The sequence below is a fragment of the Rhopilema esculentum genome, chromosome 5 (assembly GCF_057945365.1).
Source record: "Rhopilema esculentum isolate cy_ngs chromosome 5, ASM5794536v1, whole genome shotgun sequence".
Lineage (NCBI taxonomy): Eukaryota > Metazoa > Cnidaria > Scyphozoa > Rhizostomeae > Rhizostomatidae > Rhopilema > Rhopilema esculentum.
In genome coordinates, this window is record NC_142819.1 from 10,975,245 (window position 1) to 11,249,309 (window position 274,065).

Consider the following 274,065-nt stretch of genomic DNA (forward strand, 5'->3'; position numbering starts at 1 on the left):
ACAAATTGCTTTCTACTAAAATAAAGCAAATGGATTTCGTGAAATTGCATCAATTGTCGGCTGCTCAATGAGTGCAGTTTTTCTGGTGTGTAAAAATTTTTTCAGTACAAGATCAGAAAAAAATTTACCAACGGGTGGCAGGCCGAAGAAGTTTACGACGCCGTGGGACGAAAGGTCTTTACTGAGGGAACTGCGAAGTGATAGGTTTGAATCCTTACTAGAAATTACGTTGTCATGTAAAAAGAAGCTAAATACTGGAACATAAGCAAAAATATGGCTATAAAAACCATGAAAAAATACCAATTGTCCAGTTTTATAGAAAGAAAATGCTCTCACATAACAAAAATTAAACATCGCCGACGAATACAATGGCTTCTCCTTGAATGTAACGCAATTTTAAAAGTAGCTTGAATAAATGCAATAATTTAATAAAATCGTAGCATTTTCGTCGATGAAGTAAACTTTTTTTGAAGCTTAAAAGTTAGATTTTATAATTTCTTTTATGAATTTTTTTTGTTATGCAAACGTGAAATTAAACAGTTGTATTTGTTTAGACAGCTCTAAAATTTTTGGAAGGTCATGCGACTTTGCCATTGTTAGGCCATACAACCCTTCTGCATATTTTGCTGTTATAATCAGGAAAATCGCAAGAATCCCGTGTTTTCGTGGTTATGCTTCATAAGTTGAAGCATTTTCTTAACTTTTTATTCCATTTTGGGGAAACGTAGTCCTAGATTATTTGTAGAAAGACTGCCCAAATCTGAAAAAGTTTCCGTTGCAAAACCGAATCCAACGCAACGCCATAATTCGTTTATCGAATTCGTCCCAATACTTTTTGAACGTAAGTGTACCATGGATTGGTAACACTTCCTTGCGATTCGAGAGTCAGATTAGGCAAGCCATAACCAATTGTTTCTTTGCTGTCAATCCTCGGATTGTTTACAGCACTAGGAGAGCCCTTCCATCCATTCAAAAGGATTGCGTTCCTACCAAACAAAAAAGTTCCGTCATTTATGAATTTACGTGCCAGTGTGATTCTGGCTACGTAGGACGCACAACCCAAAGATTGGGGGATAGGATAAAACAGCATGTTCCTTCCAACATACGAAACAAAACTGCCCCTCAAAGAGAACAGCCTCCTCGATCTTGTAGGTCTAGAAACACTGTTAAAACAAGTGATTCTGCCATTGGTCAACATCTTTTAGACAACCCAGATTGTGCAAAACTCTATAATGACGACATGTTTCGGATAATTGGCAGAGCCCGGTCGTCCTTCCATCTAGCAGTTTTGGAGTCAATCTACATAAAAACGAAAAAGCCGCCATTGTGTAGACAAAAGGAGTTCGTTTTCTCTCTTGGACTCCATTGGTAATTTTTTTTTAGGCTCGCGGCACTGATTGGTCAACTATACCGGTCTTGTGCTTGCGTTTTTCTGATTGGCCTATTTCGATCCACAACTGGGTATATAATTTTCCATCGTGTTTTTTCGGAACCTATTCTGACGTTTTATGCTCTGAGGAGTGTCAGACGAAAAAGCTTTTAGTATGTTGTAAAATGTTTGCTTTTTTCAAAGCCATTTTCAAATTCTGTACCGCAAAAAAATTGTTCGTATAAAGAATATGTTCAGGAATAGCCAAAGGGCCCCGTACTTAGGTAAAAATAGGGAATTGGTTCTCTTTGGAACTGTGGTGATCCTTTGGTACTTTTGAGGGGAATCTAAGGACACTGGATGAGAAATCCATCTTTGTTTTGCTCAACTTGTTTTTTGGGAACAACTAAAGAAACTCGAAAAACGTACACGTATCAAAACTGATAGTCTAAAGTCTTTTGCGTGGAGGGTACAACCTGAAGGGGCCAGTCTTCATCTAATTTGTTTAAAATAAGAATAGCCTCGCGGGAAACATGTCTAGACTCAGATAAAAAGAATTGAAAAATGAACAATATCTGTTTGGAGATTTGAAAATTTAGAAGACAGATTTTATCAGCAAACCAATCCTGCAACTTAAATGGTTTACAAAACTGTTGTTTAGTTGTATTAGAAAGAATTTATAGTATAAAGTTGTGGAACAATTGAGGTAGATAAAAATACTTTTATGATGCTATCTGGTATTTTTGTCTATTTTGATGAGATAATATAAGCCACAACTATTTGTGGTAGATTCTATGCTATCATGAAGTATGAAAAGCCGCCTCTTCTTTTAAGCGCCTCCTGTGAGAAAATGCCCCAAAAAAGTTTGAAAAATTTAAAAGAGCAACCAAGGCGTAATATGGTATCCTAAAAGCTCTACATATCAAAAGTCACTTGAGTCAATGCTGTTATCAAATAGATAATTCTAACACAACATTCAAAGATGTATTCAGTTATTTTGTTATTTCATATTTCATGCTGGGAACCAAAGTTTTTTCAAAACCGAAAAATCTAAATAGTCATATTCTCTCCCCGAAAACTTTAATTACTTCATAATTCAAAAACCCTTTATAGGGCCTCTTTTGCTATCGCGGCCGCGTCTTCGCGCTTAATTTCATTGCGGATTGTGGCATTTGGTTGATTTTTGCACGGTTCTGCGGCTTTTGGTCCTCCTATAATAGGCCCCCTGTTTAAGATAGCCAGGACGACTCTGTCGGAATTTCTTCTGCACCTTATACGCTTATGGAAAGTGTGTTGGTGCTATCACGCTCTAAAAATTATATAGGTCCCTGAGGATCTTTATCTTCTACTGGGCATAATGTTTGTGGGTAAAGTGAAAGATTATCACAGTGATTTTTTGGATAAGCTTGATTGCAGTCTTGGTCATATTTTGCCTGATAGCTTCAATTTTAATGAAAATGTCAGGAGTATGAACAAGTTACTGCGACAGACTGTGTCAACGAAAACCTCATTTATCATTTGAAAATTATGTAATAAAAAACCCCTTTATAATTAAGCTCATTATTCACCTTTGAAGCAACTACTTATAAGACGCTAACAATTAAGTTAATCATTAAACAAAAAATGATAGCGACATTTGGAATGGATTTGGCCCCCTGTGCAATTGAGTTTGACATCCCTGGTCTACAGTTTCAATTTAATTTGAATGAAAGAAGAGCAAGAAATCTAAGATATACATAGAAGAAATAAAGAATAACTGGTCTTGTCTAAGGTTGCTTATGGATATACAATATACATACAAAGTGTCACTTAATTCATGATATTATCTGTTTTCAATCATTTAGCATTTGTTGGATATTAAAACAAGTGAATATGTTTAGATCCAGGAAATGTCTTCAAATAAAGGAAATTTTGATGGGTATAAATATCATACTTTATCAAAACTTAGTAAAGTGCAAGAATAAAAATAAGGGTAACTGAAAACCTAGTATAGATATTGGCAGTTAAAAATAATATTTTGAGAGCAGATTATTCAATCAAAGACATTTTTAAATGTAGTCATTTATGCCTTACTGTATTGGCTTGCTGATAAAACACCTTAAATAGTGACTCAAGTTAAAAATCTTTAACTACAACATTACAATACATTTCAAACTGAATTTCCGTAATTTATATACATGGTTATCGCAAATTATTTCTTAACTATAAAATTAAGCTCCTTTAGATGTCAACACTTTCTTTTGTCTAACTTTACGTGGTATTGGAGTACTTAGTTCTGACAGTCTTGGGTTGGCATGAGCTACTCTCGCTGATGGTGAAACTTTATACCAGTTTGGATTGTAATCTTCTTGATACTGGCTTCTACTTTTTGGTCTAGCAAGTTTCTGGATTCTCAAAGATGGCAAGGTTTTCTTTGCTTGTTCTGACACAACCCATGAGACCGAGCGACACTCTTGATATCTGGGGTGCAATGACTTTGGTCTTGCAAGCAGCTGAACTCTCTCTGATGCTTCTGATTTTTTTGCTGCCTCTGGAATATCTGATTCCCACTCTCCCCAGTCCCAGCTTGAGTTTGGTTTTATTGGCAACTCGTTGTATGTTTTTGAACGTGCCAAAATATCCACTCTTTGGCTAGCTTCTGCATTTTTGGCTGCCTCACTGATCTCGGTATAAACAGATTTTTCAGGTCTAAAGTCTTTGTGGACAGCTTTTGCTTCAGACAAGCTTTCAACTCTAGCTGTGGCTGTTGCATTTCTTGCCTGTTTACTCACCACCCAGATTGGGCTTGGCCTGTATAAGAAATCAGTGAAATCAAATAAACTATGGATTGGAATTGTTAAAGCTAGAAAATTTACTGTCACAGAGCTTGAACTAATTATAAAATTGACTGCCTGAAAGTTATTTTACTTGGCACAGAGAAAAAATTGATGAAATTCTGAGAAAAAAGGAAACTGGTACAACATAATTGTCTGAGTTTAAACACCAAAAAGCACATTTTCTTAAGGTAAATGTCTTTTAGGTTTATAAACAGAAAAGAAATGATTACCTGTCACCAACAAAATCTCTATGCCATCCTTTTGGCTGAATCATTGTGTCAAGTCTTGGTGTCATAGCTGTGGGAAAAGAAAAAGGGAAGATATTTTTCTCCATTTTTTCCTGCCAAACCACGGATTGATTGTGAAGGCTTAGTTCAGTTCAGTTCACTTCTCAAAGCAAAAAGGCTTAAGCATTATTAGCCCTGCTTTACAAAATTGCCAAGGAAAGAGGCTATTTGCTGGCTTCCTACAGAAACTCTTGCTAAAATGATGTATGCCCCTAATATTCAGACAAATCAAAATGTTATGTGTATTTCAGAGTAGGATTTGATGTTAAAATAAGTTCAGAATATTAAAAAGTACAAACATAAGCATATGTAATTTCACAAATAAGGCTAGCCAGAAAATAATATGTCCCTACAAGCTCATTCATACATTTGTTGCAACTAAATGAGAACATAGTTCATAGATGTATGAGAAAAACTACAAGTTTCCTTAAATGTACATTTAATTTTTTCTTACCAAATACAGTTGCTACATTTCCACCATTCCAGTCCTTCACAATGTTATCATAACGGTCCCAATACAAAGACCTCCTAAAGTTAGATAAGAGACAAAACCAACATTTACATGAGGGTTTTAATTTCAACTTTGGACACCCTGATAATTCAATACAGAATATATGACATATGTCAAAATATATGCCAAGTGAGATAGGACATATAAAATTAAACATAAAATATTGTGACTTTTCAATTTTGACTTGCATTTCTACAACATGAGTTGAAGCTGTAAGAAACGTATATGCCAACAAAACTATGGAGCTTTCATAGGGTGAACCACGTTAAATTGGGACAGGGGAAATTTAGGACACCTACAGTTTGGGGAATTTACTATTGTTATAAGATAACCTATACTTTTGAAATTGTAAAAAATACCATATCCAAAATTATTTGAAGATTAATGAGAAGTCATATCTATCAAGTCAATAAATACACAAAGCCAACGAAAGGGCAAGTTGATACGTCAGTAGATTTGGGTATAAGTGGCAAAAGATTGCCAGTTATGAAAAGTTCTGAGGAGATCCATATCAAGCCTTAACCGAAATCCTGATCGAAAAACATGACGATGAAATGAAGAGTTTATCGTATGGAGGCTAAATATTGCTTTTCTGGAGTCATAAAGTATGATCTTAAGCGATCATGTAGCGGTGATAAATTTTCTTTCGTTACTAACAACATTACAGCTTGATGCATGCTAATCTGATAAACGTAACAATGTTAAAAGTGTGAGCTGGTGGTTGCCGTTGGTTTTGAATACATGTTAAACCACATGTAAAACGAGCTATGCAGTCCATCTACGTATTAAAAATCTTTATTCAGATTAATACATCGCTGTGCAATTGCAAGAAGAGGTCTTAAGATTTCTTGAAATAAATAAATTTGAGTTAAGATCATGAAGTTAAGAAAAGTTACGAACCTGTCGTCCAAGAACCCTTCAGGGACTGGCTTTGGTCGAGACAATTCGTTTATTCTGTCAATTCTTTCTGTAAAGAAAATATGAAAAATAGATTCACCGTCCACGTATAGAAAAATGCTAAGTGAACCAGAAATATAACAGAAAATTAGCACAAACCTTTCTCCGTGGTTGCCATTTTGCGCGCACTGATCGTTACCTGTGACTACACAAAATTGTGACTACGCTTCCCATGACAACAGTTACCCAATCAACCGCAACAACAACAAACCATTTTCTAATCTTGTAGCGAGACGGTGCAACCAACTGTTTCAGAGAGCCATTAAAAAAATATCTCAGAGAGTGTCATAAGGTTATATGTCCATATAAAAAGTATCATCAACATGTTAAAATCAACCGTGAAATATTATACCTAGTTTATTTAAATTTATTTCATTTCCCCTCCCCTCTTCCAAAACTGTTTTTGGGGCGTCTCTTCTTATGGGCCCTTCCCCTATGGTCTTCGGCAATATCTGTTTAACTTTATATATTTCTTTATTTTACCATATCATTGAACATATTCAATGCATTAACCCCTAAATTTACTGAGCAAATTTTTATTGCATAGAATCTGAAGGGAGGCTACTATTGCACGGGATATTAATGAACCAGTATTGCGTCGTGGCTGGCTGCATGTAGAAGAGAAGCCCTACAAACCCTTCTATCTTCTGAATTTGCTAGTAAATCTGCCTCGTTATCTCTCGTTATTGACTAATAAGTTCAACGGAGTGCGGGGAAAATAAGATCAATTCAAATTAGCCATAGTTTAAACTTTGATCGTTTTATGGTGTCAAGGAGTTTTAGATAAAAGCTTTGTATTAGATAAAAGTAAACACTGCAGCTTAAGCAAAGTCAACCTAAAAGGCATATATATTATGATCAGAAAGTGACGTTACTTATTTGTTTGCTAGAAATATAACCTATCAAAAAATATTTCTCAGATACGGTAAATAAACTAACAGAAATAACTCAGATGACCAATCTATTCAGTTAAAATCTTATTTAGCATTCACCAGGGCAGTGGCATGCTCCGACAGGACATGAATGGGGATTCAAAGCGTCCCTTCCCTCCACTAGCTTACAGGTCCAGCCTGACACGACTGGTACCCTAGCTCAGGGCTACGAGCGATGGCCAACGGCTAACTCGGCGGGAGACCGGCAAGGAGGGCGAATGAGCTACGACTCCAGGGGTCAACGGCTTCGGGCGGAAGAACTCCTGGAAAGAGGGATGGTGTCCCTTCAAAAACACTGTAGAGGTGGTTCTAGGGGCCCATCTCTACTATAAGCCCCTTAGTTTTATCTATGACCATGACAACAAACCAAAACTCAGATTTTGGGATAGTTTGAGGGTCATGGTAGAGTAGAAGATGGTACCTGATAGAAGATGGTACCTGATGATGACTTGCCGGGTGTGTGTGTTTTCACGAAAAAAAAAGATTTCCATCGGCAAAGCAATAGACTTTTTGAAAATCTTTTTATGATTATTAAATTTTCCGTTGCCCCCTCACCTCTACTTTCCAACCTGTGTCGGAGCCCCTGTATGATGTAAGGCTGACAGTGGCGTACCCAGGGTTGCCGGTGTGGGGGGTCTGGGGCGTAGCCCCCACAAATCTCTTTGGACCACGCCCTTCAAACACTCGCAAATGCGGGGAAACGCCCTTTTTGCAAAATTTCCCCCCATTATTTTATTCATGTTAGCTACGGTAAATAGCAAAGCATTTTACAATTGTTATTGACACAAGCATACAGTATACTACCCACCCCCCCCCCCCGCCCCCCAAGGAATTTTACATCGTTTTTGGACAAATCTCGAGGACCATGTTTTAGAAAAGTGTGGGGGTCCGGACCCCCTCCATTCCCCCTTGGGTACGCCACTGAAGGCCGATCTCGTTTGTTCTTATTATCCGTTCTTAACTTTTAACCAATTTTGAGGTTTCTGTTCTTATGAAATTTTTCTTATAAAAAAAGTGTTGATAGCCTCAGCCAACGTTTGCCCACTGCTGCTGTATTCTCTACCAAAGACATGCGCGACTTCTGATTTTTACGCAAACGGTTGTAAGCCGAGAACCTCATGCCTATGGCCACTTATTTTGACCCGCACAATTTAACCTGCGTTTTGTAAACCTGCGTGACCTGCGTTTTACACCTGCCGTTGAAACTTGGTTCTTTCAAAATGGCGCTTGTGACAGGCTCATTGGAATTCATTCCGAAGTTAGAGCAGCTGTCCTGCAGAGTGATTCGAGTATTAGGATGCAACCCGATGCCAATGACTTTGCAAGGAACAAATACCTATCTGATCGGGACTGGGCGAAGGTGGGGTTTCACATTTTCATTTCATTTTTCATTATTGATTCTGTGTTTTGGGTCGTTCCGCTATTTAGCGTACGACATTCGGCGGACTAAAATGACTCGGTATAAGAAATCTGTGCTAGAGGGTTAAAAACAAAGGTGTTAACATTAAAGTATACCTTCGTAAGTCTATTATCGTATGCTTCGTTTTTGTTGTTACGTCTTGTAGAAGCTGAACTGAGCATCACAATGTTGAATTTCGACTTAGGCCATGAGTTAGATTCGCCGTCTTGCAAAAATTTATTTTTACACAATAAGTTTCTCGTTCTTAGGAAGATTGTCCCGAATGCTTGCTACGTAACTTTTCCAATCCCAGTTTACATGCTAACAGAGGATTCGGTAAAATTGTGATCTTCCTTTAAAATTTTACATTTCGTTTCCCATACTGAAGCCTTCCAACTGGAAAACTGAATCCGTATTTACGCAATAACTTTGTCGTTTCTCTATAAACTTAACTGAAACTTTATAAAACATTTTGAATGAACATATCCTTGGCGTAACGAATGTTTTGAGAACTTTTTACGACTTTTGAAAGAAAAAATTGTTTCACTTTCCATACTGAAGCCTTATAAAGTGGTCAGTTTGGGTGACGTTTACGCAATGACTTTTGTAAATCTGGTTGGAATCGTCTGAAATTTCACCAAAGGTCTTAATTTAACCCAAAGTTGATGTTAACGGGGGTCTCAGCAAATGATTTCACGTTTTTAAAAAAAATAGTTTTTCACTTTCCATACTTAAGCCTTATAAAGTGGTCAGTTTGGGTGACGTTTACGCAATGACTTTTGTAAATCTGGTTGGAATCGTCTGAAATTTCACCAAAGGTCTTAATTTAACCCAAAGTTGATGTTAACGGGGGTCTCAGCAAATGATTTCACGTTTTTAAAAAAAATAGTTTTTCACTTTCCATACTTAAGCCTTATAAAGTGGTCAGTTTGGGTGACGTTTACGCAATGACTTTTGTAAATCTGGTTGGAATCGTCTGAAACTTCACCAAAGGTCTTAATTTAACCCAAAGTTGATGTTAACGGGGGTCTCAGCAAATGATTTCACGTTTTTAAAAAAAATAGTTTTTCACTTTCCATACTTAAGCCTTATAAAGTGGTCAGTTTGGGTGAAGTTTACGCAATAACTTTTGTAAATCTGATTGGAATCGTCTGAAATTTCACCAAAGGTCTTAATTTAACCCAAAGTTGATGTTAACGGGGGTCTCAGCAAATGATTTCACGTTTTTAAAAAAAATAGTTTTTCACTTTCCATACTTAAGCCTTATAAAGTGGTCAGTTTGGGTGACGTTTACCCAATAACTTTTGTAAATCCGATTGGAATCGTCTGAAATTTCACCAAAGGTCTTAATTTAATCGAAAGTTGATGTTAACGGGGGTCTCAGCAAATGATTTCACGTTTTTAAAAAAAACAGTTTTTCACTTTCCATACTTAAGCCTTATAAAGTGGTCAGTTTGGGTGAAGTTTACGCAATAACTTTTGTAAATCTGATTGTAATCGTCTGAAACTTCACCAAAGGTCTTAATTTAACCCAAAGTTGATGTTAACGGGGGTCTCAGTAAATGATTTCACTTTTGGGTCTACGCGTCAATATTAAATACTGCCTTGCAGCTTGCCCTGTGAATATAAAACAAATAGGAAAAGAGTCCTTATACCAAAGTATATAATAATTTGTAAATATAAATAATTTGTTTACAGTTAGCGCGCTAGATTCAAGTCCATATACTACGGTGATTGATATTGTGCCCAGGGTGCATTCCATGTCAACTGTACGCCGAAGCTCCACCAGGGCGTTTGTTTAGGTACGCCGAAAATATAAAAGCAGTTAGTAAAACAATTTAAACATTGTGGCACCAAACACAGAAAACTGATTATTAAAGAAAACTGTGGTGTATGAATCGTTATTTTACATTAACTATGTACATGGCTTTATGTTTAGCATGCCAACTAACGAAAATTTTAGGTACACAAAAAAAATTTTTATTGGTTTGCACGCCGAACGCCGAAAAAAACCTGGGTGTACGCGACCTTCAGGCCTAAGTACATGGAATGCACCCTGGTATTATACCAAAAGTTTAGAACATAACACTCCCATTCATTCAATTTCATAAAGTTTTCAGGAAACCAATTTGATGAAACAAGAGCATCAGCCTCTAGCCATTCTAAAACGTAATGAGGGTCATGATTAGTGAAACTTTGATTTTACTCAGTTTTGCAAGCTCTTTCTGTGCATTTTCGACCATTAAGACTCTGGTTATAGTTGTCAGCATGTCGAGTTTTATCAAAATTACCATTCAGGCCTTTTGGCCTCCAACTGTTGAGATCTTGGATGTCAGAGGCCGGAGTATAAAGTGCTCTATACCGTATAGGCAGAGCTGTGGCGTACCCAGGGCTGTAGGCGCGGCGGGGTCTGGGGCGCAGCCCCTAGAAAAATTTTTTTGGACCACGCCTTTCAAACACCCACAAGTGCGGGGAACCCCCCTTTGCAAATTTTTCCCCATTATTTGATTAATGTTAGCTACGGTAAATAGCAAAGCATTTTACAATTGTTATTGACACAAGCATACAATATACTACACCCCTCCATTCCCCCCCTTGAGTACGCCACTGACGCTATTTGGTGTACAGAACAGGATGGTTCTAAGTTTCTACTCCGAGTTTCGCGCTTCATGCGATCCAAGGGATGTTTGTATTTTCCTGGAGAGACTCCATCTTCAGAATGAACAGTTCTGACCGATTTCGCGAGCTTATGGTTCCTTTTCTATTGTGGTTAAAAACTCAATAATTTTTTGACGACCTGACATGAAGCGATAATAAGAAATGACTTCAGCCAGAACTCATCCAGAATCTATCGTTTTTGAAGCATCCATTTTTGAAGCAAAGTTTCGTGTGCTGCAATGCTGCCAGTAGTCCTTTGCTATAGGCCTAGCAAAACTGTTGTGATATTGGCGTTTTTTATTCTAATTTTACTGTAATCTTCGTATGAATTAGATACAGCTTCAAGTGCTGCAGTTTTTGGTTGGTCCAGCTCTGGATTGTTGCTTTGTTAAATGACTTCTATTTTTTCTGCGGACATCAGTGGTAGATTAATTAGTAGCATATATGTCTAACAATTTAAGGAAAATATATGACTCATGTATCACTTCCTGCTTTGCCAACATATTTTTGACAGCTTGAATTTTGAGAAAAGTGTTTAGATTTGTTATCCCAACAATTTCGTTTTATGACTCCTTACTACCATTTCTATCACAAAATTCAGCAATTTGGCTGAAAGCCTTTTTAGTATCTTTTTTCTAGAACAGGCATATTGATGATTTTAGCTGCAGGTACCGCAGAGCGTTGAGAAAAGTGAGGGGGGCTAAAACCGAATAAAAAGTGGCTGGACTGGTGATTCATTAGTAAATTTTTTGCATTTTTGGCAAAAGGTGGGGGCTATAGCCCCCCAGCCTCCCTTCTCCTCGGTGCCTGCTAAGCTGCATATGAAAGATTTGCCTAAACAAACGCTCAAATTTCAGACATCGTCGGCTTAATATTTCCCTAAATGTTGATGCCTTTTTAGGAAGATTTTATTGGATACTGGCCACCCAAATGTCCCAGAATACATCGCAAACCTTAAAGATGCCTTGAAAAGATTCCAATGTACAATTCAAGAAATCCTAATCAGCCACCGGCATTTGGATCACGTGGGTGGAATCGAAGATGTTACCAACCATTTTCCAAAAGGTTTTATAAGCTTTGCGTCTTTTTTTTCATTTTTTTAGTTTCTTTGGTGCTGTTTTTTTCATGAGATAAGAATTCGTCATTTTAATTTTGAAATATCTGTTGATTTTTAGCATGTTTTGCTTATATTTTCATACAAATTTCATTCCATTTTGTTTGCCATGAAGGATTGTAGTGATGTCTACATGTGACAACATTTTTAATCTAATAGACTAGAGTTTTATGATTGTCACCTAATTCTCAAAATGGTACGAGCAAACAGAAACATGATGCATATTACTTTAGTATAGTTTCTTCTTCTTCATCTCATAACACGTCATCGAATGCCGTAGATGGATCATGGTGTACCCCATCTCCGTTTTATCCTGTCTCTTGTTATCTTTCCAAGATATTTTTCAATTTGAAACCTTATCTCTTTACCTTCTGATTTAAATTTTGGATCTTTGTTTTCCTCTCACTCTTTTACCTGCCATCTCAGCCTATATTATCTTTCTTTCTATATTCCTTCTTTTCTTAACTCGTGGCCAATATAAGTACTTTGCCTTCTTCTGACAGTTATCAACACCTGTTTTTTATTCCCAACGTATCCAGCACTTATTCATTTGTCAGCATTTTTGTCCATGATATTTCGTCATTCTTTACCAGAACCACGTTTCTGCGGATTCAAGCCTTTTTTCCATTGTTGTACCTATCACTAGTAACTGACCATATATGGCACTTTAACATACCTTTTCTAACATTAAGTCCTATCTTCATTGAACACACGATTGTCCAAGTATTTTCTGAAAGCTTATGGAAAACAATGAAAGTGATTTGTTCTAAAATTCTAATAGAAAATTGCCGAAATGAAGAATGCTTGATTTTTACCATTTTATACAGGAAACTAGCATTTACTGGGCTTATTGCAACCTTCTTTTAGCTTCCGTGTTGTGATTGTCAGATGAAACAATTTGTAAAAATCTCTGGCAGCTAGCTTTTATTGTTTCTGTATTTGTTTCTGAAGCTAAGTTTTGTTGAATCGTTTTAGTCACCACATCTAGTAATAGTGAAATGTATGTGTGCATGAATACTTTCTTATTAAGAAACATTTTAAACCCAGAATCAATGTAAAATGGTTGACAAGGTCGTTTTTATGGATTTTGGTTGTTTTGGTTCATTTCAAGAACAAATCTCTTCAGATAAGGGAAGCATCCACATATTCCTTGGAATTCCTTTCATTGGGAAAGCGGGTCTCAATCAACGCTCATACTTCAATCTTTGAAAAATAATTTTGTTCCTTCCAATCAAAATATTTAGTCCTTGAGAAAGACTAGTGGTTGGCATTGAAATGCGTTTTCCCAAAAGCATCAGACAGAAACTGTTTCGGAAAATAACGGCTATGTTGTGTCAAAATGCTACAATGTATAGCAAAGAGGAAATTTACAAGCCATGGGGCAGACATTGGAGAGATGAAAAGTTCAGTTTTTCATTTCGGTGTTTTCGAATCAGTCAACAGCAAACAGCCGACCCCAGTTTTCAAAGATAGAGAAAGTTCATTTTCTCTGTTAGATACTTCAACTATTCCTTTGCGAGAGGTCAGTCAGCACCGATTGTCCAACCTGGGAGCTCATCAAACATGGCGCTCCATCTGCAACATGGTTTTGGTCATTCTCCTGCTTTTTACAGCCTTTTGCTCATCGTTTGACAATTTGTATACTTTAGTATCATGTATTATGTTTCTGTTTTGTGAGCCATTTTGAAATTATGCTGTACAAAAGCCCCATGTAGATGTGACTTTCTTTAATGCTTACCTACATGGTCTTACATACTTGTTGCCGTGCCTGCGCACTGGCTGCTTGGCCTGCGCACTTGCTGCTGGGCCTGCGCACTGACTGCTTTGCTAACCTAATTTTGTAAATAGGGTGCAAAGCAACTGAATAATTGGGTTTTACTCCAGTTTAAGCAATTGGTGAGTTTTACAGAACTCATCTCGTTTTGTAGTGGATGGCTATAAAATATCGAAGTTTCAAGCACCAGATTTCAATGATAAAATCGGAAATGGAAAATTGCAGTACAACTTTTTGAATGATAACGAGGAAATAAAGACAGAAGGTGCGACTCTGAGAGTGATTTACACCCCAGGGCACTTATCTGATCACATAGCCCTTCTTTTGGTGGAAGAGAATGCGATATTTTCAGGGGACTGTGTACTAGGACAAGGTACTGCAGTAAGTGCTAATTTGAGTTTTTCCATTCTTATTGAATTTGCATTAGCTATTGTAAAAGATGTATAATTTTGGGAATCCAGCACAGAAAAGTAACTCAAACATTGCAACTGTGGCTGCTTCATTTGTGTAGTACATGTTCCAGACATTGTGTTCTTACAGCATTTTTTAGTTTTTTTATAGTCTCAATTTGTAATTACATTTTGAAACATGCTTAAGCTTTTCGTCTGAAACTCTTCAGTGTATAAACCATCAGATTAGTGATCGAAAACTCTAAGCTAGAATATACAAATATATATAAACCCAGTTGTGGATCGAATTATGCCAATCATTGCCTTGCATATTGAAATATCACCAATGGAGTCCAAGGGTGAAAACGAGCTCCTTCTTTCCACACAAAGCGGCGCTTCCATTGCTAGATTCTAAACTGCTAGATGGAACCAAACCCGAGCTCTGCCAATCATCCGAAACATGTCGCCATTATAGTTTTGGCACAAACTGGGTTTTGGTCGATGTTCCAGCATGGTTTCAGACAACAAGCTTGAAAAGGCTGTTCTTTTAAAGAGGCATTTTTGTTTCTTTTGTTGGAAGGATTGTTTTATTATATCCCCAAATCTTCGGCAGCCTACATAGCCAGAATTATTCTGGCCCGTTAACTCATAAATAACAGAACTCCTTTGTGGTAGTAACGCAATCATATTTAATGGACGGAAGGGCTCTCCTTGAATTGTATGTGATTTTGTATTGCTTTATTTTGAATATAGACGTAAGAAGTATTCCAAAGGTTGGCATACTAGTATGAAGGCGAAACAGGGGCGCCTCCTTTAGCTGCAAATAAATACTTTACCTCTTTTTCTGGAAAGTGGGGGGCATGCCCCCTGGACCTCTAGTTTCTGCGCCTATGATTGTGAAAGAAATCAAATTGGAGAATTTTATATGTTGTCGATCCTTATATAAAATGTTAATATAATTAAACCACCCAGCTTAATAACAATTGTGTCGTATTCAATTAAAAGCTGTGTCTTTATTCCACGAAAATTTGTTCTCTTTTGTCTCGAACTGTTTCATTATGTCTTTCCAAAATTTGTTAATTCCCTTTCCAGAAATTTGAAGATTTGCACGACTACATGCATTCATTGCAGAGATTGATAAGTCTCAAAGCGCAGAAAATATACCCGGGCCATGGGCCTGTCGTCGAAAATGCGACTAGCGTTGTTGAAAAGTACGTTGAACACAGAAATTTGCGGGAAAAGCAGGTTTGATTTTTTTATTTTTCCCCATTGATATTTCCTATTTTTCCTGTTGTTAGCGAAATCAATCCAAATAATTCTCCTATTTTTTAATTTCCCAATTTGACAATTTCTCATGCAACACAATTGATTTTGGTTTTATTTCTTCACGATTGTTTTGCAGATTTTGGACACGATACGATCGTCAGCAAAGCCCTTGTCTGCATCTGTGCTTGTGAGAATCATTTACGTCGTAAGTGGTTTTTTCTATTGGAAATCTCTAATGTACAAAAACAAGAGAATGTATCCGCTTCGTTATATAAAGAACCCGAAGAAAAGAATTCAGATTAAGTGTATCGTTTTCCTGTATTCTTTCTTTGCTGGCCCGTACAGCATTTTGCTACTGTGCATTTTGTAGGGCATTCTGCATTTTTCCAAAGGCGATTGTATTTTAGTTTGCTAACTTTTCTTGGTCATTGAACTTCTTTATTCAAATAATTTATATTATCGTCTAACTATCTTTGTATCAAGTTTATGTAAGCGTAATCATTCTTTTGCTCTTGGTACATTGTCAAAGTGGCGTGAAACAAAAAACTTTTTTATTACATAAAGTACTTGTAGGCATTTGCAGTAAGTAGAGTTTGCTGATATGTTCGACTGGCTGCAGATCCGCGTTACTGTGGCTATTCGTCTTAGTATCATTGTTGTATCTTAGCTGATTCGCCAACTGCTGCTGATTTTTACACATGATTCGAATTTAAAAGGAAAATCGAAGCTAAGGTGGTATCAGTAATTCCAAAGTGCTGGTTTTGTGACCTTTACATAGACGTTCTATTTTTCAATATAATTTCCTAAAATTGTTTTAAATTAGATTATTTTTGTACATTAGGATTTGCGGTCGGTGTGTTTTATATTTCGTGTTAATTTTGTTTATATAGGTTACAACGTATATACATTTGATAAATGCAAACACGTGGCAGTGTCTAGAAATAGATGCAGAGGTCATCTTGTCATTTTTTCATGAAAATTATCGTAATTGATTCCAAATAAAAATAATATATTCTAAAAAGTCTAGTATTTGATACGATGGATTTATGGGCTTATTCTTGATATAGCGTACAATTGGGTTTTCCTTGTCACCGCCTAAGTGAATGTGCGTTGTTTCCTCGATGTTCATTCTCATTTAAGGACACAAGACCGGAGCTTTACCACGCAGCTGAAGTAAATGTCGAGCATCATCTAAAGAAGTTGGAGAAAGAAGGAAAAATTGGTTTGTTTTTGCATGTTTTACTAGTTTGAAGATTAAGATTATATGGCAGCTTCACTTTTAACATTTTTTACCAAAGTTCGAAAGGCGAGGTGCTCGTACCAGGGATATCAGCGTGGAAGGAATGGATGGAAGTCTGTTTAAACCAAACGGAGGTTAATTTAACGAGCAAAATAGAAAAGAGTCACTTAGAGGTGAGACACAAAAAGGCTGCCGACACAATCCACTAAAAATGAAAATAATGACGAGCAGGGGACATCAGCTCAGACAAATATAAATATGATTAATTCCATTTCCAAAAATTGCAATGTCGTAGAAGTGAACTAGCAATCATGGTGCTAAACTTCTTTGCCACTGGGGATAGGCAACGACCATAAAAAACGAACGTATTACAAGATCTCCAAATCTGTAGCTGAAGGTAGTAACATATTTTACAACAAACGAATACTGGAGGCAAGAGAATAAAGTGCTAAAGAGGTTTCGATGACAAAGTATTTAAAATCTAGACCCCGAAGCCTAAAAGAAAGACGGCTAAATGGCGTCCCGGGTGAGAAATTTTCGTGCGGAAATTTAGTTCTTTCTTGTCACAGTTTCATATCTGAGAAAGAATTTTTGAAGCACTCCCTTTGGATAAAGATTGGGTAAACAATCTTTTGGTGGTACAGTACTTAAAAATTGCTTTGAAAAATAGCAAACATTTGAGAATACTAAAGCTTTTTGCCTGCAGGATTGGGTAATGTTATATTTTCAAAGTTTGTAGAACATTTTCAGTAAACTGTGTTATGTTATGTCTTCATAGGCAACCAGCACACTATTGACTGTCCACGTTTCTAAGTTAATAACAGGTGATTCCGCTGTATTGCTTTCGGGGCCTGGGGAATATTGGACCAAACCAATTGCGATTTTGGATCTAACCTAAAGACAGGCTTCGTTTTGAAATCCCTTGAAGAGAAAGGGAAAGACGAAAAAGTTGTGAACACTATCAAAACATGCGTTTAGATTAGAAATAGTTTCATTTTAAACAGTTACGTTTTGTGATTTCAATTAGAAGCATTCGAAAATTTGGGAACTCAGACCCCGTTTACACTGTCCCGTGCAAGTTTGGAACCGTGACAAAACTGTCACGGTTCACCCTTCCGTTTACACTAGCACTGTGGAACCGAGACGATTTTGCTCTGCTATCCGGAACAGTTTTTCACCCTGCTTTGAAAGCGAACGAATTTCGTATCGTCACGGTTCCGTTTTTGAACGGGACAGTGTAAACACCTATCCGAGACGATATTGTCACGGATTCACAAAGAGGTCTTTTGTATGGCTGTTTCAGGTTATCGAGGCTTTGATTGTGGCGTAACTACGTTGTCAAATTCTGAAGAAAAGGACATTCTGAAGACAAGACGACGACAGAAAAAGCTTGTATTGTTTCCCAGTTCAAGCCTTCATTGGACTTTGCAGTTTTGTAGTCTAAAATAACACTGAAAATTAAAGCCACCTTGTCGTCCGTCCAAGTAAAGTTTTTATCGGCCTTCCGCTCCATTTTAGCTCTCAATAAAATTTAGATTGTTGACTTCGGCGGCAAAATAAAAGCCTCGGTTGACTAAATACAGCTTCTTCTAAACATTGTTCTACCATTCAATTAAGGTCGTACTGGTACAGTGTAAACGGAATGGCTAAACGGAACAATTTGGAACCGCGACAGTTTAAACACTTGCGAACCGTAACGGTACAAATTTGTCCCGGGACAGTGTAAACGGGGTCTCAACACAACTTTTGATTATTTGGGAAATAATACATTATGGGCAAGTCCTATACACGCTTTCCCTTCCTTTCGGATGGATCAACGAATTCACACTCGAATTTATTGTATAAGAAAACTGCTAGATTTTGAATTGAAATTATTTGATGATTAAGTGATTTTTGGTACAATTTTATTCGTGGCGATTGATGTCAGTTTTCATTACATTTTGCTGCTGTATTTTTCAGAGCTGGTTGGTTCATTGAAAGAAAGCAGATGGAAATGTCGATTGTGAATTGAGTAGGAAAGAAATACCTTTTGCACGCCCCTTTGCTAGCTGAGTAATGGAATCGTTTACTTTTTGGCTTGCCGTGAATGCTAAGGTGCAATGCTATCAAGGATGTTCAACTGAAACCGGAATTCAAACTAATCGGATAATGCAATTTAATACTGAATGAAAAGAAATAAGTTATAGCCAAATTTAGATTTTACATTTTTATAGAATTTATTCCTTTTGAATGAGTTGAAAGCTAGTTTTTAATCAAAGAACTTTTTATGCAATACCTGTCATGATAGTGATGTCGTCATAAAGCCTATTTTATCTTTCTGCTGCTGAAAAAGTGTTTAGGTTTAGATCTAAGACGCTTTTGTGTGGTTTGCCTTCTTATCAATTATGACCAAACGAGGAGAGCTCCCTTGATACGTGGCTCGAATGGCTAGCCTGTTCTTGTAGTTGCCGTGGTAACATATGATGTGCGAGGACATAAGATGATAGTTCTCGTTGTATCTCACAACATTGGATTCTCGTCGCCGTTTTGATTTGTTTCTTAATTTTATCCTCGTACTAATATTATACTCATTGCAAGATTCACAGAATCCGGCGGACAGCCTATCCTGCGGTTCTTCCTTCTCACACATAAGATGATAGTTCCCTGTGATTATGCGATTGTCTTTTCGTCAATATAGGAACTAGTCAGTGACTGTAGTTCTTAAACCAAAATTGAAAAAGAAATTCCTTATATAACAATGTGTATCTTTTATTAAAAGATTTTATGTATAGAATTGAGATCCGCGAAGAACTAACACTCTTTATAAAGGCATACTTTTTGCAGAAGCTCAGCAATTTTGATGCTCAATCTTTGTTATTATACTCAATATTGTACTCAACAAATTATCAGCTTTGATTGTATTGCATCATACCATTGAATCCACATTGATGCAATCATACATACGACATAGACAAAAGCATTTAAAGTTAAACCCAAAGAATAATGTAAAGAACTGAAAGGAATTCTTGAATTTTTAGTATCTATCTACTTCAAAGCGAATTCCAGTTCCTATTCCTTTCAAAGCTAAGTTTCAGTCTCTATGATTTTCTTAAGACCCTTCGAATAATGATTTTAATTTTCTTACTTTTACATATAAGCAATTTAGTCTCCCTTGGTATTTGCATCTTCCAATCCCTACGCCGCTTGAAACGCAAATATTTTCACCTGCATGAAATATTTTTTAAAGGCTACAGAATATTAAGTGTAAGTCGTCTTCATGCAGGTGGCCGAAGGTGCGGACACGAAAGAATTGAAAGAATCATGCGTATCGAAAGAATCGTGCAGTGGTTTAGTAGTACTTGGATCATCGATGAACAAAGGAAGTTTTTAGCAGACCTTCCACTAATGCGTTTGTTGTTGAAAACATACTAAGGAAATTTTTCTTGCCAAACTGACAGTTGATATTGTTTATAACAGGAGCTTGTGCTATTTGCGTCACGTCTAAGTAAGGATTTAAGGAAATTTCAGTGAATAGTTCCCCAACAACGCCCAAATTTAAGTTGTTTTTCTTAGGTTCTGAAGCAGAATATCTGGCAATGAAAAAATACAGCAATATATTTTTCAAAAGAAGGCACTTTTTACACCTTTCTGCAATCGTGGCTCCGGCGGCCCTCTTTACAGACTTTCACTCTTTGACTTGGCTCACAATTGTTAAGGCTCACTCTTTATAAAAAGCTCAACATTATTAAGGCTTACTCTTTATAAAGGCTCATCATTGTTGACACTCACTCCTTATAAAAGGTTCACCATTGCTAAGGACCACTACAAAAGACTCGCCATTGTTAAGGCTCACTCTTTATGAAAGGCTCATTTTTTAAAAAGGCAACGGAAACAACTTCGAGGTCTATTTGCTTAGTTTTGTAACATGACTTATTTCTAGTTGTTTAGTTGCTCTTTGGGTCTCCAGATTGTTTTTGGTGTTCTTCAGCTATTCTTTAGCATTGATGGTCAGTGTTTATGTCCCCATTCTTGTTTTATTTTTTCAAAAAATTTTCAATAAACGCTTTTCTATACTTGATTCGCCTCTCCAAAATTCGCCCCTCATTGAGCCAATAATTTAGTTTATTATATCAATTAATTCTCAAAGTTCGTGCACAATAAAGAACCATTTCGAGTGTTCCTCGAAAATTCGCTGCGCAAGAATATGTTTTATTATTTTATAAGCTGTCAAATATTTCGCAAAAAACATTTTGGCTGGGGCTAATTCAAGGGGGGCTTATTCGGAGGTGCGGGCTTGATCGAGGATACGCTGTTGTGTGTTTGCGCTCGGTGTAACTGTGGAGGAGGCTGGACAGACGCCGAGGGAGGCAGTTTGAAGCCGAAGCCAGTCCAGGAGGTGCTTCATAGTCATGGTATCATTGAGCGATAATATAAATTATTAACAAGGAATGTTCATAATTAAATATAGCTCATAATATCTGATTGCCCAGTCTTCTTCGCCTTTAAAAGAAGTCACCTTTCAGTTAGAAGTCACTTTGCTGCTGCTGATCGTTGGCAAGGGGGAGTAAAGAGATTCACTGCAGGCCGTGACTGTCATAAACGTACCTTTTTCTAGAAACCAAATCATGGCTTCGACGTGTTCCAGGAAACCCCAAAACGGAATTGTGCAAGCCATCCTTACCGATTTATACCAGGTATCTATGGCTTATGCATACTGGGAAAGTGGCAAACGAAATGAACATAGTGTTTTCGACTTGTATTTTCGAACAAATCCATTCCAAGGAGAATTTACAATATTTGCAGGGTTGCACGAGTGCATCAGTTACTTGCAGAATTTCAAGTTCACAGAATCGGGCAAGTATTAAAACTTTGCGATTTCCGAAATTGTAGATTGTGTTAGAGAATTATCGTGTTCCTTTGCCAAACGCAATGAGAAATCAAGTTTTTTTGAGTTCATATGACATTACGTCCAATATATCACTCTTCCTTATCATTGTAAAGTTCTTAAATCGCATTATATTTTGAAAGCTCTGTTGAATTGTGTAATCGTTTACTACCCCTTTTTGCAGTGACACATGATATTTTTTTTAAGAGTCTGAATTACTGACTGGTTTGTTCAATTTGTTTAGGTTATATCCTTTCATTGTGTTGATTTTCTCTTCGCTAAACCTGGACTTCTAAACATAAAAGTAAACATAATCATATCAAGTGTTGAATAAATTCTATAATGATCTTTTTATTACAATTTATGATTATGAACAATTAAAGAACGTCAAAACGAAATCACAGTCGCAACTGTTAAACTGAGATAGCAACATTTAGCTTTAGTCAAACTTAAACTTACAATCAATTTGATTAATTCTAAAAACATGCGAAATAAGAAACAAAATCATTTTATTCTAACAATTGTAGGCATGGGAGCTCTTCTCCACTGGGTTTCTTAATCCATCGCAAATACTTATGCTTATGTTTATTGCCTCTTTTAGATATTGAGTATTTACAAAATGAAGTGCTTCCTAAAACATGCAAACAAGAGTTTTTTGATTACCTAAGAAACCTTACGACTAAAGATGTGACATTGTATGCCATCCCTGAAGGCACTGTTGTATTCCCAAGAGTTCCATTGTTAAGAGTTGAAGGACCACTTCCAGGTAAAGTTACAATTTTTAATTTTTTTGTTTATGCTGTATTCAGCATACATTTTGATAGCTCTAGTAGGGCACGATGGTAATATTTGAGAATATTTTTCATTAAGTTGATTCAACTTTTATGGATGTTCTCCACCATTAGATCATTTCAAAAAATTATTGGGCACATGCCTGTTTGCAATTGAAGCTATGGAGCATGACTTTAAACCGTTATATTTTGTGTGCAAGTACAGTTGAATTACTTCCTGTGAGTCAAAATTAAGAAATATGCCATGCTAAGGAATGTGCTTCTGTTTGAACTTCTCAGCCATTCCTTGAACAAGATAGTCATTAATCGATTGTAACAAATAAAGTGTTAAACACAACAAGAATCGAGAAACCAAGAAAATCTAAAGGCAGTTTATTGGGCTATTTATTAGCTATTGTTTGTTTATTTTTGCGGGTCCTCAAAATTAGAGAAATGTATCAGGTTAGTATAACTGATCAAAAGCAAGTAAGAGACCTCCTTTGTTATGAAATGAAAAACTGAGTGTTTAAGAAATTTGATTCTTTGTTTTGGTAACCAATGAATGTTTGGACAGACTGCCTTTAAGGGGAATGGAAAAAAACTTTCCTGAAATGTAAATTTAAAGTAGAACCTTAAATATTTCTGTTTATGCACATTAAGGCCACCTTAAAGGCAACTTTAAGTCATCAATTAAGCTTTATTGAAATATTATATGGATAAACAGAACTATTTCATGCTGCACATTTACAGTTCATAAGATGCTTCAATTGAATATCATTTTATGAAACAACAAGCAGCTAGTATAGTGTCAGTGTCAGTATAGTATAGTATAGTATAGTTTAGTATAGTATACTGCTATCAGAAACATTCTTCAAAACATGAGGATGAATCAGATAAGATTAATGCAGGACCTGATAAGGTCGCCAAAGTATTGGTGATAGGATGTATTTAATATATTCTGTTTTGTCAGTTACAGAGTTGATTAGGTTCTGTTTTACTCGTCACTTCTCTTTATTGTGAATTCATATTTCTAAGAAATATAATTTTGCTTGTTGACTAAGATATATTGAATTTGTTCTATTATTCATGTTTGGTATTTTCACACATGGCTAAGATCATCTGCAAATACTGATGTAGTATATACATTATTTGAAATGGACACTCTTGGGTAATTTAGGTCGGAATATGAAATATACAGTTAGCAGAATTTTGAGCATAGCATTAATTAAGACTTTCTACATGAACTATTTTTCATGTTTTATGAGGTGTCAATAGTAAAATAAAGGACCGTGAAGACATAAAATAAAGTTAAATACAAATTACAGCAAAAATACAATATATGGTTCTTAAAGAAATAGGCAGACAAAAGAATCTGTTCATTCAGGCATTTGCTGGATATGAAAGATACAGCTTGAGCCATCCAGTATTGTCTTCTTTGATTGGCTATAAGCTGCTGATAGTTTATTAAATAAATCAAGCATGAATTTTTTTCTGGGAAAAACAAATAGTGTTCTTTAATGATGACATAACAAAAATCTATTTTTTAAATTTTTGAATTTTTCCTCTAACCTGAAAGAGCAGCATCAACTACCTCTAAATATGCAAAATCAGATATGGTCACATGAGCACAGCCACTTTTCCCATTAAACCTTTCTGGTTGAGTCTCTCTTCACAATTTTATGAAAAGAGCCAAAATAACAGTAATCCATTAGCAAACTAAATTATTTTATTGACAATGTTTTACCTAATTTTTGGCATATTCAACTGTTTTTTTGTGTATTTTGTGGTGTTTTTGTTTAGAAGTATTTTGTGGTGTTTCTTTAGGTTATGTCGTCTACATTCAAAAATTCAAAACTTTGATTTTTTATGATTGTCAAGCTGTTTCAATTACGTTGCTCACTGACTTGATTTGCGACATGGGAGTACTTGATTCTTATTTAATTGCAATATATTATTTTCGGAGAGTACTTATTTCCCAAATGTTACTAGACATTTGCACAAAACTGAGAATGTTTGTTTTTTTGCTGCTGGGGCATTCTGCCTGATTTATACCCGAAAGTGGCTCGATTAAAAAGATTATGTTTGTAAACTATTTTCGCCCGTAAATCAGTCAAGGTTCGCGTTCTTTGAATCCTTTTACCACATTATTAAGGTTTCTGTAATTAATTCCCGTTTGTTCATAACACATAGTTCGCAAAACCTCTTTTGTTAAAAAAATTAATTGTGCTTCCTGATATCTTTTTGAGGCGAAATGCGTTTATTCATATCAGAAGGCGCCGGAGCCATGGCCAAATCACGAATTCCCTTTCATTCGTTTTACGCAAGATAATTTCACGTGTAAACGGACAGGTTAAAAATGATAATCTCTTGTTAAAGGCCATCTTTAAGGAAATCAAGAGCAATGGCTCTACTTTGATTCCTGTGAAATTACACGTCGGTTTTCGGGACTCGTTTGAAATCATAAATTACTCTGATTGCTCTATTGTCGAGGTATTGTCATGCTTCTAAGGCAGGTGCATCGTACCTGGCCCTACTGCTGCATAGCCAAATGCGTTTGAGTTAAAGAAACGTATTGATCGGAGCATTAATGGATTACTACACCGTCTCACCGATGACAAGTTATTGCAAACAGACTAGTAAAATTGTACATCAAGTAAACATCCTTTTTTTGAAACTAAAGCAAGAATCAAGTAAACATCCCTGCACAATAAACAAACATTTGTTCACTACCTTTCCTCTAGCAACAAATTCTTTCTTTTTAAAGCGTTTTTTCTGTTCAAATGCAAGGCGAGCTTCTTTGCCCTTTTCAAATTTGCTTTTCAAGTTCTCATTGCAGTTTTGCAAATAAACGCATTTGCGTAGGTTTGTAATCGGTGCAATGTAGCCAAAGAATAAAATTGTCTTGAATTCGCTTCTAAGCCAAATTGTCTATCGCACCAGCTGTTAGAAGCACAATGGCTATAGATCACTGACAGCCCAGCCCTTAATTTTTTCTTTCAGAGCCGGTCTCTTTATGATATGCATATGCGTCCTACTCTCTGTGTCGAAAAGAAAGTTGCAATACTGCATTCCATATTTTCCGCTCGACTTTCTCATCGAGTCTTCTCAACCGCGTTCTGCTATGCAATCGCTTTTCAGTTATTTTCAAATAGCCTTTTCAAACGTCAGCTTTTGATGCTGGGAAGTGTCAACCCAAGAAATGCAGTTCCCCCATGGTTTGGAACTCTTTTATTCTGTTATTCCTTTATACTGCCTATTTTTCAAATAAAGGTTCTGCCATCATGTAATATGGCTTCTAAATTCCCTATTTTGAAAGTCAAACTATTTGACCAGTTACCAGTTTCTGTAGCTCAGCAAAGTGATGGCCAGAATGAAAAAACACCATTCTAACTGAATCATCTGCGAGGAAGTTAATTGAAAACTTAAACGTGTTAAACCGTGTTTATTATTAATATTGAAGAAAATCGCAACGTCATAGCGTGACACGTTTAAAAAATATTGTCCTGAAAAGATGTTAAAAAAGTGTATCTTAAATACGTTAAAATAAAAGGAAAAAACAATTTCCTAAACCAACTTAATGCATGGCACAATTAAAAACGGCTCATTGAATTCATTAAAGACCGTTAATTGCGATTTTATTCTTTAAAAATATAACACTTATTAGTTTAATAACATTCGTGTTAATGGGGATTCGCGTTATTCAGCGGGCTGCTCGAGGTTGGAATGTTGAATTTTAACAATTTGAATTCGACGAAATTACCCTCCAAAAGTCCCTTACTGGAACTTAAAAGACCCTCGATATGTAAGAATTTATGTTCAGCTCCATCTGTTTTCCAGTACATATTTAAAAATTCGTTCGCGCATTACGTCATCACAACCTTTCACAAACAGTACACTAAGTTGAATGCTGTTGCAGTATTTGAATGCGATTTGTTCAATTCTTTTGCAGTGGCCCAATTGCTGGAAACTACTTTGCTCAACTTGGTCAATTATGCTAGGTAAGCTTTCTCACTAAACTTCTTCACAATATGTTTTATTGTTACACTTAGTTTTTCATCTTTTATTTTTTTCTTTCGTCTCACAAAATGGTTTCACAGGGTAAAATTTTCTTTTTCCAGTTTGGTTGCAACGAATGCAGCTAGATTCAGAATTGCCGCTGGTAAGGAAAAAACCTTGCTGGAATTTGGTCTGCGGAGAGCACAGGGGCCTGATGGAGCACTCTCTGCCTCCAAGTATTGTTATATCGGAGGTAGGTTGTTTACAAAATCCTCCATTTACACAATCTATGCAACTTTTTGATATTATGTAAACAACGGTCATTATACATAACACGATGATTCACCTTGATTCACCTGCTCTGGCCAAATTCGATTAATCTGTAGATATCTTTCACAACTCCCTTGGTGTTTATAAACACGTACAAAATGGGTATAATTATGACCCTTTCTTGTATGTATGAATCATGCTTCATTAAAGAAATAGCAGATTTCCGTTTGCGTAAAAGGCAGAAATTGGCAGATCACTAGTTTATAGAGAGTGTTTAGCCATTTCATTGGTGTTCTTCAGGGACCATCTCTAGGTTTCTTGTTTTTGTTGAGAATACTTATAATGTAGTTCAGTGATTTGGTGCGAAGGATGCAAGTATGAGAGATTTGATTGTCATCTGCACTTGAGGTAAAATGAGTTGGTGAAATTACCTTCGCACAAGATAGGAATATCAGCTAATTTTATCTTTGTTATTTCAGGTGTCTGTTTCGTTATTTATTATGTGCCAAAAATCACTGCTGTTTAGCGTTCGTGATTCATAGTGTATTCATAGTGTGTAGACAAAACTTAAATTTGTTAACAGTTCTTGATTAGCTTCTGAATATATTCATTAATTCCCGTCTGAATATATTCGTTAAAACCTCTGAATGAGTTCTCTTAAATCCTCGTTAAATCTTCATGACTGAAGTCTATTTTTTTATTATTTCTTTTATTAATTGTTTCAGGATTTGACGGCACAAGCAACGTTCTCGCTGGAAAAAAATACGGGATCCCTTGCAAAGGAACTCAAGCGCATGCCTTTGTGTCTTCTTTTCTTGACAATGATCAACACCGTGTTGGCAAGTTAACGCCTAAAGATGGCGGTGAGGAGCGAGAACTGTTTCCTTTAGCCAAAAACTGGCTGGAGAAAATTGCCCCCGTTCTTGACATCCCAGCCGACCAAACGAGTAGAAGTGAACTTATTGCCTTTTGTGCATTTGCAGTTGCGTTTCCTACTAATTTCCTTGCGTTGGTTGACACATACAATGTTATCAGGTCGGTTGATTTCGTCTCACGTCATATCAGTTAGAAATTTTTTAAGGTCATAATTTTTGCTGATGATGTGAATTTAAAGAACTGCTCTACGTCAACAGCAGACTGTTTTTTGCAAAAGCGCCACATCGTTTGCCATCTTAAACTCTTTCTTGTTATTATCTGGAGAAAGCCAGGGCACTTTCCAAGATGTTGCGCAGTATTCTGTTATTAAAACTCTTTTCACGATGATGATCATCATGATGATCATCATTGTCTATTTTTTATTTTCTTGCCCTTGTCTCTTTTTTGTTTGTCAGTTTCAATCTGTTCAATCGTTTTCTACCATCTGATATTTGATTGCTGAGACTCATTAAACTCGTTCTAGCTAAAAAGTCCTTCTTTGTTCAACTGAATTATTCAGTTGGCTCGAATTGAAATGTTTTCACGTGTTTCCTAGGAGTGGCTTGCCTAATTTTTGTGCTGTTGCGTTGGCCCTGAATGATTTTGGTTACAAAGCTGTTGGCATCAGACTAGACTCGGGGGATCTTTCATATCTCTCACAAACTGTGCGCCAGAAGTTCGTTAACATCGGGGATTTGTGAGTGTTCTCTGTAATGTCTTGTTTTTCAGCGTAACATTTTATTTTACGTTATTTTACGTAAAATTTTGATAGGTTAGGTTAGGTTGGTATGATATATGGTGGTCATATCAAAATTTTCCTTTGGGAAAATGCATAGCTTGCTCAAAGTTCGTGCAAATGCCGTTGATTATTTTACGTTACAGCTTTCTCCGAAACGTATACAGCTTTCTCCCTACAAGTAATCTCTCTACAAGTACCGGCCGAAAAACAGTAATCTTCATTTTATTTATACCTGACTAAGTGACGAGAAGAGGAAAGCCAAGATAACAATTTTAGATTGGTTTTAAACCCTTTGAATCCTGTATTTCATGACTGTAAGTTATATTGTTTTCACTAAAGAAGAAATGATTTCATCATTTATGTTAATCAAATGTCATTTTAAGTCAGTTTAAGTTGTCATTGGGCATTGGGCAAGTTAAATTCTTCTTCCCTTTCATTAGATATTAAGTTAGATGCTAATGTGTGCAATCTAAATACACAGTCTTTCCCTTTCAGTACAAAAAATGAATGGTTTCGAAAGCTCCTTATTGTCGCAAGCAACGATTTGAATGAAGAGACAATATACTCACTGCAGCAGCAGGTAAATTTGTAACAATTTCACGTGCAACCGCTTTCAGAATAACACGTCAGCATTTTTGCATTCATACGCGAGCATATTGAGAATCACGCGTAAGCGTTTTTAGAATCACATGTCAGCGTTTTTAGAATCATATGTCAGCATTTTTGAATCGCATATCGGCATTTTTAGATTCAAGTATTAGCATTTTTGAAATTATACATCAGCATTTTTAGAATCACATGTCAGCGTATTTAGAATCAAATTTCAGCGCTTTTAGAATCACGTCTTATGGCTTTTAAACCCACATGTCAGCTGATTTAGATTGAAGCGTCAGTGATGCGTCAATCCACATGCTAGCATTTTTAGGGCCATATAATAGCCATATAATAATTTTAGAGACTTTTTGTTCATTTTTCAGGGCCATGAAATTGACTCATTTGGTATTGGAACGCACCTCGTTACATGCCAAAAGCAACCTGCGTTGGGGTGCGTGTACAAGGTAAATTAAAAACATTTTTTTGGGTCTTGAGAACATCTATTTACAAATGTATTTATTTTTGTTATCTTCATATTTTGATACTTGCCGACATTTGTGCTTCGTTAGAAATGGATAAATTCCGAAAAAAACTAATGTTTTTTTTGTTTGATCACGCAGCTTGTTGAGATAAATAGAGAAGCAAGAATGAAAATAAGCGAGGAAGTGAAGAAAGTAACCATTCCTGGCCACAAAGATGCATATAGACTGTACGGAGCAGATGGTGCGTAATGTTAGTTCTATAGTAGTAGGCAGATTGTTTGAGCTTGGAGGCCGTGGATTTGATATGACTGACAAAACAAATGCTACAACATTATATTTCTTTGCATCAATGTTATAAAAATGGCGTTTTGTTTTTTGCATAGGCCGCGGAAAATTTTGAAAATTATGTAGATAAATTTTTGAGGTGTCGATGATCACTGTTTGCTAGGCAGCGAAACCACAAAGAACTGTGAATGGTCTACGCAGTTGTGAGTGAAATACAATGATAAAACCCTGGTCAAACGATCCAACATTTCGCCCAACATTTTTCTTTTATGTTGGAATGTACCCAACGATAATGGTCAAACGATCCAACATTTCATCCAACATTTCACTCTTTAGCCAATTGCGCATGCGCAGAGTCAACAAAGTTGGCTGAGGTGGTCAAAACAATGGAATTGTTGGACGTCGGCAGCCAACATTTTTGACCTCAGTCAAATTTCGTTTAACATCGAAATTTGCGATGTTGGACGACCCAACAAGGTGGTCAAACGACGAAATGTTGGGCGAAATGTTGGGTGAAATTTTGGATCGTTTGACCAGAGCTTAAGTGTTTTTCGTGTGGCAGCTTTGGGAAAAAGTTTATAAAAAGTAAAAATTTATAGTGTAGTTGGGTATTACATCATTTCTTGTCAATTCCAAATGCAACGAACTGTAAAACCTGTACCTTAAATTAGAATTACGGCCCTAGCACATGCCCTAATGAAAGAGAATGCTGCAATTCACCCGCTAATAAGGACTGCTTCCAAAGTATCTCAGACCTACTCATAGTAGTGAATGAACATTTCTAACATATTCAGAGGCAGATTTCAGATTTTCAACAAATGTTTTGCAATTAAAACCTTTTAAAAGAAAATTCCCTTCCAAATCTTGAGTAGGCTAAATTGATATTTTTCTTCCGCCGGTGCAGTTGGTGGCGATTTCAACTCGCGCCGCTTACTGTTAAAGCACTGGTTAATGACGGATTTTCCCAAGAAATATCAGTATTCGAGATTTTTCTTTCTCTACTTTGTAGGAAAGGCCCTTGTTGACTTGGTCCAGACAGTTCAGGAACCGCCGCCACTTCCAGAATCGAGGGCTTTGTGCCGACATCCAATCGTCGAGTCGAAACGAGCCTACGTCAAACCATCGTCTGTCGAATCCTTGCTGAAGCTTTACTTTAAGGATGGAGAGGTACTGCTCTACTGCTTTTGCCCCCATTTCTCAACATGATTTTTATATAGTTTGGATTTATTGTGGTGCATTTCCCGATTTCAGTGCTGATTTTTGGCAGACCTACTTTTGTTTAGACATTTCATTCTTGCCATGATTAGCGAGTGTTTGTTATTTGAGGAGAACATGGGCGTTTCTTCTGAGAACTCTACCTCTCATTTCAGGTCCAGCAGAAGATGCCCTCGCTGCATGAAATCAAAGACCACGTGAAGAAATCGCTTGCTTCAATAAGAGTCGATCACTTGAGATCGCTCAATCCTACTCCTTATAAGGTTTGATATTTACTCATTTTACATTTTTACTCCGTTAACAAAGCTTCCTGAATTTAAAGGAGATTTATATTCCTATTTTGATTTAGAAAAAAGTATTTTGTGCAATTATTCGCATGGTTTCAGCACTAGCATAATTTAAGTAACTTATGACGTCATACATCGGTTAAGAAAAATGAGACTGACGCGGCTCGTCTCGCCCGCTTGCTATACAGATTGCATATTGTTGACTTTTGGTAGGTTTTATAGCGGAAATTTAGATTCGAATGTTAAGTCGCGTATAGGAATTAAAATTAGGTTTAATTATGAGCAATAAGAGCTTTCATGGTATCTAAAATTTTATGATTTTGCAGGTGTCCGTCTCAGACAGTTTGTACAACTTTATGCACCAGCTATGGCTAGACCATGCACCAATTGGAGAATTGTCGTGATTCTGTCTAAGGAATGTGGTAGGATTTGCATGGACGGCTGTTAAGGCGAGAATTTTTTTGGCTTTCAGAAAAACAGAGGGAGCAGAAATTCGAGTTTTGTGCCTTTCAAGATAAACAGACAATTGTTTGATTAAATTTCACGTTGGGTAACGAAATTTGGTGGTTAATATTGATGGAATTTAGCTGACCTAGATCCCGATCAATAAACTGCGTTATTTTTATGACACGAAGCACAGTTTACTTACTGACATTAAAGCAAGATGTTGCTGCTTTAAAGCATTGGGTCTGACTATCCCAAGCATACTATTGTCAAACTAACAGCTCATTTAATAATTTGGCGATTCTTTATCACAAAAGGAATTTTAGATTTTTAAAAAAGCATAGCCCTTGCCTTCGTCTGACTTTAGACTTTTTCTGTAATGAATATCCTTTTTCTGTGATGTGATGAAACTACCCTTTGTCACGTTGAAACGTGGATCAGTATAATCATGCGACAGTGTTTATATCTCAAATTTAATGTATTAAAATAAAAGAGTGTCTGATTATATTTGATAATTACATGGTGGATGCGCTCTTTCCATTTAATTTCTATCAAAATTATTATCAAAGTCATTTTCGATATGAAAGGCAAGTAGCCAAAATAAAACCAAAATACTTTGCAAATTCCTTTTCAGATAAAGGACTTCTGCTCATTCTGATTGTTCAAGTTTGGGATGCCTTTGTGTTTTGTGAATGGATAATGTAATAATTGATTTACCTATACTAAGTGTTAACCTATAAGTAGAAAGCCAGTTTAATACCCTAACCATTTTACTATCGATTGTAAGTTAGCTATAATTCATGATGAGAAATTCGAGCACATGAGATTGTAAAAGTACGTTGTCTATGTATAACGGAAACGAAGGGGACTTAGTATGCTGCCTTGGCAAACACAATTTCACATGTTCCGAGCTTCAGATTAAAACTAATTGATACTGACTTACTGTATGCTTTTATGATCGTAAGACTGAAACCAGTTTAGAGCGGGTTTTTCTGTAGTAGAGCGGTTTTCTGTGTCAGACCTTTGTCTATAAACGACACAAGTTTCGGATTCTGTCTTTATAGATTGTTTATTGGTCAAGGAACCAATCAAGCGCAAACTCTTTCTCTCGCAATTCGTTCTATCCACAGCTGCATAGAGATTTCTGCTTTCCTTTACGTCATTATCAAACTTTTATACTACAAGGAATTTTATACTACTATGATCTGTTTTTGCTTTTCCGTGTTATTTTCCGTGAGAATTCGGCAAATTTACCATCATTTGAAAAAGAAATATTTCCATATTCTCTTTTTTATCTTCTTGAAAGTTTCATTTGGGAACTTTTGCAGTTTCTGTACTTTTCTTGAAGGCTTGCTTGAAATAGGTTAGAATCACTTAGATGCTGAGCAGAAATTTTTCGAGCAATAATGCATCAGGAGCTTTACTGAAGCAACTGGGGCTATAAATCTTATGAGAGAAAGTCCCCTTTGCACTATAAAAATTATGTCAATATTTAGTTAAAATGTGAAAACCAACTTGTGACTAACTGAACTTAAAAAGGGTTGTTGTGAGGATAATTTTTTTTAAAGATCTTGAAGCTAATCAATACAGAGGCGTCGTGGCTAGTGACTCTTAGGGGGGGGCACAGCTTACAAATTTTCCGACAATGGGTTTAAATTAGAATTATGACGTCATCTAGCGCATGCGCATTTTTTTAAACGCAGCAGCATCCCTTTTTCCTGATTTTAAGAAGTTGGTCAGAGAAAAGCCAGCGTCCGTATTCGAACATCATAAACAATTGGATAATCATAATCATCAGTAATCAGTATCTGTGATGAATAGTAAAACTTGCAATAGGACAGATAATTGATATCGTAAGAATCTAAAATAACGAACTGGGCGATTTTAGTGCATCAAAAATCTCCTTAGCAATTACCGTATTTACTCTAATATTCCCGCTGCGGGATTAGCGTTTCAACCTAACATAGAAAGGCGGGATTATTAGAGAGGCGGGTATATTGGAGAGGCGGGATTATTTTTTCAATGCCTTGAAGTCTAGTTTGAGGATGTTCTGTCGAACTTTCAGTTACACGATGCTACGTTTTATATCAAGTCAGTACTCTTTTGTGCTTGATTGAAGGACCGTTCGAATAAACAGGAGGTGGACATTTTTCTACATTTTAATACAGTAAGGGGTTATTAAAAAATGACCTATGAGAAAAGTAAAAAATGAACCAATATATGGGGGGTTAAAATTAAATGGGGGCTGGGATATTTATTTTCACAGACAAGACAGAGCAGAAATTGTACTTTATAGACAGTAGTACGAAGTCAAAGAATCGAACGTCTTTTTATGCTGCGAAACTTGGATGTTTGATAAACTTGCAAAATAAGACAGCTCTCTGCCCTCTCCCGTCTACGACACTATCACATGATTTAACCCATTCACTCCAAGCATAAGTTTCAAACTTTGGTTTTGAAGCCGATACAGAGAGTGTAAAGAATTGCAAATAGTAAAGAATGCCAATTGGGAGTTTCAATCCCGCATGCGGGATTACTGGGGAGGCGGGATTATTCTTACAATCTATGAGATACAAGCGGGATTACTAGAGAGGCGGGAATAAAAAAGAAGCGGGAATATTAGAGTAAATACGGTATGTTTCAGCAAACTAGCCGATTACTTCGTCATAACTGCGTGTCAGTGAGTCAAGCTCAACATTAATTTAACCCCTTTTGACCCACTGTTGATAACAGCCAGTTTTTTACACACTTGAGCTTTAAAAAAGTGCACTCGCATTTAGTAATACCACGAGTTTCTTTGTCTTCAACAAACTTTTTCTACTTATATCTTCCTTCTTATACAGAATAGTTCCTTTGAACTTGCTTGCTTTTTTATAAACTAGAAATATCATCTTGCCGAACAGATACAAAATTTCCAACAAATTGCCAAATGATCGGTGATTTGAGGTCCTAATGCACTCCCACCCCCCCCCCCCTCCAGCCAAGACGCCCCTGAATGCAAAAATTATTTTTTTAACCTGGACCATTGTACTCGGAGGACTGTCATATGCACTATTTATGTAGTACTTAGACAAAAGCAACTGCACAACAGCTTTCAGTAACTTCGTTTAAAAACGAGCACCCCACACTGCGAAAACACCCCCAGGGAGGGGGAACTTAACTAGGAAAATGACAGGGGTGTATGGCAAACCGTTTTGCACCCTGACCCTGTCCCGTTAAGAGCATATCCTGTCTCATTAAAAGTATGCAAAAATACTGCACAATAGAGCCAAATTTTACCAGATTTTATGGTATCTACCACTAGCTAATGTCACTAAAGCATGCTTTTTCTACGAATACCCTAAAAACAGAGTAAGCTATTCTTGCATATTTCTCGTTTATAAATTTCCTTAATTGTTATACCCAGTCCCAGATTCTTGATGCTATTCTTGATACCCTGTCTCATAATTTGCACCGGAAAATGATACCCTGTGGCACATCCCATCAGGTCCAGTTTGGGAGTGGCCCCCCCCCCCGGGCATAACACACGCCAAGCCCAAGGCAATGACCTTGCCCTACCAACCGTAGAATTGAATTACAAGAAAAAGTCTATTGTCCTTAACGGCGTCAGGATACCCTACTAAAAAACTCCTTCAGCGAAAGCTGCAAAAATGGGTCTTTGAAATCTACACAAAATATGCAATTCAAATCCCACACAAAAAACCCCTTTCGTGCCAAATAATGCCTTACTATGCAATAAAAGCAAAGAATATCGTGTCATCTTTATCTTTTTTCGTTTATCTCTCTTTTCATTGTATCATTCTTGTATCTTGCTCTTGCGAACCTCATAATTGACATTGTGAAAATATATGAAATCTGAATTTGAATTTCTTTCTCGATATGGATGGATGCTGCAAATCACAAAAAAGCGCGAAAGAAATTTTGTGTGGTGTTTGTCACATGATTTCTTTTGTTGAAAATATTCTTGCCATGAGATGAATTTTCCCGTATAATGTCCAATTTTCAAGAGAGCAACCTACATATATGCATACACATGCATACACACGCACATATATCATACATAGATGTTAAAGCAGGTTGACTACAGTGGCAGTTTCGGTTCAGTTTCGTTCATCTACCAATCAATCCTAAATACAATTTTGCATAATTTATGTACAACTATTGATTTACAAAAAAATATACAATGCTAAGGGGAATACACTTCTAAGGAAAAAACTTATATGATTGTATTTAAGATATATGCAGCATAAAGGTTGATGTGGACCTGCTGAGATACCTATCATTATTACCCTAAGTACTTTTGGTGAAATATATAAATTGTCAAATACAATTTCTATCGAAGGCCCTTTATAACCATATATTTATAAAGATTCTATTTGCAAAGCAAAGTTAAAAATAACAAAATTGCCCATGTAGTATTACTTCCAAACGAAGAACATTCTTGTAATTGCAAGCATTACTAAGTTTCCTCTAATTTAATGATTTTGTTATGATGCAGAAAATTTGAAATTATTTAAAAGCGCCAAAAAGCAATGAAGCAAGTTGAAAAGAAGGGGGCGAATCAGTGGGAGCGAAAGACACTTTGCGGCGATTAGATGGGAGTCTCGCAATCACACCGGGCGAGAATGAGGTCCTTGATGTCCTCTCTTTGTGACATCAACTTGTTCTGAAGCAAGATACCTGGTCAATCAATAATAAAAATATCAAAATGGCAACGACATCGCCATACCACATTGCCAACCTGCTAGACAAGGTATAATGCAAATTTTCTTTGTATAACATTGTCGTTTTTGTCTTGAAAAGCTTTGTTTTGTGCAACTCACCTGGTGCCAAAGTGCTAGGCCGCTATTACTATTAGACTAGTAAAATGTGGCACATGCACAAACACTAAGGACTTTTCTCGTGGTTTTATAAATTTAGAGCATATCTAGTTTATTATGTGGCTTTTCTAAATCTTGTGTATAGCCTTAGACCGTTAGAAAGTTCTAATTTTCATGTCACATCGAAGCAGACTTCAGTTTTCTTGTCTTTGAATTGTTGCTCTCCATTTGATATGTTAACCAGTGGTGTTGTTTTAACAAATTTCTGACATCTTCCAATTACTGACTGTCTTCTACTAGAAAACTCTGACAGAGAGACAAGCACAATTGGAAATTAAATTTAGAGCACATCTAGTTTATTATGTGGCTTTTCTAAATCCTGTGTATAGCCTTAGACCGTTAGAAAGTTCTAATTTTCATGTCACATCGAAGCAGACTTCAGTTTTCTTTTCTTTGAATTGTTGCTCTCCATTTTATATGGTAACCAGTGGTGTTGTTTTAACAAATTACTGACATCTTCCAATTACTGATTATCTTCTACTAGAAGACTCTGACAGAGAGACAAGCACAATTGGAAATTAAATTTAGAGCACATCTATATATATTATTATGTGCCTTTTTCTAAATCCTGTGTATAGCCTTAGACCGTTAGAAAGTTCTAATTTTCATGTCACATCAAAGCAGACTTCAGTTTTCTTTTCTTTGAATTGTTGCTCTCCATTTTATATGGTAACCAGTGGTGTTGTTTTAACAAATTACTGACATCTTCCAATTACTGATTATCTTCTACTAGAAGACTCTGACAGAGAGACAAGCACAATTGGAAATTAAATTTAGAGCACATCTATATTATTATGTGGCTTTTCTAAATCTTGTGTATAGCCTTAGACCGTTAGAAAGTTCTAATTTTCATGTCACATCGAAGCAGACTTCAGTTTTCTTTTCTTTGAATTGTTGCTCTCCATTTTATATGGTAACCAGTGGTGTTGTTTTAACAAATTTCTGACATCTTCCAATTACTGACTGTCTTCTACTAGAAAACTCTGACAGAGAGACAAGCACAATTGGAAATTAAATTTAGAGCACATCTATATTATTATGTGGCTTTTCTAAATCTTGTGTATAGCCTTAGACCGTTAGAAAGTTCTAATTTTCATGTCACATCAAAGCAGACTTCAGTTTTCTTTTCTTTGAATTGTTGCTCTCCATTTGATATGTTAACCAGTGGTGTTGTTTTAACAAATTACTGACATCTTCCAATTACTGATTATCTTCTACTAGAAGACTCTGACAGAGAGACAAGCACAATTGGAAATTAAATTTAGAGCACATCTATATTATTATGTGCCTTTTTCTAAATCCTGTGTATAGCCTTAGACCGTTAGAAAGTTCTAATTTTCATGTCACATCAAAGCAGACTTCAGTTTTCTTTTCTTTGAATTGTTGCTCTCCATTTTATATGGTAACCAGTGGTGTTGTTTTAACAAATTTCTGACATCTTCCAATTACTGACTGTCTTCTACTAGAAAACTCTGACAGAGAGACAAGCACAATTGGAAATTAAATTTAGAGCACATCTAGATTATTATGTGGCTTTTTCTAAATCTTGTGTATAGCCTTAGACCGTTAGAAAGTTCTAATTTTCATGTCACATCAAAGCAGACTTCAGTTTTCTTTTCTTTGAATTGTTGCTCTCCATTTTATATGGTAACTAGTGGTGTTGTTTTAACAAATTACTGACATCTTCCAATTACTGATTATCTTCTACTAGAAGACTCTGACAGAGAGACAAGCACAATTGGAAATTAAATTTAGAGCACATCTAGATTATTATGTGCCTTTTTCTAAATCTTGTGTATAGCCTTAGACCGTTAGAAAGTTCTAATTTTCATGTCACATCAAAGCAGACTTCAGTTTTCTTTTCTTTGAATTGTTGCTCTCCATTTGATATGTTAACCAGTGGTGTTGTTTTAACAAATTTCTGACATCTTCCAATTACTGACTGTCTTCTACTAGAAAACTCTGACAGAGAGACAAGCACAATTGGAAATTAAATTTAGAGCACATCTAGATTATTATGTGGCTTTTTCTAAATCTTGTGTATAGCCTTAGACCGTTAGAAAGTTCTAATTTTCATGTCACATCAAAGCAGACTTCAGTTTTCTTTTCTTTGAATTGTTGCTCTCCATTTTATATGGTAACCAGTGGTGTTGTTTTAACAAATTACTGACATCTTCCAATTACTGATTATCTTCTACTAGAAGACTCTGACAGAGAGACAAGCACAATTGGAAATTAAATTTAGAGCACATCTATATAATTATGTGCCTTTTTCTAAATCCTGTGTATAGCCTTAGACCGTTAGAAAGTTCTAATTTTCATGTCACATCAAAGCAGACTTCAGTTTTCTTTTCTTTGAATTGTTGCTCTCCATTTTATATGGTAACCAGTGGTGTTGTTTTAACAAATTACTGACATCTTCCAATTACTGATTATCTTCTACTAGAAGACTCTGACAGAGAGACAAGCACAATTGGAAATTAAATTTAGAGCACATCTATATAATTATGTGCCTTTTTCTAAATCCTGTGTATAGCCTTAGACCGTTAGAAAGTTCTAATTTTCATGTCACATCAAAGCAGACTTCAGTTTTCTTTTCTTTGAATTGTTGCTCTCCATTTTATATGGTAACCAGTGGTGTTGTTTTAACAAATTTCTGACATCTTCCAATTACTGATTATCTTCTACTAGAAGACTCTGACAGAGAGACAAGCACAATTGGAAATTAAATTTAGAGCACATCTATATTGTTATGTGCCTTTTTCTAAATCCTGTGTATAGCCTTAGACCGTTAGAAAGTTCTAATTTTCATGTCACATCAAAGCAGACTTCAGTTTTCTTTTCTTTGAATTGTTGCTCTCCATTTTATATGGTAACCAGTGGTGTTGTTTTAACAAATTTCTGACATCTTCCAATTACTGATTATCTTCTACTAGAAGACTCTGACAGAGAGACAAGCACAATTGGAAATTAAATTTAGAGCACATCTATATTATTATGTGCCTTTTTCTAAATCCTGTGTATAGCCTTAGACCGTTAGAAAGTTCTAATTTTCATGTCACATCAAAGCAGACTTCAGTTTTCTTTTCTTTGAATTGTTGCTCTCCATTTTATATGGTAACCAGTGGTGTTGTTTTAACAAATTTCTGACATCTTCCAATTACTGATTATCTTCTACTAGAAGACTCTGACAGAGAGACAAGCACAATTGGAAATTAAATTTAGAGCACATCTATATTATTATGTGCCTTTTTCTAAATCCTGTGTATAGCCTTAGACCGTTAGAAAGTTCTAATTTTCATGTCACATCAAAGCAGACTTCAGTTTTCTTTTCTTTGAATTGTTGCTCTCCATTTTATATGGTAACCAGTGGTGTTGTTTTAACAAATTTCTGACATCTTCCAATTACTGATTATCTTCTACTAGAAGACTCTGACAGAGAGACAAGCACAATTGGAAATTAAATTTAGAGCACATCCATATTATTATGTGCCTTTTTCTAAATCCTGTGTATAGCCTTAGACCGTTAGAAAGTTCTAATTTTCATGTCACATCAAAGCAGACTTCAGTTTTCTTTTCTTTGAATTGTTGCTCTCCATTTTATATGGTAACCAGTGGTGTTGTTTTAACAAACTTCTGACATCTTCCAATTACTGATTATCTTCTACTAGAAGACTCTGACAGAGAGACAAGCACAATTGGAAATTAAATTTAGAGCACATCTATATTATTATGTGCCTTTTTCTAAATCCTGTGTATAGCCTTAGACCGTTAGAAAGTTCTAATTTTCATGTCACATCAAAGCAGACTTCAGTTTTCTTTTCTTTGAATTGTTGCTCTCCATTTTATATGGTAACCAGTGGTGTTGTTTTAACAAATTACTGACATCTTCCAATTACTGATTATCTTCTACTAGAAGACTCTGACAGAGAGACAAGCACAATTGGAAATTAAATTTAGAGCACATCTATATATATTATTATGTGCCTTTTTCTAAATCCTGTGTATAGCCTTAGACCGTTAGAAAGTTCTAATTTTCATGTCACATCAAAGCAGACTTCAGTTTTCTTTTCTTTGAATTGTTGCTCTCCATTTTATATGGTAACCAGTGGTGTTGTTTTAACAAATTTCTGACATCTTCCAATTACTGATTATCTTCTACTAGAAAACTCTGACAGAGAGACAAGCACAATTGGAAATTAAATTTAGAGCACATCTATATTATTATGTGGCTTTTCTAAATCTTGTGTATAGCCTTAGACCGTTAGAAAGTTCTAATTTTCATGTCACATCAAAGCAGACTTCAGTTTTCTTTTCTTTGAATTGTTGCTCTCCATTTGATATGTTAACCAGTGGTGTTGTTTTAACAAATTACTGACATCTTCCAATTACTGATTATCTTCTACTAGAAGACTCTGACAGAGAGACAAGCACAATTGGAAATTAAATTTAGAGCACATCTATATTATTATGTGCCTTTTTCTAAATCCTGTGTATAGCCTTAGACCGTTAGAAAGTTCTAATTTTCATGTCACATCAAAGCAGACTTCAGTTTTCTTTTCTTTGAATTGTTGCTCTCCATTTTATATGGTAACCAGTGGTGTTGTTTTAACAAATTTCTGACATCTTCCAATTACTGACTGTCTTCTACTAGAAAACTCTGACAGAGAGACAAGCACAATTGGAAATTAAATTTAGAGCACATCTAGATTATTATGTGGCTTTTTCTAAATCTTGTGTATAGCCTTAGACCGTTAGAAAGTTCTAATTTTCATGTCACATCAAAGCAGACTTCAGTTTTCTTTTCTTTGAATTGTTGCTCTCCATTTTATATGGTAACCAGTGGTGTTGTTTTAACAAATTACTGACATCTTCCAATTACTGATTATCTTCTACTAGAAGACTCTGACAGAGAGACAAGCACAATTGGAAATTAAATTTAGAGCACATCTATATTATTATGTGCCTTTTTCTAAATCTTGTGTATAGCCTTAGACCGTTAGAAAGTTCTAATTTTCATGTCACATCAAAGCAGACTTCAGCTTTCTTTTCTTTGAATTGTTGCTCTCCATTTGATATATTAACCAGTGGTGTTGTTTTAACAAATTTCTGACATCTTCCAATTACTGACTGTCTTCTACTAGAAAACTCTGACAGAGAGACAAGCACAATTGGAAATTAAATTTAGAGCACATCTAGATTATTATGTGGCTTTTTCTAAATCTTGTGTATAGCCTTAGACCGTTAGAAAGTTATAATTTTCATGTCACATCAAAGCAGACTTCAGTTTTCTTTTCTTTGAATTGTTGCTCTCCATTTTATATGGTAACCAGTGGTGTTGTTTTAACAAATTACTGACATCTTCCAATTACTGATTATCTTCTACTAGAAGACTCTGACAGAGAGACAAGCACAATTGGAAATTAAATTTAGAGCACATCTATATAATTATGTGCCTTTTTCTAAATCCTGTGTATAGCCTTAGACCGTTAGAAAGTTCTAATTTTCATGTCACATCAAAGCAGACTTCAGTTTTCTTTTCTTTGAATTGTTGCTCTCCATTTTATATGGTAACCAGTGGTGTTGTTTTAACAAATTTCTGACATCTTCCAATTACTGATTATCTTCTACTAGAAGACTCTGACAGAGAGACAAGCACAATTGGAAATTAAATTTAGAGCACATCTATATTATTATGTGCCTTTTTCTAAATCCTGTGTATAGCCTTAGACCGTTAGAAAGTTCTAATTTTCATGTCACATCAAAGCAGACTTCAGTTTTCTTTTCTTTGAATTGTTGCTCTCCATTTTATATGGTAACCAGTGGTGTTGTTTTAACAAATTTCTGACATCTTCCAATTACTGATTATCTTCTACTAGAAGACTCTGACAGAGAGACAAGCACAATTGGAAATTAAATTTAGAGCACATCTATATTATTATGTGCCTTTTTCTAAATCCTGTGTATAGCCTTAGACCGTTAGAAAGTTCTAATTTTCATGTCACATCAAAGCAGACTTCAGTTTTCTTTTCTTTGAATTGTTGCTCTCCATTTTATATGGTAACCAGTGGTGTTGTTTTAACAAATTTCTGACATCTTCCAATTACTGATTATCTTCTACTAGAAGACTCTGACAGAGAGACAAGCACAATTGGAAATTAAATTTAGAGCACATCTATATTATTATGTGCCTTTTTCTAAATCCTGTGTATAGCCTTAGACCGTTAGAAAGTTCTAATTTTCATGTCACATCAAAGCAGACTTCAGTTTTCTTTTCTTTGAATTGTTGCTCTCCATTTTATATGGTAACCAGTGGTGTTGTTTTAACAAATTTCTGACATCTTCCAATTACTGATTATCTTCTACTAGAAGACTCTGACAGAGAGACAAGCACAATTGGAAATTAAATTTAGAGCACATCTATATTATTATGTGCCTTTTTCTAAATCCTGTGTATAGCCTTAGACCGTTAGAAAGTTCTAATTTTCATGTCACATCAAAGCAGACTTCAGTTTTCTTTTCTTTGAATTGTTGCTCTCCATTTTATATGGTAACCAGTGGTGTTGTTTTAACAAATTTCTGACATCTTCCAATTACTGATTATCTTCTACTAGAAGACTCTGACAGAGAGACAAGCACAATTGGAAATTAAATTTAGAGCACATCTATATTATTATGTGCCTTTTTCTAAATCCTGTGTATAGCCTTAGACCGTTAGAAAGTTCTAATTTTCATGTCACATCAAAGCAGACTTCAGTTTTCTTTTCTTTGAATTGTTGCTCTCCATTTTATATGGTAAACAGTGATGTTGTTTTAACAAATTTCTGACATCTTCCAATTACTGACTATCTTCTACTAGAAGACTCTGACAGAGAGACAAGCACAATTTGGATTAAACTTTTATGCTTAAAAACTTGACATTGCTAATTGGGTTAATGGTAGAGGAATAGCACATACCACTAATTCATATTGGCATCAATGCGCACAAACCTTTTTGCTGTCATAATCATCTAAATTTAACAATTATTTGCAAATTATGGGAGTGAAGATGGTCACAATTCATTTTGTTTTTATGACATATTTTCAAATGACCAGTACTACTTATTTTTGTGTGCGCATACCTGTCTGCATAATTGATGTTTGCCTGTTCTGTGCATGCTTGCATGTTTTCACGAGTTATGAGTCCCTGGCCTCATTATTAAGTTAAGTTTAGGTACTTTTTCTTGTAGATGACATCAAGTGATAAAGATTTCAGGTTTATGGCAACCAATGATCTGATGACTGAACTTCAAAGAGATTCAATCAAATTGGATGATGACAGTGAAAGAAAGGCAAGTCTGATTATTAAGAATTAATTTTTAATGATGTCAGATGATTATGTATCTGCTACCTTGATTATGTCTAAATATCATTTAGTTAAACTTGGTGTGAATGACTCTTCTATGCAAGCTACTTTCTTGAAAAAGTAATGCATATTATTTCTCAAGGTTGTTCAGATGCTACTGAAACTCCTTGAGGATAGAAATGGTGAAGTTCAAAATCTTGCTGTGAAATGGTAACTATTTTTTATACATTTATATGTTCTTAATAGATGTCCAAGTACGTTTTCGGTACTGCAAATTTTGAAGATGGCACCAAATAGTGCAAGCATATCATCCTATTAAGAACATTTTATCAGATACCCTTCAGAGTAGAACCCTTGATATTGTACAAAACTGAGCAGAAAATGGATTGAAAGGTGTGGATTGAAAGTGCTTTGTTTTAGTATGACTTTGTTTCTGCTAATTCATGCCATCTTAAATGAAGATTATTTATTGCATGTTACACCAATCAAATGCTAGCACTCTATCGTTCTCTTACACACACTCTCTCTCTAATTGGCCCATTTTATAGACTATTACATCTTTTTATCATCTCATGCTGCCAATCCTGAAGAGAGTATAAAGAAAGGTGATGTGAATAATGCTTTGTTCACATTTAAAGTTCCTGTTATGAGGGATGAACTCTGCTCTGCTTATCTCCATAATTTGTATGTCTTGGCACATACATTAGTTTCTTAGGATTGCATCAATTTGATATCTTTGGATCACATAAAAACCAAGTAAGCCAAAAACATGAATTTTAAGGTTACACCAAATGATTTATAATGCTACTGTGGTTATAATGATTTACTGCTGTCACAACTCGTACACTTTAATATTGTCTACAAAATGTCAATTAACTTTTCACATTGCAGCTTGGGCCCATTGGTTTGCAAAGTGAAGGAATATCAAGTTGAAGGGATTGTAGACACGCTCTGTGCCAACATGGCAGCAGATAAGGAACAGTTGAGGGATATTTCTAGCATAGGTATTTTTGCTTATTACATTTGTTATGATTTTGAAATATTCTCCCTTCTACTTCTACATCTACATCGATACTGAGCAGGGCCTAGTATCAGTAAAATGCTCAGATTGCAAGAAATAATAGAAATAATGGATAAAAAGTGCTAGAAGATGCCACTGATCAATGATTAGATTGAACATTTACATATCAGCCCTTATAATAAAGCAGACATTTTCTTCTCTTTTTTTAAAATGTTTATTCTGAAAACGGTATAGTTTACATATTGGGCTGTGCAGTGTTTTGTTGTGCCATGATGGCAGGTTGTTTTTCTCAATAAAGCTTGATTTGAAATAATGCTACTTATTCAATTGGTAGGGCTGGTTTTTGCTCAAATTTTGTGTGAGCCAATTCTTCATTGACTGATATTTTGAAACAGAAACAATCAAGTATGGGTTTAATTTTAAGGGTGCTTATTTACCTTTTACCTCAGATAAGAAAACATGCAATTCTGACTACATACAATTTATGATTTGCTTAAATTTTACAGGGCTGAAAACAGTGATAAGTGAACTTCCTCCAGCCTCAACTGGTCTCTCTTCAAGCATTTGTAAACGCATTACTGGAAGACTAACTGAAACTATTTCAAAGGTTTGTAATTTTTCAATCTGCAAAAACTCTTTAACAGGATCTAGCAGCCAGCTGTTCACACAATAAACCAATTTGTTTCTTGCATTTACACATATGGTGCTTCTTAAGACTAGAAACTTTTTCTGATGGAGACTTATGTAAACTTTAATCTATGTGTTCTAGCGCATGCAACCCAAATGTATGCCTTTTGTTGTATTCACCAATTTTTATGTGCCTTTTAACCCACTAGACTAGTGCTTTGAAACTAGTCTGATCTAGTATTTTTCTAGGTTAACCTATTACTTATGGCTGTCATTGTTGCTTATCTGAATAATCACTTTGTGACAGATTTCAATGCTCTTTTACAGATCGAGGACCAGTCTGTGCAGCTGGAAGCATTGGATATTCTTGCTGATTTACTGAGTAGATTTGGAGGTAACTTCCTGTCACCTATTTTTTCATCCCTACATTTAAAACTTAACATACATTTATTGATGCCTGTTGTACACCATAGGTACCTTCCCTCACAAAAGTATTGCACCACCTTGTTCAAAATGGCAGCACTTATTGTCAACTTTTCAACCATACCAAACATTTGAATGCATAAATTGGGTGAATTAGGCATTTTTGTAACAAATTTTGGCAGGAATTTCTTTGAAATCTTGCTGATGCCATAGAAAACAAAACTTGATATGTATAAATTACGTAGAGTGGTTTTCGTTTGTAGAAATGTAGAACATGCTTAAAGAAGAAAAAATGTCAAATGAGAGACGAGTCACTACAAAATTTGTCTGTTTCACTTCACGCTGTTTACACTTAGGGCCACTAAAGGACATAAAACTCAAGGCTTAGCAGGGGTTTTCAGCTCAAAATCCTCCCAGAAGATTAGAATAAATGTCTTACACAAATACGAAACAAAAAGTTACCTGGGTAAAAGGAAACCATTTTAACAACAATTTATTTCCAGACAACAAGAATTCAGGTTTTTCCATGGCGTCCATAATGTCCACATTTGCACATCGCTTAAAATGTTTATCTTCATATAAAACACCATGATTGAAATGGTTATTGAAAAACAAAAGAATTGTTGATTGAAAGAATTCTTAAGGTTTGGTATGAAATTCCACAATAATAGATTGCCCAATTATCTGCAACCAATTCAAGAAGGCTGAAAGCAGTTTCAAAAGTTCGCGCCTCCTGTCAAATTATTGAAAAATTGAAACTGTTGAAATCTTTAAAGATGTTTCTTACATCTATTTTTGTTAAAGGTGCTTTAAAAATTTGAAGTTTTGATTGGTGTTTGTTCCACCCTCTTCCGGGCACCCTTTAAAGACACAACCAATTTGCACAGAAATAGCTTTCGATAATTCTTGCGCCATTTCTCCTCCTTCTAGGTGGTGCAATACTTTTGTGAAGGGACTGTTATCTTAATAACATGGGTATCTAAGGGCTTTCAGTGGGGGAGGAGGGGTTGCATGGGAGCATGCAGGCATGCAGGTGCCCAGTGTTTCATTTGGGAGCAATTTATGGCGCCTGGGGGGGTACTTGGATACCAAAACGACGAGGGTGTGCACTCCTAAGATTGTTTTGGTGAATCGGCTTTAGAAAAAAAAGCTAAAAATGACACTCGGCTTGATAATTTTTGGAAAAAAGAACAAAGGTGCCAGTTGCCATGGTTGCCAAAACACCACAAAAAATGGGTGGACAGCCTCTTTGCTGTTGTTTTTGAATAGAAAATAAACGAAAATGTAGCAACCATAGGCTTTAGATTATATCCTTTGAATAGATACCCGGCCTTAGAATAAATTGTTGAAAATGATACCCGGAAAGACGTGCAGATCCTGTCAGCAAAATATACTAAGTACCCCCCCCCTCCCCCTCCCAGGAGATCGCAGTGTCCAGTTATAAACATTTCTCCTGTAGAGAGCGATTCTGGATGCTGAAAATTTTTGGAGATCCTTTGCTGAAATTGGCCAATCCCCTTAAGAAATTTATTTTCGAAGCGGAAATTGCTTTTTGTGGCTAATCTGCTGTTGCCCTTCGAAGTACCTCTTGCAAAGCCGACTTCAGCTGGCTGGTTTCCGCAGGTGTGATCGTTTTTACAGGTGTTCACAGGATAACGCGATCTCACTCATATGGGCTGGCATTTATTGAAACTTGTAAACGATATTTTTTTAGTTTGGTGCCATAATGACGAACATCAGTTTTCACAACAATGGCGCCTATCAATTTGATTTTTTTTGTGATCGCGAAATCACCCGGTATGCCTGGTATCATATCATACGTCATGGTAAAGATTGGCCACCATCTCAATTGTCCACTTCAATGGTTTTTTTTATGATATCGTCTATGTTTTTGTAAGCTTTTGCTACGTTTTTTGCAAAAGAAGTTTGCTTAGATCAGCCATTGTCAATTTGATTTGGCGCCAACTTCCTTTACGCACGCGCAGTGAGTGAGCTAGCCCACCTGATTGCGGATAATTTCCATCCCACCTGACGCGGATCCCACCTGACGCGGATCCCACCTGACGCGGATCCCACCTGACGCGAATCCAAACCTGCTTTTCTTATGGATCTCACCTAAGAGGGCATTTACAGAGTACAAAGGAATGTAAAGGAAGCACCGATCCCATTTGAGTTTACAAGCTCGAAGAAAAGATGAATGAGATGGGGACAGATGCACAGTTTCTTAACAGCTACATGCACCGATTCCAAGAGAACTATGATGGAGAATTTGCAGGGATGTTTTTCAAAACAAGGGACAAAAAAAAGGGTACGACCACTGCGTAAAAGTCACCATGCGACCACTGCGTAAAAGTCACCATGCGACCACTGCGTAAAAGTTACCATGCGGCCTCTGCGTAAAAGTCACCATGCGGCCTCTGCGTAAAAGTCACCATGCGGCCTCTGCGTAAAAGTCACCATGCGGCCACTTTCAGTGTTTGGGGAGCCTAATCCCAACTTTTGAAGAGACACTAAAGCAGATTACTTGCAGATTACACCGACGAGATGTTCTGCAAAATGAGATTGATGGATCTCTTGTTTGGTCAGACAAATTAGCGTCACATTAGCCCTACACTTCCAAGAGCCACTAGCTTTTGCAGCATACGGTGAAGAATTTGTTTTGTGAGAATGGAAGTTTTAAGAACTTCGTGCAAAGCTACTTTCCTAAATTTCCTAATGCAAAACATTTATGGAAGTCCGTTCTAACGTATTGCCATAATGAATTTCAAAACCTGTGCAAAATGGTAAGCCTCATTTTGTCGATTGCTCCCTCAAATTCGAAATAAGCAACATACTTTCTGATAAACAGCTCTCTATCTCGCACAGTACTCTTAACAATAATTTTCTAGTTTATGGCAATAATCGTTTTTGGAATAAAGATGAAAAGAAAAAAATCATCGTGAGAGATGTGGATTTATATTTGAAAATGACAGGGAGAATAAATATAAACATTCAAGAAAGTATCCAAGCTTAGAATTAAGTTGAAGCTACATCAACGGACAGTTCGACAGAGCCAGAAAGTGATGAGGAATTCGGCACATTTGGCCTCACTGAGGCAGAACTTGAACATTTTTAGGAAACGAAATATTTTGTTAATTTTAAGTAAAGCGTTTCAGTTCACAAACTTCATTATTTTGTGTTATCAAATAATTTTGGATCACGCGCCCTACACTGATCAGGAAAATTTTTTGTCATTCGCATCAATTTCTGAACTAAACGCGAAAGCCCTGGTATAAAAAATTTTGAAATGGCACCCAACAATGCATTCATGTGCCTTCTAACAGCTTTTTATCACCAACACTCTGTAAAGTATGAAATGATCTCTCTCATTAGGACATGCGAATAAGATCGGGAATTGGTTAACACTTTCTAGTCAATGCAAATATCTCTTTCTTATGGCCTAGTCCTGGCTTCCATCTCTTTGTCTAAAGTACCAAATATCGCTAAATGTCCAAAGACAGTATAAATATTTCTATATTGCCTTTATGTCCAAAGTTCCAAATATTTATAAACCAGCAGCATACCTTCTTCATGATCAAAGTTGGTTTCGATATATTTTTAACTGATTTTCTGTTTTTTTAGGACTTCTTGTCACATTTCACCAATCCGTCTTGAAAAGTCTCCTGCCATTACTTCTAAGCCCGAGAATGGCGGTGCGCAAGAGAACCATCATTGCAATTGGTGATTATTAGCTGTCGTTTTACACATCAGATACAGAGTCTGAAATTTGATATAGAGCTTCGTCAACAAATTGATCGTAATTTTCTAACTCCGAAAATTTAAGTGGTTACTCAAGGACGTTCGTAGGTTTGGAAGGAATATCTTCCGGTGGAGATGAGGAAAACGATTTCATTGTTGTATTGGGGTCTTAATTATAAATTCAGACTGGGGTCTTAAGACCATTCAAAATATACCGTTGTAAAGGTATCTGGTTGGGCATCAACCTTTGGAACATTATTTTCGTCGAAAACAGGGTGAAACATTTTTGATTTCAGTTTCATTAAGTCATGCAACACAAAAATTGATTTTCAAAACATCCCTTTTCCATATTTGATTTCAGAAATATCTATTTGATTTTGATAACATCTCAATATTCAGTGTTTGTCATTGACAGGGCATTTGGTGATGTCTGCCAACCAGAGCATTTTCGTGGAGCTAATAACACACGTGCTTGGTGAACTTGAGGGCCAGAGGGACACAGTGAACGCCCGAACGTTCATTCAGTGCATTGCAGCCATTTGGTATGTTATCAGTAATGCTATTCTCTCGACTTTGTAACATTCTTTTTTTATGACCTTAAGCACAGAGCTTTAGCCCTATTCAGGTCTTCAAACATTGAAGTTACTGGTTGCAGTAAAGGCAGAGCTTTTCACGCTTTTTGCATATAGAATACGACGGTTTTAAGTTGCTACTCTAAGTTTCGTGTTCAATGCCATCACTATTCAACGGTTTGGGTCTTCAAAACGGGATGCATTTGTCTTATGTTTGCTCTGTATCTGCAAAGCAATATTACATTTAAACAGAAAAAAGCATAATAAAACAAGAAACAATGTTTCCATCTTTAAGGTATACTGGCTTAGAATATTCTTAAAGCAAAGTATGTGTGCAGATTTCGTCACAATTTTTGACAATAAAAACCTCTGTTGTTTATGTGGAATAAACACTTTATCCTGCCCTGGATCCTATTTGATCTCGTTTGATTTCGAAAAATATCGTTTTAAGGTATGACCCTGGTGCCCTTATAGAAAGGGTTGATTGATTGATCGTAGTTTGATTCAATGATGATTCTGGTGAAGGCATATAGATCGGGTAGTGCTTCTTTCGTTAAGAATGCTTCTTTTTGTTTACAGTCGCCACGCCGGTCGCCGCATTGGGGATTACTTAGAAAAAATAGTGCCAATTGTAGTACAATTTTCCATGATTGAGAGCGATGATGAGCTCAGGGAATGTTGCATTCAGGTAGCTCTTTTTAGTTTACCCGACAATTTGTTTACGATTAGTTTAGATGTTAAATTGGCCAGGGTATGGGCCTGCTGCAATTTTTAAGGCTTCTCAAAGAAAGCCTTAAAAGGGAAAACTTTCCTGCGACGAATCGATTTCCCATCCAGCGCAGATTGAATTAGAAAACGATAGCCAAAGGCCAGTTTGACACTTTGGTGTTCTTTGGCATTTTAAAAAAAAGAAAAAGACGAACATTTGGATTCATCTTTTTTGCATCTAATGTAATGCGGTTCATTTACATCTAGCATAATTGTAGAGATCACCCTGGTGTAGTTTCTTTACCACGTTTCTGAAAGCATGTCCTGAAAGCAATTTTATGATATATACGTAATGGAGGAATAGATAATATAAAAAATTCATGTTAGCTGGTAGTTATCTGTTTCAGCGATGGACATGTTTACAAATTGTAAACATGCTCTCAAAACCCTATTCTTTAAAATTTACGCAATAGTATTTTTTCGTTTCTTTAACTGCACATGATAGTAAGCTTTGATAAAGTTATTTTGCAAAGGGCATTTTACAAAAAATAAATCTCGTCCACAGGCATTTGAATCTTTTGTCTGTCGATGTCCTAAAGAAGTTACTCAGTATGTAGAGCAGGTAGGTTTCATGTCCAGGTATTTTGCATATATTCAGCATTTCCTTATACTGAATGCTGGCTGTAGATGACACAAGATAGACATTGCTTTTCTGGATTAGCTGCTTTTAAGCAATTCAATTTTATTCTGTAATGCATTTTATTGTGTTTAGTCATATTGAATTTTTTTCCCGCAATTTGGCCATCGCCAATCATTTTTTCGTTTTATTTTCATCTCATGAGGGCAAAGCAAGAGCTTTCAGTTTTTTGAAGAAGAAAAAGCATCTGTAACATTCAATTGAAATTGCGAAAGAGGATTACTCATGTTATTTATAAATGACTCAAACGAATTTGAAAACAATGTATGAGATTTTTTAGTGCACATTTGCCCGTGAATTATAAAAGTATTGGTTATTTCAACACCAAGACAAATATGTGAAGAAGTTTTCCCCTCCTTTTTTTAGATGGCCGTGTATCTATTCTTTGTTTTCTTTAACGATTCCTTTGTTTATTTGGTGTCAATCACTGAACTGTCATTGTCTTGTTTTTCATTGACAAAGTTTGCACCTTTACTTCTAATTTAACATTTATTGAATGGCTACTCCTATCACTCGTTTTCGTTCTAGCTTGAGGTATTAATTCCACCACCGAATTTTTCAGCCGATTTTATCGGTTTTAATGCTACCTTTTCATTAGATAACGAAACTTTGCCTGGATTTCCTTTGCTACGATCCGAATTACAACTATGGTAGCGATGATGATGATGATCGAGATGGCATGGACGTCAATGAAGGTGACGAGGATGATGACGAGTGAGTTTTCATCTCAATGATAATTCGCTGACTAAAGTGGCAATTATTGCTGCCTATTTGTTGAGCTTTAATACAAGTGGTATAAACCTATTATAATCCCAGGAGTAGTTGAAATAACCAGTGCGAGCTACTTGATATTCAAACACGATGTTTGCTGCAAAACTGCTGTGTTTTCTTATTCGAACCACCTTTGAAGTTGATGCATGCACCTTCCATTCTAGAGACGACGATGACGTATATAGTGATGACGATGATATGAGCTGGAAGGTAGGTTACTAACAATTCCTTTCAAGCTTGATTTTTCTGTTGGGTCAGTCATATTAAAAATGGCTTTTGATGATAGTTATTGTTGTTCTGTTAATAGCTTTTTTGTTATTAGCTTTTTGCACATTTTTTGTAGGTCCGACGGGCGTCTGCCAAATGTCTTGGTTCAATTCTCGGCTCCAGGCCTGATCTTCTCAGGGAATTTTATGCATCCGTTTCACCAAAACTGATTGCAAGATTTAAAGGTATGCTTCCTTTCCGATCTCATTAATGATTATCCAGTAAGTTTTTAAATACAGAGTTCTTGTCACCTTGTTCTTTTAATCAAATGACCCATGCTTGAGCTCTCTTAAATTCCTAGAGCGTGAAGAAAATGTCAAGTCGGATATATTCCAGGCGTACGTTGCTCTCCTCCGTCAGACGCGACCCGTCGCTTTGTTGGCCACAGAGCGTTCAAAGCAAGAACGGCAGCGGTAAGGCAGCCTTGAACTTTGACATTTCTGTGTCCTTTTGCAGGCAAAGATGTTGCATGCACACAGGTAGAACATTGAGATACCAGTGCTATCTGTATGAAGGCTTTTTCAACCTTTCTACCTCTCTAGTATGTGTGCAATAGGGTGATCGGAGCAGCTGCAGTGCATTTCGCAACTGATGCTTTTTGCGCTTTTTTCATGTTAAACCTCTTAAAAAAACTCCAATCATAGCTTCACCAACGTCTTATTTGAAGCGTGTATGTATACTTTCGAGTTGTATAATCTTAGATGTGCAATTCAAGGCGCAGTGCATCGAAGTAATAAATTATGTGTTGTATGAAAACTCTCTTATTTGCGGGCATCAACGAGTGTAGACTTGATCATGTGATTTTGCTTCGATTGTATTTTGCAGTGACGTCAGAGTGCTAAACCGCAGCACGAGTATGATCGAATGTTTGTCTTCACAAGTCGCTAGCATGATCAAAGTGATTCATAAGCAACTTCTTGAAAAGAGCATAAAGACAAGACAGGTTAATTTTCCTTTGAAGTCTTCTGTATGCCTTGTTATGTTATCTTAATCTCTCTACGTGTGTCCTTTAATGTTAAAGACAATGTATTTGCTTTAATGTTAAGGTTTATCATTTTTGATTTGCGTAGAAATTATTTTTCACCTGAGTGTATACTTGATACTTTCATAAAGAAAGTCATTCCACAGGACGCAGAATGCAATATGCTTCTATTCAGGACCTTGTTAAAATTTGTCACGTTTTCTTCCACCCGTGAATATTCCCTTGTGATATGTGATCAAATGTGATAGCAGATGCAACTGTGATGACCAATGCCTTCATTCTAGGGTTGTTTTCATCTTCTAACTGAACTTGTTACTGTCCTCCCTGGTGCGTTGTCTGGCTACATGAGCAAAATCATCCCTGGTGTTCAGCATTCCTTAAGGTAACAAGTAAACCACAAATTTTTGCCAATCTAATATTTCCTTTTGTTATACTTTAGAAAATTAAAAGTTTGCTACCATTCCTTTTGTTAATAGTTCATGGTATTTTTACATCATGTTATCCTTGTTCTGCCTCTTTTTTAGTGACAAAGCCTCGACATCGAATATAAAAATTGACACATTGTCTTTCCTGGGGTGCATCCTAACACAACACGAGCCAGAAGTCTTTTATGATCACATTCATCTCATAGTCCCTGTAAGTACAATTCCAAATTGTGGTATTATCCATCACGCAATACCTTGTCATACTTTCAACTGCATCTCCGCAATCTCTACTTTGCATGTTTTATCTTCATTTTGCAGGCGATTGTTGCTGCAGTTGGTGACCAGTTTTACAAAATTACGTCGGAGGCTTTGTTAGTTACACAACATCTTGTCAAAGTTATGAGACCTGTGGGTAAGGATTGACCTAAAACAAGAATTTTTGTCTCGTCATTTGTGCCGCGTATTGTCTCTAGTAAAGTCCATATTGTTTTATATTGCCATCTCCCTTTAACGTCCCTTTCTGTTGCTTCTCTGTTGCCGAATCATTTTGGCTAAGTTTCACTTGCTTTAATCCATGTATCATTGGCGTGTCTAATACTATATTCTATCCATTGCATTTGAATAAGATAGAAGATCACTTACTTACGATTTCTGATTTTCTTTTACCGTATAAATTTTCAGGTATATTAATGCTCCCCCTTTTCTTATAGACCGTGAAAGTTCTTTCGATTTTCAACCCTATCTAAAAGATTTATACCAATGTGTGTTTCTAAGACTAAGAGCAGCAGACATTGACCAAGAAGTGAAGGAACGATCAATTCATTGCATGTGAGTCCCTTTGTTCTGCAAAGGATCTGCTTGAAATCAGAATTTTAAAATCTTCAACATATAATGTATAATTGTTTTTTGTGCGTATATATTCGTGCTTGAGGATTTTCTTTTCACACGACAAGCGACATCTCTTCAAATAAACGTTTTTAATGGGGGGGGGGAGGGGGGGGGGTGTCAGGCTCTTTGTGCTTATTCTTGTCTTTTTAATGCAACATTGAATAGATCTCATGAAATATAACAAAAGTGCCAAGGACTGGTTATGATCATAATAGGGAAAATTTGTTGAGACGTTAAAGAATGACAAAGCCAGGATTTCAATGCAAGCTGAAATTGATAATAGTGTATGTGTTAAGTGCGGTCGGGATACCAAATCATTATCACATTCACCATAAAATAGTAAAACGAGTTGCATCAAGATCTCTCTTGTCTAAAGACTGCTCTTCTTGCACTTTGGTCCAGTTTTCTTATGGTTTAACTATATAGAAACATGGTTTTTATTTAATATCCAGTCTTTTAGGGCTAAGAGTGATTGGGGGATCGTGCCAAAGTTTTTCTGTTCCTGTCAATGATCAATTAGCGGACTGGACTGCAGTATATTACATGTCCATATTCATTCACTATTTCTTTCTTTCAGGGGACAGATTCTCTGCAATATGGGTGATGTTTTGACTTCTGAGCTCGGCAACTGCTTACCTATATTTCTCGATCGGCTAAGGAATGAAATCACAAGATTGACAGCTGTCAAGGCTGTTACGTCAATTGCTGGGTATGTGCGTTTATTATCACATATCTTTCAAAATATGAATGTAAGCTTGATTTATTTCATAGCTTATTTTGCTCTTATTTGTAGCAATTTTTTACGTTTTAATTGCATACCATTTTATAACATAGCTAACCATAAGCATTCCTCGATTTTCTTGCATTCAATTTTTGAGTCGTTCAGATATGTTATTAATGGTTTCACAGTCTTGAAGTTTTTCTATTTTCGCGTCCAGAAGATGATCACGTGGCCTTTTTTAATAATTCTTATTTTTGATTTTGTATTGGTTTTCCGTGTAGGTCTCCGTTGAAGATCAATCTGCAAATTATCCTGGTAAGTTCTTTGGATACCTTTCAAACCATGCCACTCAATCCCACGCATCTTGATGCATTCTAACATCTTTAGACACTTTCGTACAATCACCGCCCTTTTCTTTGTATCTTCTGCAGCCTGAGGCCACGCCGCTCCTTGCAACGTTTTTGCGAAAGAACCACCGAGCTTTGAAATTGTCAACATTGACGTGTTTAGATACACTTGTCAAAAATTATGGTAAGTTCAATTTTTCAGCTTTTTGTCAAAGGTATAATCAGTAAATATGACTATTTTGCATTCTCCTGGCTTATTTATAATAATTTATGTTAATTATAACTGTTGTGTTTTAAATAGCTTTTTTCGATAATCAGTCAGTTCACATTCTCGATTCGAGCGCCAGGTCTGTTTCAACTGATTTCATGAAAACCTACACGTTTCCCTAAGATTACGATGCCCTAAATTGATTTTGTAATGGCTTTTTTCTTGATTGTATAACAAATGTTTGCCACAGCATATCACGACAAGGGACGATCTTGATTTAACGCATCTTTGTTTTGACGCCTCTTTGTTTTAACGCCTCTTTGTTTTAACGCCTCTTTGTTTTGCAGGGAAGCTAATGGCAGCGGAGCATCTAGATGCCATTCTGTTCGAGCTTTCTCCTCTCATCAGCGAGAGCGACCTTCATATTTCACAGGTACTAGTTCAATTCATGACAGTAGATTCACAGTGCTGATTAGCCATAGCTAGGCATTTGAAGTCTGAAATGCAGCGTTCGTTTCAAAGTTTTGGTTACGTTGGTCAGCTGTTACTAATGCAGCACTTTTGCTTTCCGTGATTTTTTCCTAAATTGTCCAAAATTAATCCCTAGTCTCTTTGCCTTCGTTGTGGTTTTCATTTTTTATGAGCGGTGTTGTTGCTTATGAGCCATACGTCAGCTCCTTCGCAGATAAAGTTAGTATGCTGCTTAACGTGACAGTGTTTTCCAGCCGGCCTATGTTGAGTATTATTTTAAAAGTAGCTTCGCTGGATCATGTTGTCCGAGAAAGCCTTGCTGCCTGTGAATTGTGGATAACACAATTATGTCTTCTTTATTAATTTAATGGACAATTGGTTGTAAGGTTGTAGTTGCATAGTGGTCCCATCCATCTTGAATTTATTGATCTGTCCCTGTTGAAAGTCGATAGATCAATATGTAGTCACAGCGTTTTTAGAAATTGATTTGAAAGGCAATTTTCTTTGTGATAAAGTGGTCGTTTACTTGCACTGTATTCCCCTTCAGCTCGCCTTGATGTTGCTCACATCCATTACTCGCGTCGACAATACAAGGCTTGGTCAGGTGCGTGTTTTCCGTGTTTTCCGTGTTTTTCGCGTTTTCCGTGTTTAATTCACGGATTAGTTCAAAACTGTGTAAGTTGTGTACCTTCTGCTTTTATAAAAAACTTAGACTATTGTATGTATTTGATTATAAGCCGCACCAACAAGACCGTCGTTCAGAGATACTTGGTTTGAAATGACTGACGCAGCCACTGTACTTGAACCAAAAAATAAACATCAGAAGTTCAACCAGCAACAATATCGTCCAGCATGGGATCATCAATTAGGCCCAGAAGTATTCCTTCCTCATCTTCTACATTAACACCCTCAGCTCAGGTAGCAGGAAGCTTGGTAGGATCTGGGTAAAATATGTAAACCACCCGCCTATATAAGCCGCCCTCAATTATAAACTGCAGTCAAAGGTGTCAAAAAATCATTATTGGCCATGGCTTATAATTGAATAGATATGGTATTCGAGAAACGTGTTTTACGTTCTAATCCGAGTTTCTATATCCTTTTATTCAACAAAATTAAGTTTGTAACAGCACCAATTCTTCTTTTGTTTGTAGTTATATTAAACCCGCCTTTATAAGGGCTACCTTGATGGTATTTTAACTCCAATCAGGTATCAAGAAATAAATTCATCATATAATTTAACATCAAGCCATAATATTATTCTCATTTACCTTTATTTAATCATATTGAATAAATTGCTGAAATGTTTTCAAGGATAGGACTTTCCATTATTTACCAAGAAAATGTGCCTACTTGAAAGAATAGAAAAATACATATGCTCTTCGTGCGCGACTTGGCCGCCTTTATTAGCCGCCTGTAAAGTTTATAGAATGGCTGAATCGTAAAGATTTTGTGGTGTTATGGAAGTATTTAAGATTAAAAGAGTTTTTTAAGTTGATTTTATTTCTCGGTGAACGATGTTTATATGAGTTTATTCCTTTGCAATGTGCCCCATATTTTCACCGCCTTATGATTTCCATAGGTTCAAGAGAAAATTCTGCCAGCGACTGTAGAGCTCACACGATCACCCTTGCTACAAGGTCTCGTATTTTCAAATATTTCTTGTTTTCCCCTTTAACAGTTGATTGATGCAGATGAATGTAGTCAGAGAGGTATCATTTGACTTCAATTCCTAGCTCAGGATCTAACAAAACAGTGCTATCCCGGGTATGAAACACCGAACAAACGCAAAAAGTTCATACCCGGTTCAGTTAATCAGGATATGAATCGAAAGACCATGACCAAACCTATGCAACGTTTGTGCTAAGGTATTTAGCCGGGTAAAGAATGCCGGAAAATTCCAAAAGATAGACAAAGTTTGCACTTGGACAAGTTATTTAGGGTATATACTTCGAACTAAAAATCTGCGAATCCACCTGCTTTTGTGAACTGTTCTAAATCTGTCATTGCATGGAAGTAATTTGATTTCTCTTTCCATTCAGGCTCAGCCCTGACGGCCATGTTGGCATTTTTAACTGAAGCTGTCAAGTCGGACAAACTGGGCTTGTCGTACCGCACTCTATTGCAGGTAAAATCATTCGCTATTAGTCTAGTTAGTTGCTTTCTATTATGTATAGTCCTTTGTTTCTGTCTTCTATTATAATTTCACAAACAGTTTTAATTACATTCGTAACAACCGGGCTGGAAACTTTCCTTTTTTGGAGGTATGCTGTGTTTTTAAACGTAAATCGAACTTATTAACTGGTAATTATAAGAGTCGGTGTTTATTTGATGTCTGGCTCTTCTATCTTATATCTTATATCTTATACACAATCACACCATAGATAAGCAGAAAGGAAAGATAATGTTGCCCAACGTAGAGCTAGAAGAATAACTTGACAGAAATAAACGAACCCCAGTATCAAAATGATAATAGTAGTAGTGAATTGAAAGATAAAAAGTTCTTATGCAAAATAGGATGACGAAAGAATACAACATGATAAACTCATTTACGTGGAAAGAAGACTTTCATTAAGACTTTTATGAGCTTGGCGTTTTATTTGTTTTCGGGCTTCAATATACTTTTAAATTAACAGTGGTTTATCTCTTTTTTATTTTTTGCGCACGATATTTTCGTATTTTGTTCCTATGAAAGGATTTTTCAGAACACTGTTTGCGTCATTCTCTTTGCCTACAGATTTTGACAAAACCAATCTACGAACATGACGCTTCATTGCCATCGCTGGCCGTTCACAAACAGGTAATACCTCTTGCATTGTATCAATGTTCTAAAATGCATTGTCTGTTGTTTGTCAGCTCAATGACATGGTGTTCTACGACCACTATTCAATCCTAATTAGCTTCGGTTCATGTTTTGCCCGATAATTTCTCTGAACGTTTTCAATTTTTTTCAGTTTTTAATTTGTCAGGTGCCAATTTATGGCTCTTTCCTACTTCTAAACACCCTCTTGCACTTAGATTTGTAGTCGTGTTGTACATGGTCATAAAGAACAGTTTTTGCCTAAACCTTCATTTTTCATGTTGTTCCGCGATTTTGCAAGATCTGGTCTTCTAAGAAGATCACTGAACCGCCTCGAAAACATATTTTCAAAGATTGCTAATGTGCTTACTTATTTTGTTTATATCTATCGATAAATAAAGCAGATCATCCCTTGATTTTATAGTTTCTTTTACTCAATCTGTTGCCAACATTTTCCGAAAGATAAACTAATTTTCTCATGTTTTTCGTCAGGCATTCCACTCAATTGCAAAATGCGTGACAGTTCTCACTATTGTCTGCAAACACGAAGCAGATGCCGTCGTGTCCAAGTTCATTTCAGATATCATGGTATATGTCAGATACGTTACATTTTGCTCTTTAAGAAGAGATTTTCACTTTAAAGGTTATATGAAGCGAAAAACGATTTTCACATTTGTTGTTCAATACGCTGAAAAATATAGGATGCTGCCCCAACTGGCAAGTACCCCTTGAGCTATTTATAGACAGGGGTACTTGATCCCAGGCCTTTGAGGAATTTTTTCCCAAAAATCAGTTTCAAAACACAATAAAAGCATGAATCTTGCTGCAAGTACATGCCTTGATCGCAAAAAAAGATAGGATGCAGTCCCAACTGACAAATTCCTCTTGTGCCTTTTTAAGACAGGTGTACTCGATTCAAGGTTTTTAACGGGTTTCTATAAACCAGTTGCAAATGACTTCAGTAAAGAGCTAGGGAGAAAAAGCATGAACAATTGCAAAGCAGGAAAACAGGATTTTTCTAGAAATATATATGCTAAGTGTGCGGCAAAATTATTGTGTGAAGATAATCAAAATGTAGTTGTGACAAAATTTCACCTTGTATGTTCTGCTAATTTGCCAGTTACGAATAAGAACATTATAATAATGGGAGAAGAATCATATGTTAGTTACAAGTTGTTTGATGACAGTTTTAGTCTCGAGCCTCTGGAAATTGATGGGAAAACTTTTGTTTTCTTCATATCTAAGTATTGAGTTTACTATTTATATTTACAGCTGAAAGTTCGTTTTTTCTTGTAGGACTCAAAATCATCAGATTCTGTTTGTCTTTTTGCTCTTTTGGCATTGGGAGAGATCGGCAGTTACATGTAAGCTTCGTTCATCTTCGTTCATGTAAGCTTCGTTCATCTTCGGTCATGTCAGCTTCGTTCATCTTCGTTCATGTAAGCTTCGTTCATCTTAGTTCATGCAAGCTTCGTTCATCTTCGTTCATGTAAGCTTCGTTCATCTTCGTTCATGTAAGCTTCGCTCATCTTCTTCATGTAAGCTTCGTTCATCTTCGTTCATGTAAGCTTCGTTCATCTTCGTTCATGTAAGCTTCGTTCATCTTCTTCATGTAAGCTTCGTTCATCTTCGTTCATGTAAGCTTCGTTCATCTTCGTTCATGTAAGCTTCGTTCATCTTCTTCATGTAAGCTTCGTTCATCTTGGTTCATGTAAGCTTCGTTCATCTTCGTTCATGTAAGCTTCGCTCATCTTCGTTCATGTAAGCTTAGTTCATCTTCGTTCATGTAAGCTTCGTTCATCTTTCCCCCATATTCAGCTGCAGTCGTTGATTTTTAAATCCACCGCTCGTCTGATCAACAAGGTTTCTGTTTTGACCAGTATTGCCGTGTCGTGGTTTTCCTTTATTTCTCTGCTCTGTCTTTCAGTGATCTAAGCAAAGAGAAGAAGGTGAAGGCTGTCATTGTCGAGTCATTTTCGTCGGACTCCGAAGAAGTCAAATCTGCAGCAGCGTATGCTCTAGGTATGTGAATGATGCTTGTATACACAGCACAGGGAGCAGATGTGACTGCAGTTATCTAAACAGTTTAATCATTCCTTAGGCCTAAAGAGACGACCGTAAGTGGATATGTAATTCAGAATGCATTTAACAGCAAAGCAAAAGCGTTATGGTGCAAGCTGTCTCAAGTTGATAGTCCAGATTTCCTAACTGCTAGTGAAAAGAACCATAAGAATACCAAGATTACCTGATTGCACATGCTGAACTGCTTCTGTTACTGCCTGTAACCAGCAGTAAACAACATAGCTACATTACCAGGCATAGTTACATTAGCACGTGCACTCTAATGTTTGTGCACTAGGTTGCCCTACAGTGGCAACAAGTATTGTGCAGTAGGTTCTCGATCAACAGCATTGATCCCCAATGCTTTTTTTATCGTATAGCCTGTTGTTGTTATTGAAAGTCGGGTGCAGCTATAACCGGCTTAGTCAGTTCCAGAATACAGACTGAACCATTTTCAACGCCTTTATTTTCTTAGGTAAAGTTAGCCTGCATTTTATCCGGTAAAGGTTAAGCCGTGTGTTTCGTGTCTAAATATTATTTTATATTTGAATGTCTTGGTAAATGTGAGTGAATTTTTTATAATTCCTTATGTATAGTTCCTCATCATTTTCCACTGTTTCAACTTGCGTTTTGACTGATTTATGCTTCCGTTTCGTTATAGGTCACGTTTGCATCGGAAATTTGAACGAATATTTATCATTTATTCTGCAAGAAATTCAAGAGAATCCAAAAAGACAATATTTACTTCTCCAGTCACTAAAAGAGGTCAGGCCATCGTTTATTCACAGTGTTTGCTGTTTAACTTTCAAAGCACCGAAGCGAGTGTGATGAAGAATTCCATTAACACATTCTTATTAATGAAGGAAAATCTTTCATAGCTTTTCATACGTTAACCATGTCATTTTCATTTAATGTTCCTATAATGATTCTTGGAAAGCATGCAAGAGTTTTTGATTATTTGGGTCACTGAAAAAAAGCAGCAACTTAAGCCATTCTGTCAACCAATTTGTAGACTTTTCTTTTTTTCATCAGGTCATATCATGCCAATCTGCAAATAGCGAATCAGTGAAAGCGTTGAGTCCTTTCCTCCCTCCGATTTGGTATGAATTTTACTTTTGCTGTATTCTCGTAATAAATCTGCCATTGATGTAGCTGATCTTGCTAAATATTGTATAGTGAACACTCTTCCAAAAAAGGCTGAATTCAAGAAACATAAGCCTCTAGATTTGTTTTATTATAAATCACTTATATTGAAATGAAGCAAAAACGAAAAACGTTTCTCATTTAAAAGGCCCACCAAGAAGAAACTCTCAGATCAAATAGTAGATTCCATGACGTAGCAGTGGTTGATTGGTGATTGCTGAAGAACACATTAGGACGCTTAGTGTTGCATATTCAAGAAAACCCTGCATTGTAATGCTTAGGCCAATGGCCAATGCTTAAGGTACCCTAGAAATGACTGCATGTTTCATCAGTCACATGCTAGAAATTGATCAGATCTGAGAAATATTGTAATGAAATAATATGAAGGAAATAAACGAGTCAAATGCGAAACCTTGTTTTTATGAGTGTAGGTACTGTATTTTTAGTTTGAAGTACGAGTACCTTTGGCGACTTTTTAGTGTTAACCTTTGTAAATTCCATTTGTCTTAGTTGCTCAGTAACAACTGTTTTGTGACCAATAATATGATAATTGATTTGGCTTATAATTGTTTTCAAAAGGAATTTGTTGTTTGCGCACTGTGAAAGTAAGGAGCAAGGGACAAGAAACGTAGTCGCAGAATGCCTTGGAAAACTGACTTTAATTGATCCGACCGAACTTTTGCCAAAACTACAGGTAATCTGTTCTTCGTTGTGTTTTATAAAAAATGAATAGTAATTGGGCAAATACAAATTGACGTGTAAATTGATTGTATTTCTGAATCTGTTATTGCTTCACCTTTCCAGGAGAAACTGACGTCAAAGTCTGCATATGTGCGCAGCACCGTCGTCACTGCGTTTAAATTCACCATCACAGACCAGGTGAGCAAAAAATCTTTTGACCTCTGTGGGAAAAAAGCTTAACTGGTCAAGTTTCTTTTCTGGAAACTGCTTTAATGTTTGAATTAACATGGAACGCGTCACAATTCTTTGGCACGATGCCATGTTCTCATTGATTGGTGTTCTTCTTGCAGCCCCAACCAATTGATGATATGCTGAAGCAATGCGTCACGCATTTTCTTAGTCTAATTACTGATGAAGATTTGGTAAGTTTGAAATGATTATGTTATTTTGAAAATCATGATCATGTCATCTTAAGGTTTTTGCTACAGAAGTTTTTTCTACCTACAAGCTTTCCGAGTTATTATGTTGTTTATTTATTTATTATTTGTGTTGTTTTCCAAGCTAAGCCTCCATCAAAGGCTAACTTCAAGGAGTTTCTTATAAGTTTGAATTTTTTTATTTGAGCGATCTGCAAGCAAGTCCAATTTTCATTTTAAGTCCTCCAGATTACCGTGTCATATTTTTGTATGTACGAATTCTACCCCTCCTTTCTTAAAGTGCCTCTGCAGCGAAATTTGCCATTCCAATATTTTAAAAGAAATCTATAGAATCCTTCACCCTTGTTCTTATGCAAAAAACAGAATTCCGATAGGTTATATGGCTCTTTTTTTATTGAGTATCAAAGTATGCACATTTTGCAGTTGCATTGCGAAATTATTTTTTTTTCCCGCTTTTTTTCCCGAAATTTTATTTCCCGCTGTGACGTCACAGTGATGAGTCGAGGCGAAGCCGTTTAGTCAGGCCTGTTAAATGAACCTATGCAACAAGGGGGAATTTGATACGCTGAAAAAGATAGGATCTGGATCTCAACTGAAATTGCCCCCTTTTTCTATTTTTAGACTGGGGTTATTTGCCCTAGACCTTTATTGACGGGTAATATCGTATCTCAGTCTTACTTGGGTACAATAGCATAAAACTTTGCAATAAGGGATAGTTTGATACGCTGAAAAAGATTGCCCTCCTTGTTCTATTTTTAGAGTGGGGTACTTTTTTTACAGACCATTACAGACGGTAATATCGTATCTCGGTCTCACTTTGGTAGAATAGCATGAAACTCTGAAACAAAGACAGTTTGATACGCAGAAAGGAATAGATATGGATGCAAAATGAAAAATTTACCCTTGTGCTATTTTCTGATTGGAACAAAGGATTTTCATAATTCTTTTGGAAAGGGTGTAAATTGTCGTTCATGTAATTTTGTAAAAACATTCAAAGATATTAAGAAGTTCTGCAGTTCAGTTTTTCCGTTGATCCGGAAGAGGATTTTCAGGAACATTACAGAAGAAGATTAATCCCAAGAAATTTGACAAAAACAGAAACAATTTTAGTCTGGGAGATGCAGAAATTTAAATATTAACAATGCTAAAATATTCTGATTGCATTAACTCAGTGTAATGCTGCCAAAATGTACTCGGTAGATAAAAACTTGTACCCCCCCCCCCCCCCAAAAAAACATTTCCTGAAACCGGGCCTGGGTCCACGCCACGAATTTGAAAGTAGGGGGCCTAGACTTCTTTTCCTTTTTACTGCAGCTTTAAAACTACATGCTTTGAAAAAAGTGGGGGACCATGGCCACCCCGGCCTCCTCGGTGGCGTGGGCTCTGTCATTTTTTCTTCGTTATCAATCGCAGAATTATCCGATCAATATTTTGTAGTGACCATTCTTGGGCCATTTTACACTCCCTATTAATTCATTGAGCATGCCATCTTCATGACATCCCCTTACGTTATTCACGGCATCGCATACCATAGGGCATTCCCTTCACCATTGTTCTTACAACTTCACTCATCTAATCAAGCTGACTCAATGTCTCCCGTTCTATGACTAGATCTTTCTTTATCACATTGCATCATCCTTCCATCATCCTTATTCATCCTTAATTAGCATTTCGGTATGCATGTTAATTTTTATGTAATTTTAGTTTAGTTCAGATCAGAATTCTACAGATAACACACTCTCTCTTTATCTGGCCCCGTGTTCTCCACACATTAAATAGGACTCGCTAGGTTTAGGAAAGGCCGAAAAGGCACGTTTGTCGATGGATTGGTTAATCACTGTCATGTGCCTACGTCTTAGAAGATTTGAGGCATGGCCCTATGTTCAATGCATCGTCATTCTAATCAACCTGTATTTATATGAATTATTATTGAGTTTAAAAAGCCATCTTTCACAGTTTTCTTATTTTCTTTGCTTTGTTATTCAATTAGCAGTTCAAACAAAAATAGCAAATCCAGTTGGTTTTTTCCTAGAACGTTCGTCGTGTTTCCTTGGTAACATTCAACTCTGCAGCTCACAACAAACCTGCATTTATACGCGACCTCCTTGGTGATATACTGCCTCATCTTTATAACGAGACCAAAGTCAGGGTATGCTTTCATACTGTATTTTTCCAGATGAGTTACCACTTCTCATAATAGTGCTTTTTATTTGTCATATGCAACAAATGCAATGACTGAATCTCACGTCAAAATATGATATTTTTTCATTTTTTTTTACTGCTAGTTCACGTCCTATATTACTATCGCATTTAATTACACTTTATTTATTTCGTTCTCAGAAAGAGCTGATTCGAGAGATGGAAATGGGCCCTTTTAAGCACACGGTCGATGACGGTCTTGATATTAGAAAGGTAGACCTCGTTATTTCCTCTGCTTTTCTTTTCTTTCTAATTTTCTCAGGTCGCCATTCCTGTTATAATATTGGGTGCAGAATGACTTCCTTACCACAGCATTTGTTATTTTAGAATTCAAAACGATCCTTGTTATGATTTTTATATTCATCTCATGAAGTTAGTTAAAACATATCAATTCTTAGAGAATCTTCCTTCATTTTCGTATGCGCAAGTCGTCACAGTGTAACAAAAAAGATAATTTTAATATATTTCTTATTTTATAAGTTTTCATGATTTTTCAAAATCTTCTTTTTGAAAGCTGATTACTGTTTATGTTAAGACGAGTTCAGTCTATAAAGCGATTAAAAGGAACCAGAATTGAGATTTGATGAAGATTCCCTTCCGTTTGTCCCTTGTGCACCTGGCTGCCGGTGGCGGGCCTATGTATCGATTCTTCAACTTTTTTTCAGGCTGCCTTCGAATGCATGTATACGCTTTTAGACTCATGTCTGGACAGGATCGATATTTTCGAGTTCCTCGTTCATGTTGAAGATGGCTTGAAAGATCATTATGACATAAAAGTAAGATTTTTCTTGTGCACTTAAATACGTCTACATGTGTACATTTGAATCAGAATTTGTCAATCAGTTCTGTCCTTTGTCAATGAGACTTATCATTTCATTTCATATGTTTGCTCCGAAGTTTGAAGCGTTTGTTGCAGAACGTTATCCATTTTTCCCCTGGATTAGGCTTTGCAAATCCGATCTTTATCGTGTCTTAGTGCAATTCGTATGATTTAAGTTAGTTTTATTTGCATTAAACGAATCTAACATCTGAACATATTTCATTTTTCCCCTTAGATGCTGACATATTTGATGTTGATTCGATTGTCGACTCTCTGTCCAAATGCTCTGTTGCAACGTAAGCTCGTTGTTTTTAATATGGTTCTCATTGCGTCAACTTACCAGAAATGATCTATTTCGATAAACTTCCATCTGCTCAGGCAATTTTTTTCCATCATTTATCTGTTTATTTATTCATTTTATTTTATGGAGTTTTGATTACCAGCGAAAGCATGTATCGTTGTTGATTTTGAGTCAAGAGAAAAAAATAAAAGTCAAGCATAAAAGAATCCCGCAAATTTTCAATTGAAAATAATAGATTACAGATTTAATATTTATTATTTTATCGACACAGGTTAAGTATGAAGTTAAAGACATAATATTTTTCAAAGAAAAATTAAAGCTTAATACTTGAAAAATAGCAGTTGAATTTAACTGGACAGAAATCCGATGTATAAACTAAGGCTAATTTTTGGTTTTGATTTGTCAAGATCTGGATCGAATTATCGAGCCTCTCAGGACGACAGTGCAAGCCAAGGTGAAAGCATATTCAGTCAAACAAGAATTTGAAAAGCAAGACGAACTGAAGCGATCTGCTCTGCGTGCCGTTGCAGCATTACAACAGATACCTGATGCAGGTAAGGTTGTAGGCAATGCTATAAGCTTTACTGCTTGCAGTCTTTTATTAACATACGCATTATGTAACGGTAAGCATTAAAGTAAATCACGTATGGTACGTGAAAATCCATTTGATACCGCAATATTTCTTAAGACACAAATTGCATCCAATGTCTTTTTCGCTAGCAACGTTTTTACCTTGTACCTTGCAACAAAATAAAGGCTATAATGTTAAGATAATGAAATAAGGCTTGTTTCAACAATATGTTGATAGCCCTATCGTAAAAAACCGTACCGTACAAAACCGTACTGTACAAAACCGTACCGTACAAAATCGTACTGTACAAAACCGTACCGTACAAAATCGTACTGTAAAAAACCGTACTTATTTTTCATTAGCGTTAGATTACTGCTGTATTTTTATCGCTTTGCGACTCTCTTTAGTTCTCTTCAAGAAATATTACGTAAGCATGTCAAATAACATGCAACAACAACATGCTGCAAATAGTCCATATAGGCAGCCCTCAACTGCGTTTGCTTGCTCATCTCTTCTCATTGTTCCGGCATCATATTCCGGATTATAAACGTACATTTCTTGCCTGTCCGGTTGTGTTGCTTGGATGAGTTCTTCCGGTGGTTCGTTATTCGCTAGCAGCATCCATCTTGGTCGTTCCTGCGGTTTTCCTTGTGTAAATGGCTGAAATGTGTCCCGCATTTTTGTACCATATGAATAAATGAGAAGGACTTTAGGGAATGACTTTATTCTACCTGGTGCAATTTTTTTAATAATATTTTATAGTTTCCTGTTACAGTTAACAGCGTAAAAACTCTTTCCCTTGTATCCTTGCTTTTTTCGTCGTAAGCTTCTTTTCTTCTCCAAATTGTTAGCGTTTCTATTTTCTCTTTGCTTTCTGTATTTTTCTTTAATAAAATGATATCCGTATTGCGTCCAAATTAATTGCGTTCGTTCAAGTTGCCATGTGAGCAATACGATGGGCTTGAAGTATCGTTCAAGCTAACGATTTTTATTTATCTAATGGTGTCCTCGAAATTATCGCGTCTCGGTATTCATAGATGGCTTACTATATTTTGTTGTTCCTTCTGCATGATTTTGGTACTGGCGATGTTAAGACAGACGAACATCAGTTTTCCAGCCATCCTAGCCTAGCCTTTATTTTTCATCAAGCCTCGCCATTCCAATTGCTCATTACTCTTTGCTAGTCCCTTAAAGTCTTCGTGCTTTTCCTAGAATGCTATCTCCGTCAGCTTTGAATCTGGACGCGTGAAATATCCTCTTTGAAAACAGTTTATAGCCGAGTCCGCGTCCTTTCTTGTCGTATTGACGCGGATGAAAGGATCCACCTTGTACCCGTTTTGTGATAAGCAGGTCCCATTTCTAAGCCTCGTTTTCATAGTACCGAGTGAAATACTCCTGTCGTACATCTGACTACTAACATATTCATCGCTTCATTCAATAAACGCTTTGGAAAACACACCGTAAATCTATTAAAGAAAGACAGTATTTGAGCTGTGGTGGACACCTAAATGCTCATTTGTATACTCTTGTTTTTACTTATGAATACACAACAACGTAGAAAAGCTTTGGTGTCCATTTGAAAAAGCTTTGGTGTCCATTTGAAATGCCCAGCGTGCTTAAAAGACATTTTGCGAATTATAGAAGTGTTCCTTATTTAAGACAAAAAATCAAAGAGGATGGAGATAAGACATTTTGATATTCTGGAAGGGTTTTGTTCTTTGATATTCTGAAGTAAGGTGACCCCTGGTCTCATTTATAAACAGTATCAGACCTATTGGCGAGTGAATGTGATGCATGGTAGATGCTTGAGGGTGTCCAGATGCTGCTTGGCGGCAGGAAAATAGATTATATTTTTGTCAGATCAGGTTAACTGTTATACATCCATACGTCTCTTAGCCTGCGTTCAGACTCTACTCTTTAAACTCTCCTTTTTCGAGTTCTAGTTTTTATCCCCCTTTCAATTTCAGATTCTGCACGCAGATGATAGAGTAACGACGTAGTTACGGTTTGTTTTTGTTTTTTTTGCAGATGTCAACCCACTTTTGAGTGACTTCCTGTCACAAATAAATGCAAGTCAAGAGCTTTCTGCTCTCTTCGAGTCAGTGCAACGAGATCCTTCAGCTGCCAGCAATACAGAGTCGATGGACACAAGCCAGTGAAATTGAATATGACGTCATCACCACCGCTTTGCCTAGCAAATGGCCCTGCAGTTCACACACTACTACAGTGCTGTCTCAAACCTCTGCTGCTTATGGTTGAATAGTATGCGTAATCGGTTACAACTCAAACAATTATTGAGATAAGAAACCTTTAAGTTTAATGCATTGTCATTTTATGCGATTAAGTTGTTCTGTTATAATGCTGCGATGGAGCCCTAGCGCTCTAGCAAACCTTTCTGAGATGAATATTGCAATCAAAGAGAAACCCCCGTGCCAACTTGTCAATCCTTCTTTTTTTAAGATTTCAAACCTTCATTGTCATTTTTCAAAAATGATTGCAACTTTTGTTCCCAACGAGATTGATGTTGCCTAATGACAGTTTCGTGTGTTATTCTCGAGTTGACATTAGGTTATCATGTTCATTTTTCAGATATCTTATTAAACTGACATGTTCTCGTTTTTCTTTTCTGTCCCTTCATTTTTTCAAGTTTACCAGCAGAAAAACTCTTCGAAACATTTGTTTTCTGGTATCTGAAAAGTATGACTGCGCGTGTAAATAGGTTATTTCATGCCAAGAGATTGGTTTTCAGTTTGGTTACAAGTTTCAGAAGCCATCAGAAAAAGTTTGCCTACGGCAAAAAGGTTATGATATGGGTCCTTTTCAGCTCTATTTAAAACGATGCACAGGGCAGAGATCGCCGAGCAAAAAACGAATTGGGAAAGGGGCTAAAATGTTTTAGGATGCTAAGAACCAAATGTCAGATTATTCCATGCATGGTTTTAGTAGTTTTTGGCACTTTTCCGGGAGACAATTTTTTTCACGATTGCACGTTTCCTTGCGTGCGACGACATTTTTCTAAACTTGTAGTACTGAAAACGTGTTTTTTTGCTCGTAAACTCTCATGAGCAGGATTCTTTCATTAGTCTTGCAGCAGACTTGTTCTTGACAGACGTAAGATCAAATACACAATCGCCTCCAGATGTAAGGGGATTGGCTGAAATACTGGCAGTATTACTGTTGTCCAGTTTTAAAGGTGTAGTTGCCAATATTTTTTAAGGTTTAAGGTATACACGAAAAGTTTGTCTCCGCCACAAAGTTATCGGGAAATTTAAAAGATGGAAGTTGCAAGGCATCTTCTCAAAGGCAACTGCTGTAAACTGCCCATCCATTCTGTAAATAAGCAACTTATTTTCGTCACCTCAAAATACCTAAACATAATTTGAACTCTTAGAAATGTCATCAAATAAGAGAATGATTAAATATGGAGGGTAGACTTAGTAATACACCCAAAGATACGCCTCAAAGGAAAAGTTTTGAAAATGATTTTGTTTATAAATATTCAATTTCTAGCCAGAATTGTTTTCTAGTGGGTGGGAGAAAGGGAGGAGAACTCCTTCAGGTTCGACAAGTTGCATTTCTTCGTAGTTTTACCGAAAATTAAGGCTGCAAACTTAAAAACAAATTACAAATAGGAATTGAATAAGATGCCAGCACGACAAATTGGGTCCGGCTACAAGTGCTCAGGGCCGCGGAGAGGATTTATGGGCCCCAGGTCAAAACAAAAGAAAAAAGCAAGGCACACCGGAGGCGACCCTTTTAAGGGGTCCGGGGAAAATTTGTGAGACGATGGTTGCTAAAATTGCGGCTATTTTGGTTGCTGAAATTGCGATGGTGGCTATTACTTTTTTATTATTTTCAATATAGTTGAAGTATGACTGGTATTCTATCGTCACAATGCATGCGTATTTCTATAAAATATAAAATATGTGATTCTTTACATGATTTAAAAATCTTAGGAAATGAGAAACGTTTAAATACTAAATTTGATCAAAACGGACACGCTGCACCAAATATATTTTCACTATTCAAATAATTTGAAAAACTTTACATCTAGCAATCAGAATGGAACCCTTAAATGTCAATAAAAAACTAGTTGATTTGATCTTGGAAGAAGCTCGTTTAGACGGGGGGCTAGATGTCCCAAAAAATTGAAGACCAACGGAAATCAGTTAAGTTTGTCTCTATCTACAAGTGAAACCAGGAAAAGGTCTTTGGTAAAATTCAAGATAATGTCGGAATTGTTATTATTGATAGTGTTACAGCAAAGATAAATAGGCGATTCACGTCAATTGGCGAGATATGGAAGGGGTTCAGTATTCTTTGATTATACACAAGGTTGAAGGAAGATGACCTAGCAAAAAACAGCAAAATTATGGACAGCAAAAAGGGATGACAAATCTCCTAACATCACCGGGTAGTCACTTTTTTTAAGGAGCATCAACCATTGCAGCTGTTGAACAAGCTCAAGCATTTGAATTTGCAACGCTTATTTCCCAATGTTTTCATTGCGTTGCTGCTTCTAACTCATTTCATTTAAAGGTTTTTTCTATTATTGACAAGTTTTGATAATGGAGACGCTGAATTGCTAAGTTATTATCTATGGGCCCCCTAAGTCATGGGCCCCCGGGTCAGTGACCCTCCTGACCCCCCCCCCCCCCCCCCCCCTCTCCTCAGCACTGCAAGTGCTTAGAATTTATTGTGCGACTGAAGAAATTTGAGCTGCAAGCACTGGCTGCAAGTTTGGGTTCTAATTTTCGGTTATGTTGCTGTTGCTGTTACGACGCTGTTGTAGTTGTTAAAGTGCAACAAACACGAGGTAGCTGCGATATTTTTATTGAGTTGAATTGATGTCAGTTATTACGTCACGCTGTCACGGTCAACTCGCTCTTTTCAGTTATGTCCACGCTTTTGGCCTGGACAAGGAACAGGCTGTGTCGAAACCCCGTCAATGTTCTGCCATCATTGAAGAATATGAGACTGCAGAGTAAGCCAAAGTCTTCAGATATAATAAGCGAGTCAAGCAAAGTTGCCAGTGAAGAAATGGTGAGTAGATTTTTTACAATATAATCGGATTTAGTTAAAATTTCGTCACGAAGGCCTAAAAGTTTGCTTGTTGTAAACTATTGCATACAAGATTTCAAGGGAATAATCAGCAATAAACTCTTTTATTTTAGCCAATTTAGCTTCAAAGTATGGTCTAGTCTAGATTGTCCGTTTGATTGAAATGTGCTTTTACGTTATTTGAATGATATTGTGTAGTTTTAATGAAAATGTGAAGTTACATCATCTTGGAGTTTTGATCTTCGCATGTTAGAACAAAAAAACAACATAACTTCTTGACATTCTCTTATAATGTTGATTGTGATGAGTTGTCAAACATGATGTCAAACATGAGTTGTCATTCAAGATGTCAAACAATTTTTTTTGTAGTAAAACAAATAAAAATGGCTTTGAAATATTTTGAAATGTGAAGCAAATAGTATAAAAACATGGATCAAAACTCTAAGCCAAGAACTATAAGGTTGCCCAATCAATGGAGATGCTTGCCTATTGAAAAAGTACAGGTGGAGTCCTAAGGGGAAATTCTTATCTGCCTTCTTCTGTGAATTTTCGAGGTTGACAGACTTTGATTTTTGCTCATATTCACTTTCTGTATACTTCAATCATGAGACTATATCAAAAAAGGGAATACCACTCAAAAGACCTAAACAAGCTTTTTTCCACATGTCCTATTCAATTATGATAGTGTGTCTAATGTTTTCCACTGGTTTGGATCTTTTGATTGTAAATCATGATCAGGCCTGGCTGTTTTGAGGCTAGCAATAGCTTGCGCTTGCCTCCGCACTTCCCTTGCAACAAAATGATCACTCCAAAATTGTCCTGCAAACTTTAAAAAATGTTTTCCCTCTTAATTTGCACTTGGTAAGGTATGTTTATTGGTGTCATTTCGACCCATTTCTGTTAACTGCTTCCTTTGTGTTGCCGTATCAAGGCTATAAAAGTAGCTTTTTTTGCATCATCATCCTTTATCCAAAGACGTGTTGCCACGCGGGATGTCCCTTGTGGCACAGCCACTTCAACAGAACATGGCCGAAACATCGCTCCCCTTAAAATTTCCATTGATTTGACCTTTTGTATTCACAGAACCCTAAAAAACTTACAAGGGTTAATTGATTTATTTTGTAAAAGCAATTTCTTCCGCCATTGCATTTTTGCAGTTAATTGTTTATCTGTCGGTTGGTTTTTGTAATGATAGTCACAGACTTCAATCTATTTGAAAAAAAATAGTGAAGTGAAAAGTACATTTGCAGAGGTTAAAACCTTTCAATCTCATGAAAAGAGGCAAATTCTTGGTAGGAAAGTCAAAGAAATTGGTAAGAATAGTTAATTGGGGGATAAAATAAAACCGCAGATCCCTTCCAGTATTAAAAACAGAACTCTCCCTCAAAGAGAACAGCCTACTCAGTCTTGCAGATAAAAAACAACCACTAAAACAGGCAATTCCACTATCGAGCAGCATTTACTGGAAAACCCAGATTGTGCAAAAAAATGTGATGGCAAAATGTTTCAGATAATTGGTAGAGCCTGTACGTTGTTCCATCTAGCAGTTCCATCCACAACTGGGTATGTGTATTTTATCTATGTTCTGGCGTTTATACCATGAAGTGTGTCAGACAAAAGCTTGAGTTTGATTCAAAATGTTTTCTTTTTTCAAAGCCATGTTTAAATTCTGTACAACAAAAGATTGTCATGTTAGAGAATAGTTATCTTTTTGTTATGCAAGCTTTACACAAAACTGAGAGAGTCGTTCTTTTAAATCATTTGTGCAACGGGGATTCCTGAGTAATGGTTAAATTGAAAGATGTAAGATAATACTCTATAAATTGAAAGAAGTAAGAAAATACTCTTTGACTTCAAAACTATTCAAAATGACTATGAAATGAAATTTTAGCACATAGTTTTTCTGAAAGAAATTGAAACTTCTATGTGTTGTTGCAATATAAAACGAAATTTGCACAGGAAAATTTGTTTTTGGGTTTTTAAAAACAATGAGTGCGAGTGACAAAGCATAAGAATCAGTGACGTCACAAGGTTTGCAGATGGTTCCCTCTTCACAATAAACACACCATACCACTTTTTTTTCTTTTTTTCTTTAAAGTTGGCACAAAATATTGGATATAGAATCTAACTTAAAATTGCCCCCTTTTTTCTATTTTTAGACTGGAGTACTTTGCTCCAGACCTTTAAAGGCAGTGTTATCGCATCTCAGTCGTACTTTAGTACTACAGGCCATTCCCGAAGATGATGGCTACAGCCCGTGTCGCCAAACCCCAAGCAAAAAAGTTTTGCAAGGGCTTTTTTCCGCCAGCACAGTTGTTTATAACAATGCTCTCATTTAATCCATTCGGTCTCAGTACTATTACATGGTATTCGTCATATATCATGGTATTCATAAATAACGTCGTGTCAAATAATGAGATATATGGTTTTTATTAATATCTTTATAAAAAGGAAATTTCCGTTTTGTTTGACATCAAATGTTAATCAACTATAGTAATACCTGTTAAAACTAGCAATGGAATAGGAAATGAGTGTGCAGGAAAGGAACAACAGATAGCGTAAGATAGCAAGAATGAGAATTGTTACATGACACTGCCAAGTACGAAGTTTGTGTTTAAGAACCAATCATTCACCCTTTCTGAACACTCTCGTTACTTTTGATCCACATTTCTGTTTCCCTTTATGCTTTGAGGTTTATGTGTATGTTATCCACAAATCTTTATCATGTTATTTTTTTGCTCTTTCGTGCTGTTTTCAGATTAAGAAACTCTTAAGAAAGAATGAGTATTGGAACTTGCTATATCATTAAGGAGCTGAAGTACTCAAAATCGGCCTTCAGTTCTTATAGAAAAGTATTGTATTTCAGTTATAACTTAGTCTTCGATTACTCTTAAAATAGCATTGTACTGCTCTTTATCTTTTTGAATAAAGATGAGTTTTGTTGGAACCTACTCAATAAATCTGTGTTTCTACAAAAACGTTGCCATTTTGCAAAAACTAGAGATCTCTTTTGTCATTTTTTTAGAATAGAAATACACACAAAACTGTCTTCTTAATGTAAACCATGTTTACAAGTAGACAAACTAATTTTTTGGCTTGTCTTTACTCAAACATACTGTTATGGCTTGTCTTTACTTAAATTTTGCATTTCAATTGTACTTTGTACAACAGTATGAACTTTGCAAAAATGGACAGTTTGATGCACTATACCCTGACCTAAAATTGCCCCCTTCGACTATTTTAACTGTAGTTCTAATAGCAACCTCCATTTTGCTTAGTTAACTAAAGGCCATTATCTTCCGTGTTTGAAAATTTTGTGAAGCCACAGATAACACAATGCTTTGTCACAGTCGAAAACGTGAATATTGGATATCCAATCTAAATTTTTAGACGTCTCTGCGTAAAAAAATTACCTCTTACCATATATCATTCAAATCAGCAAATTTTGCTTATAAAAAGTGTGCCTTTATCTAAACTTGTCTAATTTAATTTCATAGGCACTTTTAAGGCAGTCAACAGATACTACAAGGGCTTAAGCCATCTTTTGATTGCCTTTAAGGTACATTCTATTTGTTACTCATTTAGCTTGCAATTCACAACTAACCCTTGAAAATACCAACGGCCAGGCCTGCACCATCCTTAATTTTGATAGTTAAGTTTAAGAATGCTGATTAATCTAAAAAACCAAACAAGTTTTTGTGCTGCAAAGGGTCTTTCACTCAACCGAAGTGCAGATAATCTAAGTGCACAAAAAGCATAAATCTGCATCATAATTCTAAATATACATTATGCATTAAAGTATGCCAAAAAGAAGTGGCAGAAGTGAACAAATATATGTTTGAAGATGGCAAAAAATAGTGGAAACATAGCATGAAGTACTGTTCGTCATACTCTCTTTAGAGTATAAAAACAGGATAATGATCAAGGTAGGCAGAAAATTTATATCAAGGTGTGGATCAAAAGTAATGTGAGGAGAAGAAAGGAGTGTTGGACAGGATTTTTTTGATTTTTGATTTATCAGTGACTGCTAACCCCCACTTAGTTAAAAATCCAAGTGACAAAACAAACTCTTTCTGTCTACAATGCAAGCAGATTTGAAAAGATCATTTCTTTGTGGCCTACATTTTTGCCACAGCAACTGTTGGAGCCAAACAGGCAGCAAAATCTTAAAATGTTTAATTGCTGAAGCTGAATGATGGCTCAATTTGCACTTCTTTGTTGTAGAATGGAAAAGATGATGGAACATGTGAACCAAAGGAACCAAAGGGAAACGGAGACTTCAGTAATTTCAGAATATCTTCAAAAACCGTAAAGAAACTTCAGGGTTTGTACACATTATTTTCTGTTGGTCAGTTTTGCTTATAAAAATGTATTTGCTAATGAATTTTCTTGATAAAATTGGACAGAAAATGAAATTAGGCAACACAACTTGCTTTACATTGTCATGTATTTTATTGTCAGTAAAACAAAATATAGAAAGCTCAAATTTATTTGCTGTTGAGTTGGAGGCAAAAAGCATCCCATTAATCCAGATGGTACATAACTTAAAAAGAAATGGAAACAATAAGAAATAGAAAACAGCCACAAAGGAATTTCAACAAATACATTGGTGTTTTAATTAGATTATTAAGTTTCTTGAAAAGATGTTGATTACTTGATAAAAGTCTTGAACCAATTTTTAGTTTATCTAAAAGTGTGATTATTTATGTTAATCTAAAAGAAGTGATTATTTATGTTAATCTAGAAGAAGTGATTATTTTTTCACAGTAATATCAGTGTTATCCACAGTATTGTAAAAAGACTGTTGTTCTTGAATAGTATGTCTACAAAACCTTGTGAAGAGGAAAGTATCTATACCATTAATCTATCCTAAATTTTTATGTTTATGACATTTTGTATTTTGTGTCTTGTTGCATATTAATTTTGAGACACTTACATTTACCATGATGAAGTAATCACACATTTAACATTTTCTTTCCAGAAAGAGGAATCACACATCTGTTTCCTATTCAAGCTAAAACCTATGATTATGTTTATGACGGCTGTGATATTATTGCTAGAGCAAGTAAGTCTTAAGCCTGATACACGATCAGTTTTCATCAGTTTTTTGACTGACATTTTTCAATTTTAAAAAACTAACGTCCTTCATACATGATCAGTTTTTGACAGGCAGCTTTTGGTCTCTCAAAACTGATGTCCTAAATACATGTTCAGTGTTCTCCACTTTTTAACTGACAGCTCACTCTGTTTTGATATGAAACTTTAATGTGAAAGACTGTGGATATTTTTGCTGCAGCTTTGGTCATCAAGTAAAGGCAAAAATACTGAAAAAGAAAAGATATATCGTTAAACTATTCGTATTTCGAAACTACTTTGAGTCTGACGTTTGATTTTCCGTGCTACCATGCATATATTAATTCTTCTATTTTTGTAACTTTTCCTCATTTTGACTATCTTGCACTAGGGTATTAGAGTGGCACCAGCTTAAAACAGTAGAGTCTGTAGGAATGAATAAAAATCCCATCAGTTAAAAGCTGACATAGTTGGACATGTTTAACCTTTTCAATCAAAAACTGAAGATCAATAGTTTGTCAGTTTTTTGACAGTTTTTGCTGAATACACAATCAGTTTTTGACTGAAAACTGAAAACTGTCAGTTAAAAACTGATAAAAATTGATCATGTATTTCAGACTTTATGCTATTTTGTTTCATTGTTTAAATTTGCCTTGCACTCCAATAGTCATTGTATATCTATTCCAATTAAAGTCTAGGGTCTTTCAGTTTGGAAATCTGAAGACCTCTTGCACTTGCTTGAAGTTTTATATTAGGCATTTGTCAAAGAAGAGCTGATTTTATGCAACAACGGAAGTAATGTTGAAAACTGTGTATTTCCTGCATTGTTAGGAAGAAGTCAAGTCAAGAAGTCATTTACCCTTATTTTTGAGTTGCTATCAAAATAGTTTGGGAAGATTTAAGACCTTTTTCTTTATGGCCTTTTTGCTTGTCATATTTTCCGCGAGAGTGCAGTAAACATAACAATACAGTATATAGTTTATTTATTGTCCTTTTTTGCTCACTTTTACTGTGTTTCTTGTTTTCTTCATATAACTAAGGTCGTCTTCCTCTTTCTTCCCTGACTCATACATTACTCCCATTATATCCCATGCACCTAATCTATGGAGGCAAGGTATCTTTGCATAAATCCATTCCTTCATGATTATCTTACTGATAATGATAAACGTTACAGTGGTTTTTAATCACCATTATTAATTTTTAGAAACGGGCACAGGAAAAACGGTGAGTGTTGTTTATAAAACACTGCTCTTCTTTTTATTGCATTTTTACCTCCTTATAACTTTTTATCACTTCATGCCATTTTCTTTCAAAGGTTGATTACATAATTTATTCAAGTGTATCTTAAACATAGGTTTTTATTTACCATTACAAAGTACTAACCAAACACATTCATGAAAACCTGAGTTGGTTGCAGTCTATATCATCAATAGAAATAGAAATAGGCAGGTTGAGTCGCAAAATAGCCAAAGCCAGGTTGTGGCATATTGTCATGGTTTGATTATCCTCATCCTTTTGATTATTATAATCTCCATCATCATACTCATCATGTTTATTTTATAATACTATTTACTGTTTTTTGTCACTTTGCAAATCTGTTTTCATGGTACCTAAGTTGCCAAGGTAGTTTTGGCAGTAAAATTTCAGCTCATTCAGTAAAAATGATGAAAGGAACTGATCAGTGAATGAGGGAAAGTCGAATTGTGCCATCCCTGTGAAACATGTTGAATAATGTTTTTAGAGTTTGGTATTTTTTAGAGTTTGAAAATGTTATATGCTCTGTTTCCTTTGGTAGCTTTCCTTCGCATTGCCTCTTTGTGAAAAGCTTAGAGAAATAAAGCAAGTTAAAGACAAAGGAAGACCACCTATGGTACAAACTGCATTTTCTATTTCAATTTTTAAAACATGATGTATCTTGCACTTTACTTTCAAAGTTTAAGCATAGTTATTCTCCATCTGTTTTGCGATCTGGACTTATTTGTGTTGATAACTTTCTTGTAAATGAGAGTCAATTTTGTGCTTCTGATATTTTTTCTTTCTTTGAATTTCAATTTGGAATGCATGTTAATCCTTCAAATCCTTCATAGGTCTTGACATTAGCACCAACAAGGGAGCTGGCAAATCAGGTGAGCAAACCTGTTTTATGGAAATTCAAGTAAATTCTCTTTATGCTTTTTCTTTAATGGCTTATATTTCTTATATTTCTGTACTTGTGTTCAGGGCCTTTTTTGTCTTTAATAGCATTTTGTTTTTCTAATTCAGATATTAAAAGAATTTGAGCTGATAAAAAGCAAGAAGTTGTCAACAGTCTGTGTTTATGGAGGTGTATCATATGATTCTCAAGGTAAACGAAGACTGTTTCATTTCAGTTGAATTATGTTATGTGAATTGAAAGCAAGTGTAATTTAATAGGGAAAAATCCTTCTTTGGGCCTTGCAAAAAGCAGAGCTTTTCAGTTTCACGCTGTTGCTGGATATGAAAGCATTAATATAAGGTTACAAAGTAAATATATAGTCAGTAGTTGTTCACTAACAATATGTTTACTTTATAAATATTCTAAACAAAAAAAAGGTCAAAGCTGAACCTGTTTTGATTTTGCAGTCAACCAAGAATTAGAAATAAGATTTTAAAATCAATGTGAAAATCTATTCACTTTTATTCTATTTTTTCTATTGCTCTCACTTTTGATTCTTTAAACATCACTTTAATCTTCTCGTTTCTGTTTCTGTTTATATCATCCTTCCCAAGATCTATTTGCTATGTTTTCCTGTAAACTTCTTCTTGAAGCAAGAAATATTTTAGGTCGTTTTCGACCAACTTCCAGATATTTTTTGGCATTCTTTAAACAATTTAGCATGGATTTAATGACTAGATAGTTTGAAACATTGTTCTATGAAAATTAGATTTGAATGGAATATATATATCTGCTACTTTCAGAGGCTGCATTTCGAAATGGACTGGATATTTTGGTGGGAACTCCAGGGCGAATTTTCGATCACATGGAAAGAGGAAACTTGGACTTGTCGAAACTGAAGTAAGTGGCTTAACGTTAGTTTGAACTTTTCGATCGCAAAGTCTTATACGCAATTAATAGTTGTTGCTACCATCTTTGCTAGAAACGAGCTCGCAATATCAAAGGTCCTTCGCATGTCTCATGTGCAGCAAACAGTGATGTCTGAAATCAATTTGTTGTGTAACTGTTAATATTAAGCTTGTTTAGGGATGCCATCGATAGTTTCAAAAACTCTTTTCCAATGCTCTTTTTTGTACTTTTCTTATGAAGCTTGCTCCTCGCCTTTTTGGCAATCATTTTTTGCAGTCTTGCGGCATTCTTCTTTGTAATCTATGCAACATTTTTTTTAAACTTAGGAGCCTTTTTTATTGAATGCTTGTGTCACACATTGAAAACTTTACTCACACAATGTTGGAATTTTCATGTAAATACCCTTCGCAAGGTTTTGAATCTTTGCGTTTCAATTAGACAATGTCTTTGAGACATGTTTCCAGTATTCATCATATAATACTGTTAACTGATACACAATTCAAAAATTAACCTTTTCTCAACTTAGCGTCTTCGCTTTTCAGACACGTTGTCTTAGATGAAGCTGACCGCATGTTGGAAATGGGCTTTCAAGAAAAAGTAGATGAAATCCTAAAAAACGCCTACACTCAAGGTATTTATGCGTTAAAGATTGCTATTTGTACATTGAATAAAGAGTTTGAAAAGAACAATTAGTAATGAAAATTTTTTGCCCTCCTAGTATGGTTGCATTAAGTGATATAGCGATTAGTGTTTTGTTGTAAAAAAGCAAAAACCATTTCTATTTATCTGCAGAACTAATAACTTAAAAGTCAGTAGTACTTTGCGTCATTGCTTGATTTAGTGTAAAAATTGAAATATTTTACTAAATACTCCAAAAACACCCACTGATTTACTCCAAAAGCATATGGCACGTTTTTGTCATTGTTTGGTATTGTCCTTCCAGGGTTTCTTTTTCTATCCTATTTTTCCTGTTTTTCAGATATACAGTTCATAGGTTTTGCGTCAGTTTTTTGTGTGCAGATACTGTTTATCTTCAAATGGCCTTTGCTTTTTTCATTGTGAACCAGGATAAAATATGAGATAGCTATCGTTTGAAAGAAGTACGGAAGAGCAAGAACATATTACATCATACTGACGAAGACTACTGTTTATCAGTCTGTTATAAAATGCGTGATGCCGTATAGGCAGAGCTATTTGGTGTATAAAAACGAGACGATTCTAGATTGCTACTTCGAGTTTCAGAGAAAAAAGCCCGTTTGATTGGCCCTATCCTTCCTCTCACGTTATTTTCAATCTGCATCTGGATATAAATTTTCTGCTTTCCTTTAAACATTATCAAACTTTTATACTTTAAAAGGATGTCAGACGAAAAATACTTTAGAATGATATGATATGTTTCCGCTCTTCTGTGCTATTTTGATATTTTGCGGTACCAAATGCTTATAAAGCCATTGTTGTTTGAAATAAATTGGTTCATAGAATTTATGAAAACTTTTCCTAGCGTATAATTAGCGAATATGCGTTAGCCAAGCAAGTCGATTTGAAGCGCTAAACCATGATTCCGTGACCTTTCAGCAGCGATTCTCGATGACGCAACATTTCACATCATTTTTTTGTTCAGGCAAACCCCAAACACTATTGTTTTCTGCAACGGTGCCGACCTGGGTAAGTAAGGCGAGCAAAAAGTATATGGGTGAGGACAAGAAACTTGTTGATCTTGTTGGTGAGGAAGGCGATCAAACGGCGTGCGGAGTTGAGGTATGGGTCTGTGGTTGTTGCTGTTTAGTATCATATTCTCCGGAAATTCTTTTGAATCAGCTGTGGATCGTGTATTAATCGTTCTTGATCAAGGCTACAAATTTCGGGGGAGGGAAAGATGTATGGGTGAATGCATGTAATGCATGTCAAATACATCACTTTGAAACTGACCAATTACTGCTGGTGAAAATTTAGCGTGTACAAAACTCCAAAATAGACCGATTTTTAGCTGGCCATGCATCTGGAACGCCTGAACTCTAGTGTTAAATTCAACAAAATCTTAGAGTGTGGTTGACAATCTGACATGGAATAACCTTTCAATGATGTCATATGTAACCAATGCTTTAAAGTGTGGGCTCAATAAACTTGACGGAATTAAATTCTGTCACTGCGTTTCAGGTTATTCCTGGCATCAATATTGTTTTGATGTTTGAAGATGCTAATTCATATCCAGTGTTTTCTGGGCGAATCTTGTTTTGATGTAAGTTTTTTGCCGTAACAGCATAAAGCACTTCGATGCCCATACCACGAGAGGGCTGCAACCATTGCCGATATTGTACAGGTAATGCTTCACAAATTCACATTTGTTATGCCAAGTTGTTTCTATTAAGTCCATCTAAAGATTTTACTCAAACGTCGCCGTGACATAGTTTTAATATAAGTGGAATTATTTCTAAGAATACTTTACGATTGCTTGAAAATTTAAATATGGTATTTATAGAATCGTTAAGGGTGTTGTCTTTTCTGTGAGCAGAATCGTATTTTATACGTATATTAAGCTAGCTCGAATCATACAGAACTAAGAAAAATTGGGGCTCTGTGTGTATCTATTTTGTTTATTGCCTTGCACAACAAGTTTGTATGTTTTCCTTGTCTCAGGTTTACAGTGGTGCCCATGGCCGTGCAATGATTTTCACATCGACCAAAAAGGAAGCAAATGAACTGGCACTAAACTCGGTTTTAAAACAAGAGACACAGGTTCTGCACGGAGACATAAACCAGGCTCAAAGGGAAATAACTCTGAGCAGTTTTCGCGAAGGAAAGATTCGTGTTCTGGTTGCCACAGACGTAGCATCTCGCGGTCTTGACATTCCAGAAGTGGATCTTGTTATTCAAACTGAACCGCCTGCGGTATGTTTACCACATTTGGTGTCATATTTTCTATTGCTTGCCCGTTCTTCTGGACTCGTGAAGGCAAAAACCTAACACAAGTTTCTGTTTCCGGGTTCATTTTCTTGTGATTTTGCTATTTCAAGTCGGTGAGTTAGTAATGTAATAAGCAGAAAAGCTTTGAAAATGAGAAATGTTACCGATACCTGGGGTCTTGCTTCTAGAAGGTGTTGGGAATGAAATCATAGAATAAACCTTGTAGACAACCAGCAAATCGTGGTTTCATTCAGAACATGGTTAGTTTAATTCCTCAATACAACAGGCACAACTTTTGTTGTTCATCGTGGCATTTCTTTTATATGTTTGTTTTTCTACAGGATATCGACTCGTACATTCATAGATCCGGACGCACTGGGCGAGCCGGACGAACTGGAGTTTGTATTGTGTTTTATAAACCGAATCAGGAATATTTGCTGCAGGCTGTCGAGAAACAAGCGGTAAGTAGAAAGCTTAAGTGCGAATGCTTCATATCATAACTCCTATTGCTCGGTCCATAATATTTCGGTTTCTTTGCAACTTTTAAAATTACGCTTGACCTTCGATTAGAATATGCATATAAACGTACTCACTTTGTCTACCAGATTCTCAAATTTTTCTAACATACAGCTGCTGCAATCTGATAGCTATGACGTAATCACGAATGTATAGTTTGTTGCATTTTCAATGCCGAAACGCCGTAAACTTTTTTTGAATAATTGCATATGTAAAACCATAAGAAATAATTTAATTTTTGCAAAGCAGTGAACAGGCTCAGGAAGGCTTTAACCTTAGAAAGAGTTTATCTCCCCTGGATGTCCTTGTTATTTGAGAAAAAAGGCGTCGTAATTTAAGCAAGCTATTTCGGAAAATGAAATAAAAATCGTTGCATTTAAAGCAGCAGATTCATTAAAATTTTGTGTTTGTTGAAATCTTAGGCGCGTGAAGCTCTTATCGATGTTTACATTTTCGGAGAAAGCTTTTTAAAAAGTCCATAAAGTGTACGCGTTCAAGGTAAAGGTCACAAACGAGCATAGACAACACTTGGGTTTACGAAACTCAAACCTACATGTCATTTGCTATGAAAAGTCATATCTTCATCTCGTATACAAGGTGTGTTTAGACCCTCATCAACATTAGCCTTACTACGTTTGTCCAATGTACGTGTACTGTAAGTCCCCAACCCCGCCCCCTCGAAAATGCCCCTAAGCATACTGAGAAGCTTCAAATAGAAGCAAAAGCCCCCACCTACGAATAAGCCCCCCCCCTCAAAAAAGCCTCCAACCCAAAATATGTTTTGCTAAATTTGCCCCCGTCGACGCCTTACGGTATTGGAGGAAATTTAGTGTAGTTTGGCCGGGCTTTACTGACTGTCTGTACAAATTTTGTCTGTAGGGAATAAAATTCATGCGTATTGGTGCCCCGCAGCCTTCAGATATCATAAAAGCCTCCGCCAAAGATGCTACCAGGTGAGCTGTCATTATTATAATTACTGTAGTTCTGTTTATTCTGATAACGCCTTAAAGGTTCAGCTAGTAACGAAAGCTTGTTAGCCGAAGTACTGAACACTTGAAGCGTGAGAAAGAAATACCTCTACTCTAGTCAGAAAGTTATAAGCAATTTCATCTCTGATGCGATGGCTAGTTTATCGCTACGCTCGCGGTATTTAGAATTTGCATTGATCCATTCGCTTTTGGATCCGTTTTCGAAAAGCGTCTGTTAAGTAGACATTTTTCTGTTAAGTCAGTAAGATATTTCGTAACGACCGGAATGTAAATGGAGAAGGGGTAGCAATTTACGTTAAAGATACCCTACCTGTGCCCAAAATCAAACAAAATAGCAATAAGCTAGAGCTACTGTCCCCAGAGATTAAGCAAGAAAATGGAAGGGCTTTTTTCCTTGTCTGCTGGTATCAACCCATAACATCCGGGGCTGATGATGCAGCATTTGAAAACCTTAGAGAAGCTCTCGGGGACTTAGGTGAGGATGGAAATAAAATTATTCTTGTTGGTGATACAAACTGCGATTTTAAGAATACTGCCAATGCTAATGCTTGCTAATTCAAAAAAATTGAAGTTTGTATATTCAAATCTTGGAATGGTACACCTGCTGAAATTAGATCGTTTCAAAAAACAACTTAAAACATATCTAAAGAGCTGACGCTAAACACAACTTCCTGGAAGAACAGCAATAGGTAGATAAGATTTGTAGATCTTATAATCTTTAATCGTTAGGCTTGTTATCACTGTAATTAGATTCTTAATTATATAGATTTATTTTTAATTTGCCTAGATTTTTATTTGCTGAAGGTCTGATTTGTGTATAAATATATTTAAATAAAAAAGGTCACATCTGTTTGTATTCGAATGCAAATTCAATGCGGCAAAATGGCGTTTTCAAAATATGGCGTTTTCAAAATATGGCGGTTTCAAAATATGGCGGTTTCAAAATATGTGTTTTCGTATTTTTTGTAAGCAGGTTTCATTTCTGATGCGTTTTCAATTGTATTTGTTTTCATAACGAAGCAATATAAAGCGAAAGCCTAAAGTGTTAGTTTTTCGTAAATGGGCCTGGGACCACCGTGAAGAATGTCTGACTAGTTTCAGTTGTTCAATCCGTTTTATTTGATTTTAGTCTTTTTATTCATCCAAGAATTAGTATTGTATGGTATTGTATAGTGTTGCATTGTATGGTATTGTTTTACCTTTCATTGTACTTAATGATTTTGTATTGTGGTGTATTGTACTGTGCTGTATTGTGTTGTGTTACCTTATCGTGGCCATTATGTTCTAGATCACTAGGGACAGTATCAACGGAGATGGCAAGCCTCTTTGAGTCGACGGCAAAGGATTTGCTCGAAACGAACGATGCCGTCAAGGTATTGTCAAAGGCATTGGCACTGTTATCTGGGACTACGGAAATCAAAACACGCTCTTTGCTTTCTTCGCAAGCTGGCTACACTACTTTCCTAATACGTCAGAACTGGCAACTGCGAGGCACTGGCCTCATTTGGAAAATGTTGAATGACGATTTTTCCAGCAAAGACGTCGATCAAATTCGTGGAATGAAATTGTGCAAGGACAAGCTGGTACGAGCCATTTGACACATTAAACATTAATTGCTCGAGGTTTTTCGCAAGCCCTGATTTGCTTTGCACTTGTCATATCACGAATTCATTACACCATCTGTCCTTAGTTTCACTTAGATGTGTGGTTTGAACAAAAAAAATTTATTTGTGACGATAATCCATTAAATTTTTTCCTTCCTATTTTAGGCCGCGGTATTTGATGTCCCAGACGCGCTTAAAGATACGTTCAAGGTTTGTAGAAACTTTCAAGTTAAGATTTTCCATTTTTAGTGGTAATAGTTTTATTGGTTTGAAGGAAATCAATTTTTCAATACAAATATCCGTTTTCATCAAAGAGATTGAAGCACGATTCCAAAATGATTTTTGTGTGCAACATTTAGCAATTTCCAATGATCGCTGTTGGCTAGATTCGCAGAACTGCCTTTTCTGAAGTGTAATTTACATCCAGACACTAGAGAAAAGTGCCCTTAATACACAAACTTTTATTATGTATATATATAAACACAAGGATTACAGAGCGACATTGCAATTTCTATGCTTCACAACGAGACCCTGTCTTCAAACAAGAAACTGTTCTTTCTCAAAACGTCGTTTGACGTCTCTGATATTTCGCTAGGTTCCAGTCCTCGCAAGTATAATGCGTCTGTTATTTTGATAACGTCCAGGCGTATCTGAAATTTGTTTATTATTTAATCAAAGTTTTAGTGAAAAGTATTTTACGCTATTTCCGAAAATGATCTGCTCTACAGTTACTGCATATCATGATTGGGACTAGGTTTATCGCAGCGCAGAGATATCTTTTCTAATAATAAAAGTTAATGATGTATGCCAGGCAGGTGGGCTCGGATCAAAATTGTGATCGCTAAAACTGTAAAGTGCTTTTCATGGACTATCTTTCGGAAAACAGTCGTTGAGAGATACTGCAAAAGATAAGTACCTTTTTATGAGAAAATTTCGCGTGTCGGCACATATGTCAAAGGAAACTCTTAAAAGTGACTAGAATAATCAATTAGTTTACATTTGGACCCAGGGAATACAGCCAGAGCAAACTTAATGCCCTAAAATGACCAGCTAAAACCAGCTAAAATGATGTAATAAATGTCGTTCTTGAGTTAAGATCCTTGTTCTTTTATAAATGCATTTTTGCAACAAGCATACCGCGAAAGTAGTGCTACACAGAAATGACATTCATCGCCAAAGGACAACGTTAGCGATCTTGGTTCCGACATTGGGTTCGGACGACAGTTTTCGAACTTTTAAACCACCACTATCATACCACCACTATCAGAAAAATAAAGTTAAAAGGAATGCGACTTCGGTCGTCTCTTGCTCATATGTTTCGTTTGTGCGTCGATCCGGTTGACAACGCAACCTTGGGTGCACTTTCGTTGTATGAAATCTAGGGTGAATCTGCGCAGCTGCCTGCTCGATAAGATAACAATCCCAGCATTCAACACCGAGTTTACGTAGACAAGCTGAAGAGACCAAAAAAGGACCAGTGTTTTCGGGCCTCCGTCGTCTGCGTAGTCCTTACTTTGATGTCGCAAGCACGATATCAGTGTTACGACGGTAAAGTACGGCAAGTAGCAAATCGCGAGTGTAATCAAAACGAAAATCATCCCCTTTGCAAAGTGAAGATGATGTTTTTGCCGTTTCCTTGCGTTTTTCGTGGTCTTCAAGGATGTATCTGGGTCCTGGGTGACGACAAATGTACCGGCAGCAATCACAGGGGGGTTAGTTTTCGCAAAATGGATACCTGCGACGCGTTTGCGAATGGCAAAGTATGTCTTTGAGTAGACAGCAAAGATAACTATGATTATGGATGCATTGATGGCCAGTGTGGCTGTGTGCACAGTGAAATAAAAGTTGTTTAATGATGCCGTAATGCTTAGCGCTACAATCATTACACAAGTCAGTACATTCACCGCTACCAGAATGCCGGCCCGTTTTTTTGTCATGTATATGTTGTACCTTGTCAAATAGTTCATGTGCATGAATCTGTCCATGGTGATAATTAGAATCATGATCACAGAGAACTGACAGAAGGCCGTTTGCAGTGACTGTGCTGTTAATTCAACGGGGCAGAGGTTCTCTTCCCCCTTGCTGAGGAGCAACATAGTCAGGCTAGGTTGCGTGAATAATCCAACGCAACAGTCTGAAATACATAGATAAAATATAAACTTGTAAGATATTGTTTTCAGAAGGTCAAGTTTCCATAAGCCATAAATGAGAAAAGTGTTAATGGAAATATTGATGATCCCGGTTATCGTGTTGAAGGTGGACAATACCTTCAGATGCGAGTGGCTGACACACGAACTGCAAGGGTACATCGTCATACAGTCTTTCCCTTTCATGCTTCTGCAGTGCGTATTTTTCCTCCAGTTTCTCCGCTTATGATTTTCAGCTAGCTCTCTGTCTTGCAAGCAAATAATGGCTGTTGAGCGAGATTCAATTTCGCTGGTTGCTTACAATTTCATTTCCAGTTAGACCCAATAAGAACTGTGTTTTATTGCTTCGGGTGGAATCCGGCCTTACAACTTTATCACTCCAGATATTTAATGGATCAAATGCCTTTTTTCAAGAAACCTGTTTCTGCTCTTTGTTCTTGGGCTGCCTATAACAAACTGATGATAATTTATGTTATAAATTCATAGACTTGTCAGGCATCTCATGCGTCTTTCGTCGAGGTTCTTTAGTCATTCACTAAAATGCTCGTCTTGCGTCCTTCGTCCAGGTGCTTCACTTAAACATCAGATTTTGACGTGCACGAGACTTTTTAATACAGAAGAAGTTTTGCTTTGTGGTTTTCAAAACGCTGTGTTGCCAATCGTATAAGCTTGTTTTGTTAATTAACGCTGAAGTTTGGTTCTGATTTCCCGAAAGAAAAACGAGGGCCTTCCATCCTACAGCAGAAAACTAACCGTAATTGTTACCAACATGAAGCATTTATGAATCCCATCGAACAACGTTTGTTATTTGTATTGTTTAGTTTTGGTGATGCAATAAAAATTAGCTACTGTTCACCGGTCTGTCATAAACGGCTCGATGCAGTATAGACGTTTTGTGTAGTACACGCTTTTTGGTGTATAGAACTGGACGGTTCTAACATCAGGCAACTGTTCATTAGGAGTTGCCTGACGATCACATTAAGCGTGAAACTCGAAGTAGCAACTTAGTCCTGCAACGAAGTAGCAAGTAGAAACTCGAAGTCCTGTTCTATACACCAAATAGCATTTTGGTGATGTATATCTTTTGTCGGTTAGACGAACTGCATCAGCTATCGATCCGAGAACTAATAAAAATATCCTTTAAAGTTCATTCTAACCTCCAAATCTTTTCTAACCAAATTTGAATATTTCTTCATAAATTTGATCACATCCGCTCATATTTTGTTCATATTTCTAAGCAAATTTGTTCACTCGAATTCACTGTAATTTAAACCGTACCTTTTTATATTGAATTGACCAGTTCGCTTAAAATTTTCGTTACTTTGTTATGCAGCTTGACTTCTCATGGATCAGTTAACATCTCTTCCTCAGTGACCGGCTTCAGATTGACAGGCTCCAGCCAATTCTTTACTCTAGACACTCAAATTCTCATTTTGTTTAAATTTCTGACAATATTTGCACACATTTTCATAGGTTTGACATTTGGTGCATTGTTTTTTATCTTTGGTGTTCTCCCTTTGTTACCAGTGCTTTTATTGCATTTCACTGTGTTATCGATTGTTCCATTAACAAGTTTTTCTTCTTTCGCCTTGACCTGCTGGATTGCTCCGCATCAATCTCATTCAAGGATTGCGCCATCTTTTAAGTTGTTTTGACTGCTCCTTCACAGTGAATACCTCAACATTCTTTGCCGTATGGAAGCCAAAGGCCTCGTTTCAGAATTCAAAGATTTTTTCACTAATTTATCTCACTAGGCTCTTTTCATGCGTTGCTATTTTTACTTTTCAAGGTTAATTCGAAACTTCAGTTTTTCATTGTTTAAGACGATGATTCTTCAGATACATTCAATATGTCTGCTCTAAACTTTCGCTCCTTCCAAGGATTATCTTTTTGACCTTCATAACACACGTGGGTTTTATTTGTATCCAGAAAAGCCAAACCAGTCCGCCAGGAGATATAAAAACCTTCATTCTGCAACCACTAAACTCGGTTGGGCTGTTGTTGCTCTCTATCGTAACTTCTTTAATTCCAAAACTAGTTTTTGTTTGATAAAGGCGGATAAAACATGGTCTGTATTTGAATATTTAATCAGTTTTGGTTTTGAAATTTTTTGTGCAAATAACGAGTACTGTTACTTGACAAGTATGAGTCGTTACTTGATCACATTACCAATTGCGTTTAGTCTTATTGCATTTTCATGTAGACATCATCAGCCTCTGTTTCCCAAGACGAACTTTTCATGCTGCCAAAGCATCTGCACTTTTGACCAGTTTTTTTTTTATTTTGTCTCCGCCCAGAAACGCTAATCTTTGTGTCCATCAGATTGTTTTTTTTTCATAGACTTTCCTGTAGAAATAGTTTAGCATTTGTGGTTTGGAAATTCTGCTTTCTCAAATATGCATAAAGTTATGTTGTTAAACCATGCAGGAGACAAATGAATACAAAACTGAGTTTAAGAAGTTATCAGAAACTGTTCGTAATGCTTTTATTCTGAATTGTGAAGTTTTTTCTTTTAAGAATTTTTATTTATTCAAAATTGGAAAGTTTTTTCTTGCAAGAATTTTTATTCATTCTTGTGAAACTCATGTCTTTTTTCAAATTATTTGGGACTTCCTATAAGAAAAATCACCTTTCCTGCCGTCCTTATATGAAGTTCAGAACTCAAATGAAGTTCACTTCTCAGCCATCTATTTCTTGAATGACAAAAATCCCTTAGCAGCTCTTAGAATCTTGATACTGCAATCCAGAATGAACAAGGAACCATGCAAGGTCCTTTCCTCCCTTTAGTCAACAATTGCACTGATTAAATCTTGCAGATTTAATCATTTCTCGAGATTTTATTATTTAGGACAACTGGAAAGAGCGCCACTATGCCACGCTAGAGATACCAACAAGCCTGCCAGAATTAGAAGACCGAAAACCAGACAGCTACGGGTATGCAAATGGAGGCGGTAACAGCTGGAACTCAAGGGGGTCTGGGACATTTCACTCAAAACCACGCTTTGGGAATCAAGGCAATCAAGGTTTCAAGCGAAAAAATGACAATAACTCTAACAGAGATTGGAATGATCGCAAAAGAACAAAATATGGAGCTTCTGCTTAGGAATTCCCGTTGAATTTGTTAACTAAAGCGTGTAAAGTTTAGGTAATGTTTTCCCAGTTAGAAATACAATGTCCCTTAAACAGAAAAAAAATTGTATCTGTTTGTCTGATTTCTGCACATCCAATTTTGCTTTGACTTGGTTTGTAGTCAGAGTTAAATATAAAGCTTTTGTGCCAGAGGAAGAAGGCAAAGATCAAACTTTCACGATTCAATATCTAATACTAATCGTTGAATAATTCTTTAATCGTTGAATAAATTTTCTATCTACAGAATCAATTTTACGAAAATAGTTTTAGCCATAACTGACACTTTTTAATCACCTTTTCGCACATAGAAAAAGGTTTTTCTACAGCGACTCCGAATCAGTACTATATTACCGTTATTCTGCCTCTCAGATAATTCTACTTGGTAATTCTGAAATAACATTCTACAAGAATATAATTAGCAATTATTTATACCTTGAGCATCTGTTCAAGATTCACTAGACTTCACGGTTTCTATAATATTCTCTGGATCTGCAAAACAATCTGTCGCTGTTCTTCAGATGAAATTTTCGTCTTGATGGCTGATTATAAGTTTGTCATTTACTTCTCTTGATAATGTTTCTAGAATAAAAACAAGATAAACTGTAATAGAAACTAAATGGGAAGTAGAGTTGTTGAGATGAGCTTATTAGTTGGCGAAAGATTCGATGCCTGCAATTCAAAATAACAACAAAAGGACAGATAGTTCCGAAGTAATTTCCGATTAAATTGTGGGACTTTACAGGCTTGAAACGGGACATTCTAGTAACTGGCACAAAATAAAGATGCTGGATATGCTCTATTGAAATAAAAGCCTCATGGGAATTAGTCACGTCCGAAAAGCAAAGTAATGCTGAGGTACTCTCACCAATTTGGACTTAACGGCGTCTTACATATGTTTATAGCCTGTCCCAAAAGAAAGTGAGTTCCAAGAAACAAGATTGTGTTTATATCTATCTATCAAGCAAGATATCATTACTGTTCCAAGAAATGCGCAGGTAACAAAAAAATTTGCCCAGTTTATTAGAATTCTGTAGTCCATCGATTTATGCTCAGACACAAAAAAAGAATAAGAAGATTCATTCCATTTATTTTGCAGAATGTCAAAAATTGAATTGCCTCTACCTTCAATTTGCATATTTTCTGTTACCATCGAGGTTTTTTGATTATTTGGTGACGGTGCGGGCTTTCTGTTTGAAATGAATAAAAATATGGAAGTGAGATAAAATGCTGAAGCAACTTCAAACAAGACTAAGTCTCTAAACAAATCAATTAAGAAATAGTGCAAAAGACTTGTCGACTTTTCAACAATGGGTTCCACAAATTTGAATCAAACATAAAACAAGTCTTAAAAATTGTTAAGCTTTTGTTTAACTGCTACGACACTACAAAGAACTGCTAACCTAATGCGGTATTTGGAGGACTTTGGTCTTTCCTTCCCGCGATGTGTTTCTGGATAAAGTTTCTCTTCACCCATTGCTTGGCTTTCATCCGCGGTTGCTCCACTCCCGTCGTCTGAATAAATAAACGAATCTTCATCAATGTTCTCTTCGCTTTCTGTGCTTTGTGTACTGACGTCAGTAAATTCCGTTGTCCACCCAGTTACGCGGTGCTTTTTAGCATGGCAATGCGGAGCAGCGTATCGTGAGGGAAACTGCACACTTTTCAGCCTAGCCGGGTCCTGTAATAAATGTTCAAAGAGTATTTTATTGTAAAGAAGTTAGGAAAGAAAGGCTTTGTCAAATAAGAACAAAAATTACTCCTCCACGAAGATTTTTAAGAATTTATGTGGCTGATAATAAAACAACAGCGAATAAAAACGGGAAAAAATTCAAGTTTTGTATCCATGCACGAAGGTGTACTTGATGGCATGCTGAAACGCTTAACCCTCGTTTGCATGCTCAAATGACCAGGGTACCACTGAGATAAGCATTAAGGCTCACGGAAAAAGGCCACGCAACCTTTGATAGATAGGAACCATCTTTACCTTGCCAAACCTGTTGATCACCTTCTGGTACTCTGCATATTCTTTCCCAAGCTTTACTCTGTCTTTCTCTTCAACTCCTTTCGTCATCACTCTTTTGATGTATTCGTAATTCAGAATTGACTGGTAATGTCTCTGTCGCAGTGACTTCAATTTGTCCACTGAGTAAACCCGAGCCATTCCCCATATGTACTGTTTTTGTCCAGCATCTAGCTCGTCGTTTGTCAAAAAAGGATTTCCACGTACAAATTTTGGGCACTCGACGCGTGTTCCAAATCGTTCTACGGCATCAGCTGATTTAGCGCGTCGTCTCCTTTGAACAGTGTTGTAACGCTCGACCGAACTGCATTCATCGCATTCTCTTGGGGCCGAAATTGGCCGTTGACTTCGTGCTGTCAATCGAAGGTCGTCGTGTAAATAGAGGTTAGGTGGAGTGCACATGGAGTGGCGATTGTTGTAAATCACTTGCCTGCTACTTGAGCTTTGACTTGAACTGGCGCTTGATGATCTTGACATTGCTATAATGAAATGAAATTAATAGCAAAAAATTTGAATTAAAATCCTTACCAAGCATTACTAACATTTCCTTTTGAAAACTTGAGGCTCATTTTTACTTGCATTTTTAAATGTAATAAAGCATTAGCCGAAGATAAAGGAAATGTTATTGAAGCAGATACTCGTTTCCGATGAATACACTTACACAGACATATACATCAATTCGATTGTAATTAAAATAGATTTTAGCGCATATTTACGCATAATTTTGTTAAGAGGTATTCAAAGAAATTTCAATGAAAACTTTACCAGTTTTGGGGCGGATTTCATCCAATTGAGAATGGTTGTTTGTTTGGGAACGAAGAATGTTGGCACTTGAAGCTCGCTGAAGAACTCTATGCATGAAGAGAGAAGGTAAATGATATGAAGAAAAGGAAATCGATTTTGTAAAACTGAGCAAATTGTCAATGTTGCTTACAAGATTCTTAAGATTTTTAAAACAACTGTAGTGATCGCAGGAAAGGGTTCTTTAATTTGATTGTTTCGGCTGGAAATTAAAGGATGCAATTGACAATTTAAGGATTCTTAGATCTACATATAACAGTGTGGCTTGCACAAGTCTCGTGACATGCATGGTCTCGCCACATGCATACCATTCACTGGTCTGGTAAAAATATTAAGATTTATAGATAATACCTCTCGCTGGTCTTTTTCAGCTTATCTTCGTCTTTTGAACTCATAATGCCGATAGCTGTTCTTGGCCTCTGCCTGTACTTGATTGAAAAGAAATTCGATGAAATCTACTAAATTGACATTATCAACAAAACGGCATCGAAACATGCATTTTGAGAATTTTGGGTCATATTTTTGAAAATAACTGTTTTCAAAGCCAACTTTCAAGTAGAAGCTTAAAAGTAAACTGGGGTTTTTATTGTGCTACTGCACAATGTGGCCACATTGAAAATGGTTTCACAGATAGATTTGTTTGCAGGTTTAAAATACTGGCACATGTTATCAAAAGCTCCAATTCAAAGAGGGAGTGAAATCTTTGAATAAAAATCTTTTTTAAAAGACTTACTTTCTTCATGGAATTATTTCCATCATCAGAAGCTGCGTATATCTTCACTGTTTTGAAGCCTTGTGGCGTCATCAGTGTTTGCCGTTCAAACGTTTTGAGGTCACAGGACCTTAGAAGCGACTGTTTTGAGTTCCTGAGAATAAAAAAGTAGTAACTTTGCACATGTTGAAACAGTTACTGACCCTTTATTAAAGTATGAAGGTATGGCGAAGAGACAATCGCAAGAAGAGTTATTTTCTCCAAGCATGATTTTACGTTCTATCTCAAACAAAGAAAGCTTGAAAGCAAGAAAATCTGCAGGTCATGACAACATTTTGCAACATACTGAAAATTCACGCCTGACACTCGTCAGAGTACAGAACATAAATCTAAAACTCTGAGCTAGGAGATAAATATATCCAGTTGTTGATCGAAATAGGCCTATCCAACGCCGTTTGAAGCAGTAATTGTCACATTATACTATATTTTCTTTATAATAGTGTAAAGATTGGGCAGCCCACAAATGGGTTTATAACAATCAATACGACGGGCAGCCCCCAAATGGATTTCGTTTCGACGGCACTGCTATCAGACAAGCGAGCACGACTGTAAAGGTTTTCAAACCAGTGCCACTTGCCTATTTAAAATATTACCATGCCAGCTCAAGGTCGAAAACGAACTTCTCCTGTCTACAAAACAACGGTTTTCCATTTTCATGTAGAAAGATTCTCAAACTGGTAGATGGGACTGCAACCCGGCTTTGCCAATTATCCGAAACATGTTGTTATTATAATTTTAGCACATTGTTGATTTTGAAGTAAATGTTGTCCAATGGAAGAATCCCACGTTTAGGTTGATGTTTTAGATCTGTAAGACGGACTGACGGAGCTGTTCTCTCAAAGGGGATGTTTTGTTGTATTATGTTGTTTAGTTTGCTAGCTATCTTTGCAGAAGGATCAAGTACAAGGTAGTCATTGGAAAACATCATCTGCCCATCATATAGATGGACAAAGGTGTGCCTGAACTTTTACACTTTTTGTAACACTGCTTGATTATCATAAATGAAGCGCTACTTCCTTCTCTATTCTTTTAAAGTGCACAGAGCAAGATTTTGAAGGCTCACAAATAAAAGTAAAATTATTTCATATTCAGATATCGTGTGATTTTTTCATTATTCAGGGGCGGCGCCAAGAAATGCAAAGTGGGGGGGGGGGGTCGAGTTGATAACTTTATTTGACTAAAAACCAACTTTAGAAAAAACGCACTAATATGCCTCACGATATTTATGATTTTTGGGCACTCGTTATGCTAGCAATAGCTTGGAAAGGCCGTCGAGCGAGGCGAGCAGAAAACTCATGCGAGCGAAGCGAGCAGAAAACTTTTGCAAGCGAAGCGAGCAGAAAACTTTTGCAAGCGAAGCGAGCAGAAAACTTTTGCGTTCACGCCCTTTGGATTAGCTTGAAATAAATTGCAGAATATTTCTTACATTTGTAGACTTGCAGTCACTTAAAACGTTTTACTATTTTTTGGCATGCTTTTGTTACGTTTGATTAATTCTTAAAATGGAATTATTTTATGACACCCTCACCCTCCCTCCGACTTCGACTTATTTTTTTAAATATAGGGATTTATTGCAATGTTTTTTTTATTGCAATATCTCTTCTCGTTTTCTCTTTTCTATTTTATTTAAAAGTGATTTATTCAAAAACGGGGGGGGGGGGGGCTGGAACCCATTCTTGCCCATCAAAAACGGGGGGGCGTGATTTGTGTTTTTTTGTTAACCTGTTGCAATCCAGTTAATTGAAGACAGCTGAATAACTATTGCAATTGATGACCAAATCCTTCTGTTTTTAGGGAAGCTGTTATGGAGGAAATTAAGCTAAATTGTCCTTTATGCCATATATCTATAGTTCTAATGCGGTTATTAACAGAAAGCCCTGTACCTTATACCAGATCAATTTAAATAAAAATTGCATCAAAGTGACCAGGGGAGGTTGAATTTCTGCAACATATGGAAAACAGTTTCTTTAAGTTGGCTCAATAAGCATTGTAAAGTAGTTTTATAGGGGATGGATCACAACACAAACTGCATGATGTGGCTAGAGCTAAAGATAGATAATAAAAGTGTGCTGTAATGATTTTCTCAGTTGAGAATGGGAAGTGATAGGAAAAATGTCCAACTCTGAATTGCCAGTAAACTTTACAGAGTAAATGCTCTTTTTATTCAGTTCTAGCCCTCCCCACTTTTTTTAGATTTTCCCCACTTTTCTCAACACTCCACAATGCTTGAGCTTGTATTATATTTCACTCAGGAAAACCAGAGCTTATTAAGATAATGATAAAAAGAGAAATAGCAAGCTAACAGAGATTATATAGAAGCTAAAATCAGCAAAAAATGCAAGATAGATTCAACAAACATAAAATTTAAATTGCAATAGTTATGTTTACAATCTTTAAAATCAACCTTAAGAATTGTGTAACAGGTAATGTAAAATAAGTGAAATGGTGATTGTTTGAAAAAATGGTGATCAAACAGAGTGTTGACTTGCAGTTAAAAACATTGGACCCTGTTTTTGAGTTTTTGACAATTTCAAAAGCTTCAAATAAGTACTAAAGGATTTAATTTGGGAAAAGGGGAGTAAAGGGAGCAGTTATTTTCAGACTTTCTATTGGCTCAACAGCAGCATTCTGAAGTATTCAACTTAACCATGTCTGTCGGCTTTTTACTGACAAGATTGATTGATACAGGAATAACAGCTCAATGAGATTTTATGTTCCAAATGCATTATGGCATTGTCATGATAAACCAAAGGTTTCACACAACTCTGTAGCAATGTTTACAACATTCAACCTAACCTGGGTTAACCTTAACCTTGGTTGAACACACATCACCTTCTTTGAAAATGGCAGAGGACAATGATGAAAAGTTGTGATTGGGAGTGAACTTCTCAAGGCAGGCATTTTCCCCTTTGTCCGCCTATATTTCAATTAATGCAATGACTTTGTTGTCACCCAAGTGTCCCTTTTTTAACCTTTGCTTCACTCATTGTCAAAATATTTTAATTCATATTGAAATACCTGTCTTTCTGAGACAGTCCTAGATAAATTTGCTTTGAAGCTGACTTGATGTGTTGGTGCCACATCAAGTCGTCTTCTAGTGTTTACGCTGCATTTCTACATAGGTTTGCATTTACACTGCATTTTAAATATCCTAAACTGGTACAATCTTGGTTCAACTTAGGCTGGCTGCGTTTATACTGCAAAATTTCTAAGCCAGATTAAATTAACCTAGGGTCAGGTTAAAAGTTGTAGTGTAAAAAGGGTTTATCAATTGCATTTTCACTGTATAAAGTGGCATCTACATGGAGCAATCTTTTGTTAGAAACTTTTTCAATGCTAAGTGCTTCAATTGTCAACTTGATGCCTTTTTACATATCTATATAAATAAAAATTGAAACTCTAAGGACAAAGTTAGCACAATATTTGGTCACCAGTTGCCAATATTTCTAGGGTCTTGGATGCAATTAGAAATAATTGATTTTCACTCCGACTTGTCGCTTGCCTTGTCCTAGTGGATCTTAAAGTGAAATCCTGAAGAATTGTAGGGGGGTATGCCAAATGTCTCTTTGTTCCCAAGACATTGAATCCAGCATGCTAAGTGCGGAATATAGAGCGGAAATGGAGGTTTGCCCAGTTGAAGTGAAGACGAAAAATAAACAGCGACTTGCATGCACAAGACAGTCTTGTTAGTGAATCTTGTTTTAAAAAAATATTAAAGGGAAGAGGTACTAGCCAAAAAAAGTATCATGTTGATTAGAAGATGGTTATTATTTTATTCATATCCAGTTAACTAAATCGTGCATACTTGACGGGAAATATTTGAAAGACGACTTCCGAATTTCGACGAGCTCTTTTAAGTAAACAATCACCAGGTGACTTCTGGAAGCTACACCATCAAAAAAACGTTGAAAATAGGTAGGGCTCATACCTGCCGGAATTGTAACTTGAAACACTGCTATTTGGCCTTGGGCTCTTTATTGTCCCAGATAATGTCTCGGACCTCATCGCTAGATATTTATAAAGGCTAACATTTAGGTGTGGGTTGAACTTCTGTAGTTGGCTGCCCTTTTTGAAATCGTTGCTAAGAGAGCATTCATTGGTTTCTATGTTTGCACACCTGTCTCTGGGAAGGAGCACCATGACGTCGTTCTACGGACCTCCTTTCCAAAACCATTGACTGTCAAGATGGCGATGCAACGGAGAACGAACGTGAGTATCATAATCTATCTTTTCTGCCGTTGAAATTCAAACTAATGAGTAAATAAAGTAATTATGATGTTTGGTTTGTTTCTCGTTTATGGTAGGCATTGGAACCATAAGATCTGCCTACAGAAAGATAGTAACTTCGAATGATTATATCACTCGCAAAAATTGTGGCCTAACAATTCAAATTTCGCCTAACCAATTTGAGTTTCTTAATACAAAACACATTTGAAGTTTGTCTTCAATTCATTATTAATTCAAGCATAAGTAATGATTACTTACAAACTTCATGCTTAGGTAGTTTGTTTAACACAATAAACAGACTAAAATCAGAATTATTAATTTATCTAATGATAGTGCCACACAGCTGTTGCACCGCGGAACTCAAGTGAGGCTTAGCTAATTTTCCGACCACTATTCGTGTTACGGCCTATAACTTTTGATTTAGTTTAGATATCGCAAAATGTTCAAATTTTTCAGATTCTTTATTAAATTATCTACCATTTCATGTCTGCAGTTTGGTTTATTCGAGCAAATCAACAATTAGACAAATTTTTGAAGTTAGAATTGCAAAACGGGAATTTTGGTCAAGGTATTCCGCGGAACATTTATTGACCTCTAATATCAAAATTTGTTATTTCATCGGAGAAATAAGTTTGTTTTTTTCAAGATTTACTTCTAAAAACTAATTATTGAAATTAATTTCGAGTTTTTGAGGCATTTTTTGTATGAAACCATGCATATTGGGTCCCAACGAAGCTTTGCTTCAGGCCGCTGCGTAACCCCTCTTCCTCTACGATAGAGCACCAACTTTTGAGATGAAATTGGAGTGGTGGCCAGCAAAAAAGCTGCTCGTGCTTCTCTCCAAAGGCAGTTATTTGAAAATATCAAGTAGAAATAAACAGTTTATTCCTTGTTGTTTGTCCTGTTTCGGTGTGGAAGTGATTCTTGAGAATTTTGATATAGCAATAATGTGTTAAAGTTGAAAGTTGAATATTTCAGTAGCTTAGGAAGATTTAACCAATGGGACACCATGATATTGTTATAGATTGATTGTTCTTTAAATATATCGAAAAAAATTCAAATAAATATATGTGCTGGCGTTTGGAAATGCGAACCAAGTTTGTAAACAGTAGTCAGATCCAAAACGGAATGCTGTTGATGAATTTTGCAGAAGCGTCTTCAAAACAAAAATTTATTTTGCAAATTAAGAATTTTATCCTTTTAGATTGTTTAGTTAAATGAATACCTTAATATTCTTATAATAAAAATATTCTTAGGCAATATGACGTTTTGATCACAAAATTATTGAGAAATGAAAAATTCGAAATTTTTGAAATTCGGATTCCAACGACCTTAAATGCGCTCCAATTGCCTGACTTGAGTTCCATGAAAACAAAATAGCCTTACAGCTGTGGCCAGTCTAGAACTTGCACTATAACTTAAGAGGTAGATGCACTTGAGTTGCTTGTAAATTCTATTGAATCGTAAAGGCCTGACTGAGGATTAAGAGAGTTCACGCTGACGATTCACATTCAAACAACCCTACAATGTTCCTGTAATAACTGTGTTGAATTTATCTAGATGATTAGTTTAAAATGAAAGATAATCTTTTTACTGGTTTTTCTTATTTTCATGCAAAAATAAAAGTTCCAAGTAATATCAGTAATTCTTTGACTTAGATGTAAGTACTAAAAAAACCTTTCTGATTTTCCATTTAATTTTTTTAAAAACTAATGAAAATATCATTCAAAATCTGATCGGTATATCAATGTCTGCTACATTTTTACTTAATACTTAGGTGAAATCAATTTCATTTTACTTTCTTGACACCCTGAAAATGGTCAAAATCTCATTTTTCTCCAAAATCATCCTTCAGTTTTGTTTAGATAACATTTCCATGACTTGGAATTTTGGCTTCAACGATTAATTTCATTTTTTCATGCTTATGGCAGTAAGCTACAGTATTCTTGTCACCACACATCTGACATTTTCAGGCGTATGGACATAGATTGCATTTCAAAAAAGCAAACATTTTGAAACATGAAGCTTTTCTGATTAGACACTGATTAAAGATTCTAAGCTAGGAAGTATATATACCGGGTTGTGGATCAAAATCTTTCAGTTGTATGTTCTAGAATGGGGAACTGAATACAACAAAACTTTCCTCTAGGGAGCACAGCCTCCTCAGTCCTGCAGATACAAAACATCAACCAAAATGTGTGATTCCGCCATTGGACAACATTTATTAGAAAACTCAGAATGTACCAAAAGCTATAATAGCAGCATATTTTAGATAATTGGCAGAACCCGCTTGCTGTCCGGTCTACCAGTTTTAGAACCCATCTATTTAAAACTGAAAAACACTATTTTGTAGACAGAAGGAGTTTCTTGTCACCTTAGGACTCTACTGGTAATTTTTCAATAGGCAAGCAATAGCAATGGGCAACCCCAACAATCATGTGGTCGCATTTCTGAAAGGCTTATTTTCATCAGCAACTAGGTATTATTATTTCCTAGCTTAGAGTTTTTTATCTAGATACTGAGGTTTAATACTTTGAAGAGTGTCAGATAAAACAATCAAATGGCTACCGTAAAAGCTCTATTAAGCCCCCTCTCTCTATTAAGCCCCCTCTCTATTAAGCCTCTCCTTATCAAGCCAAACCTTAAAATAAGCCCCCACTCTCTTTTAAGCCCCCTTTCTCTTTTAAGCCTCCCTCCTCTTAAGCCTTTGTTGTCAAACATGGAAAACATGCGCTTTTACTGGGTCTCTTAACAGGTGTGGTGATAATAAATTCATGTGCATTAAATATGGCCAATGTAAAGACTTACTTGTCCGCCTAAAAAGTCAGTCAAAATTTGTTTAGAAGATGTCCCAGGGTGATCAATTGATACTAGCGAGTTTGATGAAGATGAGGACCTTATAATTGATTTATTAGACTTTCTAAGCTGCCAGCGAAGTTTTCTGAAAACATTTGTAAGACATTTTTATAAAAATTATATATATACAAGGATATTTTTATAATATTTTTCACTTCAAATTTTTAATAAGCCCCCTCTCTCTTATTAGCCCCCCTCTCTTTTAAGCCCCCCTCTAGGACTGAAAAAAAACAAGCCCCCCAGGGGCTTAATAGAGCTTTTACGGTATGTAGATAAAGCATTTTGAAAAAATTAAGACTCAGAAAACTACAGGCACTTCAGAAAACAATTTTGTAGTGTTCGTTTTGTTCAATGTTGTTACCTAGTAATTTTGCATGGCCGATATGCAAAGGCCAACAATTAATTTATTTGGTAGCTAAGAGAAAGAGAAATGTATGCTTTAGAAAAATGAAAATTTTCTTTTTTGAAAATTTCTAGATCTAAATGTTATTTTTGAAATTGCATTTAGTATTTGATCATGCAAAACACCAATTCAATACATTTGTTTGATACCTATAGGTGAGGCTCCCCCCAGAAGTCAACAGAATTTTGTATGTCAGGTATGTCGATATTTTGAGTCATTGTCATTTCATGCTGAGTCTATTTTGCATTATCAGTGAAACAGACAAGCCAAACCCATGAACCTTCTTAAAGTTTTTGACAGCCGTTTATAAAAATTTTACTCTGTATTAATCATATTTGTGAAAGTAAGGTGTGAATACTTTGTGAGATACATTTTGTTGTCAGCATTGAAAACATTTCTAGGAATAGTCAGCACAATTGCAATAAGATTATTTTTCGCTTATTTTGTATTATTTTCTTGTGATTGAAATGTTTCCTTATTATTAAATTGTTCATTCTTGTGGTAGGACAGTCTGTCATTGCTATTTGCTTCTATTGTGGGGTTGTTAAATGTATTTTCAAATGATTTTCCACAAGAGGTTTTTCAAATTGATGAATAAAAGTTTTCTTTGGTAATCCTTCTGTAGAAACCTGCCATATAAGATCACAACTGAAGAGCTTTACGACATATTTGGTAAATATGGAGCCATAAGACAGGTTAGGCTGTAAGTATATGAAATTTTTTCCTTACTTTATGATCTTATCATAAGCTATCCTAGGAATTGTATTTTTCAAAGTAACGCAAAGTACAGTTGGAAAAATCTAGAGTAAATTAATTTAGATTATTAGCTGATAATTCTACAGTAACCTGCTGAATAATATTTTTCAATACCATCTAAGCATAATTGACACATATTCAGAGCAGTGCATAGCAGTACAGTACAGTACAGCAGTGCAGTACAGTACAGTACATCACAGCACAGTACAGTACAGTACAGTACAGTACAGTACAGTACAGTACAGTACAGTACAGTACAGTACAGTACAGTACAGTACAGTACAGTACAGTACAGTACAGTACAGTACAGTACAGTACAGTACAGTACAGTACAGCACAGCACAGCACAGTACAGTACAGTAAAGTGCAGTGCAGTGCAGTGCAGTGCAGTGCAGTGCAGTACAGTACAGTACAGTACAGTAAAGTGCAGTGCAGTGCAGTACAGTACAGTGCAGTACAGTACAGTACAGTACAGTGCAGTACAGTACAGTACAGTACAGTACAGTACAGTGCAGTACAGTACAGTACAGTACAGTACAGTACAGTGCAGTACAGTACAGTGCAGTACAGTACAGTACAGTACAGCACAGCACAGTACAGTAGTGCAATGTAGGATTTTCTTTTGATCTTTGAATTGCTATCCTGCTGATGTAAAATTTTATGTTTTATTTTGTTTATGCATTTCAGTGGAAATACAAATGAGACAAGGGGCACAGCCTACGTTGTTTATGAAGATATTTTCGATGCAAAGAATGCCTGTGATCACTTATCAGGCTTTAATGTCTGCAACAGATACCTCATTGTACTATATTACCAACCAAACAAGGTAAGTCCTTTGAGCAAAATTGCAAGAAAAGGCAAAAACAACAGCCCTCTGAAAGTACTTCAATGTCCAACGCTCCTCATAGCATGAAACCTGTACAAAATGCTTGATACTGTCATTAAGTTGCCACATTTGATGAATTTGTGCTGCTCCTTTCGATGTTCTCTGTCTAATTATTTTCACTACTTCATAGTCTCCTTGCTTCTTATTCTCGCCTGCATACAGACTCTAAAATCTCTGACTAGAACTCTAACTTATTCTGCTTCATTCTAATTGTTCAAAGACAGAAGATACTTTCGTAGCAAAATTGCATGCGAGATTTGCCACAAAAATATCCGATTGCAATTTTATTTGTTTGGTTCTTGACTGAAACAGAACAGATAATCTATCTTTTCAGTCGACATAGTTTGCTGTGACTTACCTTTTTTTCTTAAAATCTCTTCTGTAAACCTGTTTCACACTTTGTGAACTTGCCAAGGCGTAATCAGCGAAATCGTGCGAAGGAGTCTGTCTGGTCTTGTTCTCTAAACTCTTTTGTGGATTAATCATCAACATAGCAATGTATTATTTCAACATTTTATTTTTGTCCTTCTTATGGTAAAAATTTATCTTGTGTTGTACAAAAAGTATTGGAGAAGTCCTGTGTTATTCAAATAATTTAAGAGAATTTGTTTCTCACATTTTCCAAGGCTATTTTTTATTCCCAAACGAAATTTCGCCAAACATATTTCCCAAGCAAATCAACCCCCATTCAATAGTTTGCAATAGAGTCATTCTTCATGGGTTTCTTTTCTATTCTGCTGCATTGCAAGAAAAAGAGTTTATTCAAGGGATGTTTTCTGTCCGAGGGATAATTACATTTAACTCTGTGGTCTAAAGTAGCTTTCTCTCGCACTTCCTTTATCTTAAGAGAAAACTAGTTCAACAAAATGCTCCACCTTTTTACACATATTTTGATACTTTCTTTTTCGTGGTTTTTCAAGTCGCGGGAGAGAAAATGTCACGTGACTATCACTCAAGAGCGAGAGCAGAAAGTGCAAATGGCCTCTGCCTTATCAGAGCCTCTGAAAACGTAGCAATTTTCTAATTCATGTCTTTATTTTTCGAGAAACAGAAGCTGACAACATCTTTATTAGAACTGTTAAATTAATATTTGGCGGTTCTGAACGCCAAATCAAACTTTAAACCGGCATGGTTGGATCAAAAGATCAGGGGGAAAACACACACGAAAATATGAGATGCTTTCATGTCTCCTTTTGAAAGCTAAGGACAAGTCTTGAAAAGATTTGTGAAGCTGAAAATTGTTCTTAAGTGTAAATTGAGATACTATAGCGAATATGAACCACTTTGAGATAAAATCAAATCTGAACCAAATTATGATATTTAAAAAGTTGAAACTGATACAGAAGCAAATGGGCAAGCTTTTCCTGGTATCTTTGCTGCCTAAATGGAAACCATTCTAGAAAGAGGAAATATATGATGTTGCTGGGCAGTGTCCTTCGCTGCAGCCAGCCAGTTTCCAAGTGATAGGCTCTTATATAGCAAACATATTTTTCAACTTTCTGTCACATTTGATGTTTAGAAATGAAGCACCACCTTCTTTAGCACGTTCGCTATTCAGTCATCCACAGCTGGGTTGAATAAACAGCTGGAGCAAATCGTGTGACATAATTGCAGCATATAATGATTTAGCACGAATGCTAAGTTACATGTCTCAAAATGTTTATCAGTCTTCTTGATGTACCGCCTACAGTGGCGCCTGCCTGCACTTTCCAGGGAACTGTAGACTTCTTCAAATTATCTGCTGGCTTTGAGGAATTCAAGTACTGTAGCAAAAAGCCTGCGCACGTCTGAGATGACATGACCGCTTTAGTCTGTGCATTGCATCAAAATCTTAAACTTAAACTGGGTTTGATTTAATCTTTTACTCATAATTTCGATTCATCAATTGTAGATGTACCAGAAAATGGACAAAGATAAGAAAAAGGAGAGTATTGAGACACTGAAGGCAAAGTACGGAGTCACAGGCGAGAAGAACTGAACAGTTACCAAGCAGAATTGGGATGAATATATTGCAATGCCAAGGGACTTTTTCGGGGTCTTTCAATGCATTTCGTCGACTTCAATCGCAGGAGCATCTAAAGCTATCGTCAGACAGTTAAGAATTGTGTATGAAGAATTCATGACATGGTGTATTTGCCAGTTAACAAAGGACGTCACAGAAATACCAAGCGAATATGTATCAGACCGGTTTCATCTGTACCTTCTGTAATTACTCTGTATCATTTATCTCAGTTGCAATAATTTCTAATGGTTTACCTTACGAAGTTTCTAACTGTAGTAATATTATTTGTGTTATTTTTTCTGCTTTGAGTTTCCTGGCAAAAACTTGCTTAATTATTTCAGGTAGTTCGTCATTACTGTTTTTTAACAAGACGTGGGTCTTCTGTGACACGTGAGATAATCGGTATTTTATTCATTTTGCATGTTTGTTTGCGGCTGTTCAAAATCTAACAAAATAATTTAACGCCAACAAAATAATTTAAAACCTACTTTACGATGTCCATACTAAACCTACAAAAACCCTAGATAATTAATGAAAAGTAAGTGCGCCAAACCGTTCATTATTTGTCGACAAGCTTAAAATTTCATTGAAAAATCACCCCTAGATGGTAAAAAACGAATTTTCAATGGGTTTCACATTCACAATATGGTTCAAAATTACATTTTATAGTAATTCGGCATCAGATGTTGGCCAATTTCGAGGCTTGACTTCATTCACAAAGTTATAAATTGTTTTTAAAAAGATATGAAGGCACTGCGGAAAAGGGGGCTATGGGGGCTATGGCCCTCGCTTTTGACAAAAAACCTAAAGAATGGACCACCAGCAAGCCCCTATTTATTCGGTTTTAGTCCCCCTTTTCTAAACGCTCCGCGGTGCCTGTTTTTTCTCTGCTTCTTTCTCAGAAAGGGACAACATTCAAGCATTATAATTTTACGCAAAGAAAACAGCTTTATCATGCCAGATATAGCAAATCTTTTCAGGGCCGGCGAAACGTAGAGTGGAGGGACCAAAAAATCAAGGTTATGAAAGGTATGAGGAAAGGCCACCATGGGCCACCATGGTTGGCGGCAAGAAAAATTTTAGAAATATGATATCTAAGATATGGCCAAAAACAGTATCTAAAATGGATTTTGACTGAAGGAAATTCCGAGGAAATATTTTCAAGCTTTCTTTTATGAATGTGTCGCATAATTTCATGTAATAGGACAGTTTTCGCAAATTTTTGGAATAACCTTTTAATTGTAGCTCGTAATCAAGCTTTTTAGATATAAAAGGGAGCCAAGATGAAATGGATGAGAAAATAAATGAATCAAGCTTTAACAAAACCATCAACATTGAAATATCAAAAGAATCACTGTCAACTCAAAATGAAAGATTATGCAACAAAAATTCTTCATTACTCATATTCTCAAAAATTTTCTTTCCAGCAGTTTCTTTTCCTTCAACAATTTTTTGAGAAACTTCCCGTCAACAAATAGACCTTGGAAGCGAAGTTTAGGCTCTAGAAAAAACAAAACTTCATCATTTGGTGCAGGCAACAAAGTCTTTCTGAATCAGTTTTCTCGATCTATTCCCTTAGCCAAATTCCCATTTTCAATTTTCCATTCCCATTTTCAATTTTCTGTTTGTCTTCTTTGGTAAATACATAGTTACCAAACTTAATCTAAGGTCATTTTTAGAATATTACTTAGTTAACTTACTTACAGAATGGTAGACTAGATTTCTTTCCGCTTTGCCTAAAGAAATTATTTTGCTATCCAGAAAATTGGAGGGGCCATGTCCCCCTGTTTCGCCGGCCCTGCTTTTCTGTCAACAAAAAAAATGGACAAGATTGTTTGACATGAGCGAGTAATGTGGCGGTTCCTGCGAAGGAATTTCCCTCCTTTGTATGGCTTCAGGATAACTTGGTGTTGCACTGACATCCGTGGTCACTCCTCGCAGATTCTTTCGTCTGGAAAGGCCAAAGTTTGTTCATTTGGAAGGCCTGTTCCGTGTGCCAGGCATTGAAGATTGCAACAATGTTGTGGTTCATTTTAAACATGGTTGCATATGTGATGCGGAAGTTTCGGAGGGAGCCAAGAAGAGCAGCGTTAATGGAGACAGATGGTTTCCCAGTTTCTAATGGAAGGGCAGGTTACAAAGGCCACTGGAGGTCACCTGGAAAACGAGCTACGCCGAGGAAAGGTTTCTCAAATGAGCCTCCAGAATCCTTTTTCACAAGAACTGGGCCTGGAAGAAAACTACGGCGAGAATCGTTTGTGAATGTTGAAGGAACAGGCAAGTCGATTGCTGTCCTCACCAGTGGAGGGGATGCCCAGGGTAAGTCCGGCATGTTTTGATGCTGTCCTTTGTTTTTCTAGCAGGCAGGTCGTTTTTGCACACCTGTTTTAGGGCTGCTACAATATTTTTGTGTAATTTTAATGGGAGATAATAAGAACTTCTTTCCATTAATCCAGTCTGCATAGTATATATACGTCATGTAGCACATCAGTTCAGTTTTGTAATTTAAAATTTCACATTCCCTGTCAATTCAACATGCAAAAGCTAAACAAATCTACTTTACACCAATAAGTGGAGCAAAACTGAAATTAACACACTGCTAGATTACCTAATAACGGCAATGGTTCCATAATATTTATAAAGTCAAGTTAGGAAAATCTATGGAAGCAAGAAGATTGTAAGTGAGGGAATTCCTTAAGGAGAATTTCTCTCAGTAGCTAGAAGCTAATCAAGGAAAGGGCATCCCCTGTTTTGAAGATAATTATTGAAAATAATTGATATTTTAGGAGTTTATATAAGGTTGCAAATATGTTAGCACTCCTATGGTTGATAGTTGTTTTCAAAGTGAAATGCTTTGAGTTTTCTACTAGAGCTATTGATTTCTAAAGAAATTTTGTTCCAGCATTGGGCTCCATGATCACATTTTTCTAAGACTGTATTAGATGGTATTTCTGCAGGGCAATTTTTGTGTGACTGACCTTTGTCTTGTATCTCCCTAGCACATGCTTTGCAGACTGGTATCAGGAAAAGGAGTCCAAAAATTGCTATAGTAACAGAGCAATCACTTTGACATAAGCAAAACTATCATATAAGCCAACTGAATCACAGTTTTATTTCAATTCAATCATAACCAAAATTTCCTTTATGACTACAAGAATTTACTTAGTAACAAAATCTTACTTACAAAACTGGTAGACTTTCCAGAAGTTTTTGAAAATTTGGTTATGTTTGCAGATGACCTTAATTTTAAACTTTTTATATCAAATAAAACATTAATTTCTTGAAAAATAGATTTTTTAAACTCTTTGTGATAAGAAGTAATCCTATTTTTTTTAAAAAGGAATCTGGTATAAGGTCATATGCAACTCTTTTGCTTGTTAGATATTTTCCCTCAAATTTAGCCACCAAAAACATTTCTTAGAATTTTATTATCACACTATGGTTCTCTACAGGGGGCTTGACAAACAGTTCCTGTTTGTGCTACAGCTGAAAACAAAATTAAGCAAAATTAATCACCATTGTTCTGTTTTCAAATGAAGCTTTCACCAGGAAGTAATTCGTCCTGCCTTTTCAAATGTATGCATTCTGAAATTAGTCATATTTTAGCTGTTAATGGCACAGTACCCCATAAATACATAAATGAGCTACAATAACTTCAAAAGTGTATCTTCTAACAATTCTCCTCAAGACCACAGCTTTCTATCCTTAGGTATTGCTGCAAAAAAGTATAAGAGGTGTCATATCTTTTGTACTTTCACAGTTGTAATGCTAGGCAACAGAGGCATCACTCCTTTCCATAAAGTCTTAACTTCAGTTTAATTCTTATTTCTTGTGTTTAACTTTATTTTTGATGTGTAGGGGTCAGGCTAGATAATCTGCATGCAATTTCAGCTAATTACTCAAAGGCGAAGATTGCTGTTTTTTTATAAAGATGAACCCTTTATCAATATCAACCCTTTATCCAGAACAGATGTTTACTGAAATATTTCAGTGATGTTTTCAAAGAGCCTCTGAATCTGTCTATGTGGCAGAATGTCTAAAAGTTGGTTCCCTTTGAAAGAATTTCTCTGAGGTTTTCCAGCCAAGCTCCTTTTATACACCTTTTTGATATCCGCACGCTTACTTTGCATAAAGAAATTGAAGCGAGAAATTGAGTGAAAAATTTGCCACAGGCCTATGTTTACATATAGATACGGCGTTTACTGGCGACTAAATATTGTCCAAATTGGCATCAAAAGTATTCTAAATTTTGTGGATTTGATTCCTAAACAATCTTTGTAGTCTTTTATCTCAAAAGTGGGTCTTTAAAAAGCTTCTGTCAATCATGGTGTTCTAACAGGGTAGGGAAGTCGCCGATCAAAAAAACAGCGCACGATGAATCTCAAACAGGTTTTTGCAAACGAAAGAGCTCAAAAATTTCCTCTGCCTGACGAGACTCAAAATTATGGGAAGTAAACACGAGTTAGCTGCAACAGCATTTGTTGCTTATGAAAACAAGGCCCCAGTTGTGGAAACAGCAGCAAGTACTGCCTTCTAAAATCTTCATGCAGACCATTGCAAGGAATCTCTGATGCGCCATATAAGCTTTGGACATGCAATGAGAAAAAATTCAGCGAAAATTGTTTCAGCATGTCCCAAGTATGCAATCATGTATAGCAAGCATGTCCCAAGTATGCAATCATGTATAGCAAGCATGTCCCAAATATGCAATAATGTTGATGCTGATTTGTTTTGCATTGAGGCAGCCATAAGGATGGAACTTTCAAATCCATCTTTTACCTGTTAAAACATCTAATCCATTAATGTCTCTAATCAGAATTTAACTTGAAAGTCAGAGAGGTGAAGAGGTGAAATTGACGTAAGCATTGGCAATCATTTTTTGTAAACACTTCATGAATGACGAAAATCTTTTTGTCTCCAAAGTTTTTGCAGGCAGTTTCTACTTTTGCAAGAAATGATGCCACAATTTCCATTGACCATGTTTGAAACCGGCCTAACCCTGTGTAGCCTCTGAAAGCACGACACATGACAGAAGCTTTTAAAAAAGATATTTTTGAGACTAATGACCACGGAAGATGTTTAGGAATCAAATCCACAAAACTTTGAATACTTTTGATGCTGTGACTAGTCGCTAGTGAACGCTGTATCTATATGTAAGCAAAGGCCCCGTGGCAACTTTTTCACCCAAATTCTCGCCCCAGTCTCTTCAAGCAAATTAAGTGGGCGGATATCAACAAGGTGTATTATTTGCATATTTTGATCTTTTGTACATACTTAGAGAAAAATTTTATTTGAACAGGGTTTAGCAAGAACTACTTAATTACTATGGAATACAGATGCATTTCCACTTTTCACTTTCTTAGTCCACATTTCTGTTAACTATGATAAGCCCAATTAACTGAAGGGCTCTTTGGCAGGACATTTTGGCAAAATTATAGCTTTTCTACTTTGAAGGGATGAATGCAGCTATCAGGGCAGTGGCAAGGCTTGCAATTTACAGTGGTGCAAAGGCATATGCTGTTTACTGGGTATGTACTTTTGATGAATCCTCGTTCAATACCATAGATATTTCTGATATCCACACAAGCATAGAAATCTGGGAATTCTTTGAATTTGCTTCTTTATTGATATTGATTCCTGGCACTTTCTTGCCCTTTTTGTCTGTTGCCTAGTAACTGATTTTATAGAGACAATTATTCTTCTCTAGGGTTACCAAGGCCTTGTTGATGGGGGAGATAACATAAAAGAACTTGAATGGCAAAGTGTCACTGGCATTACACATCTAGTGAGTATTTTATCTAAACTTTGTGCCAGTGTTAAAATTTTAAGACAGACAAAATGACTGTCAATCCAATGTAATAACTGCATGCACACTAAGAATTGCAAAAGGCAATAAATTGTTGAATGGAAGCAAAAAAAATTCATTTTGATGATTTGTTGATGGTCATTTCACAGAAAATTGACAATAAGCTTTGTATGTGCAAAATGAGAAAAAGCTGTGGACAATGTCCTAGATAACTCAAAACTATATAGCCCTGAATCAAAATGATGTTTGAAAAAACATTGAACAAACTTAAAATAACCTTATCCGATGACTTCAATGTTGCGATCAATTTCTAAGATTTGCATTTGCAACAACTAATACCATTAATGTTTTGATGATATTCTATCTGGTTTTCTACATGACCACATCTACAAGAATCTGTCTTCAAATAAGATTGTAATTTCTTATATGCATTATTATTTACTGTTAATGAAAATGCACAAACTTGAAAATTCATTTGAAAATGTCAAGACAACCTATGTGGAGGGAAACATTGTTTATTTGCTTTTATTAAGATGAAAATGGTAATGATGCTGAAAGTAATAAGAATTTTTCAAGTGACAAAAACTTAAAAGAAAAACAAGAAAATGATATTTAGAAAAATCTAAATTTTGCTTGAGGGATAATGCTTTTATTCATAATCTGTCGCTTTTTGGTATCCCTATAGGGTTTCCAATTTAGCATTCCTCCAATGAATACTCTTAAGAAATTTTGAGATATGAAATATGAACACCATGAGTTTCTGTGGAGCTTTTTTGGCAGTCTCCTTCATTTCACTTAGAGAAGGCCTGATACTAAAGCCACAACAAATTGGTTATGATCCCTCAGGAATCATCACTAAAAAATTTATCAACCATCATACTGCAAATTTTTACTACAATTTTCGGAAGTGTATTCTAAGTGTTTGTTCTCATCTGCAAAGTCAGTCCTTTTTTAAGCATATACTTTGTTAAAAACAGTTACAAGATGTTGAAAGCATGTGTACTGTTGGATTTTAAACCCATTGCTTAAGCCGCTTTATATCAGTCTTGTTTCTTTACTTTAGTTTTTTTGGCCTATAATGTTTGTATTTTACAGACAATATACTTAGGGGTTAACATGTGTCCAAGATTTTCAAGCTTTTGTTGGATAATCATATTTCTACATCAACTAAAACTCTGAAGTTTTAATTTTTTTGTACTTAATGTTCTAGGGCGGAACTGTAATTGGAAGTGCTCGTTGTAAAGATTTCAGATCAAGGGAGGGTCGTAGACAGGCAGCTTTCAACCTTGTCACAAGAGGTATTACAAACTTGGTAAGTAATAACGATCAGAGAAGAACTAATTGGCCCCAAGAGCTTGAAAAGTCTCTAATAGTGGCCGAAGTGCCTAAAATATTGTTTTGCAGTCGTTATGATAATGGTCCTTGTGATGACAATTATAGTTAAATTTTGCATTGATAAATCAGCAGAACCAAGAAAGAATTTAGATATTAATCATTGTATGTTAGTTATATTCTCTACTTTACTTAAACTCCCCTTGAACTAAAAAAGATCTGTAATCTAATTGCTCCCAGTTTCGCTTCCAAGAATGATTTTAAAGCAAAGGTTTCAGAGTATATCCAAATTGAGTGGCAACGTGATGTAGTGTCAAGGGTAAATTATAAAATCTTTAGTTTAGTCCAATAGAGTTCTTAACTGATGACCAAAAAATTCATTTTTAGAAATTTTGAATTTGGATCCCATAACCCAAAAAGTATCATTAAATACCTCTAACTGTACGAAATACCTCTAAATCAGTCAAATGTCTGAAATAAGACCTCACGAACACAGGCTCTTTTTCCATCAAACCTCTGTAATCCAGGTATCTGTTCATTGCTTTACGAACAGAACCATTTAATAATAGGAATCCGTTAACAAACTTCAAATATTTCATTGGTCATATCTTATCAGATTTTTTTCTATTTTGAAATATCTCATAGTGCTGTAGGTTATGTGGTGAAAATTTATGACGTCACACTTCAGAACACCAAGCATGCGCTCGTTTGTTCATATCTTAGGCATTTATAGTCGTCCACTTTACAAGAGTTTGTTAAAGCATATTTCACTTTCGTTTCATATTTTATTTTATTTTCTTTCTCAGGTAATTATAGGTGGCGATGGAAGTCTTACTGGTGCAAATGAGTTCCGACAGGAGTGGCCTGAGCTTTTGAAAGAACTCGTCGAAGAAGGCAGAATTAAGGCTGGCGAAGCTGTGTTGCATGGCCATCTAAATATTGTTGGAATGGTGTGTTGCAGCTATTCCCATGCATTCGTGCATTTTATGGATTAGAAACTTTTGCTCTAGCAACAAGTCAAGGAATAACAAGTTTAATGCAAATTTCGAGGAGGTTAAAGCTGCCTTGTGCCTCCTATTTTCGTCCACCATTAGAGCTTTAAGGCAAAGAGACACCTGTGTTATTGAAGTTCTAGGATTCGTCCTGAAGCTGGTAGCTAGGCCAAAAATTATGCAAAGTCCAGTCCCTAGAGTTTTTCCTAAACAATATAGAAGGATAAAAAATTGTTTTCAGTGATTTGATATAATGAAGCAAATATATGCGCTTTCCAAAACAATTACAATTGCTCATTGAAAAATCTTCTTTTTAGGTTGGCAGTATTGATAACGACTTTTGTGGCACAGACATGACAATTGGTGCTGACTCAGCACTGCATCGGTAAAACTCTTTAAAGCGTACCATGTTTATCCTCCTCTTTTCTGCCCTTTGGCAGCATGTTTCATATTACAATACTGCTCTCTTGCGAGCATTTGTTCAATTTTAGTGACAAGCCTCCGATTGCATGCAACTGTACTGACCTGTTTCTCGTGCATTAAAGCAAATTTGGGCAGATTTGGCATCTAAAGGAGTTGAAAGCCTTCCCAATTTTGCAAACATTTAAGAGCCGCTTTGTTGTGGATCGATGTTTACTCGTTCTGTTTACTCGTCTTATTAGCTTTTAAAATCACCTTGCTGGCATTTCGTCGCCGTTTTTTTAATTTCTTCGTCATTCTTTATACACCCACGTTTCCAAACTCATATAAATTAGTTTCTTATTAATTTTCCTTTCAGTTTCTTAACGGCAAAATAATCTTGTTTGCTTTTCTTTTTGTATCACTTGATCGTGGTTTTCATCTGTTTACAAAAGGACTTGACGACGTTTCCAAAACAGAACTTAATGTCATTTTATTCTCCCAGCTTTTATGCTAGTAGTGAGTACTTGATTACCATCTTACCTGTCTCTCACCTAACCCCCTTCAGTTATTCAATTTTTGTAATATCCTGCAAAAGGACTGTTTTGTCCGATGCGCGTGTTTACATATGCTGGCTTATTTCAAAATTGAAGTTTCGGTCATTGCAAATTGAAAAATTGGAGTTAAGCTGTATCAGAATTCAAAACTAATGAAGCCAGCCAAAATGTATAAATTCTAGCTATGCTTGAATGAGAAATTTAATCGTTTACAGGGGATCCTATTGGCTGTGAAACTGCATAATTTATGCACGATTGGCGAGCAAGTATGACTACTGATGGATTGTCATTTAACAGACATTTCCATGACAATCAAGATACAACTTTTCCTGAACCCAAGGACGCATTTCGCGGTGCTTATAGAGACACACGTCTTAAAATGCATACTGTCCGCCTATCCCTGCTCGATTCCGTAACAAGCAATCGGTTCCATTTAGTACAGCTCATCTTCCAGTATTTTAAATGCAGCCAATTCTTTAGTGTTCATTTTAACGCCTGTTTTTTGACGGCCTACTGACAGTCGAAATGTTTTCTGTAATGCAACGACAAAAGAATCCTAGAATGACGTCACGACCATGAAGGGTTATTGCCAGCGCAACGTCTTCATAATATTTTTGCCCTCCACGTGCCTCCACCTAATTATTTATATTTTCATTTTGAAGGATTGTTGAATCAGTTGATGCGATATCTACAACTGCAGAAAGGTATCTTCATTATCAGAGATTTCGTCGACAAGAGCTTTGTCCTCAACAATACTATTTACTTCTTATGCAAAGTGAATTAAAAGATGCCTTACTCGATTTTTTGCGTTAACAATCTTTTATTCCTTATTGAAATTCAAACAAAATATTATTATAATTTTGCTCTCTTTCGAAAAACCTCCGCGTTTGTTCAAATTTAGAATTTTTGTGAAACCTGGTCTTAGGCCCCATCTGCATTCGGGATATGACAATTTCGATATTTCTTGCCATTGTTTATTTGCCTAATTGTTTGTTTCAGCCATCAAAGAGCTTTTGTGTTAGAAGTGATGGGAAGGCATTGTGGGTGAGTGAATTCATTTGTCGCTTTGCCAGTCAGTTTTTGTTTTGAGGCTCTGGCTACAAGCCGTCTTTGCTGATTCTTGGATTCAAGCTAATGCAACAAAGTATGATCTTCACTTTACTTAAGTGGGTTTCAGTTAGACTAGTTACGTCATACAACTCTTTTCGAATACAGTGGTCATCGAAAGAAGTAAAGATTTATTTGATCTCCTGGAACTCTTCAATGACAACATGAAGGTCTGACGGGGGGGGGGGGGGAGTAACTAAGCATAGTTTTGGACGGGGACGCGCCATTTTGGTTCAAAATTTAGACCCATAATTCCGCACATGTCTGGAAAAATGTGACCCATAATTCCGCAAGTCACAGAACATTTTCCAAGACACAACAAAAACTTCAAACAACTTTTGTATGTCCTTTGTTCTGAAATTTTAACATTACACACCAATCTCTCGATTCCAAGAGCATTTAGGGAACCCATTGGTGTAAGTCAGGTGTTCACAATATAGCAATCCAATTCATTATGTAATCCAAGAAAGTGCAAAACCTGTGCTGACATGCAACAACAAGGTTTCTGTTATCTTATTGGCTAATGCCTGACAGGCATCAAATCAAAGTTGATCTTGCAACCTTTTACATGATCGGATTCCCTTAATGCAAATGGTTTATTGTGGTCCTTGTCTTTTGGGATCTCAAGTCCCATCAAAGTTGGTGCTTGGCTCTACAATTTTGGCACTTTCAGCCCTTTTATTGGCACTTTCAGCCCTTTTATGTTGTGTAATCCTGGTTGTTTGTACACCATTTTTATTTGTATTCCCGGAAAATGTCTCTTTAAGAGCTTCAGTTCCATTATACCCATGGTTGTCAAAATATGATTTTTGCATGCCTAATGATGTTGCTAAATTCCTAGCTAACTTTTTTTCCAAAATGGTACCGATAACTCTGAATATTTCTTCAAATGGTACCCATAATTCCGCTCATAATTGAAAAGCTGATACCCATTATTCCGCATTTTTTGGAAAAAAGGTACCCCTAAATAATGGCACGTCCCCGTACGTCAAACCTATTAAGTTACCCCCCTCCCCCCCCCCGAGGGTCTGACTTTTAAAGAATCACAATGTGTGAAAGGCAATAAATTGTTTCACGGTTGCTGTTTATCAAGGCTATGGTGAAATTCTAAGGCCATGGTGAAATTCTAAGGCCATGGTGAAATTCTAAGGGTATTTATGGTACATAGTATTTCTGATATCACTAGCAGGTATTTCCGTCAAGATAGCAGTTTATCGATGATCCTTTCTTTTTCGTTTTAGTTACTTGGCTTTAGTTGCAGGCATAAGCGTTGGTGCCGATTGGGTGCGTTTCAATATCTTGGATTCCTCAAAAAAAATTTATTTCACCTTTTTGTCAGCGATTAAGGGATTATTGCACCAAATACAACATACCTTCCTCATGTTTAACTTCGACAGAAATTAATGACAGAACCAAATGCTTGAGAAAAGCGATCCCAAACTTTTATTAAAGCTGCTTTGTATGATAGATCTGCTTACTGTAGTTTGAATAAAGCTAATCGGCTTTTTTGGTGGTTTTATTGAACGTAATTAAAAATTTAGCTTCATTTATTAAACTTAAAAAATAATTTCAAGGTCATGAAAATGGTTCAGTTTCTTCTCCAACAAAAACATTTTAACAGACTTCTTTGGAACTGAAAATTCCGAAAAACAGATAGCAAACTTGCAGTGGCATATATCATGACCGAATTTTCAAAAAGCTTGAATGTTTGTAGTTGATGCAAATAATCATTTTGTTTGGTCCTTATTCGGGATCACAACGGAGTGAGGTGTGATGGATGCTACTTAACAAGATCGAAATGAGGGATGCCACCTAGTTACTAAAGTAGCTTGCTTTCAGTTTTCATTCGGGTCATCTTTAACTGTTTCAAGATTTTTTAAAATACGAGCCCTTATTTTATTCATTTTAATTTTATTGTAGATATTTATACCAGAGTGGCCTGTTGAAGATGACTGGCAAGACAATTTGTGTACCCAGCTTCGAAAGGTGATTTTTTTCATGTCAACTTGGATCTACCTGAGCCAGAGTAAACCACTTTAGTATAGGCACAGCAAGGGGTATTGTGCGTAACAAGCGTTCTTTTTCATGTAAACATGTGCTTCTCCGTTATTCCTGTGTAATCTGTTACCGTCAAGGCACTCCATTTTTTATTTTTTATTTAAAACAGCAATTTTTATCTAGGGCAGAGAAAATGGTCGTCTGCTCAGCATCATTATCCTCGCCGAAGGAGCGCAAAACATCCACGGTGAACCTGTAACCGCCAATCAAGTTAAAGATGTAAGTGGACCAGATTTAAGGTAGCCGTGTAGGAACTAGTAGAACAATTTTAACGCGGAGCGGCATATCAGATGTGATAATTGGGTGCAATAGTTGGGTGCAATAATTTGATGCGATAGTCGAGTGCAACAGTCGGATGCGACATACACAAGTATTCTGTAGCTATTATCATATCGCGTATTATCAGTTCCTTTGGGCCAGGTAAGTACACGTATGCCGTAAGTATTTTCAGGCTCGTGCGGTCCTGTGGGTCAGAGGCTTGTTTTAGACATTCCCTTCTTAAGTATTGTAAGTAAGGTTTTAAAGTTTATTTGATTAATAGCTGTTTCCTTTTTAAGATTATATTGTAATTCATGTTTTTTTATCGGAGGGCCCCTTGAAAATCAACTTGTTGAAGGGCAACCCTCCTTAAAAGAATTAAATATGATATATAGATATTAATATATAAATATATGAAATAAGTGGACCTAATATTTTTAGTGACTCACGATATGCTTTTGCTATTTATCTCTTCGCTGTTTTAGTTGATTTGTAAAAATCTCGGCTACGACACAAGGGTGACAGTCCTGGGTCACGTGCAAAGAGGAGGTGCTCCTTCGGCGTTTGATCGTCTTCTCGTGAGTCGCATTTCCTTTTATTCTTCAACGAACCCAGCATCAGCGGATCAGCGCATTTAGATGTTCGTTATTTTTTATGCATCGCTTAATAGTGAACAGCATAACCAGGCTTACCAAAGCATAAAAATTTGTAAAATTTATCGACTTTGACACGGATCTTTGTTATAGCATAAATGAATATTACCTTTATTTCATATAATTCAAATTCGTTCATTTCTCTATGTTTTACCAATTGTCACAGCTAACCCCTCCACAGTTATTTCCCAAGAAAGGGCTTTTGAGACACGAGAAACATATATTTGTTGAAGAACAGTATAAAGTAAACGGGATTGCCAAATTTGGAGGCAAAGATCCTTTTGTCCTTTGATGAGTTTGCTCTCTGGATACATTTTAGGCCATGAGGCTTGGCGCCGAAGCTGCGCTGACTGTTTTGGAAGATGTGAAGGATATGCCTCCGCAGGTGGTTTGTCTTGATGGCAACCAAATTGTTAAAAAGAACCTCATGGAAAACGTCGAAAAGGTTAGCTTTATGAAAAGCTTTTTGGTTTGATAGAAATTTCCTTGAAGAGCGATTTTTTAAGAGCAATTTTTATAAGGGAGCAGTTTTAAGGCTTTCATGCGCCTGTGAATCCTGAGTTTGTGTTGCCGAACACATTATTGCCTGAATAGTAGGAGCAGCAAAGAAAATTTTTTACTGTCTTGGGTGGAGCTGATGGTGGGTGGGTACGAAAAGAAATCATCTCTTACACTCAAGTTGGGAGATGTGGGGATTTTGGGCCATTGTCGGCAAAGTGGGTAGAACATAATTCGCAAGTCAATTTATGGATTCAAACTCTGCCCAGAAACATCCTGTGTGGAAGTAAGAAAAACTGGGCCTCTTACTGTTAACCCCTTAGTATTTGACTTACATGGCACACGATTTGATTATTATAAGGAATCAAACGACCCTTCTCTCGCTCCAAACTCTTAGGATTTTGGTCTTTTTGTTTATTTATCTTAGAATTAAAAGAATTGTCAGAAAACCCTTTGCTTTTTGCCCTTTCAGACGGTTTTGCCCAATTTTTTACCTTTCCCGAAATAGATTTTGTTTCCCGATATCTGAGCCTTTGCTGTCTCGTTCTTTAATTTTGATGTGAAACCTTTGTTGCAGTGTAACGCTATTAAGAAGGCATACGCGGAAAAAGATTTCAAGAAAGTCGTCGAGCTTCGTGGAGCGTACGTATCCTTGTTAGGTACCATTCTGAGTTTTGTCAGCATTTAATATGTATTAGGGTAGATATGGTTTTATATGGTACAGTCCAGTAGTGACTTTTAATGCCATGAGTATGGTTATTTTTCTTGCAAAAGAAACATTAAAAAAAATACTCAGAGACGTGTGTTGCATTTGGAACATAGACTTATTTAACCCATTCAAAGGAGCACGAACTGAAATATATTTTGAGTCTGATCTTGGTTTCCCATTGATGATAACTAACAATGGGCGAAACATTTCTTGTATCTTTTACCCAAGTTCTGGAGGCAGCTAACCTCCGATGCTAAAATTTACCTTCAACTGGTATTTCCAAAAGACTGAAAAATAACTTATACTGCTGGAGCCGCCATAATTCCATTTTTCGTTTTTTTATCCAGCTCTTTCAAGAGAAACTTAGCAGCCTACAAAGTGCTGAAGCTATTTGATCCAACTCAGTGTAACACGGATGGAACATGCAAAATGGTACGTTCCAGTGATCACCAATTCTCGCACAGTTTTCCTTTGTATACCAACATGTCTTCATGCTATATCGCTTTATTTGTGATTGACTGTTTTGCGGCTGACAGCATATTTGCTTAGGCCGTTTTTAAATATTCTTTCGAGTAACACTTCCTGAATAATCTTTGTTTTGTAACAAATGATCATTGGAATAAGTACAAAACTGAACAGAAATTAGCGTAAAAGGTAAATGGATCCCCCAACAAGTTAACCAATCGCACCATTCGCGAGATTAACAGTCTCTCACCGCCGCGAAGAGCTGTATCCTGTCTCAACAAACTTCAGTTTTCATTTTTTGTATAATTTGGAATGCTACTATTTTTTCACCCCAAAAGAATTTATGAAAATTGCATATATATTCATTTTGATACTTTTAATTGTAACTTATCTGCATATATGAAGTGAAATGTATTAATGAAGGAATAGTCCGAAGAATAGCGAGAGGAAAACACCTCCTGTGATGAAAGTTTATTTGTTCAATGGCGGACTGTCATACATCAAAAAGTTTATTTTTTGTTAGTGTGTCATAGCCTGTTTATCAACGATTTTGAAAAGAATAGATCAACGATATCGCTGCCCCCAATGTTTATATGAACAATTGCTATTGCTAAACTTTGTTTTGTTCTCTTCATTGTTGTTGCATTTGTTTTTTCGTTGTTGATTTTACTTTACCATCCATTGATTCCAGACGCTCCTAATCACTTTTGCTTTATGAAAACCGCTGCGCACCATTTATCCAAATGGATTAGAATTCAATCTAACTACGTCTTTTGACAGTGTTTGTATTCATTGATCCGTTGATTATTGCTCATCACTCAATCAATGATTTCATATACTATGTTTCTATAACACAAACTGCTTTCTTCAAGGGATACACGCTGGCCGTGATGAATGTTGGTGCTCCTGCAGGCGGCATGAACCCCGCTACGAAGGCGTGTGTCCGAAGCGCTTTGAACCAGGGCCATTCAGTGCTAGCTATAAGCGATGGCTTCGATGGACTTATCAAAGGCCAGGTTTGAAACTATGAATTCTACTTTGATTCTCTGGATAAAGACGCTGAATATAGACCGGTCACCGGATTCTGTGGATTTTGCATTAGCAATTTGATCAATAAACGATAAGTGGGAACAACACACGTAGAAAACTGGAACCCCACTCATAGCGCTTTCTTCATGGCGCTTTCTTTCCAGCGCCAACACCAAAACTCCCTCACCACTCCCCACCCCTCTCCTTCTACTTCCAATATCAGTCTGCTCTTTGTTGTGCTGTGGAAATCTTTCACTCGTACAAAACTATAACATGTTTTAAAACTATCTGTCACTAGTTTGCTGTAAGCAATCGTTAAAACTTCTTATGCTGGGGTGGAATATTAGTAACCGTTTTTTAATTGTTTTTGTTTATCAAATTAGAACTATTTCACATTGAATTTGTTTTCGTCGTTTCGCGCCGTTTCTGCCTATCGTTTATTACTCAAATAGCCCTATGACCACAAGATTCTTGATTAAGGACCCTGAATTTATCGTTATAGAAGGATATTTTTTCATTCACTTTGCCGTAGGAAATGTCACCCTGCCTCAAGCAATGTTTTTCAGTCAAATCGTTCTCGTTGGTAACAAATAAAAGCAAGTTGGCAAGCTTTTTGTAAAACTTTTAGCTTGAGAAGCTCCATAGTGATGCAAGAAGCATAATAACTTAGTCAGAATGCCATGTCTCATACAGGGGTTATGAATAAAGCTTTGTTTTGCCGTTTGATAGGTAAGGATGTTGGGATGGAACGATGTCGACAAATGGAGCAATCTTGGTGGCTCAAATCTGGGCGTTACAAGGTTTGCCTCCTTTTCAGTGCTTGCATTTATTATCCTTTCATTTCGGCTTCTTTTATAAAAACCTCTCAAATGTGATTATATGGAACCAATCTCAGAGGCAAGTTGGTGTCTCGTTTTCGACCTGCCTACTCAGTATTTGATTTACCAAGTATGTTACATACAGGCTTAGAAAAAGCAGATACTTCCAAAATTTCTTATACAACTAAATGCCTCAGTCAGTATATGACATACAACGAGCTTTAAACACTAAAATATTTAACTGAAAAACGCCACCGTATACAAGTAAATTTACCTGCAGAGTTGAAGTTACAAAGTAATACTAGGACGTTTGTTATAATATTTTGATCGGATTTCGTATCTTTAAGACACTTTTGAAGCCATCAAATGCCCAATAATTGCCTTACTGCCTGGCTGTCCTTGCAGAACACTCCCAAGCAAAGCAGGATTAGCTGCTGTTAACGACAGACTTTCTGAGTTTGGCATTCAAGGCCTCCTTATTGTTGGCGGCTTTGAGGTGCGTATATCAGTTAATGCCTCTCGAATGAATTCTTGCTAATAGTGTTAAAAGTTGATAATCGCTAACTTAATTACATGATTACATGATAATCGCACACTGACTGAGATTACCAGAACTGTTTATTTTTTAAATTCTGCATTTTCTGCAATTATTTGACAACTCATATGATGAGCGTGGTTAGGTTTTGTTGCTTTCGTTCTTTTACAATTCATTTGTTTTGCATAATCAGGCGTTCAACAGTGCATTGGAGCTGGCTAAAGGGCGAGAGCGACACAAAGCATTTCGAATCCCGATTATTGTGATCCCGGCCACAATGAGCAACAATGTTCCTGGAACGCACTTCAGCCTCGGTGCGGATACCACTCTCAATGTCATCGTCGAGGTCAGCTTTCGCAATTCCGTGTTATTCCATTTAAACATGTTTATTCAATGAAGGAAATTGCTCTCCATACCACTAGTCATTTGACTTATTGGTGAGCTTAATTTGGTGGAAAAGTATGTTAAATTATCGGTAGACCCCTTTTGCCAATTATAAAGATGAAGCTTATGTATTTTTTCTTGCCCTTTGTTGAAAAACTCTAAACGACTTTTAAACACTTAACCAATAAATATGGCTTCACAACTCGCAAAAGAAAGCCACATGAATTCCAGAAGGACATCGTGTGAATTTGTTCCTTTACTTGGACTTGTTTTATTATGATATTTCCATCTTTTTTTAGTCATGTGATCGTATCCGCCAGTCAGCAAGCAGTTCGCAGGACCGTGTTTTTGTTGTCGAAACAATGGGCGGTAGATGCGGTTACTTAGCAACAATGGCAGGCATTGCTGCCGCTGCAGATGCTGCTTACATTAGGGAAGAACCATTCGGTGTTTATGAACTGCTGGTAAGGACTTTGAGCTTTAAGTAGATGTGGTCAGGTGTGGTCAGATGTGGTGTGTGCTGTGTCGTATAGACATGAATTTGCACACAGTTCTTCGTTCTCTTTGAAATCAGAGAAGAATGATATTGTATGTGGTTATCACCGTGTATTCAGCCAAAACTCTCTTCCCATCCAATGCATACAAACCATTTACAATAATCTTATGACAGATGCATTGATGGCAGATAAACACATAATCATGCTTTTAAATCAGTTATTGTTGCGTTTTCTATGGAATGTGATTAAGATAATTTAATTGTATCATCGAAATAACGTCAGTTGACTTCCCATTTTCCTCCTTTAATTTTTTGACGAACCGAAGAAACTTCTCCCATGTTCAGCCATTCCAAGTCTCGCTGTTAAAAATTCACTCTTTTCAAAACTCATTTTATTTCCCAGAGCTTCAAAAATTTGGGTTTTTTACCCTCTTATTTCTTCCCGGATTCTTACAACTTGCCTTTTTTCTAAACCGAAATCAACAAATTTGATCTAGCCTATAATAACTAAACTGCAGTCTTGATATCTGCACAAATCCTTAAATTGTAAAGCAAGGGGATTTTCTGTCAGCTTGTCATTTATGGTCACGAACTGATTGTAAGCCTTGATTCTGTTTTGGCGGCTATATAGCTGTCAACTCTAAGCTCCAGGGGCCTCTATAGTGATGCCATAGCCATTAAGTGGCTCTTATCAAGAGCCACCAGGTGTTTTGATTAGTTAGCAATGTATTCTGCAAAATTTGGTCCGTTCATCCATATCATTTTAAGTCATTTTAAGTCAGGATGCATGACAACTGACATTTTTAATCTGAAATCCGTCCTTGCCTGGAATACTGCTCGCATATTAAGGGTTGTGCTCCTAAATCTTCCTTGCGCCTTCTTAACAAAGTCCAATCCAAAGCCATTCGTCTCATCAATAACTGCAACCTCGCTAAGTCTCTTCAGCCTTTTTCCTATAGGCGCTGTGTCGCTGATCTCGCCATTTTTATAGATTTTATCACGGCCATTGCTCTCAGAAGATCAGAGATATGATCCCAGGTCCCCTTAGACATACACAAAATATCAAACACGCTTCCAGTGCTGACACTTTCAAAGTCTCTTTGCCTAACGCACCAACGCGATCTCACATCTCTTCCTTCCTCTTTTGATCTTGTAAACTTTGGAATGCTCTTTTCTCTCCTTCCTGTTTCCAAGACTCTTACAGCCTGTCTTTATTCAAAACAAAAGTAAACAAACTTGATCTTTCATGTTTCCTCTGTCTCTTCCTAATCCTTTCTCTCTCTCCCTTTTTAGGGCCTAGCTATAGGCTTCTATATCTATATATTTATATAAATCTCCCCCTGCCGCCCCTGGTCTGGGCATCTTATTGAATCCGATTGAAACAGTTTTGATTTTAGAAGCTTCAATCTTGACATAAAACGAAAAAAGTTTGTACTGCGGAACAACGACGAACCCACCACTTATCGTGACTCATTTGAAATATGCACTCCCACCTCGGTCAGATTCCACCCTGCCCCCTGTGTTAGATAGGGGCGCTAATTTTTTAAAGATGTTGAACATTTTGATTGTTCCCATCTCAACGGCAGTGTATTTGTCAGATATACAACTTTTTTCAAGTAATATACTGGATATTGTTGAGTAAGAGGCAAGTAGCTTAAAAAATTATGGCAACATCAAGCAGAACCAGATAAAAGCGAAGAAAAAGTGAGGTCGTGCATCGTTTTTAACTACAAACTGGGATTTGATTAACTATTGTTAATTTCTATTAAGTATTGTGATGAATGGCAGCAGTTTCCGTTTTTGTTACTTGATGAGTTGTTTACATTGCACAATCGGTAATTCACTGCCATTTCCAACATGTGAAGTAACAAACCAATGCTCCCCTCTGTTCTCTTTCTAAATTCGACTTTCTTTCGCTTAGGCGGATGCCAACCATCTCATGTACAAATTTCAAAACACAGGGATAAAAAGAGGATTGGTTCTGAGGTAGGACCGTTATTATAATCTGATCAACAGTAGTGTTCTTAATTTATAAAGGACACTGGTTTAACACATCTTTACAGTTATTTCAAGCGTCTTGCTGTTTAGTTTTCCTTATCACGTCTCCCCACCAATCTAAATCGAGCAGCTTTCTTTTTCAATTTGGTAAGCTACAACAACGTTGATATATTTCAAGAGGCATTTGGGCTGCGTCACCCGCGAATCGCGTTTGGCATCAACAATAGATAGACCATTGGTTTTTTACTGAATCCGTATTTTTATGTAATTGATGAAAGCAGATTGTTAACGAGATGTTTTATTGCATTAGGGCACAAGAGGCAAATGAACGTTACACAACAAAATTCATTACTAGCCTGTACGAAGAAGAGGCTAAGGGAGTTTTCATTACGAGGGAGAGTGTTCTCGGACATCTGCAGCAGGTTTCATTTCAACTTGCTTTTTTGTACAGTCAATTCAGTATGATGTTATTTTTCACTTTTAAAACTTCGAATTTCAAAGGAGAGGGTAGAATTAAAAAAGAGAAAACTGAGGGATCAGGTAAACGATTTTTTATTGTGAACAACTTGTCTTTAAGGAATATGATAATTTCCCTACGCTCGAAATCCGCCAGCATCTGGATTTTGATCTCTTGTGCCGACCCCCTGGATATAGGGTAATGTGAGGGGCAATTTACTCTTGGAAAAAGCGTAGGAGATTTCAACCAAAACAGAAGGATTTCTACGGATTTTCCTATAAAACAATAGGATTTAACCATAGCTGTACGAGAATTCCATAGAATGATGCACTCATACATTCTTTCTGAACAGAAGTATAGCTCATTTATTTTATTGTCAGCCAATCTCACTTTTCAGTTCTTATAATTTGTCTGTTTCAGGGTGGACCACCATCCCCGTTTGATCGATTGAATGGTACCAGGCAAGCAATGAAGGCTGTTAGGTTTCTGATCGAAAATATTGGTGAAAACATAGATGAAAACGGTAAGATTTAACTGACATTCACGTCGCTGTTCACCCTAGAAACCACAGTCAGCAGAGATACAATTGGTTGCTGTCAAAGATGTTGTTGTTGTTGCTCTCTCTGTTTTGTGTTGGTGCTCTGCCAAACAACTTGAAGCGAATTTTAACTATGAGAGAGTGCGGTCGAATTATCTTATTTGTTGCCACAGCAAGTAACTCATTTAAGCTACCCTTATTTTTATCGAATCATTTGCTGTATTTGATTGTGTTTGCAAGGCATGATATTATGATATTATTTCCATTATTTTGTTCTGTTTTTCCTTTTCAGGAATTGTCAGTGCCACTTCACCAAACACGGCTTGTGTTCTGTGTCACGTGCGCGCCCAGACATTATTTAGGCCTGTCGTAGAACTCGAAGCCGAGGCGGACATGAAGTAGGTTTTAAATTACTTGTCATGCACAGCTACTTTTGGGTAGTTATCGGTACCGAAACATCCTCTTGAGTATTAATTCATTGCTAGGTCTAAACCTTTGCAGGAATCGCACAGTGAACTAGACCGAGTACTTGTTTCAGTGTTCTGGTTTAGAGGTAATTTTGACGTTCAATCACCCCCTAAGAGTCAGAAAAAATCTTATGAAACTTACAAAATGGTTACTTGCGCACCGTCAATGGTGTTGCAACAACAGATGGTTTTAGTATTTTACTAAGAGTAACAGCTTGACTCTCAGCTTCAGTTTGGCTCGTATCAAAAATTTGGGTTTTATTATGCTTACCTTATAAGGACTACTTATCATTGAATTTATATGTCAATCTACCGGGATGGACTTTTAGTTCGTAATAAGAAGCGTTTGCATCAACGGGCATCCCTCTGCATAGAAAAGATAGTTATTTCCACTGCGTCCATAATTCGTGGTTTCATGTGTGGCTTTTTTGTTCTGAGATAACCAATATGACATTCAATAATTCCCTAACATTTTTCTATTTTTCTTTTCAGGAACAGAGTGCCTCTTAATAATTGGTGGTTAGTTGTGCGCCCCCTTTTGCGAGTGTTAGCACGACACAGGGAGACATTCATACGAGAAGTTGACGAATAGCCACATTTCAGTAAGTTGGATGCTTATTTTGAAATATCTTGAAACTGACATCGCCATCTTCATTTGTATTACTGACATTGCCATCTTCATTTGTATTACTGACATTGCCATCTTCATTTGTATTACTGACATTGCTATCTTCATTTGTATTACTGACATTGCCATCTTCATTTGTATTACTAACATTGCCATCTTCATTTGTATTACTGACATTGCTATCTTCATTTGTATTACTGACATTGCCATCTCCATTTGTATTACTGACATTGCTATCTTCATTTGTATTACTGACATTGCTATCTTCATTTGTATTACTGACATTGCCATCTTCATTTGTATTACTGACATTGCCATCTTCATTTGTATTACTGACATTGCCATCTTCATTTGTATTACTGACATTGCTATCTTCATTTGTATTACTGACATTGCCATCTTCATTTGTATTACTGACATTGCCATCTTCATTTGTATTACTGACATTGCCATCTTCATTTGTATTACTGACATTGCCATCTTCATTTGTATTACTGACATTGCTATCTTCATTTGTATTACTGACATTGCCATCTTCATTTGTATTACTGACATTGCCATCTTCATTTGTATTACTGACATTGCCATCTTCATTTGTATTACTGACATTGCCATCTTCATTTGTATTACTGACATTGCTATCTTCATTTGTATTACTGACATTGCCATCTTCATTTGTATTACTGACATTGCTATCTTCATTTGTAATACTGACATTGCTATCTTCATTTGTATTACTCACATTGCCATCTTCATTTGTATTACTCACATTGCCATCTTCATTTGTATTAGTGACATTGCCATCTTCATTTGTATTACTCACATTGCCATCTTCATTTGTATTAGTGACATTGCTATCTTCATTTGTATTACTGACATTGCCATCTTCATTGGTATTACTGACATTGCCATCTTCATTTGTATTACTGACATTGCCATCTTCATTTGTAATACTGACATCGCCATCTTCATTTGTATTACTGACATTGCCATCTTCATTTGTAATACTGACATTGCTATCTTCGTTGGTATTACTGACATTGCTATCTAAATTTGTAATACTGACATTGCTATCTTCATTGGTATTACTGACATTGCTATCTTCATTTGTAATACTGACATTGCTATCTTCATTTGTATTAGTGACATTGCTATCTTCATTTGTAATACTGACATTGCTATCTTCATTTGTATTACTCACATTGCCATCTTCATTGGTAATACTGACATTGCTATCTTCATTTGTATTACTGACATTGCCATCTTCATTGGTGTTACTGACATTGCTATCTTCATTTGTATTACTGACATTGCCATCTTCATTTCTATTACTGACATTGCTATCTTCATTTTGTATTACTGACATTGCCATCTTCATTTGTATTACTGACATTGCCATCTTCATTTGTATTACTGACATTGCTATTTTCATTTCTATTACTGACATTGCCATCTTCATTTGTATTACTGACATTGCCATCTTCATTTGTATTACTGACATTGCCATCTTCATTTGTAATACTGACATTGCTATCTTCATTTGTAATACTGACATTGCCATCTTCATTTGTAATACTGACATTGCTATCTTCATTTGTAATACTGACATTGCTATCTTCATTTTGTATTACTGACATTGCCATCTTCATTTGTATTACTGACATTGCTTTCTTCATTTGTATTACTGACATTGCCATCTTCATTTCTATTACTGACATTGCCATCTTCATTGTCAGTTATGCAAAATAAGCATTAAGCTATTTCATTAGTTTATATCACATGCCCTCCCATGGTCTTAATTATATGTCAATATTTTTAGATAATAGCTGAAGAAAATATTGTTTATCATCATAACCATCACAATTTTATCGTCATATTCACTAGCTTTTTTGGATCATTAATTTCGAGTATTTTAGCGAAACTTTAGCTTGAGATGAAGATGACATTTTCTCAATTTTCTGAAACAGACATTCCTCAACCCTGAAATGTGAGCCGCCGCACTGTTTAAGCTGCTGAACAATTTGCTAAAAATGATTTTAATTCATGGATCAAATTCAAAGAAATATTTATTTTTCTTTAAGAAAATCAAGTTTCTGCTTCTTTTATTTTCTACAGATCTATATTCCTATCTGTATTTCTCAATTTTTTGCACGTATTAATCATCGGCCTTTGTTAGCTTAATGGATGTAGAAACTTGAAGTTCTCCTGAAACATTACACGAGACTGCAAATAGCATTTTTGCATTTTGATGGTTTTCTCCTCCTCTGAAAGTTTTTTGTTGAGCCTATCGTAAAGTAAGGTGGTGAATTTATTTTTAGGCTTGTCGGTGCTCTTTATCTGAAGAGAAAGTGTTGGCGTTCCCAGGTACCACCTTGGTTTGACTCGCAGCTTAACTTTATCAATGATTAATGGCTTAAATAAAGTATTTATTTTTGAAATCCTAAGTATGTAAGCAGCAGTGCCCCTGTCTTCGCTTCCTGAGTGCCCGTGTTTGTGTGGTTTTTCAAAAGATAGCATCGCGTCTTCCTTGTAAATTCGTATTGCCGAGGGGAACTAATGCAATTTGTCAAGTAGATTATGTCTCTATTCAGCATTTAAATTTTAGTTTCAAGTAAAAGGTCTGAAGAACCGCAAGTTTGCAAATTGATACCAAAAGTCTAATTCAGGCAGGGAGATTTCTTGGCGTATAATGGAAATCATTTGTCGAGGATCTGCTTCAAAAACTTTCGAAGCAAAAGCGCAATTTTGATTTTGAAGTTCTCCATTATCGTTTGAAAACCATTAAAAATTTCAAAAATCAACCTACGAAAGTTCAAAATCTAAAACAAATCAGACGAACAGTCCAACTAGGCCTATTAACTTTTATAAACGAACAAAAAATCTGGTTGGCCCTGACGTCTCCCAAAAGACTGGTATTTTATTCCGACAGTTGCTTGTATTTGTTTGCTTGGTTAAAGGTGTCTTCCCTACCGGCCCCTTTTTAGATGTGAATTGAATGCAAACTTTTAGCAAACGATTCCCTATTTTTTATGAATTGCCCTATCCTAAATCAAACTCGCGTATTAGTGCTTCCATATATCGTTGCTTAAATGAATTGATTTACTTGTTTTACTTAAATGAACTTTTTTAACGCTTTCGCTTACAACATCATCATCCATGAGTAGCTAATTATTCTCGCTTTTCTCCATTTCATGCTCTCAGACTCGATTGTTTGTTGTCTCGGAACTTCTGTTCGTTTCAAAAACAATTGCGGAATCACCAAAAAACAACGATGATGTGATAAATGTGTCACTGATTGGATCAAAGGGAACGTCAGCTTCCCCGCCTCTATATTGGCCCATTTGAGTACGAGATACATCAACACAAGATTACAATTATCTTGTGACCATCCTTTTTTGTTTTTCTGTGATTCGAATTTTAGCTTGATGCCCCTTTGAGCACAGTGTAGGCAATTTTGTATTACAACAGTACAAGGCCTTCTGTGAACACGTACTTCCTTTGTTTTCAGTGTAGGGACGGTTTGAATATTGATAAAATATCTGAAAACATTAAACACTGCTGGTGCAGCTGAAGTTAAGATCCATTCCAAACGTCATTCCCACACGTGCACGCAGTCATTCCCATCTCAGTGAGAAAAGGATATGGAAAAGGGTAGCTATTTGGTTCACGCTTGACTTGAGTTGACTCACATTTTCAGAAATAACTGTTAAAGCTACCTGTTAAACATTTTTCATTAAAAAGTGAAAAGAATTCAAACTTGTGGCAAGTTTATCTTTCTCAGATTGAATAAAAAATGGCCGCAATCTACAGATAACGCAAGACTACAAAGAAAAAAACGATGAAAAGCGTTGTTATCAGATCATGGTCATGTTGGGGAGAATTTTGGTAAAAATTGATAAGATATGGGGGTCATGGGTGAGGGAAAAGGTGTTAAAATAGGATTTAGAATGGGGGGAAGGTGCATGGCGAATAGATGAGGAGAAGTAGTTTTTTACATTTAGTCCTTAATTGTTATTATTGTTCAAGACTGAAGAAACATCCACAAAATCCATAAATAATGAACTTGAAATTGCGGTAAGAAAAATTTTAATGTCTAAGTGATTTTAATAAATAGGACTTCGTACAAATGAGGCTTTCGTCGTAGCGGGAAAACAGTCAGACGGTGGTCAAATTTTGGTAAAATTTGCCAAAAGTTCACCGAAATCTAAATGAAAATTTCTCTTAAATTTACGTATTAAGCCACGAAGATTTGTCATAAATTTCCTGCAACTACCTTCAACTAAAAAGACTAGTATAAACTGATAAAAATATGTCGAGATGTTATGAAATAAATTTGTCAACAGTTTCCACCACCACTTCACAAAGACATATTAAGTTATGTGTGGGCTAGAGATTCAATTTGCTCCTTTATAAAAAAATTGAAGTAGATTTGATATGAAATTTATTACATGGAAAATTCCACTAAATTTGTGCCTATTTCCACCTCTGGGCACACCGCGGAGAATAAGTTGTTCGGGTTTGGAGACCGACATGCTAAAGGTTATGCAAAACTGAATAAAAATGCCAATAAATTTACAACTTAATCTGAATAAGACACTAAATCAAACTTAATTGCGTATTTTCATCAAAATTAAATACACGATTTATAAAAAGAACGAAACAGCCTTTATGAATAATGAGGAAGGAGGACGTCCAAACTCCAGGTAAGAAGCAGAAAGGGAGATGGCCTTGTTATGACTGGAATAATCGATAATTCGCTTTTAGAATGTACAAATCTATACCTCGTGAAAATCTACAAACCTAGCAACAGCGACGTAACTTAAAAACATTGACTAATCAATACGATGATCGTACTTCTGCTTCAGGCCTTGGCGATGTCCATCAGCTCATTCAAGTCCTTCATGAAATCCGGATCGTTGTTCAAAGCAAGCGCAAGATCTTCCGGTGCATCCGATTCATCGCCATTCACCTCCACATCGTACTCGTCAATCACAGAGGACCAGGATGTCTCGGGAACAACACGGCTTTCTAGGTAACATTCTGGTTTGCCTAAAAAAGTCTCGCCATTGCGGGACTGCGATATAACCGACGGAGCCAAAACGATTGCGTTAGGATCTGATACAACTGGTGACGCCAAGTCCGATACGACTGGTGAAGCCAATACCGATACGACTGGTGAAGTCAAGCCCGATATGACTGGTGAAGTCAAGTCCGATACGACTGGTGAAGTCAAGTCTGATACGACTGGTGAAGCCAAACCTGATAAGACTGGAGGAGCCAATAGCGACATTCTGTCATTGCTCGTAGCATTGGCTGAAGTCTGTTCATTTTCTTTATTTATAATTGCGCAGTTACTTTCACTTGACAAATCACTGATTTTGTCACTTGCCGAGGCTGTTTTCGATTTAGTTCGTAAGTCATTTTTCAGATCATGTGATCTATCTTTGTTTAATAAATTTTTTTCTAGATCATGTGATGAGTCCGAAGTTATTTTAGAAACTGTACACGTTGCATTCTGATCAGGAGACAAAAAAAACTCGTTGGAAATTGAACCGGATTTTTTATTAACGGCGCGTTGTCCCTGGTCTGGTTTTTCTTTAACTTCATATGCTTCTTGCGAATTTTGACACGCTGCCGTTTGATGAAGCGTTTGAGAATCACGCGGCCTCTTGACATCAGTGCTGACATGTTCAATTTGTTTAGTAACAGGATTTTCAGTTGACGGCTCAATGCCCTCTGCCTCCACATTATTTGCCGACGTCCGTTGTTCACCCTCTTCAACCTTTGTAGCGGAAACATTGTCTTCCTTTCCAGCAACAACCGGTTCTGCATCGCTGCCTTTTGTCTGTGCATTTTCTTTTTTCTCGTCCACTTCAGGATTGCCATTACCCCGGTCCACTTCCGGATTGCAATTAACTCGGTCTACTTCCGGACTGCCATTTCCCTGGCCCTCTTCCGGATTGCCATTACTGGACTGCGATATGTTGCGGATGTCCGGTTCCTTCGCGTCAACTGAGCTACTTTTACTGTTTTCTTTGTTCCATCCTTTTCTTTCCTTCATTTCGACATCTCGTCTCGACCTTTCCTCTTCGTCCTTTTTCAATTTACTTCTTCGATTTCTGAACCAGTTATCAATTTTTTTCCTGTCTATACTCAGTTCTCTTGAGATTTCTTCCACCATAAGCTTCGAAGCATAAATACTTTTTTCGAAGTATTTCTCTAACACCATTTTCCTCTCATTACTAAAAGCAGTTCTTCTGCGCTTTTCCCGCATATCCCCGTCCTTGTCATCTGACTTCGTGACATCACTTTTCCTTTTCGATTTTTCCGTTGTTCCAGCACTAAAAGTATTTCGTCTTCGTTTCTTCACTTGGCTTTTACTATCCTCTTTGCCAGAATCGTGGCACGGCTTCCCATTCCTTCTCCCTGCCAATTTTTCCGTGTTGACATTTTTTTCTTCACCTTTATCTGCGTTGGCTGAATTCGCTTTCATTTCATTTTCAGCCGTGTCATCGTTAACGACCCCCTTTTGCTCCGTCCCATCACCTGTTTTATCCTTTGAATGCCGCACAGTAACTTTGAAAGTAACCAACTGTTTTTGTTTCTTTTCTGCAGATCCTTGCTCTGATGGATTCATTTTCTCGAAAGTAATCAATTTTTTTTCTTTGTCTTTCCCCATAGCCTGTGTGTCAGGACTTAGCCCTCCACTTGGGGAACCTGAATTCTCGGAACTTCCATCAAGCTGTCCCTTGTCATCCTCAACATTCAATTTCTCGCCTTCACTGATGATCTTTGTGTCAACCTGGTCCCCTTTTGAGGCTCTTACCGCGTTGTCCTTTTCGTCTCCTTTTTCTGTATCCGCTTCGTTTGCATCTTCATCTTCTGCTGATTCCATCATTCCACTTGTAACCAGATTCTTCCACGAAACTAAAATCAAACCAGGAAAAAGGATTAACTTGGCATTCGATTTAACATCAGTTTGAACATCTATTTGTCTTTTCAATGTTCAAAACCTATTTTATGCTTGAATACTTCAGCAACTCTTCTTTTCGCATTCATTCGTTCATTAATCCACTCCCCATTTATTCATTCATTCTTTTATTAACTCATTCATCCGTCAATTAATCTATTCATTAATGTACTCTCTCACTAATTCATTCATTCTGTCATATGCACATCCATCTAGGAGCAACATCCATAGTTCCTATTTGATCACATTGGAATACTCAAACATCAACAATCCCCTTGCTGCCTTCTGAGTCTCTCTTTATGCACCCCCTTTCCTATATTAATCCCTCTTAACAACTTTATCGAGTTCAAAGGGGCGATCTAGTCGGCTACCGGACCAGCTCGGTGAACTCGTGGCTACTTTGTGTCAATTACTCAGCTTGCTTAATTGAGTCTAGTATCAGTCTCTATTAATCTATAAAGTGACTTTGTTTTGCCAAGTAAAATACGTAACCTGAAAACTGTACATGACTTACCTTGCCCCACCGGCATCACGTGAGTCCCTGGTCCGAACTGCTTAGCATACTCTCTAGCCTGCACAATTTCCGCCTCGTTCACACTCACAATATCACCCTTCTTCGACATTCTTTGAAAATAACGCTTCAGAGCCTCGTTTGTTGCATGCAACGCAACGGTGCTGAGCAGGCGCAGCCTCTCTTGCCGGTTGCCTCTTTCAACGTTTTTATACAGGGTGCCGATGCTGGCCAGAATCTTCTCGTAGTTCGTTGCCATGATAGAGTCCTAAACAAAACCAAAATAATAGACAATTAAATATCTACAATTTTTAGACAAAATTATGTTGAAAGGTTATAACCTGCCAACAGGGTGTTGAAGCTGTGATTAGAACAAGGGGACTTTGGCAAAAAATTCTGAAACAACCATAGCTACAAGTAGAAAATGTTTTTTCCTGAATTTATAGGGGGATGGAGCAGGGTGCCTCAGTGCTTCATGGCTCGTGACCCCTGTCAGCCACGCCAATCTTGCTCAACAGCCCATAAGCAACATGGAGCAGCGGCAAAATATATTTCGAAAAAGGCTCTTGCGCAACCGGCATGATTAGCGGCAGTTTTTTTGAGAAATTGATTGTGTTTTGTATCTTTTAAACAAAAACGAAAGAAAATTGCGACCTCAACAAACGCTATTTCAAACCAGTCTCGCTCAACCAAGTATTTTTATCATGTTAGAAAGTTTTTCGACTGAAATCAGTAGAGTATTTCTTTTTATAACAGATATACAAATGTAGAAATGTAGAAATGGATAAATCGCTTGGTGGTCAGTTAAAGGGCCACTCCAGCCCAAAATTTTTATTTCAGAACACGATGTAATCAGACCTCCTGAAAAGGAATCTGCTATTATTTTTTATCACCATCAATCACTGGAGTCGGAACAAATGCTTACAATGGGGAACCTTCGCAGTAATTGCACACTTGAAGCAAATACACGTTTCATAGGCCTTTTAGGGTGTGTGGTTAGTGAAAAGAGTTCTTTACAGAGGTTTCTGCGGGGGAAAACGCTTAAGTGCCTAAGTTGCCCAAACAAACCTTGTATCAATAGAAAATCAATAGTCAAAATTGCCACTGGTTGAGTATTTTACGTTAACAAGTGTGCAAGCAGAGATTGGCAGTCTCCCTTGACACCCTGTTCTGCCACTTCAGGCTCCTGAGGCCAGCTCAACGTCAACCACCTAACTAAGCATCATGGTAAGCACCTAACTAAGCATCATGGTAAGCACCTAACTAAGCATCATGGTAAGCACCTAACTAACTACGAAATCATGGTAAAGTGCAAGATGATTCAACAGCCACCAGAACACTGAGAAGCATTCACGCCATTTTAATGGTTATTTTTAGCCAATGCTCCTTTTTATCTTTTCAGTTTCACCTTCTCGTTTGGTGAATTGGAGATTTCCTGAATTTGATCCCTTTAAGCCCTACTCGTATAAGCCCTCTCGTATAAGCCCCCTCGTATAAGCGCCCCTCGTATAAGCCTCGAGTAAGCCCCACATTTGAAGAATTTTAATAAGCTCCCATTCCAGCTGAATCGAGATACAACAGAAAGATACATCACTGTAGTCAATGATTGATAACACATTCAGCGACGGCTGGAGCCCCCCCCCCCCACTCCCCCAATAACTGTCAAACTGTAGTATGTTTCCTTTATAGCAGTGTACTGAATGAGAAGGAAAACAATGGGCGGCCCCCCCCCCCCCCAATATGAAATTCGTTCCGACGGCACTGTATGATACCTTAGGAACAATTGCAATTAAATGACTTATCAAAATCTGCTTACACAGTCCTCTGCAGCAGGGGCGGCGCCAGCCCCAAAATAGTGGAGTGGACAATGAAGGGATGAAGCTGATAAAGGGGTCTGGGCGAGAAACCGGTGCAACACCGTACGAGAAGTCGCGCTCGTTATTGATAACCAAGTTTGACATATTTTGAAACCCTCAATAGAAGAGTTAAATTTCATAGGCAAAGGTTTACACACATAAAGGCTAAAAACATAAAAGCTATTTGTTTTAAACCTATTAACGAGGCTACCTTTGCAGGGACCGCGCACCAGTCTAAGAGTGGAGGAGCTGCAATGGGTGTGTCTGAACTTTTCTGAAGCCACGCCCATTAGAACACCGGAAAACGCCCCATTTAGAAAATACTTGCTTATTTCTACTGAATTCTTAAAAACAGTCTGGTTCAGAGAAGATATCAATAACTATAAAAAGGATAATAAAACACCAAGCGAACCAAAATTAGAAAATATATCATATCATTAAACAAAATAAAGCACATAGAAATGAACAAAAAAGGTTCCCAGTCAAGAAGAACTGCTACTACATAAGAGTAAACTATCCAAAGTTGCGTTTAACAAGGAAGGAAGGCAAAGACCACACTCTTAGAAGCAACTGTTCAGCACGATAAAGCTTTTTTTAGATCATCTTTTATTTAGTTTCTCACTATTCACAGGACTGATGAGCTGATGATCGAACACACCATACTCTTTGTCAGCTAAGATCTGAAAAGAACCATAACTGACCATCAAAGTGAAAACACTAACATCCCCCTTATGTTTTTAATCCGGTTTTAGAAAAATAAGAAAGTTGATCTTAAAATGTCCGCCTTGGTCCACCCCGTGATGCTGCCCTTGCTATGGGGGCTAAACTGGTGGGGACAGCAATTGGCAGGGACTGCAATTGGTGTTAACATGGAACTGAAAATTCCCCAGCTCCCTGTACAAACAGCAGATGTTAAATCAAATAACTGGAATTGCAGTCTAAAAGTTATTCAATAAAGCCTTCTACATCTGCAAAGCAGTGGCGACCGCCCCCCCCCCCCCAATACTTTAGAGGACAATGGTATTTTGTTCTAAAACAATGGAAAATGTGACGTCATCTTATTAAAACAATAGGCTTGCCCCCCCAATATTTGATCAAGTGTCCGCCCCTGCTGCAAAGGATCCAGTCAAACAAATATATACATTTACTAACAGTGGGAGGCTTTGTAACTGAGCACATTGAGCTTATTCAAAACTGATTCTGTGTCTTTTCTCAAATAAATAAAGGTTTCCAAGATTCCAATTTAATAAATTTTCAAAATGAACCTTTACAAAACTGACTCACAGCTGAGGTTGAAAGCAAATGAACAGTTTTTACAAGCTTTCAATTTAGTTCACTTAAAGAGAAGTCAAATCAATTATTTAACTTCTGCCTCTATAATTCATATAATTAGTTTTTTGATATGTTTTTGTAAGCATATAAGATATATTCTGGTTACAGCTCAACCAAACATCAATTTCCAACAATCCTCTATAGAAATGTATCTTAAATTGTATAATAAATATGACTAAATATAAATAAAATTAAATAAAAATTTGATTAAAATTTTGTACACTATCTCGTAAGGCATCACTGCCATGCACCCTCCAGCAAGGCTTTTCTCGTGTTTGATTGAATATCAAAATTCTACTACAGTAAACATTATTAAAATAAAGAAAACAACACACTACAACAAAATGTGATATAATTCTTAAGGAGAAGGACTCAAAAAAGGTATTTTTCTGTTTTGCAAACCGTGTTGACAGGGGCACAATGGGAGTTAGTGTTTAGGGAGGGGCTAGAGACAACATTTTCCTATATATTCTACCAGAGTAGGAAAGTTTCAGAAATTTTTCACAAAATGAATGGGTGATTGAGAGGGGGGCTGTAACAACTGTGAATAAAAAATCTTGCAATTGAAAATTTTTCTTTATGTGAAGGAACATTTGTTCAGACAAGAAAAGGACTCACACAGAGAAGGCCATGTCCCCCCCCCCCCCCACACCATTTCACTGAATGAAAGAATAAAATCCACTTATTTGTAAAGATAATCCTTTAGACTGCAACAAATACATTGAACCAAAGTATATAAGTAAAACAGCATCAGCAAAATTTTGCCACATTTAGGTCTAGAGGGGTAAGAGAAAACTTTTTTTCATATTTGGTGGCCCCTCCAGTTTAGAATCAGTGGCCCAGGCCCTGAAAAAGAACCCTTTATATATTGCCAAAGATTTTCTGCAATCATAATGATCTAAAACTTGAAACTGATAAAGGAAAGAAACTAATATTAGCAAGAAAAAGAAAAACATACCTTTGGTCTATATATGTCAGACAAGAGTTGATGGGCACATCCACCACTTATATCATCAAGTTGCTGAAGAAACTGGTCAAACAATTTCTTCCCAGCCCTTTTTACTGCATATTTGGTTTTCTCCTTAGCATCAGCATATTTCACTTTTTTACCATTTGGTAGATTTGCAGGCACTGTTCCTTCAAACTCTGGCATTAATGGTATGTTGGCTTGAACTCCTTTCTCAATATAGCAAGTTCTTGTATCATCTGATTGTCCTTCAAACTGTTTTTGTGTCTGTGTTTCTTTTTCACATCTGCTTATCACATTGAGAACAAACTGTTGTCGCCCAACCTGCAGAACAGGAGGATGTCCTGCAAGGTTATTTAATGATGTGCTCATTGGAGGCATGAAAATGGCAGGTTTTGTTGATACTGCTGACGATGTTTGCAAAATGATTGGACTTTGGTTTGAAAATCCTTCAGAATGTGGAACTAAGATGTCTGCTTTGTTTTCAATCATCTCTTGTCCTAATCCTGATGGTGAATGTACTGCCAGAGCACAATTTGCTATTTCAGCTTGAGAATATGATCCATCATCATTTGCAATAAACCTTGGCTTTGAAATTTCTTCTTTAATATCTTGCGATTTCTTTTCTTGGCTGTGTTTTCCATCTTCTTGCTTCATATTTTCTGCTTTTATTCTTGGATTTAAATTCTTCAAAGAATTCACAGCTTTCCCATCTGCCCCAGGACCATGTTCCTTTTTCTTTATATCTGCTACAAACCATTTGATTCTGGCATGGCAACTCCGGCAGCAATAATCAGTGTCATCATCAAGATCAAATTCTGCCCTCAGCATCTTTTCATCTAAATAATTCCTTAATATTTTCTTTCCACAGACAAGCTGCACAGGATCTTTCTCCCCAGCATGCACACATCCTTTAGCAGTACAAAATCCTAGAGTTTTCATTGATGATTCATATATTTTTGTTTTTTTCTGGATTTTTGTCTCCTTTTTCACATCTGCTTCTTGATGAGGAATCAAGTCCTTTTTGTCCTTTCCAATACATAAAGGGCAGACTACACCACACTTCCGCCCATCATCTTCAATATTTGGGAATGTATCTTTCATTGGAATGATTTTGCAACAGCTTCTGCACATTGTGAACACTTGTTCCTCCCCATTTGAATCCCCATTTTCTCTATCTTTATCTCCCATACTGACAATGCTCATCATAACCTGTGAACATTTTTCACAGCAGCTTGTCATTTCTTCATTGAAACCTAGAGCTTGAAGCTGTTTTTTGGTGTTCCCCTTTTGATTAAACAAAGTTGATGGCAAAGGTTTGAGAATAACATCCTCCTTTGGTGTTAGGCAGCCTTTCATTGGACACACAGCAATTTCTTCCTTCCTTTTGCTTCTACACTCACTGCAAAGTCGAATGTTAAGTCCTTTCTTCTCATCAAAAACAGGCTTTGTCTCTTTACTGCTACAAATTTTACGACACCCAGTGCAAGATACAAAATCTGACATAACATTGGTATTAACTGGTCGCTTCTGGGCCACAGCCTTGCCCTCCATCCTCTCTCTTTTCGCCTTTTCTGGGCTCCAAGTCTCGTCTTCCTCGGCTCCACGCGACCTTTTGCGGCCATTCCGTGTTCCGGGAGGTGAAAAATCCGCAAGTTCCAGCAAATCATCAGACAGGTCAAACTCCTCAAACTTTGGAAGTTTTGGTTGAATTCTCCTAAAACGCATTGATGTTGGTGAAATCGGTGTACTCGAATAAGTAATTCCTTCATTTTTGTCACCCTTTTCGTTTTTACTGATATCAAATTTAGCAGCAGCTCCGGCGACTTCATTAATTTCAATCTGAGAAGTTGAGTGTCCAGATGAAACTTTTAATCCCTTTTGTTTATCATCACCTCCCTTGCTATCCAAAACCTCTTGATTAGAATTTTGCCCTTCGCCCTCGTTCGGTAAAGTATTATCACCTAATTGTTTGTTATCAACCGACAATTCCGCGTCCTTCTCTGTCTTCTTTTGCAAAATTTGCTCAGAATTCTGGGTGAAATTTGTCGGGACGATGTTTTCTTCAGTTTTTTGGTTGTTTTTATTCCAACAAGGGGCGCCGCCTGATCGCCTAGTAAACTTTGGTCCTGTGTACTCCGCGAGGCGATCTTCCTTGGCTTGTGGTGTCTTTGTCGTTTCAACAACATTATGCGTCGAAGAGAATGCTTTGTATTTACCTGTTCTGCTTGCAGAAATTTTGCTCTGTCGTGGTAGTCCATCCCCGTATACAATTTTCATTTGAACAATGGCCTTTGAGATTCGCACATAGCACATATTACAACAAGCCCTTACTGTTCTAATAATGCCAAACTGTTTAATAATTCGCTTTTTGACTTCACCTTCGGGAAGGTCATAAAATTTCGAAGGAAGCGTGCGAAAGCCAGTTGGCCCAGAGTCGGGCCGCGTTTTGCAGTCAACAATCTGGCAGCGACGTGCATATTCCACACTCTTGATACAACAAGGATTGCAAATAAAGCCACAAATTTCTAAGTCTTCTCCGTAGATCTGTTTGACATCGTCAGGAGCAAAGGCATCGTTACATTGTTGACAAAGTACTCTCCCATCTTCCGACATATTGAGCGCAAGTTGATGTCAAATTTATCGATCAGCCTTACTTCACTCGCCAATCAGCACAAAAGCCAGGAGAGCCGAAGGTCGTTTCCCACGCAACACGAAGAAACCTGAAGCCTTAAATTTTACACACACAAATTGAAATTTCTTATGTCTATGTGAATTTAAAGCTATAACAGAACATACTTTCTTCCATCTTGCCCACACAACAGTTGAGTGTTTGATTCAACGTCTTAAGATGAAAATTCAGGGGGTTACGTCAATTTTAATGTATTAAATTGCCCTTTATTACTGCTTTTGTTTATCACCCTAAAAGAAAAACTTTTCACTTTAAAAACTACAAAGAGGTATGCTTGGATAAAATAGATGCTTCGAATCTTTCTCAATGAGTGAAAAGACAACGTCTCCTTTCTCAATTATTCCTTGAAGTAAAAATTTTCAGAATAAGGGTCAGTAAATTTTTTGAGATCTTTAAGTGCTAATACCTGAGTGGTATGAAACTTCTGAATTTAATTTTGGTTTAAACATAATCAGATATCCTCTAAAAGTGCTCCATAAATTGAAAAAGAGTGAAATTATATCGCCATCATGTTGAGGAATATACATGACATCTTTGTAGGATATACCCCCGTCATCAGAGTGGCTGTGCGCGTTAAGATGTGCATTGGTTTATAGGAGTTAGAATGACAACAGTAGTCGCCGCTGGCTAGATGAATGTATAAAGTAAAGCGACACCTTTCGAATTAAGATTTAAAATTTAGCTGGTTCTATAAAGAAGACGGCCTTCTGACAAACCTGGGGATTTCTCGTAAAAATTTTGTTAGCTGAATCAACGCTCGACAATATCCGAAAGATTTTAAGTTGCTCAACAGTGTTGAATTATCTCGATTGTGAAACCTCTGAAGGCCTAGGCATTATCAAGGTTGGTAGTTGTTTGTCCGTCATGGATCATTTCGTTTCTGTAGTACAATCTTGAATTGCAGTGTTCATATTGTAACCTGATTTGCAATAGATTAGACTTGGTCTTCCAGCGAAAACAGTTTAATGCTAACTGGGTGATTCCATGTCTGTTCACAAGTAAATTCTTAATGAATACAAGGGCAACATTTGCCGTAAGGCCTAGTAAGATCTAGGCTCTAATTTCCAAGTAAATAGTATTCCATCTGAGTATGAATATTTCCAAGGCAATTATTCAGTTGGGATGTATGTCTTCCGCTGTTTTAAAAAGTTTCTTTAGTGCAGAACGACAGATTGGTCAGCCATATTCCTTGATGAGAGGGGGTTTCTTGTGAAGTATCGTCGTGTTTATTGTACTTAAATAAACTTTGTCAGCATATAGGCGTCAGCAATTATTCCCTTATCTCAGATTGTAAACACACTTCTTTGGGACAATTCAAGCCATTCGCAATATGAAAATCTTTGGGTTTCAATAACAAGTTACATCCGTAAATAATTTGGTCATTTCTTATTATTTGTTGGTGCCAGACCATTGCCTTTAAACAGTTTTCATTTCTTTTATTGTCCATCTTATGCTAGTTGCTTTTAAAAATTGTCGAATGCCTCTTCTAATGATATGCATATTTGCTGAAGACATTTGTAGAACAAAAGTATTTAATTCAGTTTTTTGGAAACTTTTTGTGTCATTTATTGAGCAGGGCAGCAAACCAAATCAGTGTGTAGAAAGGTAGTTGGGGCCTGGAGGCTCATTTGAAACGAATGCCCTTGAATGCCCTGATGTCTCTCATAAAACAAAATTCTATTTAGATTCAACTCACCATTCAACAATTAGTTTGTTTTTCTTGGGCTAAATGAAAAATAAATGTCCATCAAAAAGCCAAAGTTGACCAAAAACTGTCATGAATCTATATTTAGTTTCAAGTAAAGTGCATAATGAATTGTTTATAGGTGATTAATCGTGGTAGTTTGGGCTCTTCTGTAGGGGGTCATCTGCTTTCTTTCATGCTAGTAGCATGTGATTTAGGCAACCATCGTGTACAGCTAGTGTTTGGCAGGTGCGGATCCAGAAACAAATCTGACAGGAACAAAGAAAGGGGGTTTCGGGGAAAATTTGTGTGGCCATGCCCTTGAGATCAGCAAAGATTGTACTTTTTGAATATGCTAACATCCTGCACTTATCTTTTCATTTAATCAACATTTTTTCTAAATACAATTGTTTTTTAACCTTTTTAAACATGTGTGCACTATTGCTATTAGGGGACTTGGCTCCATAAGCTTTCTGGAGTTTTTCAAAGTCTTCTAGCTGGTATCTGTGCTCTAGCATGATCTGTTAACATTCATGCATTGTCTTGTGCACAGCATTGTTTACATACAATGTGCTTCTTTGAACTGTTGAATTTATGAGAATGATGTACCATACAACCGTTTATTGTTGCCTAATTGTATTCTATTTGCTTGTAATCAGGCCTAATTAGTTTTCAGCATTATACCCCACTGCATTTACTACAGTTATCCTTGAGCAAATTTGGAATCCTACCATGTGCTATTTCTTCAAAATGAAAAACTCCTATCTGATTGGCTAATACTCAATTTTCTGTCTATGAGGTTCCCTCCATGAAATTTTCAGACAGATTATGTCTATGTCCGCATTGCAAGTGACAACTCTGGGTGCACTCTGTTATCAGTTCCTATTTTATTTCTAATAGTCTCTTATTCTTTTTCTACCCATTTCTTCCCTCACAGTTGAGGAATATTTCTCTAATTACGTGCCATGACAGCTTTTTGCCATGTGGAGAAAGTAATCTATTCACCCTGTGCACCAGAAACTAAACATTGTCAAAAAGAAGTGATCAACACCCCAAAAGTTGAATTTTTAGGTTTTTGAACTGCTGCCATAAGTTTTGTTACCCTCAGTATGGCCACTGATTGCCAATTTACCTCTAACTGGAAGAAAGTTCTTGTAACTGAAGCGCACATGTGTTTTCTGATTGGCCAGAGAAGGAACTTTACTTGATAAAATACAGACGAATAGAGCAGCGTAGTATGTATTATTCTAGTGTAACACAAAACAACAAGATTTTCAGTAGGTGATAGTCTGCAGAATAAACCATAAAAAACTGGAGCATTGGCAAATACAAATGAACAATATGCATCAGCTGGAAAGTCAAAGACATAAACAATATCCATAAACAGAATATTAATATGCAAGTGAATTAGGTGACAACAAATTTGCAGTACTTCAGAAACTTTCATTCTTATATTATTAATAATCATTTTTTCAAAAAAGAAGAATAGACATGTGCTATAAAAATTCTGACCGGAGCACTTGCCCCCTTTGCTCCTGTCTGGATCTGTGTCTGTGTTTGGTAAAATCCTGTTTACAAATCATTATGACATAATATTCTTTTCGTCACCTCCCAGGGCAACCCATAGTACTGAGACACAACAATTATTGAAGCTATATGTTTGGTTACACTGTCTTCTTATTTTATCATGAATTACTACCTTTGAAACTTTTCTTAATTACAACAAAGTTTTCTTATTTGTGGTTTTAGATTAAGTTGTATATGACACCCTGTTACTGTTTCAATCAGAATGCCCATTATTGAGATATTTCCAGTTGAAGTCTGGCTAATTTCATAAAAATAAATATTTCATATTTGTATCAGGCGCTTTGAAAGAATTTGCAACATAAATGCCGCCTTCTGCATCCTATGCCTAGGAAAGATGTATACAAAAGGCTGTCTTATTGCTTAGAAATCATGCTCAAGCTTCAAATAGGCTATATAACGCTTAAACAAGTACAATGGCTTTTCTTCAAACAAGGGAAACCAGGATAATTTTTAAGGAATATTAAAGAACAAATGAGCTTGAGGTCATTTTTTCATTCATTTTTTCAGAAAATTGTATCAACCAGTAGCTAGGCCAATTAATAATCAGGCCTTTTTTCAAACAATCTTTTGTTTCATAGAGTAGAAAGGCATTTCCAGACTTGAATACTGTAGAGAAACTTTTAACCACCCATACATACTAACCTTAAATTTGACCTTGGTACCTGTTTCAAGCACCCAGTAATTATCTAATGTTCAATTATTTCCATACTAGAAAAAATCACATTAGAAAATTCCAATTGGACCGATTTCTCAAAAATGATATTGGTAAATTTTGTAATCTTTACCAAATGCCAACAAATTATAAACAGCATTGCCTATCTTATACATTGAAAAGACCACAATCCTGTGCTTAAAACGTTTTCCTTACAAACTTAATTTTTCTTTGTATAGCTTTGATATATGCCTTCCTATTCCAATAAATACCAGTTGGCAACTTGCTTATGAATTTATCAATTTGAGATATTCAAACATGTGCAACATTTCAGTGTTGCTTCGTGGCATATCTTCAACACATGCTATCCATTATACTTTTAGCTAATGCTAACAAAATTCTGCATTCCCTATTATGAACTGTTTTTTTTCTTCTTTTGACCCGCTGTAATTTTTTCCTGCGTTTTATATGCAATATCCAAGATGCAAAATCCCATTTGTTTTCTGAGACTAAACATGTTTTCAGGAAGTGAACAATTCTAAATTGGAAGTCTTACTTACCTGATTATGTAATTTATGATAGATTTTAGGGTAAACTGATTTCTTTAGATTTTCCTCTTTTCCCAAAAATTTTACCGTTGTAAAAAGACTTGACAAAATCATGAAATATCTGCTCTGTCTGAGCACTCCAAACATTTTGAGTCAATCCAAGGCTATGCCTTTATAAAAGGATTTAACATGCTGGTAATATATTGTGCTCAAAATCTTGGTAGCATGCTGCATATTTTTAGGAGTTCAACAATGGAGTGTACGATGCAATATGCTGCTTATTGGTTTGAGGGTTCTTTAGGATTTTGTACTCTCCTTTGCTGAATAGCCAATCTCTAGGATATAGACAGGAGGAAAATTGAACCAACTGTTAATTTGATATCTTGTTGCAAATTTAAGCCTTTGCATAAATTAAACTTAATGGTTCAGAAAAGTAATAAAAATCCAGTTTGTGCACTGATTTGTGATGAAAATATAAATCTGTTTATAACTAAAATTTTTAAATATGTTTTGAAAAGACTAGGGTCACTGACCAAACTATGTCATGTTTGGGGCTAAGACTGGGTAAAATGAAATGATCACAATCCTACAATATTACCCTTTGGTGATTTGCCAGCTGATTGTTGTAAATTTTATTAATTGGTTAATTTGTACATTGTAATTCTGCAAAATTTTTGCTGGTCCCCATCAGCTGTAAGCTGCTTTAATCCCCAAACCAGCTTTAAAAATATCAATGCTCGCTTGCTTGTTTGCTTGCTTGCTTTTGTGGTTGCTTGTATTAACCTCTTTTGAAACATATTCTCATTCTTTCCTTAATGTTTCATATGCATTATTAACATTGTACGATATAATCAAGAGATATTTGTAAGCATGTGCTAATAATAATTGATTGTCCATTTTTTAAGGATAAAGATGCAAGGCAGATGTGCATGTCAATTTGTTGAAGTGATATGAATCAGTTTTTTCAATGGCCAGCATCAGCCACCCAAGTCAGAAGTCAAGAGAGTTATCATTTTTTTGGAAACACAAACGATGTGCAACAGAGCTCAGTTGAACAGCAAAATCAAAGTGGTTATGTGCAGCCTGGCTACTATAGAAATGATAGGAACCTTGTAGATGTTTCTGCTCAGCAAAATCCCAGTTTCTTTCAAGGAACAGAATCAGGTCAAATGTACTCTAGGTTTTGTCATCAGCAACCTTTGGAGCAACAGCAACTAAGAGATTTTGGCCAACTTCCACAGACTGTTCTGCAGACAAACATGAATGAGAAACCTCAGATTGATGCATTCATGTCATCAGGACAGCAATCAAACCAGACGCGACAAATGTATCAGAATTTCAATTCCCAGCCAGCGACTAGAATGCCCTTGCAGGACAGGGAACAGAGAAGCTATTTGGCCGATGTAAGAAATCCATATTCTCCATTGTCAAAGGAAACACAAAGACAAGAATATCCTATCATGGACCGTCCTGTCTTGAACCATCCTGCCATGAATCCCCCTATGGGAACATTCTCCCAAACAAGTATTCCGCAAGATGCAGTTAATCCAAACCAATATGGTACCCTCAGTTCTCAGTACATAGGCGAAAGAAGGGCAGACCAGCACACACTATATTCTGTGTTTCAAAGTATTAATCCTGCGGTTGTGCCCAAAGCAGAACCAGCAAGATATTCAATTCCTTCAACAGTTGATACAAGAGTGCTATCGCAACAGAACATTCAAAATCAAATTGGTCAAACTCAAGAATTTTCACAGAATCCTCAGCACCAACCCAATTGCTATCCAGCTAGACATCAGAGTAGCTGGCAGAATGACAAGCCCTTACCAGATCACGTATTGAGAATGGTTAACCGAGGTCAAACTGGTCATCCCTCACAGTCATTTCCTCATGACCTAAACAGCCCTTTTCTATCCTCTTCTGGTACGCTAAATACAGGTCTACAGGGGCCACCAGTGTATTCTACCAGTAATAATGGTCCATATGTACCTAGTGACATCCAGGTTACTCGGCACCCAGAACAACGCACCAATAAAGGTGAAGAATCTATGAACCAAGTTGGTACAGGACATTCACCATTGTTTTTTTCAAGGACCCCACCTCCTCACTTTCAAGCACCACCAACCAACCAACAACAAGGGTTTCAAGAACAGCTACGTCCTGTTACCCCTGCTGGAGCCAGTTATCAAGCAAATACCAATGTGAATGATTCACGGTATCAAACTGTAACATCCTTTAGATCAGCTCCATCTGTCTTGACTTCTTCAGGTCGCCCACCTTTAGTTAATCCAGCAAGAGACACCAACGTCTTCTATGTGCAGCCCCCTCTAAGACAATTTAATCCAAACCATACATCCCTTGTAAACCAGCGTATGCCAAGCTCCAGCACACCAGCCATGCAAGCCAATTATAATTTTCAAGATAGTCCAACAGTGCAGCGTTTTAAAAGCCCAAGCGAAAATAATCCTATTTATCCGCCACTACAAAGACAACCTTCTACTGGACATTATCCAGCCAGTGATGCGAATCCTAACGCTCTTCAAAGGAACCCAGATATAGTCAACAAGCTGAATAGCCTGAACATTCAAAACAGCTCAGGATACGAAAACCGACCTTTTGCTCAGACTTTGCCAGCTATGGAAACAAGCGCAAGCAGTGAAAGGCGCATTGTGGATCAACCTGAGATTTATGGTAGGCCACCAAGGATACAGTCCAGTCAAGTAAATGACTCCTTCAATGGAACAGCTGGGTCAGGGCACCAACACCCAGGCAATTTCAAACCCCCTTACCCAGAACAAAGAGCTCATTACCCGAACGTTGAAAGAAGTGTTTGGAATCAGCCTCAAAGCCAAATTCAGAATCGACCAAATATTCATTTAGGTGGTTTTGTCTCAAATGCGAATGGTCCGATTAACCGAGTAGGCAATGAAGGTTTTTCCCCAGTACAAAACAGTCAAATGTGGCACTCTGGTATGTATCCTGCACCAAGTAATCCTAGGCCTCCTGTTTATGCCGCTAATGCAAGCGAAACTCATATAAGAGCTCCGCCTCCAAGACACCTGGATATGATGGCACGGCAGCTGTCACATGACACTGGGTTTATTCAGCAGCAGCCTGGGGCCACGGGCCAGCCTATCGTCATCATGCCTGGCTACTCCAGTACTGTCTCCAACAACCGTGCACCGTCAGTTAAATTTGAGCCTCGAATTGAAGCGATTTTAGAGCATATTAGCAGCAAAGAGGGTCCGTTGTACGACAAGTTGAAAAAAGTTGTTGCTGAAATTTTCAACATCCAAGATGAGGTCTTCTCATTTCGAGGTCGACGAGGTATTTGATTTTTAATTTTTTCCAAACGTTCTTGACAAACCCTTAACAACATTTCAATGATTTTGTTCTTAAGATTTCTTTATTCCGAATGAGCTTTTTGTTGACTGAACTAGCTTTTTAAGATGTTTGCCTGAAGAGCTTCTCCACTTCTACCACATCTCCTCCAGTTATCCGTGCTGTTATCAGTTATCCGTGAAATTAATTTCCACATCCCCATTCCTTTAACGTTTAACGTAAAGTTCAGAATTGTTCTTAAAAAACTGAGGGAAAAACTGAGGGACCGGATTCTGCCCAATATTCCATTTTTAGGCCATTTTCTCTGATGCTTGTGATTGTAATTTTGTTTGACACTTTACACTGACACTGACAAAGAATTCCAAAAAGGATTGGACTATAGACCAAATTCTTGCTGCGGTTCAGATGGGAAAGGGCCAACATGTCAGGAGGCGTCCCTATTTCCTTAAACCAAAGGGCCCCGCATCGTTTTGGTCATGACACCCCAGTCATTGCTGTTGATGCTTGAAGCTTCACAGGGGAAGTATGTATCCATAGAGTAGATTACCGCAATGTTTTATCGCTAATTCTTGCCGTTGCTATAAATTTTCCTTCAGTTCACTTGTTCTAGGTTGCTATTTTTGCGAGGCTATCTCCCCTAGCGATATTTCAGTTTTTTTAATATACTAAAGTACTTTCCAAGGATCTATATATCTCTAGCATCAATCAATATTTGATGAATAAAAACAATAAATAAGAATATTTTCACCGCCGTTCTTTTCATAGCGCCAAAAGTCAGATGCGTCAAAAATTTTCTTGCTAAGTCAAACCATTAATCCTGGAGAATACCCTCAATATTGCTGGAAGCTGGTGTATAGCGTGAGACTTGCAAACATTGAATTAACTGGCTGAATCTCCTCCTTGGTTGCCAAGGCTGCATTTTGCTAAATCTGCCATAAAATATTGCACATAACAAATTACTTTGTATTTGATTTTTCTTTGAAGACGTCTTAGCGAATTGATCTACACTGACAAGACGTTTTATTGACCACTTACATGAACCCTCGATCAAGATTATCAGGAAGGGCAATAACCCACTTGCCCTCTTGTCTCTCCCCCTGCCTCCCCCTGCCTCCCCCTGGCTCCCCCAGCAGCTAACTGCAGTTTGTTGTAAACAGTGAATTAATGGTGAAATCATTGAGTCTTTTCAGCGTTATTGCAGTATTTGTAAAATTTAGCTTTGTTTAGAGGTTTTTTCTCGGCATCTTGTTGTTAGCTTGTTCTTTAATCATTTTTAAATCTGTTTTAAGGTGACCAGAGTTACATTCTGATAGAGGAAATGTTGACGAGACAACTGCTAGTGTTGGATGGCGTAGATTCACAGGGAAACGAGGATGTGCGTCTGACTCGTAAGTCCATCGTACGGCAAGTTCAGGGGTTGATCAGCACTCTCGAAAGTAAGGCAAGAACATAGTTTTACTGCTCCAAGCAATTTGAGAGAAGTCTTTATTCTCTAGAAGCAGAATTTTGTAATTTTATTTCGTGTACTTTGATTTTTTCATCGAGCTGAAAAATATTTAGTAAATTTAGCATAGTGCTTTTGAAGTTCAGTTACGTTAATTTCGTATGACACTTCAGCGAAAGCAGTTTTCTTTCCTTCTTTCGTCCTGATAGTTCATTGGATGGAAGCACTAGAAATTCGATTATCAGCTTGGCGCTCAGAGAATTCCTGTGTTTTTCACACATCTCCATGGTGGCAATCTTAATAATTGATTACCCTAAAGAAAGAAAATTTCCAAATGTTTGATGTAGTACCAGTGCTTGCTGTTTAAAGACAAGTCGACTAATGGACGCTGAATGTAGGATGTAGATAGGAAAGAATTTCCCAATTTATTATAGATAAACCTAGATCTATAGAGAAGGAACTCCAGTTTGCTAACAAGCTCAACCTTAATGTGTATTTAGCAAATCAAGTTATCTACAATAGACGTATGTTTGAGAAAAACAATCGTAACGGAAAAATATTTCGTTTTCATTAAGAATCTGTTTGTGTTGACAAAATTGTTTAGAAACTGTCAGTGTTTCATACGTAAAGAATTGCAAGTTTTTCTCCTGGAGCCTCTTTTAGAGTTTCCAATCATTAATTAGTACTTCTAATTTGTGAGATTTGTATTTTTGATTGTTAAAGATTTTTGTTTCACTTCATCGACTTCAAAGGAGATTGCAATCCCAATGACTCGGTGACGTCATGTTATTGTATTGCTCTTTATAGTTTTCATATAGTTGTAGGCTTATTGAAACCTTATGAAAAGTATACAAAGTTCGTTAAACTTGTTACAAGTTGTCTGTAACAAGTTGTCTGTCGTATGAAACAAACTCCCCTCCTCGTCCAATCACTGGAATTAGTTTACTTGCTTTACCTTAGTCAATTTGCAAACGATGTAAAAGTGTAACTTTGTGAAACGCAATGTGTTTCAAATCATGTGATTTCATCCTAGTGCGATATTTGACACGCTATGAGTAACAAATGGAACAAAATGCTTTTCAAGTTTAAAATTTCACACCTGTCAATCACGCAAACTTTTGAGTCGCCATTAATGTTGTACTTTTTTGCATAAATTTAGCAAGGTCGATTGTTCTTTGCATTCTGAAAAATATGAACCAGAAAATTTTTGTACCCAGACCGGTTCGCACGCTAAATTCCACCATTCGTTTCGGTTCCCTATTTTTTAAGTGCTTGGGTACATTTTTCTATAAACAAAATTGTCACGCGTTTGGGCACCCGGACAGTTTTGCATGCTAAATTCCTCTATTCTTTTTGTTACCCTATTGTTTAAGTGCTTGGGTACGTTTTTGCATAACTCATAATCATGCGTTTGTTTACCCGGGCCGAAATGCATTAGGTTACCGAAACGCATATGACACCGGCTTTATGATAGAAGTTCGAAAAATTTTAAAAAAGGCCACACGCTTCAAAGCATGTTTAATGAAGTATTTTTGAATAAATGTGCAAAGAAAAGCTAAATTTGATCGCCTCCAGCCGAGAAAAATCATGAGCCGTCAGTATATTTTTTGCCCTGCCCATTGCTTAAATGAGAGCTAAAATCATTTGTTAGGGGCGGTGTGCAGCAAGATCAGGTAATTGTAACAGATTGTTATTTGATTCAGTTGAACCACTAAAGTAACATCGTGTTTATTTAACTCTTTGACTGCGTGAATTTTCATTTTCAACCGAAGAAAAATTTGTACAATTAATAAATCTTAAGAATGAATTTTCATGTGTGTGCTGGCACATCAGAGTGTCAAAGTTTTCTTTTATCCAGTCTCTCCTTTGTTTGACTGTGAGCCTTGTTGTAGGTGAAGCCAATTCAGACAGAGGTTACTTCTACTTGAAAGTGTATTTTGCCAATGTCACGTGATAAAAATCATAAAGAGTGATTCTGAAATCATTTACAGTGCGAAAACTCCATCCCTGACTTAATCCTATTCTTACCAACTTTAAAAAGGCCAATTGCTAGTAAACTGCGTTATTTCAATATTAAGATAACTACTGATAAACATTTAATTATGTCAATGATTCCATTCGACACAGTTCCATTTAAAGCGACTGCAATAATCTGATAACATTTAAAATGGGTCTATTTTTAAAGAGTTCTGCAGCACACCTCAATCAAGTTAAATTAGAAACCCCCTCTCCCCCCGGGGGGAGTGAAATGCACGATCATAACATTTTAAAACGCCAGGCCCTTTGAGACTTGCACTCTATACCCACAGGAATCATCTTTTCTTGTGTAACGCGCCAGTGAATTTCTTCTCTTAATGTATTCGATCCATTTTGAAATCACGCCAGTTGACATCGTTGCAATGATCTCAATCTTTCGGACGCATTTATATTATTCCAAGTTTGAGGCTGGTCTGAAAACTTGGATACATGACACCTGACAGAATCACTCGTCCACTCTTGAGAGCTGGTTATTCGTAAGTTGAGCTAACGTTAAGACATGTGATTTAAAAGCTCCTTAAATTTCTTTGCGAGACCATTAGTTAGGCCCGTTGTTTGTATTCCTTGACTAATATTGCCTACCTTTTCAAGATTATCGAATTCTCCTTGCTGGGGTGAAGCTTTGCAAATCACTTGCTTCTTTGATCAGGATCAGTATCTAAAAATTCTGAAGAAATGGTCAAAATTTGTTCCCAGTTTTCTTATTTAGAATTTTCTTAGTAATTTATTTAAAATGCCAAACACTGTCAGACTCTCAATGGAACACGGGCCCATGTTAGATAATCAATTTGGACAAAGTCTGATCGTGTAAAAGCGACTTAACGCATGTTATTGTGAATTTAGGCGCGTACTTTTCCATTGCTGAAAAAATGATTTGCATGTTTTCTCGATATTTTCTAATATGAATAAAATTGCTTATTCCATTTCATATCATATCTTGTTTGGAATCACTCATTCTCCACAATCAATCAATGTTTCGTATTTAGGAATTATATCTACGTTATTTAATCAAGGTATCTAGCCTTTCAGTCGATCCCACAGTCTGTGAATTATCGTGTGGTGTTCCACAAGGCTCTATTCTTGGCCCGCTAATTTTTCTTTTAAGTCTTCGTCAAACGATCCAACATTTCACCACCCAACATTTTTCTTTTATGTTGGAATGTAACCCAACGATAGTGGTCAAACGATCCAACATTTCATCCAACCCTAACATTTTCACACGCAGATCGAAGAAGGCCTGGGTAGAAGGTCGCGCTGAAGGCTGCACAGTTTCGCGACATATCGATCCCAAAACCGCAAGGCAATCGCTGCCTCTTTATCATCGCGGTCTTTCAGGACTAGCGTCGCATCCCCTATCAAGGCCGTGGCCTAAATTCGTCTCCTTGCGCTTTCTTGTAGCTCCTCTGTGCTACAGCCTCTTCATTTATGCTTGATGTCGCTTCTTTCGTGCAAAATTCGTTATATTTCGTTATATTGTCCATAATTAAAGTGTAACACATTGTAAGCAAACGCGATTGCTGATACGAACGAAACCAGCCCAAGAAAACAACAACGATGCGATGATTGAATTTTGGCGCTCTTTAGCCAACTGCGCATGCGGTGGTCAAAACAATGGAATTGTTGGACATCGGCAGCCAACATTTTTGACCTCAGTCAAGTTTCGTTCAACATCGAAATTTGCGATGTTGGGTGACCCAACAAGGCGGTCAAACGAGCCAACTTTGTGTTGGGCGAAATGTTGGGTGAGATGTTGGATCGTTTGACCAGGGTTTTATATGTAAATGACATGCCACAGGCAGTCGACTGTGACTTACTTCTGTATGCAGATGACTCCTGTCTTGTATTTGGAGACAGTAACGTGAATGAAATAGAATAACAATTAAACAGGAATTTCAACCCTCTTTGCGATTGGTGTGTTGATAACAAACTAAGCATTCATTTTGGAGAGGACCAAGCAAAATTGATACTTTTTGGTAAAAAAATAAACATACGGACAGAAAAAAACTGGACATCAGAAAAGGCGACATTAAGATTAAACAATACACCTCAGTCACATATTTAGACTGTTTTCTCGACGAGGACCTGTCCGGGGAATCAATGGCTACAAAAATTCTAGGCAAAATCAATGGCAGGCTCTGTTTTTTATTACAGAAAGCAACATTTTATCGACTTCTCCCTTCGCAGATTGCTAGTAAACGCACTAATTCAGCCCCATTTTGACTATGTAAGCAGTGCTTGGTTTCCATTCTTAAACAAAAGATTAAACAAAAGATTTCAGACAGCTCAAAATAAATGTATCGGGTTTTGTTTGAATCTGAATAACAGAGCACATAAAGGATTCAATGGCTCCCCACGAAATAGAGATTTGAACAATGCATGATTGCAAAGATTTTCAAATTTTTTGATAATTCAGCCCCACCCTACATGTCAGAGATGTTTTTACCAGTTGGCCATAGCAGAGTCACTCGAAGATCTAAAAACAAACTGAATCAACCTTTCCGAAAGAAAAACATAGGGCAAAATTGCCTCTCATATCTTGGTCCCAAAATTTAAAACAATCTTCCATCAAAACTAAAATCTGCAAAGAACGTCCATGGTTTCAAACATATGACCAAAAATGAATTATTTGATGATCTACAAAGTCAAGAGGATAGCCCTTACATATTTTATTGAAAACCCAATTTCAGCCAACGAAAGGTTCTAGTTAACATTGTCCAGAATTATTTTTTTTCCAAGTTTTGGATACAAAATCCATTTTTCATTAACACATTTTTCTTATAACACCTCTGGAGGGACGATTATGAAAACAAGGTTGTATTGACCTTTTTAATGCTATCCCTGCCGTTTTCAACCAGGGATGTTTTTTATTCTATGTTTTTAACTTTCATCGGTAAATTTTATATATCTGTAATTAGATCTTTCTCTCAATTTTAAATGGTAATTTATTTGATGGCAGAATTATACATACATACATACATGAATACATACATACATACATACATACATACATACATACATACATACATACATACATACATACATACATACATACATACATACATACATACATACATACATACATACATACATACATACATACGTACATACATGCATACATACATACATACATACATACATACATATATTTTCGTTTTATTTTAGGAAAATCTTAGCTTTTCAAAGACCTGGCAATAAGGATTTCATTCTAGCTCTTACTACCTTGTCAACCTAGCCAAAAGGTGAGTGGACCAGTTTAACCTTTGAAGATTTTAAATATTGTTTAGTAACTTTGAATTGATGGGCCTAGAGAAACAACGTCCTTGAGCCAATGGCCGGGGAACTGCCCGCGGCCAACAGCCCGATGCCTCCCCCCAGAGCAAATTTGATTCAGAGCAAATTTGAAGGAAGGGCAGTTGGTAGTGGGGGTGCTAAAAAATTTTAAAAAATTGGTCACCAGAGTAGGTTGTATACAACAATTTCAAATCCATTTTGGAATCAACAACAAAATTTTGAGGTAATCCTTGAAGCAAATTAACCTATCGGTCTCAAAAACTTGTTCACCTTATTCTCTTTCTTCAAAAGGGGCGCAAAATTTCCAAAAAAAGGGCGCCAAACTTGCTTCAACTCGTTGAGGGAGGGGTAACTGCCCCTAGCCCCCCTAAATCCGCCATTGCCTCCCCTGTGATATGGTAAACAAGATAGGTGATAACAACGAGACTTGCATAACCACAGTATCTGTATTCCCAGGCGTACGGCGTACATTTAATTTTACAGATATGTTGCTTGGTGTTATTTCGTCAGAATTTGTTGGAAAATCGACAGTTTTTAGAGTGAATTCTAATGTCGCTTTCCAACCGACTTTTCATCTGGCTCTGAAAATTTATCATTGTAAGTTTTCTTTGCCAAGCTACTTTCATCCCCGAGCACCGCCAGGGATGAGCTGTTACGTTTAACACCAAGCATCATTTCAGTGAATTTTTGATCAACTTTTTCTGCTTCCTTATTGATAACATATTCACCGATAGAACCCTTATCTAATGTCAAGCTACCCATACATAAACAAAAGTAAATGGGTGATTTGAAAATATATTATAAATTGAGTGAAACATTAAAGACTTTGTTTGTAAATGAAGCTATGAAGTCAGAAAGTCATTCCATTATATCTGTTTGCATAAAAATCTTAAATTTGACACATACTGTGAAGGTTTCAATATACATCAATATATAGCATACAAAAAATTAATGTTTATCGCTCCGTCCCAAAAGTATTCGAAAGGAAGCCAGTGGTCATATATGGACAAATTAACGAAAAAAATAAAAAGTAATTTGGTTATATTTATAAAATGACAACAAAATAATTTCAGAATTTCAGCCACTTATAAAACAAAGAGAGAATTTCTCTTAAATTTCAAAACTTCGAGTCCATAATTCGATTTATTTGCGATTTAATTTACAGTATTTTGTGGGGGTCACCACAAGACAATTAGAAGACGAGAAATGATTGCCCCAATGTCAATGTTGCTTAGTCTTTTGAGGATATTGATCCGTTAAATTGTTCATATAAAACCAAAGAAGTCATAGCATTTTTAATTACATGCAGCCCTGGACTTTGAGAAGGCCCTGGAAGAGGTAGGATTCTATTGGCAGCAGACAAATAGTTTGAATCTTTCGTTGCCTGACACGAAGAATTGTCTTATTGAAAATTAAAAGGTTGCTTTTTTTTCTTTCTTTATTTAAGTTGGTAAAAATTCTAGCTATGCATATACTCAAGCTAATTGAAACCAACTAATTTAAATTACCAACGATTTTGATGACATAATTCGGGAAGGTTTTCTTGGAAGAAGACAATATAATATGAGGCGTTGATAGAACAGTGCCTGGTTCTGTATCTTATTTATTTATATTTATTTTAACTTTGGCGTAAAAACTTTATTAATGGCCATTCTTTCATCTTCCTCCATATTTCGTTTTTGCCATTGCTCAAAGTGAATGATTTGTCCGCTATTGAAAATAATTTTGTCAGTAAAATGTTTTTCTTTTCTTGCGCTATTTGTTCATTTTCGCGCCAAAATCGAGTGTACTTCTTCACTTAGATTGCGTGGTAAGTTAAGCCAATAATTTTTCCCGACTGTTCGAGTACTTTTGGGAGAGGAGTTTATATATATATAAAAATTTACATCGCAAAGCAGTTGAAGATTTTAAGAAGGGATCTTTAATAAATCAAATTAAAGGACCGTTATCTTTTTTAAGCAAATAGTTTAAGGGATAATTAATGAAAATGAATGTTATACCAAGGAGTCTACAGTTTTCCTTTGTGACGTCAACAATGCCATCACAACAATGTCCTGTGCTTATTAACTACCACTAACACAGATAAAGCTAAAAGGTTTCTTAGAAGAGAAAAAGGCTTCTTAGAATTACATTAAAAATCAGCTTTTAAGGACCCATTCATGATGCTGCTGATTGAAGCTGATTGAAGTAATCCTGCATCCTAATTGGTTTATTAGATGATGAGAGAATCTGGTGCGACTAGAATTCTGAAGATATAAAAATTTTAGTATCACGGTTAAGTGCAGTATGCTTTAAAGATTTCTTGTCAATGAAGAAACGTTCTCAATTTCTGAAAAAGATTTGGCGAATGAACCAGTTTCCTCGGGTCGTGATTCTCTTCCAATTCTAGAAATCTCACATTTTTCTGAATATAAAGTTTGCATTCTAATATATTCGAAATAGTCTATACAAATCTCGGTAGCGCAGGATTAAGATGGCCAGCATCTTCCTCTCGGGATTCCTTTTCAGAAATGGTCTAAAAGGCGAAGAAAGGAGTTTTCTAGGGCCTATTTTCGTGTCTGAACCAAATGTCAAGTCCATTTGTTCATCCACCTGCAACAACCACGCCCTTGCTACCTTAAGTAAATCTAACGCTGCTTAAGTCACGTGTTGGTGGACGCATCTTTCGAAACTGTCTTCAGTCGCATTATTGCCGTATTTTTGTGCTCGTAATAAGATTCGTCTTCGGTGATTGTTGCTAGTTGCTGTTGCTGCTGTTGTACGGCAGAATTTGGCACAGATTCCTGCCTTTTGCTGTTGAATTCTGAGAACATCTCCATCGTAGGGGCTACTCTGTTGTCAAACAGCAATTTGCTCAGCTTTGGGCCAAAGAGTCCAAGTAGGGTTATCAATCCAACGATAATTGTAAATGATGCAATTACGTAAATCGTCACAAAGACACTCTCTTTGTCCATTTCAAGAAAGAGAATAAGGGGGATGAAAACACCCCAGAGAAAACAGCTGACGTACATCGTTAAGCCAATGCTGTACGCTTCGTTAAAGTTTGTTGGAAATTTTCGGGTTTTGAAGGCAAAAACGGTGCAAATAGCCATGAGAACAAAACATGGAATCAAATTTAGAATGACGTTGAATGCATCAAACTTGCAAATGACAGCAACTTGTGTTTTGTCATTGATGTGTCTGTTGACAACAGTGGGTGGGTCCCCTACAACCCACATAATACCCAACAATAGCTGAACCCCAAGTAGACCCATGCATATCAAGATCTGTGACTTTGAGCCAACTAGCATAGGTTTCGATATCATCGATATTGATGCCTTGAAAATTCGATATATACGGTTGGTCTTCAGCATCAGGGGCGTGTAGCAGCCAGTCAGACTAAGTCCGATGATAAACCTTTGCAGTCCACACACAACTTGTGATGGTCTCATCATCATGGTTAACGGTGAGATAAAGCATACATATAGAGCAAGTATGATTATAAAACTGAGCTCTCTGCTGGAGGCTTTAACAATTCGTGAAGTTCTGAATTTAACAAACACAACAAGAAACATTGTGTTCAGCAAAATTCCTGTTAAGGAGCCAATCACAATTACCCAACCAGCAGCACTGTTTACATCTATGAACACCAAAGGCAGTGCTTTGCAAATAACCAAATCATCACTAGCTTTCTCAAATTCACCACATTGGATGCAACTATCATTTCTTATTATGTCATTGTTTCCACAGGGTCTACATGTGAAACAGCAGTCGCGGCTACTCGAAACTTTCACCTCACCCCATTTACATGGCAGTGAGCAAACAGAGACAGGCATCGCACTGCCTTTCCAAGTTATCTTTTCATCCATAATCTGCCAGTTCTTTTTACCAGCGGTTGTATTTTCTATCCACATACCAACCTCTTTGTATGTTGCTCCATCAAAATTCAAGATCGTAAAATTTCTTGAGTAGTATCCCTTTGCATTGAAGTCAACTGAATCCTCAAGGCCTGCACAAGAACTGTTTCCACTCTTCAGATTATCAACAATGCCGTCTTCAAACACATAGGTTCCTTTCCAGATTCTATCAATGCATGTTGTGTTTCCAGACGGGCACCATTTCAACATGATTTTCCGTAAGGCACAAACAATAGATTCAACTGCACTCAGTACAGGCTGCACAGGAGCATACTTGCCATAGAAAGAGCTGTTGTTTAAATTCTCAACACCAGAACACCTTGGCTTCCTACTGTCCTTCCCATCAGCATCGCATTCGAAAACTTCACTCCAAAACTCCCTAAACCACGTATAATTGTTCGATTTCAATGTCATATTTTTAAAGTAGTTCATGAATTCAGCATTGCTAGCCCCTGCATACTGAAGAATAAGTGATCCATTTGCAGCTTGTCGAGCCCCGTCTACCACATTCAAATCTGCATCCCAACCTGTGCTTGAAACCCAAGTCAAGGTTTTTACATCTTTTGCAGCTGTAAGAAGACGACGGGTGTCGGCTTGCGTGGTGAACAGAATGACAATCTTCGCTTTTTCAACCGACAACAGTTCTGTGACTGTTTGCATGAAGTCGTTGTCTGATGGATAATCAGGTAAGTCAATTCTTCTTGCGACGCATGCTTTACTCTTTTGTAATTCCTTAATGAAGTTGTCAACTCCCCGTTGTCCATATGTACCATACGAATTCACCGTAGAGATATAGGTCCAGTTGAAGTAACTAATGAGATCCACCAAGGCCTTTACCTGTAGCTCATCAGATGGAATTGTACTGAAAAAGTTATAGTAGGTGTTACGGTCCTCAAATACCGTGCTGGCTGCAGAATAGCTGACGGCTGCCGCTTTGTCGACGCTGTGGACCGCAGCAGCAAGGATGGCTTCGTCCGATGCAGCTGGGCCAACGACCCCAATGTAATAATCCATACGCAGTGTATGGAAAAGTGACCGGCGTAGTGTTGCAGTATTGCTGCAGGTATCTACAATCCTGAAACCAAGCTTTTTTCCGAACAAAAATGCTTTCCCGTTTATTTTCTCCACAGCATATCTCATAGCCTCCACTAGGGTTATGCCTGCATCATGAACGAGGCTACCACAATATGAAGGAGCCGATGAATTCTTAAAATGGACCCCGAAATAACCGGCTATCATGACGGTGCTTTGTTCTGTTATCATGTTGATGCTATTTGAGCTGCTGTCCAGTCCTAGTGAGAAAACGTTCAAATAGAAGTAAGATTTGAGCACTAAAACAAGTTGATGAAAATATAACAAGCGGAGAAATGAAAATGTAATGAAAATATTGGTCTATTTTGACCTTCTGCTGGGAAGGATGGATGGGGGGGGGGGGGAGATTGTGTGAGATTGTTGCGTTTGGCTGGTGTGAAAATGTTTACATTACATTTTACATCATATAACTAACAAGAAAAAGGCAGAAATACCGGATTTCTTCGAACTATCTTGAGTAATCTTTTCAATAGTTGAAAAACAAATTGATTAAATCAGTTTAGAAATTTACAAGAAAAACACAAGGTTGCTTAGTTCGAGGGCTGCTGAATTGCCTAGAGATTTAACTAATTGCCTAGAGATTTAACTGTCAGTTTGGGCAACTTCAACTACAAGGTAGCGAATTCTTTGTCGAGGCAACTCAACTTACCGCTTTCCGAAAGACCATTCGTCAAACAGAACCACGTTGCCATGAGAGCAACCATTACACACAGCTTCCCTGAGTTCATGTTGGATCCTGCAATGTCAGCAGATTGATCAGTTAAGCATACACTTAGTTTTTTGCTACTGCATACCCACATTCTTTGTTTAAACAGATTAATTTGTCGTTTCCAGTTTGCAAAGGTTCTGTAAATGACTCATTATCAACAAGATAGAAAAGTTTGGATTTGATATTTTGTTGGTGTATTTCATGACATGCATCGTTAAAAAATTCTCCAAATTTCAGATGCAAAGCTATTTTAAGGCGTTCTTGTTGATTCAAGTTTTCATCGAAAAGCTTGTATTGGTTTTAATTCGCTTAAGCCTGTATCTTGCAAAGCAGCTGTATAGTGCTGTCGATATTGCTTATGCAAATAAGGCAAATAAGCCCCCAACGCTTTTTTGCAATCATGATTGTAACGGTAAGTGCTTATGTTATGTGAGTACCAGTGCTTGATATCTTCTTGTGGCTGCTGCGATTGTCGATATTGTCAATTTAAAACCAATTCACATTTTAATTTTAATTTGAAACTAACTCTATCTAATTAGAACGAAAAATCCAATCAGAATTTTTTAAAATATAGTTTATTGAGAATAAATAACAACATGTCAATAAACGGTACTAAGAAAGAGATTAGTATTATCCGTGGATTTTCAAACACCAGTTCTATTTCGAAGGTTATTGCGACAAAATGTGACAAGGAACATGTTTGCAAGGAACATCTTATTCTTTGATAAAGAATCTTAGATATATGCGGAACTTCCTGTGATGCATGATGTGATCCCACTTCAGATTTTTTTATCGAATTACTACTCACAGAGTAAGAGTTTTAGAGAAGGGAGGGCTGATATCCATAAAAAGAGGGTCATAATAAGCGGGGTGGGGTTGTGTAGTGCAAAAGGTGAAAGACACAAATAACTGTATTTACAGCTGGTAAAGAATAAAAGGCCAAGGTGCTGAAGCAAACTGGCTTGATTTGCTTGTCTGGGCATTAATCTTTAAGAAAAAAATGTTTCAAAACTCAATTCCTTTTAAATCTGCTTATTTCTTTTGATAAATACGGACGGTAGGGAGAAACAATCAAAATAAAGTGAACTGAATTTAAAACCTTTCAGTATAACAGAATTTAATCCCCGCCCCGAAGATAAGGCAGCAGAGAGAGAACAGTTTATGCTCGTCCTAATGTCAAAGACCTCTCTACTGGCTGGTAGTATTTGATTGCGAAACGGTGTTTTATATTGTATGCGAAACATGCTTTAAAGCACCAGTCCAGAGAAAAATAATCATCTTGTATCTTGTTTGGGACTACCGAGTTTTCGAATGTCATCAAACATTTTTAACCTACATCCTATTTTGTCCTGGTTCTGATTTTAACAAATTCCATTCTTTTCGACAAATTCTCGTTCATAAATTCATTCACATGGTTCATAAGCTGTGCTTGTCTCATTCTATCCAAACCTTAGCTGTACCGCCTCCGTAGCCATTCTTTTACATCGCTGAGGGAATGAGGTTTACGGAAGTCGCGCTAGCTACAATATTGTTCTGAACTTTAACATTTTGTTCAGTTTCGGTTTTCTTTGCAGCATGCTAAAGGGGTGCGTCAGTGAATTTTGATGAGTCTGTATTGGCCTAGAAAGCGCTGGACTTATGATTTTTTAATAAACTTTCCCAAAATCAAAATTTGTCTTCAACCTCCAATACTTTATAATCCTGCACTTCCGTCCGAGCGCGCATTATACTGACTCAGTCGAATTGCCCTTTGCCTTAAATGCGAATCACTTAGTCAATAAGAACTCAGTAAAAGATTTCCTACCTTTAAGTTTCCTTTACAACTGATTACATTCCCTCCCTGATTTCGAGGTCTTGCTTTGGGAAATGAAGTATGCAATTATTACAAGGCAGCTGGTATTTGGCCTTCTTGTTTCCAGTTTTCCTTAGCGTCATTTGAATCGGCTTCCTTGATGCCTTTATCAACATGTTGTACATCCGTGTTTGTTTTTATATTGTTTTTTTCAAGCAACATTTCGAGGGTGTGTAAATACCGATAAATAATAGCTTCAGTTGGCATGGTAAAATCTTTACCCTACATCTTTTCATCTGATCTTTATTTTATTAATGTTTCTCCTGAAAATTAAGGATTTTTGTGTAATCCAAAAAGGCCCTGAATTCCTTCAAGGTATTAAACCTGTTTACACGTTTTAGCCACACCGACCTTATGCGACAGGCTCTCTTGTTTGCTCTAGTCTTGTAAGAACACATTCTTGTATCTACTTCAGGAGAAACTGAAAAGAATTTAAGAACAGCGGAGCGCTCTATGAAGCCGCCTTGAAAGAGAGCTGTATTCTTGCCATAGAAGGATGATGACTATAAATGGCTTTTGAATGTTCATGAATCGATAAATGGTTTTTTCCAGCTCCTTCTAGGGCCTTCTAGCACATGGCAGAAGCACATATGACTTAAGTCTAAATATGAGGCTTGTTCCATCTTTTGTCACCCTTCGATTCATTCCATGAAATGGCGACAATCAAACATATAAAGTTTTTTTGCAACTTTGACATAGCGTGGGTTTTCTTCACAGGCTAACAAAAATTTTAGAGAATTGAAGTGGGTACTATGGTAAGGTATACGTGGAAAATTATTTCTAAGCGAAAAAAGAACTGTGGTTTTTGGATTTTTAACGAGCAGCAAATTATCTAGAGTTTTACTCAAAATAAAATACAGGAATGAACAGCTAAATATGGGTTTAAGCATTCAATTTTCTTGCTTTTGGGTTAGGATTTAACTTTCTATAATACAGTTACTAATTCTCTTCTGAAATTGCAATCTTTAAATTCGTGAAAGGGAATTTTCAATCTCGTTCTAAATGTTTGTGTAAGACGTTCTTGTAAGTAGTCTACTTTATCTTTGCAACTGTCACTTTCTTTTTTCTATCAAAATCTAGCAAACGATATCTTTTAAGTCTATGGTTTGCCAACATAGCACAATATTTTGAGCAAACACTTTCTCTTACTCCTGATTAATTATTTATAATAAATTTTAGAACAAAAATTTTGCGTTCAGTCGGTTTTCAAATCGAAAGTTGCAAAGGAAATAGACAAGAAGTGTTAAGATGCAAACACATTGCATTGATAAGATAAATTAACAAGCTTTATCTGCACTACCAAATTAGGCATATATATATAATATAAATATAAAAATTTATTTAAAGCTAGCAGAGAAAATAGCGTGAAGCTAAATAAGGCCAAGTACACAAAATATACAAATCACAAAATATACTAATTACACAAACCTAGATTCGGAACAAAGTCTTTGCACGATTTGCACCTGCAGTCCAAATGTCCTGGATGGACGTGATATTTCTTTTAAACATTTCTAATGTTCGGGACTCTTTGATTTCTTTTGGCAAAGTCTGCCATCATTTTTGACTAATATATCTGTTGGAACCAATACCATATAAATTCGTTCTAGCCCTCAGAAAAAACAAGATTATTACCGCCACGAAGGCCATATAGCACATCTTCAGTAACAAATATTTCCGCCATAAAAGACGGATTCAAGTTGTTTACGGTTTTATAAATCTCTGTCAGGAGCAGCTGCAAATTCTTCTGGTGAACACATACTGAGTTACATTTAATTAAAAGTTTCTCAAAATTGGAAGTACTATCTCTTTGTATGATTCTGAGGGCTCTTTCACGGATCTTGTTATTCGATTTCCTATCATGAAACATCCACACAAGTGGACAATAACTGAAATGCGACATTACAAAGGAGGTCATTGTTAATTCTAAGTGTGGCGTTTCCATATATCTTGACACTCGTGCCAGTGCATGCAGCTTTTGGTTTGCTTTCTTACAAAGATTATTAACGCGAGTTTTGAAATTCAGCTTTTTGTCGAGTGTCACTCCTAGTAGTTTCTCTTCGTCACTTTCCTCTAGCAAAGATCCAAAAATATTTACAGTTGCCTCGTCATCTTCATCCCCGAAGACAAGCAAATGGCTTTTATCCTCATTCATCTTCATATAGATATTTTCAATCTAGAGTGATAGTAAAGCGGCATCCCTTTCAAGTGATTCTAAGATTGGACCCAGATCTGAACCACACGCAAAGATAGTAGTGTCATCTGCGTAGTTGCAAATCTCAGTATCTTTCACCAGGTAGAAGAAACCACTAATATATAGGTTGGAGAGCAGGGGTCCCAAAACTGAACCTTGGGGAACACCTAAGGAAGTCAATTTCGAGGTGCTGAATGAAACATTAACCTTCACTCTTTGCTGCCTTTCATTTAAGTAACTATGAATCAATTTTAGAGCTGATCCGCTAGAACTGTAAGCAGATAATTTGGCAATTAGCAGTTCATGATTTATGCAATCAAACGCCTTAGAGAGAGGTCCATCAAGATTGCTCCTGCAAATCCTTTTTTGTCCAAAACTGATTTGCATTTCTCGAGAAATCTTACAAGAGCCTGTTGTGTATAATATCCTTTACACATTCACATTCACAAGAGCCTGTTGTGTATTCCCGAAATCCACAGAGATACTGAAACAGGAAAGATCCTGAATAAATTACGATTTGTTCAAACATCAAACGCTCCTAAACTTTAGAAATAGCAGACAGAACTGCCATTGGTCTGTAATTTCCAAGACATAGCCAACCTTGCATTTTCATCAAACAGTGTGATTTGAAAATCGATCAATAGAAAAAAGGTTTGATCCGCAAAACGTCCTGAAATACGAAATTTGCGAAAGTTTATTATCGCGGAATATCCAGAGAACAATACTGTTGATCCTCTTGGAATTGGAAACTTTGATGACGAATGGTTGCTTTTAACGAATTTCAATATTGCTTTTCTTCTTTTGTTGGTATTAAGTTGAATCAAAACAGAAGGAAACTCCAGTTTCCTAAAACGCAAAAGTTTATTCTTACAAAAGATCCTATTTGGCTTCTTTCGCGAAAGCTAATTCCAAAAAATTCGCGTTTATTCAATTTGTTAAACTTTCATCCAACGAAACTTTCTTCCCTAAAAAGGTTTACAGCTAACAAAATGTTTTTGTGCAGCATTCCTTCGACGCCTTATCGTTTTTATCGACTTGATGGAATATTTCGTGGAATTAAGAAAAACATTTAAAAAAATTGAATTGCGTCTTGGCATTGTTGAAAAATCGGTCATGCTGTAAGCTAACCCTGAGTAAATCACATATTCAATAAAAAGGCTGGTTTGTCGTAGAAGGTCTTTTGATAAAAATATATTAAAAAAAAATCGTGGCTTTAATCATCATCATCATCAGACTCCGAATCAGAGTCTCTCACTGCCCTTCGGTCTCGTGTTAATATCGTCATTGAGTTCGAGTTCCTTGCAAGTTTCAGTCTAGGGTCTTCAGTTAGCGTCGTCTCTACTGCACCTGTTTGGGACAGCATCCACTCAAGGCCTGGAAACACAAATGCAGCAGTTGTAGTTTTTTTGTAGTTTAACTCATTTAAACATACAGTAGCACTAAAAACTGCAAAATAAGATTACCTAAACACAAGTTTACCAACAAGTGATATTGCTATGTGGGGGGGGGGGAGATTTATTATCCAGGGAAAATTAACAATGATGCTTATTGAGGACATAATATCTTGTGTCACTTATATCCACTAAACAATTTGCAACAAACTTGATTGAGATAAGAGTAATTTATCTTCAACAGTACTCCACTGAATGCTTAATAACTGAAACACATCTGAAAATGGAAATTAGGTATTTGGCTTTGAAAAAAGCAAACATTTTACAACATATTGGCTAAAAGCTTTTTCGTCTGACATTCCTCAGAGCATTAAACGTTTTAAAATGCTTGTTATTTTCAAAGCCATTTTCAAAGCCAAAAAATAATGTAATGTCTACTCACAATCCTGGTTCAAATCCATTCCACCAAACACATGTGGTCCAACAAACTGTCCCTTAAGGTTTCCTCCACAGTAAATAAATATTGTTGGTACATTTTTATCTGGATAGTTTTTGATGCAATTGGTTGATACGCTTTTTAAGAACTTTGTTGCTTGAAATTTTCTTGAAAGTTGAACAAGAAACTTATTTATCTGGGTACATAGTGGAACACTAAATCTGGTTAAGGATGATTCACCTGAGCAGTGTTGTTTCAATTTGCCTACCTATGCATTGGGTTGAAGCATTATGCTCATGGAGAGGAAGAAGTTTTGCACAAAATTTGCATACAACAATAAATTGAATAACTTCATGGGGGTTTAATTTCACATACGGTTGAGGTGGCTGAAACCTGTTAACAGGTCTAATATATTGATGGAATTAAGGGCCGTTTTGGATTATGCAACAATCCTTGATTTTCAGGAGAAACATGTATCTAATAAATTTCAAATAAAAAGATGCACAATAAAAAATAGGGAGCTCTACATCTTGTTGATCTTTCAGCCCATCTATGTTTCTATCAAGACTTCTAGAAGTTTTGTCACCAAAATAGCAGATGTCTCTTTCTCAGCACAGATCATCATTGTGTACTTTTTGTGATTTAATGATTTTGAATCTAAGGTGACATAATAGGAAAAAGTGTTTTTTGGTTATGAAGCCGTGAACAAAAGACTTGTCCAAAGATTTATTTAATCCCTTAAGGGCTGTTTATTGACTCTTTTAACTAACAACAATACAAGTGCAGGCAGCTCATTGGAAACAAAATCATTGCTTTCAGTATCTCACCATTACAAAGCATAGCTCTAGATTCTTGCCAAAGCAGATAGCAGGTATACAAAACATACATTTAAAAAAGGATACTATGTCTGGAAAAGATGCAACACTACCCAAATTCCTTCTCCAGCATTGGTAACTTGTTCTACATATTCATTTGCAGATATTTCTCTGATATCTCCAAATTTGGCAGAATTCTGTTTTTCTTTCAATTCTGCCATTCTTTGTAATCTGAGAGATTGAAAAGATGTTATTTTGATCATTCAGTCACACTTTTGGTTCACCTGTTAATTTTTATTCTGTTTAAACAATGATAGGAAACTTCCAATAAAGAAAAACAATTGAATTCATCAAAGTCAAAAAAATGCTGAGGCAAGCAGCAATAATATGTACTTTATATCTGAATCACCTTGAATCAAATTTTATCGGAATCAGCTTTTTACTAACTTTAACATTGGGTTAGGACATCCATCATTTTGAGGTGAAGGTGCTGCTCATGAGTTAATTTGACTACATTTGCATAAATATAAAAAATGAAACCATTGAAACAACCTGTCTTTACAAGCAGACGCGATACAATTTGTCTTTTTCCACATCAAGCTACTTTGTTCTCTTCGAGATGAGCACCTATCTGATTTCTTGCTATTACAACTGAGATTTTAATAGCAAAGCAGCGCAGCAAACAATAGCCTATTGCGCAGCAAACAAAGGGAGTTATGATGCAATGTACTATTTATTCCCTTCATTTGCTATAAAAAAAGCAAAAGTAATAGCATGACCAATCTATGGCTGAAGAATGAGGCTCCTCTGGTGCTGGGATATATTGGCTTTTGATGAAAGGTCTGCTGCGTCTACTTTATTTCAATTAAATGTGGCAATTACCACTAGAACCCTGGTTGAAAATTTCTCTGTTTTGCTTTATTTTTCTTACATTACACACGAAGTAGCCTTGAAAAAAGATTGCTATTAAAGTAATAGCAATAATAGCACTGTCTGTCGCCCCTAGGGAGGCTCACATGTGATCATTAAAGACTTCTATATGACTTCTTTGTGTATAGCTAATCTGTATACTGCAAAGTAAAGAGATCTGTTATAAGATAGAAATATTTACAGGGTTAGAAAAACAAATTCTACTTTATAAAGAGCTCCCTTCAAAAATGGGATGCAAAAAATACCTTATTTGCTGTAGAACCCTGTCATCTTCATCATCCTCCTTTTCATCTAATTCATCAAGACTTAAAATGTTCAATGGCTTCTCTTCAGTTCTCTGTTTTATGACATTGTCCATTAAATGTTCAATTTGATCTTGCGTAATTTCCACTTCCTTTTTTTCTGGTATGATTCCATGTTTGCGTAGTGCATCATTCCATTCTGTATCTTGACTTTGGTCCTGCATCTTAAACTTTGCGAAGAAAGAAATAATTATAGTCTATATCAAGGACCAAGATATCAAGGGGGGTTGGGGGCCTTGACCCCGCCAAAAAACTTTAGTAGTATAAGTAAAGCACTTTAATTTTGTAAAATATGGCTGTTTTTACACTTATTTATCAGGGCCGCCCCCCCCCCCCCCCCCGAAAAAAAGTTGTATCTCTGTCTTTGGTCCATATGACCTATTTTATCCCCATTTCTTATTTTGCAATTTCTACGCTTTCTTATATTCAACAATATATTTTATAGAGAATCTCCAAATTTAGAGCAAGAAATACTTCCATTTTTGAATGGCACAGGCCTGTAAGTATAGTTTGGTAGAGGCAGAAAGCGATATGCTAGAGTTACAGTTATGTAAGACTGGTTTTTCACAGTTTACTTCATATGAACATACATGTTCTTATGATTGCTTTAATTTTTTAGACCTAAAGGCTCACTATTTGGTTTTCTAAAGGGTGTGTGGCTGAGAATAGCTTTATCTCAATAATTATAAAATCTACTTTTAGGAATCAACATTTCAAATAACACTCTTTGTTGGGACGCTATTTGCTGGGTGTGGTTCTGAGTGAAAATTTGTCCTGTTTGTTAGCTAGAGGGTGTTGTTCGACCAATTGTTTTTGGATTTTACTTTAAACATTAATTTATTCTATTGATATAACCTCTGTTTTGAAACCATAATGAAATCACTTTTAAGACTTCATTCAAAGAAACACAATGTCCGAAATGGACAGAGCAACTTGGAGGGAGTTTGGGCCTAAGTGATTATATTGGTGTTTGAATGCTTGATTAAAAAATGACACAGCTTCATCCTTGACAAAGATCATGAATGGACTAAAAAATAAATAACTAAAATTTGGGAAATATCTTACCTTTGAAAAACTTGGTTACTCAAACAACTTCTTTCCTACGAGGAAATGCTTCGGGTCTACAAGTTTACCATAAATGGAATAGGGCACAGTCTGCCTTGATGCCCTGTGATCCGTAGCCACATCCCTCATACACCACTCGACAGTCGAAACCACATCTCTATGGTCTAAACACGTAGGTTTTTTATACCGGATGACAATGATAAATCAGGCTTACGGTTTAACGGTGGATCTAAAATTAAGACTTTTGGCAAGGCATTTGTTAACATGTTCAGAAATGGGGAATTGCCCCACCTGACATAGCTAACGTATTTAATGACTTTTTCAGCACCGCCGCCCAAGAGATTACATCACATCTGCCACCCCCTCAGCTGGTCCACCCTACCATAGAAACTAAATCAGAATTATGCATCCATCAGCAACCCCTAACCAAGTCAAGGACATCATTAACAAATTAAATAATTCCAAATGGACCGGTTTGGATGATATAAAGTCTCCGAGACAAGAAAACCAGACATCATCCTTTTGCTGTTGATGTATATATGTAAATAACACAACAAGTATCACATTATAACAGTTGCAAAGCAAACAGTCTCAGTCAGTCTCTGCAGTCCCTCCTTCTGCCTTCCTCCTCCTCTTCCAACAACAACAACCCAAAATGGCGGACACAACACCACTTCCCCTTTTTTAGTAACGGACGTAGTCTTTGAACCTAGCAGGTAAACGAGTTTCCCTCCGAGGTCTTGTAGCCCTGTCCTCATTTGGATGTTGCGCAGTAACGCCAGCTGGGGCAATTACTGGCTCTTCTGTCATGTCTGGAACCGGATCTTGGTTGTTCGCGTTTTCTGTTTGATGGGCTTGGTTCTCTATCCAAATAGTATGGTCCTCGATTTTTCCTTGGCTAACTGCAGGCTTTACGTCATCACAGTGCCTTCTGAAACTTTTATTATCAGCCAAACTTTCTAGTAACAGGCCGCTACCTTCTGTGCACAGGACTTTATACAGCTCTGGCCCAAAGATGGGATCAAACTTGCACCGCTGCATGTTCCGTAAGTACACAAGATCCCCTGGAGTGTAGATGGACTTCTTTCTATGGGTCGACCTGTTCATTTGGTCCTCTCGAGACATACGTTGTGCTCTGTCTTGCATCTGAGCCTCGCGTATCTGTTGCTCAGTCAGTTGCCGTCGCGGAAAATCTTTTCGATACCCACTACGAAGCAAGAGATCTCCCGGTGGTACTCCCGTTGCAGGATGAGGCGTCGCCCGATATGTTGCTAGGACTTCCTTAATAGCTGTATGTTTATCCTTTTTATTGAAATGGGCCGCCTTTAACGCTTTTCCGAGAGGACGCATAAATGTTTCTGCAGGGTTTGCTTGTGGGTGATACGGGAAGGTTTTAACATGATCAATACCGCTGCCTTGGGAAAATTCAGCAAATGCTTTTGAATCAAATGGTGGTCCATTGTCTGTGCGATGCATTTCAGGATAACCGAAATCTGTATAAATGTCATCCAATGCTTTAATGACAGGCTTAGCTGCGGTGTTTGGGACAAGCTTTGCTGCAGGAAATCGACTCATTTTATCCAGAACTACCAACACATGCTTACTGTCGGGCATAGGACCAAACAGATCAATGCTTACATCTTGCCATGCATGTTCCGGCGTTCTGTGAGATTGAATGGGTTCGTGCATTGTCTTGTTTGTAAATAGTTGACACTCTTTACAGGATGCCACTTTCTCTTCCACTTTTTGGTTCATTTTTGGGAACCAGAAATGACTGCGTAGGCGGCGTTTAAGGCTGTTCATTCCAGGGTGACCTCCCTGGTGGGCTTTTACAAGGGCAATGTCCCACAAACTCTCAGGAAGAATAATGCGTTCTCCTTTCATTATCAGTTCCTCATCTGAGATGGTAAGTTCCGCAAAGATCTTTTTGAATGGAGCGAGATTACCCTTTGTCGTTGGTACATATCCCTTTCTAATGTATTTCTTCAACTCATGAAGTGTTTTGTCTTTATCTGTCTCATCGATGATTCGACTCATAGAAATGGACTCGGTGTATGGAGCATATTGAAGAAGCCAGACCGTTTTTTCTAGTTCATTGGTTTCTTTTTGTTGATCTCTGCTGATGCTACTAAATGGTGTTGCATGTCGGGAAAGGTAATCAGCTGGGTTAACTTTCCCTTCCTTCCAGATTACTCTATATTTCATGTCTTGATGACGCAGCTTTATCCGGTCTGTTCTGACCGACCCTTTTCTAGCATTAGAAAAAATGCTTACCAGGGGCTTATGATCTGTAACGACTTTGATCTCAGGACCTCCTGCAATAAAGTAGCGAAACCGACGCAATCCAAAGTCAATGGCTAGTGTTTCTAAGTCTAGCTGTGGGTATCTCTGCTCTACTGGGGTTGTGGCACGGCTGGCAAATGCTACTGGCTTTGCACTATCACTTGTCTCTCCTTGCATCAGAATTGCAGATAGTCCTGAAAGATGCGCATCCACAAAAATAAATGTATCCTCTTCAGGATTGAAATGGCGGAGAAGAGTGTCTTCTCTGAATGCAACTTTCAACCTGTCAAATTCTCTTTGGCACTCCTTATCCCAAGTGAAGCGACTGTGTTTCTTTGTTCGCATCCGAAGGTTCATTGTTTTGCTTGCTAAGTCTGGTATGAAGTCTTTATTTGACTGGATCATACAGAGGAAAGATTGTAGTTCATCCTTTGAACGTGGGCGTGAGGCATGTTGCAATGCCTTTACCTTTTCTGGGTCCGGTTTAATACCATCTTTGCAGACACGTAGTCCCCAGAATGGAATTTCCTCCTTATCAAACATGCATTTATCAGGATTCAAAGTCATTCCTGATTTTGCAATTACTTGAAGGACGCGATTTAATGCATGATCATGTTGTTTCTTTGTTTTGGCTGCTATGATGAGGTCATCATGGATAACATGTGCTTCTTGAAAGGGCTGAAATAGCGGAAGAAGCGCCTTTGTCAACTCGCCAGAGGCTGGTTTTGTGCCCATAGTAAGTTTTCGATACCGCATCAGTCGGTCACCTGCATGGAACACTGTGATCTTCTTAGACTCTTCATCAAGCTCCAGTTGATGGAATGCAGACTTAAAATCAAGTTTAGAAAAATGTTGACACCTTGCAAGTTGTGTTTTAATGTCCTCTACTCTGGGAATTGGAATGTTTGTTGATTCAATTGCCCGGTTTGCTTGACGCATGTCAACAGTGACCCGAATACTACCATCATCTTTTGGGGCGAGCACTACATTTGAAATCCATGGTGCTGGTCCTATATGTTCTTCTATTATATTGTTCTCTTCCATGGTCTGTATCTCTTTCTCAAATCTCTTCCGTAAATGAAATGGAACAGGTCTGGCCGGTGCAGCTACTGGGGGAATATTTTCATTTATGTGAAACTTCACAAAATGGTCTTTTAATGTACCAATACCTGTAAATACCTCTGGATATTGCGAAATAATGCTTGCTTTAACGTCATATCTGATTTCTGTGTTGCGCCGAATACTTGGCTGTTGGTTATCTGGAGTTGGGTTAAATGTTATAATTCCTAGCTCTTCTGAAACTCTTCCACTGAGCAAAGTTTCAAGATCCTGTTTGACCACGTATATGCATGCATTGGCAACTGATTCTCCATGCATGATTGTGCCTATATAATAACCACAACATTTTACTGATTTTGATCCATATGGGCGTATTTTCATCTTCGTTTTTCCAAGGGGCAAAGCCAAAGCTTGAGCTTGTTTCCTAGACATTACGCAAATATCCGCCCCTGTGTCAGCAAATGCACTTACTCTTCGCTCTTTAATTATCACCTCAACTTGATAGCGTGATTTTTTTGATGTTTTGCGCATCTGCTGGCGAATACGCATGCGTCGTATTTTTGTAACATTCTTCATGAACCGTACACGGTTAATATTCTGGCTAGAACTTGAGTCACTTTCAGATGTGCATGTTTCAGTATCAGAGCTTTCATCCTTACTGCTACTGCTCTCTACCCGCCGAGTGCGAGGTTTAATCTTCTCTCTCTTCTTTTTACATATTGCCGAGCCTTTAAAATGTCCTGTTTTACCACAGTCAAAGCACTCACGATTTGCTGCTGGGCACTGCTTTCCTCCTTTACATACTCTCGATGAACAATTTGGGCAGTTGGAATATTTCTCTCGCAATTTTCCTGCATATTTTGATTTTGACCCTTTTCTGGAGTATTTTCCTGGTCTCTTTATTCTGGAGACAGGTGCTTCACTATTTTCATGGATTCTCTGTGCCCCTCTTGCTGCTGCCTCCAGTTGTCTCCCACCTTTAATCAGATTATCAAGGTCCCACTGGTTCTTTAGGGCATTTTTGCGAATTTCATTATTCGATGTTCCAATGATGATTTGGTCTCTGGTGAGGATATTCTTGACTGTACAAGTTTCACTGGTGCAAGAAAATTCACATGTTTTGGCTTCGTGCTTTACTCTTACTGTAAAAGAATCAAAACTTTCACTTTCCTTCTGAAACAACTTGTGAAACTCAAAATTGGCAAGTGTTTTGTTCCTACTGATATCATATCTTCCCTTTAGTGCTGCTGTCATCTCCATAAAAGTGATTTTACCCCTATCCTTTTCAGGAACAACTTCCTCAAAATCCCTTTGAAGGTTTCTTGAGGCAAACCTTCCTAAAAAAATTTTCCGTTTATCTTGCTCTACCCATGCTGCTTTCTCTGTGTTACTACCTTCCTTCGGTGGCTCTTTGGCTATTGCATCATATTCATAATGAAAAGAATCAATAAAGTCACAAAATGCTTCATAAACATTCCCTTGGTGATCTTCCGGGTCAAACTTGGTCATTGCATGCAATCCATAACTCGCCGCCATTTTGAATCGGCCTAGTTTTTCTACCTTTTACGCTGATTCCTGAATTGGCCTAGTTTTTTTTTTTACCTCAGCTTTATCCTCGTCGCCATTATAAAGTCTCCGAGACAAGAAAACCAGACATCATCCTTTTGCTGTTGATGTATATATGTAAATAACACAACAAGTATCACATTATAACAGTTGCAAAGCAAACAGTCTCAGTCAGTCTCTGCAGTCCCTCCTTCTGCCTTCCTCCTCCTCTTCCAACAACAACAACCCAAAATGGCGGACACAACAGATGAATCACCTATCAAAACTATAAAAGTTCTCTGCCAATCTGATGGCTTTGTTAAAGCTATGGTAAATATTATCAGTTTCTCGTTCAGTGTTTGGTCGTTTCCCAATCATCTGGAAAAGAGCAAGAATTGTTCCAGTCTTTATATTTGATGACGTTCAAATTGTTGACAACTATCGCCTTATTTCAATCCTATGTAGCCTGAGTAAGATCATAGAGAGGATTGCATTCAATCATATTTACGCATTCCTAGTCAAGGAAGGATTGCTTCACAAGCTACAATCATGGTTCAGAAAACTCTACTCAACTACGTCTGCCCTCTTACACATTATAGATACAATCTACACTGACATGGAGAATGGTCTATTAACTCGTGCTCTTTTTCTGGACCTAAAAAAGGCTACATTGGCTGTCCGCATTAGCTACATTGGCTGTCCTCATATTTAGAGTGTATAACGCAGTTAGTTGATTTCAATAGAAAGCTATTTCGTTATGCAAAAATTTCTACTGGTGTTCCTCAGGGTTCCATCCTCAGACCACGTTTGCTCTTATTATATGTAAATTACCTACAAAGCCTTATTGATTCCCAAACAGTGATGTTTGCTGATGATACAACTATCCTGTCACATGGGCCCTCCCACAGTAGTCTTACTCCCATCATTCAAAAAGACTTGGACAGTTTTAGTATACTCTTCTATATTATACTATATTATTACTATTTAGTATTATCTTAAGTTTTAGTAAACCATCTTGTCCCTCGTTCTACCAAGACAAAAGTAATCATCTTCAGTAAGCCATCACAAGCAACAATGTTTAAAGACCGTACCATCCTATCCCTCAAAAATGCAGAAATTGAATATGTCCACTTTTACCCCCACATGCCAAATTTAAGAAGCGGAGGAGCGTCTCCAGCTTTCCACTCCTTTCATCTATTTCCACGCTCGAATTTGTTTGGCTCTGGTACTCAGAATGTAAATGCGCATATTTGAATTCAGCATCCCAAGCTAAATTGTTAATTTCTCTAGCTAATTTCTTCAGCAGGAACACATCTAAGCCAAAAAGTTGTCTTATACATGACATATATGTGTGAAACAACCCATCAAGCCCTTGCAACAAACTGGGATATTTTGCATAAGCAGATTACAATCTGAAGCATCTGTCCATAAACCCTGTACAGTTTCTTGAGGTGAGCATTGGCCCTTTTGAAAAATGCCCACCACTCAGAAATCCTTAAAAAAATGGCCTGACTGTTGATACCCTACTGGTACAACTGTAGGTACAAATTCTCTATTGAAATTAATAATCAGGGACCGCGCACCAGTCTAAAAGTGGAGGGGCTGAAATGGGTGCGCCTGAAATTTTTTAGGCCACGCCCTCTAGAACGCCCGAAAACGCCTCTTTTAGAAAATACCTGTTTATTTCCAGTAAACTTTTATAAACAGTCTGGTTGAGAAAAGTTATCAATAACTATAAAAATAGATAAAATTAGCTTGAGGGTAATAAAACACTAAGCTAACTAAGTTGGAAAACACATCATATCATTAAACAAGATGAAACACCTAGAAAATGAGCATAAAAGATTCCAACTAAAGAAGATCTACATAGGAGTAAACTTTCCAAAGTTTTCTTTGAGCAAACCTTCCAAAATTACGACGACGGTACCATTACTGTTTTTGAGCCTGATCCTGGCATTGTGACCAACAGATACTGAGCAGATAGTGTTATGATATCGAACGTTTATGCATTGATCCATTTGCTCGAGAAAATGCAACTTACATACATGGTATTCAAGATTCGTAGTTATATGTTACTGCGTAAAAGTTATATAATGTTGTATAGAATATGTGCTCAATTAGAATATGGTTATTAATCCGATTTCATTTCTAAATAAGAAATGCAGATAGAAATAGCCTCTCTTTGGCACTGCACAAACATAATCTCTTCCAGGCAGTTAGGTCGAGTACAGATTGATTGTCTTCATGATGAATAAAACTGTCTCGGCAGTTGCTCTGCGGAAAAATTATGCTTCTAGGGCTGCTTGTAAGAATTCAAGGAAAATATTTATGAAATTGCTCCACATCCAAAAGGCTTATGAAATTAAAGAAATAGTGTTGTCTAGATAAATAAATGTAGATACATACCTGTACAAATTGCATGCTTAAAGGGGGTGAAGCTTGATGTACGCCAACCAGGATACAAAAAGCTTTGCCTAAACCAATCAATATTGAAGCAGCTTTGCTTACACCAATCAAATCACAGAACACATACCAGTTAGTAAAGCAGATAATGAAATTCATCGTGCAAAATGCGATAAAAGCATACGATTTAGCAGACATAGACACTTTTGTGATATTGAAAAGGTGAAGGTTGGAACCATTCTGAAAAATGCCCCTAACCCCTATTCTTAGACTTAGGTTCTCATGCCCAGTCCACACAGAAAGAAACACCTTTATCTATAGTCTAGAAACAGATGTTTACGCAAAATTTGATAGGTATAGACAATTTGATGCACTGAATAAGATAAGAGTTTGAAAATTCTTAAATATGCCCCCAATTCTACGTTTAGATGGGGGTAAAGGACAGTCCCCTGTGTTTTACTCTTTCACGGAAAAGATATTAACACGAGACGTGGCAGGTATAGACAATCAAATGTAGTAAATGAGATTAGAGTATAGAAATTGTTAAGGACGCCGCCAGTGCTACTTTTAAACAGGGGTATTAGTGCCCAATCCATTTTTACCTAAACTGCACACATATGCATATGGTCGCCATATCTTTCGGGCTTGGCTCGTTGCAGGTGATTTCTAAACTGTCTTGAAAATATGTGATATCTTTGTTTAAGTGTGTAACGCAAATCTGGTATAATGCTTATCTTGGTATCTAATTTATGACGCAATATTTTTCTCCGTATTATGTACACATGGTTTTTACTGCTTTTTCTAGCTTTGCAATAGCCCATAGTTCTCAACATCTAGAGAGTTAGTTCCAGTAGACAGAAATAATGCATAGAGCTAAAGATGGTTCCTTTCAAATAGGTTTTTAAAGTAAACGTAATACTAGCAAAGTTGACATTTTCTGCAAAGTCTGGAATCCTTGCTTTTCTCTTTGTTTGATATTCACGTAAATTCTCTTGTACGCTTCAAACAGCGGTGGTTTCGGCTGGAGACTAAATGACAGGGTTACAAAGTTGCATTTTGAACAAATGACGCCAGGTGAAGGCATTGTAATCCAGGGTCAAACTTTTAGGGTTTCTGTACATGGTAGTGGTTATCTTGAAAATAAGTTTTATATTTTCTTAGCAAAGACTTTTTGACTCACCGTCAAATTCCGCGTGGAAAATCTTTGCCCAACCCGATCGCTGGACTAAAGGCAACATAGCAGGGTACATCGCATCCATGGTGCAGGGAACATAATGATTGTAGGCTGCTTTTGACGTTGGCTATGCTTAGCACCAACGTTTCTGCAGTCTCCTTCCAGAAAACCCGAAGAAGGGATGAATAGCTTAGACAGTTTTTCTGCTTTTCGCGTCACAATTACCTTTAGAAAATTCCAAAATAAATCTAATGATATCCTAGAATGAAGGATTTGATGAAGAAGGACAATGAGTTGGTTCTTTACAGTTATTCACAATATAAAGCTTTTCAGATGAAACGTCTGCTTCTGGCATATTGCTTTTACATTGCTGCATTCTCTCTCGAGTGAAATTCTATGGTTATGTCTTGAAATTCTGCTCTTGACTTTTCAATTGTTTTGGCGACGGCACGTGCAGAATCAAAAGCGATAAAAGCGAGTAATAATGGTGAATGAACTTGTATAAACATGCATGAATTATATAATGTAGGTAAGCAAGACAGTTAGTACCAAATACAATCTACCAAATTCAATCAACTTTTATGTTTGCTCACTTCTCTGTCAAGTAAAGCTTTATAAAGCCAAGATTTGTCTGAAACTTTTAGATCGCCACACAGGTCAGGAGGCAGCACACTTGGATGAACGTAGCTGTGAAGACGCAAAACATCTTTTCCGTGGAAATGGATCTGTAAATGATCAGGGGGGACCCTTAAAATTTTAAGGCAAAAATTCCATTATGAAGTGCAGTTGTAACTAATAATGCTATGGCAGAGTTGTAGCCATAGGAGTAATGGAATTGCTTCTATGCAAATTAGCCAAACATTGGAAAGATTCTTTATTTAACTCACTAGTTTGTTCACCAAAGTTTTTGCATCGGGAATATTATTTCACATAATAGGTGTACATGAAAGGACAATATCCCCCTTCTGGAAAACTGTTCGGTCGAAGGGTGTAGCCTACCAAAGCAAGATCAAATAGGCGAAATAGCGAAAATCCAACAGCGTCATCTAGGCAACACAAAAAGCTGACAAGTATCAGGGTATTCTTGTTAATCGACTAAGTCTTCCTTTGGCAACTCATCGACTGGCAAAGTATTGCTTACAGCAAGGCAATAATGAAGAAAAACACTCACTCTATTTTGGGCCTTCTGCTTTAAAATTGGTCGGATGACAGCCATTAGCAATCTCACATACCAAGGCTGGTTAACAAAGTGGACTCCTTTGAATCTGGCTGGAAAACAGTCCTGGGAAAAAAGAAGATGTGGAATTGTCAAAGGATTGTAGAAATAATCCTGAAAAATTCTCACTGCACTCGGAGACAATCTTCGATGCATACAAGACTGTGTTCCTATGACACTTTACGGGCTATCCGATTGGACGAAAATAAGGAACAAATCCAACCGCCATTTTTTCTCTCATGTTACTTTCGATCCATGCCTGGATAAAATTTTCTGCTCACCTTTGGATATCATCCGACATTGACACTTTCAGGACAAAAATTACTCTAGTATGCCATGCTCTCCCTACTATGTTCAATGGTATGTCCGAAACGTTATGTCAAAATATACAGGTATTTCAATCATCGACTTCAAAATATATTCGATTTTGAATATGTAACCTCTAACATATATTATTGCTAAAAGCATGTCATTTGTCCTCTTTTGCTTTCGATTGTTTATGCAACTCGAGAATACAATTTCTACAAAGCATATGGCTTGTTTAGACAGGAATGGAGGTATTATTGGCAGCAGAAGAAAATAATTTACTTGGAAGACTTTGATGGCATCTATTAAATGTGACTTGTTGAGGTGCGATGCATCTGACAGCCTCCATCCGGTGAAGTCAACTATAAATACAACACCACAAACTTGAGTTCTTTCGCTTTCTATCAGATATTCCATTGTCAACAATAAGGATCGTAAAATGTCGTCAAAGGTGTACAGCTTCGTATTCCAGTTCCCTGGGAACATTATTACGATGCTACGACCCAGATGATCACGTTCCGGCATGACCATTGGCAGTCCATCTTCGAAAACTGGCCGTAAACAAGATGCTCGTAACGAGCGAAAGAACTGTCTATGACGTCGACGGAATCTACAGTAGTTTACAAGCAGATTGAAAGCTCTGTCTTTGTCGAACTTGCGAGCTCTTAAAAACTGTAGCAGAAATTCATCGTCTTTTCTCTCGAAATAGACGTCTGGTCTTTCTGACATCCGATCTCGTAAAGCTTCAATGTCAAAACTTCGAGTGTCAATACGTTCATTAAGCTCTTGGCGAGCATTTTCGCAAACATTTTCGCAACTGGCGTAAATATCCACCATCACGTCAGGTTAGTTACAGAGAAAGTTGCTGTATGTGTCCAAGATGTTCTCTTGAATTAACATGCTTTCGATACCGCACCATTACGGAAGGCTACATGTGTTCGAATCTGAAAGCAGATGAGAAACATTGTCGTAAAAAAGATTTATTCACTTTGACATCCGCTTAAAAATCATTTCAATGGACAATTTAACAGTTTGATGGGAAGACTTAAAGGTCGCTTTATGAAGTGCAAAATATTGGGAAGCATTTCAATCAATTGTTTTAGCAAAATTGCAAATAAAACCGCGAAAAATAAAAACAAGATCAGCCAATATTATTGCATAAGTAGATTAATGCGAACTCGGCAAAGATACACCAAGAAATAGATTTGCACGATAAAAAACATTGCTGAAATGTTTTGCTGAAATAAGGAATTAAAAATTATGGACAGCTGTAACATTGTTCTATAAGAAAAACATGTTTTGAAATGCTCCTGTAGTTTGAAATGAAATTTGTGATTCATCCACATATCATAGAATATTGTACAGCGTAAATCACAAAAGACTTTATCATTCTAAATTGACAGCCAACAATGGATAGCACTATTGGAATAATTCAGCAAAAATCAGCTCTCTAGATGTAAGCTATCAGCTATCAGATGAAAAACGATCACCTTGTAACTTCTACATGTGAGTACGATGCAAACAGGACAAGACAACATTACCAAAAGTCTTTTACTCCTGATAGAAAGTTTGTTATCGAGAAAACAGCTAGACGAAGCACAACTAGTATACTCAACAAACGCTGTTGATTTCAGACGACTACGCCGAAATCTTTGAGAAAAAAACATGGCAGGTTGTCAACCCTCGCCAATTACCTTTTTAGTTTCATTGAAAGAAAACAAAAAGAAGAGAATCCTTGTTCAAATCAGAAATATTGATGCAACACTTGGAAGAAATAACCGAATACCTGCTGGCCGGCGGTGAAATTCGCAAAGAGCACGCAGGGCCTACGCATTTGCTACATTTGATTGCAACAAAATTTTACATTTAAAATATAAACAGAGAGATCACGCTACGATGATTCGCTCAAGGCAGCTTCGAGACAGTTTATATATAACTGAATTCATGGGTGTCTTCTTCGCAACGCTCTCAACGACAACAAACACTTGACGAATTGTGGATGTCAACTGTAGTAAATTATCAAATAAAAATGATGCAATGAAGATGAATGTCAGATTATAAGAATAGGCTAACTATATGTTGAGCTTCTTCGGACAACGTAATCAGAAATCAACTCACAAAAAACAGAAACTACAGACGATGAATTTGAAATGAAATGCTTCGTCACAATAGGCCAGTCGTGCAATCTCTTTGCGACTTTGCTTGATGATCTTCCTCAACACCTGCTTCGAAATTTTCCCATGCTGTAGCTGCATTCTATCAGCCGACAAGAAACGGCAATTGGCAGCTGCTTTGGCTCCTTCGCAGCTTCGTAACCCACTCTTGTCGATGATAGCTTGCAGCGATCTTTGCAAACTCTGATTTTATATCTATTATGTAGGCAGTTTTCCTCTCCTCAGAGCAATGAATTTAAATTTCAAGCCCATACTTTCTACAGAAGATCTTCAAATGTATTTTTCTGCCACCTTAAAAGATTTCTTAAAATTTGTTTTGGTTGAAACGTATCCTATGACCAACCAGTTTTAACTACGCTTAAACCCAAAGATGAACGGAATATTTCAACAAAGCCACTATGGCTTATAAAAGAAGGAAGGTTGGATAAATAGGGTTTATAATCACACTTTCTTGCACGTAGGGCTCTTTGTAATCCAGCTTTTGCTAAAGGATTCTCTCTAACTTTTCATGTCCATTCACGACGAGGGTGATCATATCAGCAGTCTATGTGTGCAAGTATTTTATTAATGTTTTTCTTTGCATTTTCTCCCTTTAATGCGTTCTCTCAGCGTCAAATTCTCCAAACCGTCTTTCCCTTTACATGCCTTCAAAATTTTCATTCCATAGCTTTTTAACTGTTGGCAACAGTTTGCTATTTCTGTAGAATTTTAGCGTGCCATTATCAGCGTCCCATCTTGTTATTGTAAGAATCGCAATGATCAAACCTCTACAGTATTGATCGCATGATTCAGTAGATAACAGTTGCATACAGCAATGTCTGTTTCATTTCGTTGAATCTACGCCTGAAGCCTCATACCAAACGGCCTTAATTGTTACAAGCTATCCATGATAACACTGACTATTAATGAATGTAAAAATTGATTTTCGAGATAAAGAAGCGACTACTTTTGTTTGAGCAATCAGATTTTTGTCACGAGGTCATGAATCATGCTGATCGGCCTAACAGAAGAATGCACCGCATCAACCATGCACTCAATGCGCTTGCGCACTGTTACGGTACGAAGTTCGAGCTTGATATCACGTGCTGGTTCACGTCGGCATCAGCGTGAACATTGTTTTATTAACTTTTATGCTATTCTAACTATTGTTCCACTCTAGCTTTTATTGGCTGAAATCATGTTCTGTTTTCATTTTGGTTAATTGTATTTTAAAAAGCGTATAAAGGAGCTTGCCTGTTTTAGAGTGGGGGCTTTTTTACTGCGGGCGTTGCTACATTGCCAAGAGATCAATGGCCGCCGTTTCCCAATGATTAGAAGTCGAACCGTGTGTTGCGTAAAAGACGTCGCTGTTGCCCTGTCGTTATTTGAAGAGTTAAAGTCGAAAACGCCACAAGTCACCAACGCTAATACAAGCAAGCTGGAGGTCGTGAGTTACTTGTTATTACTCTCCTTAGATTGAATAATTGCATTTTTACATTGAATATTTGAGACTGATCGTTTATGAAGTATTTCATTGACTCGCACACTGTTAGACTAAGCGGTGTAGCAGAGTCAGGAAAACATTACGGTCGCACGGCTACTGACAGGAGGAAGGAAAACAATAGAAGCTCATATGCCACGCCCACACCACACCAAAGCCACGCCCACTTTCTATTGTTTTGTGAGGAAGGTTTGCCTTCTGGGATGTTTTTGTCTGGAGGTAGGTTAACAACTTTTCTGGACTCTGAGGTGTAGTCTAATATTGGTGCACCGTGTGAGGAAAATTCAATGTAACAATGCAAATACGCTAAGAAGAGTGAAGATAATAAGTAACTCACGACCTATAGCTTGCTTTCATTAGCATTGGTGACTTGTGGCGTTTTCGACTTTCACTCTTCAATTAACGACAGGGCAACAGCGACGTTACGACATTGCGGTTGGGTTGGCTTGATACCTGAGACCTGATTGTGAATTGACCAAAACGTTTTTCGGGGTAGAAACGATAAATAATTTTGAATGCTGTAACTTGCTTATCGCAGTCTTGCTTATCGCAGTCAATTGAATCTTTGATAGAAAGCCGATTACAAATCTACTTATCCTTGCACTTTGCATATTTAATCAGTACTTTTGATATACTTTGCAGGTTTTGTAATTGATTTAATTTTGTTTCTGATAGATTGTCCAAAATGATGTTACCTTATCTAATGTGGCTTTCAATTAGTGCTCTATAAACTGCACCTAACTTCGATTGAGGAATGATTACATGCAATTTTCTTTATGAACTGATACCCCCCCCCCCCCCTTAATAATCCTTTCAATACTTTGTATCAGGAGTTCCACTTTGGATTTTCGTCTATTGTCATACCTCAAACATTTCGTTTTATTATTTTTTTTTACATATTCTTGGTTAATTTTTAAAGAAGAGCCAATTGTCATGTGCTCTTTTTGTCTTTTATGGCCTATCAGCATGTTTTCACATTTGGTAGCTTTGCTGAAGTGTAGCATTGCTGATGTGTAGCCCTCGTTCAATTATTTCAAAATGAAATGAAAATAGGCGATGTAGCATGTCATCGAGCGAGGCACTTGTCCAAAAATTTGCTCGGCTCAAAAGCAAAAACAAAACGAAAAATGGCTCTTTCAAAATTTGGTTGAGATCTCAACTATGCTACATACCCCTAACTTGAAAGTAGCTCTATTTGCTGACGTAGTAGCTAACGTAGTAGCTGACGTATCTGACTAGCCATGGTAATGCAGACGGGACTGCGGTCTAAAAACAAGTTTTAACAAGTATGCAATATAATATTGAATTGAATGAAATACAACATTGACATAACAATGAATTTCTTGCATGCAAGAGTATATTTAAAGTTCTAAAATGTTATCGTTTACCCTTGTCCATCAAACAGTCATTATCCGTCATTTCCTCGTCTGTAATTATCAAGGTTTCAAAAATCTTTCCACCATAATTTTGTTTTATGATATCATGCAGTGCTACTACATGGCTTCCTGCTATGATATCTTATGTTATGGTAACAATTATATGGATCTCTAGGCTCCCATTTTAAAAATCTAGCAAATGATCAAGAAAGTACGGCAAGACCTTTCATTTCCAAAGAAGAATTCAGGGGTTATTCTAACGAGGTTTTGTTACCCTTTTGTGGTATTGTATATTTGTTTTGTGGTGTTGTGATTTCAATTTTGTGGTGTTGTAAAAACTCGACCATCTGGAATAATTTTAGCAGAATGTAGGAATCGTTCGGATGGGTTTTGAAATGGACGGATGTTGCGTTCCAAGATGTCAAATGCGAACCAACACGCTCATAGAAATATTCTGTAAAGCTCACTTGAAATAATGCAGGCAGCATTCTGATCTTCTACAACTTTTCTTCTCTACAGGGATGTGCCGATGGGGGGCGAGAGGGGGAGGGGCGTCCAACTGTCTGCAAACTTCAAGAAAGTTGGTAATGCAGCGGAAACTTTGGCATTCATTAGGAAGTCTGACCAAACTTCAACCTGTAATTCATTTTTTTGGTCATGGTTGGCCATCGTTAACTTCCTTTTTGTAATTCACTCCTTTTTACAAGGACAATTTTGTAAGAACACGAGCCTCAAAATGGGTCAAAAGTTATGAACAAATTAAGAACAAGCTGAGGCAGAGCTACTGTAAAAATCCAATTTTGAACAACTTTTTATCTCAAATCGAGGGTTTCTAGCCATGTTTGGATGCTTTTTCAGCGAGCATTCGAACTTGTCAGAAAATGAAGGCCTTAACACCTCCCTGAGCGAAATGCTACACTCGCACTGCTTACACCCTGTTAATTTAAGAACAAGTTAAGAACAAACAAGTCTCAGGTTTGTTCGAAAAAATTGAGAACAGTCCGCCTGAACTTAAATTTACCGGTTCTTACAAAAGATAGTGTACTGTAAATAACTTGCTATAAGAAGCAAGCTAACGTATAAGTTGCCGCCAGTCTATGGAAATATCAAAGATACAGGCGAATGATCATTTCAGACTTATAACTTACTACACAGTTTTTGTAGCCGAAGTAAATCTCAGCGTAATTGAAACGAGCGTAGCTAGTAGCCATCTTAGTTTTCCAAATGCAGTGCTCATCGCATGACGTTTCTAAACAACACACTACAATAATACATGTGTCCCTACTCTACACTAAGAACAATTATTTGCCAAAAGGGAATTGATTTTTCGCCGATACATATTTAGTTTCTCTAATGATAGGTCTGGATGTTTTGCGATGAATTCCATTTTTAGAATGGAATTGATCAAGTGTAGCAAAAGTATGCCTAGAAATAGTAGAAATAGTAAAGCGTTTTTAGCGATTGCAAGAAATGACTGCAAGAAACTTCCCGAGATGCATTTCAAGCTAATCTGAAGGGTGTTGTCGCAAAACTTTTCTGCTCGCTCCGCTGGAATTTTCCTTAGTCAAGACTTCTTTTAAACCAGTGTTTCTCACATCCCCCGTTGTTGCAGTTGCTCTTGTCAGGAGTAGAATTATAAAACTTAATAAAAAAACTTACCAGCGTTTGAGTTTGTGGTGTTGTAAATTTTTCTTGGAATACAACCTGGGAAAGTATGTTGAAACTTTCTTTTTAACACTTTGCCCTTCAAAGTAACCTTCAACGCAGAAGCAGAATGGTCAAATACCACAGTTTTTTCCTTAATATTCCTTTTTGAAAACGATCTGCACATACTCATTTTCTTTAACCAGATGGATAAGAAAATTTCATCAAGTTCCATTTTAACCTCAAAGAAATGACTCACGCCAGGCTACTTTATTTATTTTGACAAGGGCAACCGAAGTGGAATCAAGTATACCAGTATTAAAATGTGCCAGGGAACGATACCATGTCTTGAGAAAATATTTTGGTGTATGCATTTGAGCTAGCTTATTACAAGAAATTAACGAGTATTGAAATTAAAGCGGTTCGCCCTTTCTCCGCGTTAATTTTGTGATGCGTTAATTTTGTGATGCGTTAATTTTGTGATGCGTTAATTTTGTGATGCGTTAATTTTATGCTGCATTAATTGTCACGCGTTAATTTCATATGCACATTAATTAAATGAATCGTCCATAATCTGGATAAGCTGCTTTTTCCACGAAATGCTACCGTTTTCAACCCTTTTGCTAACGGAGTTACAGTATAGAGCCAAAACTTGACTTTATTGCCCGCAACTCGCGCGCGATAGCGCGCGAGTGAAGGGCTTATAGTCTGCCCCGCGTATAAGTAGCATATGGAAGCTTCAGTTCATGTTGTCAGCACTTTGTCAGCAGATTTTGTCACTTTTCTGCTGCCATGACAACTGTCAATCAATTTCATTGTCAATCAATCGGCTTTGTCGAGGAGGTCCTTAACCGCCACCTCTTTGTGCGGAAGGGAATTATCTTCGGAGCGTTGCTCTGCCAAGACTCTGTTAAAGGCCTTCGGTTTTTTTGGCACGAAAACGGTGCTGCATCACAGCTCGGTTCTCCGCAATGGATGGAAGTTTTGATTCGAAGTTTTGGGAATCAAAACCAGTCGAATGCCACACCTTTCTCCCAAAAACTCGAGACCATACGAGCAAAAGTTATGATTGTCATGATTATCGAAAAATAAATGTCAAACCCTCGAAAAACTTAATGATTTTCAAAAGGGCGTTGGACTTAAATCAAAGGCAAACTGAACACCAAAAATTCTTGATAAAAAGAATAGTTTAGTTTAGCATCAACTAGAGCAGCTGTTTTTATAAAATTGTGAAAACCCAAGATGGTGTCTTCTTCGAATATCCTGACCTAAATTTTCAAAACAATCATTATCAAGGAACTAATTGTTTGCGGGCAGTACTAGCAAGAGCTATTTCTAGTTTTTAGTTTCTCATAGCCGCGTAATTTCATGTCATCGCTTTTGTATTTTAAGTTCCCAAAAGTTGACTTGAGTTGGCGATTCGGATTGAAATTGATATATTATCCATATTTCCCTCCCTTGATGGTGAGGTTGGGGTTCAAAAGAGGAATCTTACGCTACCTCCTCCTAGAAGATCCGATGCCGGAAGACTTTTTTCAATACCTTTTAGGCAGGGGCGTCGCGATAGGGGGAATGTGGGGGTGTCACACCCCCCTCAATAGTAATCTCAATAGGAAATTTCAGGTAAAATCCGCTTGGTGGTAGAAACGCTTTAGGTATATTAAAGACCTTCATGTCATAAAATCAATAAAGGATCAAGCAAAGGTAGTTGCTTCGTTGGTTAAATATGATATCCCTTGATATGAATGAAGGTAAACAAACTAATGATTTGAATACTTCTTCTTGGCACTAAATCGAAAAATCCAGGCCCTCTTTAGGTAAAATTGTATCTTGTGTCCATTTCCCCTAAAGTTTCTCGGTAGAAGCGTCAACTGCAATTCACTATGAGCTCCAGATTTTTTTAATATTCAAAAGGCATGCTAAGATGGAAAGAGGGATCTAAATTGACAACCAGTGCTGCTTGTTACCTAGCTTCAGAAGTAACTGACAACATGGTATTTCTCAAGACCACGGCGAAATTGTACCAGTTGTTTTTATCTACTGTTCAATTTTTTTGCAAAAAAAATTATTTTCAATAGGAGTAGGAGGATTGCTTTAGTGAAATTTGCATAAAATAGTGCATTTTCCAGGGAACTAGAAGCATCAAAATTCGAAAATTTTTCTACTCCTTCGGCGGCAACCATGGTGCCGCCTCGGGTAGTAACTGTATCCTTTGCCCGTTATCCGATATAGAGATTTGACAAAGCTACTAGGAAAATTCCGTTATTATCAAATTAAAATGAAAGTTGCGAATTATATACAGAGTTAGATTGGCAAATACATTGCAGAGGTTTGTGACAGCAACTAAAGAATTTCAGGCAAACATTTTTAATCAGGTAGATTTGTAGTCCACCAACCCCCCAACAAGGCTTTCCTCGCGACGACCCTGCTAGGCCATAGATACCCTGCTCAACAACATTCAGGTGAAGAATTATAGAAGGCCATGTTTGATATCTGTTAGGCCATTATCACCGATTATAACCACGATACAAGTTATCAGACAAAGACAAAAAAGGTTGAGCGTACTTGCCGTAGAAAGAAACAAATTTCCAGATTCCTGCTTCCAAAATTAATTCCTGATTCCAAAATCAAAACGATCAGAATAGGCTCACGACAGAAAGGCTTGGTTTGTCTGGGTTCTCCCAGGGAGAATCTCCTGTCTACTTAAATGAACAAGGATCCGCAAAACGATCCCTTCTGATTCCCCAGGCTCATTTCGTATACTAAATGGGTCGATGGATTGCTAAATGTCTTCCTGTTTAGTATGAATCAATCCTGAAGAACGTTCACAGAGGCTACCTTCAAAACACGGAATCCGGAATATGGAATCCAACGAGGGGCAAATCACTCCAAGAAAATCTCGTACACCTTTTGTGAAAATCCTATTGTTTTATTTGAAAATCCTCAGAAATCCTTTTGTTTTAGAGAAAATCTCGTACGCTATTTTCAAGACTGAATTGCCCCATGGAATCCAATAGTTGGAAGAAATTATTTGATGACAAATTTAATGATAAAGCTAACCATGCTTGAAATTATTATTTTATGTAAAGCACGGCATGAAGTTCAACCAACTATAAATTTGAATTGCAATTAGACAATACAATTGGGGCCCCTTGCTCAGAATGGAGGTTTTTTCCGTTTTTAACGCCCTTAAAGGCCTGAAGTTAAATGTCAAAGTATTTGTAATTATTGGTGTAATATTTATATTTAAAACTTCTTTTCTACGATCTTGAACTTGTCGTCAAAACGACAAGGAATGATGGCTTACTAAATGACTTGGCTGTGCTGAGGTGTTGAAAGTGAATGCAATACAATCATCTCTTTTGTTTAGTACAAATCATGGAATCGGGGGTGAATTTTTAAGGCAGTAAAAATTCAAGAAGAAGAAAGGAAAAGTCACGAGACAATGGAATTCCACTCCAAACGCTTTTGTTTTGTTAGCCAATTGTTAATGCGACATATGATGTTAACGACGCCAAAAAATCTTTGCGCATTCAGCTTAAATCGGGGTCCTGCCCAGAATTGTGTCCTCGTCCTGCTTTGTGGCGGCCCTGGGTCTCAGCTCTCGTTTCAAATTTTAGAAAATGAAGCAACTTATAAACTTTCAATCGTGTGACAATCCTATGAAAATAAATTCATGGAAAAATAAAGGGCTTTTTGCCATCTAGGGTTGCTTTATCTTCAAAATTTCCGATTTGTCAATTAAAGGCAAATGAAAGATTGGTTACCCACATTGTCATGAAATGGGATCTGAGCGCCCCATCCCCCCTTAAAGCAGAATAGCTAGTGACGACTCTGGTGCAAAGCTTTTGACGAATTGGAGAGCCTGCAAGCTCAGCAGGCCTGTGGAGTTACCTGTAAAGGGGGGATAAACAGGGTCAATAAAACCAAGTGACGTGGCGGTCAACGAAACCCTGACCTAGAACGACCAGTACAAAAATATAAATGCAAGATAAAAGATGTCTTGTCTTCGAATCGCAAACTAAAAAGCATTTTACCCTAACAAGCTAACAATTTGTCAACAGAGCATTGGTTAAAAGCGATATAAGATGCTGTAATCCGTGTTTTGGAGGTAGCCATTAAAGCCTGATAGGGAGTTCAGTCGTTTTTAAGGGTGTTACCAAATTACTACAAAATTTAGATAATAACGCTATCACTTGGGGGTCTTTCAAGTAATTACTTCCTCTCACGGGGGTACTTCTTATTGACTGCCGAGTTTATCAACGCAGTCAATGAAGAAAGCATTTGTCAAAGAAGGGCAAGCAAGAACAAAGTAATGGATGCTAACCAGTGGCGGCGCCAAGGGGTGGTATGGGGGGTAATTACCTCCCCACTTTTGTCAAAACACGGTCTACATATTTCGTCTAAAAACGGATTAAAAAGCACTAGGTTGGGGTAGATCATATTTCCTAAGGAAATTTGACCTGATATAAAGCACTGAAACGAGGCCAATATGGCGTGGTCTCACGGGTAACACCCATTACCCTCCCACTTTGCAGCAGCTGGCGCCGCCACTGATGCTAACAAATGACATAAATTTGGTTCTCATGCTACTATTTTGGGGGTGATTGTCAAACAATTTTGCCATTTGTAGGTAATTTTTGACATTTTACAGTAGGCCCTCTTTGAAAAGAACTGAACCCCCTGGACCCGTAGACAGCTAAACTGGATTGGGGGGGGGGGCATGGATAGAAATGTAGCTTTTTTTATACCTGCCTTACGAAATACTGTCAGATTAAGCTGCGCTTATAAGATGGTCAAACACAATTTTCGCAAATTATTGGGGGGCATTGCCCTCCCTGCCCCCAGTATCTACGGGTCTGACCCCCTGCCATGCTTAAATGGAAGTACCCCCTGGGACAACCGCGATCAAACTTTGTTAATTTTAATGATGCTGGGATAAAGTTGACGGGGTCGTGCAAAGGGACTGAGCCAGGCCGATTGGCCTGCAAGTGTATTTATTTTGGCCTGCACGATACCAAATTTGAAATCCAAGCTTTGATTTGCTTTTCCCGTTAATTCATTGGCAGGAAAAATATTCATAAACTAACTTTAGTTTTAAAATAAAAATAAATTACCAGCTAATTTGCAAGTATACACTTAACCATATTTTATTTCTTCGCGAACATTTTTCAATCGAACTACCTCAGCTAGCTTATTTTGCTTCACACTCAGTGAAAATCACTAATTTGGATATGAGAGCAAGGAAGGGGGAAGTTTGGGGCGACTGGGGGGGGGCTGTAGCCTAACCATCATTCCAAACGCTTTTCGGTTATATTATTATTATAGGAACACAGTTTATAAGACCACTACTATGTTAGACCATGCTTAGCATGAGATGAATTATTTTAGAATCACAGCTAAAAAATAAGAATTGAAATAAATAAAATATAAATCACGCCTTTGGTGTAAAGAACAGGACGGTTTTAAATTGCAGCTCCGTGTTTCACACTTAAACATGAATTATACTGCATTTACGGTAATACGGTAATGGACCATCCCAGCTTTCATAACGGAAAATACATGGGTGAATATTTTCCTTTACGATGTTGTTTATTAGTATACCTAGGACCAAAACTGGTAAAAGTTAAGAATAAAATAAACAATAGCCAGGCTAATTAAATTGCATTAGTATGAACAAGACAAACAAAAAAATACGACAGGAAACGATGGTCTTAAGTAATAAATGTATCGTAACGGGCGACGCCCCTCTACACTTAAAGTAGAGGGGCGTCGCACTTTCTTTTTCTCTGCTCCCAAAGAGAACTTACTTACGACATCACGAGGAAGAACCGTTACCACAAACTAAAAACCCAAAACACCCTTAGTTTTGCTGCACCCCCTAAACATGATCATGAAATATCAACATTCAACATTAATTCATTATTTTACTTTTCACTTCTGTAAGAGGCTGCAACCGGCCAATTTCATCATTTCATAACACCATAATACCTGATCATAAAAAACAAACTTCAAATTAGCTGCTTTGCTTTCCATCCGCGACAAACATGAAAAAATGAAACAAATATGAAAGAGCTGTGTGTCCTCTGTAGTTGTACATACAAATGTATTAATATTCTAAAAAAGAACTGTCTCCTCACAATGTCTTTAGTACAAATATCACACATCACAAATCTATAATTTCCGGCCTAGGCAAGTCTTATGGATTTCAACATTTTAATAATGTTTATATTTGTATTTTTAACTGGCAAAATTATCAAAAGCTTAGCTTATGTTGCAGATTATTATGAAAGAACTAACGATAATTTTACAAATTCAAAACAAAACACCATTAGGTAAAGGATTTGTTTTTTTGACGTGAATCAGTCGTTATAATCAAAACCCAAATTGTTCTAAAACACATTTCATTACGTCAATTAACCACTCAGTTCACATGAGGAAAATGAGCTGAACTTCCCTCGCGAGTGGCTGCTACATAAAGGAGGCAGTGGGCAAGGAGATGGGTTCTAAACGGCTGATATCAGTCGTTTCTTTATGACTACTTGATAGAAATTCTAGTTGTTGTAAGCTCAAAACATACCTGGATTAGTGCTTCGCTTTAGATTCTACATTGGTCTTCCGTTTAATCAAATTGGACGGCCTAATCGATTTAAACAAAGAGCGAGATCTCGACTGTCCTGTCTAGATATTTCACACTGATATATTACGTCATATCAATTGCATGTTGTTGTTGGGTTTAATTAAAAAAATAGCTACGAGGGATGGTTTACTTTAACTGCATTTTCACTTCGCATCAAGTCAGATACAGACAAGTCTAACTACCATAAGCTTGCTTTCTTACATCATTGGGACAAATGCATTTTTCGTTAGAATAACAGAGCATACAATGGCGTGTTGAAGTTTCTTACCATATTTTTACAAGTTTCAAACCAATTGATACTAATTTCTGACACTTCGCAAGGTTGTGAAATAGGCTGAGAAGAACGTGATCACGACTGAATCTAGCTTGGGGGAATGTGGGTTACCAAGACATCTACCTTTTAGGAAACAATACTGACAATTAAACCAGCTTTACAGAATGACTGTGGGCTTTATAAAACCTTCCAATTTTCCATTTATATCTTTCCAACATCTTCCCTGTCTCGGATTCACATTTTTTCTCCGATGTGCCAAAATGATATTTCGGCCACCATTCTTCTCGCACCGTCAAACAAGTTTGTATTTTCTTCCACTCTCTAGTCGCTTGATTTTTTTTATAAGTCTTGAAAATTTTATAAAGCGTTGTCCAGTCGAATAAACTGTTCTTGCAGACCGGGTGATCAAGTCGCTTGAATAGAAGATCCAATATCTGCAAAATTTGATCTAAAAACACAAATTAAAACCGTATTGCAACAAGTAACATCTGCATTTTGATAAAGATGTTCTGTAAGGGTCGCTCAAAATCGGTCGCATTGAACCGCACATAATGGCACATACTGCACATCTTGAAAAGAATTGCCAAGACAATCAGCAATGTAAAAATACATTAGGCTGAAATTCGTGGAAAAATGCTAAAATGTGGCTTTCCAAAAGAAAAAATTAAGCCACTTAAGAGGCGGTTTCGTTATCATGGTCCTCTAAGGCATATATTCTCAAAACAAATAAATATCAACCCTAAAAATAACAGTCCCTTGGAAATTATTCAAAAGCTTTGCCTTCACTGCTTTAGGCTTAACCTCTGGCTATGACCAAGGTTTTCAGTTAGTTCAAATGAAGCTTTGTTTTCATCGGCTGCTAATTACAAACATCATAACCACGAAAAGAAGTTCCTGGTTGTAACTGGCTGCTCGTTCAATACATCACACAATTATGCAATACAAGTTTTTACGACTACCACAATTATTAAACAAGGTCGTACAAGTTCATATGACATTTTATTCAAACAGTAACTGCAGTTTACAATATGCAAATAACATTTTATAAAGAAACGCAAACCTCTTTCACTGATAATTTCAATAAATTCAATTGCAAGCTCATCAGTGGCATCATGTTCCACTAAATCCTTAAGGACTGGAAATCTTTCTTCTTCACTTCTACCAATTCTTTTTAAATACCAATATAAATATCTAGAATGATAGGAGAACAACCCAATTGCAGCTGTTGCTTCTGCTGCCATCAATATATTTTTCAACAATAGAGGAAAATATTTCGCAAATAACCCATTCAGCTCATGTTATAACCCTAGATGATGTATTGTAAACTTAATTTTTAGAATAACCGTTAGCAACATTTACAATAAAACATCTTTCATCAAAGTATTTCATAATTCTATTATGGCATAAATGCATACTACAAAAAAGACCTACAATATTGAAAGTGGATTATGTTTTAATGATCCCTATCAGCGTTTTCATAGCTTCCTGGTGACCCGAAAGCTCTGAGTTTGAGAAGCTAAAATGTAGAATCAAGGGAAGGTGCTAAATACAAAAACTTACATTGACACAGTAAATTTTAGCAGTTTATTTTTAAAATACCTGTGTGTATTGGGATTATCATAATTTTTCTCACGATAATTCTGAAGTAGCAAAACTGCCTTCTCTCTTTGATTATAATAATCATATATTTCCAGCATCTTTAGGACAAACACATCCCAGATTCCACTTTCATTAAGTACAGACTCCATGCTTTCTAATGCTCGTTTTGCATTAAAATGTGTTATCTCATTAACAGTCTTTCCACTTGGTATCTCCTCACTGGCTTCATTTTTGTAATTTTGTCTTTCAATGTCGGCTCTCCAAAGCACAAATTCAAACATTCCAATATAGGCACCAAACAGTGGATCATATTTCACCCTTCTGTTATTAACATTGTTTAGTAAAAATTGATATGCTTCCTTTACATCATTTCCTTTTCTTAAAATTTCAAATGCCATATCCAGCACAATCTGGTTTGAGTACTGAGGACATAAATTAGACATGAGCTTTTGGAATTTTCTTAATGTTCCAATCATTGCCATGTTGCATTTCTTCAGAACCTCCATACCGCACTGGAAAAAATTTGATAATATAAATGAAATAGCAATTCTTGAAAAAATAAATTTTATGTAGTGGCAAAAAATGAGTCTAGTCTTCCCAAGTTTCTTGCCAGAATGGCCTTGTCTCTTCTATTTCAAAACACTATTTTTAACAAGAAGGCTGTGCTCAAACATAACTAAACAATTATTCAAATTGCAAAGGTTTTTCATACTGCTTAATCACAAATGTGTCAGTTTTGCAAAATAAAAATGTTGCCAGCAAAGAGTAGAGACATTATATTTTTTTGAATTTTTAAAAATCTGCAAAAAATTTCCATGCAAAATTTTTAAAAAAAACAAGCTTTACACTCCTTCACTCCTTCAATAAGTTGTAATAAGGTAAAAATAATAGGCAAAGACAATTTCTATTAAAATTAAATTTGGCGCAAGTTTGTACCTCATACTGCCACCCCTTGATGAAAGATAGAAAATGCTTACACGCCATATCTGCTCTGGGAGATATCTTGGGTTCTGAGAAATTGCAACTAACAGGTATGCTGCTTGTATGTAATGCCCATTCAAGAATGCCTCATGCAATAGTAGACTGAGGTAGAATAGATGTTGCCTTGGAATCTGATAAATATTTATAGTCTTTGCTCCTGCAATGGAAGTAAATACTTACAAAGACAATGAAATTTACTGATTTGAACAAACTTACAAAAAAAATCTTAGTATAAAAGTTTTCTTTATTATACACCTGTACTGTAAAAAAATCAAAAAAGGACAAATTGACAAAGCATAGGAAATGTTTCCACTTTTTGTGCTATTTTTAATATGGGTAAGACATGGAACAGCACATTTTCAAAAAGAGCAATTGCACGATGAAAAATTGTCTTTTTTTAAATATGGCTAATGGCTTTAAAAAAAGCAAACATTTTACAACATATTGGCTAAAAGCTTTTTCGTCTGACACTCCTCAGTGCATAAAACATCAGAATAAGGGTCCAAAAGAACACGATGGAAAATATGTACCCAGTTGTGGATTGAAATAGGCCAATCAGAAAATTGCAAGCACAAGACCAGCATAGTTGACCAATTAGAGGGAATATTCTAGTAAGGAACATTTCGGTGGCATGTTGAGTGATACCAAAAAACATATTTTCAATCTATCAAATTATTCTCTCTCTCATACCAAATTCCATTTATTAACACCCCCTAATTATGTACGACCAAAAGCCAGGTGTCTATTTTCGGTATGTGGATGACACATATACCATTTTCAAAACAGAGGCTGAGTGTGATATTTTTCTAAAACAGCTTGTTAATAGCCTACACCCGGGCCTCCAGTCTATGTTTGAAAAGGAAGAAAATGATTCCTTGCCATTTTCAGATGTTTTGGTCGAAAAGTATAACTCTGGATTTCTTACCAGTGTATATCGCAAGCCTATTTTTACTGGGCAGTACATACGCTGGAATTCATTTTTCCCACAACATCGCAAAGTCAACCTTGTCCAAACTTTAAAACATAGGGAACTGATGATCTGCTCCAAATCTAAACTGCATGCCGAACTGGAAAAACTTAAAACGATCTTTCTGGACAATGGCTATCTAGAAGATGTCATTTTATCTTAAACTAAGAAGAAGATGGCAAGTTTTCGGCTGTTTAAAAGTTTGGTCCACAAAAGTGCCTAGTTTATTTGAAACTACCATGGATTGGTAACACTTCCTTGCGATTAGAGAGTCAGATTAGGCAAGCCATCACAAAATGTTTCTTTGCTGTCAATCCTCGTATTGTTTACAGCACTAGAAGAGCCCTTCTATCCATTCAAAACGATTGCATTCCTACCAACCAAAAACGTTCTGCTATTTATGAATTTACATGCCAGTGTGATACTGGCCACGTAGGACGCACACCCCAAAAATTATGGGATAGGATAAAACAGCATGTTCCTTCCAACATAAGAAATAAAACTGCCCCTCAAAGAAAACAGCCTCTTCGATCTTGTAGGTCTAGAAACACTGTTAAAACAAATGATTCTACCATTGCTCAACATCCTTTAGACAACCCAGATTGCCCTAAACTCTATAATGATGACATGTTTCGGATAATTGGCAGAGAGCAGTTATCTTTCCATCTATAATTTTTGGAATTTATCCACATACAAACGAAAAAGCTGCCATTGTGTAGACAGAAGGAGTTTGTTTTCTCTCTTTGACTCAAGTGATAAATTTTCTTTAGGCACGCGGCACTGATTGGTCAACTACACGGGTTTTGTGCTTCCGTTTTTCTGATTGGCCTATTTCAATCCACAACTACTGGGTTTTTTTTATCCTCTTCGGACCCTTATTCTGACGTTTTATGCTGTGAGCAGTGTCAGACAAAAAAGCTTTTAGCCAATATGTTGTTAAATGTTTGTTTTTTTCAAACAGCCATTTTCAAGTTCTGTACTGCCAAAAAACTGCTCGAATGTGGGTAAATATGGGCACTACTTATGCTAAGCTGCAAGGCATAAGCACCATAAAACATGCAATGATGGTGACATGTATATCAAATATACTACCTATTGCAAAATTGTGCTGTCAATTAACACACAGGTTTGATCATTTTGCTCTTAGTTGATTCAATAAAGTTAGGCATTATGATGTCTCCAATCTAAACTTTCTTCACAACTTTCTATCCAAGCATATAGGAAGCCTTTGCTCAGTTGGGATTATTTGAAATGATTGTGAAATAATATGGAATATGATTGAAGATCTGGGTTTCTGAAATTATGTTGCTAGGGACCAAAAGCCACCCTAGTGAGGCCTAGGGGCAAACCATTTAATTTCCCAGTTTGGATTCCTTGATTTTGGCATGAGGAAGTTCACTGCACAGTAAATTCTGGTATGCTTTTGCCAAGGGTCTAGAGAAGTATCTGACTAGAATAGGATTGAGTGGGTGGAAGCAACACCCAAGAAAAATTCTTAAGACAACACTCTTCAGATCCTGCATCTTTCTTACAGATTACTGAGCAATGCCTTGTAGATTTTTTATACCTTTGATAATCTTTAAAACGTTTGAAAATAACACAGAAAAGCAGAAACACATCATACTAAAGTACTTTTTCCTCCACACTCCTAACAGTATAAACATCAGATTACGTCCAAAACAGAAAATTTGTTTCCAGATGTGGATCAAAAGTAATTTAAGGGGAAGGACAGACTTGTTTGATTGGTCTTTTGTTTTTGACAAATTGCAGCCACTAACCTCTCATCCTCACTGGAACTTTGTTTCTTGCATGGACAATATCATTTTGAAAATTTGGGACTGCGTTCCTGAATTCATGAAAACTTGGACATCAGGGGCTCTGACACAAGTTGGAAAGAAGTGGGGCTGAGGGTCAATTGAAGACCCATAACAAAATATGTTGCAAAAATTATACTGTTTGCAAGAAGGTACAGGAGAGAGGGGGTGGGGCAATCTTTAATTATTAACCTCTTGGATTTTTAAGAAATAATTTGTAAAAGTTCAAGGATTTATGTTTTCAGGCAATATATCAATGGGCACAACAAAGTTTTGCAGTCTGGTCCCTGGCATAAGTCAAAGAGAGGAAACAAAATGTTTCTGTCGAGACAAGGCAGGACCCTTTGTTATGATGTACTAGGCAGTTTCCAATACACCTAAATGAAAAGACAAACTTGTCTGCCAATGATTTTAAATATCGTTGTCCTTAAATGTTTTTGTGTACTCTGTCTTCTTGAGTAAATCTGAGCATTGCATTCTGATTGTTGCAAAAACGCTGTGGTGGGGTAACAACAAGGGGTGCCATCCTAAAAAGTTAGGAAGGAGCCTGTGCTGTAGGCAAATTCAAGAGGCCACACCCATGACCACACCCTTAATAAGCCCAATATGCTTGCATTTGTGTTAAAGACTCACCATTGTGTGTAAAAATTATAAAAACATTTTAATGACACAAAAATACTTATAAGAAATTGCTCAGACCACGCTTTACGGAACACTGAACGTAACGAACTATTACTGATTATTCCTTTAGATAATATACGCTTCTTACCATCGTCTCCTACACCCAAATATGAATTCTCCCACAACTGGTTAAAAATAGGCCTGTGAAAATAGAGGGGGTCTCTCGAGTCCTCCATACCAGTGCCCATTTTCCTACCAGAGATGCCCCAATTTTCAACCAATCGCCTAGGCCTTTTTCGTTCGCAGAGGATACTTGGCTCAAGAGTTTCTTCGAGGTTTCCGACTAAACTTTCGGAATCACTTGCAGGTCTCTTGGCTGCCATGTTGAAGCATGATATGGATGTTGTTGTTGTTGTCTATGCTGTTGTTTTGTTGTTGACTTTAGCTCTGACGAAGCCCCGTATGCCGGGGCGAAATATTAGCCTATACTATTTTACGTGTATTTATTGTTGTGCATTCTCGTCGCATTGTAGTGTTTCCTATTTTCTAATTTGTTGTTGTTTTTGGTGTTTTTGATATTCGGACGTCTTTTTCCCTATTCCAATGGTTGGGAAAATAACCTATTTGTTGCTTGTCTTGTATAGTATTGGTGTATTTCTTGTTTTTATACTTATGCGAAAGAGGGTTTTGGAGGCAAGAAATGGACGGTACGACCTGACTTCGAACCTAGGGGAGGGGGTACTCATATATATTCAGGATAGGGGTGCTCAGGTTACTTTTTTGGGTCTAAAATTTGAGCGAAAGTTATTTTTTGGGTCAGCCAATTATACAATTACTTTTTTGAGCTCATGAAATGCCAAATTATTTTTTTGGGTCTTGATTCAATCCATTCCTACTAAGAAAGAGAAAATATCGACGCAATTATAAATTATGTTTAAACTCATTTTGACAAGCCCAGTTTGAAGGTTTTTCAAATTTTTGTTAAAGCACTTAATTTCTGAAAAAGTTAAGATCAGATGTTACAAAGTTATATCTTAACTGTACAAAATTGCTTAACTTTTTATTTTTAGTTTATAGTTCTTTCTTTGATATTTCGACGTTGATGTTTTTTATTAATCCGTATTTCATTTATTTTTTCCCCATCTTATTACGGGTAATTTTAAAATCTAAAAAAGGTTTCATCACGAGCTATATGATAGTGGTTATTCTAAAACTTTGCAAAACCTTTTCTATTTCAAGTCAACATCACAATAGACGCAATTGTGTTTCTGGCTATCCCTAAAGCTTGGTTTCCACTATGGGTTAACGTGAGATAATTCTGAGCTAAATTGAAAATTAACTCATGGTCTAAATTCAAGTTAACTTGAGATAGTGTGAAATAGCGTGAGATAACGCGAGCTATCTCAAAATTAACCCATGTACCGATTCGGTTTCCACTTGAGATAGAATTAGGTATTGAAATTTCAGAAATCACATTTTATTTGAGTCTTCCAGCTATGGCGGGCGTCTTACAAGAACAACTTATTTCACTTCTGCTTTTGAGAATACTTAGAAGTAAAATATTTTTTGCTAGAAGTGCCGTTCGCGATCTGCGCCAAGGTTTTCGGTACGGAGAGTCTACCAAAAAAAGATATGCGTTTGGTGAATACGACCACTTGCAACAGGATCTTAGAAATGAGAAAATGTTTCTCTTATTTCACAATTAATTTTTTTTAGTAAAGAAAACTGTTTTCAACATCTAAAGTAATACTCAGTGCAAGTGTGTTGCGTAAGAACCTCAGTGCAAATTATAGCACATTCCCCTCCCACGCATCGGCTTCTTTTGATAAGATGTTATCTCAAGTTAACTCATGAGCTTGAAATCAAAAAATTTTGTTTCCAAGCTCATGAGATAACGTGAGTTAACACGAGTTAATTTTCATGAGATAATTTTTAATGACCGTTTCCACTATGAGATAATTTTTAAACCATGTCAGATCACAAAATTATCTCAAATTAACTCACGTTAACTCATAGTGGAAACCAAGCTTAAGACATCATAATTCTAAAATTATTCTTGCCGCCAACCATAGTGGCGGCCTTTCCTAAGCCCTTTCAAGACTGTGATATTTTGGCCCCTCCACTTTCAAATACGTTTTGCCGGCCCTGGACGAATCCTCCAGTTCAGCAATTTTGCTGGGCGCAAGTGTGGTCATACAGGTAGAATGGAAATCAGACATGATTGCTGATGAGTCTAAATAATGTTCTAATGCAAATTTTTAAATCGGCGATCATAGCCGACGATCGCAAGGAACAAACCCTTTTGGTTCATCGGCGACGTATAATGACTCATGTTCTCATTTGTCGCAAGCATCTCAAGGCCATAATCTGTGATAATTGCCGACGTATCAGAAAACCTCTCAAATAACACCGAAAAACAGCTTGATAGTATGTAAAAACATTCTGGTTTCACTCAGATAATTACCGATCCAACAAGAGTAATACTGTATTCTTCTATACTTATTGACCATATTGTTACATCTTATAAAAGTAGTGTTATCCGTTTAGCAGTATTAGCGAACACAATATGGACGTCTGTGCTATAAAATCATGAGATGCGTTTAAATCTTCTTTGGGGAAATATTGTAAAATCACTTGTTACAGTATAGGGTACAGTTAATCACTTCATTGAAACTTTCAATCTTAAGATAAAAGAAAACATGCCCCCTCCAACAGGTAAGAGTGTCACAAAAACACTGCCATTGGCTAACACCTGATCTCAAAAAGTTAAAGAAATTTAGAGATAGACTTGAGAGGCGGCAGTCAAGTCAAAGTCAAAGATTCTATTGGAATCATAAAGACATGTTCGTAACAGTGCCAAGTTATTCAATACAATGCTAAAGAAGCAGTGTCAGAAACCACAGAGAAACTTGGAAAATTTGTTAAATAACTCACCAAAAACAATAAAAATTGGTAACTGATAAGTAAAGGATCCAAAACATTTATGAATGAGTATTTCTGCAATGTAGAGAATATCCTAAAAGACCATCAACCCTAGCTCAGAAACGTTTTGAGGAACATTTTTCAAAATAATAACAATCGAGGTTAAGGTCTATCCATTCCGTTGTTACATGTTTACAGTCAAGTACAAGTGAATGGAATCTCAACTTAGATGATAAAAGATGCACAGGCTTTGTTTCTATTGATATGAAGAAAGGCGTCCTATAATGTACAGAATCTCAAATGAGGAGAACCTTAAAGGTAATTTAGGGCCTTTCTTGTCACTTTCACTGAGATGCTAGTTTAGCGCACGCCTGTTGTTTGGTAGCGTTCATAAAATAACGAATTTCAAAAACGCCGAGATAGAAAATATAAAAATTGGGGTCCAACCCTTATTATTTTCAGCGCAGCAAACTGGGTAGGCTTGCGAAATTTCGTGCTGGTATCATGATTTGCACGCTTGTGCCTGCTTTGTGACATTAGAGCTTCCACTATATGGCAATCCACGAATCCTACTTTAAACGCGAAATCAACATCTATGATAGAGGCACCAACAGCAATCGGCATCAAAACGAAAGTGGAGAGCTAGTACGGGCGCATTTCAAGATATTTTAAGAACAGGTAGAGTAGGAAACGTCTGCAAAATGCCTAGGAACTTTTTTGTGATGCTTTATTTTGGACTCGTTGAGCTTTATTTGGACAATGTTGCACTGTACGGGGCTCATTTGAATTCACTACCCAATAAACCCTAGACAAATAGAGCCATACATGACATCAAATTTGCGCATATAATGAGTCTGTTGAGGCCCTGCTATAAAAATACAACAGCCTAGTATTCCTGATATGATCAAACAAAAATCCTTAAGCATGGTGTATAAAGCATCAACTGAAACGGCACCTGTCTGTCTTACAGGAAAATTCAATACAGTTTCAGCTATAACGAATAAAACTTTATGCACCTCTAATTTGAACTCAAGGCTTTCAAAATTTGAAACAAAAGATGTGCAAACTGCTTTGCCTACAGAGGAACAACAAGTTGGAAATCTTTACCTAGAGTGAAAAATCTTCTGGGACAGTTTAATGTGCCAAAAGGTTAAATTTTAGACAACATTAAAATGTTTTTAAAGACTGCAAGCAAACGGCTATAAGAAATAGGCACTACAACAATACTTAAGTATACAACCACGCTTCGCAAATTTGCACACACTTATGAAAATTTGCCGGTGAATTTCCTTTGCTCCATTCTCCCCTACTAAAAGTCCTTTGCCTAAGAATAAATAAATTTGTTTTCCCACCATTGGATGATTTTCCCTTGCTAGAAATTTTTGGGCCCCTCATGTTAAACTTTTGCGAGTTCATCCCTGGTTGGCATGTTTTCATAGGCTCTATATACCGGCTGGAAGAATAGTGCCCTGCCAAAATTAAATGATAGTCTTTGTCAAAAAATGACATTTAGGTTTACAAAGAAGGCAAATTTAATGTACTTTGCAATCTAGAGCAAGACAAAATTGGAATCTGGTCACCCGGACAGTTAGACATTGCATAGGCGAAGAGGCATATTTTTTCCAGGGGGGGGGGGGGGGGGCTCAAAAATTAATTGCAATTGCTAACGATGACTGCCGACGTCACAGGATAGAAAGAGGCCTAACTGAGGAGTCTAAGGCGATTTTCTTTTACATTTTTCATCATCATTGTTATTTGATCTAGATTAAATCTCTTGAGATGATTTATATCCGTGAAAACAAGACTATAAAAAGTTAGTCCAACAAATCGGCAACTGTCTTTCCCAGGGGGGCTGAGCCCCCAAATTTTCTTAAGGAGGGCTCAAGCCCTGGAGCCTTCCCCTAAGTCTGCGCCTATGAGAAATTGCAAATGTCAATTTTGATGGATTATTTACTACCTTGCTGGCTCTCCTGCTTTGATCAGGCCAAACGAAACGCAAAGAGTTTGGCTTTAGGCCCTCAAGCTACACAAGCTTATTTTTTATTCGATTCGGATTAGATCTCATCTTATATAGAAACCGCATTTATAAATTCAAGTTGTTTTTTCTAAAAATTGTAAAATTTCCATCAATTTTACTGCTTTGACACTCGAATATTTCAAATATGCGGTTTTCGGATATTTGTAAACATACTTCCCCCTAAAAGTTTATACTGAAAGGCCCAATCCGGCAGCTGCAAACACTCGACTTGTTCAATTTGACTGCGGACTTCCCAGAGTCAAGTTTTCGAAACTATTTTGATAACTTTTGCCCAACTGAAGAACAGGTTTAAGAACAGGTTTTTTGTTGGAAAACGAGTGCACAGGCCACATCACAAGGAATTTTTAAATTTTTAAGGAAAGTCACAGGGAAATTCACTGACAAATTGTTCTTATTTTCGAAAGCTTGAAAAATAAAAAGTTAGTTTAAAGAGGTTCAGGAAAAGGCAAAACGGGAAACGTTTGATGAATCAAAATGTCAAATTATTGAACTTTGTTCGTATTTGAATTTCATTTAAGCTGCAGTTTTCTGAAAAATGAAAAGCTGCAAGAAACAAAACAGACATTATAAACCCGAAATTAGCTAGAGTTTAGATAATTTCAAAGAACATCTAATTTCATCAAAAAGTCATCTATTGGAAAAACTTATGATTCGTTTTCGTTGAGATTAGGAATATTAGGATGATGCCGGTGTCATATGCGTTTCGGTAACCTTATGCATTTCGGTCCGGGTACTCAAACGCATGGCAATTTTGGTTATGCAAAATCGTACCCAAGCACTTAAACAATAGGGTACCAAAACGAACGTGGAATTTTGCATGCAAAACAGTCCAGGTACTCAAACGCATGGCAATTTTGGTTATGCAAAATCGTACCCAAGCACTACTTAAACAATAGGGTACCAAAACGAATGGTGGAATTTAGCATGCAAAACAGTCCAGGTACACAAACGCATGGCAATTTTGGTTATGCAAAATCGTACCCAGGCACTTAAACCATAGGGTACCAAAACGAACGTGGAATTTTGCATGCAAAACAGTCCAGGTACTCAAACGCATGGCAATTTTGGTTATGCAAAATCGTACCCAAGCTTTTAAAAAACAGGGAACCGAAACGAATGGTGGAATTTAGCATGCGAACCGGTCTGGGAACGCAAATGTTCTGGTTCATATTGTTCAGAATGTAAAGAACAATCGAACTATTTCTAGCAAGGGGATACTAACAAGAAGCGGTGCTATGATTTCCCTTGTTAAGTTTATGCAAAAAAGTACAACATTAATAGCGACTCCAAAGTTTTCTTCATTGAAAAGTGTGAAATTTTAAACTCAAAAAGCATTGTGCTCTATTTGTTAATTATAACGTGTCATATTATCGCACTACGATGAAATCACAGGATTTGAAACACATTGCGTTTCACAATGTTACACTTTTGCATAGGGTACCAAAACGCATATTACACCGGCATAGCAAATCTCTGTGGTCTGAAAACAGTGTTATACTACACTTTAACTACAGTGCAACCAAGTATATATAAAATAACTCACGGCCCTTTTCAACTCGACTTGTGGCAGAGAGGAACAGAGAGACAACGACTTCCTTTGTCAGTACTTTGAACGAACAGCAAGATGCTTCTCCCAAAAAGCCTAATTCTTAAAACTACTACAGCGTATTTATAGATACAAGCATTTTACAACTATTAATAACAACCAATCAGCTAAAAACACGTAAGACCTACAACCAAAAGAAACATAGATAATTAACAGCGGAAATAAAGTGTTTGCCAAATATTTAAGTTATACCCTACAATGGTTCGTTCGATCTGGTGCACAACAACAGACATAGGGCCCCGGGGCTCATGTCAAAATGATGCCCAATTTGCGCAAAAGAATTTTTAGGCGAAACCCAGCCTTTGCTCCTGTAAAAGCCTTTGCCCCGGCAATGGCTTTTGCTCTGAAATTGAAGGCAAAATGGGCTTTGTAACGTAAAATTGTAAATTGATGTTACGTGGTAAAATTGTTTATATTTTTAAAGTCCTCCTTACATACCTATGGCCAGTGGCGGCCTGGCCCTTTTCGCCTGGGGGGGCCAGCATCAAAATGGCGCCCTCCATAACTAACACTATTGTCTTTTTCCTGAGAATATTGGCAGTACAGGGGCGTTGCCAAGAAATTTGAGGTGGGGGGGGGGGACTCTAGTTAATAGCTTTATTTGTCTAAAAAACCAACATTGGGAAGGGCCGGCGAGAGGTTGTCGGAGGCCCATGGTATAACTCGAGAGGAGCGAGTATAAAACTTTTGCGACTACGCCCTTTATATTGGCTTAAAATACATTTCAAAATATCTCGTGCAGTCATGTATTCTTGAAATCGTTTAAAAATTTTGCCATTTTGAAGGCATCCTTTTGGCACGTTTGATTAATTCCAGTCTTAAAATGGATTTCATTACTTTTAAATAAGGAAAAGATCCATCCTATCTTTGTATCGTCGAGACAAATTGGTCCTTTGATGAGAAATGAAGCAATGAGACAAAATCTAATGACCCCCACATGAGCAGGTCTCTGAAGGCCAGCAGAGCCAAAGAGACTCATCGAAAAGTACAATTTTCCCTGAAAGGGGGGCATGAGTCCGGACACCCTAAACACAGACTGTCCCCAACACCCTAAACACAGTCTGTGTGCACTATGAGTGCTGTGTTCTCCACACGAAAGAATTTAACTTCGTAAGTTTCCTGACAATCCTCTAAAAAATTGATTGATTTTTTCGCTCCTGGGAACAGTACAAATGTTTTGTCTGGATAATACAGTACTGAAGGGGCACAAAGAGGTGCCCTTGAAGTGAGAATGTTCTAGGGGGTATGGGGGCGTGCGCGCATGTATTATATGTTCATAAAATCTAGAGACCTAATAACCAGACAAGTCGGTCGTATCAAACTTTTTTTGACTTTTCGGCGCCCTATACAAGCTTTGGCGCCCTTATAAAAATGTCAGCTGGGGGGCCCTGGCCCCCCCGCCCTCCCCCCCCCCCGCCAGGCCGCCACTGCCTATGGCACTGTTCGCACAAGGTTGAAAACTTTGTTCCGTGCATGTATTATATGTTCATAAAATCTACAATTGAAAATGTATCATCTTCTGAGCCCCTCTCGCCCCTATATTTAAACTATTACCCATCAAGCCTTTACAATACTAACTTATGAACATTTTTAAGGTAAAAGGATCGATAAAGCCACTAAATTCAACGGTCTGTAGCAACATCACTTTCAATACTCAGCACAGTCATTCAGTCGTTCCTGCTTTATGTTAAACCCTTTGACGTCATGCTAAATTGCGCTAAATTGCAATTTGTGATATCTTCAGGTACACGAGATAAACAGCGCTGATTTTTTTTACTTCATAGTCAGAATAAGCTGATTTTTTGCGTGACCTATGACACTTCTATATATGTATGTCTTGCCCCCACCCCCCTATCGCTTGGGATATCTAAAATCATTTGTTGGTCTTTTCCTAGGACCAGCATACACTCTCTTTTTTAAGAACCAGAAAATTTAAGTTCAGGCTGACTGTTCTTAATTTTTTCAAAAATTTTTGCTGGATTGTTTTTAATTTTTTTGCTAAATTAATAGGGTGTAAGCAGTGTGACTGCCAGCTTTTTCGTCGCTCTAGGGAGGTGTTCAAGCCTCATTTGCCAACAAAGTGAGCGAGACAACCTTCATTTGCCGAAAAAGCACCCACATGTGACTAAAAATGTTTTTGAGGTAAACGTTGCTCAAAATTGCATGTTTAGTAGCTCAGCCTAAGCTTGTTTTTAATTTGATCTTAACTTTTGACCAATTTTAAGCCCGTGTTCTTATAAAAATGAATTCTTGTCTGTTCTTTATACCTTATCGCCCCAATGGTCTGCAGGTATTTTTTCTTCAGTCAGTTTTTCTGAGTCTTCCTAGCAGATTCTTTATATCTTCCATCAGATATTTGAAGAAGTCATCAAATTGGAGTTATTGTCATTTGGGTTGTCCCTTCAAGGCAACAATGACATTCTCAAAAGCAGTCGCTTTGGTTAGCAGTTGGGCTGAGAAGAGAATAAGACAGTTAATAAGACCGCAAAGATATTAAACCCAAACATCCTCAGCAGTTAAGATCAACGCACGAGCAAATGTCCCCCAAAAATTTCAAATGTCGGCAGCCTGAGATTTGTGAGATCTGCTCATACATGCTGAAGCTCTATATAGCTGAATTTCTTTAAAAACGAGGGTATCTCATTGTGGAGAAACATTTCTCTTTGTGTGAAGTTAAAAACGGAAAATATTTCTAACAAGAAACGTTAATAAATTGTTTGTTCTGGCACACATTTTTGAAATTATCCATCTGTTATGTGGAGTGTAGAGTCAATATGTAACACTATTTAGGTTGATTGCCAAGTTTTTGCCAACAAATGGTTGAGTCATTGCCCTTTTTTCGAGCTTTGCTCACTGCCCTAAGAGCTGGCATGAATATAATCTGGTCAATTTGAACACTGTGTAAAAAAACAAGGAATTCAACTGCGTTTTCAATATCCAAATCGTCGCCATGTTACATATATTTCACATAGAGGTGGCACCAGAAATCTTCCCACAGAGGGGATAGAGCTTCCGATAGGGGTGCTAAAATGACTCAAATAAGCAGTTTTCGTACGTTATTTTGTCAAATTTGCTCCGACAATAACCTAAATTTTCCTCCGATGGGCGTATGAACTGGACCTAAATCTACGAAAATGCTACCACTTTCTGATTATTTGAAAAATATTAGAGGAATAGGCATTATTTGCTGATTGCATTATTTTTTATTTTTTTCGGTCGTAGTGAGTCTGGTTAAGTGAGTCTCATACCCAGGGTACTACAATCTGTACCTGCTTGGTGAAGTTTTGTATAATTTTGATTGCTGACATAATATTTTACTCGTTGAACCTGAAAATTTTATGATGCTGCAAGCATTTGATAAAGACTCTTAAGAAAAAGTCAATCTTTAAACTATGTCAAACATTAGTATTTATAGATATCTAAGCCTTATCTGTGCCATATATCTCTCTGCGATCAAACCATATCTCTTTGTAAAATCAGTAGAATTATTTGGGGATAGTCGAGTCTTTTCTGTCCCCAGGCTGATTAGGTTAGTAGAGTTTTCGATCTATGTTCTGACGTTTTAAACTCTTATGAATTTCAGACGAAAAGTTTAGTAAACTCAAGTGTTTGCTTTTTTCGAAGTCATTTTCAAGTTTCATACCACCAAAAGATTCTTTATTACACTATATTTTTCTAAAGAATGAGCAATATACTTACTCGTTGTACAACTTGGACAAAATGACCGATTTTTTCGATCCCTTTTTCACTTTCATGTATAGCTTCTATTGTTAAAGACATAGTCACCAAGATAAAGGTAAGGGCATACCGTAAAGCTCTATTAAGTCCCCTTTCTTTTAGACCTCCCTCTCTATTAAGCTTCTATCAAGCAAAAATTTATCAAGCTATTATGCTCCCCACTAAAGCCCCGATGTCAAACAAAGATGCAGGGGGGGGGGGGGGGTCTACGGCGTAGGCTAGATGACGATAAGATTGTGTGCATTAAAAAATACGGAATACGGCCCTTGTAAATATATACTTGCCGCCCTAGGAGTCAGTCGAACTTTGTTTAGAAACGTCCTAGTTGATTTAGTAGTATATTTCTTGATATGAATGAAGGTAAACAAACTAAGCGTTAATGATTTGAAGATTTCTTGTTGTCACTAAATCCAAAAATTGTGCCTTGTATCCGTTTGTATGTATGTATGTACATGTATGATAATTTTTAATGTGAATTACAAACTAAGTTTGAAAACTTTTTTCCAGTTTGGTTCACAAATTAAAAGTACAAATAATATAAATTCAACCAATAAAGAAATAAAAATTAGTAAAAGCCTTGTACAAAATTCAAATAATGTGTTCTAAACCAATAATGTTAGTTAAAAATGCTATTTTAAAATCCATCCACTTCCCGTAAATTTTCTCGATAGAAGCCTCAACTGCCATTCACATTGAGCTCCACATTTTTTTAAAGGATAAAATAATTTTGAATAGGATTAGGAGCAGGGGCGTCACGGCCGGAGGGTGTGGGGGGTGTCACACCCCCCTCAATAGTATCTCAATATGAAATTTCAGGTAAAATCCGCTCGGTGGTAGAAACGCTTTAGGTATTTTAGAGACCATCATGTCATAAAATCAATTAAGGATCAAGCAAAGGTAGTTGCTCCGTTGGTTTAATATGATATTCCTTTATATGAATGAAGGTAAACAAACTAATGATTTGAATATTTGAAGATTTCTGCTTGGCACTAAATCGAAAAATCCAGGCCCTCTTTAGGTAAAATCATATGGTAAAATTGTGTCTTGTGTCCATTTCCCCTAAAGTTTCTCGGTAGAAGCGTCAACTGCAATTCACTATGAGCTCCAGATTTTTTTAATATTCAAAAGGCATGCTAAGATGGAAAGAGGGATCTAAATTGGCAACCAGTGCTGCTTGTTACCTAGCTTCAGAAGTAACTGACAACATGGTATTTTTCAAGACCACGGCGAAATTGTACCAGTTGTTTTTATCTGCTGTTCAATTTGTTTGCAAAAAAAATTATTTTCAATAGGAGTAGGAGGATTGCTTTAGTGAAATTTGCATAAAATAGTGCATTTTCCAGGGAACTAGAAGCATCAAAATTTGAAAATTTTTCTGCTCCTTCGGCGGCAACCATGGTGCCGCCTCGGGTAGTAACTGTATCCTTTGCCCGTTATCCGATAAAGAGATTTGACAAAGCTACTAGGAAAATTCCGTTATTATCAAATTGAAATGAAAGTTGCGAATTATATACAGAGTTAGATAGATTGCAGAGGTTTGTGACAGCAACTAAAGAATTTCAGGCAAAATTTTTTAATCAGGTAAATTTATAGTTCACACCCCCCCCCCCCCCAACAAGGCTTGCCTCGCGACGGCCCTGATTAGGAGGATTGTTTTAGTAAAATTTTCTCAAAAGAGTGCATTTTCCAACGAACGAATTCTAGGGGTGTGACAGTACTTCGAGTCGCGTTAGGATTTAGACGAAGAAGACTTCATAGTTTCTCACATTTTCTTGATTATTAAAAAGCTCCTTTAACTACAAAATCAATCTATTTATATTCTTTAAAACGGAAATGCTAAATACAATGGTTGAGTGACAGTTGGCTACTACGCATACATACATTAAATACTTACATGGGGAAGAGGTTACAGAAGTATACAGCGATCCTGTTACAGGGGTGGGGGGGGGGGCGGTCATTGTCACACTTATTTATCCTGTCGGAAAGTTTGAAGATAGCCGGAAAAATTAAAGCTGTTGGTAGGAAGCTAGTTTAATCGGAAAAATTTGAATCATTCGTGAAAACTGGAGTTTTGACTCAAATGATCTTGTAAACTGTAGCTCAAAGAGAAGCATAAGAAAAGTATTAGTTCATAAGAAAATAGTTGTTTGGTGAAAGGCAGCCCTAAAAAAATGAGAGGCCACCCTATATAGAAAAACGAAGTTAGGTATGAAAATGCAAGTATTTTCAACTACATTCGTCGTGATGGGGATAATGTATTAATCATTCCATCAAATTGCTTCTAAAAACGGGATGTGAAATATAGATTATGTTTGACAGAATTTCATATGCCGTTTTGGACAACGTAAGTTTAGATAAGAATTAAGATAGTGGAGCAATGGGCTAGTCGAAGAAGGAGAAAAAATTACATCTGATTTTTGGACTACGCATGTTTTGATGCACTAATTAAAGCTACAGTCTTTATGCTCGATCTTTCAAATTTACGAAATCTAGAAACTTTATCATACAGCTGAATGATTATTTAGGAGACAATTTTCAAGGTTTTGTTTGTAAAAAACTAATAAAGTTTAGGCCCTCATTCAAAATTAGAATTGACCTTTGTCAGTCGAAAATGTTGAGCCCTTAGAAGTATCTGCAAATTTACGTCCCTGTCGGGTAGTAGCAATACCCTTTGCCCGTCCGATATACAGATTTGACAAAACAATTAGGAAAGTCCGTTATTATCATATAAGAAAGGAAGTTGTGAAAAGTATGACACAGAGTTAGATTGACAAAATTTATTGCAGAGGTTTGTGTCAGCAACTAAAGAATTTCAGGTAATTATTTTTTAATCAGGTAAATTTGTAGTCCCCCCAACAAGGGCGAGTCGCGACGGGCCCTGGTCAGCTGGCCTAAGTTTGTTTGCAGCCCCATGTATATACAGACACGACTATTAATAGAATAAGCATGGTTTATAAAAGCTTTGATTGGGATTAAGCTCTCCATTTTAAACAAAGAATGGCCTGCCTATAGTTTTGCTAGAAAGTAGTTGACGCGTTCCTTCAAGTGCTTGCCAAGGTCCCTGTGGGAACAAAAAGCTCTTCAACTCGATTCAATCGAGAGGTTTTAAATGAATTGTTTTATTGTTAAATTTTCTATTGTTCTTATGATAGATGCCAATCAACTCCATTCAAATTCAAATCAGACCCACGCTTGACGGGTTTTCCCTAGGCGCGATCAAAAATTTCTTTCGATCACGGCGACTCAGCCTAGATGGCTGCAAATTGTTATGGACAATCAATTTCTTTTTTTCGTTCCTTTGATATTCGCTGTTGTGGTCAAAGGCTATGAACGAAATACTTTGATGCGAACATACTGCAGAGCATCTTGCATCGAAAAGGTTTGTGCTTACAAAGTTCTGTGCTCATGGCGAAGACCTACCGGCCTTTGTTGTGCAAATTCGTCGTTGTCAGACACTATGGCTTTCATTTAACGTACGATCAAACAAGTACTGGTAAATTAATAGCTAATGGAGTAACCAAAGTATTCTTTCATCCGTCTTTTTGTAAGATTTATTTTCCTGTTGCTGAACTGAAAACATATCAGTTAAACTGCTTTCCACAACAAGAGGGGCTGCCCCCAGAACAAAGAAAGTCTTCTACTCGCTGCCAAATTCCTCATTTCGCTCGGTAATTCAAAAACCCGTGCGTGATTTGTAGTTCGCGTTTGGTTAGAAAAAGAAACTCGATGAACACAAAAGTCTTTCCCGTGCACAAGTTTGTTTCTAGAAATATTTGATAATTGAAGATTTCCAAGCCCCGAAAATAGCAGCACGTGTAAATGGAGGAAGTTATTCTTGACGCAGCCCATGTTGGTTGAATTATTCCATTCTCAAAATAAGGCCATTTATTACAAGCAATCCCTCCACACATCTTTATTTAAGCACGCTTTTTTAGGCTCCTATTGGCAAAGACGACAGTCGTGGGTGAATATCCACAACTGTAAACGCATTTTGTCAAAGACGATATTTGTTTTTGTGGGTGTGTGATGGGAATTGCCTCCGTATCAAATTGCACCTATCAATATTTTTCAGCGAGTCAGCTGTGACATAGCAACCATGCCCGTTTTTAATAAAAACCAGAAAAAGAAAGGCCTGTTCGGATAACGAAAGAGCGAAATTGATGGTGGTTTTTGTTGAAGTTGCGTTCGCCCTCTGATCGCTAATCTTTTCTTGTTTGTTGACTGTCTGCATTTTTATTATTTTACCAGCGTGTTTGATCAAATATATCTTCGATCTGTTTACCAAACTAACGATATTTTTTACTTTCTCTTCCATGAAATTCTTGGTGCCTGTTTGTTGAAAATGAAAACATTTGTTCCATGCAATTTGTTTCACGAAAACCAGCACGAAATTCCAAGCGTAAGTATAAATATCAAAATTTTGTAGAAAGAACATTGCGTATACTAACTTTTTTTAAGAGCGATTTTATCATACTTCGGACTTAAGTGCCCTTGCCTGTTGCAACTTTGTGAACGGAGAAGTTTTTAACTATTTTTAGTTTCAAAACTCGTTCTAATCAATATTTATACATAGCGAAGCGGACCTTCGCAAGTGACAAAGGGTAGAAATGCTCGCAGGGTTTATTCAGTTAGCTTGCAGTAAAATTTCATTAAAAGCTGCAGCTATAGGTAAGAGTTTAAAACCTTGCATTGATGAAATTTTTAAAATAAGAGTGCCACAAAGTTATTGTGATTAATACTGCTTTTATTTTCTCATTCTTTGACCCACAATCATAAAACAAATTGAACGTTGGGCTCCCAGATTTTGTCATCGTTTTACCAGGCATCGAACCAATGTTGCTCTTTCTATCAAACACTTCCTATATGTATTTTGTTTATTTACAATTTAGAGTTTTTGTTAAAGTATAACTTTGGATGCCCTATCAAGCAATTGGTCAATTTATGCTGTGTTTACATCAATTCTTTCGACCTAGGTCTTAACCTAGGTTGAACCCACTTTCGTTTTCACTGCACTGACACCAAAGTTTAGTGTAAACACAAAGTTGTGTTGGCTCTGGTTTAGTGTTGTCACACACGGGTTTTTTGTGAATTGCGCACATTGGCTTCTTTGAAAATGGCAGGGGGCAATGATGAGAATTTATTGTGAGGAATAAACTTTTCACAGCAATTTTCCATTTTGTCTGCCCATAAACAGGCCTGTAATTAATTCAATTAATTCAGTTTGTCATGACCCCACAGTGTCCCTCTTTCAATCTTTGCTTCACTCATTTTCAAAGTAATTTGCTTTTAATTGAAAGAGCTGTCCCTCTTAGTCAGTCCTAGATAACATTGCATTTCGAAGATCTTAACCTGGGTTCAACCCCCCTCCAGCTTATAGTTGGCGTTAGGTTCAACCCAGGCTAGCTGTGTTGACACATCAAAATTTCTGACCAAGGTTAACATTAACTTGGTTTCAACCCAGGTTCAACCCAAGTTGAAAGTTGTAATGTTAACAGGGCTTTACAATCTGCAGAAATGCTGTGAAAAATTGACAAACTGTAGTAGCAAGCCTCATTGTAACCAAAAATGGCTTACAGCTTCTACAATGCCTATATGCTAGCAGGGCCCCACAATCTTTGTTTGTAACTTTTCTTTACCCTTATCTATAGAAGAACAGCCAATCCAGAAGTGCTTTGTAAGATACCAGGCAATATGGTGCAAACTCAACATCATACACATAGGGTTTCCAACTAACCAACTTGTCTCCCCTAAGTGGAACTTTAAATGTGTAAAGTTGTTTGTTTTAGAAATGCTTAATATGTAGAGTGATAGGAGGTTTTTTTATCACATCCCCAAACTTTGACATGTGTTCAAACATAAATTTTTGCTTTGATATTATTTATATTTAAGGCATAGGTCACTGTTTATCTAAATTTTCAAACCCTGTGCCATTATTGTTTTCAATAAACAAAGAACTTTTCTTATGTTGCTCACCCTTGGATATTTGAATTAACAAAATTTTCTAGCAGAATAAATATAAAAAAAATGTGATGTTGAAGCACCTTGTCATACATTTATGATATATACTCATCTAATATTTAAATTATATCTAATACTATATATTTATATATATTCATAAATTCATGAAAATGAAAGCTACTGTCATTAAGTGCTTGATGCTGTAAGCGTATATTCTTATGTTTTATAGAACCAGGCAGTTCTAATTTGGTACTCTTGAGTTTCACACTTAATTTAGTCATCAGGCAACTCCATCAGGGCTCCCTGTTTCATGAAATCATCTGGCAATTGTTTAATTATAGAGAAGGTACAATAGGGAAGGCGAGCAAGAAAGTTTTAAGGTTGAATCTAAACTTTGAGACATGGTCTACCAAAGATACAGGTCTCTCATAAAAGCTAGTCGCTGAAGGGATTAATTTTTCTTTTGTCTGCTGGTACTATCTTATTAAAGTTTGAATCCTATGGATGAATTCTTACTGTAAAGATACCTCAACTACAATCACCTTTCAACTTTTTAATTCTCTAAGTTGCAAGGAAATCCAATCACCGTATTTTGTGAATGATGAGATCTCTTGCCGCTATTTCAGCCCACCTTCCATGATAAGCTGTGCTCAACAATGCCTTGTGTTCAATTAGCATTATACTTTATTTCTGACTTTCTACCCACTTTATGTATCCAAATTTAAGATTTCCTTGAGTTCATTTTGTAAATGCAATATTGAAAGAACACTTTTTGATTGGTCACAGAAATGGTGCTAAGTAAGCAAGCAAGATTTTTCAAGCAGGTTAGGGTTCTGCAAGCTTGTGACTGATGTAAACCTATGGCTTATGCCCTAGATTGATATTCTAGAATAAATACTGTGGGTATTGGGTTATGGACCTTGGATGGACAGATGTGTCATCTGTAGGCTTGTGCAAAGCAACCCTGGTGGGGCTGAATTCCAACAAAATTCAGCTCCTTAGGCAAACTCTTTGATCCTTCCCCAATTATATCAATTGGTTTTTATTCATCTTAATCTTGGAGTATTTATTGTGGTACCACACCATGTGCAAATTGCATTCATTTCATGTGAATTATTTGGTACTAATTGCACAATTATGTGTTTCCTTGATGTATGTCCTGTTTATTTATTTGTTGATTCACTAAAACAAATACCACATAAAATGTGACTGATTTTAAACCTATATGAGAAAAAACAAGGAGTTTCCAGGCAGAAATCACCTAGAGTTTTGAGATGCTTGAGGTAGGGTAATTAGCTGCAAAAAATGACATTGTTTTGCAAGAGACATTTTGAGAGCCTTCTTTTGCATTTGAAGGTTTTTTAAGTACTTGATTATTTCATTCTTGTTTGTCTTTTAGCATCTGTTATGCGCAAAAAATATTGGCAAAATATTCTCTAAATACAAATCTTTATGAGATATTTTATGAAAATGAAATATAATGGAAAATTTAGTATTCTGGCTTAACCTTCTACAGAGCAAGTATATAGTAAGTTATTGAGTTTGAATATCACAAGCTTGCTATCAGTACAATTACTGTGGCCAAGTTGCAATACATTTTGTGTGATTGAATTTTTAGTGTCTATGCAGCAGCGCAAGCATCTTTGAAAAAAGAATATTTAGAAAAATGTTTGATCTTGGTGCTTTCATTCAAGCAGATTTGCGTCATCTGCATCAATTTATGATTTAATGAAACTGATCCATGAATATAATAGTGAAAACTTTAAAAAAATGTTGAAATTATCTAGCTTGCAAAAAATTGAACATTTTTATAAAAAAAGGATGATCTATTCCAGACGGATCATATCAACAACAAATATTTATTTTCTTTTTATTTGCCCGTTCTTTTGTTAATTATCATTTTTCAGCCTTAAGACGCCTGATACAGGTGTCTGTATTGTCGTTTCAGCAAACGCATGTAAAAACATCGTTCTTGATAACAAAAACGATAAGCTGCCGATCATCAGGCCTTAGACAAAAGCACGAGGAAATAAACAAGCTTATAAATGTCCATTTCTAAGTGAAATTTTTCGATTTAAGCGCAATATGCCATGCCCTCTGCAAATAATTTTTAGATGTGGAATAGAGGGTGAATTGGCCATAATTTTAGAGTTAAATTTTTACAACCAGGTCCACTTGCTATTTCCCACTTTCCACTTGGCCCGCATCAGAAAAAGTGTTGGGTCCGCATCATAAAAAGGGGCCCAACACTTTTTCTGAAATTATATATGGTGGCACAGGGTTTGTCTTACATGAGTTTCTTAATACTACGTATCAAATGTTGCCGAAGAGAGTTGTCTCTAAAAAGTAGGAGAGGTATGGAAAATCGTGTTCAGAATGATTCATTGGAAGATCAGTCCCAATTAACTCAAAAATGAGGGCTGATATGATGTAATGTTCCTAGCTAGGGAATTTTTAGAGGAAGATTTTACAGACAAGACAACTGCATCTTCGTTGGTAACTACTTAACTGGATATCATTAAAAAATTTAAAAAATGGATTCATCGTAAATACTAATGCTGTAGACATGACCGTGTGTAGTAGGCTGGGCCAAAGGGGCATTTACCCCCCAGAAATTTTGAACGCTGGCTTTATACTGTATCATAATCTGCTTCCAAGCAGAAGGGCCGCACATCAGATTTAAAAAAGTCCAAATTACAACCAACTTGTGCTTTAACAGGTTTTTGGAACCAAGCTGTCACTGGGGAATGCGCAACCTTAACTTGTACAATTATCAAAAATTGATATGGATGATTCCATTTTATACGCCCTAACTTAATGAAAGAAAAGAGGGATGCTCTTCACAATCAATTACATCTATCCCAGGGGGGGGGGCACTCAGCACATAGACATACGAGGGGTAGGTCCGATATTTTTGGGTCAAATGTTTACCCAAAGTGATATTTTTGGGTTAAATATTTATGAAAAATGATATCTTTGGGTCCTCCAAAAACAATAGAAACAATTCTGATATTTCTAGGTATCAAACTGAGAAACACTGATATTTTTGGGGTTTTGTGAGATTTCCATATCTGAATCAAATGTATTGTTCATCGGCTGAAGTTTTTTTACCCGTTGCAAGTCATGTGACCATACTCTTTGGAAGTTTTAATGATCTTTTCTGAAATTACAATTTGTGATATTTTTGGGCATAAGATATAACTAGATCTGACATTTTTGGGTCTTTTGAAAATGAGCTGATATTTTTGGGTGGCCTATAAAATTCTTGGATTGACCCCCCCCCCTCGTATGTCTATGTGCTGAGTGCCCCCCCCCCCGGGACATCTATCAAGTAATGTAAAATTATCAAATGTCTTTGCCAAAAATATATACAATTTACAACCTCTTACATTATCATTTAATGAATGGAATAGAAAGAGCAGAGTTTTTGCAATCATGCCCTCTTGCTTCAAAAGTGTATAAGCAAAACATAGTGTATACAAGGCTTTGAGTACTAAAAACAACACCTTGTTATGAGAAAACATCGAAAACGTGGACGTTATTCGAGACACTTTTGATTGTATTAGGAATATGACCAAGATTTTATAGGAAAGGACCAAGGGGAGAGAAACATTTAAAATCTTTGCAGCAGGAGAAAGTGCCCAATCTGCTAACAGATAAAGTGGAAAAATAGGATGATAACGATGATGTGATCGACGAAAATATTGAAATAGATTGAAATAATTGAAATTGTTTTTTCAATAATGTTCGGACTTTCTTAGTTTCTACAAAAAATGTTCGGACTTTCAAACTTGCTGGTAAGGAGGCCCCGTCTATCCTTGTTGCTTCTGTTATTTCCTTTTTCAATGACAGCGCCTCGGGGGATGATTGGTGGGACATATCCTCCCAGGCCCCCACAGGATCTTTTTCGTAATTCGTTAACATCTGACGAGAAATTGTTGTAGGAGGGCTAATACTTTGGCCATGTAACTCGTGATGTGTTTTGATAACTCTTAGGCTGCCGCTACATTGCTAAAATTTAGTTATAGGCGCTCCATCATGGTAGCACAGGCGTGAATGGTTGGTGGTACCACTAACAAGTTAAGTCAAAGCTCAATTATTGACGGTTCCTTTCCTTGTCTTTCCTTGTCTTTCCTTTCTTTTCCTTTCTTTTCATCTTTTTAACTGCCCCCAGGCAACAAGCGGTTTGAAATCGGGCGTGAAGGAAGAGATCATTCGTTTACTCGCGAATTGTTATTATTAAGTGGAAAAGGAAAATCTCTTCAATGGCAGAATTCGTTCTTTTATTTTTGTAACTTGCGTTATGCTTTGATCATTTTGCACGTTTCTTTGAAACCGCCATTATCTTATCATTATCCGAGCTGGCTCTTATTAATCTCTAAATATATCAAACCTTTCTAAGTAAATATAAACTGATATTTCTTAGATATTATTGGTCCTTGTTAGATTAAGAGTAATTCTGATTTAATGAAATTGTTTCTGCAGAGCGTGAATGATTTTCATTCTTCTGATCCAGCCCCTTTTCTTTTCTGTTTCTCCATAATTTGTGGTGAGATTTTACTCATCAGCCTCAAGGTCATGGAATTTAACCTCGGCCTCATAGCACCCAAGGTAATCCAAATCCAAGCATGGTTTTTTATTTGCGCTTCAATGTGAGCAATTGCGATTGTTGTTTCTTAATTTGGTTGTAAATAGCTTTGGAAAAAAGAAACATTTTACAACATTTAAAGTTCTGTACCGCCAAAAAACTGCTCACATAATATGGTTGTAGGAAAGCAAAGAAGGATTGCCAAAATCGAGTTTGATTTTTATATCGTTGTATCGGACATTTACTACAATCACGTTTGGTGTAAGTCAAAGTTTTTTCCAGTTTTAGCTTCTTCGTCTTTCAAAATTTTTTTGAATTCAGTGACACTCGTTTCATCTTTTAGAGTAAAATCTTTCCTGCAAAGAAGAAATTCAAGCCAGTTCTTTGCTTAAGCGAAGGGTGTGCAAAGGTGATTATGTTATTCTACTTCTCATTTAACGATTCAAGATTCATTTATCCACTAATCTTTGAAGTAATTAGGTCATTTTTGTGCCTGCTCTTTCTGACACATGTCCATCCACCAATGTCTGATTGCGATTTATCATTACCCCCCCCCCCGAATTTTGCCTATCAAGTATCCTTCCACGTACAACTCACATTGACACAAGATGTTCCATAGGGTTAAGGAGTTCCTGATTTTCTTTGCTGTCCCTGTTGGTAGAGGTTCTCTCCTATCCTGGTCCAGTAAAAGAGGCTCACCTGCACTCCATTCTTTTCTGTCTCTGTTTTGAGACCCTACCCTACAAATTTGGCCTGGATTCTACCACCCTACCTTACACATTTGGCTTGGATTCCACCACCCTCCCCTTCACATTTGATCTGGATTCCACCACCCTTCCCTACACATTTGATCTGGATTCCACCACCCTTCCCTACACATTTGGCCTGGATTCCACCACCCTTCTCTACACATTTGGCCTGGATTCCACCACCCTTCCCTACACATTTGGCATGGATTCTACCACCCTACCCTACACATTTGGCCTGGATTCCACCACGCTTCCCTACACATTTGGCTTGGATTCCACCACCCTCCCCTTCACATTTGATCTGGATTCCACCACTCTTCCCTACACATTTGGCCTGGATTCCACCACCCTTCTCTACACATTTGGCCTGGATTCCACCACCCTTCCCTACACATTTGGCATGGATTCTACCACCCTACCCTACACATTTGGCCTGGATTCCACCACTCTTCCCTACACATTTGGCCTGGATTCCACCACCCTTCTTACACATTTGGTCTGGATTCCACCACCCTTCCCTACACATTTGGCCTGGATTCCACCACCCTTCCCTACACATTTGGCCTGGATTCCACCACCCTTCCCTACACATTTGGTCCGGATTCCAGCACCCTTCCCTACACATTTGGCTTGGATTCCACCACCCTTCCCTACACATTTGGTCTGGATTCCACCACTCTTCCCTACACATTTGGCCTGGATTCCACCACCCTTCCCTACACATTTGGTCTGGATTCCACCACCCTTCCCTGCACATTTGGCCTGGATTTCACCACCCTTCCCTACACATTTGGCCTGGATTCCACCACTCTTCCTTACACATTTGGCGAAGTTCTCATTGTTATAAGAAAGTTAGAGATCATTGCTGAACTCCTTAAAGTGTCAACTATTAAATGTTAATTGTGTTTTTGCAGTGTACCAGCTTTTGCCACTTGGATACTCGCGCACCCTGCTCGTCCCAGTGTGTATGTACTTTTTATTACACATACCGTATTGTTTGTCTATTCACCACTTGCTACGTGTATCTTTATCGAAGATTTGTGAGCTTTCTTCATTCGTGTGAAAGGTAGTTCTACCGTTACGCAGTATTCAAGCAATCTGATTTGTTTTATCTAAAGCTGACTTGAGTTCACTTACTTAAACACATTGACGTATCGAAGTACCTTGAAGCAGAGGCTGTGTCTGGCGTCTGCGAGGAAGGTTGTAGACCTTTGCCTTTTTAACTTCACAGGTTCACAACTTCCAGAACCGGTCACAAGTTTTTTGCTCTATTCATTTATCAAAATTATATATATATTAAGTTGAATGATCGTCTCCATGTATTATGTCACCCTTTAATGCCGTTTTATTCCTGACTTAGAGTGTAATAATGATAATCAAGATTGCTAACTGATCGTCAAACCTTTTTTATCAGAACTCTACGAAAAGTGAAAATGAAATTTGCTTGGATCGATGTGAATTTTTGAAAGTGGCTGCAAAGAAAGGTAAGATCGGTTCGTCATACAGTTGCGTGCTGGCAGGGGGGGCAAGGGGGGCGATCGCCTTCCTGCCGATCACATTTCAGGAGCGCCAGAAGGAATTTTCACCTTAAAGAGGCGCCGGAGGTGCCCTAGCCAAATAGCTGGCAAAACAATACTAAAGGCGGACACTGTATAACAATCCACGATAAATCGTTTTAAAGAGAACAAGGATCACCTTGCAACATACCACCTAGTCTTTTTTACAAATTTTGATGCGCTTAACAACGATCGTCAAACATCAACTCAAGATCTCGCGCTAAATCTAAATGATTTTTACATAAAGTAGATGTCAGGGGCGTAAAGAGGTAGGAGTTGTGGGGTGTTTTTGAGGAACCCGCCGATAATTTTGGGCTTGGCGGTAAAAGTTCGGGTTAGGTATCATTTCATAAAATTATTGGGAGGGCGCAAAGAGTTTTGATTCACTGAACTGATTATAAATGATAGGATGAAAATGCTGAGAGATTTTGTTCCAATCTGAAGAAAATTATGTTTCTTAATGTTAAAACATTAAAAAACGACACCAGAAAGTTGATTAAAACCATCAAATAGCTTTCAATCTGTGGATATTTATTTCACAGATTATTTATTTATTTATTTATTTCAATCTGTGGATATTTATTTCAATCTGTGGATATTTATTTCACAATCTGTGGATACTTGCGTTGTTGAAAATTGCTTCAAAATGTGCATTTTCCAACAAACTTGAAGCATCAAAATTCAAGAGGTTTTTTTCCTTCGGCGGCAACCATGGTGCCGCCTCGGACAGTATAGCTATATCCTGGGCTTGTTTCGATATATAGACCTAAACTATCTAAAGGTTTGGAAGTTCTGATATTATTATGTAAACAGATGTTGTTAATTTACGCAATGTATTGCGGTGTGATGGTGTCAGCAACTAAAGAATTTCAGGATATTTTTTCAATTAGGCAAATTTGTAGTGAACCCAAACAAGGCCTGCCTCGGACCGGCCTTTAGGCCATACTTTGAAGAAAACTTCTTATGAGTTTTAGCCAGGACCTTCGATGAGTCTAGAGCGATGTTGTAAATATTTGGATGCATTTACCGGTCAACTCTAAAAGGTCTTCTTTAAAATTTTTCGCCGCCAACCATGGTGACTACCTTCGCTAAACTCCTGAACAATCTTACGGCCCCCTCCTTACCCCCAACCTCCCTCAATAGTGACGTCCCTCATTATCATTGTTGTGCTGTTTAATGATACAGCCGCTACAGCGATACTCAAATATACTGTTAGGTATTACAAAGAATAACATATTCTATTTGAAAATTCTCTATCACGTCCTGTCGGTAATTGACTGCCCCGTCTCCTCTCATTTGAAGGTCTTTCAGTATAACACAGATAGATAGATACAGATCAGCGTGCTTCCGAGCTCTTGTACTTTTCTGCACATTTCAAAAACTTTGAAGGAAAATTTTGAAGATAGCTGAATGAGGGGCGCCATTTTGACCATTTGCTCCCCCCCCCCCCTGCGATCTCATTCCCAACACGCCACTGTCGCTATATCTGTGTTTTTCTTAAATAGAGATTTGTATAATTTTCGTTCGTGAAGATTTGTTCTTATCGCATTTAACAGTGAAGCGCTACAGTGCTTGATGGGAAATGATTTAAATTGAGAAATGACAGCCTATAAGCACTTGTCGACTCCTATTTACAAGAAATTAAATAAATATCCCCTTACAACAGTGATGATATAAATATAAATGTGGATGCATCGTATGTCTAAATGAGGAGTGAACATCGGTCGTTATTAGGCATTACCATTATTATTACTTTAAAGTGTTATTGTCTATGCACCCGCTTGTCATCGCAGGATGCTGTAATTAGTTCCCTTCGAAGATCTTGCCGTCAATTGAATTATGAAGCTACTTTTTGCCTGTTGAAGACACAATCTGGGCATTCGTGTCCGTTTTGCCCCATTTTCTGTTATGTCCACTCTCAAAGTTCTACGAGCCCGTGGAGCCCAATGGTAGAGCCACACTCATTTCAGCCACACTCATTTCAGCCAGGCTCAGTTAAGCCACGCTCAGTTGCTTCCTTATTATCGAGGCCTTTTTTCTGGTTAAGCTGCCAGTCAAAGGTGCTTGTGTTTTCACGGTTTTGTGGTCACTGTAAAACCCTTTCATATTTCCATAATTTTTGCATTGTGGTTGGTTTTAAATATGATTAACTCAATGGGTCAACCCACGTCGACTTGATAAGTCAATGCCGATACGTTGTCCAATAACACGGCCGATCTCTTGTTATCTTTTATAGCTATAAGACAGAGGTCACATCTAGGCGGGGTTTTACCCCGTGAATTCGGTTATGAATGCGTTTTTGACATTGAAACTTGAATCATGGATACATCGCTATCACGTTTAATCCTACCCTGTTTTAAGGAGAACATATCGAGCTAACTATTCTAGCAATTGGCTTTCATTTCCACCTTGTTTTTGCAGGGAAGCCAGGAAAGTGTCCGGACACGCGAAAAGGATTCGAGTTGGCTAAGGTGGGACGCTGCACAGGAGACTTCGATTGCCTAGGCCCAGAAAAATGCTGCAGAAATGGAGACGTGCAAACATGTCAAAGCCCAGAATTTATCTTTAACTCTAGTAAGTGCCTTTTTCAAATTCAATTAAATCATTTTGTCTTGCGAATGTTTTTAAGAAAAATTATGCCCGTCATATCTCTCCCCCCCCCCCCTTGAAATATTTTGGTTTACTACGAAACGACGAAGGAGATAAGAAAGCACTTTTTTATGGGACTTGTATGATATTTGTCTAAACTATCAAGATTGTTTTTTGGGGGAAAGGGGCCTGGAAGTTGAAGTATTCAAGAAAAGATTTGAAAAATATAAAAACACAGCGAAAATTTTTGGGTGTTTCAAGCTCTGTAGGCAGGCATTGTAGATGAGTTACACTGTTTATTTTTTGTAGGTTTCCCTCCCGTACCAATCGATGTGAAAGCAAGGAAAAAGTCGTCCTCCTCGCTGCTTCTTTCGTGGGGGTTGCCTCAAAACTCCACGTGGGTTGGGGTCATTGTTTTTGTTATTGAATTTCGGCACGCGTCGAGGGTTTTGCGACCAACAAATAATGATTTCTCATTCTGGTCATTTGCTGGTCAGGTTTGTTTCTTTGATATTTTTCGTGATTGTCTTGAATCTAACTGTTTTCGCTGTCTCGTGCCTGTTGTTTCATCACATGGGCAGCACTCTTGCTGGTTGCCACGTACGGCCCTGTTGCCACGTACGGCCCTGTTGCCACGTACAGCACTGTTGCCACGTACGGCCCTGTTGCCACGTACAGCCTTGTTGCCACGTAGTGCAGTTGCCTCATTCTAAACCAATGTGCCGATGTTTCTGTATTGAACAGCCTCTTCATTCTGTTACATCGACATCTGAAGTTAATATAAACTATTTAAAATATGAATGTAGAATAGCTGTTAGAGGCCTCGCCCCAGATCTCAAATTATGCTAGAGCACATGTTCGAAGTGTTCGGGTGGATGAAAACATTGAGGGAGGAAGGAGGAGAGCGTAGTTTTGAGAAATTTTAATATTTGCGAATCAACATGTAAACATATTGTGTTTGGTTTATAAAATAAAACCAGAAGTTATTCACGAAAGAAGAGGTTCACAAGCATAGCTGTAACCAATGAAATCCTTTCTTTGCAGACATCTTCGTTACAGAAGACAATCAAATCGCTAGTGCCTGGGGAATGGTATCAACTACGAGTGATCGCCTATTCTTTGAATGGAACCAACGGCTATTCGCAGCCTTCTGCGGGTTTCCGTCTTGACGTGGAAGTGCGGAGGCCCAGTCCGCCAAGAAACTTCAAGGCATCCAATGCTTGGTTTCAAAATAAAAAGATTTTCGTCAACGTAACTTGGACTCCGCCGCTTTTTCCTGGTCGGTGTTTTTTCTTTCGTTTATTGACGTTTTCTCTCAAGAAAAGTACTTCTATAATGTTAGCTAGGCAATAGATGTTTTTTCTGTCTTTCTAAATATAATGCATCTTCTCTCTAGACCTTGTAAATTATAACGCTTTGTCATTCATCACCTTGTTGCTTGCAAAATTACATATTTGATCTCTATTGCTCGCAGTATCATATTTTGAGTAAAAATGCTCCCAAATAGCATTTCCACGTCTAAACATAAAAGGACACAGGAAACGCAACTGGAAAAGCAGCTGGCTTTTCTTCATTGCTCGTTCAATTGCCATCGTCAGAAAATTTATTCATTTAACATGTGATATTAAGCAGACAGTTGGCGGATTTTTTGTGATAATTCACGCAATCGATTTTCTATTGCAGATCTTCCTGTTCGGCGATATAGGATAATCTATAACAAACACGTGGATGGTTCTATGTATCACTATGACGCAATTCCATTAAGGAGGACAAAGATATCTGGCAAGGAAACGTCTACCATTCTGAAGAACCTTGACCCCAGCTCTATCTACGTTGTCAAGATCCAAGCAATGTTGTCATTGCGAAGAAAGAAAATTAAGGGGCAGTGGGGCACCATGTATCTCAAGACCCCACCTCTACAAAGCAGGGAACCTGTAACCACTAGAGGTACTTTTGCTAATTTTTAATGCCTCGCTGACCTTTTGTTCAGTTGTTCAGGACATTTGTTTTTGAAATACGAGTACAGATATCTTGGCTTTATACGACATAATCATCACACTATTTCAGCTCAAACGTTTTCACCAAAGGCTTCTCACACGTGCCTTTGTTTGACTGCTCTCTTTTTAAACCGCTCACTTCTGTCTCTATTTGATATTCGTTGTAATATCCGATAAAAATATTTTTCTTTTCCCTTCCTTTGTCCCCAGCTTTTATTTGCCCTGCGTTTGTCTGTCCTGTTTTTATTTGCCCTGCGTTTGTCTGTCCTGCTTTTATTTGCCCTGCGTTTGTCTGTCCTGCTTTTATTTGCCCTGCGTTTGTCTGTCCTGCTTTTATTTGCCCTGCGTTTGTCTGTCCTGCTTTTATTTGCCCTGCGTTTGTCTGTCCTGTTTTTATTTGCCCTGCGTTTGTCTGTCCTGTTTTTATTTGCCCTGCGTTTGTCTGTCCTGTTTTTATTTGCCCTGCGTTTGTCTGTCCTGCTTTTATTTGCCCTGCGTTTGTCTGTCCTGTTTTTATTTGCCCTGCGTTTGTCTGTCCTGCTTTTATTTGCCCTGCGTTTGTCTGTCCTGCTTTTATTTGCCCTGCGTTTGTCTGTCCTGCTTTTATTTGCCCTGCCTTTGTCTGTCCTGTTTTTATTTGCCCTGCGTTTGTCTGTCCTGTTTTTATTTGCCCTGCGTTTGTCTGTCCTGCTTTCATTTGCCCTGCGTTTGTCTGTCCGGCTTTCATTTGCCCTGCGTTTGTCTGTCCTGTTTTTATTTGCCCTGCGTTTGTCTGTCCTGTTTTTATTTGCCCTGCGTTTGTCTGTCCTGTTTTTATTTGCCCTGCGTTTGTCTGTCCTGTTTTTATTTGCCCTGCGTTTGTCTGTCCTGTTTTTATTTGCCCTGCGTTTGTCTGTCCTGCTTTTATTTGCCCTGCGTTTGTCTGTCCTGCTTTTATTTGCCCTGCGTTTGTCTGTCCTGCTTTTATTTGCCCTGCGTTTGTCTGTCCTGTTTTTATTTGCCCTGCGTTTGTCTGTCCTGCTTTTATTTGCCCTGCGTTTGTCTGTCCTGCTTTTATTTGCCCTGCCTTTGTCTGTCCTGTTTTTATTTGCCCTGCGTTTGTCTGTCCTGTTTTTATTTGCCCTGCGTTTGTCTGTCCTGCTTTTATTTGCCCTGCGTTTGTCTGTCCTGCTTTTATTTGCCCTGCGTTTGTCTGTCCTGTTTTTATTTGCCCTGCGTTTGTCTGTCCTGCTTTTATTTGCCCTGCCTTTGTCTGTCCTGCTTTTATTTGCCCTGCGTTTGTCTCCTGATCTGTTACAAAATATGTTTTTTTTTCAGCTTGATTTGAGTCAGCTCTTCATTTATTTTTGTTTTTAAAGGACTACCTTAATTATAACTTTAATGCTTTTTTGCTCCTTTGCAGGTACTTTATCGAACACAGGGTTCTCTGAGATTGTTAATAGTTCAGTAAGCATCAAATGCACTCAAGTAATTCACACGCCAAATGGCTTCTCAAAGATAATTTTGCAGTGGAGCGTGCCAGGTACCGTTTTATCTCTTGCATGCTGCTTTTTTTAAATCATTTATCGCTTTTTCTGAATCAAAGTCGAATCGCTCGATTAAGTATAGAATGTCTTGGAATCGTAGATGAATTTAAGGGTACGAATTCAGAAAGGTGCAAAAGTAGCGTGTATATAACTTGTGCACCTTTTATTTTGCAAGGAGGATTAGTGACTGAAAACTGATAAAGTTTAGTAGGTCCTGTCTTGTCTTTCTTTGCATCTACTTTCACGCAGAAATGCTGATGTTTTCAATGGTTCTATTATCAATTTTAGTTGCCGTTGAAGGCATCCAGTTTGAGTATGAACCGGAGAAATGTAAAAACGAAGAAAAAAAACTGAAATCGAAAGTCACCGTCAGTGCTAAAGATGACAGTCTGACAATCGAAGATTTATATCAAAATTGCAATTATTTTGTCAAGGTAAATATAATCCTTTTGTCACCCGTTTCATGTACATTGTTTGTTCAAACAACAGCAGTTTTTATTACTTCACAATGAACATTTTTGTGGAAGATGATCTCTCTCAGTCGAATTAATGCTGGCTGAGAATATAAATTCATCTTATTTATCCGTTTTCTTTTCGCAGTTTTTCAATGTTATGCTTCGCCTTTCTTCGGTTAATACACCATCCCAATGTATCTCTGTTTTCTCTTTCCTTTTAGATGACAGCGTTCTATTCAAATAGATCTACAGCGTTTCAGAGGAGTATTTATTTTTCAACTTATCCAATAGGTACTTTATGATTCATTTCTTTTCAATCATTTGCGATGTTTATGCTAACCTGTCTCTTATTCTCACTTTTTACAAGTTTCTATTTCAAGTAAATCGTTTTTTGTATATTTGAGGAATCCCGTTTTTTCACTTTTCTGGATTGTTTATCGTCGGAACAGATTTTTATAACAAATGCTTGTTTCGCTTTCAATTGTTTTTGCATTCTCATAAATGCAGGATCCGATTTCAAGAATACTAATATATTTTCTAATTATAAAACATACTTCGCTTGTAGTGACAACAATGACAATTTCGACAACTTCTGAACCAAAGAAAAGAGGTAACTCCGGTTCCAGATTAGAAGCCACTTTTTATTTCTATCAGTATTTTATCTCAGTTTTTTTAGTGTCGATTTTGAATTTGACGAATTTAGATTTATGATTTGTTGTAATTGCTCTTATGTCCAACTGTCTTTGGCCTTGATGATCGCCTGCACCGTTGAAAAAAACGACATTTTATTGACATTGCCTGGCCATTCAATATCAAGACGAAAACAAAATGCCAACACTGCCTTTAGTAGGATCAATACTTGGCAAATTTAAGTCTGAGCCGAACGCTCAACAAAGGTGGAAATCAAAGCCAAAGAGGAACATCAAAGCAAAATAGAGCTTTATTTTATATTGATGTTGTATTTTATGATAGATTTTTGTGTTTTAATTTTTGCTTTAGGTCAGCTCTTTTTCGTTGTTGTTTTCGTCCCTCACATAGTGATTTTATCGTTTTTCACGCATAGTTTGTCATCCTCTATGCAGACCGTTTTTAAAGCGCATTTTCTTTAGGATATTTAGATTATCGATTACCTGACTGTCATAATCACTAAGCAGATGCGATTACCTGATCGTCAGCCTTATTGCCAACAATTCTCCTTTGCTGTTAGGTTTATGTTTAGGGCTTTATAGCCTATTGTCATTTCTAAGTGCTTAGTATATTTCTGACGGAGAAGTGGCCAAAAACTAGGCTTGTTTCTTGTCATCTTCATTCTGTCAAATTTTAAGCTGTGACAGGCCTACAGGTAATGTTGTAATTTTTTAAAGGGATTTCGTTTTCTTCATCTCCGAAACCCCGCTTCGCTGTGAAAAAGAAGGAAACAAGAAAATATGTCCTTGACCTTCACAGTTGTTTTCTCTAGTAGAAAGGCTACTTTCAGGCAATAGAGTCTGTATCATTAAGTTAAAGTTCGCTTGCTACAACAGATTTTGAGGAAAAGTATGAAAAAATTCTGATCACGTTTTATAAGTAAACTTAAGATAAGGTCCATCAAATATGTCTACTGGGTCAACACACCCCCATATTTAAGATTTTTATTGGATGTGAACGAAGTTCAGTGGATTCCAATTTACTCTGCATTATTTTTCGTTGTGACTGTCGTGCCCCATGTTTATTCAAGGTGCTCATTCGTTCCTTTTTCCGCATGACTTTCTTTTCTTGAATGTGCTTTGCGCAATGACGCGATATCAAAAACTCTTAACCGGTGACGTAATATTCAGTTGATATTATGTTCTGTTGGTAGATAAGGAAATGTATTATTTTTATTATCGATATTATTATGACACGCACCATGCATTCATAAGGGTATTAAGGCATTGATCTTAACATACTGTTGTTGTTGTGTTTTCATGTTTATGCCGCATGTTTTGCTAAATCAAGAGGCGAGAATTGTCACGTGTTTAAAGGCGGCCATTTTATTTTTCAAGCAAGGTTCCACTTACTCGTTTTAGGCGATTTTACGTTCGTAAACAGATGTCAGATATTTATTGTTATAACGGATTGTAGGTGGTACTATTTTTGACTTAAAGTCTTCGTAAATCGTTGTGTTTTTCCCTGTAAGGGCTCGTCTATTGACATTATTTTCTAACTAATCGTTTTGTAAAATAGATGGCTTTGCCGAAGGACGCCAAGCTTCACTTTCCTGACACCGCAGCCCTTATTCAACTTGACATGTACCCATTAAAGTTCTTTGACAGAGTAATTTGCAAGCCCTTTGCAGCCACAAAACAGAGGTTTTTGAAAAACTAAATAATTATGAAGTCCTTCGATTTATTGGATTGACATTTCTCGTATTCTTCGAAAATTTTACGATTTGTGATGAAATCCTAAAAGTAATGTTAGAAAAGATATATCATTCTACCGCTTAAGCTGGCTTTATTAGTTAGGGAAACCTGCAGATTTTCTTTTTGAGGGTTATTTATAACATGTGGGTCGGCTGTTGTCCTATGTGTGGAGCTTCCGTCGTTCTGTGCGTGAAGTTACAGTAGCAGCAGTATTATGCACAGTTTTATTTTACAACCTATTTGTATTATTCTTAAATTTCAGCAATGCCAAATCTATTTATCTTTTCTTTTTTCAAACGTTTTTTGTTTTAGAGGTGTAGTTTTCGATTAGATGGTTCAATTTGTGATGTCCTTTGTCAATCTTGATTTAGAAAACAAAGTGTTAATTCCCTTGTTTTGAAAATGGTTTTTCTAAAGAAAAGAAAGACTTTCAATGTTCAGTGCAGCTTTGAGCATTCCTCAAATTTATAAAAGCTCTGCGTTTTTTTTAACGCAGAATAAGCAGTTTCGGTTTAAGAGCATTTTCCTGTTTTAGGTTAGGTCAAATCTATTGTAGACGAAAATGACGGGTTATTGGCCGTTTTCTTTGATTGCTGCGATAAAATTGCATAATTATAAATAAATTATAATTAATTCATTCAGACTGAGCATAGCTGCTGCAATTCGCAGATTGCTACTTGTTGCTTCAATTTTAGGAGCTTCCCTGTTTGTTCAACTAAATGTGCGATAGATTTTTGCACATTTGATGGCACATATTCGCACAAACTCTAGTTTTCTATTCGTTGTCAAACAGCAGATTATATTGCCGGGTATACACTTTAAGGTAGATGTTATCTTTAATGCCAAAATTAGATTAATGGTTAAATTTCTTTTCGTAGCGAATGTATTTATTCTTTTTTTAATTGTCATAGAAACTTCATCATTTCTGCTTCAGTAGTCAGCTTTCTATTTGTACTTGAATATTTTCTGTATCATCAAGCTAAAGAATTTAGTTTCCTCGTGTTTGACTTTCTTTTCCCCAAATCTGAATTTCCGATCAAGAAACAGAAAGGGAACATAAAAATTGAACCCAGCAAAAGTGCAACAGGAGTAGCCTTACTTCTGGACCAAAAGCTGGGTAACCAATTTCGATACTGCTGGGGAACAAATTACTGCAAGGTAACCAATTTCGAACAAGCTGGGGAAACCAAATGCTGGGGAACAAATTCCAAGTAAATTATATCTCTTGGAAATGATTTCAGCCAAAAGTTAATGTCATACCAAGGCTATGATATAACCATTCAAAGATAAATGTTATTGCCCAAATATATCCTGTGCTTAAAAAGTTTCAATATGGCAAGAAATGGTAGCAAGTAAAGAAAGAGAAGTAGATATGGGGAATCTAAGAAGATTTTTGTTTGCCTATATATTTTGCTAAAACATGATGGATGTTTTCCCAGGGCTATAACTTTACCATTTGATGACAGATTTTGACTGCCTAAAACTTGATTTCATATGGTAAATAAGACTCTAATTTTGCCAAAAAGCTTTGATATGGAAAGAGAGGATTCAATATTAGAAAACTAAAGTAAAATGTGTACAAAGAGAAGATTTTGTATAAAAATGGCTAAAATATTATGTACTACCACGGTTATAGTCATACAATTTGATAATTGATTTTTCTGCCTAAAAATTGAATGGAGGACGCAATATTGGGAAAAAGAAGTTAATGTGTAAAAAGAGAAGATTTTCTATGTTTATGGCTAAAAAATGATGTTTTCCCAAGGCTATAACCTTACCATTTGGTGAATTATTTTTCTGCGTAAAAGTTGATTTTATATGGTTAGTAAACTCTGATATATTCCGAAAAGCTTTGATATGGAGGGAGACTAGAAAAAAGAAGTAAAATTTAGAAACAGAAATGATTTAGTAAGTAGGAAAATATTTTCTGCTAAAAATGTATTACCAAGGCTATTAAAACCTTACCATTTGGTGATTGATTTTACTGCCTTAATATTGATATCATGAGGTTAGCAAACCTTGAATATCATATTAAAAGCTTTGTTATACAAACAGAGGATACAATATTGGAAAAATGTAAAAAAAAGAAGGTTTTGAAGGAAAATGGCTAAAACACAACGTATTACCAAGGCTATAGCCTTACCATTTGGTGACAGATTTTACTGCCTTAATGTTGATTTCTTGTTGTTAGAAAACCCCTTATATTGTCAGAAAAGCTTTTAATATAGAAAGAGGGGGCACAATGTTAGAAAAAAGCAAAGTACAAAAAAGGGAAGATTTTGTATGAAAATATTTTCTCAAAAACAAGGGCAATAAATTTACCCACTAGATTAAGGGTAACATGATACTATAAAACAAGAAAGTGTGGTGAGTAATCAAAGAAGATGTTTCATGGTGACGGTACTATAAAATTTGGACAATGTCCCCAGAGCTTAAAGAGGTTCAAAGACCATTTTTGGGGCAAATATTTGAGGGGTCTAAATTGGTGGGACTATAATCAGAAAATGCAAAATCAGTTTTTAACCACAAATGTAAATATCTGTCATGTTTTGTTGACACTCATTATCAAACTCTAACCATCATAGAACGACAGGTATATTAAAAAAATTACAGGGAAAGATAGCTGGTGAAGCCAGAAAGATCTAAGTAGGCACATCAACTCAAGGAGAAGGCATTGAGATACCTGGTATATACAAGGTTTCAAAAAAAGCATTACAAACATAATGTAAGGAAATACACTAAAGAAAAGTTTAAGAATAGAATTTGCTGTTCTTTCATTTCATATTGGTATTGACATGCATTTGTGTTGAAGGGTAAACATTTCCTCTTATGTTCGATTCCAAATATAAGCCCTGATCTAATATTTGAACTCTTACATTTGAAAGCAGGTTCACCTCCCAGAAATGGGGAGCTTATCATCATAGGACTATATCTTGGAGGGGACTGACTTGACAAAAAAAATTGTTTACGGTTGAAACAGCTTATAATCCCAGTTATAGCCAGCATCTCAAAGCATTATACATTATAACTTTAGCCACTAATAAGACAAGTAAGTATAACTACCATAGAGTCTTCTGAATTTCATTAAAAGATCTACTGCATACTGTACAAAGGGACACCGGAGAGGAGGGATTGGGGGAATCAACCACCCCTGTTGCCATTTTATAGGAGGGACAAGGGGGGCTAAAGTACCCCTTTCATAGAAGTGCTCTTGATGCGCACTTCTGTAAGAAATAAAAAAGATTCATTTGAAATCCTGAATATATTGCCTTATTTATGGCAACATTGCTCAAAACTTCTAAAGAAATTTCTTATGCCAAAATTCAGGCAAATTTTTAAGAAACTGACTGAAGATCGAAACAAAACGATGGTTAAGAAAGAATTGTTGGTAACTGGGCATTATTTTTCAAATGCCCTTTTGCTCAAGCCTGCCCCCCTTGCCCCTTAGTCGGTCCAGCATCCCTGACTGTACATTTCAAAGCAACTAGAATGTGTTATTAATTTTTTGTGAAAAGTGCATTTTATTGAAAAGGGGCTGCTAGATAGAAATCAGTAAATATAATTTACTAGATACAGCACAGTAGAGTAGGTACCAGCAAGTTTATGGAAAACATTGTACACTAGATACCTTTGAAAGTTGATAAAATTAGTGACTATTTGATGCCTGACTATTAAATAAACCCCAAGGTATCCAATGAACTTGCCTCAAACTTGTAAGTTAATAAAGGGTTCATTACTTCTCTCTCTGATATAACCTATGGGTGCAAGTGGTCTGTGATAATTTGGTGGTTTTGGTACATCAATGTTAACTCCTCTTAAACGCAGCAGAGATAAACTACATTCATCAATACCTCTGCATTCTTTTATTTTCAAAGTATGCAGCATTTTACAATACTCCCTAACTTTGAATATTGCATCATTTTCAACTCGCCAGCAGCCCTTAATGCTTAAGAACTCGATTTTAGGACATTTTTCTGCCAAGGTGAAAATTGAAAAGCCACCAATTCCATAGCAAGCACTAATATCAACATGATTTAGCAATTTGTTGTTCTGGAAAAGTGTTGACAGACTGTCATTGTTAATGTTCCAACAACCAGTCAAAACAATTTTTCTAAGATTTGTGCATTCTAGGCCCACAGTAAGGAGTGCATCTGATGTTAACCATCTGCACTCAGCCAAAATAAGATCTTGCAGCCATTTGCTGCTCATTGCTAGAGCTTTTATGCTGTCGTTCGTTACACCCATGCATCCTGTTATGTCAATTCTTTTGAGGCTGGTATTCCTTGAAAATACAGGAATCAAAACCTTGTCGTCAAGCCACCTTTTGCATCCATTTAAGTTCAGATCCCGGAGACTTTCACAATCACTTGTTAAAGAAATAAAATTTTTCCTTGAGAAATTAATCTTTTTTCCGGGAACACTCAAATCAATAATTTGGCACCCTGCGAAGTATGTTTCCACAAGCAGTAAAAAATCTTTGCTCACAGACCGAAGTCTACAAATGTCAGATACATTTAAATAAATGAATATCTTCTTGCAAATAATATCCTCCCAAGGCAAGTCGAAAAATTGAGCCATTTCTGAAATCATTTCAGTTGTTTTATTGCTTTCCTTTTACGCACAAGATTGCCATTCCTCATCCTGGTACGGCGGCCATCTTTCCTCTATGGCCTCCTTTAGAAAACAAACTGACAAGGGAGATCTCTTTTCTTTGGTGGGGATGGACAGTGGCGGTTTTAGGGACTGCGGGGCCCCGGCCGAAAACATATACGGATCCGGATTTCTATCTTTTTTCTTGGTTGTAGGGCCCCTCTTGGGTACCATAAACGCGGGGCCTGGGGCCATTCCCCCCTGAACCCCCTAAAACCGCCACTTGGGAGGGATCACCAGTTTTCCTGCTAGGGGCCACATTGTGATATGGGAAAAAACATGCACTGAACAATTAGTGTAAAGTTGCGAAGGGCTTGGGGGCTAATCTTCTTTTTGCTATTGTTTCCTGATAAATATTTCTCAAGGCCCTCCCCCTTGTTCTTTAGATATCAGTACATTCATGCATGAAGCAAAATAGAAAGACAAAAAAGGGTTCTCAACAGCGGCAAGAATGAACAATCGGGTTTCTTAAATTTGAAGAGGAAATGACTGTCAAACTCAGAGGAATAAATGATGGACATAAATGGAAATAAAATCTCATTACAATTATTGGCGTCATAAAAAAATATTTCTTTGGTAATTGAATTGTTTCAAACTTACTAAAAATGGCCAAGTTACAACCACATGAGCACAGGCTATCCAGCGAGATCGCTATCAATTCACGAACCAACCTAAAGCAACGAACCAAGCTTAAGCAACGAACCAACCTAAAGCAACGAACCAACCTAAAGCAACGAACCAACCTAAAGCAACGAACCAACCTAAAGCTACGAACCAACCTAAAGCAACGAACCAACCTAAAGCAACGAACCAACCTAAAGCAGCGAACCAACCTAAAGCAACGAACCAACCTAAAGCAGCGAACCAACCTAAAGCAACGAACCAACCTAAAGCAACGAACCAACCTAAAGCAACGAACCAACCTAAAGCAACGAACCCTCCTCTTTATATAAACAAAAACTTGCCAATGCAGCTTATTTCCCTTCGAAAAAGCTCTTTCCTCTCCATATCTCGGTCAATTTGTTAGATTTATTTCAGTCTTTGCACATTTCGCGGACATTATTGGTGTTATTCTGCTTGCGAGGTTCAAACCTTATCACAGGTGTCCGACGCACCCAATCATTTAAAAAAGCGAAAGAATATTCACTAGGACCCGGCAAGAGTCAGTGGTGCCCTGGAAAAAGTATTGTTAAAAAGAATGAAGCTTGGTCGTGTGGTTTTTGTCCTTTCTTACAAATAGGTCTCTGCTTTGTGTGATTCCTTGAAAGTACTGCACTTTTAGGTATAAAATACTTAAATTATATTCAAAAATTTTGGTATGCAAAAATTATCAGAATATTAGTAGGGATGAAAGCTGGGTCTGAATTAATAGATTTGAGCAAAACACACCAGTCTTGCTGTTAAATTCCTTATACGGACGCGCACCATCATAATTGTCAAATAAGGTTACTCCAAGACCAGTGCATTCGGCTGGAAAACTATGGCCGCAAGAAGGAAAGACTTCGCTGAACGAGGGAGAAGAAAAAGACAAGACTTTCCAGCTGAGAGGACGTTTGCCTGATCATGGTCAAACTGTTAACAGAACGATGATATTTTGTGACGTTTCAGTTATAACTCATATCATGTGAACCTTTCCATAATGTTCCTTCCCATGAATGGTTTTTAAGTCGGAGAAGTTTAAAGTCTTCAGTCGCCAAATTCCAGTATGGTCACCACAGAGGCACATTTAAAGAGACAGAGGTACTTTCATACTGAGTAGTCAGGGCTGTTAGTGATTTTAGTCAGAGCATGAAAGGGGCAGTTTGATACGCTGAACTGCTTCCCCCATTGTGGCAAATATAGATTTTCCGGTCACATAATGCGCCGAAAGTCTTTTGGCAAGAAGTAGAAACAGATCTGATTTATTTTCACCTACTTGTAGGATCGGTCAAAGGTTTTGTTGAAGAAAGAAGGGGTTGTAACAAAGGTTTTCAAAATTCAGAAGAAAGTAAATAAATTGTTTAGGCCCTTGAAAAAACAGCTTTATATGATATCTTCTATCGTGAGAGAGTCTGGGTTAGGTCTTTCAGTCTTAAAACAGAGTACAAGGGTACATTTTTCATTTTGGGTCCTATCTTTTTCAGCGCATCAAATTGCCCTTTATTGCAAAGCTTGACAAATATTGCAAATGCTATTGTACCAAAGTAAGACTGACATACGATAATAATACCGTCCATAAAGGTTTGGTTTGGTGCAAAGTACCCCAGCCTAAAAATGGAACAAGGGGACAATTTTCAGATGGGGTCTACATCCTATCGTTTTCTGCGTATCAGATCGCCATTTATTATTGTACCTACTTTCAGCAGAGATATCGAAATAACGTCGCTACAGGAGTCTTTGGGCAAAGTACCCCAGTCTATAAATAGCTGAAACTAGTATCACAATTTTCACAATTCGACCTAAAAAGTGACTTAACAGCCTTGACACTAAAAGACTTTTTAGCTTTTAAAGGGAGTCTACAGCCAGTACTACTCTAGGACATACTACCAGACCAGAGGAATGCTGTGTTCTTGCTTCGTTAAAGAAATGCATTTGTATCAATTGCTGTCAAAATTTGCATTTATTTCCACTTCACTTGCATCAGCACTTTACTCATTTAAAATCACCTTGGAAGTGTATTCTGAAGTGAACAATGCATGACTCTTGAAGCAATATGTTGATATGCTGTCCAGCAGAGAATTTTGCAAATTAAGAAGAAGTATTTCACGAAATAGTTTTTGAGCAATGACAAACTCTGCCTATCGCGAAGTTTCAAAGAAAAAGAAAACATAATCATTTTAGCTTACATCTACGTCAAATTCAGGCATCACAAATCAGATATATACAAATTTCGGGACTGTTCCAGGAACACCGGAATCAGCGTGCTTACTTTCCGCGCTGTTGATTTACTTCCGTCTTTTTTGGTTTCCGTTTGCCAAAATTATTAGGATTCGAATGAAAATGTTGATTGTGTCCATGTAAATCCCGAGCGAACTAAAAAAGAAAGGCTTTATTTTTTTCTGTTCTTAACCTTATCATATAGGCAGCGCTATGGCTGTGAGGCTGTGAAGATCTTATTTCCCACCTAACCGAGATGATCTCGATGGTTTTATATACTCTTGAGTATGGAGATTCAGAATCCAAGATGGGACCAAAAAAGTTTGCCTCAGTATCACAGGATAGCATAAATCCATTATATATTCAAAACAAATTGTACAATTTAGTGATTTTAGGTTTTATGTGAATGCGCATTTCAAGAGCTATCAAAGCATCACAGTCTTCAAGACTACAATCCAGATCTACAGACTGGGGGAATGGGTCTTGAACAAGAACACTTAGTAAATTGCTTGCTAATTATAAAACTAATTATCTTTGACTAAAATGTCACAGTAAAAACCAAAGGGTAACGCATTATTTTTAATTCACGTACAGCAAGCCATGTTCACAGATCTTAAAGTGCATCCTTTGCTTTGCTACAAGCGAAGTGAACATGCCCTGCTTTGCCCTGCTAGAAAACTTGAACGGGCAATCCTACTGGCCTAAGAGAATGTTGGAGGAACCGGGATTCAAAATTATAAAGAAACTTTGTGCTACAGATACTCACGCATTAATGGGATCATACGGCCTTCGCTGGTACGTCGTGACTTCAGCAGTCTTTATTATCTTCTGTGTGTCATACAGCATGAAGCCTCCGAAAATGACCAGCCCACCATACGTTACAACAGAATTGATACCGGCTCCAACTGCTGAGGACGCCGGAAGAAACATGCCACCTAAGCGCAAAAATTCATTCAAATTCTTAGTTAAGGTCAACTTTAATTTAAAAGAAAAATTACCAAAGAACCTAAAACGTGTAGTTGTAAAGAAAAAGAGAAAGAGCCCTCACCGATTGATGCAACACAAATGCCTCCCAATGCGAGGGCCAATGGGCCACCCCATGTCAGAAATTTCCCATCGGGAGCACAGGCTGCAGTGAGGGAGAGTCCAGCGACGGTGCCTGCAGTGTATGCTGCAGCGCGCAAAACCAGTGGACCACCAAGAAGTACCATTGGTGCAATGACAGCACCAATCACCGCACTGTGTCCTGAAAGAAACAATCACGAGCAAATTACGATGGTATCAAACTGCTCAGCAACAAACACCAGACGATAAATCATAAATAGTTCAGCGGTTAGTTTATTTATTCACCAGATGTAGAATAATGATGACAGTAAAAGCGCGCAGTGACTATCAAAGCAAGTTTTGATTCATTCGCATTTTAGAGCACCGCTCAATAATGATTCATTCGCATTTTAGAGCACTGCTCAATAAGCCAACAAGATGCTTAAAAATTCTTATCCAACTGAATACCGGAACAGCCTCGGCACGGACATAGTAAAAACACAAATTCCAGTTAATATGGTACGTCTTCCAACATTTTGACCATACACAGATTCCTATCTACAACATTCACTGATTACAAACAGGTTGATAAAGGTAGTAAAAAATCAATTTAGAATTGCTTACCTATCCACATCAGATGTTTAGCGTTAAAGCCAGGTTCATACGGAATTGACTGACAGGCAATAGATGTTCCTATCATAGCAACCAGACTGCCTCCAAGTACCTAGACAAATTGATACATATAACATCAAAATGGAAAGTGGCAACTGATTGAGAAGCTCAATAAAAAGATTATATCGAAAATATAACTGAGGGTCTGTATAGCTAGCCATCAATTTTCTTTAGAAAAAAACACGAAGAGCTTCAACCAACATTAAATACACAGAAATAGCTTCACGGTTTATAAAAAACAGGGGTTCGAACTTTAGAGGGTGTTTGCATCCCTGGAATTCAAAGCTCGAACTGGATCTAACAAATTAGCTCACAAAATTCAATAACACAAAACAGAATACATACCAGCCATTTGTTTGCCCTCATCATTGCATAGACTGCGTTGCTTTGGCTTATTCCATATGCAGAGACAGCTGTTATGGCCAAACTTCCAGTAAAATAAAGATATGTGGATTTGACACGGCTTCTCACTTCTTCAGGCCAAAATCTAAAAAAAAGTTTGAAGAACAAAATTAAAAGAGTAAAAAATGTAATGGGATACTTGTCAAAATGAATAATGTTGTTATTCAGATAAAATACTTAGAATCAAGATGGTGAGCACTGTTGAAAAACATATTTCTGTGTCCTTTGAAGCACATTTCCAAATAGAGCTTCAAAGCACCACAGACCAGTGATGATCTTTAGAGGAGTTTGGCCTTAATCAAACGAGTGGGCAAATGATGCAATCATAAAAAATATGACATATCTCTAAATGTATCAAACCAGTTAAATTTCAAAACATTGTAATGTTTCTACAATTCACAAACAAAGCCAAAATAATAGTTGACAATAAGAATCTGTGTTCTTCTCTTGTCATACATAAGCAATCTGCAACAAATTCACCTATTTTTTTGTTTTTTTCTGATGATGTGCTTAATATTTATGTGATTATGTGAACATTCAAAAAACTATTTACACATAAAATGTTCCATAGCAGTACCTTGCTTTATCAACTGCACCAAGCTCATTTGAAAGTCCAAGTCCGTAATAACACAAAGCTCCAATACCAGTCAAACAACCTCCAGCCAAAACAGCTTTTCCTGCATTTTCAGCTTCATAAAAAGCAAAGAAACATCTTTAGCAAATAAATGTTGAAGCACATGATGGAGCTATTTTATATTAATGTAAGGAAAAAGTTGCTCAAGCCATTGCGGTTCTAACAAAGAAATATATCACAGAATAACCTTTACATAAATTGTAGGAGCATGATTAGCATATTATTTATATATATTCATACAATATGAACATAAATTTTTAGCAACTGCTTTTGGCAGCTTTCAGGAAAACAGATTTTCCATTTAAATTCAAAAACCAGCAGCCTGTTTTTGGTTTGCCAGTGACAATTTAGTAATCTTTATGGAGCAAGAATGTGAGCTTTTCCACAAAAACTTAATTTGTTGCTCTTATATAATTGAAAAGGAGTAAAAATAATTCCTTGAGGTGATGTTTCTGTGAACATAGAAGAAGCTAGATTTCTAACCAGTGTTTATAGGAAGCTAACATTTTCTGGGTAATAAATTTGTTGGAATTCTTTTAATCTGAGAGTAAGGAAAATTGTTCAAGGAAAACTGTAGCACACAGGATACTGAAGATTTGCTCCCAAACTAAAAAGGGTCCTGAGCTTGACAAAATCAAGCAAATTCTTTTGGATAATGGCTATCCAGAAAATATCATTTGGACTTTTTTAAGGAGATCGTTGTTAATTACTTGGCCAGGAAAAATTTTGATCCAGAAAAGTACCCTGTGTATTTAAAAAAAACAGTGAACTGTCATTTTTTAAAAAAAAATTGAAAGTCAAATAAAAAGGCCATTATCAAATGTTTTTCTATTAGGAGGTATTAGTCAGCATTGAGCTGATAGAAGAAAACAAGATGTTCCTGCAAGCATCAGACAAACAACAGTTCTAAAAAGAGAACAGCCACGAAGTATTTGCAAAAACCAAAATGCAAAAGTAACTTTACTCACAAATCCAGAGGGTGCAAAAACTTATAGTAACAACAGACACATGCAAAAGCATTTGGCAGGAAAGATTGTTTTTTGTTGAGGATCAAAGGGGCCAATCGACACATGTTTCTTTCTTTGATGTTGTTTTTTATCCACACCTGTGTATAAAGTTTCTGCTTGCTTTTGGCAATTATCATATGTTTATACTCTGACGAATGTTGGTCAATAAATGCTTCTGCATGTGCCATCTTAAAGTAGGAATTTACATACAAATGCGGCTCGAAAGTAATACGAGAGGAGGAGAAGTGTGCTTGGTTGGTTCCTTGTTTTTGACCAATTAGTGGCCATAAATTTCTCACCTACACTGCGACACCTGCAAGGCAATTAATGGCAGATCACGCATTAATTTTTGTTGTTGTCTGATTAAGTTATTGTTTTGTCAGCCAATGACGCGCAAATAAAACTGCAAATTCAATGAAGCGTAAATTTGAATATTCCATCTTCATTTTTCAAAATTTTAAATCAGCAATTCACAAGTAACTTTTAATTAATCAAACATCTTGTAAAGATGCTTTTGGCTATGATAAGTGCGGAGAATTGCTTTGTAATTGATGCAAAAACATGGTTGATGAAATGCACTGGGATTCTCCTTCATTCTCTATAAACTCTTTAAGTCAGTTTTTGTTTGGACCTTGGAGAATCTCGTAGATTTCAAATCAGATCATTTTCTTCGGCAACAAGAAATTTTCGCTTATTTTAAGGTTAAGTCTTTGTGATGGCCGAGGAAGGACATAGAGTTTGCAGATTTTCAGGAAAATTTGAGTAAAAATGGCCTTGAAAGGGAGATGTATTTGTGCTTACTATAACAGGAAATGAGTAGAAACGACTAGGAAACTAGAAGAAACAAGTGGAAACAACTAGGAAACCAGTAGAAATGACTTAGAAAAACTTTAACTGTGACACAATTTTATTTATTTAATGGAAATTCTGCCTTAATAGCTATGATAGTAGATGTTTATATGGTATTTTTGCAAGAGGAATTAAACTCTGAAAGCCTTTTAACACAGACTTCATCAGCTGGCACATAACTTGCTGTTGTCTATCAGAGCTTCTCTCAATTTTCAAGGAATAACAAATTCAATTTTTCAATTCAGCTGCCACTTTCTCCATTTCAAATTCTACAATGATATCTCTAATTTAAGCATAGGTGATGGGGTCTCAGTAATGATAAAAACTTGACTTCACTTATTGAAAGGAACAAAATCTGCATCCCCCCTTCTGATTGGAAAACTTGAATTAAATTATTGCTATGCTTGCAAGAAAGAGATCTTGATGGTCAGCTTCTTGTGCTTTGCGTATCAGTTCTGCAGTCATTGTATACATCCACAGCCAATCTAAGAAGAAACTCCAATGTTTCTTTCTTGTACTTTTCAAGCATTCTCACTTAGGGATGACCTGTTGACATATTCTTCCACGTATCTTCGTGTTCCTTTAACCTTTTAGACTCAATGTCTAAAACCCAAATGGTCTACAACCCATTTCAGTTATTCTTTTCCATCAATTCGTACTTCAGGTGCTATTGGCATGGGCCCATTAAAATAGAGAATTCTATAACCTGTTTCTCATACTTCTTACACAACTCACTTGTCATTACCTGACACCTTTGCTTGTTTTTCATTTCAGTATGAATATTTAGACAACTCTCTGACAAAAGTAACCATGAATCAAGTTGTTTGCCTTTATACCACATCATATTTGCTTTGCCAAATTCACTTTCCTTGCTTTGAGGCTCATTTTGCTTCTTACCAGTTGAAGTGGAAGCAATATTATCACCCTCAACAGGCACAATGGCAGTGTTCAATATTGATTGATCAGATAATGACATCAAAGAGGGCTTCATAGTTTGTTTGGAAAGCATTCCAACCAAAGACCACTGTCCAGGGGTCCATGCTGCTGCATTTAAGGCTTTTTTTATTTTCCATTCTTAATTGTAACCACATTTCTGTTTTCGCTTCATTTTGCTTTTTGTTTTATTTTAGATCTCAACTCAAACAAGACAACCTATCAACCAACCTAGGAAGCTATCAACTATCAATGATTATAAACTTTATTTCCCTTGATCTCAATACAGCAAGTAATGACTCTCCCCTCACATTTCAAGTGATTGGGATATTGTTTTCAAACAAAGAGTGTTCTAAATCAGTGGGGAAACAGGTTGTAACACAAACATGATAAAAGCGGGCATCTGTTTTCACAGGATTGGACAAAGGGGCAGAAAACAAAAGGATGAGAAAGGAAAAGAGAGGTGAAACAATCAAAATTAAATTAGATTTGCTAGAAATACAGAAAATTTAATATAAAAGTTGCAGGCCTCTCCGTGAGCATTTTAGCGGGCGCGTGCTCAAACGCGCGCCTCGCCTTGCTAAGGTGCGCGTTTTATCAAAAAAATATATTAACGTCAAAGTATGCAAAAACGGCATGTTTTTGCATGTAAATACTTTGTATCTAGAAATATCTAAAAAAACTACTTAATAGAGCACTAAAAGCAAAAAAACACATTATTGTTGCAGTTCGATAATGTCCAGCTCAAATTCCGATGAAGAATCGGAGTCAGAAGAAGTGGAAGAATCAAAATTCGTTCCATTGACGTACGATTCAATTGCTTTCCTGGCACTTCCTTTACAAAGAGAATTTGATAAAATAACGCTTTTGTGTTTTGAGCAAACTTTACACCAAATCGAAACCATCATTGTCTTCCCATTTCATTTTTCGGTCTTTGATCCGCTAACTTCGTCCTTGCGATACTTGCGAAAGCAGATAGCTCTATGGCTTGACCCTTTGAATTACTGGCCATTTAAAAAACTTATAACAATCAGGAATCGCAATGACAGTGTATTGGTTATTGACCGGAAATATATTCAAGAGGTGTTTGCTTTAACTTGGCAATAACAATTTCCTCGAAAGAGGGATTAACAGAAGCAACCGTTTATTTTGATATCAATCGATTTCGAATCCGCAAGGCTCTTGGTATAATAATTGTTCAAAACCAAAACACAAGGAGCGCGATTCAAAGAGTTCTTATAAACCAGGCGCGTTATTTATTGCGCGTCTCGGCAACGACAGGAGCGTGCCAAGGCGCGCGCGCGTGATCGCGCGCCTTAAACGGAGAGGCCTGAAGTTGACTTTCAAAGACTTTATAGGTAAGTGGGAATTGACAAGGGTCCATTAAAATGAAATAGCAAACTAGAGACCAGGTCTGCAAAATATTTGTTTTGTTTAATGTAAATCAGTTGTTGGTAAATTGGCTTTCAAATTGTGTGTATGACTGTGTGATGGTTGAATATGCAAGTGGTACAGGTAGGTCTACCAACAGGCTTTTCAGTTTCTGTAAAGATTCAATTGCAGTATTATCCTAGATTTTTTTTCAAAAGCCCCTATTTAAACAAATTTTTTATAAAAAATTTTCTGAATATGTTTCTTCACTGTTCTCTGCTATTAGCAAGCAGATTATCCATGTCACAATTTCTTCTCACAAAAGTGGATAACTAATCAAACTCAAACAAAATTCATTTTCCCATATCTTCACTTTAGAAACAAAGACACAACAAATATTGGCAGCTATTGGAAAGAAAGTAAAACGTTTAATCTCAAAGATATTTAAAAAAATATCATAAACCTCCTTCCTTGAGTTTAGTTTTAGATAATGGAAATTATCTTGCAATTCTGATAAACAAAAATTTTCAAACAGCTCTGAAATGTTCTGGGAGAATAGCCCCTAGGTTCTGATACTTTTGGAAGCTATACTAGCTGGCACTTTCATGAGGAAATTTTAACAGTTCAGTTCAGTTCAGTTTTATTTTAAATTCCACTGGATACATACACTTGTTGCAAATTAGAAATAATCCAAGCTTAAAAGTATAAACAATGTAAAAGGAAGTTGAATAATATAAACGTAACATAACAAATACAGAGTAGAGGAGAAACAAGTTAGTATTGTAAACAGGGAATTATTTAAAGGAGGAAACTTTCTCAGTAGTTTATAAACTAATCGAGGAGAAAGCACCCCCTAGTAAATTAGATGCATTCTGCTTAATTTTTTAGTTCTAAAAGTAAAAAGAATCATCTGTAAGTTGCTATCAGTCATCCACAGAAAAATATCATCTATTTATAGACTAAGTTTAAAAACCATCATTGACTACTATGTTGTTTTGTAAAAATATTTTAAGATTGTTTTTAAAAGAATATTTTGAAGGAGAATTTCTAATTTCTACTGGTAGGCCATTCCACATAGACTTCAGGCCATACCGAAAACTGTTCCTATGAGTCAAAAACAAATTACTGCTATTAGATTGCCTAGAAGAGTGTTGGTGAATATTTGCATTGAAAGAGAAGTAATCATGAAAGCAAGAGGGATTTTTCTTGTTTATAGATTCATACACAAATGTTAATAGTCTTAGCTGAAAAATGTCTTGAAGTCTGAGAAGTTTAAGCTTTTTAAAAATGGGAAGAGAGGGAGAACGAAAGGGTTGATGAGAAATAGCTCTGACAGCCTTTTTTGCAGCTTGAATATTGGCTCCAGGTATGAGTCATATGTGGTAACAAGGGGAGGGGGGTGTCAGCACGAAACAAGAAGGCATGTAATTGACCCACGTACTGGCTGGCACATGATGTGTACAATCACAGAACCTAGAACGTGTACAATCAAGGATGTGGGGACGGTGTGAAGATCGCTCTCACGCTCCTGGTAAAATTTGCAGTAAACCTACAATATTACCCTCACTCAAGCTCCTCATGGGGTCACACTGCCAAAATATTTATTAATCATATTTACTTTGATTTCATTTTCTCTAACCTAATTATACTAAAATACTAACCATTATATGTAATACCTATTTATAGGTTAATGTTCAGTAAGAAATAGTTTTATCTATGACACCATGACAACAAACCAAAACTTAGATTTTGGGATAGTTGGAGGATCGTGGTAGCCAACCTTCTGATAGAAGATGGTACCTGATGATGATAAGAAATAGATAGATAGGTAGATGATGAATATGACCAATATGTACGACAGATCATAAACACATCATTATCATAACTGGACTGATGAGCTCTTTAATACTTTGTGTCATTTGCAGAAGCTGAAATTCCAGCTTACCGAACTAAACTTCACCAATACCAAACTAAAAACGCAAGGGTAATCACAGCAGCCGTACTCACCAGTGAAACCCGTTGGCCTTGCTGTTGCTTCCCATGAGCGCCATCCATTCTTTGCCTCCGTCTGAAAATTTCTTCGTGAAAATTTTGATGCCAATTTAACTTTTCTGCCAAGGGATTGACGAAAATTCTGATACACACCACTTGTCACAAAGAGCCTTCCATGAAAGGAGCACGTCCTCACAAAGATTCCTGCTTTAGTGACAATCATTTTTGCTGCAAGCCAGCTAGCTTAGGCCACTGCAAAAATTATACAATTCTGGATGCGAACGAGGTTATTGCGGATGTTGACGAAATATTACAGCAAAGTGTTTGGGGCTGACGGTATTGCGGTATTTGCCTTTTGCTCGGTCGGTAATTCGGTAATCTTCCTCAAATTAGGCGGTATTTCGGCAACGAAAAGATCGGTGTGAACGGTTTTTAGTGAATTCAATACCCAGTGTGTGTGCAGTGTTGGTCAGTTCTGAAATTTAACAATGTAGCAGTTTAATTAGAAATGTGGGTGAAATACTAGCGTCGATATCTTTTTACACAACAAGATTATGTAAACTTCGTGATCTTTTGCCGGTAAATACAAATTTTTTTTCATCTCTCCAATATTAATGGCGTTACCCTTGGTTAAAAAATTCTCAAGTAGTGACTGCAAATGTACATGATTTAATTTTGGAATTTTTATAGCTACTTTTTTCTCTTTACTTTCCTCACAATCTCAAATGACTAATATATAACCAGGTTCACTGGAGCCAGCTACAGCGACCCATTTATCGTTTTGCATATATGTCATCTTGATGACATACAACATATTATATATAAAAAGTAAACTCGACTTCAGGTGGGAACATTGAGGGGCCCCTATTTTTTCAATGGCAACTTATTTTGAAATCTACTGTGTAAGAATGGGTCTCTTGTTTTCATTTTTACTTTCGAAAACAGTACAGTATTAATAAAATACATCAGTATTGAGCTTTTGTAATACAGAAAGGTTGTTGTTTCTTCCTCTTCCCCTTATGTGTATATGAAGGAATGCCCAACTTAGAACTTTGTTGTATAAGGGTTTGCTCCAAACTGAGCCATAACCCCATTTTTCCTCGCGGTGGTACTGCTGCTAACTGCTGTATGGAGCCATAAGCAAAGCACAACAGCACTTTTTGATTTGGCGTTAAAAGCGTTCAACTGCCTAAAGACAAACTAAAAAACCTATTTCTAGTTTGAAAGTGGAAATAAATTTGGATTGTTTCAGTTCCTTCTAAAGTCTCTGAAGTCCAAGGTTTGTTTAGAAAAATTGTGTTACGTTACGAATGGAAGAATTATATTTTGGTGTTCCACAATCTGTTCCAAAAGGGGAACCTTTCGAAACCAACATAGGAGCACTACAAGGAGCTTATGCCAGCGGTTCGGAAATTATTTTCACATTAGCAGCCGCATTCATGTTGCAAAATCCAGATGCAGCTAAATTACCTGACCAACCAAAGACAAATCATAACAATAATAAAGAATACTTTAGCATCAAACAAAGATAAAGAATACTTTAGCATCAACTTCCAGTACGATGACGATATCGGGGACGCAACAACCGAAAAGCAACATAAGGATACTATACTATAAAGAAAGAACTCCCATTGAAGGCCAAACAACGAAACCTTAGCATCGATACTGAAAAACAGGAGAATTTTGTGTCGATGTAGCTGGTAACGATGAATGGAAGACCAAAAAATATCTAGGAAATATACTAGACACAGAAAAGGACATGAAAATAAGAAAGGGACTAGCAATTTTTGCCTTCAATAAATATGAAAGAATTAGAAACAAACAACTTTCTATAAAACTAAAAATAAGAATACAAAACGCATTTTGGTGTACAATTGTTGCTGTACAATTGTGTGATCTGACCCTAACAAAGAAATTACAAGAAAGTCTTGACAGCTTCCAAAGAAAACTGCTACGCAGAATGTTAAACATCACATTAATGGAAAAAATTGAAAATAAATAAATATATAAAAAGACGAAAAAAAACCCATTACGACCGAAATAAAGAGGCGACGTTTAAAGTGGCTTAGACACATGCTAAGGTTGCCAGACATAACACAAGCAAAATTAGCTTTCAAAGAACATCTAAAGAAAGCGAATGGCAACAGAGGAAGACCAAAACATACATGGATTAGACAAATGAATAATAATTTGCGGCCAATAGGCAGGGCAGTGGAGGAACTGAATCAGAACGACAACGAACGAAACAAGTGGAAAAGAACAGTGGCAAGGCTAATGTCTTGAAAAGGACGGCAAAAGCCAATAAGAGGACGGCAAAAGCCAATAATAAGAGAAAAATGTTTTACATGGATCTTTTCTTGGCTTCCTCATATTGATAATTTGCATCAACGAGTAAAGCACAGTAGAAGATAAAAGTATTTTCGATTGTAGGCATAAAATAGAGCTAGATCAACTTTAAAGGGCTCTAATTACATTGATCTTTACAATTATTTTGATTCGATTTAGCTTTCAGAATTGTAGAGCGATATCATCGAGCTACTTGAATATTCTATATGTTTTGACTTAAGCATGAATCTGGTTACCATTTTCAGAAACATATTTTCATTAAAATTATACTTGAATAGGCAGGGGGCGCTGTCAAAAATTAACTTTTTGTATGGTGCCATTCAAGTATTTGTGCAAAAATAAGATGGGAGATCTGAAAATAATGAGCCATCGAGGATTACATTAATTTTTGAGGGATTATCTAATCTTTCGTTAGCTCAATGCTCAGCTTCCCACAGACAGGCCCCCCTCTCCCCTAGCGCTACACCCCTGGGGTTCCTAGGCAAAGTGTGATTCCACATCTAGTAAGAATTTATGCTATCATAAAAAGATTTAGTGAAACTGCAAAAACTAAACTGTTTCGCAACTGATAAAACTACTAAGCTTCAAAGCACTAAAGAAAAGCTAGTTGTATCCATCAAGAAGACTCTGAAAGGGTAAATTGTCAGAGTGGAAAGTCAGCTAAAATATGATGACATTTTCAGATAATTTATATTAGAAAGATTGAAGAAAAAGGGTCCTGCACAAGCTTCATATTTCGCGGGCGCATGAGTTTTGGATATATTATAAACTTTCTGCTGAAATGGGCATAAATTACATACTTGAATCTTGACGATTTTCCCAGAAACTACTCGAAATTTAAATGAAATTTAAATGAGATCAACTAAAATTCAAACTGTAATGTATCCGGTAATTTTAATATGCAAAACTCGGTATTCCGGTACTATCAAAATATTCTTGTGAAATAACGGTAATAGGGAAATTTTCTTGCGGAACACGGAATTTGATACCCCCCAAAGACCCCCCCCCCCCACTAAAATAAACTGATTCGCATACAAACGAAACAGATTCGCATCGAAACAAAATTATTCACGCTGACAGAAAAACTACTCACCAAAATTAAAGCGAGTTGCGCAGAAAGAAATCGCCTTCGCACAAAAGGCATATGTCTCAACCACATTCCCTCTAAAACCGAATCATTTTCTCACGAAGTTATTTGTATGTAAAATTTAATCTTTGTGTGTACACTAGAAGTATACACCCATGCCATAGTGTACATTTGTACACTTTAATTTTTGCCCTTGCCTACCCGAGATTTCGTAGGAAACTGCCGTACACTGCAGTTTGGGTAACTAGCTGAGTTTGGACTTCTAGCCTGTTTGCATGTTTCTGTGATCGAATTGAACAATAGTCCCAATAGTCCAAAAATGCGCGCATATTATTCTATTCCAATTATGAGAAAGTGGGTCTTGTCTTTGAAATTCCCACAGTTCGGGCAAAACATCATCGCTGAACAAATATTCATTCAATTCAATACAAAACCTACCCTTTTCTAACGTGTGACCCATTCTTCTTTAAGTGCAACCCCTTTTCTAATTGTGCAACTTATTCTGCTTTGTGTGCGTTTACAGAATTTTATGCGACTGAAACTAAAAATGTGTGACGAGTTTCATTTTTCTGCGAGTCTTTTTCTTTATGTGCGACTCACTTGAATTTTGTGTGAGTGGTTTTTCTTTCTAGGTGAATCGGTTTGTTTCAATGTGAATCTGTTTTGTTTGTAGGCGAATCAGTTTAATTTAAGTCCGTGGCAGTTATGGGCCACCGTACAGATTGTGCAAAGATAATTGGCAGAGCCCGGCCGTCGTTCCATCTAGCAGTTTTGGAATCGACAGAAGGAGTTCGTTTTCTCTCTTGAACTCCAGTGGTAATTTTTCTTTAGGCTCGCGGCACTGATTGGTCAACTATACTGGCCTTGTGCTTGCGTTTTTCTGATTGGCCTATTTCGATCTACAACTGGGTATATATTTTTCATCCTGTTCTTTCGGAACCTTATTCTGACGTTTTATACTGTGAGGAGTGTCAGACAAAAAAGCTTTTAGCCAATATGTTATAAAACGCTTGCTTTTTTCAAAGCCATTTTCAAGTTCTGTACCCCGCAAAAAACCAAATCTTGCAGAAGTTTCACTTCAAGATACTGACGTCATAAAGATATTTATTAAAATAATTTATTTTTGACCACATGATCTGATACTTTCAAAAACGCAAACTCCATGATATCCGTGACAAATTGGTTCAGATATGACATGGCCACATCGCTCTTGCTTCTATCAAACGACAATCAAACGACAATCAAACGACAATCACACCACGATCAAACGACGATCAAGCCACGACCAAACGACGATCAAGCCACGACCAAACGACGATCGAGCCACGACCAAACGACGATCAAGCCACGACCAAACGACGATCAAGCCACGACCAAACAAAGATCAATCCACGATCAAAACCACGATCAAATCACGATCAGTTCACGACCAAACGACAATCAATCCACGATCAAACCATGATCAATCCACGACCAAACAATGACCATTCACGATCAAACGACGATCTAACAACGATCAAACCACGATCAAACAACGATCAAACAACGATCAAACCACGATCAATTGACGGTCAAACGACTATAAAACCACGATAAAAAGCGATCAAACGACGATCAAACGACGATCAAACCACTAAAAGTTGGCATTGGTTCTTCAAAAACTAATTAAACTGACCAAAGAAGGAAATCTGCTAGGATATTCTTATCAAGTATTTCAAGATGTTCTTTCTTGGGGGAAGCTCCAGTAAAACAATTTGCATTTTTATCAGAATGAATTGTTGCGTTTAGAATTTGGGTCTGAGTTGATTCAGGACGACGTTGATTTCATTGCTTTCAGCTACGCAATTGCGATATAAAACTTTGAAGAGCACTCATTTTCGTTTTAAACCCCTATTATCGTATTGTATCTTATTTCTCCACTAAAAACAGAGATAGCTGACGACATTAGAAAAAGCCAACACACAACGAAGTGGCAACATCACATTGGTGTGCAGAATGGCAGAAAAGGATGTTTGACGAAATTGTTAAGCATTGGGTGAAAAATCACAAGAGAGTGGCTGGACAGTTTCCGTTGAAATAATTTATAGATATTTTTCGTGGCAACCAATCTGGTTCAGATTTGGAATTGATACAGGACTAGATTTGAAGGGAAACAAAGGCAGTAAATAGCAAAGTAAGACAAATGATTCTTGTTAAATTTTTATGTGGGTTCAGTCACGTTCATTAATCTTTATAGCAATGCAAACAAACAAAAAATACAACAGCAATTTATCAAAACAAATCGTGGGAGAAAAGCAGAACCCACTTCTGCCTTGCTTCTTTTTCCCGTTTCTAAGCAACAAAGTTTCAACTGTGACAATAAACGATGTGTAAGATCTAAAAAGGCCATGGTACACACGCGAAATAAGTGATCAGAAAAAAATGAAAGATTTCATACTGTTGCATTGAATACGTGGATCAGCTACTAAAATCATTTGGTTGTAGCAAACAAAAATAGCTTAATAAAAATGGAACAAGTATTCTATCAATAATAATTCAAATGGGAGACGAAGAATGGAAATGCCGCCTTAAAAATGAAATTCACACCGGCCACAAGGTGAATTCAGATCACCGGACCTATTTTAACAGCACCACATCTGAGTAGGAATTTGGTGGACCTGGCATTTGATAACTGATAGAAAGGGATATTATTCAATCTTGATAAAGTGCACATCACTTCTATTCCCATTTCGAATTGATTGCTACCAAACAAGCCTATTTTCCCAGTTCAAATTCAAATTTTTTGTGAAGAGGCGACTTCTACTTCATTCTGACCACTACGAGGCTTAAATCAAATAGAGTTTAATCGCAACAAAATTCAAGTTGAGCAAATGCAAGTCACAGGGCTTCAAGAGTTTCAGTTGCAGAGCTGATTGCACAAATGTAGTTTCTCTTGAATTTTGCAATAAACGTAAACAATGGACTGAACGAATCTCCTTCTCAATGCCTTCAATGTCCTGACAATGGCCTCTGGGGCTTTCTTCCGATTTTTGGGCTTGTGTTTGGAAATGAAGACTGCTTCTGTAATAAACGAAGTAAGATATAAATAATAGTTAAGTCGAAGGAAGATACAATAAAAAGCTCACAAAACAGCCCAGAAAACATGGCGGTCGCACGGGCAACGAGCCTGACGGTTGCACGACAATAGAAACAAAGGAAAATAAAGTGCCACACACAAACACCGTCTTGTGTTCATCACTTTTATGCGGAGGTTATTCGGAGGTTTTCAGAGTAGACTTCGGAGAGTAGGCGGGTACAATTGTGGAATAATAAGAAAATCACAAGTTGCGCTACAAGGCACCAACACCCTATTTATACGAAGTAATCAAGCATATATTTCACATACCGGAGTGACGAAAAAGCGAAATCGATAGCAACTGAGGTGAAAATAACACGAGTTGTACCTGCAAGAAAGGTGGCGATGCTCCAATGGCCGATCCACTCCCAGAAGACAGCCGACCTCCTCTTGGAGACGGCGGTGTGAATGCTGTAAAGCCATGTCCGTGTGGAGGAGCCACAGCTGATAAAAACAGTCAATATTGTTGACGGCGAGAAAGAAGATAAATTTGTTTAAATTTATACTCAGGAAAAGCCTAACCTCACGACAACAATATGACAGAGAAGTGGAATAAAATTATTTCATTACCTTTAAAGATTTCGCCCAAAAATCTAATGAAAATTGTAATTGACATAAAATGTACTGAAGTATTCATTAAAAAGGTAGAAATAGATGAATAAAATAGAAATAAAAAAATTGACAGCGAAATAACTCGATTCAAGTAAATTCTGCATATTCTCGTCTTTCAAAAGAGAGAAATGTTGGCTTTGTTTAATAACGTACCTGCAGGCGATTTTGGTCTATGAGGTTGAGCTGGATAAGGTATAGGGCTAGAAATGGCTCGGTCTCTAAGTGGTGCACCCTGTGCCGCCATTTCGTTGAAATGCCTATGAAAACAGGAAGCAAGAAATAACTGGATTAATGCAAGGCATCGCGTATATCATAACAGAGAAACCATACACATTACCAAACTGGCATATGGAGGGGGCACTCATGTACTGAACTTTTTCAGCAGACACCTCTCTGGGAGCCAAGCAAGGTAATTGGTGGCAAAGACGGGTATCAAGCAAGCATTCCAATATGTAATGTAAAACCGTGCTCAAAAGACTGCATTTGCAATAAATAGAGTGTTCTTAAAAGGGAGCGACACCACCCCTTCCCCTCTACCGACAACATCTTTTTAACAAATTTAGACAAATTATGAAAAATATTTTTTTGCAACATTGTGTAGGACCGGTATGAGCCGCCACATTCCGGAGCAGTGCCCCTGAATACATAACGTCTGAACCTATACTTTGCACAAAAGATGAAGAACACGCAATGCATGAAAAATGAAGCAAGCTGTTATGCCGACAGAAAATGGCTAATGATTAAATGATGTCGAGCACTTAATGAATTGTATTGGCGATGATGATGTTCAGTAATCGACTACGGGCCAAACTTGAGACGCAACGATAGCCTTTCGGAATGAGAACGGGTGCACTACTCCAGAAAACCGATAAATAGGCGAACAATGAACATGCTTATGGTACAAAACATAGGCCAATTGTAAAGGTACCTTTCTTCATCCATTTCAAGACTTGATTCGCTTTCAGATAACTGCCTACTCAGTGCTTCTCTCCTCTCCATCTCTAGGAACAGCTTTCTTTGTAATCTAATATTCTCTTCTTTTAACTGGTGCTCTTCCTTTTCAAACATCATCATCTTTTTGTTATCTAAAAAAACAATATTTTGAAAATAGCGGCCCTTATTCTGACGTTTTATACTCTGAATAGTGTCCGCCGAAGATCTTTAAATGTTTTCTTTTTTAAAAGCCATTCTCAAATTCTGTACCGCCAAAAAACCGGAAACACTAATTTATGTGAATACATCAGGGTCGTATTTTCTAGGCAATTCCTTGGAAAAGCTGACAGAATGTTGCGACAAGCTATTATCAAAATTTCGAAACATTGTTGAAAAAGACATTTTTATTCACCAAAAACACTTAAGAATGCATAAATTTAAAAGGAAATGACAAGAAAATAACAGCAAATGATACATGATAGGGTAGAGTTTTGGTATATTTTTATGGTACTAGGTGTCTAAATTTTTGGCCTTCTTTTATGAGACAATGTTAGGATGTAAAATAGCTTCTAACCCCAGCCCGTCCCACATAATATTCTACTCATATACTTGAAGAGTGAAATGAGATCCCAATTATCGCCAACAAAGGATTCTAGGCTGCTAGCAAAAGCACAAACTATACGGGCAGCTGGAGCCCTCTTCGAAGCTGTTCAGATTCATTTTCAAAAGAACCTTTAATGTGTTTAATTGTCATTTTTGTTGGAACTAAGACCCTGTTAACACGATGAAAACAAGAACGAAACGAAACGATTCTGTGCCCGAGAAAGCAACGATAACCCTACGTTTACACTTAAAATCTTGCTTCCGTGCTGGTTTGGGACAGTTCTGTCCTTCTTTGGCTTTGCTAAAGATGCGTTAACTAGTTCCGTTCCCAAACCGTACTTTTGTTCTTCAGTAAAGAAGCTCGGAACTTGGTTAAAATTGAAAACACAATTGACTTTTGCAACAGATAGAAGCTTTCTGAAAATATTGCTGGATCACAGCCACTGGTTGTATATAATCAGTTCAGTTATTGTGGATGCTTGTCCGCTTCAATTTCAGTTCAGTGTAAACGAGTTTTACTAGGGTTCCGTTTCTTTATACATCACAGTAAACGCTATTTTGACTCTAAATTCCTATTGTTGAATCAACGCAAGAAAATGACACTTGGGGTCTATCGCTGCCACACCTGTTACATAGGGATAAAAATAAGATTTTACATACGTTTTAAAATCCCTAGATTTAAAAAATTTATGTTTTAACATCCTTAGATTTAATAAATTTACGTTTAGAAAACATTTGGTATCTGATTGGTAACCTGAATTTGATGAATTGGTCAGACTGAGTTAACTAAATTTGCATTCATGATAAATTTTATGTTTTCCTTGTTCGGTATAGGAAACATGAATGTTTATTCCCAAGCTAAAATGGCCGTGGCACCAAAATAAAACACTGATCTTAGAGATGACACTACTTACAAATTACACTGGCATTTCTCAGCTGGTCTCGTAGGTTAGCCACTTCTCCTCGTAGTACAGAGACATTCAAAGATAGGTCATCCACATCTACCTCAGATGTTCTTCTAGGCGAAGGGGGCTCTGAGACCGGCTGCTCAAGCTTTTCTTGCAAAAGCCTATTAGTAAATGAAACAAAAAGTTTACACACTTTGCACATTGTTGAGGAGATGAACTAAAGTACATAAAAGATACGACCTGTAAGTACAAATTTCAGTCATATGATTATGTGCAGCAAAATCAGTAGATCTTTGGCAAATTTAAATTGTGCCATGCTTAAAGGAGGTATATGTCATGGCTGATTAAGATATGCTATCCTAGTTCGACATGCAATTAGGTGAAAGTTTGAAGAAGTGAAAAATCAAAAAGTCTAAATTAGTGAGTTATTGATAGTTGTTTTCTTATACCATCTTATTCAAGCTGTTATTCATACAAATCCTGAAAAAGTGTAGAATATTTGTCTATACATCCAAAGTCTAATATCTAAAAACTTGAATGTAAGCACGCATAAAATCTTGGCTGGCCGAGAATTTTAAAACCCAGGACAGAAGACATGGTGTTCCTAAGCTGAATACTAAGTGATGCTAAGGTGTTGTCATGCAGAGATTTCTAAAGGATTCACTAAAAAGACTTAACAAAATGTACAGCCTGTTTGTAAAAGGATTATGCCAAACAGTTCTGGTTTTGGGATATGTTTGTTTTATAAAAACAACATCATCTAATTACATTGCATTATTAATTTGTGCCAGATGGCAGAGAAATTTAGTGTGCAAACAGGATGGTTTTCAGTTGCAACACTGAACTTCATACTTAATGCATTGCAACTTAGAACCAAGGTGGTCTACACCAAAGATGAAGTCTGCACTGTGATTTGCCTTTGGTACAGTGCTAAGTACATGGTACATGGTCCCTAGGGTGAATTACTCACAACATTTTTTGCCTCTAGGTGAAAATTTAGTTTTAATTGCCTCCTACTTTCTACAAATGTCCAATTTCCATTATCAACTACATGGTATGAAAGCATGTTTCAATCTTCAGATTAAAGTGCCATTAGGGAGGAGGTCCCACAACTTTTTCAAAAAATTCAACTGAAACTACTAAAAACAATGGGCTTTACAGACATTTTAAAAGCAAAAAACTGAAGTTGAACCTTTTTTCCTGTTCCAGCTTTTCCATTTTCTTCCACAATCTGTTGACTAATGATTCCTGTTCCTGTTCCAAAGCATTTTCAAGATCAACCTTTTCTTTTCTTAGCTAGTAAAATAATACCAAAACAGATTTAGGTGTTTTTGAATTTGTTCAAACAGAATCAATATAACAGTGAAATAAGCTAGGTTCATGCAAATTAGACGAAATCTAATCATGTTAAAAACATCAAGGAAAATAGTGTAAAACAAGTATATTTGTGAAGATGCAAATAATAATTAGTAACCTTTTTCCAGTTTTTATAAATCCATTATCAACATTGACAAATTGGAATTGCTTTACAGGCAACATAGCCAAAAGTGTGGTTGTCGTTGTCTGCAATTTGAGAATATCATTGCAGAGTACTCTACTGAGCCATCTTTTCAGCATTGGAAATTGGTACAAAATAAATTTCATTCAGACATTTAAATATTAAATTTAATGTTGAAAATACAACTTTGAAGATGAATATAACTGGACTTGGTTTCAGCGTTGATTAATGTTAATATGAAAGATATTCAGAAACAAAGCAATATGATGGCAAGAATCCAATGAAATGAGATAAATTTTCAAAATAAAGTAAATAAAATGAATACTGATTTTTCGCCCTGGCATACAGGGTTTTGACATAGTGAGATGGCGATGCCGGATTGGTTGATATTGAATGGTGTGAATGCAGCACAGGGGAGAAAAAATGGGATGATGGAAGTGGGGGAGGGATGGGTGGTGGGTAATGTGAGAAAATGTTGGTGGTGCTGTAAAGATTGGTGTAATGAGATGATAATAATTAGTGTTGATTGTTTGTACATATCTTGGACTGAAAATGATCATATTTCTCTATGTGCCTTACCCACACTGCTGGGGATTTGCTAAAGTAACAACAAGGGAATGTTGGCCTATCAAATTCTCAACAGGAAGAATTGCTAATAATGGAAAATAAATTTTCTTCTACTTGTGTCTTCTTTTTTGGAAAGGTAGCTATGCATGGGGCAACCCCTCGTTTTTCTATATGATTATCAAGATTAATTCAATTATATTATCAATTAATTCCTCCCTTCACTGTGAATACCGAGTGCCATAAGACATTTCACAGAAGATCAAGTATCTAACAAGCAACAATAGGCTAAATTGCTTTAATGAAATTAAGAAATATGTTTGAAATATTTGTTCATGATTTGTCTATTATACAGATCTTGTTTCTTCATATGCATAAATAGAAATGTGTAGAAAAGACAAAAAGTCCAAAACAATTCTGATTTTTCTAAAAGTATGACGGTGGAGGCAAAATGAAAGAAAGACCCCTATGGTTCCTTCTTTTATAAAAATTCAAGCAGTGGGGAATTGGGTTATTTTTAGGCTGAGAGTTTGAGATTCATGCATCTTTCTTGCTAAGGACACCTTTCTTATGTTCTAAAATATAAAATATAACTTAAAAATCCAAATTACCTGTTCTAAAACAGTCTGTTTTGCCATTGTATCAGCCTCCAACCTCTCTATTTTACGGATGAGTTTATTAACTTGGAATTCTTGTTCCTGTTCCAATGTTTGCTCTAGATGTGCCTTTTCATTTCGTAGCTACCACAAACAATATATAATATATATAATTCTATTCTGGTCTCAGTTCACTTGGTACATTTTAAACAATCATTACCGAGCTACATATGTGATAAACACACGATATTTACACATCTAAAAACCCCTTTAAAGGTTTGACACATACCATTGACATCTTTATGGCAAACACCAACATATTTTTGTTGATCAAAAGCACATGCCCAAATTATATCAAAAGCACAATTTACAGAATCTGACTTTCGAATAACTCACTCAAATGTGAATTTGATCCAGCAAAATATATTTGGTGTTTTAATACTCATTATCAGTTTGCACAATAAACATCTAAAACATTTTAAATCAACAAACAAACAGAAGCAAATAAACTTTTCATAAATCTGCTAAAAAATTGAAACATAGGATTTTCTTACACTGAGTCTAACATACAACAGAAGAGAAACAAAAAACTAACTTTCAAAGCAACTAGCTTTGAATAACAGGAAACAGTATACAAATTTTCTTTTGGGTACAAAGAAATCAATTTTTATTGAATGCTACTCGCATGCTACTTACTTGTGACAGTTTCTTTGAAAGATCATTGGTAAGATATTCTTCCTCTTGCTCATAATTCATAGCAAGTATTTCTTTCTCTTTTTTCAAAGCCTGTATTTTCTTCATTAAAGTATTGGAAATGAATTCTTCTTCTTGTTCTGCCTTTGCTTGCTATTAAATCATAAAAGGAAACGAAACTTATCAGAAACTTCATCATAGATACATCTTACTCAGCATACAAAATCAATGAATTTCCTTAGCCAAGGTAGGCTGAACATTATTGTCTTTGGACATCCTTGCTTCACCAGCAGCAGCTGCCCATCCGATAACTTGATAAATTGCCACCCAACTGTTGGTGGTGGCAAACTAAATTTTGATGCACATTTTCTAACTGCTGAATCACGTAGTGCTTATTTAAAATTATTTCTTTTAAACGTAAAATTTCCTCAAACTCACAACAATATCTATCATAGCTGCGAAAATAGAACAATTGGCAAGTTTTTCTACTTTACTCAATTCTAACAAATTGCTCAAGTAAGCTTTTGACCCAATCTTCCGACTGGAAATCCCAGCTAAAACAAAAAATGTGTTTACTTATAGTTTGTTCGCTCCTTCTAGCCATGACTGATAAAACAATAGAATTAAGCAAAGCAGCAGCTGCTGCGAGTGTTCATGCACACAATTATTCTTGTATTTACAAGTAGGGTTCCACCTTCGGAGAACTGCATGCCTGCGATTCGGCATTTTCACTTTCATGAAACTAACTCGCCAGAGAAAAGATAAAGTTTAACTGGGAAAACAGTAACTTACAATTGAAACACTTGCTTGTCTCAGTGCCTTGTTTTCTTCCTGCAACGATTTCGTTCTCAGTTTGTACATCTCTAGCTCCATTTTTAAGACACGATTTTCTTGGTGAAGGCTGGCGATTCTGTTACCATCTTGAGTCTTCCCGTATTGACTTTCATCAGCACTCATGTCACTGTCGGAGGCAGGCAAGGCCTCTGATGAAGAGTTAAGTGAGTTAGATGCCATCTCCCATAGTTTGCAAGAACAAATAAAATTGCTTACTCGTATGTTAAGAGTATCCAATATACTGTTCAAGGTGTTCGAAGCACGCTTTCGCCATGACACAAATAAACAACTTCACACTCGAACATGGTTCCTCATTATGCTCACTCAAAGAATCTGGGCATCAATCTATATTTTTGGCGGGTAATTCAAATTTTCATGACTGAGGCTTCATATAGGCACTCCGTCGTATAACAACGTAAAAAATAGGGGCTGCAGGGGCGAAGCCAACAATTTTTCTTCGGAGGCGTACAGAAATGATTTTGGCGGACAAGAAGGGCGTGTCTCATTCTTTAAGGGTGTGGTCATAAGAGAGCTTTTTCATGCGTTTCTATTTCAATGCCATACTTTGAAAGTTCAACTACTAAAAAAATGTTAATACGTTTTAATTGTTGCTAAAAGGTTACGAATACCAAAGGGTGAGAAAAAATTTCTTCTTTTGCCTGACAAAAACCCTATATGGGACGACAGTCAAAATGTTGAGGGTACAGCACCCACCAGTACTCCTCTTTGGTGGCACCCCTGAAGGGCTGCTTCACGTAGAAACCATTTAACCACCGAGTTTTTTCTTATATGAAAACAGTGGAAAATGCTCAAAAAGATAACCTTGATTGGGGTAGGGCAAAACAAATAAATGAACAAAGAAGTAAATATTTAACTACTAACAGGGGTCCCATCATTCTCCTAGAAAGTTTTTTAACAACTAAAATGAAATGAAATTTAAAACTTCTGAAATTCAGCTTTTTTCAATCAAGCAGATGCAACAATTTAAGAAGTGAAACTCTGTTATCACTCTACACATAGCTACTTCTTCATTGCATTGACATTTGCTTATTTCTTTCTAACTTCTTTCCTTTGGCTAAAAATATGCCATGTCCTGTGTAATTTATGAACAGAGAAATCTATAATTTATTAGTGTTTGTTCCCCTTGTCATTGGCGCATTGCAGTGTTTCTTATCTTCAAAATTTTAATTCATTAATGTTTGTCCCGTTTATAAAATTATTATTACGACCAATTGATTCACTAGATTTAACAATTTCAAAGTTTTCTCTATTCAGTGTAAAAATCTGTGTTTTTTTATTTAGGCACAAAAATTGATATAAAAGGAAGAGATATAACAAAAATATGTGTATAGATGTTTTGCAATATCTTATGAGAAATATGTACAAGTCTAAAATATGTACATGATAAAATAATTTGATAAGACAAAGAACCTTGATCTAAACTTAAAACTAAATACATTTCACCCAGCAACCTGCAAAATGCAAAAAAATTAAAAAATAAAAGAGAAGCAATGAGGTGTTAAAAACAAATCAAATGGAAATGTGTCAGTAAGCACTAGCATGGTGGTATCAAGGCCAGGTTCTGAACTTGCTGAATTTCTAAAGGGTAAATAAAAAAGTTGGAACATATACACTGGTATTGATTTCAGAATTTAGGGTATTGATTTCAGAATATAGGGTACTGAAGTGCAGTTTTAGTCTTATACAGGAGCCTTGTGGCATTAAAACCTGCTTGGCTTCTTCTACTATGAAAGGTTTATTTTGACTTTTTCTAACATCGAGATATTTAAGGAACTGAAAGGGCATGAAAAATCTGAACTTGAATTGGAAATGAGTGGCGATTAGCTAAAAAATTACAAGTTCTTGAAGGATAGTTACTCAGTGATTTGGAAATAAATGGTCCTGAAAATTAAAAGTCCCAAGGCTTAAACATTAAAAAATTGATGAAAATTTCTTGTGTTATCCACAAAACAGGAGGCTGGGTAATAAATGGACCTCTAGAGAGCAACATGACAATTAACCTATGTTAATTTCACAAGAATACAGCAGACACTGGCTACAGATGTAAAGAGAGAAAGAATTTGTGCAACATTAAGGCTGGAGCCACAGACCATCAGACTGTCACAAGGACCTTAAAATCATGTAAGAATTCAATTCCAAAATAAGCCAATAAATGATCATTATTCTAAAAACTGCAACAGCAGAATCCTTTTAATACCAAGTAAAATTTAGAATCCAAATGGTCCAAATTGTGATCAATGGTTATCATGCCTTAAAATTGCACAGAGTTGTGGAAATGATAAAAATGAAAATAACAATGAAGTTCTGAAAATATTTCTCCTGTGGAACTGCTTGTGTCTTGAGAGGTCATTAATGAAGAGCAACCAAGCACTCAGTTGCACCTTACAAGCTGTTCCATCTCAGATCATCCGGAAATTTCAGTTGTGATGCATTACCAATGTGATGCAAACAAATATCTTCATGTTATGCACTATCACCTCTTTTGTAAAGAAAGTCTCCGTAATCTATCTTTACTTTTCTTTGAACCAATATAATTTTTACTATTCTTTTTTCTTTTTGGAGTAACATTTGTTTCTGTTCTTATACTTGGACAAGCACCTTCATTGTGTGCTTCAATAGTTCTGAAACAATCAACACAAAATGTCTCATTACATCCTTCGCAAGTTGATTTGTGGGTATCCAAAATCTTTGCTGGTGAATTGCATTTTGGGCAAGGTCTATATTTATAAGAACTTATATCTTTCTTTTGCATTTTTGATGCACTTGAAGGGGTGATTTCCAAAATTGATTGCGCTAATTCATGTGACATTTTCTGTTGTCCAACATTCTCCTACAAAACAATTTTCAAATTAATTGAGAAAAGGTAATGAGCCTCAAGGATACAAATAAAAGATTAGTAGTTTTAAAGCATTCCTCTGCAGGTTTAACCCTGGAAAGTACTTACATTGAACATGAAAACTCCATGCAACTGCATCTAGATACACACAATCTTTTATCAGAAGCCACTTTGAAACATACTGCTTGTTTCAAAGGATGTTTGATCTAAATATGAATGCTTAAAACTTCCAGCAGGTATTCTAGATGTTTTTACAAATTTCATTCAAAATTTTTAATAAATTTGAAAAAATCATACAATCGAACAATGCATATGTTATATACAAAACATAATTCTTCAACTGGATGAACAATCCAAAACTTTTGAATAATATTGCTGCAATGAGTTACTAAAGAAAAAACCAAGAAAGTGGTGGCCAAAAGAAATGTAAACTTATGTTAATTGTTTGGCTAACCATGAAGTATGTTTATGACATCAAACTTGCATTACTGTATATATATATATATATATATATATATATATATATATATATATATATATATATATCATAGATTGAAGAAAGTGAAACTACATGGTTTATCTCAGATTTTTATATATATATATATATATATATATATATATATATATATTCCAATTTAGTTTCAAAATGAGTTGAAATTCTGGATCCACTGGAAATGAAGTAAAATGTAAAAAAGATGATTACCTTTCCTTTTTCTTCACAATATCGTCTTTTTCTTGAAATAAAATCGGATACGCGTGTTTTTGAAGTATGCTCAACATTTTGAATAATGCTCCGCCATTTTCTGCAAACAAGTGTGGCTCTGAAATTTAAAGGGGATAAATTACTAAAGGCTTAGAAGTTCCTACATTTTCAAAAATAAAAAATTACAAAATGTTAATGGTACAAATTTTAGCAGCAAGTTTATAAATAAATATAATTTGAATCGAAATAAGAAGACCTGAATAAACCGTCTATTTAAAATAAAGTGCTGTTCTTAAATGAGAGGACGACAAGACAGCGATTGAATTTAAATCTGGTCCAGTCTGGTATCAGATTTAATGAAAACCACAAGCATATAAATAAAAAAATCACAATCTTCTACCAAAGATTTAGTACCCGTTAAAATATGTTTAAGCGTCAAGCAGTAAGTGAGTTATCCGCTGGGGTAGATATCGTGCTATACCCAGGGCCTAATCAAACCGCGGAAAGGCGGGCGAATCTGGTCTTCTTACCTGAAGAGGGATAGGTCGTCCAAATAGTTGAAAATTGTTTTAAAAACAGTATGCACTGATCCTTCATATAATTTGCCTATTATATCAAATCTGTATTCTTCATTGAACTCAATTCCAAAGTCTAACGGAATAGCTCCTGTTCCTCTTGGAAAAAAAGGGGCTCTTCGCGACCGGTCTTCCGACGAGCTTCCACCGGAGTATGGTGGGGTGAAGAAAACACTCGAACTGGCCAATGTCCTAGTTACAGGCGTGTTTGAGGACAACAACGACAAACATTTCGAATCTTTTTTAACTGCCTTATCGTTCTTTTCATTTTCACCCATGATCAAAATATTCAACTTCAGGATCAATCTTTCAATATGCTCAACTAACATGTTTCGCTCATCCAAATTTGCGCCCGCTCACTCCATCCTTTCAACATCGAATGCGCGCCATTTCAGTGCCTCGGAATCAAAACAAACCGCTTTCGAAAATTCAGCCAATCAGAGTTGCAGAATAATAAGACAGGGAGCCACAAAGTGGATTTCCGATTGTGTTGTAAGAAAGGGTGCCATTTCCGAGGAGATCCCGGCGGGGCAAGATCGCCCTCATTACAAAGACTAGATAATTTACTAGGTGATAACATACCATGTGACAAACATTAACTTCAATAAAAACTTTTTATTTCTACAATCAATTAGAAGATCACACCAACTGCGTGAAATTAGGGGGTTTTATCTTCTGGTAATTTGATATGTTTCCGATAGATCATAGTCAACAGAAAAACTCAAGACAGATCATAGTGAAGCTTTCTACAAGGGGATATACAAGCTACTTGTTGTTAGAACGGGCTCCGCAGACATCCCTTCAGTGTAGTGCGAAACAATCACTTTTCTATAGTGCGAAACAATGAAGTCAGTAAATTCTCTGACATTAACAAAATTTCGGTGTTATAGAGAAAAGAATAAAGTAAATAGACCCCCCTCACGAAAGTGTCCTAACAGTCTCGAATTCAGTTGCAAATCTGCTGTTAGAGAAATATGTTTACAAATTTCAAACAATTTTTTTTTGAAGTTTTTTTGGCCTCTAATCTATTTATTCGTCAAAAAAATAACCTTATCGATATGTAAGCAAACTCTGTGCGGGTTTTTCCTCAAGATGGTAGCGACGGAAAGAAAATAATTGACTTCTGAGCAGTGTCTAGAAATAATGCTTTATCAAAATGATGGAAAAAAGCTATCATTAAATTGCTAGTATCATTGGATGCACAAAGACTGCCACTTTCGAGATATGCAAACAAATTTAAAAAACAAGAAGTCTAACAAATTGCTCACGGTCAAAAAGAGCAAGAGCTCTTGCAACACCAATGTTTGAGAGTTCCGCCCTAACCAAATTTGCATCAAAACTGGCTTTCATAACATTACGCAAAATTGCATCAAATGTTCACAAACAATTTAACTTTCAAAAACTTTCGATAATTATTGCAAGGAAAATGATAAAGAATTGTGAATGTACCCTTGTACCGACCGATTTCAGCAAGGCTTGCAGCGGTAAAGAAATAATATGGCTTTATGGCCCTGCACTGAATGATCTATCTGCTTTGTAAGAAAGTTTTTGACCTGATGAGATAATATCAAATGTCATCCATGTTTTATAATCGATCGGTGGCATCTTCATGCAAAAATTTTTCCCAACTGAGAGTAAACACGTTGTATTTTTCCTTTTTCGAAACTATTTGTGTCTCAAGAACCATTTTGTAAAAAATTACCAGGTTTTATTGGCCCATTTTAACTGAGTCTAAGTCACCCTGACTTTGCTGTTCTCCGCTTATTTGACATCAGTTGATTTGCGTAAGGCTTGTAGCGCAAAGGTTTCTCATTTTAACAAAAAATGATAACAGATAAAAAGCGCAGAGGTTTTGCAACATTTTAATGTCTTGGCTTATATTGGAAAGGTTTCTCAAAAAATTATTATCACTAAATCAAAGAGTCGTTATCACCAACCTAAACTGTCCGGGTACTTTCGTGAGGGGAGAGTGTAAAAATGATAAGACAACATGTCAATATGACCATTAATTTTCATCGAACGTTTTACTTGTAAAAACAAACTTAAAAATCATAGACGAATTCGATGAGTAATGTATCGTTGCTTTGTTGAGCCCACTAGTTGCGTAACATTTATCTAACTCCACTCCTGGTGGCTTTTTAACGGGTTGTTTATTTAAAAAGGGTACTTCTCATATATCAAATGAAGAAAGCACAAATGACGAAGTATTAAAATCGTATAAGGACGCCAAATAAATTTGCTCCAAAAATCCCGAAACATATACAACTAAATTTATAAAAAGACTGGTCAATTCCATTAAAGCTTATGCCCTTAAACCATATAATTAACAAAGGAGATATGAAAACTACATAACGTTCGTGCAAAATGACTATGCGATTTAACATAAGAAAATACGATTAATCCAGCCACAAGGGTTACCCTAACTACAGCTAGGGTACCCTGGGTACCAGACTCGCTATATAAAATAATAGAGAGTCTGGTCTAGTGCGCCCCATTCTCGTTCTGGGGAACTTACTTGAAAGAACTGAAGTCTATTTAACAGACTAGGCCTGTGAAACAAGACTGTCGGATAAATAACAAAGATACTCAGTAGCAGTGGCGTAGCGTCCGGGTATTCAAGGTATTCAGTGAATACCCTGAGATTTCTCAGAAAAAATATTAATACGACGTATAATTGTAATAAGTAAAAAATGTTTTGGGGCTATTGATTCTGGTTGAATTCGTTACCTTCAATATTCTACATTTTGTACAAGTACAAAATATCACGAAATTCATGGCAACAATAACGCTGCGAAGCATAGAGAAGCTGGGGGATCTTTGAAGCTAATTTTGAAGATTGAGCTACTTCATGTTGTATGGAGATCGGTCATGAATACGCAGTGAATACCCTAGACGGTACTTTAACCAATCAAAATGCTCCTTTCCATGAATAATATTTGCCGTTAATCAGCTAAAACAATGGTTCTGTACGCTGAGAAATATGCAGCGTACAGCCTCAAAGTTGGTTCAAAATAGTCTCGTTATGAGATCGATATAAACAGTTAATGGACGTCGGAGCGGTTGGAGTGATGGAGCTGCATCGAAAACAGTAAACATGACTTAATTAAAAAAACTATTGCAATGTCTGTATTACTGTTTCATAATCATTCTCTCATTTTACCCCTAATCTTAATCTACCAACAGCAAAGTGGAAAGGGAAGGTAGGCTGCTACATAATACTACACTGATTCAGATCTGTTCCCTCTTGAAATGCCAATTTGTTATTGCTTGCCAATCAGGGATGTTTCTGTTTGTATTATGTGATAGAATTAAAGTAAATGCAGATAGGCCTGGATAATATCCTTATAGTTGCCTGGTGTATTCAGTTATATTGTTGGCCTATTTTGTTTGCATTATTCGAGCGCATTTATTTGCATTATTGTGCAGTCTCATCTCATTACCTTTGATTCTTTCAAATATTAACTTGTATTGAAAATATTACGATTAGACCATGAAGAAAAAGTCTATACTGCATAGCACAAAATCATTTATAACTCATGTAATGCCCTATGAGAATAATTTTGAAACTTTTGAAAGCCCTTTTGTATTAAGGTATCAAGAGTAGGTGTTTACAGTTACTTCCTCTTTACATCAGTGCAAATGTTAGACGATTTAACAACAACTATTGGGACATATTTCGACCAGTAAAATTTTACTGGCTTTCAATGATATGTTTTGATTTGAATTACTTTTGATGAAATGGTTAATAGTAATATGATGCAATGAATGAGTTCGAAGAGTATATTTGAAGGGTCCTTTAGCAAAGTATTGTTTTTATCATAGCAATGCCCTGACAGTGCAGTACTTGCCAACCAAACCAAAAAGAAAATTAGATAAAATGTCAATAGCTAGTCCTTTTAATCTTCCTATTATCCCCCTATTTTCATCAAGCCGCATCGAGCCACACCCTGCCCCACCCTTTTGATTAATAGAGAATACCCAGTTGAAAAAGTCACGCTACGCCACTGCTCAGTAGTCGGAGGAGTTTTGGGAAATCTTAAAGCCAATGTATTTTATATAGTTCTGTAAAGTTGACATTATTAATACAGTGATAACAGACTTTTCTGCCTCAAGATTCCTATCAAATCAGGTGTAAAACGCCTTGGCAGCAAAAGCATATGCGAAGCATGATATTAAGTTTACACAATGCAGTTATTAAATGTTAATCATTGTTAAATTTCGCATACAACTTAAAATAAGACTTTTGTAATTTTCCACACAAATTGTGTGTACTTTCAGTCTACTTCCTCACTGTGAAGGCAGCGCGCTTGGACACCGCGGCGGTTAGAATCACCACGTTGGAAGTTCGCCACAGCAAATATGGCCAATATGACAAGCGAAGCCCCGTATGCCGGGGGAAATATTAGCCATAACTGATTTACTTGTGTTTGTTGTTGTTTGTTCTCGGCGCTTTCCGGTGTTTCTTATTTAATGCATTTCACTACAAGGCCTAATTTCTTTGCAATGAGAGGCACTACCTGAAATATCAGAGACTTTCCAAAGCCAGTTGGCAATATGGCGAAGGTGTCTCTTCTCTCTACAAACAAGGCTTTCAATGTTGTTCTGTGTTAAGTTCCACAACATGCGGAAAATATTCTTTGAGTACAGTTTTAACAGCATCTTCTAACTAAATCGTTACTGTCGCTAGCAATTATTTATGTTGTGTTCTGTTCAATGTTTTACACCAGAGCTAAGTTTATTGTTTCGCTGTGACCTTTGAACGTACAGAAATCTGTACACTCGATCCTGATTGGTTAATATAAGCACACCAGAACGAGAATGGGGCGCACTAGACCAGACTCTCTATTTTATTTCATATATAGTGAGTCTGGTACCCAGGGTACAGCTAGGGATACCCGTATTATTAGGTCAACTCCACCGACTATGACCAGTGCCCCCTTTAAGCTTTGTGCTCCTGATCCTTGCGTCCAAGTTACCAGGTCTCTTAGGTGTTTTAAAAACGTTAATGCGACAAAGCTTCTAGTAGCTAGTTTAAAGATTTCATCTCCATTTCAGTTCTGTTTAAATAAGTGTAGAAAAATTGACAATCGCGATTAGTCGAATAGTTACGGCCTAGTCACTTCTTTTGCCTATACCCCACCGATTCACACTGTTATAAGAAAAAGAGTAAAAAATCTCTTCTAAAGAAAACAAGGCATAAAAAACTAGTAGCTAAGATGCAAGAAAACTATTCTATTTTGAGAGTGTATCGAATTGTGTGACGTAGACCCTCTGAAATACAATAGCCGTAACGTCAATACTGCGTTGCTATGTGTATCCAAGGGTTGTCAAGTAACATGTAGGAATAATCAATTGACGTAAAGTCACTCAAAGCACCCCAAACACCCCAAGAAAAGAATTCGCAAGTCATTTTGAGGCCAGGCTGAAACCGAG

The 274,065-nt window shown here is 36.8% G+C and overlaps 19 protein-coding genes across 22 annotated transcripts; 8 read left to right on the forward strand and 11 right to left on the reverse strand.

Annotated features, from left to right (window-relative positions):
• Positions 1–2,719: 2,719 nt before the first annotated feature.
• LOC135689785 (uncharacterized) lies at positions 2,720–6,127 on the reverse strand. Its single transcript, XM_065207129.2, has 5 exons — positions 6,040–6,127; positions 5,884–5,950; positions 4,927–5,000; positions 4,416–4,482; positions 2,720–4,159 (listed from the first exon to the last, which is right to left on the reverse strand). The coding sequence occupies exons 1-5, from the start codon at positions 6,056–6,058 to the stop codon at positions 3,580–3,582; spliced, it is 807 nt and encodes a 268-aa protein (XP_065063201.2). The 5' UTR covers positions 6,059–6,127; the 3' UTR covers positions 2,720–3,579.
• Positions 6,128–7,959: 1,832 nt separating this feature from the next.
• On the forward strand, positions 7,960–19,537 carry LOC135689603 (endoribonuclease LACTB2). The gene is made up of 7 exons (XM_065206890.2): positions 7,960–8,232; positions 11,831–11,994; positions 13,972–14,198; positions 15,299–15,451; positions 15,609–15,677; positions 16,613–16,694; positions 18,672–19,537. The coding sequence occupies exons 1-7, from the start codon at positions 8,093–8,095 to the stop codon at positions 18,716–18,718; spliced, it is 882 nt and encodes a 293-aa protein (XP_065062962.2). The 5' UTR covers positions 7,960–8,092; the 3' UTR covers positions 18,719–19,537.
• A 1,496-nt stretch (positions 19,538–21,033) lies between these two features.
• Positions 21,034–31,934, forward strand: LOC135689602 (nicotinate phosphoribosyltransferase). The gene is made up of 12 exons (XM_065206889.2): positions 21,034–21,545; positions 22,178–22,342; positions 26,296–26,344; positions 26,465–26,595; positions 27,338–27,647; positions 28,084–28,224; positions 28,762–28,846; positions 29,244–29,324; positions 29,481–29,583; positions 30,637–30,794; positions 30,998–31,105; positions 31,456–31,934. Exons 1-12 carry the CDS (start codon positions 21,317–21,319, stop codon positions 31,531–31,533), a joined length of 1,638 nt encoding a protein of 545 aa, XP_065062961.2. The 5' UTR covers positions 21,034–21,316; the 3' UTR covers positions 31,534–31,934.
• Positions 31,935–36,169: 4,235 nt separating this feature from the next.
• On the forward strand, positions 36,170–70,280 carry LOC135689745 (cullin-associated NEDD8-dissociated protein 1). The gene is made up of 41 exons (XM_089116261.1): positions 36,170–36,326; positions 43,683–43,784; positions 43,941–44,008; positions 44,690–44,802; positions 45,326–45,426; positions 45,774–45,840; positions 49,491–49,589; positions 50,023–50,149; positions 50,759–50,867; positions 51,453–51,509; positions 52,183–52,298; positions 52,520–52,565; positions 52,699–52,807; positions 52,924–53,035; positions 53,448–53,565; positions 53,889–53,986; positions 54,129–54,240; positions 54,348–54,441; positions 54,740–54,857; positions 55,495–55,626; positions 55,920–55,953; positions 56,070–56,169; positions 56,541–56,626; positions 57,212–57,268; positions 58,244–58,301; positions 58,704–58,789; positions 59,399–59,461; positions 59,954–60,049; positions 60,758–60,825; positions 61,389–61,483; positions 62,184–62,287; positions 62,555–62,622; positions 63,245–63,359; positions 63,470–63,544; positions 63,697–63,768; positions 65,816–65,932; positions 66,124–66,195; positions 66,648–66,758; positions 67,038–67,098; positions 67,511–67,657; positions 69,703–70,280. Exons 1-41 carry the CDS (start codon positions 36,282–36,284, stop codon positions 69,831–69,833), a joined length of 3,759 nt encoding a protein of 1,252 aa, XP_088972387.1. The 5' UTR covers positions 36,170–36,281; the 3' UTR covers positions 69,834–70,280.
• A 2,262-nt stretch (positions 70,281–72,542) lies between these two features.
• On the forward strand, positions 72,543–92,114 carry LOC135689750 (nucleolar RNA helicase 2). The gene is made up of 17 exons (XM_065207083.2): positions 72,543–72,717; positions 76,960–77,059; positions 77,717–77,800; positions 79,013–79,032; positions 79,604–79,678; positions 79,896–79,934; positions 80,071–80,152; positions 80,746–80,842; positions 81,394–81,482; positions 82,473–82,609; positions 83,112–83,171; positions 83,489–83,740; positions 84,097–84,216; positions 85,151–85,224; positions 86,549–86,843; positions 87,030–87,074; positions 91,860–92,114. Exons 1-17 carry the CDS (start codon positions 72,571–72,573, stop codon positions 92,112–92,114), a joined length of 1,971 nt encoding a protein of 656 aa, XP_065063155.1. The 5' UTR covers positions 72,543–72,570.
• A 211-nt stretch (positions 92,115–92,325) lies between these two features.
• Positions 92,326–99,832, reverse strand: LOC135689752 (uncharacterized). Its single transcript, XM_065207084.2, has 8 exons — positions 99,662–99,832; positions 95,695–95,827; positions 95,313–95,389; positions 94,926–95,011; positions 94,125–94,639; positions 93,541–93,818; positions 93,263–93,327; positions 92,326–92,719 (listed from the first exon to the last, which is right to left on the reverse strand). Exons 1-8 carry the CDS (start codon positions 99,736–99,738, stop codon positions 92,655–92,657), a joined length of 1,296 nt encoding a protein of 431 aa, XP_065063156.2. The 5' UTR covers positions 99,739–99,832; the 3' UTR covers positions 92,326–92,654.
• Positions 99,833–99,842: 10 nt separating this feature from the next.
• LOC135689755 (splicing factor 3B subunit 6-like) lies at positions 99,843–107,226 on the forward strand. The gene is made up of 5 exons (XM_089116209.1): positions 99,843–99,942; positions 103,375–103,415; positions 103,845–103,922; positions 104,663–104,801; positions 106,753–107,226. Exons 1-5 carry the CDS (start codon positions 99,919–99,921, stop codon positions 106,837–106,839), a joined length of 369 nt encoding a protein of 122 aa, XP_088972335.1. The 5' UTR covers positions 99,843–99,918; the 3' UTR covers positions 106,840–107,226.
• Positions 107,227–108,737: 1,511 nt separating this feature from the next.
• Positions 108,738–132,223, forward strand: LOC135689749 (ATP-dependent 6-phosphofructokinase, muscle type). The gene is made up of 26 exons (XM_065207082.2): positions 108,738–109,182; positions 112,318–112,391; positions 112,571–112,648; positions 113,880–113,981; positions 114,808–114,951; positions 115,311–115,378; positions 116,612–116,653; positions 116,949–116,993; positions 118,298–118,340; positions 118,977–119,042; positions 119,238–119,333; positions 119,858–119,950; positions 120,345–120,470; positions 121,101–121,165; positions 121,580–121,664; positions 122,570–122,713; positions 123,456–123,526; positions 123,950–124,040; positions 124,273–124,425; positions 124,763–124,927; positions 126,881–126,945; positions 127,268–127,379; positions 127,835–127,937; positions 128,245–128,350; positions 128,912–129,021; positions 131,366–132,223. The coding sequence occupies exons 1-25, from the start codon at positions 108,882–108,884 to the stop codon at positions 129,009–129,011; spliced, it is 2,538 nt and encodes an 845-aa protein (XP_065063154.2). The 5' UTR covers positions 108,738–108,881; the 3' UTR covers positions 129,012–129,021; positions 131,366–132,223.
• Positions 132,224–132,760: 537 nt separating this feature from the next.
• Positions 132,761–143,624, reverse strand: LOC135689746 (uncharacterized). Its single transcript, XM_065207078.2, has 3 exons — positions 140,675–143,624; positions 136,532–136,796; positions 132,761–135,974 (listed from the first exon to the last, which is right to left on the reverse strand). Exons 1-3 carry the CDS (start codon positions 143,297–143,299, stop codon positions 133,909–133,911), a joined length of 4,956 nt encoding a protein of 1,651 aa, XP_065063150.2. The 5' UTR covers positions 143,300–143,624; the 3' UTR covers positions 132,761–133,908.
• A 324-nt stretch (positions 143,625–143,948) lies between these two features.
• Positions 143,949–154,464, forward strand: LOC135689748 (uncharacterized). The gene is made up of 3 exons (XM_065207081.2): positions 143,949–144,218; positions 148,752–151,173; positions 152,478–154,464. Exons 2-3 carry the CDS (start codon positions 148,797–148,799, stop codon positions 152,639–152,641), a joined length of 2,541 nt encoding a protein of 846 aa, XP_065063153.2. The 5' UTR covers positions 143,949–144,218; positions 148,752–148,796; the 3' UTR covers positions 152,642–154,464.
• Positions 154,465–155,318: 854 nt separating this feature from the next.
• Positions 155,319–168,641, reverse strand: LOC135689747 (metabotropic glutamate receptor 3). 2 transcript variants are annotated; one of them, XM_065207079.2, is made up of 4 exons: positions 166,938–168,641; positions 165,462–165,772; positions 163,598–163,684; positions 155,319–163,148 (listed from the first exon to the last, which is right to left on the reverse strand). In XM_065207079.2, the coding sequence occupies exons 3-4, from the start codon at positions 163,674–163,676 to the stop codon at positions 160,603–160,605; spliced, it is 2,625 nt and encodes an 874-aa protein (XP_065063151.2). In that variant the 5' UTR covers positions 163,677–163,684; positions 165,462–165,772; positions 166,938–168,641; the 3' UTR covers positions 155,319–160,602. The 2 variants fall into 2 exon arrangements, with proteins under 2 accessions (XP_065063151.2, XP_065063152.2); XM_065207080.2 differs by lacking the exon at positions 165,462–165,772.
• Positions 168,642–168,788: 147 nt separating this feature from the next.
• LOC135689754 (phosducin-like protein 2) lies at positions 168,789–172,787 on the reverse strand. The gene is made up of 5 exons (XM_065207086.2): positions 172,640–172,787; positions 171,518–171,744; positions 170,430–170,573; positions 169,534–169,742; positions 168,789–169,074 (listed from the first exon to the last, which is right to left on the reverse strand). The coding sequence occupies exons 2-5, from the start codon at positions 171,736–171,738 to the stop codon at positions 168,914–168,916; spliced, it is 735 nt and encodes a 244-aa protein (XP_065063158.1). The 5' UTR covers positions 171,739–171,744; positions 172,640–172,787; the 3' UTR covers positions 168,789–168,913.
• An 8,798-nt stretch (positions 172,788–181,585) lies between these two features.
• Positions 181,586–195,986, reverse strand: LOC135689648 (clavesin-2). Of its 3 annotated transcripts, none has more exons than XM_065206950.2 (4): positions 195,880–195,986; positions 182,908–183,569; positions 182,275–182,385; positions 181,586–181,828 (listed from the first exon to the last, which is right to left on the reverse strand). In XM_065206950.2, exons 2-4 carry the CDS (start codon positions 183,460–183,462, stop codon positions 181,676–181,678), a joined length of 819 nt encoding a protein of 272 aa, XP_065063022.1. In that variant the 5' UTR covers positions 183,463–183,569; positions 195,880–195,986; the 3' UTR covers positions 181,586–181,675. The 3 variants fall into 3 exon arrangements, with proteins under 3 accessions (XP_065063022.1, XP_065063020.1, XP_065063018.1); XM_065206948.2 differs by lacking the exon at positions 195,880–195,986 and adding an exon at positions 191,865–192,055; XM_065206946.2 differs by lacking the exon at positions 195,880–195,986 and adding an exon at positions 184,744–185,823.
• Positions 195,987–196,359: 373 nt separating this feature from the next.
• LOC135689647 (TATA box-binding protein-associated factor RNA polymerase I subunit A) lies at positions 196,360–202,775 on the reverse strand. The gene is made up of 5 exons (XM_065206945.2): positions 202,344–202,775; positions 198,790–198,950; positions 197,813–198,324; positions 197,274–197,404; positions 196,360–196,661 (listed from the first exon to the last, which is right to left on the reverse strand). Exons 1-5 carry the CDS (start codon positions 202,576–202,578, stop codon positions 196,360–196,362), a joined length of 1,341 nt encoding a protein of 446 aa, XP_065063017.2. The 5' UTR covers positions 202,579–202,775.
• Positions 202,776–215,703: 12,928 nt separating this feature from the next.
• On the forward strand, positions 215,704–235,294 carry LOC135689549 (anosmin-1). The gene is made up of 13 exons (XM_065206797.2): positions 215,704–215,878; positions 216,884–216,898; positions 223,389–223,454; positions 224,709–224,759; positions 225,209–225,278; positions 227,772–227,924; positions 228,249–228,436; positions 228,984–229,218; positions 229,623–229,886; positions 231,339–231,458; positions 231,751–231,896; positions 232,139–232,208; positions 232,483–235,294. The coding sequence occupies exons 1-13, from the start codon at positions 215,768–215,770 to the stop codon at positions 232,626–232,628; spliced, it is 1,635 nt and encodes a 544-aa protein (XP_065062869.2). The 5' UTR covers positions 215,704–215,767; the 3' UTR covers positions 232,629–235,294.
• On the reverse strand, positions 233,947–241,612 carry LOC135689551 (uncharacterized). The gene has a single exon (XM_065206799.2). The coding sequence runs from the start codon at positions 238,886–238,888 to the stop codon at positions 238,004–238,006; it is 885 nt and encodes a 294-aa protein (XP_065062871.2). The 5' UTR covers positions 238,889–241,612; the 3' UTR covers positions 233,947–238,003.
• Positions 241,613–241,756: 144 nt separating this feature from the next.
• On the reverse strand, positions 241,757–250,988 carry LOC135689550 (growth hormone-inducible transmembrane protein). Its single transcript, XM_065206798.2, has 7 exons — positions 250,724–250,988; positions 244,500–244,611; positions 243,866–244,007; positions 243,473–243,572; positions 242,853–243,050; positions 242,571–242,739; positions 241,757–241,960 (listed from the first exon to the last, which is right to left on the reverse strand). The coding sequence occupies exons 1-7, from the start codon at positions 250,929–250,931 to the stop codon at positions 241,873–241,875; spliced, it is 1,017 nt and encodes a 338-aa protein (XP_065062870.2). The 5' UTR covers positions 250,932–250,988; the 3' UTR covers positions 241,757–241,872.
• A 5,339-nt stretch (positions 250,989–256,327) lies between these two features.
• LOC135690083 (coiled-coil domain-containing protein 6) lies at positions 256,328–264,816 on the reverse strand. The gene is made up of 9 exons (XM_065207539.2): positions 264,456–264,816; positions 263,667–263,816; positions 262,986–263,114; positions 261,505–261,608; positions 260,319–260,473; positions 258,797–258,953; positions 258,022–258,125; positions 257,585–257,700; positions 256,328–257,201 (listed from the first exon to the last, which is right to left on the reverse strand). Exons 1-9 carry the CDS (start codon positions 264,675–264,677, stop codon positions 257,130–257,132), a joined length of 1,209 nt encoding a protein of 402 aa, XP_065063611.1. The 5' UTR covers positions 264,678–264,816; the 3' UTR covers positions 256,328–257,129.
• Positions 264,817–265,846: 1,030 nt separating this feature from the next.
• On the reverse strand, positions 265,847–269,675 carry LOC135690084 (uncharacterized). The gene is made up of 3 exons (XM_065207540.2): positions 268,588–269,675; positions 268,058–268,175; positions 265,847–267,348 (listed from the first exon to the last, which is right to left on the reverse strand). The coding sequence occupies exons 1-3, from the start codon at positions 268,959–268,961 to the stop codon at positions 266,992–266,994; spliced, it is 849 nt and encodes a 282-aa protein (XP_065063612.2). The 5' UTR covers positions 268,962–269,675; the 3' UTR covers positions 265,847–266,991.
• Between the last annotated feature and the right edge of the window lie 4,390 nt (positions 269,676–274,065).

Excerpts from the sequence above, each read along its gene's own strand:
- LOC135689785 (XM_065207129.2), bottom strand. Across the intron at positions 5,001-5,883 it reads GAAGGGTTCTTGGACGACAG|GAGGTCTTTGTATTGGGACC; the intron begins GTTCGTAACTTT and ends ATCTAACTTTAG. Across the intron at positions 4,483-4,926 it reads AAATGTAGCAACTGTATTTG|CTATGACACCAAGACTTGAC; the intron begins GTAAGAAAAAAT and ends CTTTTCCCACAG.
- LOC135689603 (XM_065206890.2), top strand. The coding sequence starts at position 8,093 with ATGGCGCTTGTGACAGGCTCATTGGAATTCATTCCGAAGTTAGAGCAG. Across the intron at positions 11,995-13,971 it reads TACCAACCATTTTCCAAAAG|TGGATGGCTATAAAATATCG; the intron begins GTTTTATAAGCT and ends CTCGTTTTGTAG. Across the intron at positions 14,199-15,298 it reads TACTAGGACAAGGTACTGCA|AAATTTGAAGATTTGCACGA; the intron begins GTAAGTGCTAAT and ends TTCCCTTTCCAG.
- LOC135689602 (XM_065206889.2), top strand. The coding sequence starts at position 21,317 with ATGGCTTCGACGTGTTCCAGGAAACCCCAAAACGGAATTGTGCAAGCC. Across the intron at positions 22,343-26,295 it reads AGTTGAAGGACCACTTCCAG|TGGCCCAATTGCTGGAAACT; the intron begins GTAAAGTTACAA and ends ATTCTTTTGCAG. Across the intron at positions 29,584-30,636 it reads TAGACTGTACGGAGCAGATG|GAAAGGCCCTTGTTGACTTG; the intron begins GTGCGTAATGTT and ends TCTACTTTGTAG.
- LOC135689745 (XM_089116261.1), top strand. The coding sequence starts at position 36,282 with ATGGCAACGACATCGCCATACCACATTGCCAACCTGCTAGACAAG. Across the intron at positions 51,510-52,182 it reads TTACTCAGTATGTAGAGCAG|ATAACGAAACTTTGCCTGGA; the intron begins GTAGGTTTCATG and ends CCTTTTCATTAG. Across the intron at positions 56,170-56,540 it reads TACACTTGTCAAAAATTATG|GGAAGCTAATGGCAGCGGAG; the intron begins GTAAGTTCAATT and ends TTTGTTTTGCAG.
- LOC135689750 (XM_065207083.2), top strand. The coding sequence starts at position 72,571 with ATGTCCACGCTTTTGGCCTGGACAAGGAACAGGCTGTGTCGAAACCCC. Across the intron at positions 77,801-79,012 it reads TGATATTATTGCTAGAGCAA|AAACGGGCACAGGAAAAACG; the intron begins GTAAGTCTTAAG and ends ATTAATTTTTAG. Across the intron at positions 82,610-83,111 it reads AAACGGCGTGCGGAGTTGAG|CATAAAGCACTTCGATGCCC; the intron begins GTATGGGTCTGT and ends TTGCCGTAACAG.
- LOC135689752 (XM_065207084.2), bottom strand. The coding sequence starts at position 99,738 with ATGAGGTCCGAGACATTATCTGGGACAATAAAGAGCCCAAGGCCAAAT. Across the intron at positions 95,012-95,312 it reads CTGAAAAAGACCAGCGAGAG|AGTTCTTCAGCGAGCTTCAA; the intron begins GTATTATCTATA and ends CTTCATGCATAG. Across the intron at positions 94,640-94,925 it reads TGAAATCCGCCCCAAAACTG|CAATGTCAAGATCATCAAGC; the intron begins GTAAAGTTTTCA and ends ATTTCATTATAG.
- LOC135689755 (XM_089116209.1), top strand. The coding sequence starts at position 99,919 with ATGGCGATGCAACGGAGAACGAAC. Across the intron at positions 99,943-103,374 it reads CGATGCAACGGAGAACGAAC|GTGAGGCTCCCCCCAGAAGT; the intron begins GTGAGTATCATA and ends TGATACCTATAG. Across the intron at positions 104,802-106,752 it reads TATATTACCAACCAAACAAG|ATGTACCAGAAAATGGACAA; the intron begins GTAAGTCCTTTG and ends CATCAATTGTAG.
- LOC135689749 (XM_065207082.2), top strand. The coding sequence starts at position 108,882 with ATGTTGTGGTTCATTTTAAACATGGTTGCATATGTGATGCGGAAGTTT. Across the intron at positions 116,994-118,297 it reads GTGATGGGAAGGCATTGTGG|TTACTTGGCTTTAGTTGCAG; the intron begins GTGAGTGAATTC and ends TTTTCGTTTTAG. Across the intron at positions 127,380-127,834 it reads TTCTCGGACATCTGCAGCAG|GGTGGACCACCATCCCCGTT; the intron begins GTTTCATTTCAA and ends TGTCTGTTTCAG.
- LOC135689746 (XM_065207078.2), bottom strand. The coding sequence starts at position 143,299 with ATGTCGGAAGATGGGAGAGTACTTTGTCAACAATGTAACGATGCCTTT. Across the intron at positions 136,797-140,674 it reads CTGACATATATAGACCAAAG|GACTCTATCATGGCAACGAA; the intron begins GTATGTTTTTCT and ends GGTTTTGTTTAG. Across the intron at positions 135,975-136,531 it reads CGTGATGCCGGTGGGGCAAG|TTTCGTGGAAGAATCTGGTT; the intron begins GTAAGTCATGTA and ends GTTTGATTTTAG.
- LOC135689748 (XM_065207081.2), top strand. The coding sequence starts at position 148,797 with ATGAATCAGTTTTTTCAATGGCCAGCATCAGCCACCCAAGTCAGAAGT. Across the intron at positions 151,174-152,477 it reads CTCATTTCGAGGTCGACGAG|GTGACCAGAGTTACATTCTG; the intron begins GTATTTGATTTT and ends ATCTGTTTTAAG.
- LOC135689747 (XM_065207080.2), bottom strand. The coding sequence starts at position 163,676 with ATGAACTCAGGGAAGCTGTGTGTAATGGTTGCTCTCATGGCAACGTGG. Across the intron at positions 163,149-163,597 it reads GAATGGTCTTTCGGAAAGCG|GACTGGACAGCAGCTCAAAT; the intron begins GTAAGTTGAGTT and ends TTTTCTCACTAG.
- LOC135689754 (XM_065207086.2), bottom strand. The coding sequence starts at position 171,738 with ATGCAGGACCAAAGTCAAGATACAGAATGGAATGATGCACTACGCAAA. Across the intron at positions 169,743-170,429 it reads TTGCATCTTTTCCAGACATA|TGTTCCACTATGTACCCAGA; the intron begins GTATCCTTTTTT and ends AACCAGATTTAG. Across the intron at positions 169,075-169,533 it reads AATGGATTTGAACCAGGATT|GCCTTGAGTGGATGCTGTCC; the intron begins GTGAGTAGACAT and ends TTGTGTTTCCAG.
- LOC135689648 (XM_065206950.2), bottom strand. The coding sequence starts at position 183,462 with ATGGTGGATATTTACGCCAGTTGCGAAAATGTTTGCGAAAATGCTCGC. Across the intron at positions 182,386-182,907 it reads ATGCCATCAAAGTCTTCCAA|GACTGTTTTCCAGCCAGATT; the intron begins GTAAATTATTTT and ends CTTTTTTCCCAG. Across the intron at positions 181,829-182,274 it reads AGCAGAAGGCCCAAAATAGA|ATCCATTTCCACGGAAAAGA; the intron begins GTGAGTGTTTTT and ends GATCATTTACAG.
- LOC135689647 (XM_065206945.2), bottom strand. The coding sequence starts at position 202,578 with ATGGCAGCCAAGAGACCTGCAAGTGATTCCGAAAGTTTAGTCGGAAAC. Across the intron at positions 198,325-198,789 it reads TCCCAGAGCAGATATGGCGT|TGCGGTATGGAGGTTCTGAA; the intron begins GTAAGCATTTTC and ends AATTTTTTCCAG. Across the intron at positions 196,662-197,273 it reads TGAAATTATCAGTGAAAGAG|ATCAAATTTTGCAGATATTG; the intron begins GTTTGCGTTTCT and ends TTGTGTTTTTAG.
- LOC135689549 (XM_065206797.2), top strand. The coding sequence starts at position 215,768 with ATGGACAATCAATTTCTTTTTTTCGTTCCTTTGATATTCGCTGTTGTG. Across the intron at positions 223,455-224,708 it reads TAAGCGAAGGGTGTGCAAAG|TGTACCAGCTTTTGCCACTT; the intron begins GTGATTATGTTA and ends GTGTTTTTGCAG. Across the intron at positions 225,279-227,771 it reads GAAAGTGGCTGCAAAGAAAG|GGAAGCCAGGAAAGTGTCCG; the intron begins GTAAGATCGGTT and ends TTGTTTTTGCAG.
- LOC135689551 (XM_065206799.2), bottom strand. The coding sequence starts at position 238,888 with ATGATTTCAGAAATGGCTCAATTTTTCGACTTGCCTTGGGAGGATATT.
- LOC135689550 (XM_065206798.2), bottom strand. The coding sequence starts at position 250,931 with ATGATTGTCACTAAAGCAGGAATCTTTGTGAGGACGTGCTCCTTTCAT. Across the intron at positions 244,008-244,499 it reads GGTGCAGTTGATAAAGCAAG|ATTTTGGCCTGAAGAAGTGA; the intron begins GTACTGCTATGG and ends ACTTTTTTTTAG. Across the intron at positions 243,573-243,865 it reads TGAGGGCAAACAAATGGCTG|GTACTTGGAGGCAGTCTGGT; the intron begins GTATGTATTCTG and ends CAATTTGTCTAG.
- LOC135690083 (XM_065207539.2), bottom strand. The coding sequence starts at position 264,677 with ATGGCATCTAACTCACTTAACTCTTCATCAGAGGCCTTGCCTGCCTCC. Across the intron at positions 260,474-261,504 it reads AAGCTGGAACAGGAAAAAAG|GCTTTTGCAAGAAAAGCTTG; the intron begins GTTCAACTTCAG and ends ATTTACTAATAG. Across the intron at positions 257,701-258,021 it reads TAGACCAAAATCGCCTGCAG|CTGTGGCTCCTCCACACGGA; the intron begins GTACGTTATTAA and ends TGTTTTTATCAG.
- LOC135690084 (XM_065207540.2), bottom strand. The coding sequence starts at position 268,961 with ATGTTAGTTGAGCATATTGAAAGATTGATCCTGAAGTTGAATATTTTG. Across the intron at positions 268,176-268,587 it reads GACGACCTATCCCTCTTCAG|AGCCACACTTGTTTGCAGAA; the intron begins GTAAGAAGACCA and ends TTTAAATTTCAG. Across the intron at positions 267,349-268,057 it reads ATTGTGAAGAAAAAGGAAAG|GAGAATGTTGGACAACAGAA; the intron begins GTAATCATCTTT and ends ATTGTTTTGTAG.